The sequence below is a fragment of the Dendrobates tinctorius genome, unplaced genomic scaffold (assembly GCF_039654945.1).
Source record: "Dendrobates tinctorius isolate UK_male_01 unplaced genomic scaffold, ASM3965494v1 ptg000158l, whole genome shotgun sequence".
Lineage (NCBI taxonomy): Eukaryota > Metazoa > Chordata > Amphibia > Anura > Dendrobatidae > Dendrobates > Dendrobates tinctorius.
This window is the reverse complement of record NW_027361825.1, coordinates 21218461-21462827: the sequence shown is the minus strand read 5'-3', so window position 1 is coordinate 21462827 and position 244367 is coordinate 21218461. Positions and strand designations below refer to the sequence as shown.

Here is a 244367-nt window from a genome sequence, read left to right as displayed (position 1 = left end):
CTATTATATGCCCCATACGGGCCTTTTGCTACCGGTCTCAGTACAGACATTTTCTACAGGTATATTTTCACACCGGTCTCAGTACAGACATCTTCCACAGGCAAATTGCTTCAGCAATCCAGCGGGAACCTCTCCTCATTTCCTTATGGAATATATTGTATCTAATTGAATTACCAGCACAGCACACCTTAAGGGTAGCTGGAAGCCTGCTATATGCCTACACCATATTTGGAAGCAGGAACTTACAAAAAATTATTTTGCTCGTGGACGTACGTTTGTTCATACTAAACAGACAGCAGTCGGACTGACGAAGGCCAAGTGTAGGCCGAAACGTCTTTTTGTAGGACTGCACATAAATAAAAACTTCACTTAAAAAGGACAATTCAGTTGAGTGCCAAGTTACTTTATTATTATTCACTTGGGTCTGGGTAACCTACTTGTGCACCTTGTGGTAGTGCCACGCTATACTTGACACAATGCCTGATGAAGAGACCTGAGTAGTCTGGAAAGCTTGCAATGTGTTACCATCTTTTCAGTTAGCCATTAAAAGGTATCAAACACTGAGGAAACTCAATTCCGAATATTTTTCTATCTACTGGCTAACACGGTACAAAGATATACATCTTTCCTGTATCTAATACCAGCAATCATGGATCTGACTTTCTAGCAAAAAGTAGGGTTGTGGGATCACTGCATGCTGAGCGGGATCCCACAACCTTTCACTAATGAAACTCAATTGCAAAAATGAGTTTTAGCCCCAATATTATGCCTTTAAGTAAAACAAAAGGTGTCCCCAAAGGCAGACAATCCAATATTCCAACACTTCTAATGAACTGACCCTGTAATGTGGCCCTTAAGGATAATGTTACTTAATACTACAAAATCCTTCCAATTACTAATGTTATGCTCAATAATCGTACGAGGAAGGCCTGAATCATAACCCTAAGGCTACTCACTGCAACAATGCTTCCCTGGTAGGAGGAGGTGGAAAATCTGATGTACTGACTGTCTTCCACAATGGTGATTGCTTCTATGTGTTTCTATGTCCCAGAATAGCAGTCGGGAATGCACTCTTGCTATCCATAATTTAAGATCAGGCTTGAACGACCCATGATTCAAGGGCCAAAATATGCTCTAATGGGACCACAATCTTATGCTATACAGGACGGAGCATTACTAAGTGACTTGTCCACAGGGCCGGTGTTAAAGGCTGGCAGACCAGGCAGCTGCCTAGGGCTCTCGCTCCCTCAGGATCCCCCAGTCAGTGGCGTGCCGCTAATAGCAGCACATCATGCAGTCACTATGGGGCCCTTGGGTCAGGGAGGCCCGCCTACCACCAGCGCCGACTCCCCCCCCGCCACGGGAGAGAGCGTCAGATGACGCACCTCCCATCATTCCCCTCTGCCTCTGACACTGCGGGTGTGCGATGATGTCACTTCATCGCGCACCCACTGTGCAGCATCTGCACAGGTGACGGTGACCGCCATATTGGCGGAGCCTGTAGCGGCAGCAGGGACTAGGAACAGATGGCTCCAGTGGGGGGTATTCTCACCTCTCCGATTCCCCTTTAGGAGCTGGCGGGGGCGTGTGGACCGAGCCGCCCAGGAGGGGGATGCCGCAGCGGCTCAGCCATCTGAAGGATCCGGGGATGAACATGGAGGTGTACGGGACCGGCGGCAGTGAGGTGTGTCTACTGTCCGTGTGTCGCTGCCCTCGGCCCCCAGCGGCACCGGCCCCCTGTAACACCAGCCCCGTTTCCTCCATGTTCTGCCCTTGCTCCCTGCTCTCCCGTGCCCCATGTCCTTGTAGATCCCCAGGTCATTGTGCTCCTCCGGGCCCCTCTACGTGCCTTGTCCCTCCTCTCCTGGTCCCCCAATTGTCCCCATCCCCCATGCATTCCCTGCCTCTTGTCCCTGTGTGACCCGTCTTCCCTGCTCTCAAGTCTCACCTGCATTCCCTTGTTCCCCCGTCTCTCTTGTCCCCTTACAACCCTTTATCACCATGTGTCCTCCATCTACCCTGTCCTCGTAATCCCTGTGCTCCCGTCTTCCCTGCTTCCAATGCCCCCCCGTCTTCCCCTGTCCCCTTGCAGCCCCGTCTCCCCGTGAGTCCCTATCTACTCTGCCCTCGGAGTCCGCTTGTGTTCTCTTGTGCCTGTCTCCCTTGGCCCCTTGTGTCCCCTTATGCCCTTCTCCCTTTCCTCCTAGTCCCCATGAGTCCCCTTGTGCCTGTCTCCCTTGTGCTTGTGTCCCTTGTCCCTGTGTGTCCCTTTTTGTCAGTCTCCCTTTCCCACTAGTCCCGTGTGTCCCCTTGTGCCCTTCTCCCCTGCCTCCTAGCCCCCGTGTGTCCCCTTGTGCTTGTCTCCCCTAGCCCCCTTGTGTACTTCTCCCCTGCCCCCCCTAGTCAGCGTTTGCCCATGTCTTTCTCACTGCCCCTGTGTGGCCCTCCACGTTACAAGGGTCTCATGTTCGCACCATCTCCGTGCTGCTCTAATGTCACTTTGTTGTTAATTTTTTTTTCTTATAATTTGTTGAGGTTGTCCCACTAAAGGTATTCTTTCGGGAGGTGGACTGTATTATATTCTATGGGGAGATACATTAAATTCTATGGGGAGATGGGCTGTATTATATTCTATGGGGGGCTACATTATATTCTGTGGGGGCTGAATTATATTTATTATATTCTATGGGGGTCATTGCATCATACTCTATGAGGGAGCTACTGTTATGAATGGGTCACAGAGGAGGACAACAAAAAGCCAAGTCCCAGAAAACCAGAGAGGTTGGTAACTATGCAGATTGCAGATCCCTGATCCTATCCACAAAACTAGCAGTAGCAGTGGAACTTTCCTACGATGACCTAGACGCCTCGTCACCGCCGGAGGACTACATAAGCCTAAAGCAAGAAAAGGGGAAAACTAACTGCCCCAGAGCAGACCCCAAAGGAATAGACAGTCCCCACACATGTACTTACGGTGAAACAAGATGAAAACACAAACACAGGCAGGAAAATAGGCTGAGCAAACGATGGGGCCCAAACTAACTATAAAGGATAGGAAAGGAAAGACACTGTCTGCAATCTGCCAAAAACCCTACAAAAATAATGTCCAACACTTCTGATGGCCAATCTAACATGGGACTAAAAAGCAAATTGGCAAATACAGATAAATAAGAGTGGAAATTCAGCACAGCCCCAGCCGGGACTGGCTGAACACACAAAAAACTGAATACACCAACAAAATCAAGTGTGAACATTAGCAAAAACACTTAGCTTTGAGAAGGCTGGAACAGAGCTGAAAACCAAGACCTCAGAAGCAATCACCAGCACTGACTTTGGGCGTCGGCTGTCTTAAATCCAGTCTAAGATTCCTGAGGTCCAATCGTCATCCTCATTATCAGGTGGTATTAAATCAGCCTCACTACCTCCTATTACCACCAGAGGGAGTCTGGAAGGAGAACTCACTTCTGGTGGACCAGAGAATGAGCTCACAACAGTACCCCCCCTTGAGGAGGGGTCACCGAACCCTCATCCATGCCACCAGGCCGATCAGGATGGGCCCGGAGAAAAGCACGAACCAATCTATTGGCATGAATATCAGAGGCAGAAGCCCAAGAATTATCCTCCTGGCCATAACCCTTCCATTTGACCAAATACTGGAGTCTCCGTCTAACCAAACGAGAATCCAATATTTTCTCTACCTCATATTCCATATTGCCTTTAACCGATACAGGGTCAGGAGGTGCTGCCATAGGAACCACTGGCTCAACAAACCTCTTCAACAGTGATTTATGAAATACATTATGGATCTTGAACGTAACTGGAAGAGCCAATCGAAAAGAAACAGGATTAAGAATTTCCAAAATCTTATAAGGTCCAATAAATCTTGGCTTAAATTTTGGAGATGCAACCTTCATAGGAATATTCTTAGACGACAACCTGACCATATCACCCACTTTAAATCGGGGACCAATGGTCCTACGTCGGTTGGAAAATCGCTGGGCCTTTTCCTGAGAGAGTGACAACTTATCCACTACTTGGTCCCATATCTGCTGCATTCTCTCAACCACAGTGTGCTCACCTGGGCAGGACGAAGATTCCACTTGTCCTGAAGAGAATCGAGGATGAAACCCAAAATTACAGAAAAAGGGTGACATCAAAGTGGCAGAATTAGCTCTATTGTTCAGCGTGAATTCGGCCAAGGGCAAAAATGAAACCCAATCATCCTGATCAGCAGATATAAAACATCTTAAATAAGACTCCAAGGTCTGGTTTGTTCTCTCAGTCTGCCCATTAGTCTGGGGATGAAACGTGGCGGAGAAGGATAACTGAATTCCCAGATTGGAACAAAAGGATTTCCAGAATCTGGAAACAAACTGGACTCCTCTGTCCGACACAACGTTCTCAGGAATCCCATGTAACCGAACCACCTGTTGTAAAAACAAGGGCACCAACTCAGCGGAAGATGGCAACTTTGGGAGTGGTACAAGATGGACCATCTTCGAAAATCTATCTCAAATCACCCAGATAACTGTCATTCTCTGAGAAACAGGAAGATCAGAATTAAAATCCATTGAGATATGAGTCCATGGCCTCTTGGGCACCGGCAGGGACATCAGCAACCCACTAGAACGAGAACAGGGTTTAGACCGAGAACAAGTCCCACAGGACTGCACAAAATTCCTGACATCACGAGATAAGGCGGGCCACCAAAAAGACCGACTCACCAAATCTTTGTTACCAAAAATACCTGGATGACCAGCCAATGCGGAGCAATGAACTTCAGACATCACTCTCTTTCTCCACCTGGTCAGGAACATACAATTTTCCCATAGGGCAACGTTCAGGTTTATACTCCTGAAATTCCTCCAGGGTGCGTCTCAAATCGGGCGAAATGGCAGAAAGAACTACCCCCTCACCTAGGATGGTAGTAGGCTCGGTCACATTAAGAGAATCAGCAAAGAAACTCCTAGAAAAAGCGTCTGCCTTAACATTCTTAGTGCCCGGAAGAAAAGAGACCACAAAATTAAAACACGTGAAAAACAAGGCCCATCTAGCCTGTTTGGGATTCAAGCGTTTTGCCGACTCCAGATAAATCAAATTATTGTGATCGGTGAGGACCACAACCTGATGTCTGGCTCCCTCCAACCAATGTCTCCGCTCCTCAAATGCCCACTTCATGGCCAACAATTCCCGATTCCCCACGTCATAGTTGCGTTCAGATGGGGAGAACTTACGAGAAAAGAAGGCACAAGGATTCATCTTAGAAGTCACAGGGTCTCTTTGGGACAAAACAGCTCCTGCACCAATCTCAGAAGCAACTACCTCCACCTGAAATAGAAGTGAGACATCAGGTTGCCGTAAAACTGGAGCTGAAGTAAATCTCCGCTTAAGCTCCTGAAATGCTGAGACAGCCTCAGGAGACCAATTCAGCACATCAGCTCCCTTCTTGGTCAGAGTGCTCCCTTCTTGGTCAGATCAGTCAGTGGTTTGACAATACCAGAAAAATTACCTATAAATTTACGAAAGAAATTAGCAAAACCCAAAAACTTCTGGAGAGCCTTCAAAGAAGTAGGCTGAACCCAATCAAAAATGGCCTGTACCTTGGCCGGGTCCATTTCAATGGTCGATGGAGACAAGATAAATCCCAAAAATGAAATCTTCTGTACACCAAAGAGGCATTTCGATCCCTTAACAAACAGGGAATTCTCCCTCAAAATCCGGAACACAGTCCGGACGTGTTCCACATGAGAATCCCAATCACTAGATAAGATCAAAATATCATCCAGATAGATGATCAAAAACTTATCCACAAAGTCACGGAAAATATCATTCATAAAGGACTGGAAGACAGAAGGGGCATTAGTGAGCCCAAAAGGCATCACCAGGTACTCAAAATGTCCCTCCGGAGTATTAAACGCCGTCTTCCATTCATCCCCGTGCTTGATGCGAATAAGATTATACGCCCCCCTGAGGTCAAGCTTAGTAAACCAGCAGGCACTCTTAACTCTGGAGAATAAATCAGACATCAGAGGTAACGGGTACTGATATTTAACCGTCATCTTGTTAAGGGAACGATAATCAATACACGGTCTTAATGAACCATCTTTCTTGGCCACGAAATAAACCCCAGCACCTAAAGGTGACAAGGATGGTCTAATATGACCCTTCTCCAACGACTCCTTAATATAGGATCGCGTAGCATCATGTTCGGGTACTGATAAGTTGAAAAGCCGACCCTTGGGAAATTTACACCCAGGCATCAACTCAATTGCACAGTCATAACTCCTATGAGGAGGCAAAGACGCAGACTTGCTCTCACTAAATACATCAGAAAAATCGGCTAGATAATCAGGAATATCATGAGACTGAGGAGAGGTGGAGAAAACAGGAGCGTCCCTAAGAACACACTGACAACCCCAACTCACCACAGACCCAGTGTGACGGACTCAGCTCCTGCTGAGCCCATTTTTTGAGTGGACCCTCTGGGTCATGGCACCCACCCACCGAGGGCGAGCTTACCTTGTGAGAATCCACCCCCTATACAGGGAGTGTCAGGGGCAAGACCAAGGGGGTGAGCCACCACGACTGCTGGGACCAGACGGCCGGCTCAGGGGACACTAGACGAGTGTCTGACGACAAGGACGAGCAGGAAGCAAGACGAGACAAGACGTAGGTGCAAGGTAACTTCATTAGGATAACTCAGGATCACATACAGTGTAAACAAGCAAAACGTGCAAGGTGCGCGCGTGGGCACGCCAAGGTCCATAGCATGGTACGTGCCAGGTGGCACGCCTAGGTACGGGTAACGGCACGATGGCATCGGACTCCTGGCAACGATCGACATCATCAAGGCATCAGGCTGCGGACATCAGCTCCGGAAGTCAGGCCGCAGTCATCCAGCTCATGATCTCTGGCAGCGATCGGCAGGTTCCGGGCATCCGGCAGGCAAACCAGGTTTCAGGCAAGGAGGCACGACAGGTATCCAGGCATGGTGCGTGTTACGGAACACGCCGAGGTCCAAGGCAAGGTGCGTGTGTAGGGGACACGCCAGGTTCAAAGCGAGGTGCGTGTGTAGGGGACACGCCAGGGTTCACAGACGAGACAGGGTGCGTGTGTGGAGACACGCCAAGGCACAAGGTACGAGACAGTGCGTGTAGAGACACGCCAAGGCACACGGTACAAGACAGGGTGCGTGTCAAGACACGCCAAGGCACTAGGTCACAAGGCAGAGTCCTGTGCGTGCAGAGAGGCACGCTAGGATCAGGCGAGGCAGAGTCCTGCACGTACAGAGAGGCACGCCAGGGACAGGCGAGGCAGAGTCCTGCGCGTGCAGAGAGGCACGCCAGGGACAGGCGAGGCAGAGTCCTGCGCGTGCAGAGAGGCACGCCAGGGACAGGCGAGGCAGAGTCCTGCGCGTGCAGAGAGGCACGCCAGGGACAGGGTTCAAGGACCAGGTTAGGACCTGTGCGTGCAAGAGGGCACGTCAGGGTACATGGCCAAACCTGCGCGTACTATTATAGAAGCACGGGGAGGTATGCCATGGGCAGGCGAGGGCCTGCGCGTGCTTTAGAGAGCACGCAGAGCACAGTGCGGAAACAGAGTGAAGTGCAAGGGAGCACAGAGGGCACGGCTGGGGCACTGGCTAGCTGATCGGGCTGCGGCACAGACAGACGGGCAAGACTCCAGCGAACCCGGCTGAGGCATGGCAGGCGACACAGCTGTCACTGACCGACGAGCACGGCTGAGGCACAAGCAGGAGGCTAGGAAGGCCAGGCGCATGCAAAGAGCATACGAAGAAACAGAGCAAGGGAAGACAAGACGAGAAACAAGGCAGGGCTTAAGCAGAGTACAGAACCAGGAAGGGAAGCAGATCAGAGCAAGAACAGAGCTAGCAGCGGAGCGTAGGCTGAAGCCCAGAGCCGGGCCAAGGGAGAACCTTGGGACTAGCCTAGAAACGTGCAAGAGAGCATAATAGGAAAGAGTCTAGCAGCGGAGCGTAGGCGAAGCCCAGAGCCGGGCCAAGGGAGAACCTTGGGACTAGACATGGAAAAGAGAGGAGGAAGGGTGCGTGTGCCAGGGAGCACAACAGAGCACCATAGGAGAGAGCGAGGCAGAGCAAGCAAAGACCATAGGGAGGAACAAGGCAGAGCAAGGCAAGGTACGGAACAAGGCATAGCGAAAAGAGGCAAGGCAGAGAAACAGAAGGACTACAAGTCCAAGCAGGACAAAGACGAACATGGCACAACAGACAAACATAAGACAAGGCACGGGACAAGAGATGGAGTACGAGCACGGAGCGTGTGCAGAGATGCACGACAGAGCAGAGTGCAAGGGCACAGAATAGAGGGAGCGCCCCACAGACCAAGCAGCCATGCAGGAACACCACACAATACTCAGGCCCTGAGCAAAGGAAGGGGCGGCCTGATATAAGGCATAGCACCTCCTCTTCCAGGTCAGGACCAGGGGAGCACTTCCGGGTTCAGATCCACAGGATAACAGAGCACAGTCACATGATCAGAGTTCCAGACATGACGAGACGACCGCAGATCCAGTGCTGAAACCTAGACAGGTCACATGATCAGAGTTCCAGACATGACGAGATGATTACCGAACCAGACAGTGCAGGATCTTTAGGAAACGTCACATGATCAGCGTTCCAGACATGACGAGATGATTGCAGAACCAGACAGTGCAGGATCCAGGCAGGGACACATGATCAGGGACTCTAGACAAGACGAGAAGATCACAGAAGGCAGAGCAGAAACGCAGGCATCCTGCAGCTCAGACATGAGGTGTGTGTGCACACTGCTCTAGCGAACATGCAGGACAGCAGACAAGATATGCACATGCACATCGCTCCAGGAGTTCTTGAGACAAAACAGACATGGCAGACATGACAAACATGGCGGACATGACACCCAGATTTCCAATCCAAAACAGGATTATGAGTTTGCAACCAGGGAAAACCTAGAACAATAGTATCATGCAAATTATGCAGCACCAGAAATTTACAATTTTCTTGGTGGTCTGGGGCAACTCGCATTATCACCTGGGTCAAAAACTGAGGTTTATTCTCCACCAAAGGAGTAGCATCAATATTGCTCAAAGGAATAGGCGTCCGCAGAGGCGTCATGGAAAAACCGCAACGTTTAGCAAAGTCCAAATCCATCAGATTCAACGCTGCTCCTGAATCCACAAAAGCCTTAGAGGAAAACGTGGATAAGGAGCAGATCAGAGTAATTGCCAAAAGAAACTTAGATTGTACACCACCCACAGCAAATGTGTGTGCAAAACGTTTCTCTCGTTTAGGGCAGACAGAAATAGTATGAGAGGTGTCTCCACAGAAAAAACACAGCTTATTACGCCTTCTAAACTCCTGACGTTGCGCCCTAGACAAAACCTCATCACACTGCATAGGTTCAGACATTTGTTCAAAAGGTGGCAGCACCTCCCGTGTAGTTTTACGTTCACGCAAACGCTGATCAACTTGAATGGCTAATGAAATAGAATTATCCAGACCAGAGGGAACAGGAAATCCCACCATAACATCTTTTACGGTCTCTGATAAACCCTTCCGAAAGAGAGCTGCCAATGCACTATCATTCCATGTAGTAAGGACCGCCCACTTTCGGAATTTTTGACAGTATAACTCTGCAGAATCCTGACCCTGGTTTAATGCCAACAGGGTTCTCTCAGCTTGATCAACAGCATTAGGTTCATCATACAACAACCCTAAGGCTTGAAAAAATGCATCCACATTAGTCAAAATAGGATTTTCAGGTGTCAGAGAAAAAGCCCAATCCTGGGGATCGCCGCGCAGCAAGGAGATGACAATTTTAACCTGCTGCACAGAGCTCCCCGATGATTTAGGCTTCAACGCAAGAAATAATTTACATTTATTCTTAAAATTCAGAAATTTAGACCGATCCCCAGAAAACACATCAGGAGTAGGAATCTTGGGTTCAGCAGCATGTGACTGAATAAGGTAGGTGGAAATTCCCTGTACTTCAGCAGCAAGTTGCTTCACACGATCAGACAGTTGCTTAATCTCCATTAAGAAAAAAAAAAATCCTCCTACGGCCTCAGAGAAAAAGAGGAAAAAATATACATATAGAAAAAAAAAAAATTCTGACACTTTTTTCCCCTTTTTTTTTTTTTTCTTTCTACAATTCCTTCCTGCTTTTGAGTACCCTAGAATCTGCGGTATGGCTGGTGATTCTGTTATGAACGGGTCACCGAGGAGGAAAAAAACAGCAAGCTAAGTCTCAGAAAACCAGAGAGGTTGGTAACTATGCAGATTGCAGATCCCTGATCTTAACCACACAACTAGCAGCAGTCGTGGAGCGTTCCTACGATGGTCCTAGACGCCTCGTCACAACCGGAGAGCTACATAAGCCTAAAGCAGGAAAAGAGGAAAACTAACTTCCCCAGAGCAGACTCCAAAGGAAAGACAGCCCCCCACATGTATTGACGGTGAAGCAAGATGAAAACACAAACAAAGGCAGGAAAATAGGCTGAGAAAACCATGGGGCCCGACTAACTAGAAAGGACAGGAAAGGAAAGCCACTGTCTGCAATCTGCCAAAAAACCCTACCAAAATAATGTCCAACACGTCTGATAGCAAAATTAACCCTGAAGTCACTAGACTTCTCCCACTATATCAGAACTCTGAAATATTCTGAAACAGAACAAAAAGAGGCCAATCTAATAAGGGACGAAAAGGCAAATTGGCAAATACAGATAAATAGTAGTGGAAGTTCAGCATAGCCCCAGCAGGGGCAAGCTGACCACACAAGAAACTGATTTGACCAACAAGCGCAAGTGTGAACATTAGCAAAAAACAAACTTAACTTGAGAAGACTGGAAGAGAGCTGAAGTCCAAGACCTGAGAAGCAGACTGAATCACCAGCACCAGAATAGGGCGTCGGCTGTCTTATATCCAGTCTGATACTCCAGAGATCCAATCGTTATCCTCCTCATCAGGTGGCAGATCACTACCACTTAAACCAACCTCACTACCTCCTGTCACCACCAGAGGGAGAACGGAAGGAGAACTCTCAACTGGTGGAGCAGAAAATGAGCTCATAACAAGACCCCAAAGGAATAGACAGCCCCCACACATGTATTGATGGTGAAACAAGATGAAAACACAAACACAGGCAGGAAAATAGGCTGAGAAAACGATCGGGCCCAAACTAACTATAAAGGATAGGAAAGGAAAGACTCTGTCTGCAATCTGCCAAAAACCCTACAAAAATAATGTCCAACACTTCTGATAACAAAATTAACCCTGAAGTCACTAGACTTCTCCCACTATATCAGCACTCTGAAATATTCTGAGACAGAGCAAAAAAGAGGCCAATCTAATAAGGGACTAAAAAGCAAATTGGCAAATACAGATAAATAAGAGTGGAAATTCAGCACAGCCCCAGCCGGGACTGGCTGAACACACAAAAAACTGAATAGACCAACAAAATCAAGTGTGAACACTAGCAAAAACACTTAGCTTTGTGAAGGCTGGAACAGAGCTGAAAACCAAGACCTCAGAAGCCAGAAGCAATCACCAGCACTGACTTAGGGCGTCGGCTGTCTTAAATTCAGTCTAAGATTCCTGAGGTCCAATCGTCATCCTCATTATCAGGTGGTATTAAATCAGCCTCACTACCTCCTGTTACCACCAGAGGGAGTCTGGAAGGAGAGCTCACTACTGGTGGACCAGAGAATGAACTCACAACAGGCTACATTGTATTCTATGGGGCTGTATTATATTCGATGGGGGGGGCAGATTATACTGAAGGGTGGCTTTATTATACTCTATGAGGGGGCTACATTATATTCTATGGGAGGCTGCATTATACTATATGAGGAGGGCTACATTGTATTATATGGAGGGGCTACATTATACTGTATAAGAGGGCTGCATTATATTCTGTGGGGGGTTACCATATATTCGATGGAGGGGCTGCATTATATTCTATGGGGGTTACATTATATTGTATGGCGGGGCTCCATTATTCTCTGAGGTGGCTGCATTATACTCTGTGGGGTAGCTGCATTATACTCCGTGGGGTGGCTGCATTATACTATATGTGGACTGCATTATACTGTATCTAGGACTATGGTGAATATATTATACTATTTGAAGAACTATGGGGTGCATTATACTGTGGGAAGTGAATTGTAATACATGGATGACTATGGCGGTGCATTATACTATATGGAGCACTACGAGGAGTGTATTATACTATATGGAGGACTGAGCAGTGTATATTAATATATGGAAGACTATAAGGAGTGTATTATACTATATGGAGTACTAAGCAGTGTATTTTAATATATGGAGGACTATGAGGAGTGTATCTAATATATACTTACCTTGCAATGTCTTCACATCCTGTTCTGCCCAGATGTCTCCGGATCCCAGAATTCCAAGCAGCGGAAGTTCACTGACCGTCATATTGGGACACCCAAGTGATGGGTGTCTCTATATGGAAACTGCTGGTGGTACCAGCCTCTTGCGCGGTACCACCAGCGGAACACCGTCGCACCACACACACACACACTGCATACGCCATACACACCACACACACACAAACACACACGGTATATGCTGTACGCACCACACACACACACACACACACTGTATATGCCGTACGCACCAAACACTCACTCTGTATGGGTGCCACCAGCGGAACACCGTCACGAACATGCCGCCGCCGGGATCAGCCGAATGATTCACTCACTGCTGCCATCTTTGTACAGGAGGAGCACATGCTCAGTTTTAATGTGAGGCGAAGACAGCAGATGGGGGAGAGAGAAAGTGCACAGGGGTGAAAGAGAGAGAGCACAGGGGGGATACAGCTCATATGGGACAGCACATGAAGGAAGACCACAGCACAGGAAGGAGAAAGACAGCAGACAAGGGGGATAGCACATGGGGTAGAGAGACGTCAAAGAAAAGAGCACAGACGGGAGAAGTCAGCACATGGGGAAAGAGAGAGTGAATAGGCGGGTGAGCACATGGGGGGGAGAGATTCTCAACGCTGCAAAGCTTGCCCCCATCGTGACATTACCGCCCTCCCGATGCTATAGCATCGAGCCTCCATCTAGTTATACTAGATGGAGGACTATGGGAAGTGTATAATACTATCAGGAGGACTGTATATTAATATATGGAGGACTATAGGGAGTGTATTATTCTATATGGAGGACTATGGAGAGTGTATTATACTATTTGGAGGACTATGGGGCATGTTATGTTATATGGAGGACTATGGGGTGTGCATTTTACAATATGGAGGATTGTGGTGCATATTATAATATATGGAGGGCTATGGGGTGTATTATGCCAAACAAGCAAAATGCTGCATATTCATCGAGTGATTGGATTGCTTATGCCGGAACAAAAATCATTGTTCTCAGCAGCACATCGCCGGAGTAAACTGTAGCTATGCTGCTGATAACATGATACTGTATGGGGACAGATTGATCTAATAGTGATTGTTTGATTCCCTTCATTCTTTCTAAGCTTGTGTAAAGAGGCCGGGAAACAAGCGAACTACTTCAATATTGGTGATCACACTCGTTTAGCGGCCTGAACACAGCACAAGTAAATGCAACAGCAATGTTTCTGTGTGATGTGCAATATGTTAGCATTTGGGGCCCCATTTTAAACTTTTGCCTAGGGCTCCACTTTGCCAAAAATCAGCCCTGCTTGTCCCATAAGATATAGACCCTATTGATAAGTGATCAGCTCCAAAGTCTCTTCCAAATGGAGTCCTTTATATCAGAGTCCAGACCCACCAGTACGGGGTGTAGTTGTATTGGCAATCGCACCTTGGCTCCAGATCACTTGGTACTTTTTATTTTCTTTTGGCTTCTTGAGAGCAAAGTTAACTAACTTTGTATGTCATGTCCCACGACTTGGGAAATCATTTAATATTTGCATTACTTGTGTTGTATCCTTGTTGCTAGGCAGAAGTTTGCCTTTCCCTGTATTTTGTCCCAACTCTCTCCCTGTAGTCCTGTGATGTATGTTTGTTCCCTCCTTTATTCTCCATTTTGTGATCGTCCCTCCATCTGTATGCATCCTGTTACATTTCCTCTGAAGAATATTCCTTTTTACCTGCTGCTTTCATCATAATACAAGAATTTCAGTTAAAGCATCCCTCTTTTCCTGGAGTCTTCTTACATGAGATCGTGGCTGAGTTAAGCTGTCTGATTAATCGGTATGAACGTGAGTACAGGTCGATACGGAAGGGGCCCAGAAAGAGAGGTCTATCCAGGCACCATACGTTCTACATATCCATGAGTCAGAACAGTAAAAAGGAATAACCTGCCTTCAGAGACAGTAACTCAAGGTCTGTGCTGAATCTCAGTGGAAAAGGACATTTTCCAGATAGACTGTAACCCAGCTCCAGCCAGACCCCAGCGTGCATAGAAGCCACACACTGCAGCTGAACAGAGAGGAATATAACTCCCATCATTACACAGGACCCTGCAGCTGCTCCTGCATTAGATACAAAGTATCAACTCTGTGCAGAGTCTGTGTATTTCCTGTTGCTGAACAGTGAGAAGTATAACCCTCATCATCCACTCTTCCTGCCTGCAATCTAATCATGTCTGAAGCAAGGAATACAATGTCCCTACCAGACTTACAAGCACAGGAAAGAGACCCAGACCCCCATCCACCATCTAGCGAAAGGGGAAAACGTACAGTCAAACCCACATGGAAAGTCATGGAGAATTTAGAGACTGCAAAATGTGAATTATATAGTGATGTGTCTTCAGTATGGAAGAAAGTGCTGAGTCATATAGACACTGCATCAAGGCCTGCTTCTCATGAGTTACCGCCAGAGGGAGTTCTAGAACAATTATGCACAGCATACCAAATGTACATGCAAAAGAGTGACCAATATATTATTCTCCTGAAGAAACTGAATCTCCCAGAGACTTTAAACGAATTGCAAGGTTTCCAGCAGCTTAATTCTGAAAGAGACTGCACTGTACGTGACATTAAAGCCAAGATAGAGGCTAGAATCGCACGGACACCAGATGCATCAACTCGCTCATCCAAATCGTGTAAGCACTCAAAACGTTCATCTAGGTCAAGTTCATCAAAATATTCTACTCTCACTGAGCAGCTTATAAGAGCACGTGCTAAGGCTGAAACTACTAAGGTACAAGCTGCCTTTGCACAAAAGAGAGCAGAAATGGATGCAGCTGCTGCACAAAAGAGAGCAGAAATGGATGCAGCTGCTGCACAAAAGAGAGCAGAAATGGATGCAGCTGCTGCACAAAAGAGAGCAGAGATGGATGCTGAAGCGGCACGCATGGGAGCTCTAGAGAAGGAATGTGAGCATGCAAAAGCCATGGCAGAATTAAAGGTACTCGAGCAGGCTGTCAGTGGGAGTCAAAGAGACAGCGTCAGTTTGTGTGAAATGGAGGCAGAAGACCCTATTGAACGCACAAGAGACTACGTGCTAAGCCAAGATGGCGAACCGCAGATCATCACTAACACTCCTGATGGTGTTGACGCTTCTCCAGAGCACCAGGATGCCGATCCACTTACAGAATCCTGCATTCAAGGTCAGTACAATGCTCCCAAACTTGAACTTCCTTCATATTCCAGTATGCGCCAAAACCCTGCATCTCACCAAACTCCACAGGCTAATACCTACATGCAACCCAATATGCCGGCAGGTCATTATACCCTCGACAACCACACAGTGCCACCTCCGCAGGTAGCAGAAACTATACCCACCAAACCAGTTGCTGGACTAAGTGCATATGCCACTCCATACTTCCCCATGTTTCAAGGCCAAGACGTCTCCACCCCTATGTACAACACCGCTCAGCCTACAATTGTGCATCCTAAGTCAGAAAGAACAGACATGTCTGACTTCGCAAGGTACATGATTCGTCGTGAACTTACTAAAACCGATCTCACAAGGTTCGACGACCAACCTGAAAATTACAGAGGTTGGAAAAGTGCCTTTAGAACCGTAACTAGTGACCTCGGCATCACTGCTGCGGAAGAGCTGGACCTGCTGATCAGATGGTTAGGACCACAATCCACAGAGCGTGTCAAGAGACTCAGGTCTGTACATATCAGTAATCCAACGGCTGGTCTCATGGCTGCATGGGAAAGACTAGAGAGAAACTTTGGCAGTCCAGAAGCCATAGAGGATGCACTGTTCAAGCGACTACAGAGTTTTCCAAAGATATCCAGCAAGGACAGTTCAAAGTTCCTAGAGCTCAGTGACCTGCTGTTAGAGCTCCAGCTGGCCAAGGCAGACACCCACCTACCTGGCCTTAGCTACCTGGACACTGCTCGTGGAGTAAACCCCATTATCTCCAAGCTACCATACAATGTACAAGAGAAGTGGACTGCAATAGGGTCAAAATACAAGAAAGACCATCAAGTGTCATTTCCTCCGTTCTCCTACTTCTGTGAGTTTATAAAAGACATTGCAGAGCGTAAGAACGACCCAAGCTTTTCCTACGGAGAATCCAGTGGCCCAGCTTCACCTAATTCTAAATACGTGAGCACACGCTCGAATGACAGAAACCGCAGGGGTCCAGTGTCAGTGAAGAAGACGGATATTCTTCCCTTACCAACATCAGCTCCAGGCAAGAGCAACAAGGGTGAAAAGATAGAGAACCCAAATCGTGAGTGTCCCATCCACAAGAAGCCACATCCCTTAAAAAAGTGCATCGGCTTCAGGAAGAAACCGCTCCAAGAACGCAAGGAACTTCTAAAGAAGTTCGGGGTATGCTACAGATGTTGTGCTTCTACTCAACACTTTGCTAAAGACTGTAAAACTACAATTAAGTGTATGGAGTGTGACAGTGAGGATCACGTACAAGCACTCCACCCATACCGTCCTGACTCTACACGTACTCCTTCCCCCACCACGAGCCATGACGGGGAGGACGCAGCTCAAACTGCAAGTCATACCACAATATCTTCTTCATGCACAGAAGTCTGCGGAGAAGGTCTCTGGGACAAGTCCTGTGCGAAAATTTGCCTGGTGAACGTATATCCCAACGGTCACCCAGAGAAAGCCGTGAAGGTGTACGTCCTCTTGGATGATCAGAGCAACCGATCACTTGCAAGGTCAGAACTCTTTGATATGTTTAACTTAAAGGGAAATGCTTACCCTTACACCTTAGGTACCTGCAGCGGTGTTACAGAGGTCTCTGGGAGAAGGGCCAGTGGTCTCATAGCGACATCCCTTGACAACACCGTGGAGATAACCTTACCTACACTTGTCGAGTGCAACCAGATTCCATCCAATCGAGAAGAGATCCCAACGCCAGAGGCTGCTCTTCATCACCCACATCTCAAGGGGATAGCAAACAAGATACCAGCCCTCAACAACAGCGCAGATATCCTGATTCTGCTTGGCAGAGACATTCTCCGGCTGCACAAGGTACGTCAGCAAATTAACGGACCACACGACGCACCATTTGCCCAACGCTTTGATCTAGGCTGGGTAATTATAGGCGATGTTTGCATACACAAGATGAAGAGACCTAGTAACATCTCCTCTTACAAAACACACATCTTGCCAAATGGTCGCAGCACTCATTTTCAGCCATGCCCACATCATTACTGGGTGAAAGAGAAAGTGAGCAACACCAAGAGGCAACAGGAATCCTTCAACAACACGAACACGCTCCAGCCCTGGGACGAAAACCTCGGGTCAACAGTGTTCGATTCCACAAGTGAAGACAACGAATTCATAAAGGTTATGAATAAAGAATTTGTTCAAGATGACTCCAACAGTTGGGTAGCTCCTTTACCCTTTCGTTTCCCAAGAGCGAGATTGCCAAACAACCTGCAGCAAGCAACTGCAAGGTTCTCATCCTTAAAACGTACCCTAAAGAGGAAACCAGAGATGGAGAAGCATTTCATTGACTTTATGCAGAACATATTTGACAGAGATCATGCTGAACCTGAGCCACCACTGATGGAAGGAGAAGAATGTTGGTACCTTCCATCCTTTGGTGTCTATCACCCTCACAAGCCTAACTAGATCAGAGTGGTGTTTGACTCCAGTGCTCAGTATGAAGGCCTCTCTCTCAACAACCTGCTATTAACTGGACCCAACCTGAACAACAGCCTCCTTGGACTATTGATCCGCTTCAGACAAGAACCTGTTGCTATAATGGCCGACATTCAGCAGATGTTTCATTGCTTCATCATGAAGGAAGACAGCAGAAACTATCTTAGGTTCCTATGGCACAAAGACAACAATGTCAACAATCAAGTCATAGACTACCGGATGAAGGTCCATGTCTTCGGCAACAGTCCTTCACCTGCTGTGGCGATCTACGGACTGAGACGGACAGCCCAGGAAGGTGAGAGAGAGTACGGATCCGATGCTCGTCAATTCGTAGAGAAGAACTTCTACGTAGACGACGGGCTCAAGTCCTTGCCCACAAGTGAAGAGGCAATTGACCTACTCTCCAGGACACAGGAAATGCTATCCACATCAAACCTCAGACTCCACAAGATCATCTCTAACAGTCAAGAAGTAATGAGCGCGTTTCCATCTGAGGACCATGCCACGAACCTAAAGGACCTCAACCTAGGTTCTGATGTTCCTCCCACACAGCGCAGTCTTGGTCTACTGTGGGATATCAAACAGGACACCTTCACCTTCCAAGTGTCGCCCTGTGACAAACCCTTTACCAAACGAGGAGTCCTATCTGTCATAAACAGCATCTACGATCCTCTCGGGTTTGTAGCATCCATCTCTATTCAAGGCAAGATACTGTTAAGACAGCTCACTGCCGAGAACACTGATTGGGACACCCCGCTTCTGACTCAGAAACAGCAAAGGTGGGAGACATGGAAGAAGTCCTTGAAGTTCTTAGAGCAACTCCAAGTCCCATGTTGTTATTCTCCAATGATTCTTACCCCAGCTACACTTCTTACACAGAAGATTGGAGCTGCTACAGTTCCTCCCGGGAATTTCGATAACAAGGACATTTACAAACGTCAGTGGAAGCAAGTACAACACATAGCCAACGTGTTTTGGCACCGTTGGAAGACCGAATACTTGCACCTGCTTCAAAACCGTCACAAATGGCAGACACCCAGTCCCAATCTCCAAGAAGGAGACCTTGTTCTCTTAAAAGACAAAGAGGCTCATCGTAACGACTGGTCAATGGGTCTTATCACCAAGGTCATGCCCAGCGAGGACGGAAAGACTCGTAAGACAGAAGTTAAGGTGACAAAAGGGGGTTCTACCCAAACCTTCCTCCGTTCGGTCACCGATCTCGTGCTGCTACTGCCAAAGGAGGACGTCACATGAACTGAACATTGCTCCTGGACATTGCTCACGGCGGGGAGCATTCCTCCTCTTTCCCCAGTTTTATTGAACATTGACATTTTCCATTGGATTGAACTTTGAACATTGCCATTGGATTGCTGGGTTGGTGGAAGAGTTTGCATGTTTGCGGCTTCCCCAATCCGAAGATGGGTTTAATAGACTTAGACTTATCTTCCGGTGTGATCTACGGGTCAACAACAACGAGTTGGACTTTAAAAATGTTTGATGTTTATTACTGCATGCATGTTTTTCTTTTCTCTTGTTTTTCAGGTTCGAACGACTTCGAAGAATTAAGGACATCGTGAAATCCAAGGATTTCAGATGGGGAGTGTCATGTCCCACGACTTGGGAAATCATTTAATATTTGCATTACTTGTGTTGTATCCTTGTTGCTAGGCAGAAGTTTGCCTTTCCCTGTATTTTGTCCCAACTCTCTCCCTGTAGTCCTGTGATGTATGTTTGTTCCCTCCCTTATTCTCCATTTTGTGATCGTCCCTCCATCTGTATGCATCCTGTTACATTTCCTCTGAAGAATATTCCTTTTTACCTGCTGCTTTCATCATAATACAAGAATTTCAGTTAAAGCATCCCTCTTTTCCTGGAGTCTTCTTACATGAGATCGTGGCTGAGTTAAGCTGTCTGATTAATCGGTATGAACGTGAGTACAGGTCGATACGGAAGGGGCCCAGAAAGAGAGGTCTATCCAGGCACCATACGTTCTACATATCCATGAGTCAGAATATTGTACATAATATTCATTATAATCTTTCTATCCATTTGCCGTTGCAGAGCAAATGTAAGTTCCTTATCTGATACAAATTGGTAAAAAAGAGCTCCTCTGCTCTCCCTCTGCCTTCTGTCAGTGTTAGAGATAGCAGGGATGTTGCTGAGGTGAACACAGATCTGCACAACATGGAGAGATTTGAGAAAGTCTTTCAGGGAGGACAAAGAAAACAAGGTGTAGATGTAAAGAAGTGTAAATAAGTTGAGGATAGAAGCTGTGCTGATATTTGAACTAATGAAGATAGCAATACACTAGAAACACAAAGACTACACCCAGCCTTTATTACCGGGAGGAACACACAGTGATCACATCCATCCTATATTATTGTGAGAAGCACACATAGATCACTTCCAGCCTATATTGCAGGGAGATGCATACAGAGATCACATTCAGCCTATATTACTGAGAAAAGCACACATGGATTACATTCAGCCTACATTACCGGAAGAAGCACGCATAGATCACATCCAGTCTATGTTACAGGGAGAAGCAAACAGAGATCACATCCAGCCTATATTACTGGGAGGAACACACATAGATCACATCTAGCATATATTACCAGGAAAAGCACACATGGATCACATTCAGCCTATTTTACCAGAAGAAACACACATATATCATGTCCAGCCTATATTACCGGTAGTACTGGGAGAGACAAACAGAACACATCCAGCATATATTACCAGAAGAGACACATACAGATCACATCCAGCCTATGTTACAGGGAGAAGCATACAGAAATCGCATCCAGACTATCACCATGAGAACACACATAGATCACATCCAGCCTATATTATCATGAGAAGCACACATAGATTACATCCAGACTATATTGCTGGGAGAGACACACACAGATCACTTTCAGGCTATATTACTGGGAGAGACACACACAGATCACCACATCCAGCCTACATTACTAGGAAAGACACACACAGATCACATCCAGCCTATATTACTGGGAGAAGCACACATAGATCACATGCAGCCTATATTACCGGGAGAGACACACATAGATCATATCCAGCCTATATTACCGTGAGAGACACAGATCACTTCCATCCTATATTACTGAAAGTGACACACACACACACACAGATCACTTCCAGCCTATATTACCGAGAGAGACACACACAGATTACTTCCAGCCTATATTACCGGGAGAGACACACACAGATCATTTCCAGCCTATATTACCGGGAGAGACACACACAGATCACTTCCATCCTATATTACTGGGAGAGACACACACAGATCATTTCCATCCTATATTACCGGGAGAGACACCGACAGATCACTTCCAGCCTATATTACTAGCAGAGACACACACAGATCACTTCCAGCCTATATTACGGAAGTGACGCACACAGATCACTTCCAGCCTATATTACTGAGAGAGACACACACAGATCACTTCCAGCCTATATTACCGGGAGAGACACACACAGATCACTTCCAGCCTATATTACAGAAGTGACGCACACAGATCACTTCCAGCCTATATTACAGAAGTGACGCACACAGATCACTTCCAGCCTATATTAAAGAGAGAGACACACACAGATCACTTCCAGCCTATATTATCGGGAGAGACACACACAGATCACTTCCAGCCTATATTACCGGGAGAGACACATACAGATCACTTCCATCCTATATTACTGAGAGAGACACACACAGATCACTTCCAGCCTATATTACTGAGAGAGACACACACAGATCATTTTCAGCTTATATTACTGGGAGAGACACACACAGATCACTTCCAGCCTATATTACTAGCAGAGACACTCCCACAAGAGAAAAATCTGAAACTTGGATCAGGATGCAAATTGCATGTTTGAAAATAAACAAAGGAATTAAGTTACAGACTGAAATATATTGCAATCATATGAATTAAAGGTAACCAACATGCATAGAAATATTTTTTTTTCTATATCAAAGGTGTCTCTAGCCTTTAAATAGTGAATAAGCCTAGTAGAGCGGACCCACGTCTTTTACCAGAGCAAAAAGCACTTAGAATGAGGTCCTCTCTCGCTGGAAGACCCGGCCCCTCTCACTATTACTTTGCTTTTGAATAGACACCAGGTAATGCTTCCTTTTCCCTACAGCATTTGTAGGGTAATAATATTAAATGGACAATCCCTAGTGGTTGGATAAAACTATCCCAGTATAAAACTGATTAGGCTGAGTGGACGTCCAGCAATATGTAACTGTGGGTTCTCCAGCAGGTAATGGCCCATCATGGCGGCTCCCACATGCCATTTCTATGTTTCAGGACCCACAATGGAAGGGTTATCCTAACCGATACTACATCTGCAGCCTACCTTATCTACATCCACGGTGTACATCAATGCATTTTATTGTTACCTTTTATTGGACATTTCAGGCTGGGGCGAGGCAGATTGTTGTGTTCTTCAATGGGATCAATGAAAAGAAATCCAGAGAAATCTCTGCCCCTTCCTGACTACATTATCTCACATTATGTCTCAGCTTGTTAGAACATCTGGAAACGTTTACATTCATGGGGATGTGTGATATTAATATTAGCCTCAGACTCCAGTCATTTCCATCAACTACTTTACTTTTTATTTTTTTTATTAAACAAAGTAAAGTTTATTGAGGAGCTATAAAGTGTACCTTCCATTACGAATATAGCAAATTAACAAGTTTTGATGTCCAATAAATACTTAGTACAGGGTGGGCCATGTATATGGATACACCTAAATAAAATGGGAATGGTTGGTGATATGAACTTCCTGTTTGTGGCACATTAGTATATGGGAGGGGGAAAACTTTTCAAGATGGGTGATGACCATGGCGACCATTTTGAAGTCGGCCATTTTCTTTGTTTACAGCCATTAACATGTCATAGAGGTTAACACGTGAGGAGCGGATAGAAATTGTGTTGATGTCTGGTGAACGCAGTACCCGGGTCATTGCAGCAGATTTCAATGCAAGACACCCTACACAAGAAAACTATCACCATTCCCACTTTATTTAGGTGTATCCATATAAATGGCCACCCAAAAAAGTTTGCCTCATCACTGAACATAATGTTCTGTGTAAACTGAGGGTCCTGTTCCAATTTTTGTTTTGCCCATTCTGCACATTCAGCGCGCCGATCTGGGTCACCCTCGATGAGATGCTGCAGCAGCTGGATTTTGCAAGGGTTCCATTTGTAAGTAGCTAATATCCGCCGAAGGGATGTTCGACTGATGCCAGATTCGCGCGCTGAATTTAGTTCTAGTCCTCTCTTTCTTTCTGAAGAGACAATTTGCATATTTCCTAGAGGATCATTGTGTCTTAAAAGTCTCCTCACCTTGGCATGTCAGGCTTGACATGTCATTCTCTGCAAGGAGAAGTACAGTAGGAGTGTGACCTTGCTGTGGTGTTAAGGGAGCGCCATATAAATGTGAGCCTTAACCCCTTACCTACAATTGACGTAATATTCCGTCCATGTGACCATGGACCTAATTACCATGGACGGAATATTACGTCATCGCGATCAGCGGCGCCCACGTGGTGAGCGCCGCTGATCGCGGCCGAGTGTCAGCTAATTATCATAGCTGACACCCGGCACAATGTGTCAGGGGCGGTCACGGACCGCCCCCGACACGTTAACCCCTTGCACACCGCGATCAAAAGCGATCACGGTGTACCGGGGGTTAAAGGGAAGCATCGGCAGGGAGGGGGCTCCCTCCGTGCTTCCCTGAGCCCCCCACGGCAGCGCAATGTGCAGCGCTGCTGCGGGGGGCTCCTTTCCTCCAGGCCCCCGAATCCAAGATGGCGACGGGGGCCTTCGGGGGCCTGAGGAAGCTGGCTTCCTCAGTGCCTGCAAAGCGCAGGCATGAGGAAGCCTTCAGCAGTGCCTGTGTCAGATCGCTGATCTGTCACAGTGATCTGTGATGTGACAGATCAGCGATCTGTCACAGGACAAAAAAAAGTGTTAAAAATAATTTAAAAAAAATCGCTAAATAAATTAGTAAAAAAAAGAAAAAATATTCCCCAATAAATTCATTTTTTCAAAATAAAAAAAACAAAAACAATAAAAGTACACATATTTGGTATCGCCGCGTCCGTAATGACCTGCCCTATAAAACTGTCCCATTAGTTAACCCCTTTAGTGAACCCCTTAAAAAATAAAAATAAAAAACGAAGCAAAAAATAATGATTTATTATCATACCACCGAACAAAAAGTGCAATAACGTGCGATCAAAAAGACGCATATAAATATGCATGGTACCGCTGAAAACGTCATCTTGTCCCGCAAAAAACGAGCCACCATACAGCATCATCCGCAAAAAAATAAAAAAGTTATAGCTCACAGAATAAAGCGATACAAAAATAATTATTTTTTATATAAAATTGTTTTCATTGCAAAAAACCGACAAAACATAAAAAAACGACCTAAATGAGGTATCGCTGTAACCGTACTGACCCGAAGAATAAAAACGCGTTATCAATTTTACCGCACGCGGAACGGTGTAAACGCACCCCCCCAAAAGAAATTCATGAAACGCTGGTTTTTGTTCATTCTGCGCCCCAAAAATCGGAATAAAAAGCGATCAAAAAATGTCACGTGCCCGAAAATGGTACCAATAAAAACGTCAACTCGTCCCGCAAAAAATAAGACCTCACATGACTCGGTGGGTCAAAATACGGAAAAATTATAGCTCACAATATGTGGTGATGGAAAAACTATTTTTACAATAAAAAGCGTCTTTTAGCGTGCGACAGCCGCCAAACATAAAAACCGCCATAAATCGTAAATCAAACCCCCCGTTATCACCCCCTTAGTTAGGGAAAAATAATAAAACTAAAAGAAAATGTATTTATTTCCATTTTCCCGCTAGGGTTAGGGTTAGGGTAGGGCTAGGGTTAGGGCTAGGGTTAGGGCTAGGGTTAGTTAGGGTTAGGGTTAGGGTTAGGGCTAGGGTTAGGGCTAGGGCTCAGATTAGGGTTAGGGGTGTGTTGAGGTTAGGGTTGGAGTTATAATTGGGGGTTTCCACTGTTTGGGCACATCAGGTGCTCTCCAAAGGCAACATGGCGTCTGATCTCAATTCCAGCCAATTCTGCGTTGAAAAAGTCAAATGGTGCTCCTTCCCTTCCAAGCTCTGCCATGTGCCCAAAGAGTGTTTTACCCCCACATGTAGGGTATCAGCCTACTCAGGACAAATTACAAAACAACTTTTGGGGTCCAATTTCTCCTGTTACCCTTAGGAAAATAAAAAATTGGGGGCAAAAATATAATTTTGCGGAAAAAAATGTTTTTTTTTATTTTCACGCCCAGGCGTTATAAACTTCTGTGAAGCACTTGGGGGTTCAAAGTGCTCTCCACACTAGATAAGCTCCGTGGGGGGTCTAGTTTCCAAAATGGGGTCACTTGTGGGGGGTTTCCACTGTTTAGGTACATCAGGGGCTCTCCAAACGCACATGACACCCGCAGACCAATCCATCAAAGTCTGCATTCCAAAACATCACTACTTCCCTTCCGAGCCCCGACGTGTGCCCATACAGTAGTTTTCTCCCACATATGAGGTATCAGCGTACTCAGGACAAATTGGACAACAACTTTTGTGGTCCAATTTCTCCTGTTACCCTTGGGAAAATAAAAAAATGGGGACTAAAAGATCATGTTTGTGGAAAAAATACGATTTTTTTATTTTCACGCCCGGACGTTATAAACTTCAGTGAAGCACTGGGGGGTTCAAAGTGCTCACCACACATCTAGATAAGTTCCTTGGGGGGTCTAGTTTCCAAAATGGTGTCATTTGTGGGGGGTTTCTACTGTTTTGGTACATCAGGGGCTTTCCTAACGCGACATGGTGTCTGATCTCAATTCCAGCCAAAAACGTCAAATGGCGCTGCTTCCCTTCCGAGCTCTGCCATGTGCCCAAATAGTGGTTTACACCCACATGTGGGGTATCAGCGTACTCAGGATAAATTGCACAATATCTTTTAGGGTCCTGTTACTTTTGGAAAAATAAGAATTGAGGGTGAAAAGATCATTTTTGTGGAAAAAATATGATTTTTTAATTGTACTGCTGTACGTTATAAACTTCTGTGAAGCCCTTGGGGGTTCAAAGTTCTTACCACACATCTAGATAAGTTCCTTGGGGGGTCTAGATTCCAAAATGGTGTCATTTGTGGGGGGTTTCCACTGTTTTGGTACATCAGGGGTTTTCCAATCGCGACATGGTGTCCGATCTCAATTCTAGCCAAAAACGTCAAATGGCGCTGCTTCCCTTCCGAGCTCTGCTATGCGCCCAAATAGTCATTTACACCCACATATGGGGTATCAGCGTACTCAGGACAAATTGCACAATAACTTTTAGGGTCCTGTTACCCTTGGAAAAATAAAAATTGGGGGTGAAAAGATCATTTTTGTGGAAAAAATATGATTTTTTAATTGTACCGCTGTACGTTATAAACTTCTGTGAAGCCCTTGTGGGTTCAAAGTTCTCACCACATATCTAGATAAGTTCCTTGGGGGGTCTAGTTTCCAAAATGGGGTCACTTGGGGGGTTTCCACTGTTTAGGTACATCAGGGGCTCTCCAAACGCGACATGGCGTCCGATCTGAATTCCAGCCAATTTTGCATTGAAAAAGTCAAACAGCGCTCCTTCCCTACTGAGGTCTGCCATGCGCCGAAACAGTGGTTCCCCCCCACATATCAGGTATCAGCGTACTCAGGACAAATTGCACAATAACTTTTGCAGTCCAATTTCTCCTGTTACCCTTGGTAAAATAAAGAAAATTGAACCTGAAGTATTTTTTTTGTGAAAAAAAGTTAAATGTTCATTTTTTTTTTAATATTCAAAAAATTCCTGTGACGCACCTAAAGGGTTAATAAACTTCTTGAATGTGGTTTTAAGCACCTTAAGGGGTGCAGTTTTTAGAATGGTGTCACTTTTGGGTATTTTCTATCATATAGACCCCTCAAAGTGGCTTCAAATGTGAAGTGGTCCCTAAAAATAAAATGGTGTTGCAAAAATGAGAAATCGCTGGTCAATTTTTAACCCTTATAACTTCCTAACAAAAAAAAATTTTGGTTCCAAAATTGTGCTGATGTAAAGTAAACATGTGGGAAATGTTATGTATTAAGTTTTTTGTGTGCCGTATCGCTGTGATTTAAGGGCATAAAAATTCAAAGTTGGAAAATTGCGAAATTTTCAAAATTTTCGCCAAATTTCCGTTTTTTTCACAAATAAACGCAAGTTATTTGAATGCAATTTTACCACTACCATGAAGTACAATATGTCACGAGAAAACAATGTCAGAATCACCAGGATCCATGAAAGAGTTCCAGAGTTATGACCTCATAAAGGTACAGTGGTCAGAATTGTAAAAATTGGCCCGGGAGTTAACGTGCAAACCACCCTTGGTAGTGAAGGGGTTAAGTCAATGACAATATTTTTCAGGGACGAAGGGGCATCCATATCGATGGTGGAGCTCAACATTTGAGTTTGATCCCTATTCTTGTCCCAGACACAAATAAAGTCCCCAAACCAGATCACCAACGGAGTGTTATGGCAGCTGTAGCATCAATGCTTTGTGTGCATCCTCAGGAGTATAAGGAGGGGGAATGTATATCCCTAATAGACTAATAGGAGATATAAATATACTGTGCTGTGTATAAATGTGTAGCTGCCTCTTTTACGCTTTCGAGGTCATGTAGTGTGACATTTAGGGCTCATACTCACTTGGGAGAGACTCGCACGATTCTGGTGCGAGTCTCTCACATGAAAACCTGGCACTGCCGCCGGGACTGGGACCAGAGCGTGCAGCTGCATAGAAATACATGTAGCCGCACGCTCCGGTCCGAGTGCCGGCGGCAGTGCCAGGTTTTCATGTGAGAGACTCGCACCAGAATCGTGCGAGTCTCTCCCAAGTGAGTATGAGCCCTGAGGCTATGTGCACACGCTGCACTTTTTGCTGCGGATCCGCTGCGGTTTTGACCGCTGCGGATCTGCAGCAGTTCTGCAGACAGTGTACAGGAGCATGTTATCCTATGTGATTTACATTCTGCTGTGCACATGCTGCAGATGTTTAACTGCGGAAAAGCTGCGGTTTTGAATCCGCAGAAAGAAATGACATGTCACTTCTTTTCTGCGGATTCTCCTGCGGTTTACCATCTCCTCCATTGTAGACATGATAAACCGCAGGAAAAACTGCAGGTCATTTTACCTGTGGTTTTACCTGCGGTTCCGCAGATAAAAGTCTGCAGACCAATCCGCAGCGTATGCACTTAGCCTAAGAGAGCATGTACCAAGGAGAGAATACATGGAATACTTTAGGCTGTGGGCACACGTAGCGTTTTTGAAGCAGAATATTCCTGAGCGGAAACGCACACCCTCTTTCCGGGAAACCGCATGCGTTTTATGAAGCGCTTTTGTAAGCGTTTTTGACGCTTTTGTGAAGCGTTTTTGCATGCGTTTTCCTATGCGTTTTTGCAATACAATTGTATGTATGCGAAAACGCGTGCGTTTCCGCAAAATTAATGAACATGCCGCGTTTTTTTCCGCTTAGCTTTTCCGCAGCAGAAAAAAATGCACCATTAGCACAACATGTGCGGATTCCATTATGTTTCCATGGGATGCTTTTCTTGAGCGCTTCTGCAGCAGAAACGCGCGTCTAAAAGCGCTGCGGAAACGCTTAAAAACGCTACGTGGGCACACAGCCTTTCCGCAGCGCTTTTAGGCTATGGGCCCACGTAGTGATTTAATCCGGACAATGAAAACCGGACTCCTTCCCAGAAATCGCGCGTTTTTTTCCGCGCGATTTCACCACAATTTTACCGCGATTTTCATGTGCGATATTCAAGTACTTTCCAAGCGATTTGATTGACGTCTCGCCCTGCCATCCCGGGCCTCAGTGTTCCCAGCGATGCCTTGCGAGACCTGTGATGACGTAGTCTCGCGTTGCTATAGCGATCTCGCGAGACCACGTCATCACAGGACCTTCCCGCAAGGCATTACTGGGAACGCTGAGGCCGGGAATGCAGCGCGGGACGCCGGAAGGTAAATATACTCCGATTTTTTTATTTTTTATTCTTTTTTTTACAGGGGTATGGTACCCAGGGCCTGGAGGACAGTCTCCTCTCCTCCACACCGTGGGTACCAACCGCACATGAGACGCTTAACTTCCCGCATGGTGGGCATAGCCACATGCGGGAAGTAAGCGATACTCATGCATTCCTATGGGTGCGGAATTGCGGCAATTCTTTGCGATTCCACACAAAAGAATGATCATGCTGCGATTTTTTCCGCGATGCGATTCCGCCGCGGAAAAATCACAGCATTAGCACAGCATGTGCGGAATACCATAGGAATGCATGGGGGGGCGTTCTGTACACGATTTTTAAATGTTTTCGCAGCGTTTTCGCACTGAAAATCGCGGCAAAAACGCTTAAAAATCGCATCGTGGGCACACAGCCTTAGTCAAGCGATTCTGCTGCAGAAACGCTTAAGAAAAGCATCCAATTGATTTTTAATGAAAAAGGCACATGTTGTGCCAATGATGCGTTTTTAACCGCTGCGGAAATGCTTAGCAGAAAAAAACGCAGCATTTCATTAATTTTGCGGAATCGCATGCGATTCCGCATACCATCAATTGTATTTGCAAAAACGCTTAGGAAAACGCATGCAAAAACGCTTGACAAACGCTCACAAAAGCGCATCAAAAAACGCATGCGTTTTCCAGGAGCAGGGTGTGCGATTCTGCTCAGGTTTATTCTACTTTAGAATCGCTACGTGGGCACATAGCCTCAATAAGCTTTTTCTTATATAAATAAAGGAGCACATTCACAGGCTCCCCCTAGTGTCTATTTCTGCACATTGCATGATATGGACTACATTTTTTTGTGCCAAAGCACTGGTAATACATTCCTGCTCACTTCAAGGGTTTTCTGGCTTTATTTAACTAAAGATTAAGCCATGTATGATATACTTAATACTTATCACAGCTGAGAGATTTCTTCTGTTGCATCTATGTCATCTGTGCAAATGGCTGTTCTGATCGTTTTCTGAAACTTACACTTTATGGAGAAAAGTATTGAGATGTCTTAATCACTGAATTCAGGGTATTCATTGGACACCATTTCCCCCAGTGTACAACATCCAGCCCCACTCCAGTGTATAATATCCGGCTTCATTGCACCTTGGTGTATAACATCCGGCACCTCGCAGTAGCTCCCAATGTACAACTTCCTGCCATGGTGGACACAGACAGAAAAGGGCCCCTGTGCAAGAACAATATATGGGTCCCTGGCAGTCTCCATAATGTACAATTTCCATTTCCAGTTTTGGAAGTGGAAAGGCTATGAAAAATGAGGATGATTGACCTCATGGAGATCAACATCCGGCACTGCGGAGACACCATCACGTGTTTCTCAACGCAGTGATTCTAGAGCATTGCCCCCATCCCTTATGGGAAATATGTAAAACATGCAAAAACAGAAGCCGCGGAGACACCATCACATGTTTCTCAACGCAAGCAATGACTAGCCAGGTCTTTCACCGGGAAGGAACAACCACGGGAAGGGCAGTCTCCAATGAAGGAAACCACCTATGCCAAAACATGGTATCCATCCACAGACAGCTGTTTCGGGGTATTTGCCCCTCATCAGTGTGGAGTAGGAAACTGGCTAGTAGGAGCAATGCCTAGTAAAAGACTGTGAAAAATTAGTCTTCCACTAGGCATTGCTCCTACTAGCCAGTTTCCTACTCCACACTGATGAGGGGCAATACCCCGAAACAGCTGTCTGTGGATGGATACCATGTTTTGGCATAGGTGGTTTCCTTCATTGGAGACTGCCCTTCCCGTGGTTGTTCCTTCCCGGCGTAAGACCTGGCTAGTCATTGCTTGCGTTGCGAAACATGTGATGGTGTCTCCGCGGCTTCTGTTTTTGCATGTTTTACATATTTCCCATAAGGGATGGGGGCAATGCTCTAGAATCACTGCGTTGAGAAACACGTGATGGTATCTCCGCAGTGCATGATGTTGATCTCCATGAGGTCAATCATCCTCATTTTTCATAGTCTTCCACTAGGCATTGCTCCTACTAGCCAGTTTCCTACTCCACACTGATGAGGGGCAAATACCCCGAAACAGCTGTCTGTGGATGGATACCATGTTTTGGCATAGGTGGTTTTCTTCATTGGAGACTGCCCTTCCCGTGGTTGTTCCTTCCCGGTGAAAGACCTGGCTAGTCATTGCTTGCGTTGAGAAATATGTGATGGTGTCTCCGCGGCTTCTGTTTTTGCATGTTTTACATATTTCCCATAAGGGATGGGGGCAATGCTCTAGAATCACTGCGTTGAGAAACACGTGATGGTGTCTCCGCAGTGCATGATGTTGATCTCCATGAGGTCAATCATCCTCATTTTTCATAGTCTTCCACTAGGCATTGCTCCTACTAGCCAGTTTCCTACTCCACATTGATGAGGGGCAAATACCCCGAAACAGCTGTCTGTGGATGGATACCATGTTTTGGCATAGGTGGTTTCCTTCATTGGAGACTGCCCTTCCCGTGGTTGTTCCTTCCCGGTGAAAGACCTGGCTAGTCATTGCTTGCGTTGAGAAACATGTGATGGTGTCTCCGCGGCTTCTGTTTTTGCATGTTTTACATATTTCCCATAAGGGATGGGGGCAATGCTCTAGAATCGCTGCGTTGAGAAACACGTGATGGTGTCTCCGCAGTGCATGATGTTGATCTCCATGAGGTCAATCATCCTCATTTTTCATAGTCTTCCACTAGGCATTGCTCCTACTAGCCAGTTTCCTACTCCACACTGATGAGGGGCAAATACCCCGAAACAGCTGTCTGTGGATGGATACCATGTTTTGGCATAGGTGGTTTCCTTCATTGGAGACTGCCCTTCCCGTGGTTGTTCCTTCCCGGTGAAAGACCTGGCTAGTCATTGCTTGCATTGAGAAACATGTGATGGTGTCTCCGCGGCTTCTGTTTTTGCATGTTTGGAAGTGGAAAGGGGCCCACATTATCTCTTGGAACCCTGTGCGGTTGCACAGGTTTCACCAATGTTATGTCCACCCTTGACATCTGGACCCACCCCAGTGCATAATATCAGGCCTCATTGCCCCCTCATATATAACATCCGGCCCCTTTCCCCCCCGTTGTATAACATCCGCCTCCCCTCGGTGTGTAACATCCAGCCCCTCACCCCCATAGTATATAACATCCAGCCCCTTGCCCCCACGGTGTATATAATCCGGTAACTCACCCCCCGAATGTATAATATCTGGCCCGTTAACACCCCCGGTGTATATCCTCCAGCCCCCCACCATACCATCTCCATTTACTAACATATGACAGAACGGCCGGTGGTATAGAGATCACAGATACCAGCAGGGTCCTGTAATAGGTGCCACCAGGGTAACAAGTCCATTCATGATATTTCTTACTCCGAAATCTTCCCCCATCACCTGTGAGTGATATTACTGAGAAGTGGAAGGAACTGCAGCAACTCAGCCACGAAGTGGAGACCCCGTAACATTACAGATTGGGGGGCCAAGTGCTGAAGGTCAGAGGGGACTAAAGTCACTAATGATCTGCAGACCCCATGACTGCAGAGTCCAGACCTCCTCTATTATAACATCAGAACAAATGACCAAGCAGCTGGATGCAGCCTTACATCACCAAGCACAATGCCAAGCGTCGGATGGAGTGGTGTAAAGCTGCCACAGGACACTGGAGGAAACATGTTATCTGAAGTGAACGCAGTTCTCTATCTTTTGTCTGATGGAGGAGTCTGGGTTTGGTGACACCAGGAGAACGTTACCCCTGACTGCATTGTGTCGGCTGTACAGTTTGGTGGAGGGTAATACTAGGGCCTGTTATCAGGGGGCGGCCTAAGCCCTTTCATTCCAGTGAAGGGAAATCTTAAAGGGGTGGTCTGAAACCAAAGGTGAAGGTACTTTAAGAATCCTGCTTCTTCCCCGATTTCGGATCAAGTACACAGAAAGTGAAAGAAAGATTGTACATGCTGGATTTCAACTTTTAAGATGATTTTTGCTGTCAAAAGAAAAGCAGAGGTGTTCAGCCACCGGTTGCAAAACCACAACTCCCAGCATGCCCTGGCAGGCAGGGGACATGCTGGGAGTTGTGATTTTGCAAAACTTGTAGAGCCGCAGGCTGGAGCCCACTGCTTTAGTTACACAATACAGATTTCTAAATGAACATTAGTAATGAAAGCTGCCGGTTCCTCCCGGGAATTCAGTATTGAAACCATGGACTGAACCTCCGTGGATCCTTTTAGCGCGTGAAGCGGTTTTCTTTCTCCGTTTTGGCTCCCACTAATGAGCGCAGTGATTTACTGTTCCTTTTAACCTTCCTCTGTAAACAAATCCGCAGAAGTGTTTACATCATTACCAGCAACATCCATATTGTGCTTCTCCATAAACTCGCGATACTCGTACAAAAATATTTTGTCACTTTGTCTTCTAAAAAAAGACACAATTAAGCCGTGATTTATTGGGAGATTTTTTTTTTTTACAGATTCCATCTTGTGGCAGCTGCAAGATATTGCAGAACGGCGATGAAGATCATTCATGAAATCAGATATGTATGTAAAAGAATAAATAGGGGAATGTGAATGAAATGCCGGTTATGAGGTAGGATTGCTTCCAAAGCCAAGGTCTTCCATCTTCCTAAGGTTGTCCCATAAACAAGATATCACCTCTTCACAGGATGAATGATTGCTGGGGGTCTGATCACTTAGACCACCTGCGTTCACAAGAGAGTGGCTCCAAAGTCCTCCGAGTGGATTGAGCGGTTGTGAGCATGTGCGACCACTCTCATTCACTGTCTACAGGAGTGGTGGTCGCACATGCTCACTACTGCACCAGTCACAATTGGACACTGTGACCCCCTAACTCGTGATTAGTTGGGTCTTAGAAGCCATAAACATTTATCATCTAACCTGTGGACAGGTAATATATATTTTTAATAAGAGGAAGCCCTTTAATTCTCCTTTGGAAGGTGGTCTTCCATACTATGTCAGTGGTGGGATATGGAGGTCAAACTCAGACTTCTGAGGTCTGTCTGATTAATTCATCTAGTTGTTTCGTCTCAGTGTTTCCCATCAGCTGAATACGGCCAGTAGCAGCCACTGTTGAGAAAAAAATAAAAAAATAAAAAATAAAAAAAATAAATATATATATATATATATATATATAAAACATGTGCTCTTGCTTACTAAAGGGGAGATGTACTAGGTTAAATGCATCAAAATTCTGCTACGAAAATCTGAGGTAGATGCCTTGAATCACATTTATTTTAGATTTTTTTTAATTTCCCATTTGAAATGAATCAATATCTGCCAAAATTGCACAAAAATTTCGATGAAAAATATGAGCTCAAAAGAAGCCAACCAATAGGTCATGTAAAGTTACTTAACATTTTGATACATTTTGTGCATCATCAGACTGAATAGTCTAGCTTCTTATGTGTAATTATTAGAAAGGATTAATAAGTCTGCCCCTCTGAGTCAATCATATCTTTCCGATTCTGTTTATACTTCATATATAAATACACAGAGAATCTGCAGCTTCATCCCCCTCCTCCCAGGCTTTTTACTTCCACAGTGTAACAATACATGTAGGTCGCATAGTTACGTCAGCAACGTGGGAAAAATGGGTTAAGGAAGTGTTTATTACACAATTTATTTTTACTATCTCTGTGGATACGAACCTGACGATAGTTTAGAGTCACTTCACCAGAACCAAAGGGGTCAGCAGCCTGGAATTTTTCTGCAGAAATTTAAGAAAATCATAGTTTATTGAACTTCTAGAAATGCATCAGCTATTAGTTACAGATCCAAATGTAGTAATATATGCAGGTGCAGAGACCCCTCCATCACCCTCTGAAGGAGCAGAGCCTTAGGGAAGTGAGGTTGGCTAAAGACGGGCTCATAAAAAGTGTATCTGACCATCTGTAGAGAAACGCAATACTTGGTGGAGCATTAAGCTCTACCTTAGTGGTGGATTCAAGAATAAAAATTGTATCGCTAAAAGGGAATCTGTCAACAGGTTCTTGCTATTTAGTCTTAGAGTAGAATACTGTAGGGGTAAAAACCCTGATTCCAGGGATATGTCACTTTCTTAGCAGTTTGCTGTCATTTCAATACAATCAATGTTTTATCAGCAAGCGGTTATCACTGCAAGACTAGGTGTCATGTGTCAGGCAGTATAACCCCTCCCCCACCACTGATTGGCAGCTTGCTGACAATGTACACAGAAAGCATCCAATCAGGGAATTGGGCGGGGTTACACACAACTCAGCATTCAGAGCACTGCTACATCTACAGCAACAAAAACAGTGATTTTATCAAAACTACACCAAACAGTCCAGTAAGTGATGGATCATTGGTATCCGGTTCTCAGACCTCACATCATGCTTCTCTCAGATTTCATAATAAAAACCTACTGAGAGATTACCCTTAAAGGACTGTTAAAAAAAAGCAAATTATCTCTTATCATTAGGATAGCGGACAACTAGCTGATCGACTGATCGCTGGGGGTACAACCATAAGATCAGGCCTCTGGAAACTTAACAACACGGCCTCATCCTGCATATAGTGGGGGTCGGACCCCCAAATATCAACAAATTTTCCCCTTTCTATTTTTGGGGGGAGGGGGGGATAATTCTTTAACCCGTACACAGAGATAATGTAGTAAAGAAACCGGTACCAAAATACGCCATAAAATTTTGATCGAGAGGTGACAATTTGCAGATGGCGTAAGGTTAAAGCCCCCCGGTTGGGATTTCACATGGGATGGGGGTTAGTGGGTGCAGTATCATGGCTTTGCAATGTAATGTGGTCATTTAAGACAAACTGGGAGCTGAGCCCTGATCTGTACCATGAGCACAATAGTCAGCATTGTTATGATGAATTAACAGTGTTTCAGTAAAATATAACCTGTATGTGCCAAATTCCTTAAACAAGATGTAACAGTTCCTGCGTTTCCATCCTAGGGGATAGAATTTCATTCTCTTCTGTTCTACGGCGGAGATGGCGGCTGAAAAAAAAACAGCAGTAGAACAGCTGCTGCTCACTCGCAACGTGGACATTTACAGCGGAGACACTGCTGAAAACTACAATAAATTCACCAATGAAAGTCACAAAAACTGGAGAAATGGAAATGTATAATGGAATCAGCCCGGCAACGATCCCCAGGGTCGGCTAGGAGAGAAAAGAGAAGACGTCGCAGCGAAGACTACGGTAACAAGGTGAAGAAGGCAAGAGTCTCTACGATGAAAAAATCTGATTAATACAGCTATAGAAGATAGAGGAGAAGAAAAATCTTAATAGTAGGGCTGGATCCAGATGTACGTGCAGTACCAAAAAAAAGGCCGGCCTCCATTCATGCCAAGCGGAGTGCATATTTTTCCAGGCTCCCCCAAGCCTGGTGATTCCATGCCAGGTGCTAATGCAGGTTTTGCAAAATTTTTGAAAGAAATCAAAGCTCTTCAACTAAGCTTTGTAATATATGGTTAATGTGAAGGCTGCCCAGTTTAAGCCCTGACTAGTGATGAGCGAGCGTGCTTGGATAAGGTGTTATCTGAGCATGCTCGGATGCTAACACAGTAGCTTCAGGGTGCTCGAATACTATTTTTTAGCCATGTCCCATGGCTGTTTGACAGCTGTTTTTGGTTGTTCAGACTAGTTCTTGATGTGCCGTCAGTTTTCTGTTATTTGTTTGACAGATGCAATACATGCAGGGATTGTTGTTTGTTAGGCAATCCCCGCATGTGTTGCAGCTGTTGAACAGTCGCGAGACATGCAGCCGCAGGGACTAGAACATAGTATTCGGGCACGCTGAAGATACTCTATTAGCACCCAACAATGCTCAGATAACTCCTTATCCCAGCACATTCGATCAGCACTAGTCCTAACAAGTCGCTTAGGCCCATCTTTTTCACTATTCCGTCAATATTGAAGGGCAAGTCATAATGATTGCTGGGTTTTCTTTAAAATCATATTAGTGGAATTCATGACCATTGACCCATAGTCGTGTCCAGTCTGCAACTCTCTACGGAAACCCTATGACTGTGACTTGACTTGTTCCCGGCTGGTCTCTATATAACCCAACCCAAAGTGATGACATCTCGTCCCATGCGACTGCATCGCCCTCTGGCTGACGATAGGACAGGACATCATCACAGGAGGCCAGGTTATAAAAAGACAGGCATGTGTGCCAGGCAGGGGGAATTTAGTGTTTTATTTAAAACTTTAATTAATTAAACTTTATCCACAAGTAATTTGCAGCAAAATTGGTAATATCTGTAACTTGATGCAAATTTTATCCCCTTTCTGTTGCATTTTAGGGGAGAAATCTGTGCTCTATCTACATAGGAAACATGCTGAAATTTCATCCATTTTGCTGCTACTTGTACTCGGCCGCAATTATAGAGCCGGCTCTGTACGTGCAAGAAAAGCCTGATGTTGGTATGTGCCTCCAAATCATCATTGCACCGATCCCCTCCTCACATATCCTGGATAATGTATGTTGTGATATACTTGCTTTTTAATAGACTAAGCAGGGGTGGGGATATAAGGGCTGAAGTGCTCTCCTCCACAAATCCCTCTGCCGTATTAGAAGACATTTTACATGGCGTTGGGCCCTGTTAAAGGGAAGGTGCCATAAAAAATATATATTTTTCCAGCATTTGAAAAAATGTAAAGAATTAATGTTTACATTTTCTTAAAAAAATATTATCATTTGTTTATAATTTAGTAAAATCTTAAAAATAATTTTAAAAGGTTTGGTATTTCCACTTTTAAACACTAGGGGGAACAGCTACTGAAATTTGACAAAAACCTAGTGTACAACTAGCTCACATTACTGCCCTGCAGTAAATATGGGCTGAGTCTATTGACAGGGGTGTGATGTCACTCTTCTCCTCCCCTTCTGGGTGTTTGCTAAGGGAAAAGAGAGGATGAGATTTAGGAACACAGTGAGCAGCCATTTTGTTGGTGACTGCAAAGTTATACTGACATGTAGACAGTCACCGAGGATGGCAGGCAGCAAGGATTCTGGGAGATATATGGTGGAGGGAGCAGGGTGACAGCAGCACAGAGTATTTCAGGAGAGCAGTGTGCTGGTCTGTGGGAGGGCACCCTGTGCGGTGCGCGGAGCAGCCAGGGATTGTACATAGAGTGCTGTGTTTTATACACATGGATGGACCGTCTGCTTGTCTGCTCCACAGAAATCCAGGAAACATTTCTGCTGATTGCTGGCCTGTTCTGATCCAGACTTTGCATGCAAAGACCCCATTCCCCTCCTCAGATCCTGTCTTCTCCATCCTGTCCTGGCGATGTGTGAAAGCGAGGTGACAGGCGCAGTCCAGGGTGACACTGGGAAGCAGGCTGGAGGAAATGTAGCCGTATAGTAACGATAAAAATGAGACCCCTCTCTTCAGCTACCTCACCAGTCCTCCCCTGACGGCACCTAACTGGAGGGCATGCTGCCCCTCTATTACCCCAGAACCATGTGCAGGTGCTCAGCCAGAACCACCCTAGAATGGGTCCCCTTTCTGCAGATAATACTGCCATAGTGTTCCCACATAATACCGCCATATAGATCACAAATAATACCGTCATATAGTTCTCATATAATACCACCATATAGACCACACAAAATACCGCCCTAGTGTTCTCACATAATACCACCATACAGATCACACGTAATACCATCATATAGTTCTCACATAATACAACCATATAGATCACACATAATACCGCCATAGAGTTCTCACATAATACTGCCATAGTGTTCTCACATAATACCGCCATAGTGTTCTCACATAATACCGCCATATAGATCGCACATAATACCGCCATATTGATCGAACATAATACCGCCATATACATTGGACATAATATCGCCATATAGATCGCACATAATACCGCCATATAGATCACACATAATATCGCCATATAGATCGCACATAATACAGCCATAGTGTTCTCACATAATACCGCCATAGTGTTCTCACATAATGCCGACATATAGATCACACATAACGCCGCCATATAGATCACACATAACGCCGCCATATAGATCACACATAACACCGCCATATAGATCACATATAACACCGCTAAATAGATCACAAATAATACAATCAGTATCACATATGGGAGGAGTAGATACACAGCTCAGCAGACAGTATCACACATGAGAGAATTAGGTACACAACTCAGCAGACAGTATCACACAGGATGGGATTAGATATACGGCTCAGCAGACTGTATCACACAGGATAGGATTAGATACACAGCTCAGCAGACTATCACACAGGATAGGATTAGATACACAGCTCAGCAGACAGTATCACACAGGATGGGATTAGATACACGGCTCAGCAGACTGCATCACACAGGATAGGATTAGATACACAGCTCAGCAGACAGTATCACACAGGATAGGATTAGATACATGGCTCAGCAGACAGTAACATACAGGAGAGGATAAGATACACGGCTCAGCAGTCAGTATTACACAGGATAGGATTAGATACACAGCTCAGCAGAAAGTATCACACAAGATAGGATTAGACACACAGCTCAGCAGTCAGTATCACAGGATGGGATTAGATACACGGCTCAGCACAGTATCACACAGGAGAGGATTAGATACACAGCTCAGCAGTCAGTATCACACAGGATAGGATTAGATACACGGCTCAGCACAGTATCACACAGGATAGGATTAGATACACAGCACAGCAGTCAGTATCACACAGGATAGGATTAGATACACGGCTCAGCACAGTATCACACAGGAGAGGATTAGATACACGGCTCAGTAGTCAGTATCACACATAGGAGGATTAGATACACGGCTCAGCAGACAGTATCATACAGGATGGGACTAGATACATGGCTCAGCACAGTATCACACAGGATGGGATTAGATACACTGCTCGGCACAGTATCACACAGAATAGGATTAGATACACGGCTCAGCAGACTATCAAACAGGATAGGATTAGACACACAGCTCAGCACACAGTATCACACAGGATAGGATTAGATACACAGCTCAGCAGACTGTATCACACAGGAGAGGATTAGACACACACAGCTCAGCAGACAGTATTACACAGGATAGGATTAGATACACAGCTCAGCAGTCAATATCACACATGAGAGGATTAGGTGCACAGCTCAGCAGACAGTATCACACGGGAGAGGATTAGATACACGGCTCAGCAGACAGTATCACATGGGAGAGGATTAGATACACGGCTCAGCAGACAGTATCACACAGGAGAGGATTAGATACACGGCTGAGCAGTCAGTATCACACAGGATAGGATTAGATACACGGCTCAGCAGTCAGTATCACACAGGATAGGATTAGATACACGGCTGAGCAGACAGTATCACACAGAATAGGATTAGATACACGGATCAGCAGTCAGTATCACATGGGAGAGGATTAGATACACGGCTGAGCAGTCAGTATCACACAGGATAGGATTAGGAACACGGCTGAGCAGTCAGTATCACACAGGATAGGATTAGATACACGGCTGAGCAGACAGTATCACACAGAATAGGATTAGATACATGGATCAGCAGTCAGTATCACACGGGAGAGGATTAGATACACGGCTCAGCAGACAGTATCACACAGGATAGGATTAGATACACGGCTCAGCAGACAGTGTCACACAGGAGAGGATTAGATACACGGCTCAGCTGACAGTATCACATAGGATAGGATTAGATACACGGCTCAGCAGACAGTATCACACAGGATAGGATTAGATACACGGCTCAGCAGACAGTGTCACACAGGAGAGGATTAGATACACGGCTCAGCAGACAGTGTCACACAGGAGAGGATTAGATACACGGCTCAGCAGACAGTATCACATAGGATAGGATTAGATACACGGCTCAGCAGACAGTATCACACAGGATAGGATTAGATACACGGCTCAGCAGACAGTGTCACACAGGAGAGGATTAGATACACGGCTCAACAGACAGTATCATACAGGAGAGGATTAGATACACGACTCAGCTGACAGTATCACACGGGATAGGAATAGATACACGGATCAGCAGCTTGCCATCAATAATGGAAATATGAGGATGTAGCTCATACATTACAATGAGAATGAGGAATTGAGAAACAGAATTACACATGAAAGCACGTGGGATACAATAGAAGAGGAACCAAAGATTTCCTCTTAAGTAAAGGCGACATGTCTAAAACTAAAAGCATGAGAACACATTAAAAAATAAAATTAAGCAGAGACCATTCAGATCGTCATTAAGACGTGGCAGATTCATGGCAGAGATTTTTACAAATTATATTTGATTAGTGTAGACATGAACATGTAGAAGAAGGGCCCATATAACACATATAATCCTCCATCTTGGGTCAAAAGACCATTACAATCTATTACAATCGGGTGACACAGCTTAAAGGGTATCTGTCAGCACAGAATGACTGTTCAAACCTAGCACAGGCGCTCGATGCACCCTTTCAATCCACAATTAGTAAGAATGGAGGAGCACCATGAAGCATTACATTTCTATCACAAAGCTTCCAATTTTTAGGATGCATTTACCTGTCAGACTCTGAAGTTTCAGGAGGCAGCAAATATAATCAGGATAACTGAGAAAACCATCTGGATCTCCATATCTTACTTGAGCCAAACGGACCAAAAAATCATCTGCAGGAAGACCTACCAGATAGAAAGATAATGTGCTCATCACTGCATGAAAAGTGCATGTTACAGCGGTATGTAAAAGTTTGGAACGCCTGTACAAAATTACTATTTTTGCGAAGAGTTGAGCAAGTTGAAGATGAAATGAACTCTTAAAGACCTAAAGTTAAAGATGACACATTTCCTTTGCATTTTAAGGAAAAAAAAAAAAAAAAATAATATATATATATATATATATATATATATATATATCTCTTCATCTTTTACATTTTAAAAATGACAAAAGGGAAAAATTGGCATTTGCAAAAGTTTGGGCACCCTGCACGGTTTGTACCTAGTAGCACACCCTTTTGAAAGTATCACACATTGTAAACGTGAGGGCCATTGTAGAACCTCCAGTTGTGCCTTTTTTTTAGGTCATCTATTGTGGACTTTGACTTGTGTTTAGGATCATTATCCATTTGAAGAAGCCATCCTCTGTTCAGCTTCAGCTTTTTACAGATGGCGTTATGGTAGATGTTGTTGAGGTAGATGGTAGATGGTGTTGAATCCTTTCTTCCCTCTACCCATGAAATGTTCGCCATGCCATTGGCTGCAACACAACCCCAAAGCATAATTCCTGAAATGTTGTGCCCTTTTTCTTCACACATACCTTTTGATCGTTGTGGCCAAAGAGTTCTATTCTTGCCTCATCGGTCCATAGGACTTGTTTCCAAAATGCATCAGGCTCGTTTAAATGCTCTTTTGCATACTTCTGACGCAGAATTTTAAGGTGAGAAGACAGGAGAGGTTTTCTTCTGATGACTCTTCCATGAAGGCCATATTTGTGCAGGTGTCTCTGAACAGTAGAACAATGTACCAGAACTCTGTTAAATCTTTCTGAAGATCTTTTACAGTCAAGCGGGGTGGGGGGGGGGGTGAGTATCTGGTTTGCCTCTCTAGCAATCCTATGAGCAGCTCTCACTGAAATTTTGCTTGGTCTTCCTGATCTTATCTTGAGCTCCACTGTTTCTGTTAACTGCCATTTCTTAATTATATTTTGAACCGAGGAAAGGACAACTTTAAAAAGATTTGCTATATTCTTATAGCCTTCTCCTGCTTTTTGGGCCGCCACCATTTTCAGTGTGCTAGGCAGCTGCTTTGAAGAACTCATGACACAAGGCTAGAGGAGGCTGGGATTTTATAAAGCAGGAAAACTTGCATCACTACAGACTTGTGGCTGGTGGAGAACAGATTTGGGCGAGAATGACCAACTATCCCCAAAATAACAAGCTATCCCTATCCATTGGATGATCGCTGGAGGTCCAACCACTGGGACTTCCAGCAATCTTGAGAATGTGGCCCTGTAGCTTCATCTTCAGTGGAGCGGAGGTGAACCTGCATAACCCATAATTCCTTGTCGGTAGGACTACTGGAATAAACCGGGCATTGTACTTTCTCCGGTAGTAACAAAAACAAGATGATTAAACATATAAATAGGTAAAAATGGCCAGTAAAAGGAGGCAATGGCTGTTACCAGCATTCGGTCACACAGTCCAGCCTTTCCTTTTGGCTTATAGTCATCCAAGTGAAAAGGGCTGTGCCAACATGTAATAGCCTAACTTTATTGGCACCAATGCATAGACACCAAGTATCGACCCTTGAAGACATCTTTGTCAAGTTGGACAAAGTGAGATGTACATTGGGTACGGAAAGTATTCAGACCCCTTTAACACCTTACCCCCAAGGGTGGTTTGCACGTTAATGACCGGACCAATTTGTACAATTCTGACCACTGTCCCTTTATGAGATAATAACTCTGGAATGCTTCCATGGATCCCGGTGATTCTGACATTTTTTTCTCGTGACATATTATACTTCATGCTAGTGGTAAAATTTCTTTCATATGACCTGCGTTTATTTGTGAAAAAAAATGGAATTTTGGCAAAAATTTGGAAAATGTCGTAATTTTTCAACTTTGAATTTTCATGCCCTTAAAGGGAATCTGTCACCTACTTTTGGCGGGCTAGTTAAATGAGGTCGGTCCGATCTGATGGGCGGTGTTTCTGATCTTTGCCGCCTCCCCATCCTTGGCCACCGGCCGCAGTTTTTTCATGAATAGGTGTAGGTGTCCGCCATATTTCGTGCGTGCGCTAAGCATTCTTGGCTCGCGCACGCGCAGTATGCTTTGCCCAACTGCGGGCAAAGCTGAAAAGCCTGACTGCGCATGCGCCGGTTAACTAAGCCCCGGAAGTATTTTGCTGTGTTCCGGGGCCTAGTTAACCAGCGCATGCGCAGTCAGGCTTTTCAGCTTTGCCCGCAGTTGGGCAAACCATACTGCGCGTGCGTGAGCCAAGAATGCTTAGAGCACGCGTGAAAAATGGCGGACACCTACACCTATTCATGAAAAAACTGCGGATGGCACCAAGGATGGGAGGGCAGCAAAGATCGGAAACACCGCCCATCGGACCGGCCCGACCTCATTTAAATAGCCCGCCAAAAGTAGGTGACAGATTCCCTTTAAATCTCAGACATATGGCACGCAAAATACTTAATAAATACCATTTCCTACAAGTCTACTTTACATCAGCACAATTTTGTAACAAAAATTTCTTTGTTAGGAAGTTATAAGGGTTTTTTTTAGGGACCACATCACATTTGAAGTCACTTTGAAGGGTCTATATGATAGAAAATTCCCAATAGTGATACCATTCTAAAAACTGCACCCCTAAAGGTGCTCAAAACCACATTCAAGAAGTTTATTAACCCTTCAGGTGCATCACAGGAATTTTTTGAATGTTTTAAAAAAATGAACATTTAACTTATTTTCACAAAAAAATTATTTCAGGTCCAATTTTTTTTTATTTTTCCAAGGTTAACAGGAGAAATTGGACCCCAAAAGTTATTGTGCAATTTGTCCTGAGTACGCCGATACCCCATATGTGGGGGGAACCACTGTTTCAGTGCTTGGCAGCGCATGGAAGGGAAGGAGCGCCATTTGACTTTTTCAACGCAAAATTGGCTGGAATTGAGATCAGACGCCATGTCGCGTTTGGAGAGCCCCTGATGTGCCTAAACAGTGGAAACCCCCCACAAGTGACTCCATTTTGGAAACTAGACCCCCCAATGAACTTATCTAGATGTGTGGTGAGAACTTTGAACCCCCAAGTTCTTCACAGAAGTTTATAACGTAGAGCCATAAAAATAAAAAATATTTTTTTCCACAAAAATATTTTTACCCCCAATTTTTAATTTTCCAAAGGGTAACAGAAGAAATTGGACCCAAGAGTTATTGTGCAATTTGTCCTGAGTAGGCTGATACCCCATGTGTGGAGGTAAACCACTGTTTCGGCGCATTGCAGAGCTCGGAAGGGAAGCAGCGCCATTTGACTTTTTGAATGCAGAATTGGCTGGAATTGAGATCAGACGCCATGCCGCGTTTGGAGAGCACCTGATGCGCCTGAACTGTGGAAACCCCCCCAATTCTAACTCCAACCCTAACCCCAACACACCCCTAACCCTAATCCCATCCCTAACCCTAGCGGGAAAATGGAAATAAATACATTTTTTTAAATTTTATTATTTTTCCCTAACTAAAGGGGTAATAAAGGGAAGTTTGATTTACTATTTATAGCGGGTTTTTATGTTTGGCAGCTGTCACATGCTAAAAGACCCTTTTATTGCAAAAAATAGGTTTTGCAACACCACATTTTGAGAGCTATAATTTTTCCATATTTTGGCCCACAGTCATGTGAGGTCTTGTTGATGTTTTTATTGGTACCATTTTTAGGCACATGTCATTTTTTGATTGCTTTTTATTACGATTTTTGGGACGCAGAATGAACAAAAACCAACATTTCATGAATTTCTTTTTGGGGGGGGGGGGGCGTTTATACAGTTCCGCGTGTGGTAAAATTGATAAAGCAGTTTTATTCTTCGGGTCAGTATGATTACAGCGATACCTCATTTATATCTTTATGTTTTGGAGCTTTTACACAATAAAAACAATTTTACATAAAAAATAATTATTTTTGCATCGCTTTATTCTGTGACCTTTTTTATTTTTCCGCTGATGACGCTGTGTGGCAGCTCGTTTTTTTGCGGAACAAGATGATGTTTTCAGCGGTGCCATGTTTATTTTTATCCGTCTTTTTGATCGCGTGTTATTCTACTTTTTGTTCGGCGGTATGATGTTAAAGCATTGTTTTTTTTAGCCTTTTTTTAAGGGGTTCACTAAAGGGGTTAACTAGTGGGACAGTTTTATAGGGCGGGTCGTTACGGATGTGGCAATACTAAATATGTGTACTTTTATTGTTTTTTTTACATAAAGAAATGTATTTATTGGCAATTTTTTTTCTTTATTTAGGAATTTTTTTAAAATTATTTTTACATATGCTAATTTATTTATTTTTTTTTACTTTTTTACATTGTCCCAGGGTGAAAGATTACTATGCAAAGTCAGATCGCTGATCTGACACTTTGCAGAGCACTGTGTCAGATCAGCGATCTGACAGGCAGGGTAGGAGGCTTCTCAGTGCCTGCTCTCAGCAGGACGGGATAGTACGTCATATGTCAGAAAGGGGTTACATTTTTCACTCTTTGTTTCATTGCAGCCATTTGGTAAATTCAAAAAAGTTCATTTATTTCTCATCAAATCCAGATGTGAAAAACTTGTTGTATCATTCCCAAGAAGACTCATGGCTTTACTAGCTCAAAAGGGTTCTTCTACTCAATACTGAGCAAAGGGTCTGAATACTTATGACCATGTGATATTTCAGTTTTTATTTTTTAATAAATTTTCAAAATTTTCTACATTTGTTTTTTTCTCAGTCAAGATGGGGTGCAGAGTGTACATTAATGAGAAAAAAATGAACTTTTTAGCATTTACCAAAATGGCTACATTGAAACAAAGAGTGAAAAGTGTAAAGGGGTCTGAATACTTTCCGAACCCACTGTATATGTATCAGTGCCAATAAAATTTTGGCGGGCAAGTAAAAAAAAGACAATGAGACAGGAAAGGGCAGAGGTTTAACGCCTGGGGGATTGGAATGGAATATACTTGAATCACATGACCCTTTATTTGGGTCATCAACAGTTTTAATTTTGCAAGTATGTGTGTGATCATGTGAGTGCCCACATCAGCATCTTCCAATGTTGTCTAAGCATTAATCAGCAAGTTCTGTACTTTATGCTGATTTGCAAGATTTATTAAGCTGCCAAGAACATCACTTTTAGGTGTAAAACGCTAAATATCAGAAAGCAAAAGATTTGCCTGGTAGAAAATAACATATTTTCAGATACCTAAAGAACTCTGCATTAACAGATGGAGGTCCTTTTTAAGAGACCCTTTTCTATTAGCCATAGCACAGAAAGAGGCTACAATTCTCATTCCTCACTCTTGTCTGTGCATTATATGGTCAGCCCATTGATTTCAATTGGGAATGCTGTAATTTCCCCTGAGGCGGATCTGGAGGGAAAGATCACTTGCTGCCAGGTTCCTCCATAGGTCAGCACTTATCTTTGGAGGTCCCACAAGCAGTACTTTTAAAGAAGCTTTAGGAACACCTGCACATGTGTTAGGTTCGCTACGTGAAGTGGACCCACAAAGCCTAAGGTCTGGGTGTTCGTGCAGTAGGCAGATGTGGCACTTGGGAAACAGGTAGCAGAGATCCCGGAAGACTGGAAACAGGTAGCAGAGGCACTGGAAGCCACAGGCAGACAAGAGACGTCCTGGAAGCTGCAGGCGGACATGTAGCAGAGATCCTGGAAGTCGCAGGAAGACAGGAGATGTCCTGGAAGTCGCGGTAGACACGTAGGAGAGGTCCTAGAAGACCGGGAACAGGTAGCAGATACTGGAAGCCCAGGCAGACAGGAGACGTCCTGGATGCTGCAGGCAGACATGTAGCAGAGGTTCTGGAAGCAACAGGCGGACAGGAGATGTTATTGAATCTGCAGGCGGACATGTTGCAGAGGTCCTGGAAGCCACAGGCAGAGAGGAGATGTCCTGGAAGCCATGGGAGACACGTAGGAGAGGTCATAGAAGACAGGGAACAGGTAGCAGACAGAACTCCAGAGTAATTAGAAAGTCTGAATACAAAGACACTGATATGTGTCTTGGTAGTTAAGGCCTAGGTAGATGATCACATGGGATCATGGACAGGCAAAGCCTGATATGGAGTACAACAGAGTTCAGTTGACCCAAGCAAGAGGAGCATGGCCTGGATCTGGTACAGGTGTGTAAAAATGTATCATAAATGCATGTTAATCTAGTCTTTGGAGCCAAGTGGGTGTGATCCTCAATTCCTTCTAACTTGCAGCACTGTGTGCTACCGTTTTTATATAGGGAGTGACAATAGCAAACCTCTATAACACTGCTCATTTATTAGCGGTATTACCACAAAAGGCAGTTTCAATATTGTCTTCATTTTGAGGATGAGGGTCCCACATTTCAAATCCCCTCTGTTTGCAAAAGTGGACAGTAGACATCAGCATAACTTTAAAGCTTGTAGGATGCAATGCCAAATCTCCAACAGGGCCACCAACTACCACAACCCTTTAATAGTTTTGGTTTTCTTTTGGGTTCCCTTAGGCTCCACAGCTCAGGTGTGATTGCAGCCCTGCTCCCCATATAGTTAGATCATCAACAGCTGACTCTGATGACTCCATAACGGTGGCCACCTTGCTGGTCAGAAGAACCATATACTGTATTCTTCAGGCAATGAAAAGTTAATGATTTAGGATTTTTTTTTTTCATCTTGGTGGAAATATTTTATAATCGAGTCCATATTTTGCTTGTACGGTTAGTTGTAGCCAGTGACCAGGGATCCCCATCCTGTAATGCGATTTTATTAAAGATTTCAGCTTCAGCAAATATATATTCACTTGGCTGTGGGTTAAATAAGAAATGTCCGATTGCTGCAATCCTTGCATACTGAGCAAGTCTATCTAGGTCATGCTGTTACCTGCTGACTGGAGAGCCGCTACGAGCTGATCACCGGAAACTCTGTCAGTCTTGTCTTTGTGCAAATTAGCAAAGATACACTGCAGAAAAAGCAGATCATTGTTATACCTGTAGATGCCTCCAACAGGCAGACTCTGGTATTGAGCATGTTAAAGCTGCAGGTGATTGACAGATCTCTCCCTATGTGCACAAGAGGGCGGAACCTGCCAATTACCTGCAGTGGCACTGGAAGAGCCGGACAAGTCTCATCTCCGGCTATGGTACCCAAGTGAATCTTCAAAGATATCTTCTCTGAAACACCAGAGCATGGCAAAACAAACCATAGGACCTGATTCATCAAGCAGTTCTTGCAAGTTTTCTGGCGTCAAACTGTTTGAATTGTTTCAAAATGTTTACGCACCTCACAGTTGCCCACAAATTTTGCAACATTTTTTCGCTGTGCAGTGGCAATTCCTGGGTACTGCAGCTCTTCTCCCATTGATAAAAGTTATCAACACATTGAGGTTGCCAGGTCCTGGACCCCCACTGGTCTGATGCTGATAACCTATCCTAAGCATATGTCATTAAGTATCTCAGTCCAGGACAACCCCTTTAATGCCCCAACCATAGCATAGACCATTAATGATCAGTTGAGGTCTTCATCTAGGAACCCGCCTAACCAGGAGAATGAATTGCACCCTAAATTTGTGCGAGTGATGTATCCTCATGCATAGTGCCTCACGCATAAGGGTGTCCGTACCAGGTACTGCAGCTTGTCCCATTCACATGAGACAAGAACCTAGAGAAACTATTTAATATTGATGCATATTGGTGAAGTCACAAGGTATGAGCTAGAATTAATTCCCAACGAAAGTACATAAAAAGTGATGAACGCACCGTTCCAGCTGTGATTTTCTTCCAAAGTATGCAAAACTGCCCCGAGTCCAGGGATCCAGCAGCCGATATCTGTCCATAGTCACATCATCATAATGAACAGAGTGAGAAATGAGATGTTGGAGTGAGATGTGGAAGGGGCCAGCATGGGCTAGCTATATATCCTCTGCCATAGACTAGATGACATTACCAAATATCTAGATCTTTACAAAAAACTGGAAGAGAAGCTCGGCACAACTACAAGGTTAAAAATGGAAATCTGGTGTTCAAAATCCATTAAAACAAGTAGATCCATATGAGGAATGTAAAAACTGACGCGTTTCATTTTTATACTATAATTGAGGGCATTTGTAATGCCGGAAACGCATGATATGGTGTTACACTACTGGTGACGGGAGCAAGAGTGGACCCACTGGACCGTGACGCCGAACCCTCCCTAAGCGAGCGCACCAAGTGGACCGACCTCTATACAGGGACCGTTAGGGAGCAGACTCGGGGAGTTCAAGCGCCACGGCAGCCAGGACCAGGGGTCGGCTCAAGAGGGTGAGCTGAAGATGAGGAGAGGTGGGAGATCCGGTGAGGTGACGGGATAACCAGGGTCCAGAGGTGGAGGGAGTTGAGGACGGAAGGAGGAGGATGGCGGGAACCAGGAGGAGGCAGGGATGGAGGCGAACTGAAAAAGGAAGGAGACACAGAGGGTTAGCAGAGGCACAGGCAGGAGAACCACGGGGCGAGCTGAAAGCAATTGGCTAGCAGCAGCGAGCACGGCCTAGACAAACGAGAGAGTAACTCAATAGTCAGGCGCCTCCACTAAGGGAGGGCGGCCTGAAATACCTGGTGGTAAGCTCTGATTGGTTAGAAGGAGGGTCCGGGTATGGTCACGCTGGCAGGCGGCTATATTGCTGGGGCGCGCGGTATAACCCTCCGGCGCGTGCGCAGAGGTACAGTGCGTGCGGCCAAGGGAAGTGGAGGAGCGCGTCGGAAGCCGGCTGCCGGAAAGCGAGAGGAGCCGGGGCGCGCGTCAAGACAGTGTCAGTGGAGGAACCCGGGCCGGGAACGGAGGCTGTGAGTGCAGCAGCGGGAGCCGTGGAACGGGGAGTGGTGCTGACATATGGATTTCCATTTTTAACCTGATGGTTGTGCCGAGCTTCCAGTTTTTCACATTTGCTGTGCCTCATCGCAGGACTTGTCACCCACAGGCTCACCGTTCCCAGCCCCTCATTCACATGTTAAACGCGGCAAGCTCTCTTCATTCCTTTTTCATTATCTAGATCTTTACTAGACTTTCGGTCATTGCTGTGGTTTCCGGGTGGGGGGGGGGGGGGGCTAGATAAACCCAACGAATGAGCCTTCGTATTAACACATAAGGATACATCCATTGAGGCCATTAGTGATCGGCAGATCTCCAAGGTGAACTTTGGCAAATGGGGAGCTGCAAAGATACAGAAAAACAGTTGATAACGTCGGCGGGCGGGAAGTCGAAAATGCGTCCAATCATCTTATCAACACTGAAAAATTTTGTTTCAAAAATTTAAAGTTCTAAGATGACGATGAGGGTGCTGACACTTGTTGCTATACTTTGTGGACTCCACACACTTTGGGCGGGGTGAAAAATATATTTGGGCTATTCAATATAAACTTGAAATGGATGCTTGCCATGGAAGCAGAGGCATTTCATAGATTTTTTTTGTTGGGAGGCATAAGAGCAGTGTGGACTTCACTGGGTGTGGCTAATGCAGCGCGGGGGTGAATTTTTTGGTGTGCTCCAACGACAAGGTGGGAAGCAGCGATCAGGCACATGCATTGAAGAATGCCATGGCAGTCTACGCAGGTCAGGTTCACGCTGTGCCAAAAAGTTCCCCTGAACCACCCTTCCACACTGCCAGCACCATCTCTTTGGCTGCTACTATCAACAGGTCCTACAGGAACAGTCAGAGATCTAGAAGTGGCTCGTAGGCCATACTTTGCCCAGGCCTGGTGTGGAGGATCGCATTCATATCTATAAGTACCATAGAAACATCCCGACTGATCTATTTGATTGTAGAAATCATATAATGAAGGAGTTAACCCTTAGTTTTGATCAGTTCTGTTGTCGGCAGGAGGCCATCTAAAAGACATGCACCATAGTCATGTTGGTGGGAAAAAGTCATGTTATCCTACTGAACAAAAAGTAGTGGGAGGAGGCTGCTGCTGCAGACAGTTGCCTTACGGCAGTATAGAAGACAGTGAGAAAGAACAGGGGGAAACCGTTTATTTATTGAGTCACAGGGAAGATTTATTTATACATTTTTTTTTACATTAATTGTAATATGAGACAAGATAGAATCACAGAAAAGTTAGAGATTAAGAGCTCTTTTTTTTATATTTTCTGTGTTTAGTGCTCCTTTAATGCAAACACTACCATATTAGTAAGGTCTTAAAAGTGTGATAAGTAAAGGAGCCTAGATGCCTTACATCTGGGTTGTTGGCCAGCAGCGTAGTGTGGGTTGCCCAAATCTCACTCAGTGCCAGATATTGAGGTACAGAAGGGTAGTGCATGTTGCATTCCAACATGCCCCATCTTTGGTGTGTGGCAGTAGCTACTTTTCATTTAATATAAATGTGCACTTAACCCAGATTGGGAAGAAATCGTTATCAGTCAAACGACAGCTATTTAAGGTGCGTAGTCGCTTTAAAGGTCCAAGCCCCACAAGGATAACTGTTTCTTGGTGTAAGACAGTGATTATTGCATGTGTTGGGGTACACTCGCTTGGCAACAGGATTACATTTTCCTCACAAAACAGTCTATCCGGTTTATCCAGACATCATAAACCGCACCGTAGGCCAAGTTGCACATCACAGACCTAACACATAGTCCATAGCACATTATAGTATACGGCTTTACTCACAGTCACTAAATGCACCGGACTTCTCTCCAGTTACCGTGGGCGACCGCACGCCAAACAGTTCATGATATACATCAATCGAACATAATAACCACTGACAGTCTGTTCCAATAGCAGATACTTCTCTGCCGTTATTATAACCCCCTTGCTGCAGTACCTTCCTAGAGCTTCTACTCCACACACTGACTCCTGTCAGTCCTCTCTCCTGGAGAAGCTGTCTTACTGGGATCACCGTCCTTGTGAGCAGGGCACTCCCGACAGTCTAGACCCTCAGAAGGATGGTAGCTCCCTGATGCAGTGCCGTCACGGACTCTGCACATACGGCCTCTCCCTGTGCTCTTCAGGAAGCCCACTCCTTGGACCTTCCAACACAATGGCCTGTCCTGTCTCACAGGACCTTATAGTCTGACCATTCAAGTCCATACACGCTGACCATGTGACCCCACCATGGTCACACTATGTAGCTGTAGCCACCCCCACAAGTGGGCGGTGCTGGTGTGGTTAGTCAGTCCTGCCCAGCTCTCCAACTAACCCTGTAAGCCTCCTTTATAAGTAAACAAACAAAAACAAAGCTTGTAGGACGACAGGTCCCAGAGCAACCTTACTGATCTCCTCTGCGACACATACCGGCCATTCACAATGACTCCGGTCACTGTCTCACTATCACCATTACGCCTCCATGCATATCCTGAGGAGCAGCTACAGCGCCCCCTAGCTGAAACAGGGGTCACTGACTCACAATGGGTTGACCATAGAAATGAATGCAACCATTGGAAATAGTGAAATTCTCAAATACCACCATTTCTGGTTTTCCCATAAAAAGTTGTATGTGGAGTACGAATGTCTTATTTGCCAAAATGCTGCCTCTAAGATCCAGGGAAGAGCACTGCCTAAAAAAACTATCAGATTTTGTTGCAGGTTTCACCTTATGCATTGCAAAAAAATAAAATCAACCCCATGTGTCAATTTCCATCCAGATTTTCTTTTTCCTCATTGGTTGGATTCTCATCCATATTTTTTTACCTAAATATAAACTGACTTCTAGCGCAAGATGGATGACTCAGAGTCACGCTACGTAATACGAGCCCGATGGTGTTTGCTTAAGGATTTCGTAGATGTGGAAAAGGGGATGTTTGTCATGCACAGGAGCGGCATCATAAACATCCACATGTGATGGAGCTTTGGTAATACAGCAACTTCATACCAGAGTGACACTTGTAAATTGTGGGCATATGTGGGAGAGATCGTATGGGACATAGAATTTACTGCTTGGGTGAATAGGCAGAGAGGTCAAGACTGCGTGTGTAATGAAAGAAACGTTAGGGAATGGATTCAGCTCACTGTGTATGCCCATAAAAGAAGGATTTAAAGGGGATGAATAGTTTTGCAACCATTTACTTTTCTGCACAGTTTGCATTTCACTATTCCGCGCTGCGGTCCGGGAATCTGCAGCGCTGACTGCTAGAACTATTCCGTCTCGGGTCTCTTGGCATGTACATTTACTCACCCAACTCCGTCAGTAACCAAGCCAAAAGTTTGTGAAGTTGTACGTTATTGACTCGGCCCTCCTGTAATCAGACAAAGGGGTGGAATTGTAGTTAAAGGAGATGGACATGAATGCTATATTGGGTTAACATTGTGGAGAGCGGTTACAGAGCAGCAGAGAAGATGATAGAGCCTAGATTTACTTGTTCTTGTGCAAAGAGAAAACTCTTAGACCTCTATTCACATTAGCTGCAAGTCAGACAAATTCTGGCAGGACGGGATGACCATCTGATGTGCATTTAGGCCTCTCTACTCTCCCCCAACAAATGATTTTGGAGGAGAGAAGGATCCGTTAAGTGGAATTTTAATGCCCAATCCTTTAGTTTACAGATAAGTAGCTGCCAGAAGAGTCTGGCAATGACTTTTTCTTCTGACCAAAGTTGAAAAAACATGAGCGCTTGCCCGAGACAAATACCCATGTGCATGGAAGGGTCAAAAGAGATTGTCTGCCGAATAAACGCTCAGCCAATAGCTATCTCGTGTTTATGGCCAGCTTTAGGATTGGGTACATGTAGGCCATATGAGATGATAGGCATCTCTTCCTCTATACATACGTGCTCGGCTGAGCGCTTACATGTTCTGTATGTGAATAGGAAAAGAGATACTATGAAGGTGGCTTTTCTCCCTGAGAACAAAAAGATTGGACATGTCAAATCTCAGTATGTCTGATCCTTCTTTACCCAAACATTTACCATTCAAGGAGATACATTACAGACGGGCAATCTGTAAATCAGTAGGTTTGACCTACATTATGGTAATGTGTGTTAGCAAAAATCTATTGAAATAATTCCAATCCAAGAAGTTTTTTTTATGGCATATGGATGTCATAGAGGTGGTAACTTTACTAGGGACCACATCTATTATCAGAAAATAGAGCAGCTAAGAAAGAGATGTTTCCACTTTGGTAGATTTGACATAGCCATGCCCTTCAAATTAATCAACAGGCATGCACTGCAGTTCTTCATTTCTCCTGTAGGGGCCACTGCAGTAAAAATATGTGATTGGATGTGGATTCACCTCCACGATCAGTGGGATTTTCAGCGCAGCTTCTTGTAAAGTTTAGGTACATGCTGCATTATGCTTTATTATTGGTTTTATTGTATTAACAATATGCAGTAAGCCCAAAATCCATATAGTGGTGGCTGACGGGAAGCAGATTTTATTATTAAAAAGGGACGTGTCAAGGACATTTTGGCACCCATATATATAGCAAGTAAATGAAACATTGTTGTTCGCAGATAACAGTGTAATACCATGCCCCATACCTTTTATAAGCCGCATAAAAGTTTCCCCAAGTCTTATGTGAATGAGCACAAGATCATCTGCTGGGCAATCCTCACAATCCCTTTAAGGGTATCCTCTTTATTTACTGTATCTCGATCTATAAAATGTACCTGATTTGCAAACTGTAAAAACCACCTTATACACTGGTCGTCTGTGGGGAATGGAGAAAGTGCCTGAAATGTAGAAACAAGAAATGAACCCCACAACACGTTTACTTTATAAGATGGATATGTTCCAATAATAGTTTATTAACTTGTGTATAAGAGAATCAGACTATGGTGGATCCTGTGCTATCTACTGTATATAGAGGTGTTATCAGTCATTGTATAGGAGGAGGAGGTGAGCTGTGACATCATCTATTGTGGATCCTGTGAAATCTACTGTATATAGAGGTGTTATCAGTCATTGTATAGGAGGAGGAGGTGAGCTGTGACATCATCTATTGTGGATCCTGTGAAATCTACTGTATATAGAGGTGTTATCAGTCATTGTATAGGAGGAGGATTTGAGCTGTGACATCACCTATAGTGAATGTGGGATCCTGTGTTATCTACTGTATATAGAGGAGTTATCAGTCATTGTACAGGAGGAGGAGGTGAGCTGTGACATCACCTATGGAGGATCCGGTGCTATCTACTGTATATAGAGGTGTTATCAGTCATTGTACAGGAGAAGGAGGAAGTGAGCTGTGACATCACATATTGTGAATGGTGGATCCTGTATTGTCTACAGTATATAGAGGTGTTATCAGTCATTGTACAGGAGGAGGAGGTGAGCTGTGACATCACCTATGGTGGATCCTGTGTTATCTACTGTTTATAGAGGTGCTATCAGTCATTGTACAGGAGGAGGAGATCTGTGGCATCACCTATGGTGAGTGGGGGATCTTGTGTTATGTACTGTAAATAGCAGTGTTATCAGACATTATACAGGAGGAGGTGAGCTATGACATCATGTATGGTGAATGGTGGATCCTGTGTTATCTACTGTATATAGCAGTGTAATCAGTCATTGTACAGGAGGAGGAGGTGAGCTGTGACATCACCTATTGTGAATGGTGGATCCTGTGTTATCTACTGTATATAGAGGTGTTATTAGTCATTTACAGGAAGAGGAGGAGATCTGTGACATCATCTATTATTATTATTATTATTTATTATTGTATCTATTGTGAATGTGTGGCGCCCCTGAGGGTTCTCTCGCCACAGAGGTACTGCACCTCCTCCTGACGTGTGGTACCCCACCATTCAGGTAAGGTGGAGACATGTGCTTTTCTGAACGTCTCCTCTATAGCACCTTTAAGTGTGAAGATCTCCTAGTACTAAGTTACACTGGAGTTCCTCCTGTCAGATGTTCCTGTGAACTCTACTTGTACGGCAGACAGCTGTAGCCTGCTTCGGGGACTCCTTGTTACTAAGTCCCGGCTCACTATCAATGTTGCTGTTGTGCCCCCAAGTCTTAGATGGGAGTAGTGCATTTACAGCCCACTACTCCACCGGTGTCTGCTGCAGAACCATTAGTGTCCATACAACCTCGGCGACCGGGCCCCGGCCTTGCGCTTAGAACTTCTAGGCAGGGTTCTTCCTCTAACCCACGTCCTCTGTTCCCTTTTACTCCTACGTTCCGTACTATTCTTTCCTTCTTATGGAAGATCAGGTTTCAGTTCAATGTCTCTCTCCTTCTTTCCTTTCCCGTGCCAGCTGGCTCAGATCACTGAGGCAGCTGCAGCACTCCTTCCTCCATCCCTCTTCCAGGGATCTCCTTTTCTCACTCCTCTCTGAGTGACTCTCCCGACTGTCTACTCAAATTCTAAACCTTCCCCCTCTTTTAGGTATTCTAAACTCCACCCACCTCCCAGCACGTTTAGTGTTCCAAGCAGGTAGCCACCAAAGGTGCTCTGCTACACTCCAAGCAGGGAGCCGCAATGTGGCTTTGCTGAACTACTGTGTTGTGTGGGATGCGAGTGTTGGAGCATGGTCAGTAGTTCCCACCTTACCTGGATGGTGGGGCACCACACCTCAGGAGGAGGTGCAGTACCTCTATGGCAACTGAACCCTCAGGGGCGCCACACTAGCACTGCACCATCCACGTCTCTCCCCTATCTCTTCATCTACACTGCCCTGGGACTACAGCCCTGCCTGTCCCAGAGGATCTGTCTGCAGCGTCGGCTTAACATCTTCATTGCCGAATACCACAGGTGGCGTCACGAAACATCAATATAATAATAAATGCCCTAAGCAACTTCCGGTTGTAACAACTTCCGTCCAGTTGTAACCGGTGACGTCACCGCACACCTCTTTCCATGTTAACCCTCAACACACACACTCCTCTCACCTTTCACCATCTCCACTCACTCTTTCACTCCACATACGACCCTTTCTCTCACTCCGTCTCTCATACTCACGCCGTCATCGCCGCTGATCCACGATCCCCGACATCTTCTTCCGCCGGCGCCATCCTGGAGGCAGACGTCCTCCATGCCGGCGACATGTTCTTGCGGCGACGCCATTTTGGATCGGCGAAATCCCGCGATAGTCAAGATGGCGTCGCCGCAAGAACATGTCGCCGGTGTGGAGGACGTCGGGATCCAAAATGGCGTCAGCGAAATCTCGCGAGATTTCGCCGACGCCATTTTGGATCCCGACGGCATCCACGTCGGCGACATGTTCCTGCGGCGACGCTATTTTGGATCCGCGAAATCCCGCGATACTCAAGATGGCGTCGCCGCAAGAACATGTCGCCGGCAAGGACGACGTCGGGATCCAAAATGGCGTCGGCGAAAACTCGTGAGATTTCGCCGACGCCATTTTGGATCCCGACGTCGTCTACGCCGGCGACATGTTCTTCCGGCGACGCCATCTTGACTATCGCGGGATTTCACGATACTCAAGATGGCGTCGCCGCAAGAACAGGTCGCCGGCGTGGACAACGTCTGGATCCAGGATGGCGCCGGCGGAAGAAGATGTCGGGGATCGTGGAGCAGCGGCGATGACGGCGTGAGTATGAGAAGGGGTCGTATGTGGAGTGAAAGAGTGAGTGGAGATGGTGAAAGGTGAGAGGAGTGTGTGTGTTGAGGGTTAACATGGCAAGAGGTGTGATGCTATCGCATCCTCTCGATGCGATAGCATCGGGCCATAATCTAGTTCATTAATAAACTTTATTCCATCACTCAACATTCCCCTTTTACAATGGACTCCCAGGGCCACAGCTACCGTGACAACTCCCATTGAAATCAACGGGCCCGATACCGAGTACCCCACGGCCCTGGAGGGGAACCCAAATGCAGCATCCTGTGTTATCTACTGTATATAGAGGCTATATCAGTCATTGTACAGGAGGAGGAGGTGAGCTGTGACATCACCAATTGTGAGTGGTGGATCCTGTTTTATCTACAGAATATAGAGGTGTTATCAGTCATTGTACAGGAGGAGGTGGTGAGCTGTGTGTTAGGCGTCAGGTTCCTGCCACTGCACAGCAGGAATCCAGAGCCTTGCACCCAGCGGTCTCCCATTCTTCTTCGGCCACAGTGGAGCCTGCTCAGCAGATTCGTCGGTCCCGGCACTCTGCCCAGGCCAACTCCTTGGGTTTGCTTGCTGCTGCCACCTCTGGCACAGCTATGACAATGCAAGCTGCTCAGCAGCGAGATTCTCCAGGGACTAAGTCCTCATGTCGGGCCACTGAGCATGCCCGTGGAGTGATCTTCCATTGGAGATCGAGGGTCACGTGCTCAGGTCCTTCTCGTGTTCGGATTGGCCCATCCGAGAAGCCAGGAAGGTCCCGGACGCGCGTGGCTATAAAAGGTTCGCATGGCCGCTCGCCCATGCGCTAGGATAGACTGTATTTACAGACTATAAGGTGTGAGAGATGTATGTGTGGCGCCTCTGAGGCTCAGTCGCCATAGAGGTACTGCACCTTCTCCTAAGGTGTGGTACCCCACCATCCAGGTAAGTTGGAGGCTCCTGACCACGCTCCAACACTCGCACCCCACACAATAGAGTAGTTCAGCAAAACCACATTGCGGCTCCTTGCTTAGAGAGAAGCAGAGCACCTTTGGTGGTTCCCTGCTTGGAACACTAAACGTGCTGGGAGGTGGGTGGAGTTGAGAATACATAAAAGAGCGGGAAAGTTGAGGATTACAGGTCAGTCTGAGGGAGGAAGTCACTCAGAAAGGAGTGAGGAAAGGAGATCCCTGTAAGAGGGATGGAGGAAGGAGTGCTGCAGCTGCCTCAGTGATCTGAGCCAGCTGGCACGGGAAAGGAAAGAAGGAGAAAGACATTGAACTGAAGCCTGAGCTTCCATAGGAAAGAAAGACAAGTACGGAACGTAGGAGTGAAAGGGAGCACAGAGGACGTGGGTTAGAGGAAGAACCCTGCCTAGAAGTTCTAAGCGCAAGGCCGGAATTCGGTCACCGAGGTTGTATGGACACTAATGGTTCTGCAGCAGACACCGGTGGAGTAGTGGGCTGTAAATGCACTACTCCCATCTAAGACTTGAAGGCACAACAGCAACACGGATAGAGAGCCGGGACTCAGGAATAGAGAGTCCCCGAAGCAGGCTACAGCTGTCTGCCGTACAAGTAGAGTTCTTGGGAACATCTGTCAAGAGGAACTCCAGTGTAACTCAGTACTAGGAGATCTTCACACTTAAAGGCGCTATAGAGGAGACATTCAGAAAAGGCACATAAGTTGGCGGAGTGTTGGAAGGGAGCATTCCATCTTGCCTGGAGGTTGACTGAGTCCCTGACCCCGAGGACACGGCACAGAAGCGGGTACTACAGACTGTGAGTAAAGCTTTGGAACTACATGCCCTGGTGTCCTCCATTCCTTCCTGCGTCCGTCCGCCTGGCACTGCTACATCCCCTGCGCCAAACACTACACCATCTAAGTGTCTCCACATCTACACTGCCCTGGGACAACAGCCCTGCCTGTGGAGGGCTATAACATCATTGCTGCACCACACCATCTGTCCCGGAGGATCTGTCTGCAGCGTCGGCTTAACACCTCCCTTGCCGAACACCACAGGTGGCGTCACGAACTATTCATCTAACTACATTCCACCATTCACATCTTCCTATTACTTGGGCGCCCAGGGCCACGGTCCGGGTCACCGCTGCTGTGACACATCCCGCCGATACCGGCCCGGTACCGAGTACCCCACAGCCCTGGGAGGGCGACCCATATGCACGTATGAATGTATCTGGTGACTGACTCATTATGAAATCCCTACCCTTGGTACGCATGTGTTGTGCAGCCTAGCCTGCTAGCGCCCAGGCTTAGGTGTAGGTAGCTCAGGGTTTGAGTCAGACATTGGTCCTCACCAGTGATCCAGCATGCCTCAGGGCACGTGCTCCACACTCCACTGCCAGCGTCTTTAGCGGCGCTCGTGGCAGCGACGCCGCGCGCTCAGTGGGCCTAGAGGGACTCTAACCCCGTGTCCTTGGGGTAGCGAGCTCTGTGAGCACAAACGGCTCCGGCGTTTATGTTCAGCGGTAGTGCGGCTCTGTGAAGTAACAGAGTCCGCCCTCGTACACACCGGGTGACGATAACCCGCTTGTGTTTTTATAGTTTCCAGCCATATAGCATCCGCCATTACTGAACAGCAGGTTACCACCCCTGCACAGTGGACCCCGGGCTGCGAACGCACCCTATTACCATCTTTATTATTTGGTGCGTTCCGCCAGCCCTATCACTGTGACATCACCTATGGTGAATGGTTGATCCTGTTTATTTACTGTATATAGAAGTGTTATCAGGCATTATACAGGAAGAGGAGAGCTATGACATCATGCACGGTGAATGGTGGATCCTGTGTTATCTACTGTATATAGCAGTGTTATCAGTCATTGTACAAGAGGCGGAGGTTATCTGTGACATCCCCTATTGTGAATGATGGATCCTGTGTCATCTACTATATATAGAAGAGTTATCTGTCATTGTACAGGAGGAGGAGGTGAGCTGTGATACCACCTATTGTGTATTGTGGATCCTGTGTTATCTACTGTATATAGAGATGTTATCAGTTATTAATATTATACAGGAGAATGTGAACTGTGAAATCACCTATTGTGCTGGATGTGTTGTCTACTGTATATGAAGGGGTTATCAGTCTTTGTACAAGGAAATTATAGAATATTGAATAGAACATTAATCATTTTTAATAGTTTTAAAATAAAAACCCAATTTAAACAATTAGACTGTGTTCACACGTAGCGTTTTTTCGCGCGGATTTGCCAAAAAATCAGCTCAAAAAACGCTTAAAATAAGCTTCCCATTTATTTCTATGCATTTTGCACTTTTTGTGCATATTGCTGCGTTTTTTACGGCGAAAAAAACGCTTTGCGGTAAAAAACGCAGCATGCTCATTAATTTCGCAGATTTTTCCGCATTTCTGGCTAGTTCAATGTGTCTGGAACCGCGCGGAAAAAAATGCATAAAAACCGCGTGTTTTTTGCACAAAAAACGCGCAAAAAAAGTGCGGTTTCTGGGAAGGAATCCGGTTTATATACAGAAATTTTCTGCATACGTGTGCACATAGCCTAAGCACTTTTCTGATTACACATTCCCTTTAAGTAAAGGAATTGGGAAAACTGCATCTCATCATCAGAAAGCTTTTGTGGTTGTGCTCCATGTCTGATGCCACGGAGTTATGATTGTATGACACTTACCGGAATTTCACCACACTTCGCATTCATTTCCAGTGGCCTAAGATTAACAAAAGGACAATTACGATATATTGATTGGAAGTGATAAAGATAACTGCAGCTACACAGCTATAAAGTCCTATGAATCCCGCGGCCTCCATATACAGTATACAGTGGGATTCAGAGTGATTCTTACTGAGAGGCACAACTACCATACATTCAGAACATTTTTGGGGGGACCTTTGAGGGCCCTCAGTAGAACCTTAGTGTTCTTAGAGCCAACTTGACATGTGGTTTATATAAAACAGAAAGAGCCCATAGCAAAACCCAGAATGGGACCATTTTAACACCATGTCATATTCATACACTGGGGACCCCAGGGCTTAGTACTTCTTCACCTCCATCGTTGTGCTCACTCTTCTCATCAACTACAAATATCTAGAGTATGGGTAGACTTGGTGAAAATCGATACTCAGAACGCAGTCCAGCACCAGGTCAGTGATCTCTGAAGACCCCTTCAAAGTTCTTTAGTAAATTCCTCTGGTGGCCAGCCAGCACTGGAGACAGTAGTCCTAAGGAGGGGTAATCCAATCTTGGGGGCTTCCCATTAGTTGGGCACTACTTTTGTACCGTTTCTCCTTTTTTTACCTGCCATTGTTTCCCTTCTCTGTTAGTATTCGGATCAGAAACTCTCCCTCATCAGACTCCTTCTCTAAGGATGGGATGATTATGTAGCGTCCCGGTGGAAGGCTGGAGCAGAGGACAACCTCCCGGTGATTATCACACGGCCCAGCACTAAGAAGAGGCTGAAAGGAGCGGAGGGCATCTTGGAATATATACACATGGGTGTCAGCTCCCTGATTAAATACATAAAAACATAGTTTCTTGTCAAAGGATGAAATAACCATCTGAGATCCTGTGCCCCAATATGGAGCATATGGAATAACATGATCCAACCAGTCGAGATAAAATACTTGGCCCGGAGTGGTCGATACATTGTCAGGACAAAGTAGATGCCGCTTCAGCGGGACCTCACTTTTAATCAAGCAAACCCAGCAATTGCCGAGGGTCCCTTTTTTTCCTAGAGGGTCCCCTTAAAATGGATCCTGAGAATAAGAGTCACAATTCAAGCTCACCCCTTCAAATCAATGGGTCCGTGAAAACAAAGCGGACAGCAAACAGATGACATCCTAGTATCACCAGGGTGCAGTCTGTAGTTTATACTGTTTAAGAATTAAGAGAAGCTTGGACATTTTTTTTGCTGATTATGGCAGTATTATTTTGGCAATACTTGGTTCTGTATGGAAAAATGCAGATAAAAGTGCACGTGTATGCATGTCTTATGCACTAAATTAGGGGCCTCATTAGGCCTTGTCCATACAAAAAAACAAGGATTATTTTTTTTTCCCCAACCTGATATCATTTTAAAATGGGTTGTCCAGGTTTGGGGTTCAAGTCTGTAGTCACTCTATGAGACTGCAGGTTTGTGAATCCTCAAAGCGAGCACAGTGCACTCTGTCAGGATTCTCTGATGCCGGCTGTGAGACCAGGCTTTAATGCAACGATTTGCATACTTCCAGCCACATTCCGACTAGATGTGTCCGGCTTCGCTCAATTCACTTGTATTCAGTGAGGCCACACAAGTCTGGTCAGCACTTGACAGCATGGACGCCACAATTGGCATACTTGCAGTCATTCGTCCGCCCGCTCCCACATATGGCTCTGGACAATCCTGAAAGCATGAAGCGTGTACACTGTGAGGATTCTCAAGTCTGCAGCCAAATAGAGTAACTGCAGACTTGTACCACAAGAAAGGACAACCCCTTTATCATGATTGCGAAAACAGACCACCTGCATTGCAAAAGCAGAAAACGTTTGCAGTCATTGAAATATCTGTACTAGTTGCACTAGGAGGTGCAGAGGTAGCAGTCACAAGTGGGCGCTGGTGCCTGTGAGAGTCTAATCTAAACCCAAGTTTTTTAGTCTACATGTACTGATGGGTGACATGGTCCTGTATATTTTTATTACCTGGAATATATGGCATGCTACACGGATGTGCCCCGTCCTCCGTAACCTCTGATGCTTCTGCATGACGGACACAATAAAGCTGCATAATGTTTGGGGTTCAGAGTTGTCTTCGTCATTATTATTCTCCAAAATGAGTGAAAATTGGGGGTTTAGCCAGTAGCAATCTGTAAAGCAGAGAATTGGGGGTGGGGGTAGAGTTTTTTTTACACCTATACAGCTGGTTTATTGGAGGCAGTGAGTAAAAACAGCTGCTTTCCAGTAGGTAACTAAGGTAAGCATACCGATGCGCATTGCTGTCAAAGAGGTCTAAGCTTTGTGGAAATCAATGGTTGTCCATAGGTTGACCGTAGACTTCATCAACGGGATTGACTCACATACAACTACAATATGTTTTTTTAGCCTACATTTTGGATTTTCATGTAGAATTTGCTTAAAAGAAAAAAAAGTTGACCGATCCAATGACAAGCCAAGAAGAGAAAACTAACCTTCTAATTGCAGGACAATAGAAAGTGGAGTATATTACATGGACCTTTATCTTACCGCTGCTGATCAGACTGCCCCCTGCGGACAGTCCTTTCACCCAGCGTCCTTCATAGGTAATGTATTCCCAAGGTTTAGCTGCTGCACCAATTTTCATAATACTCTGTGGCCCCAGGTGACAAATCTCCAGAAAGTGGAAATTGTTTTGGAAGTCGTCAACTGCCATCCTGCATAAAAAGGAATACAATGCTGAACATGTATAGCGAATGTTCATTTCTCTCTTTTGTCCTTCCCATTTACTGGCCTATTTGTCTGCCGATTATTCCATTTTCTATCTATCGATCATCTAACCCTGATCCTAATCCATATAGAACTCACCACCTTATGGTTATTCAATATACGCAATGACACACGTCTTTTCACCCTTTTTTTTACGTCCTATTATTGGGACCCCGTGATCAGGAGCCTATCACTTATCCTCTAATAGAATTTGTGCAGAATTTTTAGCAAGTCGCTGGACCCAATTTGCGCTTTGTGTGAGTCGCCTAAAATATTACCCATCATTTTGTACATTGCAATAGACTGCTTCAAGCAGAGAAGATTCACATAACCACGAGCACATCAGAGCTGGCTTTGCCATAATGCCTTTCAGCCATTATATCACATAGAACAGCACAGTCAATCAGGAGTGATGATCATAGCATGTATAAAAGCTGAAGCAGAGAATGTAGTGGCCATTTTTGGGTGAATCTGGAAAGTGAAAAGATGTCACAGCTCACAGCTTAGCCATTGAGATAGGGAGAGAAAGTCATAAAGCACTAAATAAGTATTACAGACACTGTGTGACAGCACAGCAGGGAAAAAGATTAGTGTGTGAGGAATCTGTTTACCCACAGCCGTATATGTGACGGTCACTTTGACCGATCACATCTGCTGACTAGCTTCTAAGCTGGCTAGGTCTAGGAGGTTACCGCACTCTCCAACGATCAAGGCCACTTGAAAACAGTGCTTACAAGCTCAATACAAAAAAGCTTGTAAGCACTGAGCATATTCTGCTAGTTAGCAATGGTAGTCGGACTCCAAGGCAACGAGCTTTAAACAAACGAAAAGTGTTAATATCTCAAGAAAGGGTGAAAATTTTAATAAACAGTAAATTGCAAAATGCCTTGTATTTATAAGCTCTATCCGACAATACCCATTTATTAAGATGGTAATATACTTTTTAATCTGGTGGATTTGAGCTGCCCATGTGTTATATGGATGGCCATAAATGGATGATGCAGGTGAAATATAGAGGCAATATTCATTGAAAAAAATCACCTGTTTGTTCGGGGAACTCCGAAACCTAAACCTAAAGGCACCATATTAAAGGGGTTGTCTCTGATGATAGATTTAAGAGCTCATTCACAGTTCTGATTTTTCCATATACGAGAAAAATGGACCAATTATTTTGATCAGCGTTTGAACAGAGTGTGGTCCGAGTGCTATCCGTTTTTCTCGCACGTGGACAAATTAAAAAGCTTCTCCACCTTCTTCATTCTTACAGTGAAAATTCGGACGACATCCGAAAGTGGCTGGCTGTTTTTCACTGACTCATTGATTCGCATTGTCAATTGTGATTCCACGCTTGGATCAAAATCTGAAATGTCTCCGCGATTTTCAGTGGACCTCTCCTTCTGTGAAAAATCACAGACATGTGAATAGCCCCATAGACTAAACCGAAGTTAAAAACATAATGAGCAACTACTACTTAGCTAGGTATATAGCTAACACTATTTAGATCAAGAAAGCAAAAAAGCCATCCCATCGTGACAAGGTGTACCCAATCAGGACGGTCCTATCTCTGGTATTAAACCACTACATTGAGGTCTTCTAACACAAGCTGAGGTTTAATACTAGTGGTAGGACTAGTGGTAGGTCACCTTGTCGATGGTGGGATGGCAGTTACGCTTTTTTGATCAAAATAGTGTTACCTAAGTACCCTATGTTATTAACATGTACTATTACTATTCATTTACTAACTGAAAGGCATTTGCTCCATTTGTTTTTATCTTAGGTTTTGTCTGTTACATGGCCACAGTGTGAATGTACACCTAAACTTTGCACGTATACCAACGTATATTCTGGCACATTTTTTTGGTTTGGCCCCAACTATTACAGGTATAAGTGCTATCCATGAAAATCAAGGACAGCACTTGTACGTAAAAATCGGACATTTGTCTGAGCTCTAACACATACAGTATGTCTCATTAGCGAAAATAATCTTGAAAAGTGCTGGTTCTCCTTGAGAAGATCCATAAGGTGTAAGCAATATTTCTGGAGCATCTTCATGGAAATGACCATTAGATCTTTAAGAAGTGCTTAAAATCTCTCCATAGCATGTAAAGGGTCATATTCACATCTTACACTGTTTTTTCTTTTTGTTTTTCACGGTTACAATTTTTTTTTACCAGAATTCTCCATCCTCTAATATCACGTTTTCTGACTCCTCGGGGTCTTTTACACTCTGCCATTCAGGTCCCCTGAGAAAACAGAAATACATTGTACATGAAGATTTCATCTATCGGTAGCTGACAGCTCATTATCTGAACCAGAAATAAATACTCCTACCCATCTCTCCAAGGCCCCATCCACTCAGTGTGCCCCCAGGGGTTACGGACTCTTAGCAGAGACACGGAGCCATATAATGTCTGAACCTGCGGGAAGAGATAGGTGTCTAAACAGGGTTAAAACTTGCAGAGAGACGATTCCAGAATGGCAGAGTAGTCATATCAGCGCCAAACAATGTGCACCAGACAGGCAAACCATCACTCACTATAATAAAGCTGCAAGGCAAAAAGCAGAAATAGTATTTCTAGCATGGACCGGGCAATACAGCAAATTATGACTCAGACGTTGTCATCCATTGTTCCCGAGAGCTGATGAGGTTCACACATTTGTTGTATTTGCTTCTAATTGTTTTGTTCCATTCAATTCATCAAATTGCCTATAATTAGCAGAACTAGGAGTGATGATCCGTCACTGATGATCTAATAGGTAGTCACACACAGGGAGGAACGTGGCCGGATCGTTTCTGGAAACGCTGAGCCGATAACTACTGAAAAGAAAGCCACTTGCTTAGGGGCGATATCGGCTCATCGCCGGGTGGGGATAACATGTGGTTGTCAACAGGTGGTTGTCACTCGCTGAAAAACTTCTTTCTCCTACCCAGCTGGTTAATCGGGAAAAGGCCTATTGTTTAAAGGGGTCACCTCAACTTATTAAATGGCTAAAACTTGCAAATTGCTTGTAAAAACGAGCAACTTTGCATTTTATCTCTTCTTAGAAATCCTCAGATTCTCAAGAACGGAGAAATATTTAAGTCTATAGTCTACTGATGATTGCGTCAGTTACCGGCCTCCTCTGCAGTCTATTGATGGTGTACGGTTTCTTAGATGAGGGCTTGCAAGGTGCTCTTCTGAAGCTGGCTGGATAGCTTGATCCAGCCAGCTTCACTACTCTTGCACTCCTACCTTTGGCAGAGCGAACTGTCAATCTTCAGGAGCGCACCGTTCTTCAGCAAGCAGGAAGTCGTGAGGCAGAGGAGCGTTGCGCTCCTGAAGATAGAAAATTAGACAACCCCTTTTCACTCAACTTTTTATTATAAAACATTTCAAAAAAATATTTTGGGGAAATTTATTTTTAATTTTAAATTTGAATATTAAATTTGAAAATCTTGCAGTTTTCGCTTGGGTCTCAGAGCCTTGTGATAGGCTGACACTTCCTCTTCTGTAGAGATCACATAATTGTGGCCTCATTATTGTCATAGAAAAGTTTATGGTCAATTCACACTACATCAGAGCTATGTATCAAATAATTTTCCCACATATACCTTTGCCATATACCTCTCCATTGCCGTACAGTCTAATTGGCACTGTTAAAAAAGTTAGCCACTATTAAGGAACTGATGGCCCATCAATATCAGACACTTAGCACCCTAGATGATCAGCTATAAGCGACTCCGCCAGCATCCGAATGTAATCAGTATATGGAGCTGGAATATTACAGTGCCACACACCATGTAGTGGCCATTCTTAGGTACTGCAGCTCGGCTCCTATTCACTTCGGGCAAAGTCTATACACCATGCTATGTCCAATATGACTCTCCCATACACTTACTTCTTTTGTCCCGGTCACTGAGTACATGTGGTAGCTGAGAATCCCCATCAGATTCGATGTTTCAATCTCTCCCTACAAGACAAAAAGGAAAACTATATTATAAAGAAATTTGTAAGGAGCACACAAATTCAGAAGAATTTTTAAGTTTTTATTACACTTTGTTAGGAGCAAGGCCTGACAGAGCAGGGCATGGCACAGGGATTTACACTGGATTTCCCCAGTATCTTTCGATAGTGAGTGAAGTCCAATAAAGGCTTGCACATAGGGTGTGCACCCTGTGTGGTTTTATGGGGGTCTTTCACCTTTTACTACTACCAATGGGCGTTGTTAATTTGGGCAATGGTTGGGCATTATTATTTGGGAGCTATTTGACTATTAGTTGGATACTATAGGGTACATTGTAAATGGAGGTGTCAATATCAAGTCCTGTACAGGTCATGAACCACACTTGGGGATAGGTGATAATCAGTGGAGGTTCAAACACTGGGACCCCAAGGATCCCAATAAAGGGGCTATGAATTGTCCTGTTTGACTTGAGTAGTCACCATTGCTCCATTCATTCTCTATGGAACTGATGGAGAAAACCAACTTGGCTATGTCCAGCAGTCTCATAGAGAAACAATGGAGAGGTGGAGCACAAGCACAGCCTTCAGGGAATTTCAGAGCCACATTCTTTGGATTTGTTGGGTCTCACTGCTGAGACCTCCACCAGTTCTCAGAAAGGGCTCCAATGATTTGTCATGGAACTACCCTGTGGATAGGTGATGACTTTCCAGATTGGGAATAACCCTTGAAGCACAGCCCAGTGCAACTGTTGCTGCTTTCCTACAAGACAAGTGGATTTTTTTTTCAGGTGCTGTATGTCTAGAAAGAATGAAGGAAACTCTCACCTGAGTGTTCCCACAGCAGATAAGAGCTCCTCTCTGAAGCATATTATGGAGGTGACTCCATAAGTCTGAAGTTGGCCCACTGGTATCACAGCTTTGTACCACACCACCGGTCATGTCTTCCAGTGCTTCTCCTGCAAATCCCATCTGGAGAGTGGAGTAGCCTCCTTTCAGTCTGTAACAAGAACCATTAAGGGACGATCTCAAACCATTGTAAACTCATTGTCTACCACTGGTTTCATGTGACACTCACTTTGCATAGGCTTTCTCTAGAAGTGAGCTCCAGAACTCATCCTTGTCCTTAGAGTGTACAAAAAGTAAATCGTATTGAGTTTTCCCATTATTCTGGACAGGGACCGTAGGCAGAAGGTCATCGACCACAATCTCTACCCAACGTCCATACTGCCAAAACTATAAAAGAGATATGATAAGTATTACATAGCTGTTTCAATTGGTGTCCAGTGATTTGGTATGAATGGCATTTACCTGGAATCTAAATTTGCCATTGTAGCCATCCCCAAAATCTTGATCAATGGGGACCACTTGTTCCAGCAGCTGAGGGTACAGAGAAAGACAAGCCACAGCCGAGAGGAACCAACAGTTACCTGTAAAATGGAGATGTCCCTGAGGAGCCCGTTTCACAAGCTCCCTTTCCCAGCCAAGTCAATTCAGTTTGGCATTCAGGCTATCAAGAGTGAATTGCACGTATATATTGGGCACAGTAAGACAATTCAGGGCTGTTAATCTACCAGTGTTTTCCTACCAGAACTATGGTCGTTCTTTTAACCGGTTCAGTGCTTCTAGAAGACAATGGCACTAAGAGTGGTTACTGTGCAGTATGGATGGAAAACCAAAGTCAACATCTTCGAACAATCTGAATGTGTCACGGGGGCTAAGTTCAACTAAGGCTGAAAGACCCGGGGCCCCTGTGGTGTCCCTTTACTAGGGGAAACCCTGTCTGACCCTCAACCCAGGGTTTTTGCTGAAGGTGCAAATGCCTGAGCCTCCGACCTTTCCTTATCTCCTGCTCAGCCCTGCACTTAACCCTCCACCCTCCACCCAGTGAGAAGTCACCACCAAAGCTCCCACACAAATAATGACAGACAGGGAGAACTTAAACTGCACTGCGCCGCACACACACAGGAATAAACAGTAATGTGAACAGGGCACAACTAGACACAAATATGGGAAGGAGAAAGGATAACGACGGATCATACGACACCAGATATGAATCTCTCTCTCTTGAACACCTCCACTCCAGACCGGAACCACTTGGTATGAAACACAAGCTATAATCGGCGACGCCCATAGGCCAGCATGACTATTTAAAGACCGTGGGCGTGACTAACCATCCAACCTGGTCTCCAGCAGGATTAACCCCCGAGAGCCTGAAGATCAGGCCGGCGCCACTGAGGCTATAGTGGCTGGAGGTGGAACTACCTCTGCCTGCCGGATGCTGTGGTGTGAACAGCGTCCGACATGACAGTACCCCGTCTTCTACGAGGGACCCCAGGGCCCTCAAGACTCATAGGACCCGGCTTGTCCGGATGACGACGGTGAAAAGAACTGACCAGCCGATCCGCATGTATGTCTGAGGCTGGAACCCAAGACCTCTCCTCTGGACCATACCCCCGCCAGTGCACCAAATACTGAAGAGTACGGCGTACTACTCGAGAGTCCACTACCTTGGCGACCTCGAACTCTAACTCGCCATCCACCATGACTGGAGGTGGCATCGGCGTTGTGTCCACAGAGCCTACCACCTTTTTCAATAAAGCCCTGTGAAACACGTTGTGTATCTTGTACACTGCGGGAAGTTCCAACCGATAAGCCACTGGGTTAATGATGGCAGAAATCCTAAAAGGCCCAATAAACCTTGGACCCAGTTTTAAAGAAGGGATTTTGAGTTTTATGTTCTTCGTAGCTAACCACACCCATTCACCCACACACAGGTCCGGACCTGGCATGCGTCTACTGTCAGCCACCCGTTTGTACCTGGCACTCATGCTCAACAAACGCTGTTTCACCCGCCTCCAGACTGATGACAATTGGGCTCCTAGCTGATCCTCCTCCGGGACACCCCCGGAGTCACCCTGACGTAAGGTACAAAACTGAGGATGTTGACCGTACACACAAAAGAATGGAGACTCTCCTGATGACTCTTGGCGGTGATTATTTAATGCGAATTCGGCCAGAGGAAGGAAAGTAGACCACTCCTCCTGGTTGTCGGACACAAAGCATCGTAAATACTGTTCAAGATTTTGGTTCATGCGCTCAGTTTGTCCATTAGACTGTGGATGAAACGCCGATGAATGTGACAACTTGATCCCCAACCTTGAGCAAAAAGCTTTCCAAAACCTCGCCACAAATTGCGTACCCCTATCAGATACTATGTCAGACGGTATTCCGTGGAGTCTGACCACCTCCTTCACAAATACCTGAGCCAACGTCTTAGCATTGGGCAAAGAGGACAACGCCACAAAATGCGCCATCTTTGAAAAACGGTCAACCACCACCAGGATGACCGTGTTCCCTGCCGAGGCTGGCAAGTCAGTGATAAAATCCATGGAGATTTCTGTCCATGGCCTATTGGGTACCCCCAGAGGCTGTAGCGTGCCAGCAGGACGGGTTCGGGGTGACTTAGCCCTAGCGCACGTGATGCAAGCTGCCACGTACGAGACCACGTCCTGCCGGATTTTGGGCCACCAGAAACGACGCGATACCAGCTCTAAGGTGCCCTTCACCCCTGGGTGACCAGCCAGTACCGAATCGTGGTGTTCCTTCAACACCTTAGGCCGAAGATGCAGGGGTACAAATGATTTGTTGGCGGGAAGTCCTGGTGGTACCTCCTCTTGGGCCTCGGCAATCTCCGCCTCTACCTCAGTCGTGAGAGCCGAGACCACTACCCCTTTCTGGAGGATGGGTACCGGCTCTTCCCGAGGTTCTCCCCCCGGAAAACACCTAGACAAAGCATCCGCCTTGGTGTTTTTAGCCCCGGGACGGTACGTCACAAGAAAATTGAAACGAGTAAAAAACAATGCCCAGCGAGCCTGCCTAGGAGACAGACGCTTGGCCGACTCCAGGTAGAGCAGATTCTTATGGTCGGTGATAACTGTGACCTGGTGAGCCGCCCCCTCCAAGAAGTGTCGCCATTCCTCAAAAGCCAGTTTGATGGCCAACAACTCCCTGTTGCCGATATCATAATTCCGTTCGGCCGGCGACAACTTCTTGGAGAAGTAGGCGCATGGATGCATCTCGCTCAAGGACGAGCCTTGAGACAGTACTGCCCCCACTCCCACCTCCGACGCATCAACCTCTACCACAAAAGGTTTAGACACGTCTGGTTGCACCAGAATGGGGGCTGAAGCAAAACTATTCTTCAGACGCTCAAATGCACGTATAGCCACCTCAGGCCAGTTCGCCAGATCGGCACCCTTTTTTGTCATGTCCGTGAGCGGTTTGGCGACAGTCGAAAAGTGTTTTATAAATTTCCTATAATAATTCGCAAACCCCAGGAACCGCTGGAGTGCTTTCAGACTCTCCGGCCTCTCCCATTGCAACACCGCTTGCACCTTAGCGGTGTCCATTTTAAAACCAGCTGCAGACACAATATATCCCAAAAAGGGCAACTCCTGGACAAAAAATAAACATTTTTCCAGCTTAGCATAGAGCTGGTTCTCCCGGAGCAACTGTAACACCTGCCTAACATGCTGCAAATGAGTGTCCCGATCGCTAGAATAAATGAGGATATCATCCAGGTATACAATCACAAATCTCCCCAGGACATGAGCAAAGACATCATTAATAAAATGTTGGAAAACGGCAGGCGCGGTGGTCAACCCAAACGGCATAACCAGACTCTCAAAATGACCCTCAGGAGTGTTAAACGCCGTCTTCCACTCATCCCCCTGACGGACCCTTATGAGGTTATACGCCCCCCTGAGGTCCAGCTTGGAAAACCATTTTGCCCCCGCTACCTGGTTGAACAAATCCGGGATCAACGGCATTGGGTAGGGATCACGGATAGTAATCTGGTTTAACTCTCGGAAATCCAGACACGGGCGTAACCCCCCATCTTTCTTCTTAATGAAGAAAAACCCCGCGGCTACAGGCGAGGACGAAGGCCGGATGTGACCTTTGCTCAGACTCTCCGCGATGTAGTCTTTCAGATCTTGTCTCTCAGGACCAGAAATATTAAACATCCTGGCCTTAGGTAATTTGGCCCCGGGTTTTAGCCTAATAGCACAGTCATAGGCTCTATGTGGAGGCAGTTCTGAGCAACCCTTCTCAGAGAAAACATCCGCGAAATCCTGCAAAGCCTCCGGCAGGCTGGGCGTCACGGCGGACACACATGTGGCCAAGCAATTGTCTTGGCAGAAACCACTCCATTGTACTATGTCCTGAGTTTTCCAATCAATTACCGGGTTGTGCCTGGACAGCCATGGAAAACCCAGGACCATTTGAGCTGGGAGATTACGGAGGACCCTACATGTAACCGACTCAGAATGTAGGACCCCAATGTGGAGTTTCACCTCTGCCACAAACTCAGTAATCTCCCCTTGAGGGAGGGGAACAGCATTAATGGTCACCACCTGTATGGGGTGAGGAAGTTTTTCAATCTTAAACCCGGCGGTGTGTGCAAACTCCTCATCTATGAGATTGGTGGCGGAACCGCTATCCACAAACACTGATATAGGTAGCTCTCTGCCGGCGACAATAACCTTGGCAGGGAGCATACATTGAGATACCATCATGGAGGATATGCATACGCTCAGTTGGGTCTCCTCCATACCCTCTGAGCTTAACAGTTTTCCGCCGGTGTGACCCTCTTAGGTAGTACCGGGCAAACGTTAACATAATGACCACCTTTACCACAGTAGAAACATGCTCCGGACTTCCGGACTCCCGGAGCGCGAGGCCGAACCTGTGCCACGCCAGCAATCTGCATAGGTTCAGGGGACTCATCTACTTCAACCACACCTGCACCTCTGTTTTCCCCCAGAGGTAGCGTCTCCTGTGCCCCCTGACGAAAACGGCGATCAATACGTATCACCAAACTCATGGCAGACTCCAATGATGCCGGAGTCTCATACATCAGGAGGGCTTGTTTCACCCTCCCTGATACCCCATGAATAAACTGGCTCCGCAGTGCTGGGTCATTCCACTGTGTGTCTACAGCCCAGCGGCGAAATTCCGAACAATAGTCTTCTGCCAAGCGCTCCCCCTGGCGGAGGGCGCGGATTTTAGATTCCGCTAGAGCCAGTCGGTCAGGGTCATCGTAAATGAGCCCGAGGGCAGAAAAAACATTATCGACCGAATGAAATGTAGCAGAGTCAGGTGGTAAGGAAAATGCCCATGCTTGGGGGTCACCACTCAGTAATGACAACACCAGCCCTACTCGCTGGGCCTCATTACCTGAGGATATTGGCCGCATGCGGAAGTATAATTTGCAGGCCTCCCGAAATACGACAAATTTGCTGCGATCGCCTGAAAATCGTTCTGGCAGCGGAAACTTCGGCTCTGCACCGATACCTGCAGATGCCGTTTGCACCTTTGCTACTACCAGGCCATGCTGCTGAACTGCCCCATTCAACTCGGAGACCTGTATGGACAGCGCCGCCAACTGGCGGGTTATGGAATCTAATGGATCCATGGACTCCTGAAAAATGTGGGCCGATTATAATGTCACGGGGGCTAAGTTCAACTAAGGCTGAAAGACCCGGGGCCCCTGTGGTGTCCCTTTACTAGGGGAAACCCTGTCTGACCCTCAACCCAGGGTTTTTGCTGAAGGTGCAAATGCCTGAGCCTCCGACCTTTCCTTATCTCCTGCTCAGCCCTGCACTTAACCCTCCACCCTCCACCCAGTGAGAAGTCACCACCAAAGCTCCCACACAAATAATGACAGACAGGGAGAACTTAAACTGCACTGCGCCGCACACACACAGGAATAAACAGTAATGTGAACAGGGCACAACTAGACACAAATATGGGAAGGAGAAAGGATAACGACGGATCATACGACACCAGATATGAATCTCTCTCTCTTGAACACCTCCACTCCAGACCGGAACCACTTGGTATGAAACACAAGCTATAATCGGCGACGCCCATAGGCCAGCATGACTATTTAAAGACCGTGGGCGTGACTAACCATCCAACCTGGTCTCCAGCAGGATTAACCCCCGAGAGCCTGAAGATCAGGCCGGCGCCACTGAGGCTATAGTGGCTGGAGGTGGAACTACCTCTGCCTGCCGGATGCTGTGGTGTGAACAGCGTCCGACATGACAGAATGTGGGCACAAGAAAAGTAGGAATGCCCGCTATACCAAACATCATTGAGGAAATGGGTAAAAAAGTCTCCAAAGCATATACCATAGGTTAGAAAGGTCAGACTTTATCATCAGACTACAAGAGAATGTTCTGATGAGTCCAGGATCTGACAAAAAATGGTTCAATCAAACGTAACGACATTTGGAGTTGACTTTGGAGGCAAAGTCTTACCACTAGAGTCTATTTTTTGGAGGCTGTATTGAGCACCAGCACTAGCTCCACAGCACATGGTCAATATCTTTAATTTCCTTTTTACTTCTTTGCACACTCCACTCCACAATATGTGGAAAGTAGTCAGGTATGAATTGAGTAATCTCAATCTAAGGAGGAAAAATCATGGGTTAGGTCTTTCATGTCAAAATAAGCCAGTATTACAGTCTACCCGAGGATCCTGAAATATCCATTGGCATGAATCTTGAGACAGGCCTGGTACATACTTACTCAGGTTACCCTGGCACACATCCATCCTTGTAGCTCCATCTACGATAAAGCGGGGACAGTCACATATTTCCTGCAAGGAGAAGACAGAGTGAAGTGGTGAGATTGTTTTTAATAAAATTAGGACAAGGACATATCTGGGGAGGGTGTCTACCCAAAGTGCTAGGAGCCAGGAGGGTGTCTACCCAAAGTTCTGGGAGTCAGGACCCAAGTGCTGGAAGCAAGGAGGGTATCTACCCAAAGTGCTAGGAGCCAGGAGGTGTGCCGACCAGTCACTTTGCCTTTGCGTGGGGTTTTTAATTTCAGGGATGAGGCAGAAATCTGAACCTTAATTCCAGGCGATTAAAGGTCTATTGCTTTGGTTTACGGTAAGTGTAAATAATTACCTTAGGTCTCTTCCACTTGATTCTCTCATTCTGTAGCGCCTTATCTTGAGGGAAGGTGATGTCCTCAAAGAGAGGTGAGGAGGAGGAGGAGGAGGCTGGTGCTTGAGAAACCAAATTATCATCTAGTGAGACTGTAGGTTTCAGCCGCTTGGCTGGAGGTTCCATGTCCTGCCATGACCAACATTAGTGAATGTAATCTTCTAAGTTCCGGTACTTACCTCTTTTAACAAGAAAACTGTCACTTGCCATAAATTTGTCATTTTCTTATCTGGTGTAAATGCTGCTGATCTCCTGAATCCATCTATGTTTTTCTTTTGTTCCTGCCTCTCTCAGTACCTGAAATATGACCTCCTCTTACCTGTGTGTAACTATAGTCTTTTTTAGCCAATCTCAAGAAGATTCCCACTGAGAATAGTTGTGAACCACGCCCACTTGGATAAAAAGACTAGATTTATACAGGGAAGAAAGAGCCATATCTCAGGAACAGAGAGGAGCAGAAACAAAAGAAAAACATCATTAGATTCAGGAGAACAGGGGCATTTACATCAGGTAAAAAATATACATACACTGTATGGCAAATTTTTGGACATTTATTTTTTTTGCTTATTTTTTGACCACCTTCAGTATTTGGTCAGTATTTTACATAAGTCAAAACCAGGAGTGGAACAATCAGAGGAAAAGTACAATAGAAACACGTCACCACTTCTGCATTTTTCACCCACTCTTGCTTTTAGCTGACTGACACATACTGATGTAAGACACAGACCAAATACTGATAGTGTGAACGGCGCTTACTCTCATGACTGGAAGCTGTCAACAAGCTGGTTTTGACTGATCTCATGCCTCTTTTTAGAATTTGAAGTGTATGTTGTGAAAGGGCTGTGGTTTTGATAACCCCTTAATACCCCTTTATTTTTCCAAACATGAGTTCGTGATACAAGTATGGCTGGGTTCACACGTCCATGGTATACAGTATGTGCTCGGCTCGCAATAACCAACGCTACCGCGGACAGGTCGTCAATGCCAGATCGGCGGGGGTGTGACACCATATACTCCCACTGGTCAGCTTTTCCTAGTGTCAGCCAGATGTGATCAATTGTAGAGCTATGCAGCGCAGCTACGCTGACTATATAGTGGCCACTGCCAGGTACTGCACATTCGCACCTATTCAGACGAATACTGCTACGGCCACTATACCGTTGATAGTGCTGCGCTGTATCGGTCTGTAACTAAGCACATCCAGCCACCACCGGTACTGGCGGAGTGCTGGACGTTGTGCCCCCACTGATCCAGTACTGATGACCTATGCTAAAAATAGATAATTAATATTAAAGTGATGAACAACCCTTTTAAGAACTGTCAGCTGCAGCTATCCTGCTTGTTGACAGTTTCCAATTAGCAACAGATTTAAACAAACTTTATTTTACAGCTTAACTTAAAAGGGGTACTCCAATTGTAACCGCTAAGGCTAGTTTCACACTTGCTTTTTTTTGCAGCGCGTTTTTCCCGCAAAAAAACGCATTGAAAAAACGCATACATAAGCATACAACTGCTGCGTTTTTTTCAAGCATTTTTATGAGCATGCATGAAAAAAACGCAGCGTTTTTATGCGTTTGTATGCGTTTTTAGTGCGTTTTTACCGCGTTTGCGTTTTTTTCCAACATTTTTAGGTGGCCCCTCACACTCCCCATCATGACTTTACTAACCCTAACCCTGACCCTAACCCTAACCCTGACCCTAACCCTTAACCAAATCATACTTAACCCTAACCCAAACCCTAAACCCTAACTAACCCTAACCCTAACCCTGACCCTAACCCTAACCCTAACCCTGACCCTAACCCTAACCCTAACCCTGACCCTAACCCTAACCCTGACCCTAACCCTTAACAAAACCATACTTAACCCTAACCCTGACCCTAACCCTGACCCTAACCCTTAACCAAACCATACTTAACCCTAATCCTGACCCTAACCCTAACCCTGACCCTAACCCTTAACAAAACCATACTTAACCCTAATCCTGACCCTAACCCTGACCCTAACCCTTAACCAAACCATACTTAACCCTAACCCTGACCCAAACCCCAACCCTAACCCTGACACTGACCATAACCCTAACCCTAAACCCCCTTAACTAACCCTAACTCTAACCCAAACCCCTAAATTCCATGGTTAAAAAAAAAAAACGCATATGCAAAAAAACGCATACATGAGCATGCCAGTGCGCACATATGCGCATCCATAGGCTATAATGGCCATTTTTAGCGCAAAACGTGCGCATATGTGCGCATGCGCTTTTTTGCAGGGCCAAAAAATGCAACATGCTGCGTCTGGAAAATACCAACGCACACCCCAAAAAAACGCAGCGCATGAAAATCGCATACATGCGCTTACCAGCGCGCAGGTATGCGCACCCATGTTAAATATAGGGGAAAAAACGCATGCGCAGGTATGCGTTTTTTTCCAGCGCTAAAAAACGCAAATGTGAAACCAGCCTAAGTCTTATTTCTTGTCTAACTGATTTTGCTTGCGGTCATTGAATGAAAAGCTTCTTGTTTAATTCCAGAAGATGAAATCTGTCCTGATCATATGATGATTACGCAGATGCATGACAATTAAGCCAGAGTCAGACGGTCGTATACATCGGACATAGATCGGAACGCAATGGTCGGACTGGCTGGCGGCTCTGCCGACCCAAATGTCAGCTTCATTTATTTCTATGCAGCTGTCACGCTCGAGTCAGGAGAGCCGCCGGACAGTCCGAGTATTGCGTTCCGATCTACATCCGATATATACTGACCTCTGACTCTTCCCTTAGGGCACATCTGGCGTTTACTATGCCTTTGAGACATAACAATACTGGGAGGATGCCAACCACAGAAGTAAAGACTACCCTGGTATGGCTGCCATGGAGGAATACACCGGATGTCAACCACCATGTGTGCCAAATAGATGACTATGATATTCACGGGGTGTGCAGAAAGCAATCTGGTCAGGTGTAATGCAAAACACATCACCCTTTTTTTTGCCATCTGTGGTGGAGTTTTTGCCTTCACAAATATTTAAAGTGCAATTCCCCTTTAAGAAAAGAAAAACAAACAAACCAGGATTTGAATGATTTCTTTGCAATCAATGAGCATGCAGGGTTATAGAAGTGATTGCTTCTTTTCCTCCACGCACATGCGAACCTGATACGTGAACGTTGCACAATTATGACTCTTGTCCGTGCAGTCTCCGGTTACACCGCAAGCAGCGGAGGAGCCAGGGAATGAATCACAGGCATTGCACCTAACATGATCTCTATGAAGTGCACCCAAACTTCAGCAGTCTCTTCTACCTGTAGATGTCACTTTACCTGCGGAGGTCACAGGGCAGGAACCCAAGACATTCCAGGACCGTCCTGTACTGAGACATTCACATACTGTCGCTATACAGGGAAGTGACTGAGAACTTGGAGAACCAGTATCCTGCAAAGCCTCTTGGGAAAACCTCCAAAATTACTCAGCGCCTCTTGCTGCTGCCTGCGGAGCTACCAGGCCCTGCCTGCCCTGATGTGTCTGATCCTAATTGCTATATTGTTTCTTTGTGTGTTACATGACGCAGATTATCTGCTAATGAGTTATACAAAACGATCTATGATTGGCGGCCACGATACTGCTCATGAGCCATTACTTTTTTACGTTTTGCCAATATGGCCGTATGAGGGCTGTTTTTTGCAGGACGAGTTGTACTTTTGAATGACACCACTGATTTTACCATATAGTGTACTGGAAAACGGGAACTAAATTCAAAAAATTTGAATTTTTTTGCAAAAAAAAAGTGTAAAACCACAATTTGCTTTATACTTTTTTATTTACCATATTTCCTATACGGTAAAACTGACTGAGCAGTATAATTCCCCAGGTCAGTATGAGTACGCAGATACCAAACATGTACAGTTTTTATTTTTAATTGAAGTGGTGAAATAAAATTCGGAAATTTATAAGAAAAAAATATTTTTGCTTTTGTCGCCAATTTCCGAGACCCATAACAGTTATGGGGCTGGGTGATCGTTTTTTTTGTGCCCTGAACTGACATTTTTACTGATACCATTTTGGCACAGAAAGGATGTTTTGATCTCCTCTTATCGTATTTTATTGCAATGTTGCAGCAGGCAAAAATAAAACGTAATTCTGGCATTTTGACTTTTTTTCATTACACCATTTACAGATCGGATTAATTTATTTCACACTTTAATGGATCGGACTTTTACGAACGCAACGATACCAAATAGGTGTCTTTTTATTGTTTTATTTTGAATGTGGCAAAAGGGGGATAATTTAAATGTTTTGTGAGGGGGGTTCATATCTTTTAAAACTTTTTTTCACTTTTTGCTGGATTTAATAGAATGGAAGTTGCGATAAACCGATCGTTTTTAATATACATAGCAGTGTATAATCACAATCTCCTATGATTGCTGGCCACAAGCCGACTTTCCCAAGAGGACCATAATGACAGGCACAGGGGTCTTCAGCAGACCCTTAGCTGCCATGACAAATCACCAGCTCCCTGCAACGCTCGCCCCTGATGGCACGGTTGAAATGCAGCACGTTAACAGCCGCAGGCAGAGCTCCACTCCACCCGTGGCTGTTAGAGGCACATGATAACTGATTAAATCAGCTGTTATGTGTGAGGAAAGATGTGTGCTCAATGTTTGTCTGCATCAAAGTCAGGAAGCCGACATATGACTTAAGTTTACATCACATGTCATGAAGGAGTTAACAAGGGCCAGTAACCAAGTAAAAAATGGCCCTCATTTGCTCATATTTTATTCCCACTGATCGCCTCAACATTCCTTTTTTGTCAATGCTTCATACGGTTCAAGAAATATGGGCTGTAAAAGAGGGATAAGTGCTACTGCAGAGGGGAATATTGAGATCTATACCTGCAGCAAAAGGAGAAGCACCAATGCAGAGGGGAACAAGAAATATGGGCTGTAAAAGAGGGATAAGTGCTACTGCAGAGGGGAATATTGAGATCTATACCTGCAGCAAAAGGAGAAGCACCAATGCAGAGGGGAACATTGAGGACTATGCCTGTGGGAAAAGGAGAAGCACCAATGCAGAGGGCATTGAGGACTATGCCTGTGGGAAAAGGAGAAGCACCAATGCACAGGGGAGCATTGTGGACTATGCCTGCAGAAGAGGGAGAAACACTAATGCAGGGGGGAACATTGAGGACTATGCCTGCAGAAGAGGGAGAAACACCAATGCAGAGGGGAACATTGAGGTCTATGCCTGCAGAAGAAGGAGAAGCACCTATGCAGATGGGAACATTGAGGAGTCGGAATATGCTTGCAGAAGAGAGAGAAGTGCTACTGCAGAGGGGAACATTGAGGACTATGCCTGCAAAGGGAGAAGTGCTGCTGCAGAGGGGAACGTTGATGTCTATGCCTGCGGCAAAAGGAGAAGCACCAATGCAGAGGGGAACATTGAGGACTATGCCTGTGGGAAAAGGAGAAGCACCAATGCAGAGGGCATTGAGGACTATGCCTGTGGGAAAAGGAGAAGCACCAATGCACAGGGGAGCATTGTGGACTATGCCTGCAGAAGAGGGAGAAACACTAATGCAGGGGGGAACATTGAGGACTATGCCTGCAGAAGAGGGAGAAACACCAATGCAGAGGGGAACATTGAGGTCTATGCCTGCAGAAGAAGGAGAAGCACCTATGCAGATGGGAACATTGAGGAGTCGGAATATGCTTGCAGAAGAGAGAGAAGTGCTACTGCAGAGGGGAACATTGAGGACTATGCCTGCAAAGGGAGAAGTGCTGCTGCAGAGGGGAACGTTGATGTCTATGCCTGCGGCAAAAGGAGAAGCACCAATGCAGAGGGGAACTTTGAGGCCTATGAAGGCAGGAAAAGGAGCAGCATCTAGGCAGAGGGGGACATTGAGGTCTATGCCTTCAGAAGAGGGAGAACTGAAGTGCTACTGCAGAGGGCAATATTGAGGCCTACACTTGCAGAGGGAGAAGTGCTGCTGCAGTGGGGAATATTGATGTCTATGCCAGTGGCAAATGGCGAAGCACTAATGCAGAGGGAAATATTGAGGCCTATGCCTACGGGAAAAGAAGCACCACTTCAGAGCGGTGCAATGAGGCCTGTGCCTGAGGAAGAGGGAGAAGTGCTACTGCAGAGGGGAACATTGAGGTCTATGCCTGCGGGAAAAGGAGAAGCACCAATTTAGAGGGGAACAATGAGGTCTATGGTTGTAACATAGGATGCATGCACCGACAAAGTGTAGTAAGGCTGCAACTTTGAGTTGCCCAAAAATTTTGAAACGTTTCAAAGTATTTTACGATGGAAATGCTTCGATATTTTCAGTTGCCATCTGTGGAGCCATTCCACCCACTTGAGCCACATGATCATGTAAAGCAGAGCCCTAACAAATCGTCCGTATCACAACTGTAGCTGTCACCCTGAAAATTATAGTTCCTTTGTCCAGGAAATGGACATTGCCACAGCGTCCTCAGCTGACTTGCAGAATAAAAACATAAAACAGTGCAAGACAACATATATAATGGACAACATCTATACAGCCCCACGGTAAAGTCCTTAAGCTGTAAATGGAGGATATACAACCCTGACAGAGCAGTATATAACAGCACTATATAACAGCAAAATCCCAGCAGCAAATGTTCAAGATTTTTGTAACACTACATGAATCTGACAAAGTCCTGGGAGAGAAATTCTGTGAAGTCATGAATGAACCATAATTGTATAAATGTATATATAACCTGCTCTGGGGAGGTGACATGGCCAGCAGGGGGCACTGCGGGATAAGATGGTGAGTGACAATTGATGAGCGTAAGTTCTTCGATTCCAGTTTATATATTTTCTACTCCCCATCTCACCTACATTGCTGTTTATTTTACTCAAATACAGAACATTTTTATTTTTTAAGCTTTTCCTCCTCTTCCTCAGGAGCTATAACTTTTTTTCCATCCAAGTGAGGTGATTGCAATGCCATTTTGACTGAGACCCATACTTTTTTTATTTTCCTGTTTTTATAGATCTGTGTGAGGGTTTGATTTTTTTTGCATTTCAAGATCAAGTTACTGGTATCCTTTTGGGATACATATGATTTTTGTTGTAGTCGTGTTGCAAGGCAGGTGACCCTGTAAATAAGTCAGAGGACACAGTGGAGTGCAGTCTTCACACTTTTACAAACAGTTCTTCCAGTTACAACCCCCAGCCGGGGTGCTGGGTCCTCCGGGTCGGTGGTCCAGCCAGCTCTAAGGTAGTTTGCGATACACCATGTCAGAACCGCCTTCGGATGTTCCTTTCCTGGCCGTCTCACCACGTTGGCTCCCACCTCTCCTGCCCTGCGCCTTCACACACAGTGTCTGAAGCCAGCAGCCCTGAATCCTGTCGGCGACGTGCTCTAGGTCCCCTTGATCCTATCCGGCTGCCTTTTCAGCAAATGTGTATGGATGTGGCTGCAGCACATGCAGATACTGCAACCTCCGGTTAGCTAGCTAAGTCCTTAGTTTCTCCACTAGTCTGGGGCCAGTCCCCTACTGCAACCTGGTCCCTCCAGCCGGCTATGGTCGGTGTGATACGGGCCCCACGGGTGGATTCCTCACTACCCATGCTCCTAGGCCCCCTTCTTCCTCTCTTCCACTGAAGCTTATCTTTCTGTTTCTTCTGTCTTTCCTTTCGCTCTTTCTACTGTCTTCTGGTCTAGGGACGAGCTCTTCACTGTTCAAGGCCCCAGCTCCAACTCCCTCACTGCTCTCATTGTCACTTACTTCAGCTCTCCCCCTGCTGCTTTCTCCACCCACACCCTCTGCCTAGTCCCTCCCTGGCCTGGAGAGGTCTGGTGTTGGATGCAAGTGTCTTGGTTCTGGGTAGTGCACCTTCCTTACCTAAGAGCGGTGTACCACACCTCTGGCTGAGGTGCAGTACCTCTGTGGCCACTGAACCCTCAGGGGTGCCACACATGCACACATCTGACATGAAGCTGGGGCTGTACACCAAGAGTTAGTGCGCATGCCCAGGGAGCTGATGGGCAGTGCGCACGCGAGGGATTTACCACGTGGTTGTCGTGATGTCTCAGCAATCAGTCACAATCTTGTGGGTGTGCATCATTTCAAAAGCACACTGACTGATCCGTGACTGAAAAGATAACGGCACCACTCATATGACTGAAAGAAAAGGTGAGAGAATCATCTAACGATATACTCATAAAATGTTTTTTTAAGCCTAATACTTGGAACCTTTCTTTGACAAAAACATGTCAGTGATGCACATTGCTTCACTATCAACACACTGGGGCCAGTTTAACAGCTAAAAACAAGGTGACAGGATTCCTTAATGAGCTTCACTAGGAGCAATATTTATGTGCAGGCATATAAAGAGTAGTGTGCAAAGTTAGGGCACTGGCTTATCATGAAATAAAAGTTGCCACGGTGTACACTACAGTATGTGCCCCTGTTTCTTATCTTTCATAATTTGGAGGTGTTCCTACAGCTACATCCCTCTCTAGGGAATGTGTATGCAATCATAAGGTAATGATACAAATTCTGTATTGTCCCAGGGTTTATTAAAGGGACTCTCTCACCAGGTTTTTGCCATTTAATCTGAGAGCAGCATAATGAGGAGAGAGAGACCCTGATACCAGTGATGTGTCACTTACTTTGCTGATTACTGTACAGGGTGGGCCATTTATTTGGATACACCCAAATAAAATGGGAATGGTTTGTGATATCAACTTCCTGTTTGTGGCACCTTAGTATATGGGAGGGGGAAAACTTTTCAAGATGGGTGGTGACCATGGCGGCCATTTTGAAGTCGGCCATTTTGGATCCAACTTTATTTATTTCAATGGGAAGCGGGTCATGTGACACATGAAACTTATTGAGAATTTCACAAGAAAAACAATGGTGTGCTTGCTTTTATTGTATCTTTATTCTTTCATGAGTTATTTACAAGTTTCTCTTTGCTTACAGCCATTGACATGTCGCAGAGGTTAACACGTGAGGAGCTGATAGAAATTGTGTTGATGTCTGGTGAACGCAGTACCCGGGTCATTGCAGCAGATTTCAATGCAAGACACCCTACGCAAGTAAACGGTCATCATTCCCATTTTATTTAGGTGTATCCATATAAATGGCCACCCAAAAAAGTTTGCCTCATCACTGAACATAATGTCCTGTGTAAACTAAGGGTCCTGTTCCAATTTTTGTTTTGCCCATTCTGCAAATTCAGCGCGCCAATCTGGGTCACCAACCATTCTCATTTTATTTAGGTGTATCCATATAAATGGCCCACCCTGTAGTTTTAATAAAATCACTATTATATCAACAGGAGATTGTTTACTAGTCCTCTAGTGATACTGACATGTAGTCGTCCATATTCATGAGCTCTGTATTACCCCACCACGGACTGGCTGCTTTCTACCTATGTACAGTGTATATAGAAATTGGCCAATCAGTGGTGTGGGCGGAGTTTTACAGAGGTCAGCTTTCAGAGCACTGCTAGATCTGCAGCAGATAAAACTGTGATTTTATCAAACCTGCAACTATGATTGCTATCATGGGAATCAGGGTTTCTTCCTTTACATCATGGTGGGGCAGTAAAAATCTGGTGACAAATTCATTTTAAAACTGTACATCTACTGCCATAGGTTCATAACACTATGCCCTCCCTCATCGTACACACGTCCCTTGTGTTATCTGCTATGAGATATAACAATATGGGACTCAAGGCTGAAGGTGTTGACAAGTTTTCTGCACAATACAATCCGAGAGATTAGAAATATCGACTCGCAGAGTAATATTGTGCAACTGGGTCAATAAACATGGATTTAATATAATGGAAGGTGACTGAAACATTTACAACCAGTTATGATTGTGCTTCCTTGTCTGGACCTGTGTAGGCGCTGTCTTCATGCTGAAATGTAGCTGGACCTGGTGAATAAAGGATCTTTAATTTTTCACTGCTTTGGATTTGCTGCTTCCCTTTTTGTATTTTTATGCTTTTGATGGGAAACTTTGCCAGTTTCTTTGGAGGAGTTTTGCGCCCTTTTAGGCACAACAATTGGTTGCCTATTGGAATTCCTGCCAGTGCTGTTCACATACAATTGTGAAAGCCAAGGCAATCGCTAGCATTCAACAAACCCGGGCAAGAGCAAAAGGCCAACAGCACCCGGTGGTCCCACTGTGCATCTGCTGTACATGTGGGAAGTATATAACAAGGTAAGGGTGTGACTTTGGATGCCCATCACCCCACACATTACAAAATTATGGGATGCTAATGGTATCATCATGGCAGACCTGCGCGTGGTGGGTTACACAAGGTGCCCAAATTTGCCATGTCTATAGTCTTACGGGCTTCATAGGAGATTGTTCATACGGTGGTTTTTTGGTCACTCATCTCACAAAAAATTTAATAAAAGCAGATCAGAAAGTCTTGTGGACCCCAAAATGGTAGCGATAAAAGCTATAGCTCGTAGAGTAAAAAACAAGACTAGATAAAACTTTAACGGTGTAAACAGGTTTGATGCAACCGCGCAGACAAAGTGGAGACAGTGATAATCAACCAATGCTATTTATTTGACTAACACAGAAGGAAAATCTATTAGTATATACATTATATGCATACAAGTGAGCACAATATAATTCTGAGGTCAATATGTGGCGGCTCCAGGAGTATGGTCGCCACAGTGGCATTACCTTCCTCCTAGGGAGTGTGATGTCATGCTTGGAAGCAATGAAGGGTCTCTCTGTCAGTTAATCACAACACACAACACAGTTCCCATTCCAGGCCAGCAGAGGGAGCTCTGAACCAAAATTGGAGGAAGAGCTACTCTCTGGGGGCCGGGAAGGGGAAATTAGGAGTTCATGTGAGGAGGGAAATGTGTGTGGACGTGGAGGAGAGGAGCTGGAAGATTGAGCAGAGTTGAGTGCTCACTTCTAGCTATAGCGCATGATCTGGAGCCCGGTCTCCAAGGTTGTATGGATACTGATGTTCCTGCAGCAGAAACCGGCGGAATAGGAAGCTGTAAATGCTCTGTTCCCATATAAGACTCGGAGGCACAACAGCAACGGGTGAGCCAGAAGAAGAAGAAGGCTACAGCTGTCTGCCATACGAGGGAGTTCTAAATGAGAACAAGCAAGTGGAACTTCAGTGTAATACAGTACTGCAAGTACCTAAGATAAGCGCTAGCAAGGAGACTACACAACCCATCTGATAGAGAGATTCCTAAGAAGCTTCTGTGGCGCCCCCAGGAATATAGTCGCCACAGTGGCTTTGCCTTTCTCCAGGGGAGGGTAATGCCAGGCTTGGAGGCAATGATGGGTCTCTCTCGCAGTCAATCCATACATGCAACACAGTTCCACTCCAGGCCAGCAGAGGGAACTCTGAACCAGGATTAAGGGGAGGGGAGCCCTCTGAGGGCCAAGAGGAAGGAGTGGTCAGTTAGTCTGCGGAGGGTGAAGTGTGCAGACGGGTAGAAAGAAGCTGGAGGTTGAGCTAGGAAGGAGAGCTCCCTCAGCTTGAGAGCGCACGAACTGGAGCCTGGTCTCCACGGCTGTACGGGTACTAAAGGTCCTACAGCAGATACCAGAGGAGCAGGAGGCTGTAAATGCCCTACTCCCATCTAAGACTTGAGGCACATCAGCAGTTTGGATAGAGAGCCAGGACTAGAGAAAGGAGTCTCCGAGAGAGGCTACAGCTGTCTGTTGTGCAAGTGAGGTTCTTGGGAACATCTGACAGGAGGAACTTCAGAGTAACTAAGTACTGGAGTGCTTCACACCACAAAGCGCTAGGAAGGAGACGGCACAGCCCGTCTATGAGAGAGAATCCCTGAGTTGCTTCCAGGCTAGCCTGCTCCAATACCATCTGTAATCAGGATCCTGGACTGCAGTTATCAAGTAAAGGTACCGAAATTGCACCCCGCTGTGTCTTGTCTGCTTCCTACCCTTACGGCACTGCTACATCACCGTGCCAACCACCGCTACACTGCCCTGGGACATTAGCCCTGCCTGTCGAGGGCTATACCATCACTGCTGCACCACACCATCTGTCCCAGCGGAGCTTTCTGCAGCGTCGGCTTAACATCTCCCTTGCCGAACACCACAGGTGGCATCACGAACTATTCCATTCCATTAACTACATCCCCCATTACTTGGGTGCCCAGGGCCATGGACCGGGTCACTGCTGCTGTGACACATCCCACTGAGTACCCCACAGCCCTGGGAGGGCGACCCAACTTGGCGTCACGAACAGGATTACAGAGCGCTGTATCCCCGGGTCCTGTGTGCCATAGACTGTGTTTGTGAAAAAGACTGTGTGAAAGAAGCGCGCGCGGGAAGAAGGGGCAGGCCTTCGTGGGCGGAGCCTACCGCAGAGCGCGAAGAAAGGAAGTGCCGCGAGGGAAGAGAGGATTGCGCGCGAGAGGAGGAGGAGCTGAGGCCTACAACCCAGAGTGCTGGGCCTGTGAAGCGGCCGCCGGTGAGCTCACACAACCCCCGGCCCTGGCTAACCTTAACTAGGGGGGAGAGGATGTCCGTGCCGAACGGCGATGCAGCGGCAGGTGCTGTTACCAATCCCGCGGTGCCGCCAGGAGGAGCGCCCGCCGCAGCGGTCCCCATAATGCTGCTGTCTATGCCCTACATACCGGGAGCGGCCTGGCTACCGCAGTACTGGGGTGAGTCACATACCCTGAGTGAATTTAAAGAGAGACTGTGCAGTTTGTTTAAAGTATACCCTCTGTCTGAGAGCCAGAAAGTGAATATCCTGATTGGACAGCAGACGGGTGCAGCACAGAGAGAGGTGAAAGCCTGGCAGGACAGAGACTGTTGCAAAGATCCTGGTCAAGCTGAAGCGCACCTTCGACACCCGCACTGCAGCTGAGATCAAGATGAGGTTCTTTGGCTGTAAACAGAAAGCGCAGGACAGTATCAGGGATTATGCTCTCAACCTGCAGGAGGCGATGCGAGCAGTCAAGCAAGTTGATCCTGACAGTGTAAAGGAAGAAGATAAACTGTTAAAGGAGCAGTTCATTGAAGAACTCCTATCTAGTACCCACAGAGGACAGTTGCGTATTATAACCCTGCAAAACCCTGATCTGAACTTTGCTGATTTTAAGGACAGGGCTATTCGGGTACTGCAGGAGGCCACTGACAGCCGTCCAGCGCCCCCTAGGCGCCCAGCGATCACCTACCATCAGGAAGCAACATCTTTCCCTTCCATCTCTGTGGAGGCCGATGCACAGACTCTGGATAAGGATCCAAGTGAGGAGCTGCGTTTTCAAGTCCAGGAGCTGAACAAAGGGATGGCTGCACTTACCAAAACCGTGCAGTCCCTACAAGTGTCCTCCAAAGAAAAGATCCAGCTTGCTTCCAGTCCAGAGGATGTCCCGTGGCTCCAGAGGAGGAGAACCCCGCCACTTCGAGGAAGGAACAACGATCGCTATGACCAGGACAGACGTCCCATCTGTCGTCGCTGCTACAAGGCAGGTCATCTTGCCAGGTACTGTCCTTTAAACGAGCAACCCCTGGGGCAAAGGGCCAACCCCCAGGAGTAGGATCCCCAGGCCCAAAGAACTGGAGAGCCAAGTATGTGGGAGGGAGACCAATCCTTCCTGTGGTGATTGACGGCATCCCCATGAACGCTTTGCTGGACACTGGCTCCCAGGTGACCACTATGCCGTACATTCTGTACAAGAGATATTGGGCTGATTCAGAGCTTACCCGTGGTCCCACTGATGAACTGACAGTAGTTGCTAGTAATGGTCAGTCTTTACCGCAGATAGGATGCAAAGAAATTACTGTTAAAGTGGGACGGGTAGAGCTAAAGTCTCAAGGTTTAATAGTTGTTGATATTGATCAACGTGAATGTAATCCCATGATGACTCTTGGTACAAATGTAATTGAAAACTGTCTGTCTGAGGTTATTGTCTTGTTGCAACAGGTGGCTGAGACTGCTGGTTCCGGAGAACGAGTCCTGCAGAAGGAGATCCGAGCCCTGATGCAAAGGCAACAGGTAGAACTCTCTGGCGGAGAGATTGGCAGCATCAGAGTGAGTGATGCTTTTCCCATTGCAATACCCCCCAGATGTGAAATGTTGGTTTGGTGTCGGGCAGCTATAGGTCTTAGAGGGAGGGATTACCAGGCGTTGGTAGAACCCGTATACTCCGAGAGCAGGCCCACTGTTCTGACAGCCAGAGGGGTGGTTGATGTACGAAAGGGGAGAGTACCTGTACGCCTTTTAAATTGTGGGGAAGAGGAAGCCACAATACCTCGGTACGCCACAGTTGCTAAGCTACTCACTGTTAATAACAACTCTTTGCAGGCAGCAGAGCCCTTGGTCTCATCTGATCAGGTGGGAGGACAATGGCTCTGTGAAGTAGCCAGATGAGTGGTGTCAGCAACTGCAGGTGGGGACTGACTCTACACCTTCATACCAGAAAAATGGGATTTACAGAGTGACACAAGAGTATGAGCGGATATTCAGCAAACACCCACTAGATTTTGAGCAGGCAAAGGGGGTTCAACATCATATCCCCACGGGAGACCATCCACCCATAAAGGAGAGGTACAGACCTATACCCCCAACACAATACCAGTGTGCTAAGAGTATGTTGAGGGAGATGAAGGAGGCAGGGGTCATCAGAGACAGTTGTAGCCCCTGGGCAGCTCCAATAGTGTTTGTAAAGAAAAAGGATGGTACCATGAGAATGTGTGTTGATTACAGGAAAATTAACAGCATTAGACATAAAGATGCCTACCCATTACCTAGAATTGAGGAATCATTGGCTGCACTTAAAATTGCTAATTACTTTTCCACCTTAGATCTCACCAGTGGGTATTGGCAGGTTCCCGTGGCAGAGGGAGACAAGAAGAAAACCGCATTTACCACTCCATTGGGTCTCTGTGAGTTCAATTATCTGCCATTTGTGCTCTGCACTGCTCCAGGAACATTTCAACGGCTGATGGAGTGCTGCCTGGGACATATGAACTTTGAGACGGTCCTGTTGTACCTGGATGATGTCATTGTTTTCTCCCAAACCTATGAAGATCATCTGGAGCACCTGGCTGAAGTGTTTGAAGCTTTGTCCAATTTTGGCCTGAAGGTTAAACCCTCCAAGTGTCACCTCCTGAAGCCCAAAGTGCAGTACCTCGGTCATGTGGTCAGTGCAGAAGGTGTGGCACCAGTTCCTGACAAGGTCACAGTCATCCGGGACTGGCCGAAGCCCAGCAACCTTCATGAAGTACGCCAATTCCTTGGACTGGTAGGCTACTACCGAAGATTCATCAAGGGCTTTACTGAAATAGCCACCCCTATGCAAAACCTTCTGGTGGGGCAGTCCAAGAAGACCAAGCAGAAAAATTCCACCTTTGAATGGACTGAAGAGTTGGAAAGGTCCTTCACCAGATTGAAGATGGCTCTCGCAGGAGACGAAGTTCTGGCCTATCCAGATTATGACAAACCCTTTGTGCTGTACACAGATGCCAGCAACGTGGGACTAGGAGCAGTACTGTCGCAGGTACTGAATGGAAAAGAAAGAGTGATCTCCTACGCCAGCAGGAAGCTGCGCCCCACTGAAAGGAACCCTGATAATTACAGTTCTTTCAAGCTGGAGTTCCTTGCCATAGTCTGGGCTGTCACCGAAAGGTTCAAACATTACCTAGCCTCCGCCAAGTTCACTATCTTCACGGACAACAACCCATTGACACATTTGGATACTGCAAAACTAGGTGCACTGGAACAGCGAAGGATGGCTCGGCTATCGAACTATGAGTTTACCATCAAGTACCGGGCAGGGCACAAGAATGCCAATGCTGATGCGCTGTCCAGAATGCCTAACCTACTAGATGCCGGAGAAGACCCTGAGGCTCTTGAAGAGATAGAGTTACCTCCCTTCCACCGGCCACTTGCGGCCCAGCGTGCTCAAGGAGTGAGAAACAGACGGTCTGGCTTGAAGGAGGTCACCCTGAATCCATTGCCCCATCATGATTGGGCAGAAACGCAAGATAGTGACCCTGCAGTCCGCCTGGTGAAGGAGATGCTGACACGAGCTGACTCACGTCAAGAGTCGGATGCTCCTGAAGAAACTCAGCAGCTGTGGAAGGAGAGAGGCCGGCTGTTCATTTATGAAGGGAAGCTGTGTCGGAGGAGTATCAATGCCCGCACTCATGAGCTGGTTCTTCTGTAGACCACATGGGTATCCTGAAAGAATGCTGACAGATCAAGGTCCAGCTTGCGAGGCAGACATGTTCCAAGAATTCTGTAACCTGTATGGTTGTAAGAAGATCCGGACGACACCATATCACCCACAGACCAATGGCATGTGCGAGAAGATGAACCAGGTGGTGATAGACCTCCTGAAGACTTTGCCCTTGGAAGAGAGGAATCTGTGGCCAGAGAAGTTGCCCGACCTAGTAGATCTTTACAACTATATTCCAGTGAACTCCACCAACTGTACCCCAGCCTACTTAATGAGAGCAAGACCTGGTAAGCTGCCTATTGACTTGGACATGGGAGTCCTGACCCCAGAAGTGACGTCACCAGATGCTGACTGGGACACAGAGAGGCAGCAACAGTACCGGAGGGTTCAAGAATGTGTGGAGAAGAGTCTGGCCCAGGCAAGGCAGAAGCAGGAGAAGCTTTACAATCAAAATGCACCTGCCGCTCCTTTGTTGCCTAGAGAACAGGTCTTGAAAAGAAAGAGAAGATTGCACAAATTGGATGATCAGTGGGAAGCTGAACTTTATACCAACCTCGAACTTTGATAATACGAAGGTATGCCTTGTGAGTAAAGATGGAGGAGAGACCTCAGCAGCGGTATCGAGAGATCACTTGAAGTTGTGTCCTGACCAGTTGAAGGAAAGGAATGAAGAAGCAGATAACATCCAACCCATGGTAGAAGAAGAGAAGGTCAGCACAGTGCTTGGAGAATTCCCTGCGAATTGGACTAGAGTGAACGATGCTATAGTGGTGCCAGTGTTGCTGTTTCCCCAATTGGTAGCACAGGAAGATGTGACTCAAGAAAATCAGGAAAATCAGGTAGCAGATGCCATACCAGCAGTGGAGCCAGAGAACACTCGCCCTGCCAGTGGTGAACCTGTTGTGCCCCTGGTGAGTCTAAGAGTCGGTAGGAGAATGCTACCCAGTTTGCCCACACTAGAGTTACGCAGGTCTATCCGCACCACACAAGGTATACCACCCCTTAGATATCGCATATAGCAAAATAAATGTAAATGTTGAAATTGTAAGTGTAAATATGTAACTGTTTTTCAAGTTTTGTGCCTACAGGTAACCTGTAAGAGTTTCCTTTGGAGTTTTCTTGTTTTGTTTTATGGACACTGAACCACAGGACTTGTGTGTGGTCAAAAACTTTTACCATTTGCCCAGGAATGGACCATGGACATTGATGCTGGACTTATCATCATAGGACCATTTCTGAGCTCTTGGTTTTTGCACATTTTTCCCTTTTTCAAATCTTGTACAAATTATTATTGCTCAGTTGTTTATATGTTATTCATGTTTTCTTTTGTTCAGCCCAGGAGTGCTGACTTGCACTAGGGGGGAATGTGGCGCCCCCAGGAGTATGGTCACCACAGTGGCTTTGCCTTCCTCCAGGGGAGGGTAATGCCAGGCTTGGAGGCAATGATGGGTCTCTCTCGCAGTCAATCCATACATGCAACACAGTTCCACTCCAGGCCAGCAGAGGGAACTCTGAACCAGGATTAAGGGGAGGGAAGCTGTTGTGAGTTCATTTTCCCCTTCACCGTTGATGTCTGATGAACTCCCTCTACTGGTGAAGAGAGGTAGTGAAATTGATTGGGTTGGGAAGAACCTGTCATCTAAACAGGTGGAGCCTGATTGGACACCCGGAATCACTGAGTGGATATAAGGCAGCCGACGCCCTACAGGGGTGCTGGTGATCCTTTCTGCTCTGAGCTCTTGCTGATACAGGCTGAGCTCCATTTTTGTCTCTGGTCAAGTTGATCTTTTGCTCAGTCTTCAGAATATACCTGAGTGCTGATATAGTGTTTTTGAAGTCTAGTGACTTCAGGGCCTTTTTTCTATCAGACGTGTTGGACATTATTTTGACAGTATTTTTGCGGATTGCAGCCAGCATCTTTTCTGTCCTTTCCTATTTAGTTAGTTGGGCCCCATCGTTTGCTTTGTCTTTCTGTCTGTGTTTGTGTTTTCATCTGCTTTTCACCGACAATACATGTTGGGGGCTGTCTATTGCTTTGGGGTCTGCTCTGGGGCAGTTTAGATTTCCCCTTTCTTTCTTTAGGCTTATTTAGTTCTCCGGCTGTGAACGAGGGGTCTAGGGCACAGTAGGAACCCCCCACGGCTACTGTTAGTTGTGTGAATAGGATCAGGGGTCTGCAATCCGATAGCTACCAACCTCCCCGGTTTTCTGGACTTAGCTTGTATTTTCGTTTTTTCCTCCTTCGGTGACTCATTCATAACAGAATCACCAGCCATACCGCAGATTCTAGGGTACTCAATAGCAGGAGAGAATTGTAAAAAGAAAAAAAAAAAAAGAGTGTCAGATTTTTTTTTTTTTGCTTTTGGGTATATTTTTTCCTCTATGTCTTTGAGGCCGTAGGGGGAATTTTTTTCTTCTCAATGGAGATGAAGCAATTGTCTGATCGTGTGGAGCAGCTCGCTGCTGAAGTGCGGGGAATTTCCGCCTATCTTGCTCATTCACATGTTGCTGAACCAAAGATCCCTACTCCTGAAGTGTTTTTTGGGGATCGGTCTAAATTTTTGAACTTTAAGAATAATTGTAAATTATTTTTTGCCTTGAAGCCTAATTCATCAGGGAGCTCCGCGCAGCAGGTTAAAATTGTCATCTCTTTGCTGCGCGGCGATCCTCAGGATTGGGCGTTTTCTTTGAAACCTGATTATCCTATTCTAGCTAATGTGAACGCATTTTTTCAAGCCTTAGGGCTGTTGTATGATGAACCTAATGCTATTGATGAGGCTGAAAAGGCCCTGTTGGCTTTGAGCAAGGATCAGGATTCTGCAGAGTTGTACTGTCAAAAATTCCGAAAGTGGGCGGTCCTTACTACTTGGAATGATGGTGCCTTGGCAGCTCTCTTTCGGAAGGGTTTGTCAGAAACCGTAAAAGATACTATGGTGTGATTTCCTGTTCCCTCTGGTCTTGACGATTTTATGTCTATGTCATTAGCCATTCAGGTTGATCGGCGTTTGCACGAACGCAAAACTGCACGAGAGGTGTTGCCACCTGTTGAACAAATGTCTGAACCTATGCAATGTGATAGAGTTTTGTCTAGGGCGCAACGTCAGGAGTTCAGAAGGCGTAATAAGCTGTGTTTTTTCTGTGGAGATGCCTCGCATATTATTTCTGTCTGCCCTAAATGAGAGAAAGGTTTTGCACACACATTTGCTGTGGGCGGTGTTCAACCTAAGTTTCCTCTGGCAATTACTCTGATCTGCTCCCTGTCCACATTTTCCGCTAAGGCTTTTGTGGATTCGGGAGCAGCTCTGAACCTGTTGGACTTGGATTTTGCTAAACGTTGTGGATTTCCTATGACACCTCTGCGGATGCCTATCCCTTTGAGGGGTATTGATGCTACTCCTTTGGCGAAGAATAAACCTCAGTTTTGGACCCAGGTGGTAATGCGGGTCGCCCCAGATCATCAAGAAAATTGCAGATTCTTGGTGTTGCATAATCTGCATGATACCATTGTTCTGGGGTTTCCCTGGTTACAAATCCATAATCCAGTTTTGGATTGGAAATCTGTGTCTGTGGTGAGTTGGGGTTGTCGGTGTGCCCATAGTGACGCTCCTGTTTTCTCCACCTCTCCCCAGTCGCATGATGTTCCTGACTATTTGGCTGATTTTTATGATGTATTTAGTGAGAAAGAGTCTGCCTCTTTGCCTCCTCATAGGAGTTATGACTGTGCAATTGAGCTGAGCCCTGGGTGTAAATTTCCCAAGGGTTGACTTTTAAATTTATCTGTACCCGAGCACGAGGCTATGCGATCCTATATTAAGGAGTCGTTGGAGAAGGGTCATATTAGACCATCCTCTTCACCCTTAGGTGCTGGGGGTTTTTTCGTGGCCAAGAAGGATGGTTCATTAAGGCCTTGTATTGACTATCGTTCCCTCAGCGAAATTACTGTTAAATATCAGTATCCGTTACCCCTGATTTCTGATCTATTCTCTAGAGTTAAAGGTGCTTGCTGGTTTACCAAGCTTGACCTCGGGGGGGCGTATAATCTTATTCGCATTAAGCATGGGGATGAATGGAAGATGGTGTTTAATGCTCCAGAGGGACATTTTGAGTACCTGGTGATGCCTTTTGGGCTCACTAATGCCCCTTCTGTCTTCCAGTGCTTCATGAATGATATTTTCCGAGACTTTGTGGATAAATTTTTGATCATCTATCTGGATGATATTTTGATCTTTTCCTAGGATTGGGACTCTCATGTGGAACATGTTCGGACTGTGTTCCGGATTTTGAGGGAGAATTCCCTGTATGTCAAGGGATTGAAATGCCTTTTTGGGGTACAGAGGATTTCATTTTTGGGATTTATTTTGTCTCCGTCAACTATTGAAATGGACCCGGCCAAGGTACAGGCCATTTATGTTTGGGTTCAGCCCACTTCTTTGAAGGCTCTCCAGAAGTTTTTGGGTTTTGCTAATTTTTATCGTAAATTTATAGCTAATTTTTCTGGTATTGCCAAACCATTGACTGATTTGACTAAGAAGGGTGCTGATGTGCTGAATTGGTCTCCGGAGGCTGTTTCTTCCTTTCAGGAGCTGAAGCGAAGGTTCACTTCTGCTCCGGTTTTGCGGCAACCTGATGCCTCACTCCCGTTTCAGGTAGAGGTGGACGCTTCTGAGATTGGTGCAGGAGCTGTTTTGTCCCAAAAAGATCCGGTAACATCTAAGATGAATCCCTGTGCTTTCTTTTCCCGAAAGTTCTCGCCATCTGAACGTAACTATGATGTGGGGAATCGGGAACTGTTAGCCATGAAATGGGCATTTGAGGAGTGGAGACATTGGTTGGAGGGAGCTAAACATCAAGTCGTGGTCCTTACTGACCACAAGAATTTGATTTACCTGGAGTCGGCCAAACGCTTGAATCCTAGACAGGCTAGGTGGGCCTTGTTTTTCACACGTTTTGATTTTGTGGTCTCTTTTCTTCCGGGCACTAAGAATGTCAAGGCAGACGCCCTCTCTAGGAGTTTCTTTGCTGATTCTCCTGTTGTGACCAAGCCTGCTACCATCTTAGGTGAGGGGGTAGTTCTTTCTGCCATCTCGCCCGATTTGAAATGTGCTCTGGAAGAGTTTCAGGAGGACAAACCAGAGCGTTGTCCCATTGGAAAATTGTATGTTCCTAACCAGTGGAGGAAGAGAGTGATGTCTGAAGTTTATTGCTCTGCATTGGCTGGTCATCCAGGTATTTTTGGTACTAGAGATTTGGTGAGTCGGTCTTTTTGGTGGCCCGCCTTGTCTCGTGATGTCAGGAGTTTTGTGCAGTCCTGTAGGACTTGCTCCCGGTCTAAACCTTGTTTTCGCTCTAGTGGGTTGCTGATGCCTTTGCCGGTGCCCAGGAGGCCATGGACCCATATTTCAATGGATTTTATCTCTGATATGCCTGTCTCTCAGAGAATGACTGTTATTGGGGTGATTTGTGATAGATTCTCTAAGATGGTCCATCTTGTACCACTCCCTAAGTTGCCATCTTCCTCAGAGTTGGTGCCCTTGTTTTTGCAACAGGTGGTTCGCTTGCACGGGATTCCTGAGAACATTGTATCTGACAGAGGTGTTCAGTTTATTTCTAGATTTTGGAGGACTTTCTGTTCCAAGCTGGGAATTCAGTTGTCCTTCTCCTCTGCATTTCACCCTCAGACCAATGGGCAGACGGAGAGAACAAACCAGACTTTGGAGTCGTATTTGAGATGTTTTATTTCTGCTGATCAGGATGATTGGGTTTCATTTTTGCCCTTGGCCGAATTTGCTTTAAATAATAGAGCTAGTTCTGCCACTTTGATGTCACCTTTTTTTTTGTAACTTTGGGTTTCATCCTCGATTCTCTTAAGGGCAGGTGGAGTCTTGGGTGGAGTCTTCTGCCTGCCCAGGTGTTGACACTGTGGTGGAGAGAATGCACCAGATCTGGGACCAAGTGGTGGATAGGTTGTCTCTCTCCCAGGAAAAGGCCCAGCGGTTTTCCAACCGTCATAGGACCATTGGTCCCCAGTTTAAGGTGGGTGATATGGTTTGTTTGTCATCAAAGAATATCTCTATGAAGGTGGCTTCTCCAAAGTTTAAACCTAGATTTATTGGACCTTACAAGATTTTGGAGATTCTTAATCCTGTCTCTTTTCGATTGGCTCTTCCTGTTACATTTAAGATCCATAACGTGTTTCATAAGTCTCTGTTAAAGAGGTTTGTTGAGCCAGTAGTTCCTGTGGTGGCACCTCCTGACCCTGTATTGGTGGAAGGTAATGTGGAATATGAGGTTGAGAAGATACTGGATTCTCGCCTGGCTAGACGGAGACTCCAGTATTTGGTTAAATGGAAGGGTTATGGCCAGGAGGATAATTCTTGGGTCCCTGCATCCGATATTCATGCCGAAAGATTGGTTCGTGCTTTTCATCGGGCCCATCCTGATCGTCCTGGTGGCGTGGATGAGGGTTCGGTGACCCCTCCTCAAGGGGGAGGTACTGTTGTGAGTTCATTTTCCCCTTCACCGTTGATGTCTGATGAACTCCCTCTGCTGGTGAAGAGAGATAGTGAAATTGATTGGGTTGGGAAGAACCTGTCATCTGAACAGGTGGAGCCTGATTGGACACCCGGAATCACTGAGTGGATATAAGGCAGCCGACGCCCTACAGGGGTGCTGGTGATCCTTTTTGCTCTGAGCTCTTGCAAACCAGTTTAGTACCTGTCTTCTGAAAGCTAAGTATTTGCTCTCTTATTTTTCCATGAGATATTGTCTGTTTACTTAGTGTTTGTGTTCTGCCTGCCCTTGTTGGTACAGGCTGAGCTCCATTTTTGTCTCTGGTCAAGTTGATCTTTTGCTCAGTCTTCAGAATATACCTGAGTGCTGATATAGTGTTTTTGAAGTCTAGTGACTTCAGGGCCTTTTTTCTATCAGACGTGTTGGACATTATTTTGGCAGTATTTTTGCGGATTGCAGCCAGCATCTTTTCTGTCCTTTCCTATTTAGCTAGTTGGGCCCCATCGTTTGCTCAACCTGTCTTTCTGTCTGTGTTTGTGTTTTCATCTGCTTTTCACCGACAATACATGTTGGGGGCTGTCTATTGCTTTGGGGTCTGCTCTGGGGCAGTTTCGATTTCCTCTTTCTTTCTTTAGGCTTATTTAGTTCTCCGGCTGTGAACGAGGGGTCTAGGGCACCGTAGGAACCCCCCACGGCTACTGTTAATTGTGTGAATAGGATCAGGGGTCTGCAATCCGATAGCTACCAACCTCTCCGTTTTTCTGGACTTAGCTTGTATTTTTGTTTTTTCCTCCTTCGGTGACTCATTCATAACAGGGAGCCCTCTGTGGGCCAAGAGGAAGGAGTGGTCAGTTAGTCTGCGGAGGGTGAAGTGTGCAGACGGGTAGAAAGAAGCTGGAGGTTGAGCTAGGAAGGAGAGCTCCCTCAGCTTGAGAGCGCAAGAACTGGAGCCTGGTCTCCACGGGTCCTACAGCAGATACCAGAGGAGCAGGAGGCTGTAAATGCCCTACTCCCATCTAAGACTTGAGGCACAACAGCAGTTTGGATAGAGAGTCAGGAATAGAGAAAGGAGTCCCCTAGAGAGGCTGCAGCTGTCTGCCGTGCAAGTGAGGTTCTTGGGAACATCTGACAGGAGGAACTTCAGAGTAACTAAGTACTGGAGTGCTTCACACCACAAAGCGCTAGGAAGGAGACGGCACAGCCCGTCTGTGAGAGAGAATCCCTGAGTTGCTTCCAGGCTAGCCTGCTCCAATACCATCTGTAATCAGGACTCTGGACTGCAGTTATCAAGTAAAGGTACCGAAATTGCACCCCGCTGTGTCTTGTCTGCTTCCTACCCTTACGGCACTGCTACATCACCGTGCCAACCACCGCTACACTGCCCTGGGACATTAGCCCTGCCTGTGGAGGGCTATACCATCACTGCTGCACCACACCATCTGTTCCAGCGGAGCTTTCTGCAGCGTCGGCTTAACATCTCCCTTGCTGAACACCACAGGTGGCGTCATGAACTATTCCATTCCATTAACTACATCCCCCATTACTTGGGCGCCCAGGGCCACGGACCGGGTCACTGCTGCTGTGACACATCCCACTGACACCGGCCCAGTACCGGGTACCCCACAGCCCTGGGAGGGCGACCCACTTCCAGGCCGGCCAGCCTCTGTTCCATCTGTAATCTTGAATTCTGGACTGCATTTACCAAGCAAAGTAAAGGTAAAGGAAACTGCACCCTATTGTGTCCTTGCCTTCTTCCTGCAAACTCTCCAGCACTGCTACCTCTCTGTGCCAGACACTACACCCTCTTCCTCAACACCTATCCTCTTCATCTACTCTGCCCTGGGACTGCAGCCCTGCCTGAGTGAGTGGAACAGGCTGCCACGAGAGGTGGTGAGTTCTCCTTCAATGGAAGTCTTCAAGCAGAGGCTGGACAGACATCTGTCTGGGATGATTTAGCGAATCCTGCTTTGAGCAGGGGGTTGGACCAGATGGCCCAGGAGGTCCCTTCCAACTCTACGATTCTATGATTAATATCATTGCTGCACCACACCATCTGTCCCAGAGGATCTGTTTGCAGCGTCGGCTTAACCCCTTTATTGCCGAGCACCACAGGCTGGTGTCACGTATCATCCACTCATAAACTTTAACCAGCCACGCTTTAACCCCTTTTTACATGGACGCCCAGGGCCACGGACCCGGTCACCACAACTGTGACACTTCCCTCTGAGATACCGGCCTGGTACACCACTGCCCTGGCGGGCGATCCATTTTGGAGTCACGAACAGGATTTACGGAGCTCGGTGTCCCCGGGTCCTGTGTGCCAGAGACTGTGTTGTGTGCCATAGACTATTTGTGCAGTTGCCGACATTACCCCGCCGTTTGGCGTGCGCGGGAAGCAACAGGGGCGGGCCATCGTGTAGGCAGAGCCAACCGAAGAGCGCGAAAAAGAGAAGTGCTGCGCGGGAGGAGACCAGCGCGCAGGAAGTGAGAAGCAGAGGCCTGCAACCCCGGCGTCACCCCGATCATCCAGCCTGCAGAGTGGCAACCGGTAAGCCAGCGCAACCCAGGGCCTGGCCAACGTTAACTGGGGGGAGAGGAGGATGTTTGAGGCAAGAACAGATGCAGCGGTGGACGCCACCGCACCCCCACAGCGCGGCAAGATGCAGGGGCCAGCGCAGCTGTGGCTCCAATGGCACCGCAGAATCCAGCAGCCAGCGCTGCCTCCAGAGCACCGCAAGAATCAGCGCCCACCGCAGCAGTTCCCATAATGCCGCTGTCCATGCCCTATATACCGGGAGCGGCCTGGCTACCGCAGTATTCAGGGGAGTCACATACCCTGAGTGAATTTAAAGAGAGACTATGCAGTCTGTTTGAGGTGTATCCTCTGTCTGAAAGCCAGAAAGTGAACATCCTTATTGGGTAGCTAACTGGTGCAGCACAGAGGGAAGTAAAAGCCTGGCAGGACACTGATAAAGAGACTATTAAAAAAATCCTGGCTAAGCTAAGAAGCACCTTTGACACTCGCACTGCAGCTGAAATAAAAATGAGATTCTTTGGGTGTAAGCAGAGAGCGCAGGACAGTATACAGGACTATGCTCTTAACCTACAGGAGACGCTGCGAGCCATAAAGCAGATTGACCCAGACAGTGTGAAAGATGGAGACAGACTGCTAAATGAGCAATTTATTGAGGGACTCCTATCCAGTACCCACAGAGCACAATTGCGCATCATAGCCCTACTGTCACGGTCACATGTGTCTGGACGCAGCGAGTACCGCAAGGCGAACCCATGACACACGTTACCCTGGATACACCGTCTCCAGTAGGGCGAATTTAAATAATAAAACGTGCAGCTGGATACACCGCCTCCAACTGGCGAATTTAGGTATTACACGTATTTATACAATAGTCTGGAAACCCCGCCTCCAGTAAGGTGAATTTAAATAATAAAGGGGAAACCTGGGTAACAATAACAATGGTGAGCCTTGCGATAGGGAATAGGGACGTGGAGACCTCCTGCACTCCCCTGAGCCAGAGTCCCCGCACTCCTAACGGCGCACAGGAACCTTAAAACCCTGACTCGCCCTGACCCTAAACCCTCACTAGGGAATTGGTCGGTGTGGAAACTAATCCCACCACTGCACTAAACACACACAAAGGAAAATGACAATACAGGGGGAACACCAATTAGCTTTGCTCTGCTGCGTACGCTCCTAGCAACAGAGCCCACCACCTGCGTGCATCTTCTCCTCCACCCGGATCCATCACCATAACCGGATCCATCACCATAGTGCAGCCTTGGAGCAAAGTCCACCACCAGTTGCAGCTGCCCAGTAAACAGAGTCCCAAAGATGAGTCCAGCTTCTGCCAAAAAGTCCAGCATGCTTGAGTCCAGTTTTCAGCAACCAAGTCCAGCATGCTGAGTGCAACTCTCACCATCGTCGCCACTCCACCAAGCCATGCAAGCACCTCCTGCTGACACCATAAACTGCGACTCCACCACGCCATGCCAGCCCTCCATTCAGACTCCATAGCTGACTCAACCCCTCTGGCTGGGCTGCCCAGGACTCTCATTCAGCTCCTTCTTTCACCCAGGCTTCCTTGAGACTGACTAACTCACAATATCACCAACAGTGAACAAACACACCTGAACTCTTTTATAGAGCCTCACACCTGATTTGTAATTAAGTGCACATTAAACCAAAGAAACTAAAGTGCACTACCGCTCACCACCACCGGGGCAACTTAGAATGAATGACACCACGTGTAATAATTCTAATGGCCACAGGGGGCAATCAACCCACTTTGGCACCAAGCCAAAGGAAAAAAAGCTCACTTTGTCCATTTACCTGTCAGATCCACCTTGGATCATGACACCTACAAAACCCTGACCTAGACTTTGCAGACTTCAAAGACAGGGCTATTCAGGTGCTGCATGAACCAAATGTCAGCCGTCCAGCGCCCCCTAGGCGCCCAGCGATCACATACCACCAAGAAGCAGCATTTTTCCCTCCCAGCCCTGTGGAGGCTGAAGCACAGACTCTGGATAATGATCCATCTACAGAACTGCGCCTTAAGGTCCAAGAGCTGACCAAAAATATGGCTGCACTTGCCAAAACTGTGCAGTCCCTGCAGGTGTCATCAAAGGAGAAAATCCAGCTGGCCTCCAGTCCAGAGGATGTCCCGTGGCTACGGAAGAAGAGGATCCAGCCACGCCGAGGGAGAGACAACGATCGCTATGACCAAAACGGACGTCCCATCTGTCGTCACTGCCACAATGCAGGCCACATTGCAAGGTTCTGTTATTTAAGCGAGGAACCCCCTGGGGCAGAGGGCCAACCCCCAGGAGTAGGACCACAATTTTGTGGTCCAAAGAACTGGCGAGCTAAGTATGTTGGAGGGTGACCGGTCCTCCCAGTGGTGATTGACGGCATCCCCATGAACGCTTTGCTGGACACTGGCTCTCAGGTGACAACTATGCCATATATCCTTTACAAGCTGTATTGGGCTGACTCTGAACTTACCCGTGGCCCAAGTGATGAACTCACAGTAGTTGCCAGCAATGGTCAGTCTTTACTGCAAGTAGGATGTAAAGAGATTTCCATTAAAGTGGGACGAGTAGAGTTAAAATCTCAAGGTCTGATAGTTGTAGACATTGATCGACGAGAATGTAACCCAATGATGACCTTAGGTACTAATGTGATTGAAAGTTGTCTTGCCGAAGTTATTGTTTTGTTGCCACAGGTAGCCGAGACTGCTGGTTCCAGTGAACAACGAGTCCTGCAGAAGGAGATCAAGGCCCTGATGCAAAGACAGCAGGTAGAACTGAGTGGCGGAGAAATTGGCAGCATCAGCGTGAGTGATTCTTTCCCCATTGCGATACCCCCCAGATGTGAAATGTTAATTTGGTGTCGGGCAGCCATAGGCCTCAGAGGAAAAGATTACCAAGCCTTGGTAGAGCCAGTGTACTCTGATAGCAGGCCCACTGTCCTGACAGCCAGAGGGGTAGTCGATGTCCGCAAAGGGAGAGTACCTGTACGCCTCTTGAATTGTGGGGAAGAGGAGGCCACAGTACCTCGGTATGCCACAGTTGCTAAGCTGCTTACTGTCAGTAACAATGCAATACGGGCAGCAGAGCCCTTGGTCTCATCCAACCAGGTGGAGGACAATAGCTCTGTAAAGCAGCTGGAGGAGTGTTGTCAGCAGCTGCAGGTGGGAACTGACTCCACCCCTTCATACCAAAAGAATGGGGTTTACCGAGTGACTCAGGAGTATGAGCGGGTATTCAGTAAACACCCTCTAGACTTTGGGAAGGCAAAAGGGGTTCAACACCATATCCCCACTGGAGATCATCCACCCATTAAAGAAAGGTACCGGCCTATACCCCCAACACAATATCAATGTGCCAAAAGTATGTTGTAGGAAATGAAGGAGGCTGGGGTGATCAGAGACAGTTGTAGCCCCTGGGCAGCTCCAATAGTCTTTGTGAAAAAGAAAGATGGTACCATGAGAATGTGTGTTGATTACAGAAAAATTAACAGCATTACACATAAGGATGCCTACCCATTACCCAGAATTGAGGAGTCACTAGCCGCACTTAAAACTGCTAACTATTTTTCCACCTTAGATCTCACTAGTGGGTATTGGCAGGTTTACGTGGCAGAGGCAGACAAGGAGAAAACAGCGTTTACTACACCAATGGGTCTCTGCGAGTTCAACTACATGCCGTTCGGGCTCTGCACCGCCCCAGGGACATTTCAACGGCTAATGGAGTGCTGTCTTGGACACAAGAACTTCGAGACAGTTCTGTTATACCTTGATGATGTCATTGTTTTCTCCAAGACTTATGAAGACCATATGAAGCACCTGACTGAGGTGTTTGAAGCCTTGTCCAACTTTGGCCTGAAAGTGAAGCCATCCAAATGCCACCTCCTGAAGCCCAAGGTACAGTACCTCGGTCAGGTAGTGAGTGCAGAAGGTGTGGCACCGGATCCTGACAAAGTCACCGTCATCCGGGACTGGCAGAAGCCCAGCAACCTCCAGAGGTACGTCAATTCCTCGGGTTGGAAGGCTACTACCGAAGGTTCATCAAAGGCTTCACTGAGATAGCCACACCTATGCAAAATCTTCTGGTGGGCCAGCCCAAGAAAGCCAAGAAGAGTACTACATTTGAATGGAATTTGGAACTGGAGAGGTCCTTCACTCGACTAAAAATGGCTCTCACAGGAGATGAAGTTCTGGCCTACCCAGATTATGACCAACCATTTGTTCTGTATACTGATGCCTGCAACGTGGGACTGGGAGCAGTACTGTCACAGATACAGAATGGCAAAGAAAGAGTAATCTCCTACGCCAGCAGGAAGCTTCATCCAACTGAAAGGTACCCTGACAACTACAGTTCCTTCAAGCTGGAGTTCCTCGCCATAGTCTGGACTGTGACTGAACGATTCAAGCATTACCTAGCTTCAGCCAATTTTACTATCTTCATGGACAACAACCTGTTGACTCACTTGGAAACTGCCAAACTAGGTGCACTGGAGCAGCAATGGATGGCCCGGCTGTCTAACTACGAATTCACTATCAAGTACCGAGCAGGGCACAAGAATGCCAATGCTGATGCGCTGTCCAGAATGCCTAATCTGCCAGATGCAGGAGAAGACCCTGAGGTACTCGAAGAAATAGAGTTACCTGCCTTCCACCGGCCAATTGCCACCCAACATGCCCAAGGAGTGAGAAACAGACGGTCAATCGTGAAAGAGGCCACCCTAAATCCATTGCCTTATCATGACTGGGCAGAAACCCAGGATAGCGACCCCGCAGTCCGCCTGGTAAAGGAGCTACTGTCACAAGCTGACTCACGCCCAGATCCAGATGCTCCTGAAGAAACCCAGCAGTTGTGGAAGGAAAGAGGCCGGCTGTTCATCTATGAAGGAAATCTGTGTCGGAGGAGTATCAATGCCCGCACTCATGAGCTGGTCTGGCAGGTGGTAGTCCCAAAGAGGGAGGCATCAATGGTCTTGGAAGCATACCACAATGGAGCTGGACACTTTGGATGTAAGAAGTTGGAGGCCTTGCTCCGGGAGAGATTCTAATGGGCTGGTATGAGGAAGGCCATTGAAAATTGGTGCCGGGAGTGTGGACAATGTAACCTGCGCAGGAAGGACTGTAACAGCCAGCGAGCTCCTTTGCAGCCAATAATAACCAAACAACCACTTGAGTTGGTCGCCCTGGACCATGTGAAGCTGGTCCCAAGCCGTTCAGGCTACATTTATGCTCTTACCATCGTTGACCACTACTCGAGATTCCTGGTAGTCGTGCCTGTCAAGGATCAAACAGCCAGGACAGCAGCCAGAGCATTCCAACAGCACTTTTGTCGACCACACGGATATCACGAGCGAGTGCTTACAGATCAAGGTCCAGCCTTTGAGGCAGAAGTGTTCCAGGAATTCTGTAACTTGTATGGTTGCAAGAAGATCAGGACAACACCGTACCATCCACAGACCAATGGCATGTGTGAAAAGATGAATCAAGTGGTGATCGATCTACTGAAGACCTTGCCTTTGGAAGAGAGGAATCTGTGGCCAGAGAAGCTGGCAGATCTGGTCGACCTCTACAATCACATTCCTGTGAATTCCACCAACTGCACTCCAGCCTACCTAATGAGAGCGAGGCCTGGCAAGCTGCCTATTGATTTGGATATGGGAGTCCTTACCCCTGAGGTGACATCACCAGATGCTGACTGGGACACAGAGCGTCAGCAGCAATACCGAAGAGCACAAGAGTGTGTAGAAAAGAGTCTAGCTCAGGCGACACAAAAGCAGAAGAACTACAATCAACATGCACCTGCAGTTCCCTTGTCACCAGGAGAACAAGTCCTAAAAAGGAAAAGGAGGATGCATAAATTGGATGACCAATGTGAAGCTGAACCCTACACCGTCCTACCATCAAACTTTGACAACACCAATGTGTGCCTTATCAGTAAGGATGGAGGAGAAACCTGATCAGCAGTATCGAGGGATCATCTGAAACTGTGCCCTGACCAACTAAAAGACAGAATGGAAGAGCATAACAACCTTCAGCCCATAGAGGAAGAAGAAGAAAAGGTCAGCACTGTACTCGGAGAATTCCCTGCAAATTGGACTAGAGCGAATCAAGCCATAGTGGTGCCAGTTTTGACCTTTCCCCAACTGGTAGTGCAAGAAGTGACTCAAGATAACCCTGAAAACCAGCAAGTACAAGCAGCGGATGCTACACCAGCAGTGGAGCAAGAGAATTCTCACCCTGCCAGTGGTGAATCTGTCATGCCCACAGTGAGTAGAAGTGGTCCTAGGAAATCTAGTATTCCTGTGCTACGCAGAACCACCAGTAGTGTAGCCAGTACAACACACACTACACCAGTAGTTAACACAAGGCATCCAGTAAGGTCCCCAACAACACCAGTGCTACATAGGTCTGTCCGTAGTACCCAGGGTATACCACCCCTAAGGTTTCATATATAAATAACTAATGTAAATGTTAAAATGTAAATATGCAACCTTTTCAAGCTTATGTGCCTACAGAGACTCTGTAAGAACCTTTTGGAAATATCAGTTTGTTTTTGATGGACAACTGGGCCATAGGACTATGTGTGGCCAAAACTATCTTGTATATAGTTACCAATTTGCTCAGGAATTGGACCATGGACATTGACGCATGGACTAATCGTCACAGGGACTATTTTTGAGCTTTGGTTTTTGTAATTTTTCATTTTTGAAATCTTGTTACAGTTACAATTTGTTAATATGTTTTGCATGTTTTCTTCAGTCCGGGTGTACTGAATTGCACTAGGGGGGAATGTGGCGCCCCCAGGAGTATGGTCGCCACAGTGGCATTACCTTCCTCCTAGGGAGTGTGATGTCATGCTTGGAAGCAATGAAGGGTCTCTCTGTCAGTTAATCACAACACACCACAGTTCTCATTCCAGGCCTGCAGAGGGAGCTCTGAACCAAAATTGGGGGAAGAGCTACTCTCTGGGGGCCGGGAAGGGGAAATTAGGAGTTCATGTGAGGAGGTAAACGTGTGTGGACGTGGAGGAGAGGAGCTGGAAGATTGAGCAGAGTTGAGTGCTCACTTCTAGCTATAGCGCATGATCTGGAGCTCCAGGTTGTATGGATACTGATGTTCCTGCAGCAGAAACCGGAGGAATAGGAAGCTGTAAATGCTCTGTTCCCATATAAGACTCGGAGGCACAACAGCAACTGGTGAGCCAGAAGAAGAAGAAGGCTACAGCTGTCTGCCATACGAGGGAGTTCTAAATGAGAACAAGCAAGTGGAACTTCAGTGTAATACAGTACTGCAAGTACCTAAGTTAAGCGCTAGCAAGGAGACTACACAACCCATCTGATAGAGAGATTCCTTAGTTGCTTCCAGGCTGGCCAGCCTCTGTTCCATCTGTAATCTGGAATTCTGGACTGCATTTACCAAGCAAAGTAAAGGTAAAGGAAACTGCACCCTATTGTGTCCTTGCCTTCTTCCTGCAAACTCTCCAGCACTGCTACATCTCTGTGCCAGACACTACACCCTCTTCCCCAACACCTATCCTCTTCATCTACTCTGCCCTGGGACTGCAGACCTGCCTGTGGAGGGCTATAACATCATTGCTGCACCACACAATCTGTCCCAGAGGATCTGTTTGCAGCGTCGGCTTAACCCCTTTATTGCCGAGCACCACAGGTGGCGTCACGTATCATCCACTCATAAACTTTAACCAGCCACGCTTTAACCCCTTTTTACATGGACGCCCATGGCCACGGACCGGGTCACCGCTACACTGACACTTCCCTCTGAGATACCGGCCCAGTACTGAGTACCCCACTGCCCTGGCGGGCGATCCAAATACAGCATGTAATGATGCTATCAAAAGTACAGATCTATGCAGCATTCTATTATATACACCGTTCCTATTATTTAGCAGTTAAACAAAGGTTAAAGGGAATCTGTCACACATTTTTAGTGATATCATGTAAAGATATCATTCAATTGTGTGTCACATAAGGATTCTATTAGGACTTTTGATTCCCTCTGAGCCCGCACCTTTCATGCATAAATACCATTTTTATCTCAGTTGAGATGTATGTAAATCGTCATGGTCCGGTCCGATGGGTGGGGCTTATTCGCCTTCTCCCCCTCCCTGTCTTGCTCTACGCATTTCTTCGTTCTTCTTCCTGCGTTCACGTATTTTTTACGCGCTTGTGCATTGTAAAGGCCTCCGGCGCTTGCGCATTGTAAAGGCCTCTGGCACTTGCGCAGTATATGGGTCGCCCTCCCAGGGCCGTGGAGTACTCGGTACCGGGCCGGTATCGGCGAGACATGTCACAGCAGCGGTGACACAGACCGTGGCCCTGGGCGCCCAAGTAATAGGAAGCTGTTGAATGGTGGAATGTAGTTAGATGAATAGTTCGTGACGCCACCTGTGGTGTTCGGCAAGGGAGGTGTTAAGCCGACGCTGCAGACAGATTCTCCGGGACAGATGGTGTGGTGCAGCAATGATGTTATAGCCCTCCACAGGCAGGGCTGTAGTCCCAGGGCAGTGTAGATGTGGAGACACTTAGATGGTGTAGTGTTTGGCGCAGGGAATGTAGCAGTACCAGGCGGACGGACGCTGGAAGGAATGGAGGACACCAGGGCATGTAGTTCCAAAGCTTTACTCACAGTCTGTAGTGCCCGCTTCTGTGCCGTGTCCTCCGGGTCAGGGACTCAGTCAACCTCCAGGCAAGATGGGATGCTCCCTTCCACGCTCCGCCAACTTATGTGCCTTTTCTGAACGTATCCTCTATAGCGCCCTTAAGTGTGAAGATCTCCTAGTACTGAGTTACACTGGAGTTCCTCCTGACAGATGTTCCCAAGAACTCTACTTGCACGGCAGACAGCTGTAGCCTGCTTCGGGGACTCTCTACTCCTGAGTCCTGGCTCTCTATCCGTATTGCTGTTGTGCCCTCAAGTCTTAGATGGGAGTAGTGCATTTACAGCCCACTACTCCACCGGTGTCTGCTGCAGAACCATTAGTGTCCATACAACCTCGGGGACCGGGCCCCGGCCTTGCGCTTAGAACTTCTAGGCAGGGTTCTTCCTCTAACCCACGTCCTCTGTGTTCCCTTTCACTCCTTCATTCCGTACTTGTCTTTCTCTCCTATGGAAGCTCATGCTTCAGTTCAATGTCTTTCTCCTTCTTTCCTTTCCTGTGCCAGCTGGCTCAGATCACTGAGGCAGCTGCAGCACTCCTTCCTCCATCCCTCTTCCAGGGATCCCCACTCCTCCCCGAGTGGCTTGCTCTCTCCTACTGACTGACCTACGGACTGACCTGTAATCCTAAACCATCCCGCTCTTTTATGTGTTCTCAACTCCACCCACCTCCCAGCACGTTTAGTGTTCCAAGCAGAGAACCACCAAAGGTGCTCTGCTTCTCTCTCTAAGCAAGGAGCCGCAATGTGGTTTTGCTGAACTACTCTGTTGTGTGGGGTGCGAGTGTTGGAGCATGGTCAGGAGTCCCCAACTTACCTGGATGGTGGGGCACCACACCTTTGGAGAAGGTGCAGTACCTCTGTGGCGACTTTGCCTCAGGGGCGCCACATATACTTTGCCCAACTGTGGGCAATGCATATAATCGGTACTACCATTTTAATTGCCAAGATAACTCCTCTTGCCTATTAATAATGTCTAATGCTAACCAGATAGTGTCATACAGTGTCCAGATAAATAGTGCCACTATCGATGAAAGTGATACAACAACTGTTTGAATAGGAAATCAATTTTTTCACAAATAATAGAAATAGTAACAATATATAAGCTGTCATATGGTGCCCAGATACAGCTGTGCTTATTTTTTTCCATAAAAAAAACCTTTGATGCCAGACAGCAAAGATGAAGTTGGTATTATGGATGCCCATGTCTTATGGTATCAATTCCTAAACTAGAGACTTTACCCTACAGCAGTGGCATCACTTGAAGCTTGTGGGCCCCAATGTAAAATCAACATTGGGGTCACGAACTAAAAGAGGCCTTTAATAGTATGGATCTAATCATATGGGAATCTTTGAGACACTCTAGGCTCCAGGGTCTTGGTGCAAATGCTATCCCCTGCACCCACTGTCCTGCCCTAGCAGATTCAGTGATTACTACCTCTAAATAATTACACTACATGGCATTAGCTGAATGCACTAGTATCAGGGATTTTGTTCACCTACCACAAACTCTAGATTTAAAGATAGCAACTGGAGTTATCTATCTTTCCTTGTCCAGTAAATACTGGTTCTTCCACATTTTATTGAGGATTTCTCAGACAAACATTTTTTTCCAAAAGTAATGCCCCACAAGGTCCTGTCCTATCAGAGAATTGCTTTATGGCAATTTCCTCACTATAACATAACTATTACTATTGCTTTACTAGCCTGCAGAAAAGTGTAGGATATCATACAGTCTCTTCTGCCGAGGGTTTTGAACTTCCAGGGTGAATCTAACATTTCCCACTTTTTGGAACCATGGGGTCCTATTGTCATTCAGTGCTTAAAAGGGTAGAAATTGTGACACTGAGAAACTTCTCATAGCCAAGCTGTGAGACGGGATAGTTAAAGAGTCTGGGATCAGAAGCCAGGAGGGTACATCATAAATAGAAGGAAGAGGCAAAGACGTAGTCAGGTAAGGTTCTGAGGTCAGAGTACCAGGAGGATAGTGGATCAGTGCAGAAGGGGTTAAACAGACAGAACGAGGTCCAAGGTCAGGCAACGAAAGATCTACAAACAGAACACAGGGCACAGAGAGACAAACCACACCGTAGCTGAATGTACGTCTGGCAGAGGTCTGGGAGTAGTAGCCCAGTTAAGTAGCCTGGCAATCACATGGGACAATGAACACCTGGAAACATCCTCCCTGTCTCACTGACAGCTCAGCAGGCCCTTCACCAGACTGGACAACTGAACTGTCAATGAAAGTACTGACAGCTTCAGCACGCCCCTGTACCAGATTGGAACTGCATACCAGACTCACTGAAGGGTGGAACCGTAACAGCAATTAAGTAAAGAAAAAATGAAAGAGGATGCCGAGCATGTGTTCTGCTTACAATGTTTTTGTCTATTGGAGTTCTGGAAAAGACACAACTTGTCAGATATTGGCGCCATAATTTTACTGGTGCCCATACACATTAAATGTATGTCACTTGAAGCAGAACTTGAGGACGATCTAATATGTATTCCAGTGGCAGACGTTTGGGAAAAAAACGATTGTGCATATTGTATTTCTTCTCATGGGATATAAGATGCCCTTATAGTTTCTGACAGGGACTTACTCTGTCTATTCAAAACACATGCATTCTTGGCCAAACTGAGCATACATGTGTAATAAGCGGATCTAATAGAAATAACTTTAACCCCAATGAGCATTTGGCTAACACTTATTGATGGTTCATAGACAGTTTGAAGGGGTTGTCAGGAACTAAACAATTTATGATTCCCAAGATCAGCTGTTTTCTGCTCCGATGCTTGCAGGCTATGAGCAATGTACAGGGTGGGACACAGTAGCCCCGTATGTTGATTTGTGACCTCTGCGGCTTACTGTACCTTATCTCCTCTTACCTCATCTCATTATTTTAAAACAATAGGCAAATGCTGTCTTGTGGTTATTTTTCAATCTATAACTTCTGAATACTAGGTGGACCGCCGCCTCGCCTGCCCTTTTGTCATATATTTGCTTTTGATTACAGCATACATTACAGCCTTTTGTGTGCATATTCTCATTTGGTTTCAGTCACCAAACACACCAACTATAGTTCGTGGCCATAGTCATTGCGGGAACAAAGTTGGAGAAGGGGTCGTCTGCTTTAGAAAATGTGAAAAAGTAATTGTGGGGGTCATCTATCAGGATCTCTTTCAATTAGTCATATCAGAATATCATCGAAAAGTTAATTTATTTCAGTTCTTCAATACAAAAAGTGAAACTCCTATATTATATATTTTTGATTATATTCTAATCTAGTGAGAAGCACTTGTATGTAATACTTTCTTTGTCCTGTGGTGGCACTGCAGGAAAATCGAATACTAATCAAAAATTACATCTGATCGCTGAAGATCCTAGCAGTTGGAAACTCTGAAATCACTTATCATCAGAAGATCTTAAATACAGGATTAATCAGGAGATTGGAAGCATTGAATAAAAGCAGACACCCATTTATTTCACTCATTGATGTTACAGTAGGGAAGCCCTTACTATAACTTGTTAGCTGTACTGATGGGATTGATCTACAGGTCTCAATACCAACTACAGCCTGTACAACTGCAATACGTCCGTGCATACCTCTCCACACAATAAGTATTAGCTCAGGGTGTTTTCATGAAACGGGACACATGGCCTCATGCTAACGTCATCCTAATGCATCAGATAGATCAAAACCTCTAGAAGCCAATTCTCATGACCCAAGATAGTATCATTAGACTTCATCTTTATGAATCTGTTTTAAGTAGAAGTTGCAGTGGGGAAAATAAGTATTTGATACACTGACAATTTTGCAAGTTTTCCCACATACAAAGAATGGAGAGGGCTGTAATTATTATCAAAGGTACACTTCACCTGTGAGAGACAGAATCTTAAAAAAAAAATCCAGAAAATCATATTGTATGATTTTTACATAACATTACAGAGGTCAGATGTTTCCTGTAGTTCTTGACCAAGTTTGTGTTAGGAGTCAGATTTCTGCCTCTCCTATGTTGAAATCTAGACCCTTACATTCTGCAGTCTCCTGCGCTTCAGCTGCTGCAGAGGAGATTGCAGAGGAGAGTGCCTTGCGGCAACTCTCTCCAGAGGCTAAGTCCTTTGTTCCCTTAACTGAGCATGCTCATGGGACGAACTCCCACGAGTTCGGGGGTCAGGTGCTCAGGTCCTGTGTCAAATCCTATTGGCTCCTCTTGGAGCCTTGGAGATTTCCGGAAGGTCCCGTTTGGTATAAAAAGTGCACATGGCTGTTCCGCCATGCGCTAGTATACTTCATACTTGCTGCTGTATATTTGATGATGGATGCTTGGACTGGTGAATGACTTATTAAGAAACCCCTTCCCTCTGATAATACGTTTGTGTGAGTGATTGGTTCCTGCCAGTAGTAGCCCCAGCGCCAGCGCGCCTAGCTCCATCTTGCTCAGCAGCCTAGCGTCTGCATTGCGACAGTGTTATTGCAGCGCTTTACCTGCGGCTCAGTTCTTGCCGCGCTGCAGTTGCAGCTTATCTCGGCGTCCGCTGTTGCGTCTCCACGCACCTTATTTAATGGTAGGTCTAGACGGAGTAGTCCTGTTGTTTAAGGCTACTCCTGTGACCCTGAATACCGTGTCTGCATCGCTGAGGCTCTGTGACCCTGAACAGACTCAGCGTTTTGTGCATGCTTTTTGCCTGCAGCTCTGTGAGTGTAACAGAGCTTGCTTCAGTGCACATTGGGTGCAGTTAAACCCTGTGCACATTACCGCCATAGTGCTCTGCATCTACTAGCTGCAGTTTTTCCATCCTCCGCACGGAGGACCCGGAGCGGCGAAGGCACTTTATTTATATTTTTTATTTAGTGCCTTCTGCCACTCCTAACAGTTTGCACACACTGCAGCAGGGATTTTGGCCCATTCCTCCATACAAATCTTCTTCAGATCTTTCAAGTTTCGGGGCTGTCACTGTGCAACATTGAGTTTCAGCTCCCTCCAATTATTTTCTATTGAATTCAGGTCTGGAGTCTGGCTAGGCCACTCCAGGACCTTGAAATGCTTCTTATGGAGCCACTCCTTAGTTGCCCTGGCTGTGTGTTTCGAGTCATTTTCATGCTGGAAGATCCAGTCACGAACCATCTTCAATGTTCTTACTGAAGAGAGGAGATTGTTGGCCAAAATCTCGCGATACATGAGCCCATCCATCCATCCTTCAATATGCTGCAGTCATCCATTCCGCTTTGCAGAAACGCGCCCCCAAGGTATGATGTTTCCCCCACCGTGCTTCATGATTGAGATGGTATTGTTGGTGTTGTAGTTATCCTTCTTCTTCCTCCAAACACTGTGAGTGGAGTTGATACCAAAAAGTTCTATTTGGTGTCCTCTGAGTACATGACCTTCTCCCATGCCTCCTCTTGATTATCCAGATGGTCAATGGCAAACTTTAAACAGGCCTGGACATGTACTGACGTGAGCATGAGTACTTTGTTGCATGCCCTGTAAGATTGTAATCCATGACAGCGTAGTATGTTACTAGTGGTAATGTTTGAGACTGTGGTCCTAGCTCTCTTCAGCTCATTGACCAGGTCCTCCTGTGTAGTTCTGGGCTGATTCCTGACCTCTCTCAGAATCATCCTTACCCCACGAGGCGAGATCTTGCATGAAGCCCCAGATTGCGGAAAATTGACAGTCATTTTGTGTTTCTTCCATTTTCTAATAATTGTGCTAACAGTTGTTGCCTTCTCATCACTCTGCTTGACTATTGTCCTGTAGCCCATCCCAGCCTTGTGCAGGTCTACTATTTTGTCAGGTGTCCTTAGACTGCTCTTTGGTCTTGGCCATGGTGGAGAGGATGGAGTGTGATTGAGTGTGTGGACAGGTGTCTTTTATACAGATAACAAGCTAAAACAGGTGCAATTAATACAGGTAATGGGTGCAGAGTAGGAGGGCTTCTTAAACAAAAACTAACAGATCTGTGAGAGCCAGAAATCTTGCTGGTTGGTAGGTGATCAAATACTTATTTCATGCAATAAAATGCAATTTAATTATTTAAAAATCATACAATGTGATTTTCTGATTTTTTTTATTTTTTTATTTTTAGATGCTGTCTTGCAGTTGAAATGTACCTACGATAAAAATTACAGACCTCTCCATTCTTTGTAGGGGGGAAAACTTGCAACTTATTTTCCCCACTGTATGTAGGGAATACTATGGAGTTGACCCAACATACTACTTACTCTGTGTATGACATAAGGCTTCCAAGAGAATTGGCTTTCCACAGCTGATGGTTTAGTAGTATGGATTTCCTAACAAGGATACCATTATCTATAGGCAGAAGACACAAATGTACAATATGGTCATAAGTAGGACCCTGAATACAAAACAATCACATTTTCATGCCTGCTATTGAAGCGATGGCCGGGGGACCACCACAATGCAGGGAGACTACAGTACACAAGATGAGGTGCAAGCAACAAAGGGTTAATTTATTTACAGGCAAGGAATGCAGTGTTAGGAAAGTGTAAACAGGGGTATGCAATGACATAAAACAATTTACAAAAGGGATATTCTCTAGCTGGGCCATACAAATGGCACGGAGCACCAACTATTACAGTTCAGTGTATTTTGCAAAAGGCAAAACAATACAATAAAGTACAGTATGCTGCTACTCTAAATATAATCTATCTGGCCGCTGCTACTCCAGCCGCACGGCTACCGTGCTCTGTCTATTGCAGCCAATCCTAAGCCCTAAACATGTGCGCACACGGGGTTAACACTCACAGTAGTTGGTATTTCAGTCCTTTCCCAGGGGCCCCTGAAGCTTTGCAAGAAGGTGCGCACTTCTTCCTGGAAGCTCTGTTTTCCTTGTGTGCAAGTTCAATGTGTGATGTCACGGGTGACTGTATACTCCGCCTCCAGCAGGGTGAATTTCTATGACACCCGTGACCATGGATACACCGCCTCCAGCAGGGTGAATTTAAACAATGAAACATGCAGCTGGATACACCGCCTCCAGCAGGCGAATTTCAATAGTTACACGTGTATCTGGATACACCGCCTCCAGCAGGGCGAATTTACAGAGATAAGGGAAACACCAGGGAAACCGATACAATGGAGGGTCCTGCAATAGGGAACGGGACGTGGAGACCTCCTGCACTCCCCTGAGTCAGTGTCTCTACACTCCTGACGGTCCCTAGGCAGGTTCCGCACCTAGCGACGAGCAGGATACCTAAAAACCCTAGCTCGTCCTGCACCTATCCCTTTCTAATGAATTGGACGGTGCAGAAACTAATCCCACCACTGCACTAAAACACACATAAGGAAAGTTACAAACAGGGAAAAACCACTTAGCTTTGCTCTGTTGCTATTGCTCCCAGCAACAGAGTCCAGCACCTGAATGCAGCTTTCCTCCTGAATAGCTGCTACTTCACCAAAGCTTTGTCAGAGCTGCAAGGAACTCCTCACTGTCAAGGAACTTCTACACCAGGACTCTGACTGAGCTGCAAGGAACTCTTCTCTAGCTCCTTCCTCCATCAAGGATGGTTGGAAATGACCAATATCACCAACAGTGAGTGAGACCACCTGACTCTCCTTTATAGGCAAGAGCCTATAAAGGAGTGATTCCCGTGTAATAATACTAGCCACCACCGGGGTTAAAACTAGAACTAAAGACACCACTGTGTAATGACCTTCATGGCCACCGGGGGCAAAACTAACTTTAAGCAAACAGCTTAAAGGAAAAAAAAGTTACATGTGCTTTTATCTGTCACAATCCAGCATGGATCGTGACACAATGATGCTCCAGGAACGATGGATTCCTCCTCTGGATCCCTTTCTTGTCCTTTCTTCGTGGCTACTCACGTCAAGACAGGAAAGCCACCTTTTAATCCCCAGAATAGTTTACAAAGTCACAGTCGCAGACTAAATGTTCTTTTCCTCACAGCTCACGCAGGAACGCCTGCTTCCTGCAGAAATCTCGGGTCTCCCCTACACACAGAAAAGCAGCCCCTCCCCTGTGTAGTCTGGCAGATGAAACCAAAAAGCCTTTACAGCAGGGAAGCGCAGAATGTCCCACTGATTTAACCAAGGGGGTGCTGTCTCTTAAAGGGGCAGCTTGTCTCTACTGTCCATAGCACTGCCACCCCCTTACATGCCTCCCTACTTAAAGATGGTCATCCTCGACCATCACAGCATCAAGGTTGCAGTGGAATAGAGACACTTGCAATGCAGAACAGCACCTATAGGGGAGAAAATACAAGCGGAGAAAGAAGACTATTCTATGTATCGGGCTGGTGAAACCCCTACAGTAGACCTCTGGGATCTCCGGATGTCTTGACTATCCTCCAGAGGAATACTTGCTGCAGGAGTTGTAGTAGGCTCTTGTCTGGACTCTTCATAACGTGGCAGCAGTGGTACCTCCAGAAGATTACCATCTCTGTTCGGCTGAGGGACCCCCACGGTGTCAGGACCAATCCACCATTCATCATTGATTTCACCAGCAGGCAAGACAGGTTCAGGAGATGGAGCATCACCCTCAAGCGGCACTGGTACAGGACGGGCCTCGGACCGGCATGGCCGTAGCATATTCCTGTGGAGCACTCTAGGGGCGGACGCCCCATTCTCAACCTACACCTTGTAGACCGGACCGTCAGCATACACTCGCACGATGACTTTGTAAGGCTGTACTTCCCATCTCTCGCTTAGTTTACCCTTGGGGCGTTTCTCTCTGACTAATACTCGGTCCGGAGCGGTATCTCTTGAATTGGTTTACGACCCGTATGTTCTTTCTCCTGTAGCTGCTGACCCACTAACCGCCGTATTGTTTGCAGTCGTTTCCGATGTTCTTGCACCTATGAAGTGACTTTTCACTCCATCAGCTCCTCTGGCTGTTCCAACTTCAATTCAATGATCTCTCGTCCTGCTCTCCCAAACAGCAGCAGATAGGGGGTGTAACCCGTAGTGGAATGGACCCGATTGTTGTAGGTCCAGACCAACTCTGGCAGGAAATCTGGCCAGCATGCCTTCTTGTCCTCTTACAACGTCCTCAGCATTTGAAGTAAGGTCCGGTTGAAGCGTTCACATGCTCCGTTGCCTTGAGGATGGTAAGGGGTGGTCCAGGACCGCTTGATGCCATACAAACGGTACAGTTCTTCCATCACCTTGCCAACATGCACCTTGGTCAGAGTGGATGCGCTTTGGGCACCCATACACTCGGATGAAGTCTTGACAGATGGCCCGTGCCGCCGACTCGGCAGTCTGATCTATAGTCGGGGTGACTACCGCGAACTTGGAGAAATGGTCGGTCATCACCAAACAGTACTGTGGCCCCCGGGCTGAGTGTCCCACAAGGAGATAGTCGATCATCAGGACTTCTAGCGATTCCTTAGTATATATGGTCTGGATGGTTTCCCTTTGTTCAGTACTCTTAATGAGGTCGCATACCCGACATTGCCGGCAAACCTCTTCTACCACGGACTCCAACCATGGGCAGTACACGTGCCGCTGTAACCACTGGTAGGTCTTTGTGGACCCGAAGTGGGCTCCGAATTCGTGGACATCTTTAGCCATTTCCTGGGCCATTCCTCCTGGGATGACCACTTGTCACTTTACTTCAGTATCTTTCGGCTGTTGCCTCTTGCGATATAGCACCGATTCTCGCACCTCCAGCCTATCCCACTGGTGTAAGACACTCTTCATCTCAGCATCCAAACTATCTCTCTCTTGTTTGCCTGGCTTCTGCGCTACCCAGCATTTCATCTGTCTCAGCCCTCCATCTTCATCTTGAACATTTCCCCACTCTTCATTGGTTCTCCCCAGAGATTGGGGTAGTGCGCAGGCCTCCCTACTCGACTGGACCGCAACCACTGGGGTCTTGAACTTACGGATGTCTGGGGTTTCTTCCTCTTTGAGTTGTTCTTCGAGATCCCCCACTGGAGTTTACACCGTTACTCGTGACAGGCCATCAGCATTCGTATTTTCAGTAGCAGAGCGATAACGGATGGTAAAGTCAAACTTGGCCAGGCGAGCCACCCACTGTTGTTCTAAGGCCCCCAATTTAGCATTCTCAAGGTGGGCCAGGGGATTATTGTCTGTTCGAACTTGAATCTTGGTCCCTGCCAGGAAACCTGCAAACTTCTCTGTCATGGCCCACACGAGGGCCAAGAGCTCTAACCGGAAAGAGGTGTAATATGAGGGTTTCTTTCACTGTCTCGCAGGGACCTACTGGCATACCCAATGACTCTCTCATGTCCATCATGTATTTGGCAAAGTACTGCACTGAGTCCATGAAGGCTACCTTCTGTGTACAACAGGAACGGTTGATCGAAATCTGCGTAGGCCAAAATCAGGGCTGAAGTAAGAGCATTCTTTATAGCCTGGAAGGCCTTATCTTGCCTCTGGTCACAGGGGATGCATTGGGTCTTCGGCACTCCGGCTGTCCCCCTCAGCAGTTCATTCAGAGGACCTGCCACCTTTGCTAAATCTTTGACAAACCGTCGATATTACCCAGCGAGTCCAAGGAAGACCTGAAGTTCACGCATGGTTCGAGGAACTGGCTACTTCTGGATAGCAACCAGTTTTCTGGTGTAGGCAGAACTCCGTCTTGTGACAATATGTGGCCTAGGTACTCGATCTCTCTCTTGAAGAGGAGGCACTTCTTTGGCTTCACCTTCAGGTTATGAGCCCGCAGTCTTCCGAGTACCTGTCCAAGCCATTCAAGATGGTCTTCGAACAAGGCAGAGAACACAATGATGTCATCCAGGTAGATCAGGGTAGTCTCAAAGTTTAATTCTCCCAAACACTTTTCCATCAGCCGTTGAAACGTGCCCGGGGCATTGGAAAGCCTGAAGGGCATCCAGTTAAACTTGAACAATCCCATAGGGAGGATGAAGGCAGTTTTTTCCTTGTCTTTCTTGGCCACGGCCACTTGCCAGTATCCGCTTGCTAGGTCCAAGGTGGAGAAGTACTTGGCTTTCCCCAATGCTGTCAAGGATTCCTCGATGCGGGGTAACGGATATGAGTCTCGCACAGAGATGGCATTGAGTTTCCTGTAATCTACACAGAACCGGATGGTCCCATCCTTTTTGACGAGCACCACCGGTGCCGCCAAAGGGCTCTGACTACTCCTGCACTACTCCTGAATCCAGCATCTGCCTCAGTAATGTCTTCACCTCTTGGTACATCTTGGGTGGGATTTGCCGCTATCGTTCTCGAATTGGGTGAGCGTCCCCGGTCGGTATCTCGTGTGTGATCACTGCGGTACAGCCAAAATCTTTGGCGTGACGGGCGAATGCGGTCTGATTTTCCCACAGCATAGCTTCTATTGCCCGCACATGCTCAGAGCCAAGAGTCTTCACATCCACTTCCATCTGGTCAAGGATGATTCGCCCATTCCACTCCGGGGATGGCTTCTCTTCAGGCCCCACAGCGACTGCCAGGGTCCACCCCGCCCCTTCGATCGGCAATAAAGACATCTCTTTCTGACTCACCACTTTGCCCTTGTGTAGGTACACCCGGGCCAGATCTGTCCCCCGTGTCAAGGTGACTTCCCCGGGGCCCACGTTCAAAGCTCTTCTGGGGACGTGTCCTCGCTGGACCACAGCTATCGTACGAGCTATCATGACTTTTTGGTCCGCTCCGCCGCCTACCACAGGCTGAACTATCACCTCCAGCCCGTCAAGGTTGCGATGAGTCCCCCACTGGAAGGTGTAATATACTTTCTCGCTCAGGAGGCAGGATTACAGACTCCTTCCCAGGGGCCCTGATGACCCCTACCGTCTGATAAGACGGCACACTCTTCTGCATCCCACAGACGCGGATCAATTGCTGAAGGGCTTCTTGAGTAGGCTTGTGTGTGGCAGCCTTCTTATAATAACTGGGTCCCCGTTTGGTGAACATTATCTGATCGAGTTCTCGTAGGATATTCATTCCAAGTACTACAGGCACATCTTCTTTGATGGGCTCAGGGACTAGCAGGATCCCTTTCTTTCCTACTTCTTGCCCACAGATTCGAATATTCATCCACACAATCCCTGTGACCGGGATGGGCTGTTGATTGGCAGCAAATGCTGTTTGATATATGATTCTGGCATTGTTGTCACTTGTGAATCGGTATCTATCAAGCAATCCACTGGAACGCCCTCAAATTCAGCACTCAGGATGGAACTCCCAGCAATCAAATGTTCATTATGATAAGGAGCGGCCTCTCTTCTTGCTTCCCTCACAGAGTGCCGCGTTACTGTGGGGGTTGGTAGTTTAACGGCGGCTGTTGCTGGCTTTGAGCATAATTCCGGCAGTCCCTGGCAAGGTGCCCTTGTACTCCACATTCCCAGCATTGGATGCTTCCTCTTCTCCGAGGGGCACCCCGAGCCTGTCTTCGTGCCTCTGATGCATGGTGGGGGGAGCTTGCACCCACTGACCCCTTAAAGGTCGGGCTGAAGGATGGTTATATGAGTGCGTTGAGTCAGACTGTTGTTCTCCCATTCTTTGCTCCATCAGGGTTAATTTATCTTGCATACTGACAAGAGACCGCTGCAAGTCGTGCACTACCTGGACCAGCGCCTCCTGATGATTCTGGGTCTCTTCTTGGGACACCCTGGACACGCATCACACCAGACGCGTAACTGTCTTCCTTGCTTCGGGCCACTGCTTCTGCCAGGATTTGACAGAATGAAAGAGCCGGATCTGCACGGACCCGTTCTGACAGTGCTCTCCTCAAGGATGTGCTATGCAGTCCCAGAATGAATTGATCTCGGAGTGTCCGGTCTTTTGAGCCCATGCCACCGAGCCCATCTGTCTCTTTCCTCTGCACTTCTGTCAACACTTCTTGCAGTGCTGTCGCATACTGAGAGATCCCTTCTTCTTCCTGCTGCAATCTAGAGAAAAATTTGACGCGAAGCTGTCCCACGCTAGCAGTCTCGCCGTAGATCTCTTCCAGGAATTTCATTAACTCATTCAGGGTACTACGGGCGAATTCAGACTGTAGACAGATGTTTTTATGGGCCTCTCCCTCCAAGGTAGTCAAAGCAATGTCCACTTCAAGGTCTGTGCTGATGTTATAAATCTTCAGGGTGCTTTGCAGCTGGGACACCCAATCACACAGGGGCATATTATTGCCGTCAAATTTTGGAAGCACACTAAATATGGTGCCCATAGGGAGTGTCCTTGCAGGGGTTCCACCAATGCCCACAGCATCCCCACTAACACTAGCATTCTCGCCGTTGCTGCCTGCATCTTGGTGACAGTAACCCTGCTTGCAGCGCCACTTGAAGAGATGACCGGGGGACTACCACAATGCAGGGAGACTATGGTACACAAGATGAGATGCAAGCAACAAAGGGTTAATTTATTTACAGGCAAGGAATGCAGTGTTTGGAAAGTGTAAACAGGGGTATGCAATGACATAAAACAATTTACAAAAGTGATATTCTCTAGCTGGGCCGCACAAATGGCACGGAGCACAAACTACTACAGTTCAGTGTATTTTGCAAAAGACAAAACAATACAATAAAGTACAGTATGCTGCTACTCTAACTATAATCTATCTGGCCGCTACTACTCCAGCCGCACGGCTACTGTGCTCTGTTTATTGGAGCCTATCCTAAGCCCTAAACATGTGCGCACACGGGGTTAACACTCACAGTAGTTGGTATCTCAGTCCATTCCCGGGGGCCCCTGAAGCTTTGCAAGAAGGTGCGCACTTCTTCCTGGAAGCTCTGTTTCCCGTGTGTGCAAGTTCAATGATGCTCCTAGGAACGATGGATTCCTCCTCTGGATCCCTTTCTTGTCCTTTCTTCTTGGCTACTCACGGCAAGACAGGAAAGCCACCTTTTAATCCCCAGAATAGTTTACAAAGTCACAGTCGCAGACTAAACGATCTTTTCCTCACAGCTCACGCAGGCACACCTCCTTCCTGCAGAAATCTCGGGTCTCTCCTACCACAGAAAAGCAGCCCCTCCCCTCTGTACTCTGGAAGATGAAACCAAACAGCCTTTACAGCAGGGAAGCGCAGAATGTCCCACTGATCTAACCAAAGGGGGTGCTGTCTCTTAAAGGGGCAGCTTGTCTCTACTGTCCATAGCACTGCCACCCTCTTACACTATAGCACGAGACAAATCTAAGATCGATGAGTTTTGTACAAGTTGAACCAAAAAGTGCAGAATGTGGTGGGCCTCCAAGATATTGATCTTTAAGAATCTGTATGAGGGTAGAGAGGATCACTGTTGGATTTGCTGACAGCAGAACCATCATAGGTAGTTTTTCTGCCATCGGTAGGAACACTTTAAGCTGTAGCATTCATCTTCTAGAGTCTATTCTGCCAACGTCAAAATCATGTCTGAAGTTTGCGCAGATATTCACAGGTCCTATATCACTAACATGCTTGCATGCATCTGAGAGGAAGTGAAGATCTTTGAAGACCATCACACTTGATCTATTGACCTTTTGTTCAAAACCAAAGATGTCCCCAGTCCTGCCCAGCTGTCTATTGGGTATCTAAGGTTAATTGGGAATGTTGGAATCCAACATGGTCGATTCTAATATACTCAAAATTTGGAGAGTCAGGAAGCCTTGGACCATATTAGATAGTTGACCAATTACTTTTAAGTCAGCAGGTTCTAAGCAACTTATAAGTAGGGCTAGTTCAGCCATGAAGTGGATCTTAAAAGAGAAATTTAAATAGAAAACTTTTTTGATCTGTCCAAAGATTTGATTAAAAACTGCAAAGAAATGCAAAAGTGTACTCTGAGAGACTGGTTTATCTACTGCTGGCATTTAAAGTGTTTGACAGAGGGACTCCCTCTGTCAATTTATCCTCCCACTGTGATATAACTGCAGGGTGCCAAAGGGTTTTCATGCAAGCCAGGGGAATAACAATGGCTGCATGATCTATATTCAATATGTGCCTATTAGGCCATTCCAGAGGCCATTGCCTAAAAGGTTGCCTGTCAGTGTAAAGGGGCCTTTACACATAAAGCGTCACCGATTTTGTGACACAGCAGCGATATTGCTAGCGATATCGCTATGTATGATACCTCCGACCGGCTCCCCCGCTGTCTGTCGCTGATCGCGCGAGATCGGGCAGTTCCATTTCTCGTCGGGCGCTTCCTGCTGGGGCTTCCTGCTGGCGCCGATGAGCGACACGTGGACGCGGGAGGGAGGACGTCAGGATCGCCGCGTCTGAAAGGTAAGTAACGACCGCTGCTGCGTCGCTACATCGCTGTGAGATCTGCCTGTGTGGCAGCTCACTAGCGACCATTTAGCGATGCACCTGCGATCCTGACCGGGTCGTATCGTTGTCGGGATCGCTGGTGCATCGCTAAATGTAAAGGGGCTTTAACACTGACAGCCTATGTTACTTTGGAATAGAAAATACTGCAAAGCATTATACAAGCGATTGCTGGTTTAATCTCTTTTTTATTCCAACTTATTTGATTTTTTTTTAAATGATTCACCATTAAAAAATAGAAGGTTTGGTACTGGCACAATTATCACAGCCCATAGACCAAATATAAATTATCAATTAAACTTTTTTTTCTCCACCAACAAAAAATATATAAAAATTTGTCAAAAATTATATGAACATTAACAAGTAGTCTTCTGGAACCTCTCTGTCGTGGTAAACTCATGACAATAGATAAATTGTGGTAACAGGTGGGCTACACATAATCAATAAATTAAATTATGTTAGTGGATATTTTTTGCCTGATATACAGTACAGACCAAAAGTTTGGACACACCTTCTCATTCAAAGAGTTTTCTTTATTTTCATGACTATGAAAATTGTAGATTCACTCTGAAGGCATCAAAACTATGAATTAACACATGTGGAATTATATGTGAAATAACTGAAAATATGTCTTATATTCTAGGTTCTTCAAAGTAGCCACCTTTTGCTTTGATTACTGCTTTGCACACTCTTGGCATTCTCTTCATGAGCTTCAAGAGGTAGTCACCGGAAATGGTTTTCACTTCACAGGTGTGCCCTGTCATGTTTAATAAGTGGGATTTCTTGCCTTATAAATGGGGTTGGGAACATCAGTTGTGTTATGCAGAAGTCTGGTGGATACATAGCTGATAGTCCTACTGAAAAGACTGTTAGAATTTGTATTATGGCAAGAAAAAAGCAGTGAAGTAAAGAAAAAAGAGTGGCCATAATTACTTTAAGAAATGAAGGTCAGTCATTCCGAAAAATTGGGAAAACTTCGAAAGTGTCCCCAAGTGCAGTGGCAAAAACCATCAAGCGCTACAAAGAAACGGGCTCACATGAGGACCGCCCCAAGAAAGGAAGACCAAGAGTCACCTCTGCTGCGGAGGATAAGTTCATCCGAGTCACCAGCCTCAGAAATCGCAAGTTAACAGCGGCTCAGATTAGAGACAATGCCACACTGTTAGGGACGGCGGAACGCACTAAATATTAAATAATAGAAAGTGCGTTCGCCGCCCGGGGTCCACCGTACAGTAGGTGTTAAAACCGCTGCTAGACAATGGCAGACACGCTATATGGCGGTATAGAACACGTGGGTTATAACGTCACCCGATGTGCGCTGGGCGTACTCTGTTGATTCACAGAGTCGCTTAAGGCATGAACATAAATGCCGAGCCTGTTGACCTCACAGGACTCAGCGGAGTGCACGCACGGTATGTGGTCACAGGACTAAACCCAAGACTCAGGGTGATGTCCGTCTAGACCTACCGTGCATGCGGCGTTGCTACTGCGGACGCCAACTAGTGCTGCTACAGCAGCGCGGCGACTGACCCAGCCGCAATGCGACAGTGCCCAAGAGGGGTGCACTGTCGGACACTAGCACTGTGGAGGAGGATGTGCCGTGTGGCCAATAACTTGCCACTGACTGGCGCTCACTCTATATCTAGATCCCTAAACGCACTCGTAATATCAGAGGCAGGGGAATCTTAATCAGTCATTTGCAGTCCATACATCCATCACCATCCACACAGTAGCAATTAGAGTGTATACTAGCGCATGGTCGAGCGGCCATGCAGGCCTTTTATAGCCGTGCGCTTCCGGGACCTTCCAGATCTCTTAGATGGACCAATCAGATCAGGAGAAGGACCTGAGCATGTGACTCCCGATCTCCAATGGGGAATCGTCTCGTGAGCATGCCCAGTAGCACGACGAGAGAACTTAGCCTCTGGAGTGGCTTGCTGCAGGACAGCCTGCGCTGCTATTGCTGACCCAGAGGTGGCAGCAACAACCAGTCCTCCAGAGCTGGTCTGAGCAGAGCGTCTGGGACGCTGAGATTGCTGTGCAGGCTCCTGAGCGGTCGGTGGAGAATGGGAGAACGCTGGATGCAAGGCTCTGGATTCCCGCTGTGCAGCTGCAGGAACCCAACGCCTAACATTACCCCCCTCCTAGGGCCCCCTCCCCTCTGAGCCTCAGTACGCTCAAATGCCATGATCAGGAGAGGGGTGTGAATGTTCTCCACTGGCTCCCAGGTATGGGCCTAAGGACCATGACCCTTCCAGTCCACCAAATAAAATTTTTTACCACAATCCTGCGTCCCACAATGGCGTTGACCTCAAACTCATCCGAGGACAGGTCTGATGTCCCGGCAGATGACTCGGAAAACCGAGCCATGTGAACAGGCTTGAGAAGGGAAACGTGGAAGACGTCAGAGATAGCCAAGTGTGGTGGAATAGCCAGACGGTAGACCACTGAGCTGATGCGCTCGAGAACTTTGAAGGGACCAATGTATCGCGGAGCAAACTTGGAGGACTCGGCCCGCAGCTTGATATTTCGGGCAGAGAGCCACACCAAGTCGCAAGGGGCAAAAGTTGGAGCGGGACGCCGATGTGTGTCGGCTGACACTCTCATTCTCTCTTTAGAGGCTCGAATAGCATCCTGGGTGCGATCCCAAATGTCGCGAGCCTCCACTGCCCAGTCTGCCACCCTGGAATCAGTGGAAGACACTGGCATCGGGACAGGGACGCGCGGATGCTGGCCGCAATTAAGAAGGAGCGGCGTCTGACCAGTGGAATCAGCCACTGCATTATTCAGGGCAAATTCAGCCCACGGTAGTAAGGATGCCCAGTCATCCTGCCTGGCAGAGACAAAATGTCGCAGTACGTGACCAGAGTTTGATTGGCTCTCTCAACCAACCCGTTCGTCTCGGGATGATAGGCGGAGGACAAGTTTAGCTCGATACTGAGTAGACTGCAGAGCTCCCTCCAAAACCGAGATGCAAATTGGGGACCTTGGTCACGGACTATTTTGTCTGGCATACCGTTCAAACGAAAAACATGCCTTATGAACAGTGCGGCGAGACCGCGAGCGGAAGGCAGCCGCGCGAGTGGCACCAGATGCACCATTTTAGAACAATGATCAGTAACCACCCAGATGACCGTGCTGCCACCGGACTTGGGCAGGCCGACCACAAAGTCCATGCCGACCATCTCCCAGGGTCTGTCTGCCACCGGCAAGGGGTACAGTAACCCAGCTGGCCTCTACCTAGAGGACCTGTTCCGAGCACAAGAGACGCATGCTTGAATGTACTCTTTTGTGTCCCGAGCCATGTGCGGACACCAATAAGACCTTGCCAGGAGTTGTGTGGTCTGCTTAATGCCAATGTGACCACCCACCCTGGATGTTTGTGCCCACTTGAGGACCTCTGGCCGCAGACGAGGAGGGACAAAGGTCTTGCCCGGCGGAACTGCCTCAAGAGCGACCGGAGCCACGGTCCTCAGGCTCTCCGTGGGGATGATTAGCCAAGGCTCAGCCTCCTCTTCCTCCGCTGAGACCACCGAGTGAGAGAGAGCATCCGCATGGACGTTCTTCTCTCCAGACAGATAGTGCAAGGTGAATCGGAAGCAGGAGAAGAAGAGCGAACACCAAGCTTGACGAGAGTTCAAGCGCTGGGCCGTTTGCAAATAGACCAGGTTTTTATGGTCAGTGTACACCTGGAAGGGAAACCAGGCTCCCTCCAGGAGATGTCTCCACTCAGAAAAGGCCAGTTTCATGGCCAGCAACTCCCTGTCCCCGATGGAGTAATTCCTCTCTGCCGATGAGAAGGTCTTTGAGAAAAAGAAGCAGGGATGCTTCCGACCTTGAGCATCCTTCTGGAAAAGGACTGCTCCTGCACCGATGGATGATGCATCCACCTCTAGGATAAAGGGTTTATCCACATCGGGACGGTGGAGGATAGGAGCACTGGCAAAATGGGACTTCAGGGAAGAAAAGGCCGTGGAGACCTGCTCTGACCAAACCTTAGGATTGGCTCATTTCTTGGTGAGAGCGACCAAAGGAACTTCCAGTGTGGAGAAATGGGGAATGAACTGACGATAATAATTAACGAACCCCAAAAAGCGCTGCACCACTTTCAAAGAATGGTGCTCCTGTCAGTCCATTACTGCTTGCAATTTGGCAGGATCCATAGCCAACCCCTGGGCCAAGATGATGTAGCCCAGGAACGGCAAGGACTCCTGCTCAAACTGGCATTTCTCCAGCTTGGTGAAGAGAGAATTCGCCCGCAACGCAAACGGTCGAAGACCTTGCTTACGTCTCTCCGGTGAGAGGTCAAATCTGGAGAAAAGATGAGAATGTCATCCAGATATACCACCACCGAGGTGGAAAGCATATCACGAAAGACATCATTTACGAAGTCCTGGAAGACAGCAGGCGCATTACAGAGGCCGAAGGGCATGACCAAATACTCGTAGCGGCCATCCCTGGTATTAAAGTCTGTCTTCCACTCAGGGCTGCCACTAGGAATTTCGGGGCCCCATACTGGCAAAATTTTCTGGGCCCCCTTGAGACTCCGCCCAGGCTCCACCCAGCCCCGCCTCCATCCCTCAAACTGTCCACAGTCCCACCGCTTTCTCTTGGAAAAACTCCACTTCTCACCTATCACACATTAACAGTTCCTATCACCAGATCACACATATAGCCGGCAGCTTTTGCTTTGGACAAAAGTTTTTTTTAAAGCCGCCACCATAACAGGGTAGACTGTTATGAGCTCATTTTCCGCTCCTCCAGTTGAGAGTTCTCCTTCCGTTCTCCCTCTGGTGGTGACAGAAGGTAGTGAGGTTGGTTTAAGTGGTAGTGATCTGCCACCTGATGAGAAGGATAACGATTGGATCTCTGGAGTATCAGACTGGATATAAGACAGTCGACGCCCTATCCTGGTGCTGGTGATTCAATCTGCTTCTCAGGTCTTGGACTTCAGCTCTCTTCCAGTCTTCTCAAGTTAAGTTTGTTTTTTGCTAATGTTCACACTTGCGCTTGTTGGTCAATTCAGTTTCTTGTGTGGTCAGCTTGCCCCTGCTGGGGCTATGCTGACCTTCCACTCCTATTTATCTGTATTTGCCAATTTGCCTTTTGTCCCTTATTAGATTGGCCTCTTTTTGCTCTGTTTCAGAATATTTCAGAGTTCTGATATAGTGGGAGAAGTCTAGTGACTTCAGGGTTAATTTTGCTATCAGACGTGTTGGACATTATTTTGGTAGGGTTTTTTGGCAGATTGCAGACAGTGGCTTTCCTTTCCTGTCCTTTCTAGTTAGTCGGGCCCCATCGTTTGCTCAGCCTATTTTCCTGCCTTTGTTTGTGTTTTCATCTTGCTTCACCGTCAATACATGTGGGGGGCTGTCTTTCCTTTGGGGTCTGCTCTGGGGCAGTTAGTTTTCCTCTTTTCCTGCTTTAGGCTTATGTAGCTCTCTGGTTGTGACGAGGCGTCTAGGACCATCGTAGGAACGCTCCACGACTGCTGCTAGTTGTGTGGTTAAGATCAGGGATCTGCAATCTGCATAGTTACCAACCTCTCTGGTTTTCTGAGACTTAGCTTGTTGTTTTTTTCCTCCTCGGTGACCCGTTCATAACAGAATCACCAGCCATACCGCAGATTCTAGGGTACTCAAAAGCAGGAAGGAATTGTAGAAAGAAAAAAAAAGGGGGAAAAAAGTGTCAGAATTTTTTTTTTTTTTATATGTATATTTTTTCCTCTTTTTCTCTGAGGCCGTAGGAGGATTTTTTTTTTTTTCTAATGGAGATCAAGCAATTGTCTGATCGTGTGGAGCAACTTGCTGCTGAAGTGCAGGGAATTTCCACCTACCTCATTCAGTCACATGCTGCTGAACCTAAGATTCCTACTCCTGATGTGTTTTCTGGGGATCGGTCTAAATTTCTGAATTTTGGGAATAATTGTAAATTATTTCTTGCCTTGAAGCCTAATTCATCAGGAAGCTCTGTGCAGCAAGTTAAAATTGTCATCTCCTTGCTGCGCGGCGATCCCCAGGATTGGGCTTTTTCTCTGACACCTGAAAATCATATTTTGACTAATATAGATGCATTTTTTCAAGCCTTGGGGTTGTTGTATGATGAACCTAATGCTGTTGATCAAGCTGAGAGAACCCTGTTGGCATTAGACCAGGGTCAGGATCCTGCAGAGTTGTACTGTCAAAAATTCCAAAAGTGGGCGGTCCTTACTACATGGAATGATAGTGCATTTGTGGCTCTCTTTCGGAAAGATTTGTCAGAGACCGTAAAAGATGTTATGGTGGGATTTCCTGTTCCTTCTGGTCTGGATGGCTCTATGTCATTAGCCATTCAAGCTGATCGGCGTTTACGTGAATGTAAAACTACGCGGGAGGCGCTGCCACCTCTTGAACAAATGTCTGAACCTATGCAATGTGATGGGGTTTTGTCTAGGGTGCAATGTCGGGAGTTTAGAAGGCGTAATAAGCTGTTTTTTTTCTGTGGAGACGCCTCTCATACTATTTCTTTCTGCCCTAAACGAGAGAAACGTTTTGCACACACATTTGCTGTGGGCAGTATACAACCTAAATTCCTTTTGGCAATTATTCTGATCTGCTCCTTGTCCACATTTTCCACTGAAACTTTTGTGGAATCAGGAGCAGCTCTGAATCTGATGGATTTGGACTTTGCTAAACATTGTGGTTTGTTCATGATGCCTCTGCAGACGCCTATTCCTTTGAGGGGTATTGATGCCACTCCTTTGGCGGAGAGTAAACCTCAGTTTTGGACCCAGGTGATTATGCGAGTTGCCCCAGACCACCAAGAAAATTGTAAATTTTTGGTGCTGCATAATTTGCATGATACTATTGTTCTGGGGTTCCCCTGGTTGCAAACTCATAACCCAGTTTTGGATTGGAAATCTGTGTCTGTGGTGAGTTGGGGTTGTCAGTGTGTTCTTAGGGACGCTTCTGTTTTCTCCACCTCTCCTCAGTCTCATGATATTCCTGATTATCTGGCTGATTTCTCTCATGTATTTAGTGAGAGTAAGGCCTGTTTCACACTTCAGTTTTTTTCCATCAGTCAAGATCCGCCGTTTTCCTAAAAAAACAGATCCACCATTTTGTTTGGCGAATCCGTTTTTTTTCCCCATTGACTTGCATTACTGGCGGATCTTGACGGATGGCCATCCGTTGGATCCGTTTTTTTGCGGATCCGCCAATTTTTTTGCGTCCGCCGACATGCCCGGACGGAGCTTGTAACGTTTTTTTGGCTGAAGGATCCGCATTTCTGTACTGCGCATGCCCGGAGGAATGATCTCAGCCGGAAATTTAACCCTTTCTGGCGGATAGTAAAAATTCTCTCTCTCTCTCGTCCCCGGACTGCGGTTCCTTTAAAATTCTTCAGCCAACGGATCTGTCAAAGAACCGGTCCGCTGCCATCCATTCACTTCAGTTAACAGCGGATCCGCTTTCCGCCATTTTGGCGGATTTTAACTGACAACAAAAAACTGGAGTGTGAAACAGGCCTAAGTCTGCGTCTTTGCCTCCTCATAGGAGTTATGACTGTGCAATTGAGTTGATGCCTGGGTGTAAATTTCCCAAGGGTCGGCTTTTTAACTTATCTGTACCCGAACATGATGCTATGCGATCCTATATTAAGGAGTCGTTGGAGAAGGGTCATATTAGACCATGCTCGTCACCTTTAGGCGCTGGGTTTTTTTTTGTGGCCAAGAAAGATGGTTCATTAAGACCGTGTATTGATTATCGTTCCCTTAACAAGATGACGGTTAAATATCAGTACCCGTTACCTCTGATGTCTGATTTATTCTCCAGAGTTAAGAGTGCCTGCTGGTTTACTAAGCTTGACCTCAGGGGGGCGTATAATCTTATTCGCATCAAGCACGGGGATGAATGGAAGATGGCGTTTAATACTCCGGAGGGACATTTTGAGTACCTGGTGATGCCTTTTGGGCTCTCTAATGCCCCTTCTGTCTTCCAGTCCTTTATGAATGATATTTTCCGAGACTTTGTGGATAAGTTTTTGATCATCTATCTTGATAATATTTTGATCTTTTCTAGTGATTGGGATTCCCATGTGGAACATGTCCGGCCTGTGTTCCGGATTTTGAGGGAGAATTCCCTGTTTGTTAAGGGATCGAAGTGCCTCTTTGGTGTACAGAGGATTTCATTTTTGGGATTTATCTTGTCTCCATCGACTATTGAAATGGACCCGGCCAAGGTACAGGCCATTTATGATTGGGTTCAGCCTACGTCTTTGAAGGCTCTCCAGAAGTTTTTGGGTTTTTCTAATTTCTATCGTAAATTTATAGGTAATTTTTCTAGTATTGTCAAACCACTGACTGATCTGACCAAGAAGGGAGCTGATGTGCTGAATTGGTCTCCTGAGGCTGTCTCAGCATTTCAGGAGCTTAAGCGGAGATTTACTTCAGCTCCAGTTTTACAGCAACCTGATGTCTCACTTCCATTTAAAGTGGAGGTAGACGCTTCTGAGATTGGTGCAGGAGCTGTTTTGTCTCAAAAAGACCCTGTGACTTCTGAGATGAATCCCTGTGCCTTCTTTTCTCGAAAGTTTTCCCCATCTGAACGCAACTATGATGTGGGGAATCGGGAATTGTTGGCCATGAAATGGACATTTGAGGAGTGGAGACATTGGTTGGAGGGAGCTAGACATCAATTTGTGGTCCTCACCGATCACAAGAATCTGATTTATCTGGAGTCGGCCAAACGCTTGAATCCTAGACAGGCTAGATGGGCCTTGCTTTTCACGCGTTTTAACTTTGTGGTCTCTTTTCTTCCGGGCACTAAGAATGTTAAGGCAGACTCCCTTTCTAGGAGTTTCTTTGCTGATTCTCTTAATGTGACCGAGCCTACTACCATCCTAGGTGAGGGGGTAGTTCTTTCTGCCATTTCGCCCAATTTGAGACGCGCCCTGGAGGAATTTCAGGAGGATAAACCTGAGCCTTGCCCTATGGGAAGATTGTATGTTCCTGACCAGTAGAGAAAGAGAGTGATGTCTGAAGTCCATTGCTCCGCATTGGCTGGTCATCTGGGTATTTTTGGTACCAGAGATTTGGTGAGTCGGTCGTTTTGGTGGCCTGCCTTATCTCGTGAAATCAGGAATTTTGTACAGTCCTGTGGGACTTGTTCTCGGTCTAAACCCTGTTCTCATTCTAGTGGGTTGCTGATGCCCCTGCCGGTGGCCAAGAGGCCATGGACCCATATCTCAATGGATTTTATTTCTGATCTTCCTGTCTCTCAGAGAATGACTGTTATCTGGGTGATTTGTGATAGATTTTCGAAGATGGTCCATCTTGTACCACTCCCAAAGTTGCCATCTTCCGCTGAGTTGGTACCCTTGTTTTTGCAGCAGGTGGTTCGGTTGCACGGGATTCCTGAGAACATTGTGTCCGATAGAGGGGTCCAGTTTGTTTCCAGATTCTGGAAAGCCTTTTGTTCCAATCTGGGAATTCAGTTATCCTTCTCCTCCGCGTTTCATCCCCAGACCAATGGGCAGACTGAGAGAACAAACCAGACCCTGGAGTCTTATTTAAGATGTTTTATATCTGCTGATCAAGATGATTGGGTCTCATTTTTGCCCTTGGCCGAATTTGCTTTGAACAATAGAGCTAGTTCTGCCACTTTGATGTCAACCTTTTTCTGTAATTTTGGGTTTCATCATCGATTCTCTTCAGGGCAAGTGGAATCTTCATCTTGCCCAGGTTTGGACACTGTGGTTGTGAGAATGCAGCAGATATGGGACCAAGTGGTGGATAAGTTGTCACTCTCTCAGGAAAAGGCCCAGCGTTTTTCCAACCGGCATATGACCATTGGTCCCCGGTTTAAAGTAGGTGATATGGTTTGGTTGTCATCTAAGAATATTCCTATGAAGGTTGCCTCTCCAAAATTTAAGCCCAGATTTATTGGACCTTATAAGATTTTGGAGATTCTTAATCCTGTTTCTTTTCGATTGGCTCTTCCAGTTACGTTCAAAATCCATAACGTATTTCACAAGTCACTATTGAAGAGGTTTGTTGAGCCAGTAGTTCCTGTGGCGGCACCTCCTGACCCTATATTGGCTAAAGGCAATGTGGAATATGAGGTAGAGAAAATATTGGATTCTCGTCTGGTTAGACGGAGACTCCAGTATTTGGTCAAATGGAAGGGTTATGGCCAGGAGGATAATTCTTGGGTCTCTGCCTTTGATATTCATGCCAATAAATTGGTTTGTGCTTTTCACCGGGCCCATCCTGATCGGCCTGGTGGCATGGATGAGGGTTCGGTGACCCCTCCTCAAGGGGGGTACTGTTATGAGCTCATTTTCTGCTCCTCCAGTTGAGAGTTCTCCTTCCGTTCTCCCTCTGATGGTGACAGGAGGTAGTGAGGTTGGTTTAAGTGGTAGTGATCTGCCACCTGATGAGAAGGATAACGATTGGATCTCTGGAGTATCAGACTGGATATAAGACAGCCGACGCCCTATCCTGCTGCTGGTGATTCAGTCTGCTTCTCAGGTCTTGGACTTCAGCTCTCTTCCAGTCTTCTTAAGTTAAGTTTGTTTTTTTTGCTAATGTTCACACTTGCGCTTCTTGGTCAATTCAGTTTCTTGTGTGGTCAGCTTGCCCCTGCTGGGGCTATGCTGAACTTCCACTCCTATTTATCTGTATTTGCCAATTTGCCTTTTTGTCCCTTATTAGATTGGCCTCTTTTTGCTCTGTTTCAGAATATTTCAGAGTGCTGATATAGTGGGAGAAGTCTAGTGACTTCAGGGTTAATTTTGCTATCAGACGTGTTGGACGTTATTTTTGGTAGGGTTTTTTTGGCAGATTGCAGACAGTGGCTTTCCTTTCCTGTCCTTTCTAGTTAGACGGGCCCCATCGTTTGCTCAGCCTATTTTCCTGCCTGTGTATGTGTTTTCATCTTGCTTCACCAACAATACATGTGTGGGGGCTGTCTTTTCCTTTGGGGTCTGCTCTGGGGCAGTTAGTTTTCCCTTTTCTTGCTTTAGGTTTATGTAGTCCTCCGGCGGTGACGAGGCGTCTAGGAACAGCGTAGGAACGCTCCACTGCTACTGTTAGTTGTGTGGTTAAGATCAGGGATCTGCAATCTGCATAGTGACCAACCTCTCTGGTTTTCTGGGACTTAGCTTTTTGTTGTTCCTCCTCGGTGACCCATTCATAACAGTAGACACTTTTGGCCGGGCTCTACTCTACTGTAACCTATTAAATATTTGTTAAAATATGTTTAGGTATATTTTTATTTATTTTTCAATTTTTAAAGTGACCAATAATATCACATACAAGGAACAAATACCGCTACACCATGTCCAGACCACATATTACCACCACATAGTGACCTATAATACCACATACAAGGAACAAATTCTGCCACACCAGGACCAGACCACATATTACTACCATAGTGACCAAATAATATCACATACAAGGGACAAATACCACCGCACCATGCGCAGACCACATATTACCACCACATGGTGACTGAATACTACTGTACAATACTGATCATTAATAAAAAAACATAATACTATCACCATAAGTGGCATTATACACAGGAGATCTGTATTTTGTATGCAGTGTCTGTGTACAGGTAATATAGTCATCAATGACATTATACACAGGAGCTCTGTATATAATGTATAGGTAACACAGTGATCACTGGTGACATTATACACAGGACCTCTGTATATAGTGTTACAATGTATAGTGTCAGTGTACAGGTAATACACTAACTCACCAGTGATGTCTCTCGGTGAAGTCCTTCATCCTTGCTTTTCATTCATTCAGCACAGATCACCATCACGTCTTCCAGCCAGGGCTCGTCTCTGCAGGAAATAACACAGTTATCTAGAGCTCCGCTTGCAGAATACATTACTTATTTTTTCCCAACTTCTGCATTACACCACATGAAGAAAAAAAAGGCGACATAGTGTTGCTCTGCACAGTAACAGGACCGTCCCCCCATTTAAAACAGTATCCTCAAAAAAATTAAATACATCACTGCAGTAATAATATCCCTTAATTAGCCCCTATGGTAATAATATCCCCCATCCTGACCCCCATGTGTTTCATTCCTGTCTTCAGCCATATGTTCTCCCATCCCATCCTAATGAGTATACATTCTTCCCCATATGATCTCCATCATATCCATCCTGCCACATGATCCTGTGCGATCTGTCTCCAACCTTGCCCCATCTGTCTCCAATCATGCCCCGTATCTCCATTCTACCCAGTGTCTCCAATCATGCTCCGTGCCCCCAACGTCCAGCATTCTGCCCCCAGCATCCAGCATTCTGCCCCCAGTGTCCAGCATTCTGTCCCCAGCGTCCAGCATTCTGCCCCATGTCCAGCATTCTGCCCCATGTCCAGAATTCTGCCCCAGGTTCCAGCATTCTGCCCCAGTCTCCAGCATTCTGCCCCAGTCTCCAGCATTCTGCCCCATGTCCAGCATTCTGCCCCAGTCTCCAGCATTCTGCCCCCATGTCCAGCATTCTGCCCCATGTCCAGCATTCTGCCCCAGTCTCCAGTATTTTGCCCCATGTCCAGAATTCTGCCCCACGTCTGGCATTCTGCCCCAGTCTCCAGCATTCTGCCCCAGTCTCCAGCATTCTGCCCCAGTCTCCAGCATTCTGCCCCATGTCCAGCATTCTGCCCCAGTCCAGCATTCTGCCCCATGTCCAGCATTCTGCCCCAGTCCAGCCTTCTGCCCCATGTCCAGCATTCTGCCCCAGTCCAGCATTCTGCCCCATGTCCAGCACTCTGCCCCATGTCCAGCATTCTGCCCCAGTCCAGCATTCTGCCCCATGTCCAGCATTCTGCCCCAGTCCAGCATTCTGCCCCATGTCCAGCATTCTGCCCCAGTCCAGCATTCTACCCCTGTCCAGCATTCTGCCCCATGTCCAGCATTCTGCCCCAGTCCAGCATTCTGCCCCATGTCCAGCATTCTGCCCCAGTCCAGCATTCTGCCCCATGTCAAGCATTCTGCCCCAGTCCTGCATTCTGCCCTATGTCCAGCATTCTGCCCCATGTCCAGCATTCTGCCCCAGTCCAGCATTCTGCCCTATGTCCAGCATTCTGCCCCAGTCCAGCATTCTGCCCCATGTCCAGCATTCTGCCCCAGTCCAGCATTCTGCCCCTTGTCCAGCATTCTGCCCCAGTCCAGCATTCTACCCCATGTCCAGCAGTCTGCCCCTTGTCCAGCATTCTGCCCCAGTCCAGCATTCTGCCCCAGTCCAGCATTCTGCTCCATGTCCAGCATTCCGCCCCGGGCCCCCCGGATCGCCGCTGTCAAAAGAAAAGCAAAAAAACAAGTTCTCCTTACCTGGCCGTGCTCCATCGGCGGGCGAGGCTCCGTCTCTCTAAGCTGCTGAAGCGCGCTCTAGCCAGCAACTGACAGTGACATCAGGCGCTGGCGATGTGTGCGCTGCAGCTAACGTCAGCTGCCAGCCTCCGATTGGCTGGCGGCTGTTAACTATTGACGTGCGGGCCAGCGGGCCCGCATGTCAATAGCATTTAGCTGCCACCCGCAGCGCCTCGCTAAGGGCCCAGTTTACCTGCCGGTAGGGGCCCGGTGAGCAGAGGAGACTGGGCCCGATGCGGGCCCCCTCTGCCCACCGGGCCCCATACGCCAGTCAGGGCAGTGATGCCCTGATGGCGGCCCTGCTTCCACTCGTCTCCTTCGCGTATGTGGATCAAGTTGTAGGCCCCCCGTAGATCCAATTTCGTAAAGATCCGGGCCCCTCGCAACCTGTCAAACAGCTCAGAGATCAAAGGAAGAGGGAATTTGTTTTTTACAGTAATGGCGTTGAAACCTCTGTAGTCAATGCAGGGGCGCAACTCTCCACTCTTCTTCTTCACAAAGAAGATTCCTGCACCAGCCGGCGACACCGATTTTCTGATAAAACCTCTTGTCAGGTTCTCCCGGATATATTGTGACATAGCCTCCGTCTCGTGGAGAGATAGAGGATACACGCGGCCTCTAGGAGGCTCCGCGCCTGGCAATAGGTCTGTCGGGCAATCGTATGGACGGTGCGGCGGAAGCGTTTCCGCAGACTTTTTGGAGAAAACGTCCGCATACAGCCGGTAGTGTGTAGGAAGCGTGGAAAGGTCCGCGGGCACTTCTGTGGGGCTACTTGGACACTGCCTCTCATGCACCTCCCCTCACAGTCCTTGCTCCAAACCAGTATATTCCCCGAAGACCAATCAATATGAGAGGAATAGTAACGGAGCCAGGGAACTCCAAGAAGCACCTGGTCGATGCCATCTGGCAAAATGAACAGGGACAAGGTCTTGTGGTGAGATGGTGAGATAGAGAGACCAAAAGGTGCCATCTGGTGGGTGACCTGAGATGGTAAAGGCACTCCATTAATCACCCTGATAGTCATGGGATGGGGCAGTAGTACCAGCGGTGATAGCGTGCTTTTGGGCAAAGGATGAAGACATGAAATTTCCTTCTGCCCTGGAGTCCCACCGTGACCTCTACCTCCCAGATGGAAGCACCGCTATCTAACGTCCCTCGGAATACCCGTTTGGGAGAAAAGGGCTTCATATCAGATAGGCCCCCCTCCTATGACCAACGGGTGTAATCGTTTTTTCGACCGCTGTGGACACGTGTTAGCCGAGTGACCGAACTGCCGGCACTGATAACAGCATGCGGATCTTCGCACCGGACGCGGCTTAAAGCCGGTGTGAGACACCTCCGTGGGTTCAAGAGGTACAGAGAAGGCAGGAGCCAACCTAATCCTCTGTCTGGATTGAGCTCGCTCCAACCCGCGCTTAATATAACGGAGATCAATGCGGGTGGAGATAGTAATCAACTCCTTCAGAGTTACGGGAACCTCCCTGGTAGCTAGAGCATCTTTGACATGCTCCGCCAAACCCCTCCAGAACACAGGGACGAGTGCCTTATCAGGCCACTCCAACTCGGAAGCCAGTGTCCGAAAACGAACGGCGTAGTGGCTGACCGAGAGGGAGCCCTGTGTTAAAGCTAATAGCTGGAGAGAGGTGTCGTGAGTGACCCGTGGTCCCAAAAAAACCTGTTTTAGAAAGGTGAGCAACTGAGCAGCGTTCAGAACCACGGGGTCACCACGCTCCTACAGCGGCGTGGCCCATTCTAACTCCATACCCGACAAGAGGGAGACGATAAACCTCACCTTAGCCCGCTCTGTAGGGACTCGCCAGTAACTCAAGCTGGATAGAGTACTGGCTCACGAAACCCCTGAAGGCGGCGCTGTCGCCAGAAAATTTATCGGGCAAAGGGAGGCGGGACATTGTCGGCACTGGCGTGGGTGTGGGCACATGTGAGACAGCCTCTGCGACTGCCTGTGCAGCGGCCACTGTAGCATTCGCAGCTGAGGTGGAGCTCTCGATAGCCGCCAACCTGCTCTCCAGCTGCCGAATGTACTGCCGTAGCTGCTGCAGGTCCACATTACTAGCTAGACCCTAGCGCTAGTATAATGTTAGGGACGGCGGAACGCGCTAAATATTAAATAATAGAAAGTGCGTTCGCCGCCCGGGGTCCACCGTGCAGTAGGTGTTAAAACCGCTGATAGGCAATGGCAGACGCGCTATATGGCGGTATAGCACACGCGGGTTATAAGGTCACCCGATGTGTGCTGGGCGTACTCTGTTGATTCACAGAGTCGCTTAAGGCATGAACATAAATGCAGAGCCTGTTGACCTCACAGGACTCAGCGGAGTGCACGCACGGTATGTGGTCACAGGACTACACCCAAGACTCAGGGCAATGTCCGTCTAGACCTACTGTGCGTGCGGCGTCGCTACCGCGGACGCCAACTAGTGCTGCTACAGACCCAGCCGCAATGTGACAGTGCCCAAGAGGGGTGCACTGTCGGACGCTAGCACTGTGGAGGATGTGCCGTGTGGCCGATAACTTGCCACTGACTGGCGCTGACTCTATAACTAGATCCCTAAATGCACTTGTAATATCAGAGGGAGGGGAATCTTAATCAGTCATTTGCAGTCCATACATCCATCACCATCCACACAGTAGCAATTAGAGTCTATACTAGCGCATGGCCGAGCGGCCATGCGGGCCTTTTATAGCCGTGCGCTTCCGGGACCTTCCAGATCTCTGAGATGGACCAATCAGATCAGTAGAAGGACCTCAGCACGTGACTCCCGATCTCCAATGGGGAATCGTTTCGTGAGCATGCCCAGTAGCGCGACGAGAGAACCTCTGAAGTGGCTTGCTGCAGGACAGCCTGCGCTGCTATTGCTGACCCAGAGGTGGCAGCAACAACCAGTCTTACAGAGCTGGTCTGAGCAGAGCGTCTGGGATGCCGAGATTGCTGTGCAGGCTGCTGGATGCAAGGCTCTGCATTCCTGTGGGAGACTGCTGGATGCAAGGCTCTAGATTCCCGCTGTGCTGCTGCAGGAACCCGACGCCTAACACACACAGAGATCTAGCAGCAGACACATCTCTACAACAGCTGTTAAGAGGAGACTTTGTGCAGCAGGCCTTCATGGTAAAATAGCTGCTAGGAAACCTCTGCTAAGGACAGGCAACAAGCAGAAGAGACTTGTTTGGGCTAAAGAACACAAGGAATGGACATTAGACCAGTGGAAATCTGTGCTTTGGTCTGATGAGTCCAAATTTGAGATCTTTGGTTCCAACCACTGTGTCTTTGTGCGACGCAGAAAAGGTGAACGGATGGACTCTACATGCCTGGTTCCCACCATGAAGCATGGAGGAGGAGGTGTGGGGGTGCTTTGCTTGTGACACTGTTGGGGATTTATTCAAAATTGAAGGCATACTGAACCAGCATGGCTACCACAGCATCTTGCAGCGGCATGCTATTCCATCCGGTTTGCGTTTAGTTGGACCATCATTTATTTTCAACAGGACAATGACCCCAAACACACCTCCAGGCTGTGTAAGGGCTATTTGACCAAGAAGGAGAGTAATGGGGTGCTACGCCAGATGACCTGGCCTCCACAGTCACCAGACCTGAACCCAGTCAAGATGGTTTGGGGTGAGCTGGACCACAGAGTGAAGCCAAAGGACCAACAAGTGCTAAGCATCTATGGAAACTCCTTCAAGACTGTTGAAAGACCATTTCCGGTAACTACCTCTTGAAGCTCATCAAGAGTGTGCAAAGCAGTAATCAAAGCAAAAGGTGACTACTTTGAAGAACCTAGAATATAAGACATATTTTCAGGTGTTTCACACTTTTTTGTTAATTCTAAAATTCCACATGTGTTAATTCATAGTTTTGATGCCTTCAGAGTGAATCTACAATTTTCATAGTCATGAAAATAAAGAAAACTCTTTGAATGAGGTGTGTCCAAACTTTTGGTCTGTACTGTACCTATGTAGTTTGTAATTTATAAGTGACATATTTTACCAGCAGTGGCCTCTTCACCAAAGCCACCATACAAAAGCCAGGTTACAGATGCTCGTTGGGACTTTTGGAGAAATGTCCTCTGGTCTGTTAGAACAAAAATGGAACTGCTCAGCCATAATGACCATCATTATGTATGGAAGAAAAAGGGGAAAGCTTGCAAGCTAAAGAACACAATCCCAACTGTGAAGCATGGGGTGCGTTGGTAGCATCTTGTTGAGGTTGGTACTTTTCTTCCAGAGGGACTGGTGCACATCACAATTCATTGAATAAGGACAACTATGTGGAGATACTGAAGCAACATCTCAAGATGTTAAACCTGCTGTGTTAATTTATCTCCCAAAAGGACAATGACCTCAAGATTACTTCCAAAGTGTGGTTAAAATGGCTTAGGGGCAACAAAGTGAAGGTCATGGAGTGGTCAAAAAAAATCCTCATCTCAATCCCATAGAAAATTTATGAGCAGAATTGAAATGGTAAGGAGGCCTACAAACCTGATTAAGAAGGATATCTGAGTAAAGGAGTCGAGAGACCAGATCTGAGTAAATGACCTGCGAGACCAGATCCATGTAAAGAAGTTGAGAGAACGGATCCGAGTAAAGACCCGAGAGAGACCAGAGCCGAGAGACCTGAGCCTAGTGAGCAGAACCAGGACTGAGAGACGACTAGGCCACAGTGGAGGGACATTCGTGTGAGCCGTCGCTTCCAGTGTAGACGTTGCTACAAGGTCCCTACCTTGGAACACGGGCTTGTTTCAGGAAACGAAGGCTGCTAGTGTGACTAGTGTGCTGAGTAACACATAAATCTGGAACTTGCGACCTAGCGGGTAGCATCATCGACTCCCGTTAGGGTCTGTGTGGTGTTTTGTGTTGCCTAGAGACATCGGTGACGGGCCCAGTAGTGACAGTGAAGCCATTGAAGATGTGGTATTAGGACTAAGACACCGCTGACGATAACAGTTACTTAATGGTCGTAATAGAACAATAGTGTGTACAAAATATTGTGACAATATTCTGTCCATCTGAATTATTGTATTTTTCCTGTAACATAACTTGTTTTATTTTAACCATTTGATCTATTCCCTTTTAATTGAGTTAATTGAATAAATAGTTGTTGATTTTAGTACCACCGTCTCCTCGTTGCCTGCTTTGTTGCCTTCGCGCAGGGCCGCTGTAAGGTTCAGCCAGGACTGTAGTCGTAGCCGAGGCTCCGGGGCTCTGTTGTCCTGGCCTCCCCTCACAGAAAATTCGCATGCATTTATCAGCATACCTGTGTCTCCTGGTCCAGTTCCTTCTGGGTCCTCCCTATGCAGTGGGAGACCGTTCCTGGGTAATTCCCGATTAACTGAGACACAGTCTTTCACAACTTTAACAAGAACATCTTAACTTGTCTTGTTACACAGCACTTCCAAAGTTTCCACAGCATTAACAACAGGTTTTACATCGCAAGGTTCCTTCACATTCCCTGCGCTTTTTTCACGGCTACTCAGTGTGGACCCCGGTCAGACCGTCCCTGACGGTTTCTCAACATTCTCTCTATACAGCTCCACTACGGATATGCATCCCTCGGTCTGTTTCACCCCAGAAAAAAGATCATTAATACCTGCAGTCAGTAGCTTCTGAGAGAGCGACCTGTTACAATGTTCTGTCCACTGTGCTGGCCCCGCTTTGTCACTGTCTGCACTCACTGTTTCCGTGGGTTCCCTTGGCTGTTCCGTCCCGATCCTAAAACCCAAGTAATGAGTTGACACATCTTAGTACTATTTCTGGCCCCCAGCTGCGCTGGCCCGCTGTTGTATGGTGCTGTGCTGTGGTGAGCTGGGCTTCACTCTTAAACGTTTCGTGGTTGCTGCAGCGTTCTGGAACTATAGCCCATATGGACCCTTTGAGTGCCTTTGGCCCTTTGACTCAAGCTAGCACTGTACACTACCTTACTATGCAGCAGCCCCACCTACACTTAACTATGTGTTTACTATGAACCGTGTACACTGGAATGCCCCCCATCTAGTGGCCAAACCCGTGAGCAACGCTTACCCTATTCTTATAAAATGCAAAACAGTACACATTTGACAGTAATGGTAATACACCATATGATGTAGCAGTACCAATTGAATAGATAGCGGTAATACACTATAAGTGTAGCAGTACCAGAATATAATAATATATATGCATTAATATATGGTAAAAGAACAACAACATTTCTCTATCCCCTTACATTGCCATCAGGGCATAACTGTCCTGACTGGCGTATGGGGCCCAGTGAGCAGAGGGGGCCAGCATCGGGCCCTGTCTCTTCTAGTCATCGTGCCCCAGCGGCAGGCTTCTGCCGCTGCAATAGCTAAAAGCCGTTAGCTAGTTGGAGGCTGGCAGCTGACGTCAGCGCGCACGTTGCCGGTATGACATCATTGTCATTCACCGGCGAGTACGTGCTTGAAATGCCTGGGGTGGAACGTTGGTGCTGGAGCACGGCCAGGTAAGGAGAAAGTGTTTTTGTAAATTTTTATTGAAAGAAGAGACAAGCCAGGGGCAGAATGGAGACATGGGGGCAAGATGGAGACACCGGGGAAGGATGGGGACACGGGGGGCAGAATGGAGACACAGGGGGCAGAATAGAGACACGGGGCAGGATGGAAACACAGGGGGCAGGATTAAAAAACAGGGGGGCAGGATGGAGACAGATGGTGCAGGAATATGGGTCAGGAAGGAGACAGATGGGGCAGGATGGAGATACATGGTGCAGGATCATGGAGCAGGATGGAGACACATGGTGCAGTATCATGGGGCAGGATTTACACGATGGAGACAGATGAGGCAGGATCATGGGGCAGATGGAGCAGGATCATGCAACAGATGGGGCAGGATCATGGGACAGATGGGGCAGGATCAAGGGACAGATGGGGCAGGATTGAACATCACATGGGGCAGAATGGATACTCATGAGGGCAGGATGAGAGAACATATGGCAGGAATGAGACACATCGGGGTCAGGATGGGGGATATTATTATCATAGGGGCTAATTAAGGGAAATTATTACTGCAGTGATGTAATTATTTAATTTTTTGAGGATACTGTTTTAATTGGAGGGGGCAGTCCTGTTACTGTGCAGAGCAACACTATGTTGCCTTTTTTCTTCATTTGGTGTAGCATAGAAGTAATGTGATCTGCAAGCAGTGCTCTAGATAACTGTGTTATTTCCTGCAGAGACGAACCCTGGCTGGAAGAAGTGATGACAGTCTATGCTGGATGAAGATGAAAAGTGAAGATGAAGGACTTCACCTAGAGACATCACTGGTGAGTTAGTGTGTTACCTCTACACTGACACAATACACTGTATACTATATACAGAGGTCCCGTGTACAAGGTCACTGATGATCACTGTATTATCTGTACACTGACACTATATACAGTGGTCCTGTGTACAATGTCACCAGTGATTACTGTATTACCTTTACACTGACACTATATACAGAGCTCCTGTGTATAATATCATTGATCACTGTATAACCTATACACTGATACTGTTTACAGAGCTCCTGTGTATAATGTCACCCGTAATCACTGTATTACTTGTACACTATACACTATATACAGAGCTCCTCTGTATAATGTCACCAGTAATCACTGTATTACCTGTACCAGGACACTGCATACTAAGTACAGATCTGTGTATAATGGCACTTATGGTGATATTAGTATTGTGCTTTTTTAGTATTCAGTCACTATGTGGTGGTAATATGTTGTCCGGCCATGGTGTGGCGGGATTTGTTCCTTGTATTTTCTGCTATTTGGTCACTATGTGGTGGTAATTTGTGATCTGGTCATGGTGTGGTGGTATTTGTCCCTTTTATTTGATATTATTTGGTCACTATGTGGTGGTAATATGTGGTCTGGTCATGGTGTGGTGGTATTTGTTCCTTGTATGTGGTATTATTGGTCACCATGTGTTGGTAATATGTGATTTGGTCATGGTACGATGGTATTTGTCCCTTGTATGTGATAATATTGGTCTTTTTAAACATTTAAAAATAAATAAAAATATACCTAAATTGTATTGCATATTTTAACAAATCTTTAATAGGTTAGAGTAGAGTAGGGCCCGGCCAAAAGAGTCTACCTTGTTGTGGTGGCATATTAAAACAAATCTTTTGGCCAAAACAAAAGCTACTGGCTATATGTGTGATCTGGTGATGGCAGCTCTTAACCCCTTCCCGACCTTTGATGCCATGTAGGTGTCATGAAAGTTGGTGCCAATCCGCCTATGACGCCTATGTGGGGTCATGATTTGATCGCATTCCTGTGGGTCAGGTGTTGCGAACACTTTTGACCTGGCTTCTGAGTTGGGGCTCCCTCTGGTGGTTGCTGCGGGTAATGGAGCTGGTCTAGCTGACACAAGTCAATCACCTGAACAAGATGATTGTTGGAGGTCAGGTGTTACAGACTGGGGAGATTTAAGTGAACAACCTTCCCTCAACTATTGCCGGTGATTTGGTTTGCTTCCTGAGCATATTTTGAAGTCTGCTTATCTCCTGCTCTGTCCTGCATCTTTCAGATAAGTTATTTGTCTTCTTGAATCTTTTTTTGCATTGGATCCATTTTTGCTTGTCTCTGATTGTTGCTTAGCTGGTGTAGTTCAGCCTGGTTCCCTGCTGGGACCTGTGCTGGACCCTGTTCCATATGCCACAGCATATGTTAGTCTTTTTAGTAACCAGTTCACAGCAGAGTTCTGATATAGTGGGGGAGAGGTCATATGGCCTCAGTATTTTTGTATATCAAACGTCGTGGATTTTTCTTAGGGTTTTTTGCGTGATTGCAGACAGTATCCTTTCCTGTCCTGTTCTATCTAGACAGTTTGGGCCCCATCATTTGCTTACACTATTCTCTGCCTGTGTTTTGTGTTTCATCTTGTCTCACCGGCAATATATGTTCGGGGCTATCTATTCCTTTGGGGTTCTACTCCGGGGCAGTTTAGCTTTCCCATTTCTCTCTTTAGGCTTAGTTAATTATGTGGCTGTGCCGAGGCGTCTAGGGCATCGTAGGTACAGTACGTCCCACGGCTAATTCTAGTTGTGTTGTCAGTTTAGGGGTCTTCAATCCGCTAAGCTACCAAACTCTCTGGTTATCTGGTTGCCTTGTTTATTCCCCTGTTATCCTCCTCGGTTACATAACACAGGTCAACGAAAAAAAATTTTTTTTCTGGTGTCCAAAATATTTTAATGAATTTGGGGTATTTTTGGGGTGCTGATTCTGAATATGTCATCAGTTTTGCCAGATTGGCTCAAGTTTTTGAGATTTTTGGTATCTTATTTATAGCACTTGTTGGTAAATGCGACGCATCATCTCATTAATTTCTTTGGATTAGTACTTGAACTGAGCAGTTCTCAATATAGTTTTGTGTTAATTAGTGTTCTAAAAGTTTGTTCATAGCTTGATTTTTGCACTAACTTTATGTTGTTGTCTGTTTTCCAGTGAAAAGCATGAACTCATCATGAAGAAGTTGTCTTAACGATCCAGACTCATTCTGTTACATTTGTGGTGAATATACACTGCCAAAACATAGAAGAAACATAACAGACTTCGTAAAAAAAGTGTATTTTGCCTATTTTGGGGTTATGCTTGGGGACCAAGACAAGTTTTGGGCACCACACATAGTGTGCAAAGCATGTATCGAATTATTACGAAAATGGAGCAAAGGACAAAGAAAAAGCTTCAAATTTGGTGTTCCAATGGTGTGGAGAGAGCCAAAAAATCATCATGATGACTGTTATTTCTGTGCAGTGCAAGTGCAAGGATTCAATAAGCATAAGAAACGAAAATGGGAGTAACATGGAATCTGCAAGAAGGCCTGTCCCTCATTGTGAAGATGTGCCTGTACCTGTGTTTACCATAAATAACAGTCATCATGATGATTTTTTGGCTCTCTCCACACCATTGGAACACCAAATTTGAAGCTTTTTCTTTGTCCTTTGCTCCATTTTCGTAATAATTCGATACATGCTTTGCACACTATGTGTGGTGCCCAAAACTTGTCTTGGTCCCCAAGCATAACCCCAAAATAGGCAAAATACACTTTTTTTACGAAGTCTGTTATGTTTCTTCTATGTTTTGGCAGTGTGTATTCACCACAAATGTAACAGAATGAGTCTGGATCGTTAAGACAACTTCTTCTTGATGAGTTCATGCTTTTCACTGGAAAACAGACAACAACATAAAGTTAGTGCAAAAATCAAGCTATGAACAAACTTTTAGAACACTAATTAACACAAAACTATATTGAGAACTGCTCAGTTCAAGTACTAATCCAAAGAAATTAATGAGATGATGCGTCGCATTTACCAACAAGTGCTATAAATAAGATACCAAAAATCTCAAAAACTTGAGCCAATCTGGCAAAACTGATGACATATTCAGAATCAGCACCCCAAAAATACCCTAAATTCGATGAAATATCTTTGGCACCAAAAATGCTGTTGACCAGTGTAATCAAAACAGTCGGGTGACCGGGGTTACTGAAAGTTCACCCGACCCGCAGGTACAGAAGGCTTTGTACTTCACCCTATGGGGGGTGGCTTAGCCCCCCCATGGCTACGATCGCACTGATTGGCTGTTAAAAGTGAAACAGCCAATCAGAGCGATTGTAATATTTCACCAATGAAATTTGATGAAATATTACTATCCAGCCATGGCTGATGCTGTAATAACATCGACCATGGTTGGAGACCTTGATCTGACCCCCACCAACTGATGGGGGCAATCAGCCCCCGCCACTGACTGACGGCGGCGATCTGCTGCCGCCGTCAGTATTTGCTCCCCCTCCCCTGCCCTCAGCTTCACCTGCCTTCCAATCCCCCCCTCAGCCCCCTGGAACCTCCTATGTCCCTGTGTCCCTCCCGGATTTCTTCATGGGCTCCATCTTCCAAAATGGCAGGCGCATGCGCAGTGCGCCCGCCGAATCTGCTGGCCGCAGATTCATTCATTCACTGCAGGTACATTTTTATCACTGTGATAAACTCTATCACAGTGATCAAAATAAAAAAAAAGTAAATAAACCCCCCGTTTATCACCCCCATAGGTAGAGACAAATAATAAAATAAATAAAATATTTTTATTTTTCCATTAGGGTTAGGGTTAAGGTTAGAATTAGGGTTAGGGTTAGAATTAGGGTTAGGGTTAGAATTAGGGTTAGGGTTGGATTTATGGTTAGGGTTGGAATTAGGGTTTGGGTTGGAATTAGGGTTAGCGTTGGAATTAGGGTTAAGATTAGGGTTGGGTAGGGATTAGGGTTAGGCTTGTGGCTAGGGTTAGAGTTGGGATTAGGGTTAGGGGTGTGTTGGGGTTAGGATTGAGTTAGAATTTAGGGGTTTCCACTATTTAGGCACATCAGGGCATCTCCAAACGTGACAAATGCGCCACCATTGATTCCAGCCTATTTTGCGTTCAAAAAGTCAAACAGTGCTCCCTCCATTCCGAGCCCTGATGTGTGTCCAAACAGTGGTTTACCCCAACATATGGGGTATCAGCGTACTCAGGAAAAATTGCACAACAACTTTGGGGGTCTAATTTCTTCTGTTACCCTTGGGAAAATAAAAAATTGAAGACTTAAAAAAATCATTTTTGCGGAAAAAAAATTATTTTTTATTTTCATGGCTCTGCGTTATAATCTTCTGTGAAGCACTTGGGGGTTCAGAGTGCTCACCACAAATCTAGTTAAGTTTCTTGGGGGGGTCTAGTTTCCAAAATGGGGTCACTTGTGGGGGAAATCCAATGTTTAGGTACACAGGGAGTCTCCATATGCGACATGGTGTCCGCTAATGATTGGAGCTAATTTTCCATTCAAAAAGTCAAATGGCGCTCCTTCCCTTCTGATGAGCCCTGCCGTACGCACAAACAGTGGTTCACCCCTACATATGGGATACCAGCGTACTCAGGACAAACTGGACAACAACTTTTGGGGTCCTTTTTCTCCTGTTACCCTTGTGAAAATAAAAAATTGTGGGCTAAAAAAATAATTTTTGAGGAAAAAAAATATTTTTTTATTTTCACGGCTCTGCGTTATAAACTCCTGTGAAGCACTTGGGGGTTCAAAGTGCTCACCACACATCTAGATAAGTTCCTTGGGGGGTCTAGTTTCCAAAATGGTGTCACTTGTGGGAGGTTTCTACTGTTTACGCACATCAGGGGCTCTGCAAACGTAACATGACTCCCACAGACTATTCCATCAAGTCGGCATTTCAAAACATCACTACTTTCCTTACGAGCCCTGACGTGTGCCCAAACAGTGGTTCCCCCAACATATGGTGTACCAGCGTACTCAGGACAAACTGGACAACAACTTTTGGGGTCCAGTTTCTCCTGTTACCCTTGTGAAAATAAAAAATTGCGGGCTAAAAAATAATTTTTTGAGGAAAAAAATTACTTTTTATTTTCACGACTCTGCGTTATAAACTTCTGTGAAGCACTTGGGAGTTCAAAGTGCTCACCACACATCTAGATAAGTTCCTTGGGGGGCATAGTTTCTAAAATGGGGTCACTTGTGGTGGAGCTCCAATGTTTAGGCACGCAGGGGCATTCCATACGCGACATGGTGTCCGCTAACTATTGGAGCTAATTTTCCATTCAAAAAGTCAAATGGCGCTCCTTCCCTTCCGAGCCCTGCCGTGCGCCCAAACAGTGGTTTATGACTACATATGAGGTATTGGTGTACTCAGGAGAAATTGCCCAACAAATTTTAGGATCCATTTTATCCTGTTGCCCATGTGAAAATGAAAAAATTGAGGCTAAAAGAAAATTCTTGTGAAAAAACTACTTTTTCAATTTTACGGATCAATTTGTGAAGCACCTGGGGGTTGAAAGTGCTCATTATGCATCTAAAAAAGTTCCTTAGGGGGTCTAGTTTCCAAAATGGGGTAATTTGTGGGGGAGCTCCAAAGTTTAGGCACACAGGGGCTCTCCAAAACACAACATGGTGTCCGCTAATGATTGGAGCTAATTTTCCATTGAAAAAGGCAAATGGCGCTCCTTCCCTTCTGAGTCCTGCCGTGCGCCCAAACAGTGGTTCCCCCCACATAGGGGTTTCAACGTACTCAGGACAAATTGGACAACATTGGGAAAATAAAAAAATTGTTGCTAAAAGATCATTTTTGTGACTAAAAAGTTAAATGTTCATTTTTTCCTTCCATGTTGCTTCTGCTGCTGTGAAACACCTGAAGGGTTAATAAACTTCTTGAATAAGGCTTTGATCATCTCGAGGGGTGCAGTTTTGAGAATAGTGTCACTTTTGGGTATTTTCAGCCATATAGACCCCTCAAACTGACTTAAAATGTGAGGTGGTCCCTAAAAGAATGGTTTTGTAAATTTTGTTGTAAAAATGAGAAATTGCTGGTCAAATTTTAACCCTTATAACCTCCTAACAAAAAAAAAATTTGTTTCCAAAAACTGTGCTGATGTAAGGTAGACATGTGGGAAATGTTATTTAGTAACTATTTTGTGTCACATAACTCTCTGGTTTAACAGAATAAAAATTCAAAATTTGAAAATTGTAAAATGTTCAAAATTTTCGCCAAATTTCTGATTTTTTCACAAATAAACGCAAAAATTATTGACCTAATTTTACCACTAACATGAAGCCCAATATGTCACGAAAATACAATCTCAGAATCGCTAGGATCCGTTGAAGCATTCCTGAGTTATTACCTCATAAAGGGGCACTGGTCAGAATTGCAAAAAATGGCCAGGTCATTAAGGTCAAAATAGGCTGGGTCATGAAGGGGTTAATGTCTGATTGGTGAGGATGTGGTGCAGATGTGGAGTTTTTCTATGAGTGGGCGGTGGGACCGTGGAAGATTCGAGGGGTAGAGGCGCCGCTGGGGTGGAGTCTGGGCGGAGTCTCAAGGGGACCCCGAAAATTTTGCCACTATGAGGCCCCGAAATTACTAGTGGCAGCCGTGCAGTCGCATACCTGTTAATACATTACATATAAAACACATGCATTTTGATTTAACTTTGCATTTAATATTAAAAATGGTTCTTCACAGTAACAACTTTTCTTTGCTTTGGGTCAGTTTTTATGTAAAGTGTCTTTATCGATTCTATGTACATAAAAAATATACTGTACATATATAAAAATATATATATATATATGATCCATACCGTAGGTGACTACTCAGTTGCTGATACTGTGGCTCAGTCATTGCAGTTGTTCCTCATCAGGAGGAGTGTCATATGCCATGTCCCTGGTGACTGTGAACTAATCAATATTTATGGCATTCAGCTGATAGATGCCCGTCCCAAACCTCACGTATACTAGTCATCACTACCCTTAGTCACCGCCATTGGTGAACCCATCCTACTGGAGCAGGAAGAATGCAGCAGAGAGGTCAAAGGTGACTGGAGCAGACTGGTGTTACCTGGGCGAGCTGGTTTACACTGTGGGGACTGACAGCAGGTGCGGTGATCATGCCTTCCCTGAACTCCAGGAAGAGGATTGGAGTATGTCTGAATGAGAACAAGAAGAGAAAACTCAATTTTCACATCTTTGAGGATCTATGCAGGTCAGTCCGATTTTATGGATATTACACATCCTATTTGTACAGGTGTGCTACTGGGATCATAGACTATGTGCAACCTATGTAGTGATCTGATACAGTCTTCTACCTCTGCACTATAGTACAGCATGCTTTCCATTATGTGGGGGCATATAGCACATGTTGCACCTTGGATTAGTGGATTACACAGGTAGGTGTGTTTTTCTGATATGTGAAATATCGTATGTTGAAGCAGAAATAATCTTGCCAGGTCACTTATTGAGCAGTGGGTTTACCTGCAGTCCCATGTAAAATGAAATGAGCAGAGTCGAAAGGCAAACATATGATATGCCTATATATCTGTATAAGCTACTGCGCCACCATTGCATTATTATTCCATGTGACAATTGGCATATGCATTATATCATATGGATTGGCTGTATGCTAAAGTTTTGGGACTTTGTAAGCTGAAATAGAAAACTAATTTTCTGATAGTTCCATCAAGAAAGAATTTTGGTTTAATAGAGAAGAATTTTTAGAGATTCAGAACACCAACTTTTTTACCAAAGTAGAGAACAGGTCTTGGAGGACCCGGCATGTCCATGCCGTACAATGACAGATCATTCAATTCAAAAGCATCTGTGTAATTCTTAGTTTCCTCAACGCTGTCTCCCTGTGATCAATCTATGGTTGGGGGATTCTTCTAACGAAGTGAAATATTTAAATATGACCCCTATAAATATAAAACAAATCATATCTTAATAGATATTTCTTCATAGTAGCACATAAAATGAATATACCGTATAAGAGTAGGAGACATTTCAGGTGAAGAAGGTCCATTACAAGGTAGCTTATGAGCAGCTGCCTTACGTGAGGCTTAAGACCTTGATCTCTTGAAGAAGATCCATTATAAAATCTCTTGAGGATCAGACTATGTAAGATAATAATGAAGTGTTCATTATAAGGCCATTTTCACACTTTCGACATTCGTGGTACTAGTATGGACTTCAATATCCAGATCAGCCACATTTCGTGGTCCATACTGTGATCTTGAATGTTCGTCCTGTGAAACAGATGTCCTAAATGCTTAAAATATATAGGTAACCAAACTAATTTTCATTTTTCTCATACAAAAGAAAAGAAGAGTGAGGTCTGAGATTATGTAGGACTGTTTTCTTGTATAGGACAAAGCATCATATGACAACAATTAGTACACAGCATTGCTGTGTAAAATAATATTATAATATTAGCATGCATACCCATTTTCTGCCCGTGTTAAGAGCTATATCACCCACCACCAATTTAAACGTTGCCAATACCAAAAGCTATATTCCACACTATGATCTTAACTAATGCCAAGTCTTATATTTCCCACCATCATCTTAACCCATGACAATGTCAAGTGCTATATTTTCCACCATCAATGCCAAAAATTATATCTCCAACCGTCACTTTAACGGTTAAGGGGAATAAAATGGGGGATAACATTTTTGGCATTGGTAGGTTGATAGTGGAAAATATAGTACTTGACATCGACATTGGTTAAGGCTTAACTAATGCCAATGCCAAGTGCTATATTTCCAACCACCATCTTAAATAATGCCAAGTGCTTTATTTCACACCATTGCCTTAATCAATGCCAAGTGCTATAATTCACAAAATAAACTTAACCAATGCTAAATATTATATACCCACCATCACCTTAACCAAATCCAAGAGCTATATCACCCACCATCATCTTAACCAAATCCAAGAGCTATATCACCCACCATCACCTTAACCAAATCCAAGAGCTATGTCACCCACCATCACCTTAACCAAAGTCAAGAGTTATATCGCCCACCATCACCTTAACCAAATTCAAGAGCTTATCGCCCACCATCACCTTAACGGTCTTAACCAAATTCAAGAGCTAAATTGCCCACCATCACTTTAACCAAATACAAGAGCTATATCGCCCACCATCTCTTTAACCAAATCCAAGAGCTATATCATCCACCATCACCTTAACCTAATTCAAGAGCTATATCGCCCACCATCACCTTAACCAAATCCAAGAGCTATATCACCCACCATCACCTTAACCAAATTCAACAGCTATATCGCCCACCATCACCTTAACCAAATTCAAGAGCTATATTGCCCACCATCACCTTAACCAAATTCAAGAGCTATATCGCGCACCATTACCTTAAACACCACTAGTGCAAAGTGCAATTTTACCCACTATCACCTTAACTAACTTGTGGAAGGGGGCCAATAAAAATTAATGGGAATTCCCGATATTGAATAAGTAGAATTAAACAGAACAGGAACATGTAGTGTTAAAAATTTGCATTAGGTATTAAAAATTGTTCATGAGCTCTTCTCTCAAGGACTATGACGTATAACGAAGCCATGTCTGTTGACAATGGGAACATCTGTATGGGCTTCCTCTATGGAGAGGATATTGACATCGATTTCTATGCCCATAATTGTCCTTGTAGCCACCTATATATATGGGATCCAGGAAGATAAATATTGGTTCCACCTTTGTCATGATAACTGATCTCCAAGTCTACATTTTGCCTTGTGGTATCAACGGTTTGATGTGAGCGCTATTAGAAAACTTGCATCTCGGTGGCTTTCAGCTCCTGCTTGACATCACTCTCATGTGTTAGTTAGATGGTGGCCATATGTGCAGACCATTGCTAATAGCAAAACTCTCTGTCGAATTGACAAAAACATCATGTGGGCCACCATCTTTGCTTGTTTTGGTCTCGTATGTATCTGACATTCTCATACATTACTATATCTATTTACCCATAACTTCATTGTTCTGTTTAGTTGTTATTTGTGTTCTGTGAATGTCATTTTGACACTTAACCCATGTCTTGTTTTATGTCTGTATCCTAGGAATCAAGGATACGACGTGACAGAGGTAAGAATTTTAAGAATTTTGGCTTTTTATTACATGATTGCCTGAGATGCGTGGTTGATTGTGAAGTCCACAAGCTTCTTAGGGGGTACTTATTCTTAACGTCCATTTAGACAGGCCTATAATGAGGAATGAGCATATAGCTGACATTCCTCAAATAAAAGGTGAGACTAATAAACAGCTCGTACTTATTTAATATTGGTGATAGCTTAAAATGGGGTAGATTTATCTAAAAACCAGTTTTGTTGCCCATAGCAACCAATCACAGTGCAGCTTTCATTTTACCAAAGCTGTTTAAAAAATAAAAGCTGGGCTCTGATTGGTTGCTAAGGGCAACAAATGGAGTTTTGATAAAGGGTTTATGTATAGATTTATGACTGGTGTGAATAGAGTGGTATCGCCCATTTATGTATGACACCAGTAGCACACATGTGTGATCACTGCTCCATTACCTTTGATTAGTCTATGCGCATGCGTGACCACAGTTCCAAAAATAACTGTTCCCAAAGAACCGTGAATTGGTGATGCTCTGAGATGACTTTGTTTCTTCTGGTACTTGATACCTGAAGTAAGTGGATGGTACGCTCTACCAGTTATACATTTATCCCTTATTCACATGTTGTGCTTGTGATAATCCTGTTAGCCAAATTATTACTCTGTAGAACGTTATCTTATTTTTCCATATTGTGTCTTCTTCAGGTTGACCTCACCAAATGTCTCCATAGCCAAGGGCCATTTGACCTCATTATCCACAAGTTGTCAGACCTCTTAGTAGAAGCGGGTCAGGACCTGGCGTCCCATCACCTTGTTCAGAGGCTTCAGGTAATCACATAAAATTGGAGAATGAGTTAATAGTCTACAAACAATAAAGGAACTAAAAATACAACTAAATGTCATGCTGGGCTACGCGGTATCCGTAAAGAGTGTATAAATATATGAATTGTACACTCGTCAGTACAATGGCACACAAGTTTCCTCTTTGTATAGATATTCATTAGCGAGTTGTAAATTACCTGTCAAATGAGCAAATATTGAATTTATGGATACTAATGTCACGTACTCACGTAGATGGCAGCGTATTGTTCAGTAGCCTAGTCAAGTATAGTAGCATCTATTATTGGGCGCTAAAGTATGACTTTATATACGGTTGCAATTAAAATGATTCAATCCCTATTGTAAATTAGAATGATAAGCAAAATGTACACTCTTTCTGCAATAAATCAATGAAACAAGAGCAATAAAAAGTCTCAATAAAAATAATATAACAAGTGGTTTCTCCAAATTCAGCATAAGATGCCACTTTAACAGACTACTTCAGTCACAGAATTATTCAAACCTTCCTGAGAAGCGTCTTTCGTACTTAAAAGAGCCAATCTGGCTGTTGTGACCTGCTGCAAATGGGATGGATAACCAGACACCAGCTTCTAGCAGCGTTCCTGTTGAATCTTAGCCTGTTCTTCGTGGTCAATGGCCTCCAGGTCACTAATATTCTTCAGTTGTCAAGAGAGTGGTCCAAAAAGTTACGAGAAGATCATTGCACAAAAGGAAAGAAAGGATACAAAGCATTGAATCTTACTAGAGCAATAACATGAAGCAGAGTACACAAGTTCAAAGTTACAGGAACACTGGCTACACTATCTTGACATGGCAGAAAGAGGAAGTTGTCACCGGTTCTCACCAGATTCCTGAGAAGGCAGGTGGACACAAGTAACTGCAAAATAACCTATGGCAAGATTTGGCGATAGCAGAGGTTTCAGTTTGCATAGTGAGGTGCATACTAAATTCTAAAGGTCTCCATGCCCAAACTCCAAGAAATATACCTGTAATGACCCAAAAGCACATGAAAAGTCAGCTCCAGTAAGCTCAAGACCATTAAAAAAGCCACAGAAATTTGGGGATTAGAGTGGTGAAACCAAACTGGAACTTTTTGGGGCTATGGATCAGCAGTATGTCTGGAGATAGAAAAACATCCTTCCTACACTGAAGCTTGATGGATTCTCTGTGATGCCTACAGTGATGCATGGTGGTTGCTTGGTGATGCCTACAGTGAAGCATTGCAGTGGATCAGTGATGTCTACAGTGAAACATTTGCATTTTCACTACAGTGAGGCATGGCTGGGGCTCAGTTATATCTATGGATCTATGGTGAAACATAACTGTGAATTGGTGATGCTCTGAGATGGCTTTGTTTCTTCTGGTACTTGATACCTGAAGTGAGTGGATTGCAAGATGAGTGCAAATATCATGAAATTCTAGAAGAAAATGTCATGTCTTTAGTGAGATCGAAGACCATCCAAAAGGACATTGACCCCCAACAAACCTTAAAGTCCACCAAGGCTTGTTTGCAGAAGAAATCCTTGAAGATTCAGAAGTGGCCATCACAGTCATCTGACTTGAACCCAGGCTCGGACTGGCCACCAGGAGAAAAGTAGAATCCTCTGGGGGGCCCCCATGCAAAGATGAGCTCTCTACTCCACCTACCTGAGAAGTATTTAGCACAATACATTTGTTTCACTATGTTTAGACAAGGGTATCTTCTCCATACTCATTTATCAAACTACTTAGTCTATTGTTATATAGAAATATAGGTAATTTTGTGAATGAGGGTAATGTGATACTTGCATGCAGCTAAATGGTGTGCCACTGGACTCAATGCTTCTGGTGGGCCCTTGACACCCTAGTCCGACACTGCTTGAACCCCATAGAAATCTTTGAAGGGAAAGCTCGGGAACACTGCCAGCTGGTGTATGGGTTTGCATCATGTTTCAGCAGGTTATAATAGCCAATTGGACGCTACTAAATTCTAAGGATGCTTGTCATGAAGGGGTGAATAATTCTGAGACTGCAGTAGCCAATACAAATGGTATTTTGTGCTGAATTTGGAGAAATCATTTGTTTTTATAGTTGCGTTAAGCTACTTACATTGTTCTTGTTTGCTTCGTTTATTGCAAACAGTAAAAAGCTTGTGCATTTTACTAATATATTGAATTTTCAATAGGCCAGAAATTTTTGAATGCAGCATTGGTATAGTAGAATATATTATAGGGTGGTTATGTATTGTAGTAGCACTTATTATAGGGTGGTGGTAATATGCTATATATTGTAGTGTAGAAACATGTATTGCAGTACAAAGTGTTGTAGAACATATTATATGATGGTAAAGTAGTAATATATGTAGCATTTGTTTTGCTATTTCATAGGTCTATCTGGAAACTCATCCCTTTACCATCCTTCTGGACCCCCTACCAGCTCTGCATACACTTCTTGACCGATTCCAGTCGTATCACCTTCTACGAAGCCTGGAGACCCAAAGGCAAGGTCAGAGCCATGGTTACAGAAGGCTGTGATACCAGATATCACAGTCAGGGCATGATAGCATCCTTTTAGACCCACACTATAGGGGTCATGGTATGTTTTAAATTAGTTGCTCCTCCATTTTATGGAAGTAAATTATGCAGAAGAGATTTAAAGGACATTTTTAGATCCTAGGTCACTTGTTTGGTCATGTGATAACCATGACTCTTCTCAATATAGATAGCTGGTCTCCTGGTCATGTGATAACCATGCCTCTTGCCAATACAGTTAGTTAGTTGGTTTCCTGTCCATTCTTGGATTCCAAATTAATTTTTTCGTAATAGACTAATAGGTGTTTTTTCTGATTATCTTCTACTTTGTGTATGTCTTATTTTAGAATATTTTAGCTATTTTAGAATTAAATAGCTTAATCCAGCAATATTTTAGGACAGTAGAAAACAGCTTTTATGGTAAAAGTGGGCACGGTTACTCCAAGAATACGGGTAAAAAGTCCCATATGTGAACAGAGCAGTAGACAGTAAAAGGAGCAGTGGCCAAACATGCTCTGTATCGCTCCATTCAAACAGGGGTCTTTGGGAACCCCATTCTGGTAATTAGTGGGGTTCCAGTGTGCAGTCCCCCAGTGATCATACATTGATTCCCTTTAATTTGGACCTTTTCTTAAGCCCGTTGATAAAGTCACATCAGTATTGTGAGGAGCCGGTATCTCGTTTATATAATCCAGTTGGTGTACCAGGGCAGAAATGCAAATATGGGTGATGTAATTTGTATTAATGATGTTCCTGTTTTCTGTAGGGATCAGTGCCGTGTTCTCCCCTCCGTGTGTGGAGCTGATGTTCAAACGCAATGATATGGTGGCTTTGGTTAGAGAACATCTCACTTTCCCTATCAGTAAGAATACCAATAATTTAATAAACCCGGGGTTGTTTTTTACATATAGAGGGGTTTTGCGCTAGGACATAGATAATTGTGTGTGTATGTAGTAAAAAGCATGGAGTACATACTAAAGGCCCTCAACCCTTTCATCACATACTCAAGTAGCTCAAACATTTCAACTCTCAAGCCATTTTGGTGATGAACCACATTGACTATTAAAAGTAAAATAATTCTCAGTCAGCCGTTGGGTTTTTATCCTAATACCAAAGTTTAAAAATACCATGACATTCCTGCTGCCCATAGTCTATGATATGTAGAAAGCCAAATGCTTTTAAGCCACTGGTGGGGAAGAGGGCCGTAGATGAGGCCAAAGTATCTGATGGCAATGGAAATGTTTGGATATTTAGGTTCCACCCCAGATTGTGACCTAAAATGCCTCCAAAATTGCCCCAAAATAAGTGTGAGAGTATTACCAAATTTGCCAGGATTTTAACCGAATAGTCAGGACAGTGCCACCAAATTCGGGACTGTTAGCAACTATGAAACACGGACATGCCTATTGGCAATTTAAGTCTGTAATGCTGGGATCACATCACGTTTTAGCCACATGTGAGTGGCTCCATCAGCAGTCCAGAAAAATGGTACAAACTGGAGAAACGGGAGCCATTCAGAACACAAAGTGACTCCGTCTACTTCAAAGAAAGTCAATGGCTCTGTTGGCAGATACAACTGAATTCTGTTTTTCAGGGTTCAGATAAAAGCCCCGACGGAGCCACTGGTGTGTGGCTAAAACACGATGGCTACTCGTGTGGCCTAATCCTCCTCTGACCCCATGACATAAGCAATGACTGAGAAAATTACCTCTACATGACCTGTACGTTACCCAATTCTTCAGACGCATAATGTGACACTTCCGGGCCCCAAAGGAAAATTTATAGCAAGGCCCCTATCTATCATGTGCCATGTGGTGGAGGCACCTAGAAATGAGATGTGACTGATACCTTCGCATCCCCTATAGTGGCACATCCTGTAGGATAACTCCGCCGCAAAAAGTTTTAAAAAAAAGTATGGTACAAACTAGACAGGGAAGCGTTAACCACACACCTATCAAGGGCAGGTCACATCAGATAATAAAACAAAACTCCCTTGTGACGGAGGTGACATCTCCTGCCAACCCCAGGTACCTCTGCCTACCCATCTGTCCATGGACGGTTCCAGGATCTGATTAGGACTGTTGGGTGGTATTTACCTGTGAGCATAGGGTGGTGGCCGCCCCCTCCCTGGTTTAATGGCTCATTATCTCTAGTACAGTGTGGAAATCGAGTGTAGATTTGTGTCATTCAGACTGAGGGTGCAAAGTTCTTCAGGTGTGTCCTTGTGTCCAGGGTGAGGTCTGAGCACTCTCCTGCTGGCGTCACCCATCCGTGTACTGCACCGTGCTATTATTGTTCTTAGCTTTTCTACCTCTGCACTTAGTTTATCTTGGTATATGTTTTTTTTTTTTTCATGTATGCACTGTTATAAATATTTGTATACAGACTCCCTGGAGACATGTATCTGCACATCACGTGTCAAACAAATCCTGATAGCAACATAACACAGTCATCACAATTCAGGGTCATTATATCCTCAGACTTCATATCAATGATTTCTGGAAACAGCACATCATTAATTATACATTCATTAATACCTTTAATGCCAAATTCAGACGCCTGTTTTTTGGTTGTTTTTTTTTTCAAATCAGACTGGTTAACATAAGGATTTAATTTTTTTCCATATTTGGTCAGTGTTTCCTTTTACACATTCAGTAAAAACAGACATTTCTGTTTTAAAAAAAAGTTTCCAAACTTCTATTTGTGTGCTGTTTTTTTTTTTGCTGTTTTTTGTTTTCTTTCTTTTTACAGACCCGCTAATGTTAATGGGCAGGTTTGCTCAAAAGAATAATAATAATAATAATAATTTTTATTTATATAGCGCCAACATATTCCGCAGCACTTTACAATTAAGCGGGGACATGTACAGACAATAAATTCAATACAAGTTAAGACAATTCAAACAGTGACATTAGGAGTGAGGTCCCTGCTCGCAAGCTTACAATCTACAAGGAAATGGGGGGACACAGTAGGTGAAAAATGCTTGTTAATTCAGGTCTGGCAATTATAATAGGGATTTTCATATAAAGCTGCATGATCCGGTCATCAGCCCGTGTGTTTAAGTGCAATAGACAAGTATCAAGTGCAGTTATCATGTGCATGAAGGGTGTGGAGACAGATGAATAGTAGGGTGCAGATTCAGAATAATATTTGGAAGGAGGGAACATGGCAAAGTTAGCTTGCTGGGTAGTTGATGTGGTAGGCTTGTTTGAAGAGATGGGTTTTCAAAGCGCGCTTGAATAGGTCAGGGCTAGGTATCAGTCTGATCGCCTGGGGAAGTGCATTCCAGAGAGCTGGAGCAGCACGAGAGAAGTCTTGGAGGCGGAGGTGCGAGGTTCGGATTACGGGGGATGTTAGTCTTAGGTCATTTGTAGAACGGAGGGCACGTGTAGGGCGATAGACAGAGATGAGAGAGGAGATATAAGGCGGTGCAGAACAGTGGAGAGCTTTGTGGGTGAGAGAGATGAGTTTATACTGGACCCTGTAGCGAATAGGTAGCCAGTGTAATGACTGGCACAAGATGGAGACATCGGTGAAGCGGCTGGACAGAAATATGACCCTGGCTGCCGCATTCAAGATGGATTGGAGAGGAGAAAGTTTGGTAAGAGGGAGACCGATCAGAAGAGAGTTGCAGTAGTCCAGGCGAGAATGAATAAGAGCGACAGTAAGAGTCTTAGCAGTTTCAAAGGTGAGAAAAGGTCGGATTCTGGAGATGTTTTTAAGATGCAGGTGACAAGAGCGACTGAGTGATCGGATGTACGGAGTAAAGGAAAGTTCAGTGTCGAATATGACCCCAAGACAGCGGGCATGCTGCTTGGGAGTTATGGTTGAACCCTCCAGGGTTATTTCGATGTTAGGTAGAGTGAGGTTAGTAGAGGGGAGAAACACAAGAAGTTCAGTTTTAGAGAGATTTAGTTTCAGATAGAGGGAGGACATGATGCTAGAGACAGCAGACAGACAATCCTTGGTATTTTGAATTAGGGTAGGGGTGATGTCAGGGGAAGAAGTGTATAATTGGGTGTCATCAGCATAGAGATGATACTGGAACCCAAATCTGCTGATTGTTTGTCCAATAGGGGCAGTGTATAAAGAGAAGAGGAGGGGGCCTAGGACTGAGCCCTGCGGGACCCCGATAGTAAGGGGACGAGAAGAGATTAAGAGGAGCCGGAAAAAGATACAGTGAAGGAGCGGTCAGAGAGGTAGGAGGAGAACCAGGAGAGGGCCGTGTCCTTGAGGCCTATAGAGCGGAGCATAGTGAGGAGGAGCTGGTGATCCACAGTGTCAAATGCGGCAGAGAGATCCAGGAGAATCAGCAGGGAGCAATGACCTTTCGATTTAGCTGTTATTAAATCATTAGAGACTTTAGTGAGGGCAGTTTCAGTAGAGTGTAAAGAGCGGAAACCAGATTGTAAGGGGTCGAGAAGAGAGTTATCCGAGAGATAGCGGATTAGACGGGAGTGGACCAGGCGTTCCAGGAGTTTAGAGATGAAGGGAAGGTTAGAGACAGGTCTGTAGTTAGCAGTGCAGTTCTGGTCCAGGGATGGCTTTTTAAGTAAAGGGGTTATGATGGCATGTTTAAATGAGGAGGGAAATATACCTGAAGAAAGAGAGAGGTTAAATATTTTAGTCAGGTGAGTGGTGACCACTGGTGAGAGAGACTGCAGGAGCTGTGAAGGAATAGGGTCACTGTTGCAGGTTGTAGGCCGAGCAGAAGCGAGGAGCTTGGAAACTTCTTCTTCTGAAACAGGCTCAAAGATGTCTAGTGAGCTTGAGGTGCGGCAGGGAAGGGGATCCAGGCACTGAGGAGATAGGGCTGAGATATCCTGATGGATGTGGTTGATTTTTTCTAGGAAATAAGTGGCCAGATCCTCACCGCTGAGGTTGGTGATGGGGGCCTGTACTTTAGGTTTCAGGAGGGAGTTTAAGGTTTCAAAAAGTCGTCTTGGGTTGTTGGATAGTGAGGTGATGAGGGTGGTGAAGTAGGATTGTTTGGCCAGATGAAGGGCAGAGTTATAGGTTTTGAGCATGAACTTATAGTGGATGAAGTCTTCTGCTAAGAGAGATTTTCTCCACTGCTGCTCTGCACACCTCGAGCAGCGCTGAAGAAAGCGTGTTTGCGTTGTGTGCCAGGGCTGCCGTTGTCTGTGTCGGGTCTTTCTGCGTATAGAAGGTGCTGCTTCATCTAGGGCATTCTTCAGTGTATTATTGAAGTGTGACAATGCTATGTCTGGACAGGAGAGGGTGGAGATGGGGGCTAAAGATGTGTGGAGATTGTCCCTAAGCTGTTGGGTATTAATGGTACGTGTATTCCGATAAGTGTGGTAAGTGGGGGTGTTCCGGGTGAGGAGATAATTCTTGACAGAGAAGGAAAGAAGGTTGTGGTCCGAGAGCGGGAGGGGTGAATTAGTAAAGTCGTGCAGCGAGCCGGGACGGGAGAAAACCAGGTCCAGAGTATTCCCGTCCTCATGTGTAGGAGAATTAGTAAACTGTGAGAGGCCGAATGAAGAAGTTAGAGAAAGATGAGAGGCAGACTGGGAGAGCGGATCATTGATGGGGATGTTAAAGTCTCCCATGATGAGGGTGGGGATGTCACAGGATAGAAAGTGAGTAAGCCAGGTGGTGAAGTGGTCTAGAAACTGGCGGGAGGAGCCTGGAGGGCGATAAACGACCGCCACTCGTAAGGAGAAGGGCTTAAAGAGTCTGACGGCGTGGACTTCAAAGGAAGGAAATGTAAGTGAGGGAACCAGGGGGATGACCTGGAAAGCACATTGTGATGAAAGGAGCAAACCAACACCTCCACCCTGTCTGTTCTCAGGTCTGGGGGTATGTGAAAATTTTAGCCCACCAAACGAGAGAGCGGCAGCAGCGGTGGTGTCTGAATGCTGGATCCAGGTTTCTGTAATAGCCAGAAGGTTAAGGGAATTAGAGAGAAAAAGATCGTGAATGTAAGTCAGTTTGTTACACACAGACCGTGCATTCCAGAGAGCACATTGGAAAGTGAGAGGAGAAGGCATGCACTGAATGTTAATAAGATTAGCAGGGTTTCTATATGCAGATGGAGGAGAGTAACGTATGCTGGTGGAGGGAGGCCCAGGGTTGGGGGAGATGTCACCTGCAACTATTAAAAGGAGAAAAAACAGAAAAAGCAGGTGGTGGGATGATTTGTATGAACGTTTTGAGTGCTGCATGGTGGTTTTGGATGGTTTGGTGTGGGTAAGAAATGTCAATAGAGCCTCAGAGTTATACATGGGAGAGGGGAAAAGGGAGGGGTGGATATGCAGAGAGTGCACAGAATGTGTAAAAGGGCAGGCGAGTTGTTAGAAAGCAGAGGTGAAGACAAAAAAGCAGCAGTTTGATATGATCAATGCATATGTAGTACGACTGACCAAGAAGCATGCGTGCATGAAAAACTTATGCACCTTACCTGTCTCCTGCCCTGTCCAACTGCATTGTCTAACTGCAAAACACTTGATCCCGTTGCACTTAATATCTGTTGCACGCGTGAGCCCGCACGCGTGCTATCCCAACCAGAGCTTTCTCCATTTTTTTTTTTTTAATAACAGTCAGTTCACCCAAAAAATAATTCAAATGCACATGCCCATCTTATATATAATGGTGGATGTGGGATGGGTGGTGCCTGCGCACTGTGGCGCCAGAGTCAGCACATGCACATGCCGCACTGCGGCTCCATTCTATTGAAGACACTGTGTATGGTGATGTGTGCACTGCTATGTGGACGTTGTAGTACAATTCTTCAACAAAATGGCGCCGGAGTCAACACACATATTGCGATATCCGGTGCCATTTTTTGAAGATACTGCGTTTGTGAATTCGCATACAAAGTGTGGGGATGTAGGGGCATTGTACCATATGGGGAAGTTTTACTGAATGGTGGGGAATGTGTGGTCATCATACTGTGTGTGGGGTGCTGTGGGGTCATCATGCTGATTTTCTAAACTGGACTTCTCCTTTCATGTGGAGAATTGGGATTTGCATATGGGGAACATTACAATTTATCACCATACAATAATAAAGACCTAATGTTCTTTCTCCCGCAGTTTGCAAAACCCGGGTGGCCCACGGACCACGTTCCCACGAGGTCTGCTTTGTGTATTTGTTACTTTATATTTTATCGCTGACTGGTTTTGTATGATACCATTCATTTTACCATATAATGCACCAAGAAAAGCGGAAAAAAATTTCTACGTTTGGTGAAATGGTGAAAAAAATGGAATTCTGCCATTATTTTAGGTTTCAGTTTTAAGTCTTTCATTGATTAATAAAATTGACCTTGATACATGATTCTTCAGGTATGATTGCAATGAGACCAAACTTGTATAGGTTTTATTTTTTTTACTATGTTAATGATTTTTTTTTCAGATGATAAAATTAAATGAAATGAAAATTCAGAAATTTGTAAAAAAAAAATTATTTGGATTTTTTTAATTTATTTTACACACTGTGTCCAAAATAAGATCTTAAAAGACCACTATGGGGGCATTTTAGTATATGAATACTTTTTTTATTTCTAATTTCCCCTGTGACTGAAGGTTAGCCCTAGTTACAAGCAAATTTCAACCTCCTGGCTACATAGCAGAGCTTTCCTAGGACTCAGAAACTTCTGCTCCCTCCCTACACCCAGTGACCACATGTTCACTGGGTCCAGAGGAGGAAGCACAGTAAGTGCTACTGCTTTCTAATCTGCATTCACTGGCATTTAATACAATATTCTGATAGGGTAGTTGATATTGAGTTCTGTAAAGCAGAAAACCCCTATTTAAAGTTTAACCATAAAACAGTACCACAAACGTCCACAGGTTATATGTAGTACTGCAGCTTTTCATGTGGAATGTTTACAAATGTGTTAGCATTTAACCCCTGCTTTCCTGTATTGCAGATGTCCTTGATATTCAATGAAAAGGGCCTAAAGGATGTGACGCCCCCTTGTCTTCTCCAAAGCTTCATTAATCACAGTGCCACACTTTATAAGATATTTGTTGTGGGTTCACAGCACTTTATCGTCAAGAGGCCATCCATACGTGATTTTCCCATAGGAGAGGCAGGTCGGTATCCTATGATATCCATGTGTATGATCTGTCGTTTTTGGGCATGGCATACAGCAACCATTTCCGAGTATTTTACTTATGACTAACTTTTACACTTCCGGTAATTGCACAATTAATTACTGTTTTTTTTTTATCTACTTGTTAGTATTTTAAAATGTACATACGTTAAAGAAATGTAAGGGTTACTCAATCTATGAAAAATCAATAATAGGTAACCCTGCCTACAATATTCTGCACATTTTTTTTTTACCTACAGACCAATCAACAATCTACTTTAACAGCCATCAGGTCTCCAAAGCAGAGTCCTGTTCACACCTGTCTCAAGTGAGTCTACGGGGGTTCACTTACTTTTTTATTTACATGTTACTTATAATGTGTTTGACCATTTAGTAGCCCTGTAGATTTTTTCGATATATTCAGGATCTGATGATATAACCATGCACACAGTAGTATGAAAGAAATGTGCAGCTATGAGCTCGTGCCACACCACTAGTTTTGTATAGTAAAGGGTATGTAGGATATGATTATGCTTGTACTCTGTAGTCTGAAAGCACTCAAATAGGTGACATGTATGTGAGGAGCTACAGGATATATCTCTATGTACCTCCATGTGTCTTTCATATTGCAATTTTACAAAGTCCATGTAAAGGAACCCCCTTTAGAGCTCCAAATGGATTTACAAAAGATGTCCCATATCCAAGAGGTAGGTCATAAATTTATGATCAGACTGCTATGACCCCGACTAATCACAAGAATGGCAGTCCCAAAGTTATCTGTGTGAATGAAGCAGTAGTGAGCATAAGCGACCCCTGTCTACAGGAGGGGTGGTTGCACATGCTCACTGCTTCTCCATTTACACATTGAATGTTCTCCGAATTGTTGGTATGGGGTCTCAGTAGCCGGACTCTCAGTATATATACATTTATCATCTTTCCTATGGAAGGGTAATAAATGTTTTTAAACATCTCCTTTAATGAACTTATGAATGTAGCTCTCCATGTCCTCAGCTGCATATTTTTAGTAGTCACAGACAAATATTTTACTCAAAGTGTATGTAGTGACATGTTTGGCAATATTTTGGCTAGAATGTTCCTAATGGTCTTCTTTTGTGGTTCCAGACACCCCTATATGCAGATGTCCTTCCTCCATCAGAGGATTCTGTCAGACAGGTGGTTCATGGTCTTCAGGAAGCTCTGGGGATGTCTCTCTTTGGGGTGGATTTAATCGTGGACACACAGAGTGGTCGTTGTGCCGTCATTGACGTCAATGCTTTCCCAGGTTAGTTATTCTTGCCCTCCATCTATAAGTGACATTTTTACTCTCTCTCTCTCTGTATGTATATATATATATATATATATATATATATATATATATATACAGCTCTGGCAAAAATTAAGAGAGCACTGCACAGTTTTATAAAAATCAGCTTCTCTACCTGTCTGACAGCCATTCCGTTCCAGTGTCAGTTGAATGTCAACCAGAGTACACCTCATTCTACTTAATGTGCTTCTGATTAGGTGATCACCTGAACCAAATCTTATTTAACGAAGGAAGGTATAAAAATCCCTGCTGTGGTGTTCACAATCCTCTTGCAATAGGACAAGCTGGATGGCCAAACAAGTGCTAGTAATATCCCAAATTAATAGGACTGAAAAAATAACTTTTAACCATGCCAAAGGAGTTGAAAAGAAAAGTCTTGAGTGAGGAAAAGAAGTGCTCAATTCTGCCTATACTAGCAGAGGGATACAGTGAGCGTCATGTTACCTCCATCCTCAAAATTTCTAAGACGGCAGTCCATTACAACAAGGTCAAGCAGCAGACATTGGGGACAACAAAGCTACAGACCGGCAGAGGGCGAAAACGACTCTCCACTGACTGGGATGACCATCATCTTTCTCGAATGTCACTCACCAACTGCAGGATGACATCAAGTGACCTACAAAAGGAATGGCAAATTGGCAAATGGCAGCTGGGGTGAAGTGCACAGCAAGAACAGTTCGTAACAGGCTCCTAGAGGCAGGGCTCTAGTCACGTAAAGGTAGAAAAAAGCCTTTCATCAATGAGAAGCAAAGGAGAGCCAGGCTGATGTTTGCCAAAGACCATAAGGATTGGACCATAGAGGACGGGAGTAAGGCAATCTTCTCTGATGAGTCTAATTTTCAGCTTTGCCCAACACCTGGTCATCTAATGGTTAGACGGAGACCTGGAGAGGCGTACAAGCCACAGTGTCTTGCACCCACTATGAAATTTGGTGGAGAATCGGTGATGATCTGGGGATACTTCAGCAAAGCTGGAATTGGGCAGGTTAATCTTTGCGAAGGAAGTATGAATCATGCTGCATACAAGGTTATCTTGGAAAAACAGTTGATTACTCCCTGTTCAGGCAATGTTCCCCAACTCTGAGAACTGTTTTTTCCAGCAGCACAATGCACCATGCCACACAGCTAGGTCAATCAATGTGTGGATGAAGGACCATCATATCAAATCCCTGTCATGGGCAGCCCAATCTCCAGACCTGAACCCCATTGAAAACCTCTGGAATGTAATCAAGAGGAAGCTGGATAATCACAAGCCATCAAATAAAGAAGAACTGCTTACATTTTTGTACCAGGAGTTGCATAAGGTCACCCAAAAGCAGTGTGAAAGACTGGTGGAAAGCATGCCAAGGTGCATGAAAGCTCTGATTAATAATCTTGGTTATTCCGCAAAATATTGATTTCTGAACTCGTCCTGACTTAAAACATTAGTATTGTTGTTTCTAAATGATTATGAACTTGTTTTCTTAGCATTATTTGAGATCTGCAAGCACTGCATTTTTTTTGTTATTTTGACAATTTCTCATTTTCTGAAAATAAATACAAAATTTAGTGCTTGGAAATTTGAAGACATGTTGTCAGTAGCTTATAGAATAAAAGAGCAATTTACATTTTACTCAAAAATATACCTATAAAGAGAAAAAAGAAAAATCATACAAACTGGAAATTTTGCACTTGTCTCTTAATCTTTGCCAGAGCTGTATATATATATATATATATATATATATATATATATACAGTGGGGAAAAAAAGTATTTAGTCAGTCAGCAATAGTGCAAGTTCCACCACTTAAAAAGATGAGAGGCGTCTGTAATTTACATCATAGGTAGACCTCAACTATGGGAGACAAACTGAGAAAAAAAAATCCAGAAAATCACATTGTCTGTTTTTTTTTCATTTTATTTGCATATTATGGTGGAAAATAAGTATTTGGTCAGAAACAAGCAATCAAGATTTCTGGCTCTCACAGACCTGTAACTTCTTCTTTAAGAGTCTCCTCTTTCCTCCACTCATTACCTGTAGTAATGGCACCTGTTTAAACTTGTTATCAGTATAAAAAGACACCTGTGCACACCCTCAAACAGTCTGACTCCAAACTCCACTATGGTGAAGACCAAAGAGCTGTCAAAGGACACCAGAAACAAAATTGTAGCCCTGCACCAGGCTGGGAAGACTGAATCTGCAATAGCCAACCAGCTTGGAGTGAAGAAATCAACTGTGGGAGCAATAATTAGAAAATGGAAGACATACAAGACCACTGATAATCTCCCTCGATCTGGTGCTCCACGCAAAATCCCACCCCGTGGGGTCAGAATGATCACAAGAACGGTGAGCAAAAATCCCAGAACCACGCGGGGGGACCTAGTGAATGAACTGCAGAGAGCTGGGACCAATGTAACAAGGCCTACCATAAGTAACACACTACGCCACCATGGACTCAGATCCTGCAGTGCCAGACGCGTCCCACTGCTTAAGCCTGTACATGTCCGGGCCCGTCTGAAGTTTGCTAGAGAGCATTTGGATGATCCAGAGGAGTTTTGGGAGAATGTCCTATGGTCTGATGAAACCAAACTGGAACTGTTTGGTAGAAACACAACTTGTCGTGTTTGGAGGAAAAAGAATACTGAGTTGCATCCATCAAACACCATACCTACTGTAAAGCATGGTGGTGGAAACATCATGCTTTGGGGCTGTTTCTCTGCAAAGGGGCCAGGACGACTGATCCGGGTACATGAAAGAATGAATGGGGCCATGTATCGTGAGATTTTGAGTGCAAACCTCCTTCCATCAGCAAGGGCATTGAAGATGAAACGTGGCTGGGTCTTTCAACATGACAATGATCCAAAGCACACCGCCAGGGCAACGAAGGAGTGGCTTCGTAAGAAGCATTTCAAGGTCCTGGAGTGGCCTAGCCAGTCTCCAGATCTCAACCCTATAGAAAACCTTTGGAGGGAGTTGAAAGTCCGTGTTGCCAAGCGAAAAGCCAAAAACATCACTGCTCTAGAGGAGATCTGCATGGAGGAATGTGCCAACATACCAACAACAGTGTGTGGCAACCTTGTGAAGACTTACAGAAAACGTTTGACCTCTGTCATTGCCAACAAAGGATATATCACAAAGTATTGAGATGAAATTTTGTTTCTGACCAAATACTTATTTTCCACCATAATATGCAAATAAAATGAAAAAAAAACAGACAATGTGATTTTCTGGATTTTTTTTTCTCAGTTTGTCTCCCATAGTTGAGGTCTACCTATGATGTAAATTACAGACGCCTCTCATCTTTTTAAGTGGTGGAACTTGCACTATTGCTGACTGACTAAATACTTTTTTTCCCCACTGTATATATATATATACACACACATATATATATATATATATATATATATATATATATGTAAAGTAATTTCCATCTATCTGAGGATTTTAATTCCATAAATCCCTTCTCTTTCAGGCTATGAAGGCGTTCCTGAATTTTTCCCAGCTTTACTTTCACATGTAGACAAAATCCTCAAAGTCAATGAAGAATCTCCATCAACTTTGGAAGGTTCCTCTGATATGCCACCATGTGAAGATCGGAAGATGGACCTTAGATCTCTCACAGAGCATTGTAAAAGACAAGTCAATAACACATCTTACTTTACGATGCGTACACCAGCCGTCCCGGCTGATTGGTGACGAAGGAGAAAACCGGAACAATGGACCTTACCTTGTAATAAATTAAACCTTGACATGGACAACCTTTCGTTATTACCATGGAATTACCGCTACTGGAGCCACTGAGAAGACAACCAGAGAACTACAGACCTTTAGTAATGAAGACTACCACCAATAAGCAATGTTTACGTAGGCTTAGACCCTAAATTTGTCATTTTTAATTCGGTTCTCACAGCAGAACATGAAAATTACCATTGGACAGACACTAAAAAGACTGTGATCAAAAGAAGACATAGTCTTGTAGAAATCTCCCGTACTGACCAGGATCTTCTGCTTCTGTATGCCCCTAACTTTGCTTCTGTAGAGCTGATTGTAATTTAATTAATGAACAAAACATTTCAAAAACAACAATGTAAGATAGAGAAGATGAAGAAGAACATTAATATTATTGACAATCATAGAACTGGGTAATTCCAATCCCTCCCTCTTTTTTTTTCTTTTTGAGGTACTTGTGGACATACAGTATGTATGATCTTGGTGACTCCGAAGCCAGGATCTGTTCTGAGAGTACTTTCAGGCCAAAATTTACTTTATAAAACAGCCATGAAAACACAGGCCCAAGCCAACTGTGGGAGAATTGTGTATATACAGGGTACAAGAACACGTGCAAAGCGTTGGCAAATTATAGCCTGGAAGACAGAAGTTTGAGGCCTATTCTTCTTCTTCTTAGCCCCGGTGAAGTTCCTGCAGTCGTTCTGCTGCCTTTCTTAGCTCTTCCTCCACCTGTTGGAGGTCCCTTTCCTTAAATACACACACAAAATATAAATGAACAGCATTAGTTAGATTTTACATGTTTAAAAAAAAAACTTTTTACAATATTTTTACATCTATCAGGCTTTATTCACATTTGAACCTCGAATTCAGATCTGGCAAAAAAAAAAATGCCTGACAGAATCATGGCAACCTCATCCAAGTGGGTCCCTACCCAAACATACTACTTAGCACATGGCCACAACGATAAAGCTTAACCCCAATTGCCCACTCGACCGACAGTTATTCAACCAATGCTCGGGTCAGCTGGGAGGAAAAAGGTATAAAACACTACCAGACAGCTCTGGTTGCGGCTTATCTCCCCTGAGAACTAAAGAATCAAGCAGTCATATTTAATATGCCCAATCCTTCTTTTACCCTGACATCATGTACTCTAATATGTATTGGCACCTGCACGCTCCTAATCTGTAGCTGACTGTAGAGCTTAGAATTCATAGGGCAAAGTGTCTGTGATAAGTGGTTTTATTGGTGGCAGTGTTCTTATTACTTTAAAATTACTAAAGTCCATCCGTCATAAACAGGATGATAGCAACTTAGCAAGCACACACAAATATACCAGCAATGATATTAGTTTTATCATTGCCATGTAATAAACCTAAACTTACAAGGAGTACAGATCCTCTAGAGCAGCGGTGTCCAACTCATTTTCACCAAGGGCCACATCCACGTTATGGTTGCCTTCAAAGTTCCAGTTGTAATTGTAAGGGCTCATGCAATGCACAGACTGGCCAGCTCTATGAGAGCTGTCTCTGGGTAGTGGGGCTAAGAGAGCTGTCTCTGGGTAGTGGGGCTAAGAGTGCTGTCCCTGGGTAGTGGGGCTAAGAGAGCTGTCTCTGGGTAGTGGGGCTAAGAGTGCTGTCCCTGGGTAGTGGGGCTAAGAGAGCTGTTCCTGGGTAGTGGGGCTAAGAGAGCTGTCCCTGGGTAGTGGGGCTAAGAGATCTGTCTCTGAGTAGTGGGGCTAAGAGAGCAGTCCCTGGGTAGTGGGGCTAAGAGAGCTGTTCCTGGGTAGTAGGGATAAGAGAGCTGTCCCTGGGTAGTAAGGCTAAGGCTAGTTTCACATTAGCGTTTTTTTGCGCAGCGCATCGGGCGCATAAAAAACGCAAAGAAAAACGCAAAACAAACGCGCGTTTTTTTAACGTCATGCGCACGCTGATGTGTAAAAAAAACGCAGCGTTGTTTGCGTTTTACATGCGTTTTTGCATGCGTTTGCGTTTTTTATGCGCATGCGTTTTTAAGTGTGACGTTTTTTCCATTGTCTAGAGAACATTCTAGACTTGTTTAACTCAAAAACGCATGCGCAAAAAAACGCAAGCGTGCGCAAGACCATGCGCACGCATGCGTTCCCATAGGCTCCAATGTGGTGTTTTTGCGCATTCCGTGCGCAAGCGTGCGCATGCGTTTTTTTGACGAGACAGGGCGGAACCAAAAATGCAACATGTTGCGTCTGGCGCGCCTGGCGCAAAAGACAAAAAAACGCATGCGCACGAAAACGCAAGTATGCGCAAGACCATGCGCACGTCATGTTAAGTATAGGTGCGCAGTGCGCATGCGCACGGGTGCGCACGATGCGCTGCGCACAAAAGCGCTAATGTGAAACCAGCCTAAGAGCGCTGTTCCTGGGTAGTAGGGATAAGAGAGCTGTCCCTGGATAGTAGGGATAAGAGAACTGTCCCTGGGTAGTGGGGCTAAGAGATCTGTCTCTGTGTAGTGGGGCTAAGAGAGCAGTCCCTAGGTAGTGGGGCTAAGAGAGCTGTCCCTGGGTAGTGGAGCTAAGAGCGCTGTCCCTGAGTAGTAGGGCTAAGAAAGCTGTCTCTGGGTAGTAGGGATAAGAGAGCTGTCCCTGGATAGTAGGGATAAGAGAACTGTTCCTGGGTAGTAGGGATAAGAGAACTGTCCCTGGGTAGTAGAGATATAAGAGAGCTGAACCTAGAGCTATGAGAGCTGTCCTGGGTAGTATGGCTGAGAGAGCTGTCCCTGGGTAGTGGGGCTGAAGGTACTGTCACACTTAGCGATGTACCAGCGATCCCGACCAGCGATATGACGCGGTCAGGATCGCTGGTGCATCGCTAAGTGGTCGCTAGTGAGCTGCCACACAGGCAGATCTCACCAACGACATCGCTGGGGAAGGGGTCGCTACTTACCTGTCACACTAGGTGATCCTGCGTCCTCCCGCCCGGCTCCACGCTCGTCGCTCGTCTCTCCACAGGAAGCTGACGACGAGAAACAGTCCAGGACGTTCTCGCGCGATCAGCGATTACCAGCGGGGGAGCGGGTCGTAGGTAAGTATCAGACATAGCGATATCGCTAGCAATATCGCTATAACGTCACAAGTTATAGCGATATTGCTAGCGATATCGCTTAGTGTGACAGTACCTTAAGAGAGCTGTCCCTGAGTAGTAGAGCTAAGAGGGCTGTCACTAGGTAGTAGGGATAAGAGCACTGTCCCTGGATAGTAGGGTTAAGAGAGCTATCCCTGTGTAGTGAGGCTAAGAGCTGTCCCTCAGTACTAGGGCTAAGAAAGCTGTCCCTGAGTAGTGGGGACAAGAGAGCTGTCCCTGAGTACCATAGCTATAAGAGAGCTGTCCCTGCATAGTAGGGCTAAGAGACCTGTCCTTTGGTAGTAGGGCTAAGAGAGCTGTCCCTGGGTGGTAGGGCTAACTGAGTTGTTCCAGACTTCAAGCCAAGATGGACTGGTCCCTATGCTAAGTACTGGCTGCATCTGCTCTGACTCAAAGATAGATCCACACAAAAGTGCAGGATGGCTGCTATCACTGCGTTCACCGTTTTTGCTGGCTGACTGCTATCACTACGATCACCGTTTGTGCTGGCTGACTGTTTTCAAATCGTTCACCGTTTGTGCTGGCTGACTGCTATCACCGTGTTCTCTGTTTGTGCTGGCTGACTGCTATCACCGTGTTCACTGTTTGTGCTGGCTGACTGCTATCACTGCGTTTACTGTTTGTGCTGGCTGACTGCTATCACTACGTTTACTGTTTGCGCTGGCAACATGTTCAACCTTTGTGCTGGCTGACTGCTATCACTACGATCACTGTTTGTGCTGGCTGACTGTTTTAAAAGCGTTCACCGTTTGTGCTGGCTGACTGCTATCACCGTGTTCACTGTTTGTGCTGGCTGACTGCTATCACTATGTTTACTGTTTGTGCTGGCTGACTGCTATCACTACGTTTACTGTTTGTGCTGGCTGACTGCTATCACTAACTTTACTGTTTGTGCTGGCTGACTGCTATCACTGCATTCACCGTTTGTTCAGGATGACTACTAACACTGCGGACACCCTTTGTGTTGGCTGACTGCTATCACCGCGATCACCGTTTGTGCTGGCTTACTGCGATCACTGTTTGTGCTTGCTGACTGCTATCACTGCGTTCACTGTTTGTGCTGGCTGACTGCTATCACTGCGTTCACTGTTTGTGCTGGCTGACTGCTATCACTATGTTTACTGTTTGTGCTGGCTGACTGCTATCACTACGTTTACTGTTTGTGCTGGCTGACTGCTATCACTACCTTTACTGTTTGTGCTGGCTGACTGCTATCACTGCATTCACCGTTTGTTCAGGATGACTACTATCACTCGGACACCCTTTGTGTTGGCTGACTGCTATCACCGCGATCACCGTTTGTGCTGGCTTACTGCGATCACTGTTTGTGCTTGCTGACTGCTATCACTGCGTTCACTGTTTGTGCTGGCTGACTGCTATCACTGCGTTCACTGTTTGTGCTGGCTGACTGCTATCACTGCGTTCACTGTTTGTGCTGGCTGACTGCTATCACTATGTTTACTGTTTGTGCTGGCTGACTGCTATCACTACGTTTACTGTTTGTGCTGGCTGACTGCTATCACTACCTTTACTGTTTGTGCTGGCTGACTGCTATCACTGCATTTACCGTTTGTTCAGGATGACTACTATCACTGCGGACACCCTTTGTGTTGGCTGACTGCTATCACCGCGATCATCGTTTGTGCTGGCTTACTGCGATCACTGTTTGTGCTTGCTGACTGCTATCACTGCGTTCACTGTTTGTGCTGGCTGATTGCTATCACTGCGTTCACTGTTTGTGCTGGCTGACTGCTATCACTGCGTTTATCGTTTCTGCTGGCTGACTGCTATCACTACATTTACTGTTTGTGCTGGCTGACTGCTATCACTACGTTTACTGTTTGTGCTGGCTGACTACTATCACTGCATTCACCGTTTGTTCAGGATAACTACTATCACTGCGGACACCCTTTGTGTTGGCTGACTGCTATCACCGCGATCACTGTTTGTGTTGGCTTACTGCGATCACTGTTTGTGCTGGCTTACTGCGATCACTGTTTGTGCTGGCTGGCTGACTATCACTGCGTTTACCGTTTCTGCTGGCTGACAGCTATCACTGCGTTTACCGTTTCTGCTGGCTGACTGCTATCACTACGTTTACTGTTTGTGCTGGCTGACTGCTATCACTGCATTTACCGTTTGTGCTGGCTGACTGCTATAACTACGTTTACTGTTTGTGCTGGCAACGTGTTCAACCTGTGTGCTGGCTGACTGCTATCACTACGATCACTGTTTGTGCTGGCTGACTGCTATCACTGCGTTTATCGTTTCTGCTGGCTGACTGCTATCACTACGTTTACTGTTTGTGCTGGCTGACTGCTATCACTACGTTTACTGTTTGTGCTGCTGACTACTATCACTGCATTCACCGTTTGTTCAGGATGACTACTATCACTGCGGACACCCTTTGTGTTGGCTGACTGCTATCACCGCGATCACTGTTTGTGTTGGCTTACTGCGATCACTGTTTGTGCTGGCTTACTGCGATCACTGTTTGTGCTGGCTGACTGCTATCACCGTGTTCACCGTTTGTGCTGGCTGACTGCTATCACTGCGTTTACCGTTTGTGCTGGCTGACTGCTATCACTACGATCACTGTTTGTGCTGGCTGACTGTTTTCAAAGCGTTCACCGTTTGTGCTGGCTGACTGCTATCACCGTGTTCACTGTTTCTGCTGGCTGACTGCTATCACTGCGTTTACTGTTTGTGCTGGATGACTACTATCACTGCAGTCACCGTTTGTTCAGGATGACTACTATCACTGCGGACACCCTTTGTGTTGGCTGACTGCTATCACCGCGATCACCATTTGTGCTGGCTTGCGATCACTGTTTGTGCTGGCTTACTGTGATCACTGTTTGTGCTGGCTTACTGCGATCACTGTTTGTGCTGGCTGACTGCTATCACCGTGTTCACCGTTTGTGCTGGCTGACTGCTATCACTGCATTTACCGTTTGTGCTGGCTGACTGCTATAACTATGTTTACTGTTTGTGCTGGCAACATGTTCAACCTTTGTGCTGGCTGACTGCTATCACTATGATCACTGTTTGTGCTGGCTGACTGTTTTCAAAGCGTTCACCGTTTGTGCTGGTTGACTGCTATCACCGTGTTCACTGTTTGTGCTGGCTGGCTGACTATCACTGCGTTTACCGTTTCTGCTGGCTGACTGCTATCACTACGTTTACTGTTTGTGCTGGCTGACTGCTATCACTGCATTTACCGTTTGTGCTGGCTGACTGCTATAACTACGTTTACTGTTTGTGCTGGCAACATGTTCAACCTGTGTGCTGGCTGACTGCTATCACTACGATCACTGTTTGTGCTGGCTGACTGCTATCACTGCGTTTATCGTTTCTGCTGGCTGACTGCTATCACTACATTTACTGTTTGTGCTGGCTGACTGCTATCACTACGTTTACTGTTTGTGCTGGCTGACTACTATCACTGCATTCACCGTTTGTTCAGGATGACTACTATCACTGCGGACACCCTTTGTGTTGGCTGACTGCTATCACCGCGATCACTGTTTGTGTTGGCTTACTGCGATCACTGTTTGTGCTGGCTTACTGCGATCACTGTTTGTGCTGGCTGACTGCTATCACCGTGTTCACCGTTTGTGCTGGCTGACTGCTATCACTGCGTTTATTGTTTGTGCTGGCTGACTGCTATCACTACGATCACTGTTTGTGCTGGCTGACTGTTTTCAAAGCGTTCACCGTTTGTGCTGGCTGACTGCTATCACCGTGTTCACTGTTTCTGCTGGCTGACTGCTATCACTGCGTTTACTGTTTGTGCTGGATGACTACTATCACTGCAGTCACCGTTTGTTCAGGATGACTACTATCACTGCGGACACCCTTTGTGTTGGCTGACTGCTATCACCGCGATCACCGTTTGTGCTGGCTTGCGATCACTGTTTGTGCTGGCGTACTGCGATCACTGTTTGTGCTGGCTTACTGCGATCACTGTTTGTGCTGGCTGACTGCTATCACCGTGTTCACCGTTTGTGCTGGCTGACTGCTATCACTGCATTTACCGTTTGTGCTGGCTGACTGCTATCACTGCGTTTACTGTTTGTGCTGGCTGACTGCTATCACTGCAGTCACCGTTTGTTCAGGATGACTACTATCACTGCGGACACCCTTTGTGTTGGCTGAATGCTATCACCGCGATCACCGTTTGCACTGGCTTATTGCGATCACTGTTTGTGCTGGCTGACTGCTTTCACTGCATTCACCGTTTGTGCTAGCTGACTGCTGCTACTATGATCACCGTTTGCGCTGGCTGACTGCTATCACTGCATGTATTGATCAGTCACAAAGATGGCCCCCGCTTGTTGTGCTGGCACCGCCCCCTCTTTTTATCGCTCGTTGCATCATGTGAAATTCCAAGATCTCATCAGCCCCCTGTGCCAGTGACCCCGCTGTACTAAGCATTGGCTGGGTCAACGTAAAAGGCAGCCAGTACTTAGTAGATGTGGGCATAGCCAGCACAGGGCATGGCTACATCTTAGACTTTGAGCCACGGTGCAGACTTCAACACTGCTTCGACCGGCTCTCCGGGGGAAAGTAGAAAGCCCATCCTTCTGTGTCCTGACCTCGCGAGCCACAGAGAATGACATGGCGGGTCGGGTTCAGCCCGCTGTCTTTGAGTTTGATACCTCTGCTCAAGAGAGTAGTATCAGAGGTGTCCTTTATAATTAGTCCGTATCAAAGAATTATCTACTCTTTCAGATTATAAATGTGAAAAAAACACAAACACACTATAAATTACACAGTAATCCATTCCCCATGTTAATCACCATTATACGACAGTGTAAGTGTCACCCATCGTGTCTAGGGTTACCCGAATTTTTAACTAAAAAAAAAAAAAACAGGTTAAGTTTTTATTTGTATTATTTTGTTTGGGATGGAGATTTATGAAACTTTGCAAATCACTTTATTAGGGGATTTGTATTCATTCCTTTAACAAAATGGCATCTACTTTGCTTACCCTCCCTGCTTTTCTGCAGTCTATTTTCCTGCCTTCAGCTTCATTGATATCAGAAAGTACTCATGTTCCTACAGGAGTGAAGACGAATCCCAAATAAAGTGATTTGCAAATTTACATAACTTTCCATGCTGGATTAAATTCTTAAAAAATAACAATAAAAAAAAGTTTGTGCTGTTCCAACATGTTGGAGCAAAGTTACTGATCATTTGTAGCTAAACCAGACGGCTTTGGGGGCCTCCCAAATATTCCTAAGACAGATGATTTTGGGGGAAAGAAGGATCGGACATGTTGACTTTTAATGCTTGATCCTTTTGTTCTTAAGGGAGATAAGCTGCCACAAAAGGAGTTTGGAAGGGAAGGCCCCGTCTCACATAGCGAGATCGTTAGCGAGATCGCTGAAACGTCACAGATTTTGTGACGCAACAGCGGCCTCGCCAGCGATCTCGCTACATGTGACACATAGCGGCGACCGGCCCCCCGCTGCGATATCGCTGATCGTGCTCGAATGTTCTGGGCCAATTTTTGATTGCTGGTGTCCCGCTGGCCAGCATGCATTTTTGTGTTTGACGCCGACGAGCGACCTCGTTGGCGACGCAGAACTCAGGGACGCAGGCGGGAGTCGTCTGAATAGCTGCTGTGTGACAAGGTCCCAACGACCGCCGAGGTTGTTATACGGATCGCCGTATCGTTGCTGCATCGCTGAGTAGATCTGCCTGTTTGACAGCTTACTAGCGACCATTTAGCGATGCACCAGTGATCCTTACAGGTCGTATCGCTGTCTGGATCACTGGTGCGTCGCGTAGTGTAACGAGACCCTTACTCCCCTTTCACTATTGAAAATACAATGAGCTGAGCTTATAGGCATCCTTGGAATGAGTCAAACAATAACTTTCTGGAATTCAGGTACTTCTCCTCTGATCTAAGCTCTTGACTTTAGGGTTGCGCAACCATATTTGCAAGGAACACATTCACAGTTGCCGAATATTATTGTCTCTGGCTATCTGCCATCTTGTCCTCTGCAAACTCTCACTGCCACTGATCCCACACTAGATTTTTAGTCCTGACACTGCTGAAATACCCAGAACTGGGCGGTCTTGCAAAGCAGAAGAGACAGATCAGAATATCAATTAACAATTACGTTACTTCACTGCACTCATGATGAAAAATATAAGTACTCGCCATTGGACAATACAATCTTTTCTACTTACACTAACCTGCTAGTGTAAATGCCAATTGCTTATGGGACAGTGGTGTATTGGGATAGTGGCAACCATAAACATTGGACAATACAACCTACTGATGTCATCATGAGTTGAATGTCCTCCTCTTCTTACCTTAGCCCTGTGTTCTTCACGTTCTTCCATCTCCTCCAACTCCCTCTCCTCTTCTTCTTCTCTGTGGTCATGGATTCCATTGTAATGATGCCTCGCTCTATCCATCTCCTCTTCCCCTTGGTCATAATAGGACCTCTCCCTTTCCATTTCACCTTCTTCTGGGTGGTGGATATGCCTTTTGTCTTCCCCATGGTAGCCATGCATATGGGTCTTGGCGTTGAAGTATTTCAAGCCTCGGTTTTCAGACTCAAACTGGGCTGTTTCTTCCTCACTTGGGTCTTCTGCCACTCTTTTTCTTTCTTCCCATCCTTCATGGTTCCTGTGGTACCACCCATCTTTGTTCCCATGGTAGCCCCTCTCATGCTCGTGTTCCTCTGAGTTTTCTTCATCACTCTCATCACTAAAGTGTTTTTTATCTTTTCTGGTGGCCATGTTACTCCTGACTTCTTTTCCATCTTTTTTCATCATATCTCCACTTCTCTTACTTTGGGCGTTCCTTTTTTCCTCTTCTTCCAGCAGCTCGTTAACCTTCTCCTCAGCGGAAATGCCACCATGTTCCCCATGTTCCTTCTCCTTCACCTGCACCTTCTCTATTTTCTCAAACTCTTTGGATTCCTCATTTGAAGATCCCCTTTTTGACTCCTCAGCTTTTTTGGATGGAGGAACTGAAGGCTCGTTGGCTCTCTTTTTAAGTTCTTCTTCTTCCATACTGTCTCTTTCTGCATGGAGATGTGACTTTTCTATGGGCACAATTAACGCAAGAAAAGTTTAGTGTCGCAAAACTCACGTGGAAAAATCTTGACTAATGTCAAGAAATAGTGATATCCATACTGACATACCCAACTATGTGCCAAGGATGGTGGGAGGCAGAACTTTGAAGACTAAGTGGATTATACATGGAAAGAAAACCAATGATGTGTATACACATGGACCATATATGATGCCTGTTGTTCTACACTTAAAGCAGGAAGCCTCAATGGTGGGGAACAAAAAGGTTTCCTTTAACCCTAGATCATTTGGTCGAGAAGAGTCAAGAAGCGGAAGTGTTGACATAGTAAATAGGAAGGAGATGATAAATGGGAGGGAAATAATGATAAATGGGTTAAGAATTAATTCGGACAAGAAACAAAACGCAAGGTAACAGTCAATAGCACTGAAGTAACAGGAGAAATGGTGACGTCATCATTGATCGGGTCATAGGATATGTGCAAAAATATAGTTGATCTCAGGGGCGGACACAGACAGAAGAAGACCACTGTGCAAAAATATTACAAGGGTCCTTTGCAGTCTAATAATGTGTCTGTGAAAGAAGCTACTTACCGCTTTGGAGATGAAAGTTGGCCCCCTTACATCTTGGGCCTCAGTGTTATGTCCACCCCTGGTTGATCTGATAATGTCACCACATGGCTGTAGACTGCCCAGCCAGAATGCTAGAGGTTACCCCGCTTGGCCAAGGTGCAATAATGTACCCCAAAAGTCTGGGAGAAGACAATCCAATAGTATTTCTAGCTAGCTACCCAAACCTACCGATTTCATTGGAAATGGCGGTCTTCCTGATGTCTAAGGGTGGAAAGTGGATCGGTCACGTTGAATTTTACTTCCCGATCCTTTCATTTCCTCAATTTTGCCGCACCCAATATTGCTTTATTATCTGTCAAACTATTGGCATTTAAAAACCAAACCACCAATAATAATTTGTTTACCCATAGCCATATATGTTGAGGTCACTTCGACATTACTATTACTGTCTATGCGTTAAAGAGCTTTAAAGGGGTTGGATGCAGTCCTAGGAGACCTCAGAGTGTTACACATTCATGGCAATTGGAGGCTTTGATTTTGTCAGCTAGAATTTTTTGGCCAAAATGAATTTCAGAAAATTCGCTCATCTCTTCTTCTCCCTTCTCCTCCTTATGTCTTTTAAGGGTCGGGGAAATAATTTTATGGGCAACTTGGGGTGGAAAAAACTAATTTTTGTTGGGGTTTACTTTGCTGGCATAAATTTATGTCCATATTGTGGGGGTTACCAATGCCTGATCCAGATGACATTATCAGAACCCAGTTGGCCATAGACCAATCATCAGAAAAAGTTTGCTGTGATGAACGTAATCCTTTTTTTTCCAAGGTATGGGAAGAAGTGTTACATAGGTTTGGAGAATCAAGTGTTTAAGGTCAAAATGAAAAGGGCGGTGTCCAGGCTGGGAAACAAGAAGAATAAGGCAAGGTAAACACGATAAGGTGCGATGTAGATAAGGAGCAGTTACAGGGATGGACCAGACTCATAAAACAGAGCACAGTTCAGACACAGTTCACCATACAGTCTGGTGTGGGCGCTATAAAGCGTAGTAGAGTGAAATAACTCACATCACAGGCCACAGGAAAAATAAACATTCCAAAGTGCAGTGGACAAAGAACAGAGTTTCGAATGAATGAGAAGCAAACATGAGCTCCCTATAAATAATGGCAGCAATTAAAGGGGTCAATTTTCAGTTGTTAGAAGGATCCCTTTAAGTAGATAACAAAGTCTCCCCCAGCTTTGGCTTTTGTGAAAACAGCTAATTGTAAGTTTTTAATTTCCCTGCAGTGCCTCCAGTGGACAAATGAAACTTTACACAGTGTCTATTCAAGTCTATGGGTGTCCTTTGTAATGGCAGACAGGACGGGTCCTCCAAAGGGAGAGACACTGGTTGTAACAATTCTGGTCATGAGATGAGGATCAAACCCAACACTATTAACTCAGAATTATCTAACAAATTATATCAAATTGGATTATTTTTTTACCCCATGCAACCCCTTTTAGGTCGGCCGTCTGCTGCTGCACTCTACAATAAATGTCATTTCAAAGGGATATTCACCTTTGTGGACATATATTTATTGGTGCTTAAATGCAAGTACTTGGGGGTAAAATAGTTTTTGCCGTTGAGTTTCAGGAATAATGCTGCACTCTTTCCCTCTAAAGCTACTGATTTGCTGGCTGCAGGATGAGCTAACTGGGAATCCATCAGTGAGCTCATTCTGATGGTCTGATGAGAGAGTTTGTAGCGCTTTTACCTTTATTTTAATGAGCTCCTCTAAACTGATTTATGACCACAGATCACATGATTTTGAATGGTATGGTATACAAAAAGCCAACAGCCATATCTAACTTTGATGTGGACTGTGGTCATAAAATATGCTGAAAGGAACTCAAAGAAAGACAAATAAAAAAGTTAAAAACTCTCCCATAAGATCATACTAATGAGCTCACTGATGGATTCTCAGTTAACTCACTCTCCAGCCAGCAATAAACAATGTTACATAAAGCCTTGTATTTAATGAAACCCAATTGAAAAAATGTTTTTTAGCTTCAAGTGCACACATTTAAGTAAAAAAAATAAAAATAACATTCTCCCGAAAGGTGGACAACCCTAATACAATACACTAAGCCATAAAATAGCCTCTATATGGATAACAGAAAAATGCCTTGAATTTAATGGCTATCAATAACCGAAGCAGCAACACTCAATACTGCAAAAAGGCTACACCGAAAAGGAAATTGCCTGTGGTGGTGCTGCCGTCTCATCAGCCATACTTGACTTAGTTTTCCTGACCCACCAATATGTAAAATTTAAAAGGAATCTGTCAGCAACGAGTTTTTATATGTAATCTGAGAGCAGAATGATGTGGGGCCAGAGGGTTTGATTCCAGCGATGTGTCAGTTGCTGGACTGCTTGGTGCAGTTTTGTTAAAATTCCAGTTTTCTCTGTTGTAAATGTATCAGTGGATAGAATGTTGAGAAGGTGTAACTCCGCCCACACTCATGATTGGTAGCTTCCTGTGTACACTGTTGGCTAGCTGCCAATCAGTGGTGGGGGCGGGATTACACAGATTAGACTGACTGCTGTGCATGTGAAACCTAGTCTTGCAGTGATAATAATAAAACACTGATTGTATTGACACTGCAACACACATCCAAATAAGTGACACATCCCTGGAATCAGGCCCACTTGCTCTATATTATGCTGCTCTCAGATTTAACAGCAAAAACCCACTGACAAATTCCCTTTAAGATCTAAACCTGGTATAAATTCCTACTTTCTAGAATGATGTGTGACCCGCCGACATTTTACTAATTTTCAGAAGAATTTTCTACCATCAGTTTTTCCATAGTTTCTCTGCCCCTTTTTGCTATATTATTAGTTACCTCGCTGAGTCAGATCCTCCAGTTCTCTGAGCAAATGTTGGTGCCGCAACATGGCGATCAGACGCTCATCTGCAAAAGCCCAAACATCCTTACTTTAACAGAAGGTCCATAAACCCCCCACATTCACAGTACATTCTCTGTAAGTGCTTTCTTTAGAATAATAGGATAATTCCCTAAAGGAACAGTTTACCCCAAAAATATCATACATTTCTGGAAATATCAGGGGTGCACCTATCGTACCCAGCTCTGGTTTCTGAGAAAGACCAAAGGCTCCAATACAAGCTACCTAGGTATGATTGTTAGAAATGGCCAATGGTAGGTGGGAGTCATGCAGATCTCTGGGAAGTTTACAATAGAAGAACATTACTAAGAGAGTCTGAGGGCAAGCAGGACAGAATAAGGAAACAAGGAACAAAAGTTTGAGGTAAATGGAGTGAATGTTGGAGACTAGGGATAATAATACATGGCTCCCAACCTTCTTTGAGCAATCGGATGCAGCCGCTGCTAACCCGTTCTGGTCCAGATGAAGTCAACGACTCTGCCAGGACCTCCATGATACATCTAGTGACCTGGAGGAACAAAAAGGTATAATTAATCCAGAGAAGTAATCTGGGGCTTATTTATCGACTCTAGTTCCATACTGAGCTCCATGAAGTGTAATTATTTGTTCAACATATTTTTCGTTGGACAGGTTGGTATCTTAAAGGGACCTTTTACTGGATTTTGTCATTTAAAACTGAGCACTTCCTCCAATTGACACTGTTCTCCCGATTCCGGAACATTTTTTCTTTTTCTTCTGTACCCTTCCTTTCCAAAGTTATGCCCCCTGTAAGAATGGTGCAAATTTTCTCCTTCAACTAACTGGGCGTGTACAACAGAACTTCTCTGTGGGCGAGGCCGGGTTTTGATTGGCCAGTGTCAGAGAAGAAAAAGCCAACGACCACATAGAAATCTTTTCGTACACTCCCAGTTTGCTAAAGGGAAAATTTGCACCATTTCTACTGGGGGGCATAACTTTGGAATGGAGGGTCACAGAAGAAAAAGAAAAACTGTTCCAGAATCAGAGGACCAGCAACAATCGGATAAGACTCTCAGTTTAAATATAAAAAAAACAGTAAAAAATTCCTCTGATTGGCTTTAAAAAATTAACCTATGAAGAGCAATTGTAGTTTTCCTTCATCCCTTACCTCTACAGGGGTTGACAATGAGCACAATGAAAAGCTCCTCTCAATATAAAATCTATTTTTTGACAGAATAACATTAACAACACAGTATGAAATGACATTAAAATGTCTGGTCTATAGAGGGGGCTCTGATAATAGTCGGGGTCCATAATAATGGACTACCTCTATAATGCCAAAATGCTCCAATGTAGCACGTATGGAAACATCCCAACCTCCTCATGGAGATGTGGGGTGAATCTGGATAGTGAGATGACGTCACAATTCACAGCTTAGTCATAGAGCTAGGGAGAAAAGTCCATAAAACATTGAAGAAACAGTTCAGATAGTATGTCACGGCAGATTTGCTGCCACTTTTGTTTACAGCTAATCCCTATCCAAGTGAATCAGTCAAAACTGCAATACCAGGCAAAACCTACGCACAAGAGTGGAGCTGTTTCTAGGGAACAAAGGTGTCCATGGACAACTCCTTTTTGCAGCTATGTAGTAGCGTAAGTGTAACCACTATACCATAGAAATCCAATTCTAATCTACTGGAGCCACAGTCTCCGCTCAGTTAACAAGCTCCCGTCCAGGCAGCACTTCTGTCACTATGTCATGTACTACCACCGATGGCTGTCTGCAGGAGGATTTAGTTACTAATTAAGCAGCTGTAAAACTTGTCGCTTCGACGCCGGGAGTTCAGCTTGTCGATAATATTGAACAGCGGCCTTTTGTTTGATTTCAATGAGCTCGTCGGCTTTATTTTGATTGTGACAATCCCCTTCTGTAACATGATAAATGAGAGCGGCTCAGAGCAAAACAAACAGCAGAACGGCAGAGATAAAGTATTCTGGATCCTAATAGTCATTAAAAAGGTGATTTATTCTCAAAACAGCGCCACATCCATCTGCAGGTTGCATCTGGTATTGCAGGTCAGCCAAGCTAAATAATGAATATTATAAATGGAAAGAAGGACAGGGTCAGTAGAGAAGGAGACTGCATTGACTTTTGTAAGTCCCCCATCCTGAAATTGACTCTAGTAATGCACAAGCCCCATATTTATTAGTGATGGACAAATCGATTTGATGTGAATTACATTTTTAGAAATTCGAATAATTTGAGATTCGGTTAGCATGCAATGCCAAAAATGGCGGACAACAAAGCTCACATGAACTCGAGACTTTATCATAAGATTTTGCAGATATCACATCACATGGTAAGGCACAGACAATCAGGACAAACTATGGTAGCCTGTATAAAAGGCAAGGCAGGGAAGCCACTGTAGGGTGAATCTGGATAGTGAGAGGACGTCACACTTCACAGCTTAGTCATAGAAGGAATGAGAGAAAGCCATAAAACACTGAATAAACTGTACAGATGTGTAACAGCTCATCAAGGAAGAAGATAAGTGTCCGAGGAACAGACTGTTTGTTACCACCAGTTATTGTCCATTTACCCATACACATATACTGTATGTTTTGTTCACTTTGACGTCACTAAGGCTGTGCTTGCATTTAAGAGCTTGGAAGGAGATGGATACAGTTCTAGGAGTCCTCAGAGTGTTACATACAGTACATCTTTTTGATCAATTGGGGGTACTTGTAAATCAATTTGCCATAAGTTGAAATTTTTGGAAAAATTTGCATATGTTGGCAAAATCTAATATATAAAGCTCAAAGTGTGTATGTATGTATGTGTGTGTGTGTGTGTGAGTGTGTATGTCCGGGATAGGCATTCGCACCGTCGCAGCTACAGCCACAAAATTTGGCACAGTCACACGTCTGGACCCCGAGAGCGTCCTAGGCTATGTTGTGAGGTGAAATTTTAACCCTGCGCATTCCAATTCACCAAACAATTTTGCCCCTATCTACATACTGGGGAAAAAGTGTGTGCGCATCAAGCCCCGCCCCTCATTATGATGTCATAATGCCCCTATCTACATAATGGGGAAACAGTGTGTGCGTATCAAGCCCCGCCCCTCATTATGATGTCACAATGGTTACCATGGCGACGCTGATGTCATCAAGCCCCGCCGCTCATTATGATGTCATAATGGTTGACTATGGGATGGAGGATTGTGTGATGGGTATATGGGCACTGGACTGTGGGATGGAGGATATGTATGACAGGTATATGGGCACGGGCCTATGGGATGGTGGATATGTATGACGGGTATATGGGCACGGGACTATGGGATGGAGGATATGTATGATAGGTATATGGGCCTGGGACTATGAGATGAAGTATGTGTGATGGGTATATGGGCACTCGACTATAGGATGGTGGATATGTATGATGGGTATATTGGCACGGGACTATGGGATGGCGGATATGTATGATGGGTATATGGGCACGGGACTATGGGATGGAGGATATGTATGATGGGTATATGGGCATGGGACTATGAGATGAAGGATGTGTGATGGGTATATGGGCACTCGACTATGGGATGGAGGATATGTATGATGGGTATATGGGCATGGGACTATGAGATGAAGGATGTGTGATGGGTATATGGGCACTCGACTATGGGATGGAGGATAGGTATGTTGGGTATATGGGCACGGGACTATGGGATGGAGGATAATTATAATTTGTTATAACTATCCACAGTTAGTTACTATGCCCGGGCAGCGCCGGGCTCTTCAGCTAGTATAACAATAAAAATGGATACCAAATGGAGACATTAGTTTCCGTTTTGTATCCGGTGCTTCTATTTTTGTTCTGTTTTGAACAGATTCATGTTTTCTAGAGGGATCTATGATCATCTCTAGTATTCTGGGCATGTGCAGAACTGTTACTCCAGCTCTAGTCCCTGCCCAGTGCCAAGTTCTCCTGCTTGACTGACAGCTCCTTAGCCTGACGTCACACAGAACAGAAGATGTCAGTCAAGCAGGAGCAGGCGGCGCTGGGCGGGGAATAGAGCTGGAGTAACAGAGACTTCAGGCACGTGTCTCCCTGCAGCATAAGTATCACTGCAGCATAAGTATCGTGAAGATGCAGTTATTACAACGGCTGAGAATTAACATCCACCTCCTCTCCTCTCTTCACACAGGTACAATCCCTGCTTGCTGTCATCAAGTGCAATATTTCCTTTAATGGTACAATCTCTGCTCCTACTAGAATCCCTGCTTGCTGTCATCAAGTGCAACATTTCCTTTAATGGTACAATCTCTGCTCCTGCTACAATCCCTGCTTGCTGTCATCTAGTGCAACATTTCCTTTAATGGTATATAACAGTGCCTACTGAATGTTTGCTAAATTCATTTGTTGCATTGAAGTCAATACTTACTGCTGTATAGCCATGTTGGGGCCAGTAGAGATGTTATCAGGTGCAAGGTGTTAGGGTAACGTTACACCTAGCGACTCACCAGCGATCCCGACCAGCGATATGACGCGGTCAGGATCGCTGGTACATCGCTAAGTGGTCGCTAGAGAGCTGCCACACAGGCAGATCTCACTAGCGACATCGCTGGGGACGGGGGTCGCTGCTTACCTGTCAGACGCGGCGATCCTGCGTCCTCCCGCCCGGCTCCACGCGTCGCTCGTCGTCACAGCAGGAAGCGCCGCAGGAAGTGACCGACGAGAAATGATCCAGGAGCTTCTCGCGCGATCAGCGATAACCAGCGGGGGAGCCGGTCGGAGGTAAGTATCACATGCAGCGATATCGCTAGCAATATCGCTGCAACGTCACAAAATCGGTGACTTTACAGCGATATTGCTAGCGATATCGCAGTGTGTAACGGGGGCTTTACTAGCATATGGATGTAGCCAGGCCCTGTGCCTTTGATTGTCTAACCTCCCCTGGTGTGCTAGGCAATTGGTAATTTATCTCAAATCAGTTCCCACAATCCCTCTCAGCTGATTCTCTACTCAGTCCTATATATTTAGATGCCTCCTAAGGGGGCACAAGTGCGGGTCAGGCACGTGTCTCCCTGCAGCATAAGTATCACTGCAGCAAAAGTATCGTGAAGATGCAGTTATTACAATGGCAGTTAGTCATGGCAAGAGTCAGGACCCCACACTATACACCTGTCTCTTTTGGGTATGTCTGCTGAGTAAGCACTTCTTATTACTTGTATCTAGCTTTTCTATTCACCCTCCTACTCCTTCACCATGTTTACATATGCCCTCACTGTGTTTGCTCCTTTAATCCTCACTCTCCTTCACTATCCCCAAACCCCAGCACCCTCTAACCAAATAACCACCTCCAATTCCCTCCTTCCTCCCCACCTGACCTCCTCTGCTGAACTGCTCCTCAACCTCAAATCTGTCCTAATGAAACCTAAAACAAGCTGCCCACACTCCTTCTCCCATCTGCGCTCCCTTTCTCTGCTTCTCCTCACTGCTGGCGACATATCTCCTAATCCTGGACCCCCACAGCTCATAACCCCCATGACTACCCCTTGCTACTGCTCCCTATTAATAAAAACTACTGCAATCTTTCCAACTTAAAACCCGTGCCATTGACACTCAACCCCCTACTCCATCTCTCTGGAGCACTTTGAAATGCCTGCTCCATCTGCAATAAGCTCCATGCCTGCTCCATCTGCAATAAGCTCCACCTCTCTCTCTCTCGTAATCTTGCCTTTCTCTGCCTCACAGAAACCTGGCTGACACCCTCTGACACCGCCTCCCCTGCTGCGCTGTGCTACGGCGGCCTCCACTTCATCCACACTCCTCGCCCTGGCAACAGACACGGTAGAGGAGTGGGTCATCTCCTTTCTTCCAACTGCACCTTTAACTCAATCCCACCTCTTCCCTCCCTAATCCTCCCCTCTTTTGAAGTCCACTCTGTCCGCATCTAGTCTCCCTCCAACCTCCAAGTGGCCGTCATATACCGACCTCCAGGCCCGACCACTGCCTTCAGTGACCAATTCTCTTCCTGGCTTCTTCACTTTCTTTCAACTGACATCCCCACTATCATCATGGGTGACTTCAACATCCCCACTGATACCCTTCAGTCAGCAGCCTCCAAACTCCTGTCCCTTACTTCATCCTTTGGACTTACTCAGTGGTCCTCCTCAGCCACCCACACAGATGGACACACACTAGACCTGGTCTTCATCCGTCTCTGCTCCCTATCTAACTTCACAACCTCCCCTCTCCCTCTATCTGACCACCATCTACTCACTTTCTCATCCCTGTCCTCCTCTCCTGGCACCCATGTCCAGCAACATGCACACCCCCGCAGAAACCTTGCACACCTAGACACCCACGCGCTCTCTGACTCTATTCTACCACTGGCATCCATATCCTCACTCCAAGGCACAGACAGTGCCACTGCTTTCTACAATGCCACTCTCGCATCAGCTATTGACTTGGTCTCCCCTCTCGTTCATGGCAGAATGCGATGTACCAACAGACAACCCAGGCACAGTAACACCACTAAAAAGCTCCGGCAAGTGTCCAGGGCTGCAGAGCGGCGTTGGAAGAAAACAATTTCGCAAGATGACTTCACTGCATTCAAACAGGCAACACTCGCTTTCAAATCTGCCCTCACCTCTGCTAAACAGGCCTACTTCACAACCCTCGCATCTTCCCTATCCTACAATCCCAAACAGTTATTCAAAACTTTCAACTCCCTCCTCCGCCCACCACTGCCCCCTCCAACCTCCCTCATCTCTGCTGAGGACTTTGCCACACACTTCAAAAATAAGATCGACCAAACAAGGCAAGTCTTCATTGTTCAACCACCACAACCCCTTTGTATACCAGACCAATGCCCAAACCCCATAACCTCCCTCTCCAACATCACTGAAGGGGAGCTTAATCGCCTCTTCTTCAAATCGCACCTCACAACCTGTGCACTTGATCCCATCCCATCCCACCTCCTCCCCAACCTCACCACCACACTTATCCCATCCCAAACCCACATCTTCAACCTATTGCTAACGTCCAGTACCTTCCCTTCTGCTTTTAAACATGCCACAATCACACCTATCCTTAAAAAGCCAACCCTTGACCCAACCGCTATGTCCAGCTATCGCCCAATATCACTGCTCCCATTCGCTTCCAAACTCCTGGAGCTGCACGTCCACGCTGAACTTTCCTCTCATCTAACTTACTCTTTGACAATCTACAATCTGGTTTCCGCCCCCATCACTCCACTGAGACAGCCCTGACCAAAATTACTAATGACCTACTTACAGCCAAAGCAAACGGACAATACTCTATACTCCTGCGTCTAGACCTGTCCTCTGCATTCAACACAGTTGACCACTGCCTCCTACTACAGATCCTCTCCTCCTTTGGCATCAAAGACCTCGCCCTATCCTGGATCTCCTCATACCTTTCAAACTGCACATTCAGCGTCTCCCACTCCCACACTACCTCCTCATCCCACCCTCTCTCTTTTGGAGTCCCCCAAGGCTCTGTTCTAGGACCCCTACTCTTCTCAATTTACACCCTTGGCCTGGGTCAACTCATAAAGTCCCATGGATTCCAGTACCACCTTTATGCTGATGACACTCAGATCTACCTCTCTGGCCCAGACGTCACCTCTCTGCTGCCCAGAATCCCGGAGTGTCTATCAGCCATATCATCCTTCTTCTCCTCTCGCTTCCCCCAGTACCAGAAGTCCGCTGCCTTTGAGTAACCCGTGACTCTACCCTGTACTTCAAACTGCACATCCAAGCCTTTTCTACCTCCTGACTCCTCCTGCTCAAAAATATTTCCAGAATCCGTCCTTTCCTCAACCCTCAATCTACTAAAATGCTTGTGCACGCCCTCATCATCTCCCGCCTCGACTACTGCAATATACTTTTCTGTGGTCTCCCTGCTAACACCCTCGCACATCTCCAGTCCATCCTTAACTCTGCTGCCTGACTAATTCATCTCTCTCCTCGCTACTCCTCCGCTTCTCCCCTTTGCAAATCTCTTCACTGGCTTCCACTCCCTCAGCGTATCCAGTTCAAATTACTAATACTGACCTACAAGGCCATCTATAACCTGTCTCCTCCATATGTCTCTGAACTAATCTCCCTATACCTTCCCTCACGTAATCTCCGGTCATCCCAAGACCTCCTTCTCTCCTCCACACTTTTTCGTTCCTCACCCAACCGCCTCCAAGACTTCTCCCGAATAGCTCCCATCCTCTGGAATTCTTTGCCCCATCATTTCCGACTATCAACCACATTCGGATCCTTCAGACGGAACCTGAAAACCCACCTCTTCAAGAACACCTACAGCCTGCAATGACCCCGCTGCCTCCTCACCACTACCGGAGATATCACCTCAACCAACACCGGAACTGCTGCAACCCCCCAACCTACTGTCTCCTTCCCCACCATCCTGTAGCATGTAAGCCCGAAAGGGCAAGGTCCTCTCTCCCCTCTATATCAGTCTGTGATTGTTAGATTGTTTACTGTAAGTGATATCTGTAATTTGTATGTAACCCCTTAAGTACAGCACCATGGAATCAATGGTGCTATATAAATAAATAAATAAATAATAATAATCTACCATAGCACTTCAGCCTCATTAACATATCAGTTCAAACACTCATTTCTCAGTAATGAAGGAATGGACTGTCGATGTAAAGGTATTGCTGGACGTGTCTTTGAAAGAGCGACATGTACATATAAATAGTTTTAGGGGTGATGAAATCCTGCTGTCAGATTCCCTTTATTGTAAAAAAAATGGAAGCCTCTGTTCAGTTGCCTGTTTTTGTGGATGGAAAAAAGAGTTTTGCAGACTATGGGCTTTTTTGTCCATCCAAAAAACAAATATCAGATGGAATGGATGCAAAATGATGACATTTTAGGAAAATGAAATCCATTTAATAGACGAGGTCCAGTATGGGAACTCTTTATTTCTGTTTTTATGCTCCTCAAAAAGATCATAAAAATGGAAATACTGACCTGTGAACACAGACTTATAGAGCAGTAAGAGCTGAGAAGACTGCTATATATTTTTTGTATATAAGATGAAGTATAACTGGTAATACAATCACTTAAATCCATGATCTTTCTATGCTCAAGTGTCCAGTGGGCGGTCTTATTTAGTGATTGAGACCTCCCACTGGACTCCTGAGTTTATAAAGATCATAGATTTAAGTGAATTTATTTCAAGTTATAATGAATCTTTTCCTACAAACCTATATCTCAATCAGCTCAGCTCCTCCTGCTCTACAACATGCTGCCCACAAATTAGATGTCATGTTTAACATGAGAGGTATGATATATTACAGTCATGGCCAAAAGTTTAGAGAATGACACAAATATTAATTTTTACAAAGTCTACTGCTTCATTTTTTCTAATGGCAATTTGCATATACTCCAGAATGTTAGAAAGAGTGATCAGCTTAACAGCAATTACTTGCAAAGTCAATATTTGCCTAGAAAATTAACTTTATCCCCCAAAACACATTTCAACATCATTGCAGCCCTGCCTTAAAAGGACCAGCTAACATCGTTTCAGTGATTGCTCCATTAACACAGGTGTGGGTGTTGATGAGGACAGGGCTGGAGATCAATCTGTCATGATTAAGTAAGAATGACACCACTGGACACTTTAAAAGGAGGCTGGTGCTTGGCATCATTGTTTCTCTTCTGTTAACCATGGTTATCTCTAAAGAAACACGTGCAGTCATCATTGCACTGCACAAAAATGGCCTAACAGGGAAGAGTATCGCAGATAGAAAGATTGCACCTCAGTCAACAATCTATCGCATCATCAAGAACTTCAAGGAGAGAGGTTCCCTTGTTGCCAAAAAGGCTCCAGGGCGCCCAAGAAAGACCAGCAAGCGCCAGGACCGTCTCTTAAAAGTGTTTCAGCTGCGGATCGGGCTACCAGCAGTGCAGAGCTTGCTCAGGAATGGCAGCAGGCAGGTGTGAGTGCATCTGCACGCACTGTGAGGCGGAGACTCTTGGAGCAAGGCCTGGTCTCAAGGAGGGCAGCAAAGAAGCCACTTCTCTCCAGAAAAAACATCATGGACAGACTGATATTCTGCAAGAGGTACAGGGAGTGGACTGCTGAGGACTGGGTAAAGTCATTTTCTCTCATGAATCCCCTTTTCGATTGTTTGGGACATCTGGAAAACGGCTTATTCGGAGAAGACCAGGTGAGCGCTACCACCAGTCTTGTCTCATGCCAACTGTCAAGCATCCTGAAACCATTCATGTGTGGGGTGGCTTCTCAGCCAAGGGAATGGGCTCTCTCTCAGTCTTGCCTAAAAACACAGCCATGAATAAAGAATGGTACCAGAATGTCCTCCAAGAGCAACTTCTCCCAACCGTCCAAGAGCAGTTTGGCGATCAGCAATGCCTTTTTCAACATGATGGAGCACCTTGCCATAAAGCAAAGGTGATAACTAAATGGCTCAGGGAACAAAACATAGAGATTTTGGGACCATGGCCTGGAAACTCCCCAGATCTTAATCCCATTGAGAACTTGTGGTCAATCATCAAGAGACGGGTGGACAAACAAAAACCTTCAAATTCAGACAAAATAAAAGCATTGATTTTGCAAGAATGGACTGCTATCAGTCAGGATTTGATCCAGAAGTTGATTGAGAGCATGCCAGGGAGAATTGCTGAGGTCCTGAAGAAGAAGGGTCAACACTGCAAATATTGACTTGCTGCATTAACTCATTCTAACTGTCAATATAACCTTTTGTTACTCATAATATGATTCCAATTATATTTCTGTATGTGATAAAAACATCTGACAAACACACATAAAAACCAGAGGGCAGCAGATCATGTGAAAATATAATATTTGTGTCATTCTCAAAACTTTTGGCCATGACTGTACATGTAAAGTATTGTGAGAGATGATGTTCATATTTTACACATATCTATATATATAAAATTGAATGTATGTGTGTGTGTATCATCAACCAATCACGAAGCATCTTTCATTTCACCAGAGCTGTTTAAAAGAAGCTGAGCTGTGATTGGTTGCTATGAGCAACAATTTTGCCACTCCAGACAACACCTCAGCAGACACTGACATGGTGGGAGAAATCTAACATCCCCGGGAATATAAGCTCCCAGCCATTGTCTGCCCCCCAGAAAGGAGCAGAGAGCACATGACAGAAATCAATCCCCCCCTCCCGTGCCCATATCCCCATCACACATCCTCCATCCCATAGGCACGTCTTCCCTCTTAAAGGGATCTCCGGTATGGAAGTTAGGGCAAATCCCTCAGCGCTCTGATTCTGACCCCAGGCTTCTATTAAAGAGATCATTAGTATGGAAGTCAGGGCAAATCCATCCAGCGCTCTGGTTCTGACCCCAGTCCTCTCTTAAAGGGATCCCCGGTATGGAAGTTAGGACCGTTCCACTCAGCTCTGTGGTTTAAAGGGATCATTGGTATGGAAGTTAGGGCAATTCCACTAACCACTCTGGTTCTGACCCCAGGCCCCTCTTAAAGGGATCCCCGGTACGGAAGTCAGGGCAAATCCACTCTGCGCTTTGATACTGACCCCAGGCCTCTTTTAAAGGGATCTCGGGTATGGAAGATAGGGCAAATCCCTCAGTGCTCTGATTCTGACCCCAGGCTTCTATTAAAGGGATCTCCGGTATGGAAGTTAGGGCAATTCCACTCAGCGTTCTGGTTCTGTCCCCAGGCTCTCTTAACGGGATCCCCGACATGGAAGTCAGGGCAATTGCCTTCAAATCCTCTGGTACTGACCCCAGGCTCTCTTAAAGGGATCATTGGTATGGAAGTTAGAGCAATTCCACTCAGTGCTATGAGTCTGACCCCAGGCCCCTCTTAAAGGGATCCCCGGTATGGAAATAAGGGCAAACCCACTCTGCGCTTTGGTACTGACCCCAGGCTTCTCTTAAAGGGATCTCCGGTATGGAAGTTAGAGTAAATCCCTCAGCGCTCTGATTCTCACTCAGCGCTATGGTTCTGACGCCAGGCTTCTCTTAAAGGGATCCCCGGTATTGAAGTTAGGACCATTCCGCAGAGCGCTCTGATTCTGACCCCAGGCTAACGGGATGATGTGGGATATTTGGTGAAGTAGTCCGGTGGCTCTGGCTGACGGGATGATGTGGGATATAAGGGGGAGTAGTCCGGTGGCTTTGGCTCACGGGATGATGTGGGATATTAGGGTAGTAGTCCGGTGGCTCTGGCTGACGGGATGATGTGGGATATTAGGGGGAGTAGTCCGGTGGTTTTGGCTGATGGGATGATGTGGGATATTAGTGGTAGTAGTTCGGTGGCTGTGACGGGATGATGTGGGATATTAGAGGTAGTAGTCCGGTAGCTCTGGCTGACGGGACGATGTGGGATATTCCCGGTAGTAGTCCGGTGGCTCTGGCTGATGGGATGATGTGGGATATTAGGGGTAGTAGTCCGGTGGCTGTGAAGGGATGATGTGGGATATTAGTGGTAGTAGTCCGGTGGCTCTGGCTGACGGGATGATGTGGGATATTCCGGGTAGTAGTCCAGTGGCTCTGGTTGACGGGATGATGAGGGATATTATAGTGAATGTGGCTATGCGGAGTGGGCAGGGCTATACACTCAGCTTTATAAATATAGATATAATCATTATAATTTGTTATAACTAACCGTAGTTGGTTACTATGCCCGAGCAACGCCGGGCTCTTCAGCTAGCAATAAATAAATAAGTCATGTGTTACCAAATTATGCATATACAGTTGTGGCCAAAAGTATTGACACCCCTGCAATTCTGTCAGATAATACTCAGTTTCTTCCTGAAAATGATTGCAAACACAAATTCTTTGGTATTATTATCTTCGTTTAATTTGTCTTAAATGAAAAAACACAAAAAGAATTGTCCTAAAGCCAAATTGGATATAAGTCCACACCAAACATAAAAAAGAGGGTGGACAAAAGTATTGGCACTGTTCGAAAAATCATGTGATGCTTCTCTAATTTGTGTAATTAACAGCACCTGTAACTTACCTGTGGCACCTAACAGGTGTTGGCAATAACTAAATCACACTTGCAGCCAGTTGACATGGAATAAAGTTGACTCAACCTCTGTTCTGTGTCCTTGTGTGTACCACATTGAGCATGGAGAAAAGAAAGAAGACCAAAGAACTGTCTGAGGACTTGAGAAACCAAATTGTGAGGAAGCATGAGCAATCTCAAGGCTACAAGTCCATCTCCAAAGACCAGAATGTTCCTGTGTCTACCGTGCGCAGTGTCATCAAGAAGTTTAAAGCCCATGGCACTGTGGCTAACCTCCCTAGATGTGGACGGAAAAGAAAAATTCACAAGAGATTTCAACGCAAGATCGTGCGGATATTGGATAAAGAACCTCGACTAACATCCAAACAAGTTCAAGCTGCCCTGCAGTCCGAGGGTACAACAGTGTCAACCCGTACTATCCGTGGGCGTCTGAATGAAAAGGGACTGTATGGTAGGAGACCCAGGAAGACCCCACTTCTTACCCCGAGTCATAAAAAAGCCAGGCTGGAGTTTGCCAAAACTTACCTGAAAAAGCCTAAAACGTTTTGGAAGAATGTTCTCTGGTCAGATGAGACAAAAGTAGAGCTTTTTGGGCAAAGGCATCAACATAGAGTTTATAGGAGAAAAAAAGAGGCATTCAAAGAAAAGAACACGGTCCCTACAATCAAACATGGCGGAGGTTCCCTGATGTTTTGGGGTTGCTTTGCTGCCTCTGGTAATGGACTGCTTGACCGTGTGCATGACATTATGAAGTCTGAAGACTACCAACAAATTTTGCAGCATAATGTGAGCCCAGTGTGAGAAAGCTGGGTCTCCCTCAGAGGTCATGGGTCTTCCAGCAGGACAATGACCCAAAACACACTTCAAAAAGCACTAGAAAATGGTTTGAGAGAAAGCACTGGAAACTTCTAAGGTGGCCAGCAATGAGTCCAGACCTGAATCCCATAGAACACCTGTGGAGAGATCTAAAAATGGCAGTTTGGAGAAGGCACCCATCTAATATCAGGGACCTGGAGCAGTTTGCCAAAGAAGAATGGTCTAAAATTCCAGCAGAGCATTGTAAGAAACTCATTGATGGTTACCGGAAGCGGTTGGTCACAGTATTTTGGCTAAAGGTTGTGCAACCAAGTATTAGGCTGAGGGTGCCAATACTTTTGTCTGGCCCATTTTTGGAGTTTTGTGTGAAATGATCAATGTTTTGCTTTTTGCTTCATTCTCTTTTGTGTTTTTTCATTTAAGACTAATTAAATGAAGAATGCCAAAGAATTTGTGTTTGCAATCATTTTCAGGAAGAAACTGAGTATTATCTGACAGAATTGCAGGGGTGTCAATACTTTTGGCCACAACTGTAGATGTGTACCCATAACGCTCACCTTTTCTTCTTCTTCGGACAGCTGGCTGGACAGGGGCATGGTGGAAACTAAAGAATGAAACGAAAAGATTAACTCTTCAATATCAATGACACTTCTGGGGCTTATACAACGCTCTATGATAATGATCAATCTGGAGATCAAAATCAAGGAGAAGAACCGTGACCACATCATCCAGAATTTTTCAGAAATTACCAGATTAGACCAAGACCCAACTCATAAGAAAGCACAGGAGACTTAAAGGGGATCAATCACGTACCAAAATATGCAGTTTTTTATATGGTGTAAACGTCGCTGTCTCCTGAATCTGGCGCTGTTTTTCTTTTCTTCCTGCGCCTTTCCGTTCCTGAGATATGGCCTACTCTTTCCTGCATATCAATCCAGTCCTTTAATCCAACTGGGTGTGATCCTCAGAAAAGAGCTGAGCACCACGCCCACTTGGAAAACAAAACTAGATTTATACACAAGGAATAAGAGGCCATATCTCAGGAACGGAGAGGCGCAGGAAGAAAAGAAAAACATCGCCGGATTCAGGAGAACAGCTGCATTTACACCAGGTTAAAAAAAGACATTTATGGTGAGTGACGGATCAGGAACCAGAAGGATGGAGGCAAACATAGAGAATAAGAACGTGGCATGGTCACCAGGAGTCAATATGAACTTGTGGGCACCATAATTAATGTGCTTGATGTAACGCTCCGCAGACCCTTTATGTACAGCAATATATTATATTAATTACGTCATTTCACCTTATATAGGATTTTATGGAAATAACCTAATTACCGGGAAGCCAGCAATAACCCCAGGGATGATAATACCGTTATCTGGAATAGATCATGTATAATTGATGACTTACAACCAAATCTATGAATAGGAAACCTATCCTCGAAGGAGAACACTAATTCGCAGATCACATATTTGGAATTTAAATGGATTTTTTAGCATAATGCATTAATAACTTATTACAATACGGGATCTGATACCAGTCTGGTCATGTATTACTGCAGATCCAGGTCTCACCTTGGAGGGGTCTTCCCAACGACAGAGGACATTACACTTGGCAGACTGCAGCTCTTACCTTGCAAGCAGACAGCTGCAAGCAGTAAACACTTGACAGGTCCCATCATGGACGCGCTGATGCTGATGATGGTGGGATTCCCTCAGCCCAGGCTTATGATGAGGCAGACACAGGAAGGATGCGGAGAGCCTGAGCTTCGGGCTGGACCACAGTTTGCACAGTGTGTCTGTAGCTGCAGAATATATAGCTGGCAGAGTGCAGGGCGAATGTCGTCACATTGACACCCCCTCCATCTGCCTGCTCTGTACCTGTGGCTCCTCTTACACCCCCTCCCAAGCAGGTGGCTCCATCCATCATAATTTAGCCATCGCTTTATATAATCTTTCTTCTTGATTGTATATGCCTTCACCTTTACACTTGTGACTGCAGGTTCATACATAGTATGGCAGGTAACGTGAATTATGGCATGGTATACGGAAAAAAAACGCCATAAAAATCAGGGTCAAACACTGACGACAAAGGATTCTGCCCTTGTGCGGGACATGTCCGGGCCGCCTCTGTAACAACCCTACTGACATACACATTACACCACCATGCACACATACACAATATGCATACATCATACACATACATCACATGCAATATGCATACAATATACACACATACACAATATAGATACATTACACAACACACACCATATACAATATGTATACATTACAAACATACACCATATATAATATGTATACATCATTATACATACATACACCATATACAATATGTATATATTACACACATATACAATATGTATACATTACACACATATACAATATTACATACATATACAATACTGTATGTAAACATTACACACATATACAATATTTATATATTACAGACATATACAATATGTATACATTACACACATCTACTACATAATCGTCTAAATCTGTCTGTCTGTAATGGAAATCCCACGTTGCTGATTGGTCGTGCCCGGCCGGCTGCGACCAATCAGCGACAGGCACAGTCCGGCCGCGAATTGGCGAGGCATTCGAACAGCGCACGCCACCACTACTATTGGGAGATCTGCGGCGCTAGCCGCTGATCTCCCGACGGTTGCCACGGGTCTTCTCCTGCCGCACGGAGGTCAGCGGCGACGCAGCCAGGAGATGACCGGCGCAGCGCAACGCTCAATGTACGGATGATACCCAGGGTCCGGAGGAGAGGAGACTGTCCTCCAGGCCCTGGGTACCATAAACCTGTAAAAAATAGAATTAAAATAAAAAATAGTGATATACTCACCTCCTGACTCTTTCCCGCCTCTCACCACGCGCCCGGCATCTTCCGGTCCCAGTAATGCTTTGCGCGAAAGACCGCTGATGACGTCACGCTCTCGCGAGAGTGACGTCATCTCTGGTCCTTCGCGCTAAGTATTACTGATGCCGGGAACGTGGAGAGGAGATCGGGGGCCTTCGGAAGGTGAGAATAACCTTTTTTTAATTTTTTTTTTATTGTTTTTTACATTCTATCTTTTACTATTGATGCTGCATAGGCAGCATCAATAGTAAAAAGTAGATCACAATTGTCAAACATTATGCTTGACAAGTGTGACCAACCTGTCAATCACATTCCAAGCGATGCTTCAAATCGCTTGGAATGCGCTGGAATTCCCGTGAAAATCGCGTGAAAAACGCATCTTTTCCACGGGAAAAATGCATTCGAATTCGCATTCGTTTTTCCCGCGGTGAGAGTTGCGGAAATGCTGCGGAAATTTCCGCATTTCTGCAACGTGGGTACTTAGCCTCAGTGTGACACGCAGCAGCGACCAGGTCCCCGCTGTGAGATCGCCGATCGTGGTGGATCATCCTGGACCATCTTTTGAAAGTCAGTCTCCCGCTGGCCATATTCTAGAATATCCGATGCGTTAGAATCGGGCCACAATCTAGTATACAATATGTATACATTACACACATATACAATATGTATACATTACACACATATACAATTTATATCCAGCTTACTGACAAGTGTGTCCACCGGTAGTGCAGGGATGTGACGCTTGTTCATACCTACTATCACTAGAACTGTTTTATATAGTGACTATAAAGGATATGACATCATGGAGCGATCATTTCGTTATTGAATAATAGCGCGGCCTGCGCTTCTACGGGTCTAAGTCTGATTGTTGTCCCCACATACTCCACCCGCCGCTATATTTTATCCTCTGTTAATAAAGGATTGCGTCAGAAACGGTGAGTGCTGCCTTTCTCTTCTCTTATCTCTTGGGCAACAATTTATTATCATTCTTTGATTATGATCACTGACCCAGTTATGAATCCACCTAACCGTAGCCTTGTCAATCCCATACTTGGTCATTTTTTCAATAAGAATAGTATGAAACACTTTATCAAATGTTTTGTTGAAGTCGAGATATACTATATCTACCGCATTTCCCTGATCCACTCAGTCAGTGATTCCATCATAGAAGGAAATTAGTCGGGCATGACTTGTTTGCTACAAACCCATGCTGGCTCTGGTTAATTACTGTATTCTAATCCAAGTACTTACATACATGCTGTTTAATAATTCGTTCAAATATCTTTCCTGGTATATAGAACACCCCAATGTGCTAGATGTAAAACATCTCTGGCTTAAATGTTTCATATGATGTGGACATGCTCCGCTTTAGAAACTTTCTGGAGGGATGTAATAGCGATTATTAATAGAACATACTCAGGCGATACAGATCCCTCACCGTTAGTATGTATACTGGGATATATAGAAGATCTGAGCACTGACGAACATGGCAAAATAGCAGTGGCCCACGTTATATATGGCCCAACATTGGTTATTACAGCAGGCGCCAATAGTAACAGAATTTGTAAATACATTTAATTGGCTATTAAATCTGGAACAAATTATATATTTAAAAAGGAAGGCCATCTCCAAATTTGAAAAAATATGGGCTCCATGAATTGATGACTACGGCCTGGCATACAGAGAACTGCAAAGATTTCGATTAGGTCTGTTTTCAATTTAAAGACAGGATAGATGCTATATTCCACATTGGGCAGCTTTAGTCACATATACTTGTATAACTGTTCCAAACCAAGATCTAGATTCCCCATTAATATTGTTATGATAGTGGTTATTCATATTGCAAGACTTCTAATCTGCTATGGACAGAAGTGGGAAATATTTATCTCGGGATGTTGTGTTTAAAAGGGTGACATGTTGTTGGGGGGGGATAGAAGAGGGACGAGGTCCTTTTCATGGTTGAGTTGCTGTTTTTTACTGTTGTTTTACGAAAACAAATTTTAATAAAAAAAGTATTTGATTAAAAAAAAAAATCTTTCCTGGTAAGAAGTAAGGCTATGTACACTGGTATGCAGAAAATTTCTGCATAAAAACAGGACTCCTTTCCAGAAAACGCGCGTTTTTTTTCTGCGCGTTTTTTGCGCAAAAAACATGCGTTTTTTTTCCACGCGTGCCCAGACACATAGAAAATAGCAAGAAATGCGGAATTTTTCACGAAAATAATGAGCATGCTGCGTTTTTTACCGCAAAGCGTTTTTTTCGTGGAAAAAAGCGCATCAATATGCACAAAAAGTGCAAAATGCATTAAAATGAATGGGAAGCTTTTTTAAGCGGATTTTTTGGTAAATCCGCAAAAAAAAAAACGCAACGTGTGAACACCGCCTAAGGCTCACTGGCCTGTAATTTCCTGGCTCTGTCCTCTTCCCCTTTATGAAGATAGTGACAACATTTACCCTTCTCTAATCTTCTGGGACTTCTCCTTTCAGATGACCGTCCTGTGTAATTGCAACCACGAGACCCAATCTCCTACAGATTAAGTAACTGATGTTGTGATCTAAGTTTGGTCTTGCGGCTGTCATATGGGGTATTAAAGGAAATGTGTCATCAGAATATGGCCTATTGTTCAGATCAGATTTTAATGTTAAACTTATTTTTCATAAACATTATTTATTTTCCCTATATTTAAAAAATAAACACAAATATTACAATTCTCACACTTGGTCTAACATTAGGCTCATACTTCCAGCTCTTTTGACCAGTCATATGGACATACAGTTGTGGCCAAAAGTATTGACACCCCTGCAATTCTGTCAGATAATACTGTTTCTTCCTGAAAATGATTGCAAACACAAATTCTTTGCTATTATTATCTTCAGTTAATTTGTCTTAAATGAAAAAACACAAAAAGAATTGTCCTAAAGCCAAATTGGATATAATTCCACACCAAACATAAAAAAGAGGATGGACAAAAGTATTGGCACTGTTCGAAAAATCATGTGATGCTTCTCTAATTTGTGTAATTAACAGCACCTGTAACTTACCTGTGGCACCTAACAGGTGATGGCAATAACTAAATCACACTTGCAGCCAGTTGACATGGATTAAAGTTGACTCAACCTCTGTCCTGTGTCCTTGTGTGTACCACATTGAGCATGGAGAAAAGAAAGAAGACCAAAGAACTGTCTGAGGACTTGAGAAACCAAATTGTGAGGAAGCATGAGTAATCTCAAGGCTACAAGTCCATCTCCAAAGACCTGAATGCTACTGTGTCTACCGTGCGCAGTGTCATCAAGAAGTTTAAAGCCCATGGCACTGTGGCTAACCTCCCTAGATGTGGACGGAAAAGAAAAATTGACAAGAGATTTCAACGCAAGATTCTGCGGATGTTGGATAAAGAACCTCGACTAACATCCAAACAAGTTCAAGCTGCCCTGCAGTCCGAGGGTACAGCAGTGTCAACCCGTACTATCCGTCGGCGTCTGAATGAAAAGGGACTGTATGGTAGGAGACCCAGGAAGGCCCCACTTCTTACCCCGAGACATAAAAAAGCCCGGCTGGAGTTTGCTAAAACTTACCTGAAAAAGCCTAAAACGTTTTGGAAGAATGTTCTCTGGTCAGATGAGACAAAAGTAGAGCTTTTTGGGCAAAGGCATCAACATAGAGTTTACAGGAGAAAAAAAGAGGCAAAGAAAAGAACACGGTCCCTACAGTCAAACATGGCGGAGGTTCCCTGATGTTTTGGGGTTGCTTTGGTGCCTCTGGCACTGGACTGCTTGACCGTGTGCATGGCATTATGAAGTCTGAAGACTACCAACAAATTTTGCAGCATAACGTAGGGCCCAGTGTGAGAAAGCTGGGTCTCCCTCAGAGGTCATGGGTCTTCCAGCAGGACGACCCAAAACACACTTCAAAAAGCACTAGAAAATGGTTTGAGAGAAAGCACTGGAGACTTCTAAGGTGGCCAGCAATGAGTCCAGACCTGAATCCCATAGAACACCTGTGGAGAGATCTAAAAATGGCAGTTTGGAGAAGGCACCCTTCAAATATCAGGGACCTGGAGCAGTTTGCCAAAGAAGAATGGTCTAAAATTCCAGCAGAGCATTGTAAGAAACTCATTGATGGTTACCGGAAACAGTTATTCGCAGTTATTTTGGCTAAAGGTTGTGCAATGAAGTATTAGACTGAGGGTGCCAATACTTTTGTCTGGCCCATTTTTGGAGTTTTGTGTGAAATGATCAATGTTTTGCTTCATTCTCTTTTGTGTTTTTTTCATTTAAGACAAATTAAATGACGATAATAATACCAAAGAATTTGTGTTTGCAATCATTTTCAGGAAGAAACGGAGTATTATCTGACAGAATTACAGGGGTGTCAATACTTTTGGCCACAACTGTAGGTAGCAACAGACTGACTCTGACTTAGTGATTTTTACAGATTTTTTTTCTGCACATGCTGATGGTCATTCTTAAGTGAGTGGCAGTAGGTGAGCTGTGACATCACCTATTATGATTTGTAGATCCTGTGTTATCTACTGTATGTAGAGATGTTATCCGGCATTGTACAGGACGAAGGAGGTGAGCTCTAACATCCCCTATTGTACATGGTGGGGTCTATGATATCTACAATATATAGAGGTTTTATCAGTAATTATACAGGAGGGGAGGAGGTGAGCTGTGACATCACCTGTTTTATATGGTGGACCCTGTGTTATCTGCTGTATATAGAGGTGTTATTAGTCATTGTATAGGAGGGGGAGGTAAGCTGTGACATCACCTGTTGTACATGGTGGAGTTTACAATATCTACAATATAGAGGTGTTATTGGTCATTGTACAGGAGGGGGAGGAAGTAAGCTATGACATCACCTGTTGTATATGGTGGATCCTGTGTTATGTGCTGTGTATAGAGGAGTTATCAGTCATTGTACAAGAGGGTGAGGAAGTGATCTGTGACATCACCTATTGTACATGGTGGATCCTATGATATCTACAATATATAAAGGTGATATCAGTCATTGTATGGGAGGGGGAGGAGGTGAGCTGTGATATCACCCATTGTGAATTGTGTAATCCTGTCTTTGGTGATCAGAACAGATCAGGAAGTATGAGTCTTGTCTTAAGCTCAGTGAACAGTGAGAAAATTGCAAGATTTCTGAATCTTCCATTGCGTGTAAATGTGATGTGATCAGATCTTATCCACAATGCATCTTATGTTACACTGTGGATTTTCTGCATTTCTACCCCATGTGGATGCACAGTAAAGGGATAGGTTACGTGAGACCGTATTCACATTTTACACCGCGCCGATGTACTGTGGAGCACGCCAAGGGAATAATACAGAGAGAATTAATATCTGGTGTCGGTGGCAGACCTGCCGTTATTGTATAAATAGTCGCTGTTCCATCCGCCTCTTCCTATTGTTCCCGGCAGATCCCCGGCAGGTGTCCTCCTCTCCATTGTCTTCGCCTTTGTGTGTAGACTGCTCGCTGCAGGGGCTCCTGCCTGCCACCTGGACGGGGATGGAAACAAGCCTGGAGCCACCACAATCCCCGACCACATTAGTGTGTTGTCTCACTGCATAATGTGACTATTGAGTCAGAAAGCAGAAAAACCTATTACTAAAGAACAAACCTGCAGGACTTCCCGCAAAATGTCAGTCGTGCTTTGTTTGACAGCCGGAGCGTTAAGTCATGGCTGCCGGCAGCTTATTGTCCCTGACATGATCATTCAATCCGGCAAGGAACACAGCTTACTGCTGCCAGAGTCAGGGTACTGGGCAAGAATGTTCCCCAATATCGACATTTGGAGACTCCTTTCACCAGACCCATTCACTTGCACCGTTCAGCAATCATTGGCTGAGCAACCTGTGCTGCAGCCAAAATCACCGGTTCGCCCCAGCTTTAATAGGTTCTCCAATGTGTGCTTCAGGGTCCGTTCAAACTACATTTGGCAGCACATTCAATGAGATTCAGAAACAATCCAATATCTATATTAAGTCATTTTGAACTTGGGGATGAAAGATGCCCTCTTTAACTCTTGTTTTTCAAGGATTTAGAAGGAAGTAAAGAAAGTCAGCAAGACGCAGCAAGGCTCTGAGCAAAAGAAAAAAGTCTACATAGTTTTGATTCCTTTTAATATGGGTGCCTAGGTCTTTGCAGAGCAGGCAGTCTCATCGCATTGCCCCAATCTAGGGACAGTCTGTAATAGATTAGTGACAGAACTTGTATCCCCTCAACCTGAATAGTTTCAGTGTATTTTAGGTGATGCAGCATCATCCTTCTTGTAATCAGCTTGTAAGCTTCTTGTAATAAGAGCGTGGGCTCTTCTGGCTCCTGCTTGTGACAGAAAAAGGAGATTGACATTTCAGGGTGGACTACGCTGCTGCATGAAAGAAGCAGCTCCAGAGTGGAATAGCAATTTCGTAGTTTGTATTTTTACATGTTTTGTGCTCGCACCAAGATCTTTTTCAAAAACAAACAACATAAGTGCTATGTAGTTCTGTTACCACGGCTGGTCAGGTGAGGAAACTCTCCAGGAGTGGGCCCTCTGGATCGTGGCACCGAGGGGCCCAGGGCAAGCTGCCAGGTGGAGCCGACCCCTATACAGGGATCGTTAGGAGCAGGCCCAGGTACCACGATAGTTGGTACCAAGAGGGGTGGCTCAGAACGTACAGGAGTAGGAGCACGAGACTGTAGAAGGTAGGACCAGAGTAGGATTGCAGGGCCGGACAAGGGATAGTAGGACGAAGTGGGATCACTGGAGCCAGGACCGGAGTAGGACTGCGGGACTGGAGCATAGACAGCAGGACAGAGCAGGATCACTGGAGCCAGGACCGGAGTAGGACTGCAGGACTGGAGCATAGACAGCTGGACGGAGCAGGAACATGGGAAGCAGGACTGGAGCATAGATAGCAGGACCCACGGAATACAGGACTGCTGCAGGAACCACGGAAGACAGGACTACGGGACTGCAGAGAGTACACGAGGAAGCAGGGCCCAGTGTGCTAGCAAACACGACGATCAGGCGCCTCCCTCAAAGGAGGACGGCCTGATATACCCCTGCCTGGTCTGCCATTGATGCCGTCGGCTGCGGACCTGTCAGAAGGGGCTGCCACAGCTGCCGAACGGCGGGGGGCTGCGGCGCGGGAGCGGAGGCTGGGTGAGTATACAGCGGCAGCATGACAAGTTTGTTTTTGAAAAATAGCTCGGTGTGATCACGAAATGCATAAAAATAAAAAATACAAAATTGCTATTCCACTCTGGAATGGCTTCCTTCATACAGCAGCGCTGTCTACTCTGAAACGTCAATCTCCTTTTTCTGTTAATCAATATGCAAAAGAGAATTATCCTTTGTTTGGCAACAGGAATGCAGTAGCTGGAATATTCATGGGTAATTATTGGTGTTGTGACAATCACAACCCTTTCAGGTGAACAACTCCATAAGTCCCTTCTTATCTGTACCTTTCAATATCACCCTATGTGCGTCCCCCTTTTTTTCCTCTCCTACTTGTGTGCTCTTCTGGCTCCTGCTTGTGATAAGCTTCTCGTGTGCTCTAGTTTTATGCTGGCAGGAGATTCTGGTCACAGCACTCATCTTTCATCTCCAAGTCCAAAACTGAAGTCTACAATTCCCCTCACACCATCACAACCTACAACTGCCAGGGCATGATGGAAGTTGTACTTTTTAGACAGTTGGAGAGCCACAAATTGAGGAACAATGGCTTACAGCATTCACAGGACTGGTGGTCTGACTGAAGATTGCATGACACAGCTCCCCATAACAAATGCCAGGGTGAGGAGGGCAATGGTGGCTGCAAGTGAGAGGGGATACAGTGGATCACACAGCTTGAAAATTACTGGTGACTTATTATATGAGAAAAGTGATGGAGTGACCCTTTAATGTGCACAAACATTTTTGACATGTAGAGACTATTCAAAAGTTTTGAATGAATCCAAGTGGAGAGACCCCACATGAAGGATCATTCTCACTCAGGACCACAGATTCTCACTACTACTGCCCCCCCATTTTAGTGATAGTGGTCGGAATCTGGGTGCTGGGAACCCCCCTATCTAAAAGCTTGTGAAATTTCTCCAGTCATAACCGACCACGACGACCTCTCTTGGATCAATAAACTTAGACGGCTATAAAACCATAATCCTCATCAGCAGTTGTGTACACAATGATCATTGCCCCTTAAAGACACAGGAATTATTGTCTTTGCTCCTGTGTTCTTTTACATTCCTTCTTCCAAGGACCAAAACGTTTTTTCCTTTTACTATTCCATTGCCTTATCCTTATGAGGGCTTGATTTTTGCGAGATAAATTGTAGTTTTGAGCGACGCTCATTTTACCGCATAACGTATTGAAAAACAGAAGAAAAATCCAAGTGTAGTAGAATTGGGGGGAAACACCATACAACACAATCCCACCATTGCTTTTTTTTGTGGGGGTGATTTGTTTTAAATGGCGTTCGTTGTGTGATAAATATCCTGAAAACATGAGGCTCCAGACCGGAGTCATTACAGCGATAACTAAGATAAAAAAAAAAAAAAAAATTGGTATTAAATAAAAAAAACATTTAACAGTAAATATAATTTTTATATTTAAGTTTTTTATTTTTACTAGAAATTTCATATTTTTTTCTAAACCTTTTTTCCCTCTTTTACTTTTCAGTTTCTCTTATGGGACTTGAACCTGTGATTGTTTGATTTCTTACACCATATACTGTAATATCGCAGCGTTCCAGTATATAGTGACATCGCCGTTCCCTTATGGAGCTCGGTGTGTGACTGGATGTTGAAAGGGGACTAACATGGCGGCTACTTGAGCATTCAGCGGTCACAGCGGGGGAGGCAGATGCTGCTCAAGACAGAAGCACATTAAAATTGTAGCGCCAAAGATGCAGAATGGACTGTACCCCACCTTTATTAAAGGTAATATCCACATTCGGGTCCTGATTCATTTCATATTAGTGAAGATCCGATTTTCTGACTTGATAAATAATAAAATCCTGCATAGACGAAGCCACCACTAGGGGGAGCTAACTGCTACAGCAAGTGCTGAATGCAATGGGAGCTACATAAACTTGTATGTAAGGGGCTCCCACTGGTGGCAGCTTCAGATCACTGCTATGTACCAGGAGCAGGAGCCTTAGACATTAATGTAATAAGGGAAAGTTTTCATCTCATTCTCTGCCCCAGTCACATCTTGTTTGGCTTCTTTCTCTGGTTCGGTCCTATATATTTCTGTGGAGTGTACGATGGTTTGTCTATGACGTCAGCACCCATGAACGGCTGGAGGACCTCAGGGATATGCACCCGACCATCCTAAAGAAAAAGGACAGCAGGGTATAAGGGCTACAGCATGGACGCTTGTACTACTATACACCATGGACATGCTTAAGATGAGGGTCATACCACTGCACGACCAGCGGTGGCAGACCCCAACTGATCGGATACTGATGACCTAGTCTAAGGATTGGTTATTAGAGTCTGAGTGCTAGATGATCCCTTAAAGAAGAGATGTCAGCTGTACGTCTGGGACCATCATTAGTCAGACTTATAGCAAAAGGTACAGTCCAGGATTAGAAGAACAAAACAGCGTCACACCTGTCCGCAGGATTCGTCTGGTATTACAGCTTAGTCCCATTAACACAGAACAAAGCTGCAAAATCAGCCGCAATCCAGTAGGAGGCAGCCATGTTTTCTTATAAAGTACAAAGCCTTTAGAGAGTGGGATCAGTCATAGAAACCCTCCAAGACTCACCTGTAACTGGTTAGATTCCAGAATGGCAATGATGAGCCGGGGGACCGCGCACGCTGTGCCGTTAATCTGCAATTATAGGATACAGACTCAGTACAGGTCCGCAGACGATACAGTGCTGGAGCTGGGGTGCCGGACTATCGGACTGGGCATTACAACTAGCAGAAAAGATGATATTTGAAATCTTAATTAAAATCCTGGCTAAATTTGGGCAGAATACGGTTATCTCCAGCCCTATAGAGATTGCTGCCAGGCAAACACCATCCCACCAATTAGCTGTTAGTGGACGGGTGTATAAAGAAGCAGAACATTGCGGCTCCTTACACCGTGTAGTGGCCATTACAGGTACTGCAGCTCATTCACTTTAAAGGGAATCTGTCACCCCATTTTTCGATTATCAGCTGCCGGCACCGCCATCAGGGGAATATCTACAGCATTCTGTAATGCTGTAGATAAGCCCCCGATGTAACCTGAAAGAGAAGAAAAAATGAGTTAGATTATACTCACCCAGGGGTGGTCCAGGTCCGGTTTTGGTCGACTGGGTGTAGCGGTCCGGTCTGGCGCCTCCCATCTTCTAACGGTAACGTCCTCTTCTTTGATTCCCGTCGTAGCTCCTGCGCAGGCACACTCTGCTCTGCCCTGTTGAGGGCAGAGCAGAGTACTGCAGTGCGCAGGCGCTGGACCTCTCTGACCTTACCCGGCGCCTGTGCACTGCAGTACTTTACTCTGCCTTCAACAGGGCAGAGCAGAGTGTTCCTGCACAGCAGATACGACGGGAAGCAAAGAAGAGGACATCACCTTTAGATGATGGGAGGCGCCGGACTGCGACATCCATCGGACCAAGATCGGACGGCCCCCCCGTAAAGGATAAGAATGCTGCAGATAAGCCCCTGATGGCGGTGCCGGCAGCTCATAGTCCAAAAATGGGGAGATAGATTCCCTTTAATAGAAGCCGAGCTGCAGTACCTGAGAATGGCCACTACAGTGTGTGGCGCTGTGTTGTTCTGAATCCACTCCGTGTACATCTATGATCTTCTGACAGCTGATCACTGGGGGGCCCGGACCACCAATAGATAATGATTATCAATATATGAGATAAGTGACAAATGCATTTTGCGCACAGCACTGATGTCCGATTCTGGGCAATGACATGTCCCTGGGTGGGGTGCAGTAATCTCACCGTGTGAGCGTGCCGCAGCTCTCCATCAGGTCTCCGGTACATGATGTTCAGCCTCCGGCTCTGGAAATCGGTGCAGTTTGATGCACTGGAAATCTTGGGGAACGGGAATAATAATATGAGCACTATATGGAGGTAAACGTGTATAAGGAATGACCCCTCGTAGTGCCCTCTGCTGACAGCTCTGGTACTACATAGAGAGGAGCTGCTCTGGCTGCAGAACGAGTAATTAACATGGAGTACGCACCTCTCCGTACTTCCCTCGCCCTGGCATCCAGGCCTCTATGTCACATTTCCGGTAAGCGGGGAGCCCAAGTTCCTCACTTGGCATTTCCAAAACACTAGAAACATCACAAGGAAAATGTTATACCCAGATACAGTCACGTGTACGAACAGTATGGGACAGACTGGTGACGGATGCAGCCCTTTTTGCCCACATGGTTCCCCCTTCCATCACAGGCTCCATAGGGAGTTTCATTACTTACGGCTGCAGGAATAGTGCAGCGTGCAGAAATTCGGATCCACTGGATAAACCAGCATCTTCCCGAGATTCCCAGGGTCCACGAGGATCTATGCTTTTACTCACTGAAAGTGTAACCCCAGATCGGAGAAAATCTCTTTCTGCAGGTCCAGAAACTCCTCCAGTAACTCCTGACTCTCGTTACCAGTCTCATCAGCGGTGACCCCAAACATCTCCACCTGCAAAAGACGCCAATATGGTGACCACCTCTCCGGAGAAAAGGATTGTGCCCCGAGACACCCCGAGGAAAGACAGCGACCTTGGTGAAATGGTGAACTCGGTAGAGACCCCACGTTTCCCGGCCGGTGTCGGTCTCTGCTCGGTAACATGTGCTGCAGCAAACAATCCTGCCGATGAAAAACAGAAAAATATAGAGAGGAGGCTGAAAGCGGGCGCGGATTACCATATGGTCGGGGTTTTATATACTAAAAGAATTATCCGGTGCTGCCTACTTCTGCATCGGGAGGTGAGGGGTGCTAGTGCATCGGCACATACCTGCCGGGTTTCACTCACAACTAGCAGATAGCGGTCCTTATATGCTGCAACCAGAGGACAAGACTCAGCGATTATGCACGCGTCCTGGCAGGTATGTGCAGAACCACCATCACCAGCACTGCTCACCTCCTGATGCAGCACCGGAGAACCCTCAAGCTCCTTCTTCTAGATACCAGAAAGTAAAAACTCACCGAATGGGCAGATCTGACAATTCTACTGCATGATCCATAAAATAACCTGAGAATACAAGAAAGCGACCAGGAATGAAACGTGAGCAAAATGGACTCATCCCCAACCTACTAGCGAATCCCAGACGCACTGGTCATTCTGTAAAATGAGGCCCGGACATGTAATTACCTGCGATTCCAACCTCCGAGGTCCCTGCCAAATGCAGGTCGGGGTGGGCAGATGGATCCAAGCTGTAGACCTGCGAGCTGTGGGCGGTCGGCTGCATGCCGCAACCCTCCTGGGACATGGGGGGAGTGTATAGGTCAGGCAGGGGGCACACACAAGCAACAAAAGGCTATTAAGGCAGAATAACGGAGAGTTGTGGGCTCCACTCAGCTAATCCACGGGCTCAATATCCATGAGCAGGATAAAGCAGACTACTGGTCACAGGAGCAAGAATTGTCATTAATGAGGGGCAGATTATCAGACTTTTCTGGGTAAACAACCTCTCCATGGGCAGCATGGTGGCTCAGTGGTTAGCGCTGCAGCCTGGGTTCGAATCCCACCAATGACAACATCTGCAAGGAGTTTGTATGTTCTCCCCGTGTTTGCGTGGGTTTCCTCCCACATTCCAAAGACATACTGATAGGGAATTTAGATTGTGATCCCCATCGGGGACAGTGATGATAACGTGTGCAAACTATAAAGCGCTGCGGAATATGTTAGCGCTATATAAAAATAAAGAGTATGTTTATGGTTCCGGACATTCTTAACCTGCACCCCTCCCCCCGAACATCCATTTAAGAAAGGAAGCAAAATGGATATGAAGAAGACTCACAAATACGGCTCCTTTCAGCATGTCTGGGACAGAGAGAGGAATAAATCCCTGCAACAGAGAGAAAAAAGGAGAAAATAATAAGCACGGACCCTCATCAGTCCTGAGAATAATGGAGGGGCTGCAGCACTGATGCATTACTGGGGATGGGACAGCGTTCTGTTCCCTATACAGTCAATGACTTTAAAGGGGTTGTCCGGTGATAAGAAGCCATCGTGTACACACAGCACAGGTAGTAACTTGTTGATGAGAGGGGATTTGTCTGCTGGGGCCCGCACGGATCAGCTGTGCACAAGTACAACCTCTGCTCCATCCATTCCTTGGGGCTGCCAAGTGCTGTCCTCCATAGAGAACGAATGGTGCAGCAGTCGACATGTGTACTGGGGATAATTTCCTGTGATGCTGATCGCATGCAGGGTCCAGTTGTCAGACCCCACCGATCAGTAAGTTTGGATGACCGTGGTAAACTGCTCTGGGGTTGGAGGGTCTCCCTTTTGGGTAACAGATCTCCATTCCTCGTCTTCTGCAATGAATCCAGTCTAGATAATCCTGTACAGAGAAGGGGGCTGGCTGAGCGATTGAGAACAGCGGTCAGCAAGCCCCTTATTGCTCCGGTCACAAGTGATGATGGTGAGCTCGTCCGTTTACCTTCTTTACGAGTTTGGTGATAGTGAAGTTCACCAGCGCGTGCTGCAACATGGAGCCGGACCCCCGCAGGTAGTAACAGCGGTTCCCAGAGATGTGTGAGAGACGCCTGAAGGAACAGGACAGAATCCACGTCAGATGCGCCACCACCATATGTGCCCCCTAGAGAGATACGCCACCACCACACGTGCCCCCTAAAGAGATACGCCACCACCACACGTGCCCCCCCAGACTGATGCGTCACCACCCCACGTGTCCCTCGGAGAGCTGGCTCTATACATCTACTCGGTACAATGTGTCCCTTACATGACAAAGCTTTACCTGGAGGGCGCAGGGATAATTATCTGTAATGGTCCCGGCCATGGGCTCCGCAGCAGCTAATAAAGCCGCCATCAGGTGCTGACATGTGCACGATACTGTCACATTACGCAGACAGGAGCGCAGGCTGGAAACTGCCTCCGGCCAAAGCCCGTTATGTGATAATACCCAACAATAAAGAAGTCTGCCGTCAGAACACAAAAGCAGAGAAGGGGCAGGACGACCGCTGGGACGGGATACCTCTGTCTGATGATGTCCAGATCCTCCCCAATTTCCAGGTGACCTCGAACTTTAAAATCAAACTCTGGAAGCAAAAAAAACAATAAAATTAAGATATAGTCTCCTCCGGACCCTGAAGAGCTGCCTGTACCGGAGCGAACATCTGCAGGGCCGGTGATCATGAGACCACCATCATGGCAGCAGTGGATGTGGGGTCCAGAGCGACACCATGGGGCATTGGCACAAAATCCCACCAACTTCTGTAAGACGTAAATATGGTGGGATATTTTACTGCACTTTAGTCCTTTAGTTCAGGCCCCCGGGGATAGTCTCTATGATCCTTAATATGGTGGGAATAATATGTCTGCACCAGGGTGCGGTATTATAGTATACAGAGCAAGGTTTTGAACAAACAATCCCAGGTTCACATAAATGAAAGTGAAAAACTAATAAAAGGTTTTTACAGCTACATAAAAAATAAAACATATTTGGAATTGCCACATGTGTAAAATACTATAGTATGAGAATATTACAATGAATTATTCCAAACAGAAAACACTGCAGAGAAAAAAGAAAGAAAAGCAAAAGTTAGAGCTGATGGAATAGAGGGAGGAAAAAAATGGAAGCACAAAAGTAAATAAAAAAAATGATCACCCATTCCGGAAGGGTTTAACCAGCGCCACCACCTGTTATAGACCTGGCACATGGATGTTTCAGTCTTGATTAGCCTAATATACTGAGCTCCCCCTGGTGGCGACAACAGGTAAACGCATGCAGAGTTTTGCTGCCTTCAGAGCTGAACTCTGACATGGCAGCATTATCGAAAAAATAAAACTGTCTGCTGCACAACGTGCCATGGGTCGTGTCTGGTATATCTGCAATATATACCACGTATGGGCAGATGTTTAACCACTCCTTGACTATGGGACTGTTCACACACCGCATCCCCATCCTTACCGGCCTTCTGTCCAACAACCTCCAGCAGCCGCGCGTTGCTTTCAGACCCAACAGGCTGTAGAAAGAATGAGACGACGTGAGCTGCAAATTATTACCCTGCATGCAGAAGAACTCTGTGGCAGAGGCCCCCACAAGCTGCAGACACAGCGCCCCTCTTGTGCATGGCTCTGCCGGGTACTGCAGCTCAGTTTAATTCACATGAAAACCACAGCACCAGATACTTACACCATGGACACTGGCGCTGTTACAGCCTGTCTGTTCTTTTTCTTTACCACCCTCACCTTCCCAGGGTTTTTTGTTTGCTACTCACTGTACCCGGATGGGTCCGATTAGGCAACTTAAGGGCCCGAACGTAGAATGACTCTTCCAGATCGTTCTCCTGCCGGTAGAGAGCGGACAGCTGTTGTCGGATCTCCTTCCCTCTGTTTCTGATTGTCAGATACCTGGGGATCTAAATCACAAATGTAATTATAGTGATGAGGAACCACAAGTCTCAGCAGGTCTTATATGTAATTCCTTATGCTTGCCACAAACTCCTATCAGTGTCCCCAGTGATCAGTCGTTTTCCTCTCCACCCCCCCCCCATATAAGATCACACTCGTGTCTGGCTGTCAGGCTACCGGCTGCAGCAGCTCTTCCCCACCGCTGCGTCTGCTATAGACCAGACGCTAAACTCCGCCTCCCCTATTAGGCCTCGCCCCTTCAGGAAAATGAAGATCCTTACCGATGGCAGATCCTGACGATCGTGTGTCAGCTGAGGGGAAAAGAGGGAGAATTAGGGAATCCAGAAATCATGATGTTTATAGCAGAATGACAAACCTATTGACGACACATGCCCACTCTCTATATTACTAAACAAACTCCTCTGCAAAAGAAATCCAGTCACTTTATACCCATACAATGAGCTCCCTCCAGTGGTGGCTGTATAAATCCATATACAGCGAGCTCCCCCTAGTGACGGCTGTATAAACCTGTATGTAGTGAGCTCCGATGGTGGTGGCTGTATAAAGCTCTAGACAATGAGCTCTCCCTAGTGGTGGCTGTATAAATCTGTATGTAGTGAGCTCCTTAAAAAATGTAAGATTAAAAGTTAAGTTTTAATACAAATATTTCTATACCAATTTGCTATATACATGTAGTGAGCTCCCCCTAGTGGTGGCTGTACGTAGTCAGAATTCCAACTGAATGGTACTGTGAAGGGAAGCAGAGGATTGGAGCTCTGACCCCCCACAAATCACGTGTGACCTCATTATATAAGACTAATCGATACACGCTCTATACGACTCAATGACATCTGGTGACCCCAACACTCACCGTCATTTCCTTGACCTCATTGGCCACTTGGGATTTCTCCTCCTCCAGGCTGTGAATGTCTCGTCTTAACGTCTGCAGCTCTTCCCAGATCTCCACCTGCGAGGACAGCGAGAGCGGGGGACGTCACTGACCGTCCCCAGCACGTCTCACAGATATGCACAGGGTCGGCCGGACACGTACAATGGCCAGGAGCGCCACCAAGGGGCTATTCATTTCTATAGGGCAGACAAGTCTTAGGACTTCCGCCTCCCTTTGTTTCCTTATTGTCACCATTTCAAAATCAAAGCTTTGATTTTTTAAAAAATAAAAATGCAAAATCGGAGAGTTGGTATCAGGAATCGGTGTGTCCGGGAAAGGCCGATCCGTCCCAATAGAAAAGTATATAACCCGAAAGGGAAATCAAAACCGAAGAATCGCAGCGGCTCTCCATAATAAAGCGATCAAAAGGGCACCGATAGAAATGTCGGCTCGCCACGCAAACAACGAACCCTCTGCGCAGAAAAAAAATTATATATAAAAAAAATGGCCCAGAAATTAGTCTTTTAATCAAATAAAAAAAATAAAAAACACATTGGTGGAATTGCAAATTATTTTTTTTCCACCAATTTGCCGCAATTGTATTTTCTTATACTAAACAGTAAACTAAATGACGTCATTCAAAACTACAAAAAAAAAAAGTTTTGACCCTTAGGCTACCTTCACACATCAGGTTTTTGCCGTCAGGCAGGATCCGGCTATTTTTTAGAAAAACCGGATCCGGTGTAAATTTTGGAGAACTGAAGAAACGGATCCATTTTTCTGCCGGATCCATCTAGCAGGTTATATCTGTTTCCTGGGGGCTGGCCAATTGGATCTGAGCATGCGCAGACTTAAATAACGTATCCGGTGGCCAGATCCGTCTTTTTCCAGATCCGGCGCCCATAGACTTTCATTGTGGCAAAAAGCCGGAAGCGTCGGATCCGGCGCTGTCCGGTTTTACACCGCAGACAAAAAACGTTACTAGAGACGTTTTTTCCAGATGCCGGAATCAAAATTTTTGCTGGATCTGGCAAAAACAGGAAGAAACGGAAGGCCATGCGGCGTAATCCGGCGCTAATACAATTCAATGAGAGAAAAACTGATCTGGGGCCTGATTTCGCCGGATCCGGTTTTTCTTAAAATAGCTGGATCCTGCCTGACGGCAAAAAACTGGTGTGTGAAACAGGGCTTCGGAGTCGGAGCTCATTTTGGTGGAGTCGGTATAAAATGGTCCGACTCCTAAAATATATAATAAATTGGGTACAGTAGTTCAATGCAGAATGTGCTGAATATTTTTTCATAGGAATTTGGGAAAGTTATGAAATGTCCTGTTCTATTCCTGATCTAAGGCTACATTCACACACAGCGTTTTTCCTGCGTTTTTTGAGGATACGTTTTTCAGCTGCAAAAGCCGATCAGCTTTTTAAAAAATTGCATCACCTGAAAGGTTTTTGAGCTCATAGTTTTCAATAGCAAAAGCAGATTAGAAATCTGCTCTATCCATTAAGGGTGGTTTCACATTAGCGCTTTTTAAGCGCACGCACGGCCGGGGGTAGCTCCGCCCCCGAGCCGGCTCTCTGCCCGGCGTGCCCGCCCCTTGCTTGTAGCGCCGCCTCCTAGCGCACAGCGGCCCCTGCGATCGGCGCACCCTATCTTTAGCATAGGGTGCGCAGATCGTGCGCAGGCCGTGCGCTAGTTGCGCTTTGACCTGCGCTGCGCACTTTTGACGGTGCGCCGTGCGCGCCAAAATCCGAAAAGTTTGATTTTGGCGCGCACGGCGCACCGTCAAAAGTGCGCAGCGCAGGTCAAAGCGCAACTAGCGCACGGCCTGCGCACGATCTGCGCACCCTATGCTAAAGATAGGGTGCGCCGATCGCAGGGGCCGCTGTGCGCTAGGAGGCGGCGCTACAAGCAAGGGGCGGGCACGCCGGGCAGAGAGCCGGCTCGGGGGCGGAGCTACCCCCGGCCGTACGTTCGCTTAAAAAGCGCTAATGTGAAACCAGCCTTATCCATATCTGTCTATCCATATCTTATCTGTACCAAAAAGAATGAAAGCCGGGTAGCACACAGACTAACACACCTTATTTTTTTTAGCACCAGTCAGGGACACCTCATAGCTGTCCAAAAGGACGCCCAGGACAGGCATTGCTCGTCTTCAGTAACACATCAACATCAATTGATAGTTGGAATAAATAGACTGCATTCACCACATCTAAAGGTGCAGGCTTTATTTTCAAGTGTAGGGGTGTGCAGTATAAGGTTCTGCAGCAGCTGAGGTGTGCAGTATGAGATTCTGCGGAACAGTATGAGGTTCTGCCCCCCCCCCCCCGAGTTTTGATCCTGGCTAAAACCATTTCTTATAGATATGGCGAACCCTCAGGTAACCCTAAATGAAGGTCAATGGACACAGTTGGCTGAATTGAAGGAGTTGCTTAATCACCCATTTACCGTGACTAAAAAATGAGGATTTAACTCCTGGCATTTTCATGAGGGAGTGGAAGAGCTTGCTATTTTGCGGTTTAATCGCAAATGGCATTTCTGCTTCAATGAAACGGAGAGAGACACAGCTATTGGAAAATAAATTTTTTCTGGCAGCTGTTTATGTGGACCCAAGTCATCGTATACTGCTTGATGATCAACAGCTTACTAAAGGAAAAGAAGCTCTGACTGCGGTAGCAGTTAGGAAGAGTTGCCTACAGGAGGACTGCCAGGCGCAAGAGGACTTGGGTCCTGACAGTGCTAATGCTGCCATATCTTCATCCTCATCAGATGAGGAGTTTGACTTTGACAAGTATTTGGATGTTATGGAGCAGGCAAAGCATTGCCGCAAGGAAAAAGATTTCACTCCGTCTCCTATAGCAAGCAGATTGACCATATTTCAGCAAAATGTTTCACTTGCTCTCAAAGAAAAAGAAAAATTCAACCGTTCATCAAAACTGACTGTGCATGAGGCAATTCCTTTATACCCGGAAATTGTTAGAGATGTTGCCCATGTGGTTACAGCTTTTCCTCCAACCCAAGTTAGTGTAGAGAGGTTGTTCTCTAGCCTTAAAATTATTAGGTCAGATTTGAGGCCATCTATTAAGGAAGATCTGATGGAGGCAATTCTATTTCTTAGAACAAATTCATAGACTGCACAAATGTTAGTTATTTATGCTTTTGTTGAAAACTGTTTTTTGCCACTTACATAGTTTATTACATAGTGTTATATATATATATATATATATACACACACACACATACACAATATATATATATACACACTATATATATATGTAATTGATATTACATAGTGTATTACATATTTACAATTTATTACAGTTTTTTGTGTTCTAAAGTTGTATTCCAATAAATATATATTATGTTCTATCTAAATATCTTGATTATTGTATCATAAAAATGATTAAATGTCTGGTGTCCACATTGTACTACAATAAATTTTTCACTTAAATATAAGCAGTATGCAGTATGTCGGAGTCGGTGGAAGGGAAATTGAGGAGTCAGAGTCGCAGGTTTGGCTTACCGACTCCACAGCCCTGGTGTGAAAGTAGCCTAAGAATAAAAGACAAGAAAAAAGAATTGTCCCGGCAGGAAGGGGTTAACTACATAAACAACAGCGGCCCCTCCTGGTCACATTGCGGTACTACAGTGACATTTTCCACCAATAGCAGAGCTGAGCGCCCTCTGGTGTCCGGGTCAGGCAGTTCTCTCACCAGCGCCCGCAGTTCCCCCTCCGGGGGTCTCCCCGGTCTCCTCTCCGACAGTTCACGCTCCGCAGCATCTATGTCCCGGCTCAGGGCGTCCATATCCAGCTGAGGGCGGCTGCAGTAACCTTCCCGCACATAGTCGTACAGCCGGCTGGGAGGTACCGACTCTCCGGTGCTCAGAGCCCGCACCCCTGAAAGTCCCCGGCATATAGAACGGACACATAACCTGAGCAGCATGCGGGTCGCCATGTTTCAGTGTGTCGGAAATTGAGCCATCCAATCAGGAGGTAGTATGAAGTGACACTGACCAATCAGGAGACCGGAGGCGATTCAGTTCCCAGAGACGAACGAATCAAACGGACTTGGTTCCTGTAGACATAATAAATGACCAATCAGTAACTCCGGTTATTGGAATAAACCAATGATAACGTATCTGGCACTGTGATTGTCCAATCAGACATTAGGGCGGGGTTACAGTGGCATCTCCACTTCAGTGTGTGACCCGGAAGTGACTGCACATGCTGCTGTAGTGTCCGCCTCTGCAGTCTGTCGAGTTCTCAAGGTGAGTGGTGCCCAGGCAGGTTGTGCTGGGACTTGTGGTTCTACTAGACAGCAAAAGTCCCACTCACAAAGCAAAAAAACACTGGGCGCGGTCACTTTGATTAACCCCTTCATGACCAGACCATTTATTTTGTGGTTTGTTTTCTTCCTCCCCTCCTTCCAGGAGCTGTAACTTTTTTTTCCCCCTCAGCCGTTGTGGGTCTTTCTGTGCAGGACGAGGTGCAGTTTTCATTAATTATGCCAAATAATAGAACAACTGGGAGAGAAATGGAGTAAAGTGAAATCAGCACGTCACACAGAGCATTAGCATTAGCATCATTCTGACACGTTGCGGGGGGCATACTGACGAGAGGGGCGTTCAGCCCCACATCATGGAGATTTGGGTCTTTTCCATGTCAATTAGTTTACCAACTTATGTGGGAAAAATCCAACTCTGCCACAGTGATGGGGGTTTATGGCGTTCATTGTATGGGAAACTGAAGTTTGTAAATTAAAGAAGTGTCAGCAAAGTGAAATTGTAAAAAAATAAAACTGTGATAAAAGTATGAAAAGTCAACAGAAAATAAAACAGCTAAAAATTAGGGAAAAAAATGTAAAAAATAGAAATAGTACAATTAGGAAAAAAATATGTTTAAAAATAGTAAACTTACGAAGGTGAAAAAGTTAAAAAAATACAGTAAAAAAAAAAGTTGTGTTTCTGTAATTCTAGACCCTTCCTTTCTGCATCCTTCTGTATTATGCACATCGATCTGACATTGACATTGTTTTGGGACATGTGTGATGTTTTCATCACTTTTTATTGCATTTTTTGGGGGGGGAAGTTTAGCTACTGGAAACGTCAATTCTAGAGTTTAGGGCTTTTTTTGTTTAAATGTTTTTATTTGGATAAATTGGACTTTTCAGACTTTTTTCACTTGTCTTTTTTAAATGTCTTTTTATTTTGTGGTTTTCTTAGAGGACTTGATCCTGCGCTCGTTTGTTTCTTCTACACTTTTCAACTTTGAAATTGCAACACCGAGATGGAAAAGTGATGGAATTCTGGAAATCGCAGGATGGAGACGTTACTGATCTGCAAATGGTGAAAAAAATGGAAACAACATTTTGAAAACCTGCTGCTGTATTCACTATGGAGTATGAGGCCACGTGCAGAAATCCCGGCACTTACAGCCTCGGCTGCGATCACTGAAGTTATTAATGGTCGTCGGATTTTTTCACCAATTGCAGATCAGTAACGAGTCTCCATCCTGTGACTTCTGTAATTCTATTACTTTTCTTCCTTCTTGGTGTTGCAATTTCATTGTTGATGAATGTATATAATTCTGTATATTGGAAAAATGACTAATCTACTATGAAGCCCAGTCACAGGAGTACCAAAATGGCAGTAAAGAGGGTCTTCAGCAGATTCACAGCTACCATTGGCCCCCTTGATCTTGGGGACATCGGAATGATTGTCATAGGGCAATGTTAAGGAAAGGAAAAAAATCACCTATTAGAATCAGAATCCCTCCATACTTTTGCTGGTGTAACTGCTGGATTCCTGGCTTGTCTTTCCAGCAGGGGGCATCGGGTGACTGCTGCAGCCAGTCACTGGCCAGTGATTGGATGCAGCTGTTACCTGAGGCCAACTGCTAGAAGACGAAGCAGGGGACAGCAGCAGTACAGAGGCTCAACATTTTGTTAGTAGTGGTCCAATAACTACTTTAGCAGTCAGTAGGGTAAGGGAAATGAACGGCTCCGAGACAGGAGATGATGATCGGTCACCTGGCTGCTGCAGAACAGGATGCCATCACTTCTGGTACCGGCAGCGGCACTGTGCAGGAGGAATAATCCCACTATTATATTGTAGAGGTGTTACAGATTTTGTAGTGTGCTGTGGTCCGCCTGTTCACGTGGTGTGATTATTTGCACTGACTGAGTTTCTCTTTTGCAGGTGATGTCTCTCTGACCGAACATGTCTCTTGCAGGAATTCGGAGCCTCGTCTCCTTACCTTGGAGATGGGGTAGGTTGATTTTTCCGTGCCTGGTCTTGCTCAGTTTAGGTTCTGTCCTAGAAAGTAAATAGCCAAAACTATCAGCTTCTTGTCGGCCATATTGACAGATTTCTCTGTCGCCCATAGGAACTCCAGGTATCGGCACTAGATTCTGTCACTTGTCCTTTCTGTCCAGTGCACCATACAGTGTAATTGACAGGGATCAGATAAAACAACAGGATGTCGGGAAGTGTATTCCAAAGAGGTTATCAGTGAGGAGGCAGTAGCTTGCTTCTCTTCTTGAGCGGCAGTATAACTCCAGTCAAAAGACTTGACTGCCTTCAGAAAGCCAAGCAGAGTCTACAGATGTAGGAATCGGGTGGACAGATCAGTCAGACCTCTGCCGATCAGTCACTGGTAGCAGATCCTGGCCACAGTGGGTGAATTGTAGTCTAAGTGAATCTCCTGTGTGTTGTTTTTTTTTTTTTTTTAAATTCAGGTTCTTCACTTTTCCGTACCGCCGTCCCTTCTTTGGTGGACTCCCGTAGCATGGCCACTTTGAATCAGATGCACAGAGCCGGCCGGCCCAAGAAACCTCCTCCCAAACTGGGTCCTTTGGGTGGAAATCCGCAGCTTAAGGGCGTTGTTTTGAAGACTATGATCCGCAAACCTAAAAAACCCAACTCTGCCAACCGCAAGTGCGCCCGCGTTCGGCTCAGCAACGGCAAGGAGGTGATATGCTTTATACCAGGAGAGGGACATAATCTGCAGGAACATAACATCGTCCTAGTGGAGGGCGGCCGCACACAGGATCTCCCGGGGGTCAAGTTGAAAATAGTTAGAGGAAAATATGACTGTGCTCATGTGAAGAAGTAATGGTGGCTGCCACTGATATTATCATGGCTCCTTTGCGTCCTGATCAGCAAACTGTACACTGGGGGCTGGTCATAGCCACACGAGGCAAGCGTTACTGGTCTATCTTGAAGGGGAATGCAAGACTTGAGGGGTTTGAGGAAAGTACCTGATTTATATTTGTGTCTGATTCAGCATGTAAAATAAATTTTGTATATGGGAAACCAAAATGTATCATCCTATATGTATAATGCCTGCAGGGAGCACCTCCTAGTGGTGACTGCATGGGGTCTCCTGCCTGTGGATTCACATTTATCCCCATGCAGTGGATTTGGTGCTGTGCACCAAGTAAAATGACGCTCTGTCAAGAAATTTGAGCATCTCATTTTACACGCCAGAGCTGCGCTCACTGTTCTGCTGGTGACGTGCCCATGTACTTACAGTGGATAGAAAGTCTACACCCCCCTAAAAAATGCCAGGTTTTTGTAATGTAAAACAATTCTACCAAGAACAATCATGTTAGAACACTTCCCACCTTTAAGGTCCCCCATATTCAGTGCAAATTCATTGAGAAACAAGCAAAACTTTTTGGAAGGAAAAAAAATAAAAAGGACTAAAATAATGTGGTTGCCTAAATCTGCATACCCCTTAGTTTAATACTTTGTGGAAGTACAACAGCATTCAGAATTTTATCAGCACGGCACATCTAGAATTGTCAATCTTTGCCCATTCTTCTGTGCAATAGCTCCACCTCTGTCTCATATTGTGCTGGCATCTCCTGTGTACATTGCCCTCTTCAGGTCATCCATAAATTGGATTCAAGTTTGGGACATTCCAAACCTTACATCTTCTGTTTAAGCCATTTGTTGTTTTTTTTTTTTTTTTTTGGAGGTCGCAGGCGTGCTGAAAGGTTCGTCTTCAGCTTTTTAGCGTAGGCCTGAAGGTTTTGTTGCAAGATTGACTGATATTTTGAACTATCCCCTTCACCTTAACTAAAGCTACAAAAGAACAGCCCCAAAGCTTAACCCTTCCTCCACCATTCTTCACTGTGGTTATGGTTTTATTTTGGTGTTCCGTAGTGTTGACTTTGTACCTTTTTGGAATTATGGCCAAAATGTGCACCCTTGCTTTCATCAGACATAACACATTTTCCCACAGGCTTTTGGCAGATTTGAGGAACGTTTCAGCAAAACATAGCTGGTTAAGAAATTTTTCTTTGTAATAAAAGGCTTTTGTTTTGCCACCCCACAGGACAAAAAGAATTCAGGAGATTGTCACATACATGACACAACTAACACTCGCCAGAAATTCCTGCAGCCCCATTAATGTTGCTGTCGGCCTCTTGGCAGCTTCCTTAACCAATTTTTTTTTTTTCTTCACCAATATTTGAGGGACATCCAGTTCTAGGTAATGTCAGTTTTGCCAAATTTTAGCCACTTTTTGATGACGCCTTCAGTGTCTATGGTAGATTGACTGTCTCGGAAATGGTCTTGTACCCTTCTGACAGCTTTCAGCAATGCGATCCCTTTGCTGTGTTAGCTGTTTATGGACTATGAGATGGAGGCCCAGTGCTATCGCATCAGGAGGGCAGTAATGTCATGATGGGGACAGGCTTTGCAGCGTTGAGAATCTCCCCCTGCCATATGCTCACCCACCTATCCACTCTCTCCATGTGCTGACTTCTCCCATCTGTGCTCTCTTCTTTGACCTGTCTACCCCATGTGCTATCTCCCTTGTCTGCTGTCTCACCCCTGTGTCTGACCATATACAGAACATACCACAGCTCCTGAGCAGGGGAGGAAGCAAAACACAATACTGACATTACAGTAGGAGATCAGAGGATACATTTTGTGAGGTAAAATATTGTTTAAAAACAGTCAGTGAAATATTTTACCTCACAAAATGAATCCTCTGTGATCCCCTGCTGTAATGTCAGTATTGTCTTTTGCTTCCTCCCCTGCCCAGGAGATGTGGTATGCTCCGTACATGGTCAGACACAGACAGTTTTTAAAATGAACTTTCCTTCGTATGAAAACCCTTTTACTGTGACCAGCTTCCTCTGCCTGCAGACATATCGCGCATCTGCAGCCGGGACCAGCCGAATAATTCACTGCACCTGTGCAGGGCAATGGTGTTCCTGCTGGTGGTACAGCGCAAGAGGGTGACCATAACCCACTGGTGGTACCACGCAATAGGTTGGTACCAGCAGCAGTTTCCATATTGAGACACCCATCACTTGGGTGTCCCAATATGGCGGTCGGTAAACTTCCTTCGCTTGGAATTCTGGGATACGGTGACATCTGGACAGAACAGGATGTGAAGACATTACAAGGCAATTATATAAATAGATGGCTGTCACTGTAAAATGCAACCAAGAAAATGTCTGGAAATCTTAACTAGAACAACAAAACTTTATATGGAGTTAATCAGAATTACTGTGAATAATGGCACCTGCGTACTGATTGCTATGTAACATGTAAATGTGATTAGCCAGTTCAGAACACAACTACATCCCCAATTGTAAGAGGGTGTTCACACTTATGCAATAACATTTTTCCCATCAAAACAAGTTGTTTTTCAATGATAATGTACAGATTATGGGTGGTATTAAAGTTGAACAAAATTCAGTTTGGTAAGGTTTTTTTTTTTTTTTTTTAAACATGACAAACCTGGCACTTTAACAGTTGTGTAGATTTTAACATGACTGTATATTATATACTCCAGAGCTGCACTTACTATTTGGCTGGTGGAGTCACAGTATACATACATTACTGATCCTGAGTTACATCCTGTATTATATTCCAGAGCTGCACTCACTATTCTGCTAGTGCAGTCACAGTGTACATACAGTTGTGCTCAGTTACTTTTTTAGACCAAGCAGAGGGGAAAAAAAATTATGGAATCACCCTCTAACTTTTCTTTCCCAAAACTAACACCTGCATCAAATTATATCTGCATCTAAAAAGGAGTGATCAAACCTTGGAGAGCTGTTGTACCAAGTGGACTGACATGAATCATGGCTCCAACACAAGAGATGTCAGTTGAAACAAAGGAGAGGATTATCAAACTCTTAAAAGAGGGTAAATCACGCAATGTTGCAAAAGATGTTGGTTGTTCACATTCAGCTGTGTCTAAAATCTAGACCAAATACAAACATGGGAAGGTTGTTAAAGGCAAACATACTGGTAGACCAAGGAAGACATCAAAGCGTCAAAACCGGAAACTTAAAGCAATATGTCTCCAAAACAGGAAATGCACAGCAAAACAATTGAGGAACGAATGGGAGGAAACTGGAGTCAACGTCTGTGACCGAACTGAAAGAAACCGCCTAAAGGAAATGGGATTTACATATAGAAAAGCTAAACAAAAGCCATCATTAACACCTAAACAGAGAAAAGGTAACAATGGGCTAAGGAAAAGCAATCGTGGACTGTGGATGACTGGATGAAAGCCATATTCAGTGATGAATTGCAAATCTGCTTTGGGCAAGGTGATGATGCTGGAACTTTTGTTTGGTGCCGTTCCAATGAGATTTATAAAGATGACTGCCTGAAGAGAACATGCAAATTTCCACAGTCATTGATGATATGGGTCTGCATGTCAGGTAAAGGCACTGTGGAGATGGCTGTCATTGCATCTTCACTAAATGCACAAGTTTGTGTTGATATTTTGGACACTTATCCCATCAATTGAAAGGATGTTTGGGGATGATGAAATCTTTTTTCCAAGATGATAATGCACCCTGCCATAGAGCAAAAACTGTGCAAACATTCTTTGAAAAAAGACACAAGGCCAATGTCATGGCCTGCAAATAGTCTGGATCTCAATCCAATTGAAAATCTTTGGTGGAAGTTGAAGAAAATGGTCCATGACAAGGCTCCAACCTGCAAAGCTGATCTGGCAACAGCAATCTGAGAACATTGGAGCCAGATTGATGAAGATTACTGTTTGACACTCATTAAGTCCATGCCTCAGAGACTGCAAGCTGTTATAAAAGCCAGAGGTGGTGCAACAAAATACTAGTGGTGTTTGTTTGTTTTTCATTATTCCATAATTTTTTCCCACAGAATTGAGTGACTCCATAATTTTTCCCCTCTGTGTGGTCTAAAAAAGTAACACTTACTACCACATTTTTTGTTCTTGATTTAGTGTTTCTTAAAGCCAGAAAGTTGCCACTTGAAATGACTTTAGTTTTGTGCCATGTCTGTGATCTGCTTTTTTTTCTACAAAATTAAACAACTGAATGAACATTCTCCAAGGCTGGTGATTCCATAATTTTTGCCACGGGTTGTACATACCCCGGCAGAATTTTTGCTTTCTTGGTGTTTTTGTCCCAGAGAATATGAATAACGCCAAAACTTTTTCTCCACTCATGGTTAGTGGTTGGGTGAAGCCATTTATTGTCAAACTACTGTGTTTTGTCTTGTTAAATCATAATGATAACCCAAAACATCCAAATGACCCTGATCAAAAGTTCATATAACATGGTGACTTTGGCCTGATAACATGCACAGAAGTTACAAGGAATACCGTAGGAGAGAAAAGCACGAATAGGGTCTTAGCCGATGGATAAAGAAGAGTGTACAATCAGATTGCACTCACCTGATGTATCTTTACGTCAGCACATAGAAACTCAGTTGACAGCTGCTGCAGCTCCACTGGTCAAACCGGTGACCAAGTAATAGTATTAAAACTGGAAAATTTTGTTGATGACACCAACGCTGCTGTACAAATTCCAGTCCACACAATGTAAGGATAAAGATAATGGTTCATTCACTCAACACATTTCAAAGCCAATAGGACTTCTTCAGTAGATGCTATAGATGACCTATAGCAGTGATTTTCAACCTTTTTTGAGCCGCGGCACACTTTTTATACGTAAAAAATCCCGGGGCACACCACCAACCAAAATGTACTCCAGCCTCATGGCCATAGTATTTCTCATTGTACCCCTTTATATTGCAGTATATGAGCCATATAATTATCCCTTTCTTTTAGTAATATGCCCCATCATTATCCCCTTCTTTTAGTAATATGCCCCATCATTATCCCCTTCTTTTAGTAATATGCCCCATCATAATCCCCTTCATGTAGAAATTGCCCATTCCACTACCTCCATCATTTCCTTCTCCCCACCACCCCATTATTGCCCTTTCGACAACCCCATCATTGCCCTCTCCCCACCACCGCCTTCTTATCACCCCCATCACCGCCTTCTCCATTGCCCTCTCCCCATCACCGCCTTCTCCATGACTCCCATCATTGCTTCTCATCACATCCATCAACTCACCTACACACGCACACAAACACACACCTCTCACCTAGACACCTAGACACACACACACCCCTCACCTCTCCTCACCGGCAGCTTCATCTCACTGGCACAGCAGCCGCGGGGCTGAATGATGATGTCATCCAGCCGCGCCGCTGACTGGTGTCAGGGAGGAAGCGACACAGGAACACGGGACTGCTGCCTCTCCGACCCGCCGCCCTGCTTGCCTCCACATGGCTAATTTGCATCGCATGTAAATTAGCCATGCGGACACGCGGCACACCCGACCATGTGTCGCGGCACACTAGTGTGCCGCGGAACACTGGTTGAAAACCACTGACCTATAGCTACTCCTGAAGGAGTCCTTTTGACCTTTAAACATGTTCATTGAATAAACCATCTTTATCCTTAAATTGTGTGGACCAGAATTTGTACAGCAGCGCCGGTGTCATCCACATTTTTTCCCAGTTTTAATACATGCACAGGAGTTGACACAAATGGGTTTGAATGTCTACTAAAGGTAACATCCTCACCTGTGACCTGTTTGCTTGTAATCAGTGTGTGTGCATAAAAGCTGAGTGAGTTTCTGGGATCCAGACAGACTCTTGGCATCTTTCATCCAGCCACTGACGTTTTTGGATTGTGAGTCATGGGGAAAGCAAAAGAATTGTCAATGGATCGATGGGAAAAGTTAGAAGAACTGTATAAAACAGGAAAGGGATACAAAAAGATATCCAAGGAATTGATGATGCCAGTCAGCAACATTCAAACAGTGATTAATAAATGGAAAATTGGGGGCTCTGTAAAAACAAAACTAAGGTCAGGTAGACCAGCAAAAAAAATTTGTCCAAAACTGCCAGGAAAATTGTTTGGCATGCCAAGAAAAACCCACAAACATCATCAGCTGAAATATCAGACTCTCTGAAAACTAGCAGTGTTGCTGTTTCAAGATGCACAATAAGGAGGCACTTTAAGAAAGATGGGCTGCATAGTAGTCGCCAGAAGGCGGCCATTACTGTTCAAACGCCACAAAGTATCTCGCCTACAATACATAAAACAGCACAGACGAGCATCAAAACTTCTGGAACAAGGTCATTTGGAGTGAGGAGACCAAAATTGAACTTTTTGGCCACAACCATAAATGTTACATTTGGTGAGAGGTCAACAAGGCCTATGATGAAAGGAACACCATTCCTACTGTAAAGCACCGAGGCGGATCGCTGATTTTTTGTAGATGTGTGAGCTACAAAGGCACAGGAAGCTTGGTCAAAGTTGAAGGAAAGAATAATGCAGCACGTTATCAGCAATTACTGGAGACAAATTTGCAATCATCAGCTCGGAAGTTGCGCATGGGACATACTTGGATGGTCCAAAATGACAACAATCCAAAACTCAAGGCCAAGTCGACCTATCATTGGCTACAGCAGAACAAAGTGAAGGTTCTGGAGTGGCCATCTCAGTTTCCTGACCTCAATATCATTGAGCCACTCTGGGGAGATCTCAAGCGTGCAGTTCATGCTAGACAGCCCAGGTATTTACAGGAACTGGAGGGTTTTTTTTGCCAAGAAGAGTGGGCAGCTTTACCACCAGAAAAAAAGAACTCATCCACAACTACCACAAAAGACTTCAAGCTGTCATTTATGTTAGAGGGGGCAATACACGGTATTAAAAAATGGGGTGTGAACATTTTATCAGGGTCAATTGGATGCTTTAAAAAGAGAAAACAGTAGTTTTACAATAAATGGCTTCACTCAACCACTAACCATGAGTGGAGAAAACGATTTGGTGTTATTCATATTCTCTGGGAAAAAAAACAAGCAAAAATTCTGCCGGGGTATGTAAACTTTTGAGCACAACTGTTCATTACTTATCCTGTACTGATCCTGAGTTACAACCTGTATTATACTCCAGAGCAGCATTCACAGTCCTGCTGGTTGTGGTCACTCTGTACAGTAATATTTCAGAGCTTGTAGACAGTTTTGGGACCTCGTAGACTTGAGCTTTGGGCTTTCTAAGTAAAATTTGCTTTATTTAAAACGTTTTGTACAGAAATGTAAAATTATCTAATTTAAAAACAGCCTTAGTATCTGTACACATACAGTATATATGTAATTGTGTAAAATATTGGCAGGGTTATAAAAACAGACATCATCCGGCTCCAGATGACCCTTCGGGGCTCATGTACAGGGCTCGAGGCTGTGACACCTCACAGTGACGGATGAGTTTGTGATCCGAGCTCCGTACCATCCATTCCAGGATTTAGTGTCTTTACCTTTGTGACAAAACTTCACGTATCGGACACCGGGACCATACTTGCGGAATTCATAGGAAACCTGAAGAGAAAGTATCACAAGTGACCGGATATTAGTAAACATACAAGTAATGAAGTCGCCCATAGAGAATGACCCAGCATTGAGGTCTACAGAGAAGGGGGCTGGCTGACGAACTCAGAATAGCTAATCCAGTCGTCCCCTTCTCTTTGTCCATTATCAGTGATGGGGGTCTGGCTTAGTGATTCCAATGGGTAGTCACTATATATCAGACCTGGGCAAAGAGACAGCCATGGGGCTGGAAATCAGAGGTCCAAGGGCTGCACGATGTCTGCCCGGCCGCTTGCTGTTTCCATGAAAGCCGTGGCTCTGCTGAATACTTTGGTGTAGGAGGGGCCTCCGGCCACTTCCTCCACCAATCAGCATGTGAAACAGCTGACGCGATGAAATGACGTCATTTAGTCATCAGCTGTTTTCACCGGAGAGTCCGCGCACCGGAGGCAGGGAGAGAAGCAGAGCGCCGGGGAACGAGACGAGGCGAGTATGTTTTTTTTTTTCCCCTTATGTGTATAGGCTATTTGGGTGGGCATGGGGAGGCTGTGTGTGGCCGACATGGCGCTGCGCACGTGACGGGGATATATGTAGGGAGGCCGTGTGGGGCTCATGCAGTATATGTAGGGAGGCCGTGTGGGGCTCATGCAGTATATGTAGGGAGGCCGTGTGGGGCTCATGCAGTATATGTAGGGAGGCCGTGTGGGGCTCATGCAGTATATGTAGGGAGGCCGTGTGGGGCTCATGCAGTATATGTAGGGAGGCCGTGTGGGGCTCATGCAGTATATGTAGGGAGGCCGTGTGGGGCTCATGCAGTATATGTAGGGAGGCCGTGTGGGGCTCATGCAGTATATGTAGGGAGGCCGTGTGGGGCTCATGCAGTATATGTAGGGAGGCCGTGTGGGGCTCATGCAGTATATGTAGGGAGGCCGTGTGGGGCTCATGCAGTATATGTAGGGAGGCCGTGTGGGGCTCATGCAGTATATGTAGGGAGGCCGTGTGGGGCTCATGCAGTATATGTAGGGAGGCCGTGTGGGGCTCATGCAGTATATGTAGGGAGGCCGTGTGGGGCTCATGCAGTATATGTAGGGAGGCCGTGTGGGGCTCATGCAGTATATGTAGGGAGGCCGTGTGGGGCTCATGCAGTATATGTAGGGAGGCCGTGTGGGGCTGATGCAGTATATGTAGGGAGGCCGTGTGGGGCTCATGCAGTGTATGTAGGGAGGCCGTGTGGGGCTCATGCAGTGTATGTAGGGAGGCCGTGTGGGGCCCATCCAGTGTATAGGGAGGCCGTGTGGGGCACATGCAGTATATGTAGGGAGGCCGTGTGGGGCTCATGCAGTATATGTAGGGAGGCCGTGTGGGGCTCATGCAGTATATGTAGGGAGGCCGTGTGGGGCTCATGCAGTATATGTAGGGAGGCCGTGTGGGGCTCATGCAGTATATGTAGGGAGGCCGTGTGGGGCCCATCCAGTGTATAGGGAGGCCGTGTGGGGCTCATGCAGTATATGTAGGGAGGCCGTGTGGGGCTCATGCAGTATATGTAGGGAGGCCGTGTGGGGCTCATGCAGTATATGTAGGGAGGCCGTGTGGGGCTCATGCAGTATATGTAGGGAGGCCGTGTGGGGCTCATGCAGTATATGTAGGGAGGCCGTGTGGGGCTCATGCAGTATATGTAGGGAGGCCGTGTGGGGCTCATGCAGTATATGTAGGGAGGCCGTGTGGGGCTCATGCAGTATATGTAGGGAGGCCGTGTGGGGCTCATGCAGTATATGTAGGGAGGCTGTGTGGGGCTCATGCAGTATATAGGAAGGCTGTGTGGGGCTCATGCCGCATATAAGGGGTTGTTAGGGGGCTCTTACGATATATAGGGGGATGTCAGCATAATTAATTCTGCTTAATATACAATTATGATACAATATTAATAAAATTGTCAACAATATAATAATTATAACATCGATATTAATATTGAGCAGAATTCATTGTGGCTTATTGGTTCTGCCCTCCACAACAGTCACGGTCTTTCATGTGGCCCCTCAGGAAAATTAATTGCCCACCCCTGCTATTTATGATCTGACTATATCCCACCTGGCGATAGCGTGTGTCGTTCCACTGGGGGATGGGTTCGGGGGCCATAGAAAACTCCTTTAGTATAGTTTGCTTATTTGCCGCCAAGAGTTGCACTTTTATTTTGTAGACACATCCACAATTATGTCGTCCGGCGTACCTGCAGGAAAGGATCTGGGCGTCAGCAGTCGTGTTTTCTAGGGTGGATTTACACTTAGACACATTTCAGTGTATATATATTAGGGATCTAAAGTGTCAGAACCTAGCCGCGGATAAAAGATTTACTTCGTTATTTCCCCCATCACTGTGGCGATACCAAACTTGTAAAGTTTATTTTTTCTTTCAATAAAAAAAAAAAAAAGTGGTATAAAGAATATATATATTTAAGTATATTATAAATAAACTACAAATAAAATATAAAGTTACATATAAATTATAAATTAAACCAAATATAAAAATTACATTAAAACATTTTTTACTTTTTTGGAGGGATTAGTTTTCAATTCTGGCGTTTGGATTTTTTTTTACATTTTTTTACATTTTTAATGATTCGCCTTGGAGGATTTGAACCTGCGATCTGTAGGATTGAAGTGTATTGGTAAAATAATCCACAGGTCACCATTCCTAGGAGTTCTAACATGCCAGAACTAGAGGGCTTCATCAGGCCCGCCGGTGACAATCCATCAGCATCCCACGATCTTGTTGTGCAGGGGGCTGATGGCTGTCAAAATTGAAGATTCTGGCGATGAAACTTTTTTTTTTTTTTTTTTTAAGTTCTGCTGTCATGCAAGAGAGCATCATTTAAGAGGTGAAACGTCTGCAGTCGGAGCCGGCTGCCATCACATCAGATACACTTTGGTGCCAGCTGTACAACATGGCTGCCAGCTGCGCTATATGGAGTGGGCTAAGCTCCAGTGCCCGGTCCATGTGAGTAATGCATAAACCTTGAGAACACGTACGGAGGATGCCGTCAAGTAGTTAATAACTTCTTAAGACTTTGTGTAAAGTGAATATAATGACCCACCAGTCAGATATGCAGATGCTGGGCTGGTGCACGTCCAGTAAATGCTCAGATAGGCCTTCCTGTAACAGGTCTATAATCTGAAACTTCTTGCACCACCTGTAGAGAGAGATAAATGGTTAACGTGCACTATGACGCTCCGACTACTGCAAATAAACCGAGACTGTCTACTTATATGATCTTTTCACAAGGGGCCGGTACAAAACTATGGGGGAAAAATGCACTTTTTGCCTAATGCTGCAAACAATATGGAGGCCATCTGCTGCCGATGATTTAATGGCTGGCATAAACAGAGGCCTGTGATTGGGATCAGGCATCTTTATGAAGTCTTGATTCTACGGTCCTTTAGTTAGAGAACTGACAGAAGGCAGACTGGATTACTCACATGAACGAGGTGACAAAGCAGATTTGTTGTTCCGCACCTTCTAAAACCGAAAGGTTGGTCTCCACCCCCCATCCAAGTGCTCCATGTATAATGTTCCAGTGAGACAATATTTCTGGCAGGAAATGGAAAATCAGATTTATAAAAAAGAGGTGGTCTAGGGGTTGGAGAAGGAGCATGCGCAAACCAGTGCATGCGCACTGCAACTTAAACGCCAACCAACCCCTAAACTGATGCCGTGATGTTTTCTACTAGCCATGAGGAGGGTTTCAATAGTTTCCATTATTTGGGTGACTGTTTTTGGCATCACACAATCTCTAGGGATTTTTACACGGAGCGATCGTTCCAAATCGTGTCAAGTGTGAACAAGCCCATCAATCAATCCACAATATATTTAAATTTTGCCAATCGTTGGCAGCTCATTCTGTTAAATAATAAAGTAAAATAAAATTATGACTTTTGGAAGATGACAATGGGAAAGGGTCAATACAGTTCGATACAAGGAGATGGCCAAGTCTTACAGCCTCACCTGCGCCAAAGGGATTTCGCAGCAGGTTCCTTGAAAACGGACTCATTACGTAAACTTTCGGCCAGGCAAAGGAACGACACTTTTCAGCCATAAGGAGAATCTCTTTTTTATGTTCTCGCTCACATTTTATCCTCCACACGGAGGGCGAGTCCACAAGATGTTTCCAGCGCCGGCTCACGAGTCTACAGCGGAGGACCAGGTCCTGCGCTGGTACGAAGCTGAGGATCAAGAGAAGGATCTCCTCCGGGAAAGGCTCTAGGTCCATGAAAAATTCCACACGTTGTGGCGGAGGTGTCGGCAAGTAAGGTACCAGAAGCCAAGTTGGCGGTAGTGCTGGGAAGAAGCCATGCCTCATTGGAAAGTGAGCGTAGCCTACAAGACAGAGGAAATATTACATAAATCAGCTGCATAAAAGCTACCATGATATTTGGGAGTTACATGTCACACTGCTCAGAGTTGGGTCTCTGCCAAACCCAAAGTTGATCTTGTAGAGACCTTAGCCCCAGTGATCACATGGCGGGCGCTACATGGGCTGTCCGCAGTTCCCGGGTGGGTGATAGAACCTTGTTCAGACCTACACTGGACTTATCAGGCTTTTATCTCAGGACTGTGACCTGGACTGGCAAAGATGTCGGTGGTGGTAAAGATGAGAAGTGCAGGACTGAAACCGATGAACAGTTCCATAGATGAAAAGGAGGAGGAGAAACCTACCTTCCTTCCCCCCAATTGTAGAGTCCCATCGGAAAACATCATTCCCCACCTTTCAGCCCCCTTCAGTATGCAGTCCCTTATAAATAAAATCAAAATACAGTCCTATGTAAACATCCATCCTTTCCCTTCACACCATTCCAACATACAGTCCCCATCAATCCTATCCCTTCACACCCTTCCAAAAACAGTCCTATCCCTTACATCCCTCCAACATACAGTCCCATTTAAACAACATCACTTCCCAACTTTAAACCCCCGGCAATATACAATTGCAGGTTACAAAAAAAAAAAAAAAAAAAAAAAAAAGAGAAACCTCCTTTCATGACCTCACCCTCCTGCAGTACATCACTCCTTTCAGCCCCTCTATTTACAGCCTAATCCTGCAGTGCATACCACCTCTTAGCTTCTCCATATACCATGCTGCAGTCCCATCCTACAGTATATTCTTCTCTACCTCCATTATTTACAGCACAATCCTGCTGTACATAAATTCTGTCATGTGTATACAGCCCTCCTCTCCGTTCCATTCTGTAGTGTATAAGTACTGTCAGACCTTCTATAAACAGCTCTGTCCTGAAGTATTTCACTGCATTCGGCCACTATACACATTCCCATCCTGCAGTGTGTCACATTTAATTCCCTCTATATACATCCTGCAGTATATCACTCATTTAATCTCCTCTATATACATCATGCAGTATACTACTACTCTATATACAGCCCCATCTGACAGTACATCACTAATTTAATCCCCTCTATATACATTCTAAAGTATACTCATCTGTATATAATCACTCTATACACAGTGATATCCTGCAATACATCACTCATTTAATCCCCTCTATACACATCCTGTGATATATTACTCCTCATTTATACACAGTCACTCTATACACAGACCCATCTGGCAGTACATCACTCATTTATCGCCTCTGTATAAATTCCCTGTTATATTACTCATCTATATACAGTCCCTGTATGCACAGCCCCATCTGGCAGTACATCACTGATTCAATCCTGTCTATATACATCTAGCAGTATATTACTCCTCATCTATATACAGTCCCTCTATGCACAGCCCCATCCGGCAGTACATCAGTCTTCTCATCTATATATTCGTTTTTATAGCACCATTGATTGCATGGTGAAGTAGATGAGAAGGGGAACATACAATGACAAATAGAAATTATAATTAAACTAATAATGACAGACAAGTACAAAGGGAAGAGGACCCTACCCATTATTCTACAGCATAATGGGAAAGGAGACAGTAGGTTTGAGGGTCTCTGTCACTCTGGTGTTGGTGAGGCAGCAGCATGGTCATTGAAGGTTGTAGACTATTCTGAAGAGATGGGTTTTCAAATTCCGCTTGAAAGCTTCGAGTATAGAAGATAATCTGAGGTGTTGGGGCCCAGAATGCCAGAGGATGGGGGATACTCTGAAGTAGTCTTGCAGGCAACTGGATCAGGAACGTATGAGTGTGGAGGAGAGAAGGACGTCTTTGGAGGAAAGGAGAGTACATGGTGGGAGATTAGTTCAGAGATGTACAGGGGAGACAGATGGATGGCTTTGTAGGTCAGTGTTTGTAGCTTGAAGTGGAAATGTTGGGGAATTGGGAGCCAATGAAGGGATTTGCAGAGGTGATAAGAGGAAGGATAGCAAGGACAGAGGTGTATTAGTCGGGCAACAGAGTTAAAGGGAATCTGTCTCCCCTTTTTTGAGATATCATATAATGATATCATTCAATTGTGTGTCACATAAGGATTCTCTTAGTACTTTTGCTCCCCCCTGACCCCGCACCTTTCATGCATAAATACCTTGTTTATATCGGTTCAGATGTATGTAAACTGCCGCTGTCCGGTCCGCTGGGCGGGGCTTATTCAACTGCTCCCCCCTCCCTGTCTTGCTCTACACAAGAAGAAATGCGTAGAGCAAGACAGGGAGGGGGGTAGCAGTTGAATAAGCCCCGCCCAGCGGACCGGACAGCGACAGTTTACATACATCTGAACCGATATAAACAAGGTATTTATGCATGAAAGGTGCGGGGTCAGGGGAAACAAAGGTACTAAGAGAATCCTTATGTGACACACAATTGAATGATATCAATATATGATATCTCAAAAAAGGGGTGACAGATTCCCTTTAAGGACAGACTGAAGAGGGGTGAGTGTGTTAGCAGGAAGGCCATAGAGTTGGATATTGCAGTAGTCGAATTCTGGAAATGTCGACAGGTGGCGGCAAGGGATTGGATGTATGGTTTGAAGGACAGGTCAGAGTCAAGAGTTACTCCGAGGCAGCTGATTTCCAGTACAGGGGAAAGCATGGTGTCATTTATTGTGATTGACAGATCAGGTAGGGAAGATGCGCGAGATGGAGGAAAGATGATTAGCTCAGTTTTGTCTTTGTTGAGCTTTAGGAAGCGAGAGGAGCAGTACTCTGGGATTCTGGACAGCAGATAGGTAGATCTGAGTGTCATCAGCATATAGATGGCACTTGAAGTCATGGAACTTCATGAGTTGTCCCAGGCCAAAGATGTAGATGGAGAAGAGTAGGGGTCCAAAGACAGAGCCTTGAGGAACTCAGATAGAGAGAAGAGTAGGATGAAGAAATGTGTGGTTGGAGAGGTATGAGGAGATCCAGAAGAGGGCAAGGTCTGCAATACCGATGGAAGAAAGGATCTGTAGTATGAGTCAGTTTCAGTGGACTGGTGGGGCAGAAGCCAGATTGAAGGTTTTCAAAGAGTAGGTTAGATAAGAGGTGGAAGTAAAGTATGGTGTGAATGTGCTTTTTAAGGAGATTTGTAGCGAACAGGATAAGTGATACGGGTCAATAGTTGGATGTAGAGGTCGGGTCGAGGGTTGTCTTCTTCAGCAATGGTGTAATTGTGGCATGTTTAAAAGCAGAATGGAAGGTACCAGAAGGTAGTGATAAGTTGAAGAGATGGGTTAGGGCTGGGATAAGCGTGGTGATGAGATTGGGGAGGAGGTGGGATGGGGTCAAGTGCACAGGTGGTGAGGTGTGATTTGGAGAGGAGATGAGTAAGATCTCCTTCAGTGATGGTGGGGGAAGGCAATGGTCTTTTATGCATAGTGCTTGGGGTGGTTGAGTAGTAAAGACTTGCCTGATTTGGTTAATCTTGTTGAAGTGTACAGCAATGTTTTCGTCAGAGATGAGTGGGTTGCAGGGGGCAGTGGTAGGATTTGAAAGTGGTGAATAACTACTTGGGGTTGTGGGATAAGGAGGATACAAGGGTTGTCAAGTAAGCCTGTTTAGCAGAGGATAGGGCTGACTTGAATGTGAAAGTTGCTTGTTTGAATGTGGTGAATTCTACCTGTGACAGTTTTCTTCCAGTGCTGCTCTGCAAGCCTGGACACCTGCTTTTTAGTGAGGTTGGTGTGCCCGGGATGTCTGATTGTTCACACTCCGCCGTGGACAAGAAGGGCGAGGAGTCAATAGCAGATGTGAGTGTAGCATTGTAGAAAACAGCGGCACCGCCTACGTCGTGGAGAGAGGATATCGAGGGTAGCGCAGAGTTGGAGAGTGTGAGTGTCGCATCTAGCAGAACAGTCGTGGCCAAAAGTTCTCATTTTGACAAATTTTGGTTTTCAAACAGTTTGCTGCTTCAGTTTTATAGCGGCAATTGGCATTAACTCTAGATAGTTATGAAGAGTAATCAGATGAATTGCAAAAAAATTGAAAAGTAATCCTTGATCACAAAATGCTGATACCAGTTTTGGTGTAGACCATTAAATGTATGACCGTTTTCCCACAGACTTTGCAGGACGAGGAATCTCCTCCGTAGCCTGAAGGATTCCCCACCTTTGAGCTCCCTCTAACAAAACTGGAGCGCCTTTTAAATGGAGTCTGTCAGCATTTGTGACCAAATTTCGTGACACTATGATAGCCTACTGGTCATGGTTTATTCTTCACTTTTCTACAGCAATTTGCCTTTTTTTGGTTGTACTGTTTGTGCTTTAGTGTATGTGTTTTGCACCATTTTTTAAGTTGCTTTTTGGCAACTTAAAGTGCTGACTTTTTTTTTTTTTTACAATTTGAGAAAGCGCAGCATTTTTTTTGCTGTGTCTTTTCTGAAATGTTTTAGTTTTGCAAAAATATTGGAAAATCACACACTCACAAATATTTGGCATATGCTAATAGACTGGGGGGAGGTTAAGCTTCCAGCGCACCAATGTATAAGATAAATAAAGGTTTATAAAAATACCGGTATAACAGTTTCTTAATTTAAGATATCCCTTATTTAAAAAGTCTCGTTAAAAACTGCAGCTCTTCTCCCCCAACCCCAGTCTTGCAGGTGCTGCATGGAGCCTAATAGATTGGCAATGTTGGGAGGAGTCAATAATCTGCAGTTTTGGGTCAGATATAAAATATTCCACTTTCTCTAATAATCAAAACATTATTAATTTAAGAAGTCAACTGAAAAGCAGGAGGAGGCTGCCTTTTGGTGATGCCATTCTAGTCTCCACCTCACCAGTACACCAGCACCACGGCATCCTGAACCGAGGTCCATAGAAGAATGGCGGTTCTCCCCCTCGATGTGACATCTTCCCTCACAGCCCTCTGCTAGGAGTGAGGCCTGAGAATCTGGGTAGGGATCAAGCTTCCTGTAATTAGTGATCGCAGCTGCAAAATCTAGGTAGATTGATTCAAACCAGTGCAGAGGACTAGGACTAAGGGTATGTGCACACTTTGCGGTTTCCGCAGCGTTTTTGGCTCTGCAGAAACGCAGCAGATTCTGCTGCGTTGTACAGTACCTTTATTTCCTATGGAAATAAAAAAAAGCTGTGCACATGCTGCGTTTTTTTCCGCGCGGTTTTGCTGCGGTTTTCAAAACGCAGCATGTCAATTGTTTGGTGCAGAAACGCTGCAGTTTTACACCTCATCCATTATGAGGTGAAAACCGCAGGGCAAAACCGCAGATAAACCGCAGATAAACCGCAGCACTTTGTCCTGCGGATTTCCTGCGGTTTTCTCTACAAAATCCGCAGAGACAAAAAACTAGGGTATGTGCACACGCTGCGGATTTGGCCGCGTGGATTTTGTAAA

General features: G+C 45.5%; 6 protein-coding genes across 9 annotated transcripts; 2 read left to right on the top strand and 4 right to left on the bottom strand.

Moving 5' to 3' along the window:
• Positions 1-33613: 33613 nt before the first annotated feature.
• On the bottom strand, positions 33614-137805 carry CAPN12 (calpain 12). 3 transcript variants are annotated; one of them, XM_073549057.1, is made up of 21 exons: positions 137611-137805; positions 76711-76878; positions 76328-76397; positions 70044-70162; positions 69811-69968; positions 69561-69732; positions 68671-68742; positions 67123-67208; positions 66963-67034; positions 64573-64739; positions 64033-64196; positions 62653-62861; positions 62029-62065; positions 55475-55537; positions 54043-54103; positions 51024-51082; positions 49654-49722; positions 48779-48857; positions 41739-41855; positions 34839-34897; positions 33614-34257 (listed from the first exon to the last, which is right to left on the bottom strand). In XM_073549057.1, exons 1-21 carry the CDS (start codon positions 137650-137652, stop codon positions 34231-34233), a joined length of 2070 nt encoding a protein of 689 aa, XP_073405158.1. In that variant the 5' UTR covers positions 137653-137805; the 3' UTR covers positions 33614-34230. The 3 variants fall into 3 exon arrangements, with proteins under 3 accessions (XP_073405158.1, XP_073405157.1, XP_073405156.1); XM_073549056.1 differs by lacking the exons at positions 33614-34257; positions 34839-34897; positions 137611-137805 and adding exons at positions 34907-36166; positions 116877-116964; positions 117421-117493; XM_073549055.1 differs by lacking the exons at positions 33614-34257; positions 34839-34897; positions 137611-137805 and adding exons at positions 34907-36166; positions 80068-80226.
• Positions 137806-153554: 15749 nt separating this feature from the next.
• On the top strand, positions 153555-173533 carry LOC141051925 (inositol-tetrakisphosphate 1-kinase-like). Its single transcript, XM_073549058.1, has 10 exons — positions 153555-153783; positions 156652-156676; positions 157373-157495; positions 159874-159991; positions 160784-160879; positions 167076-167116; positions 167915-168080; positions 168340-168407; positions 169202-169361; positions 172854-173533. Exons 1-10 carry the CDS (start codon positions 153689-153691, stop codon positions 173075-173077), a joined length of 1116 nt encoding a protein of 371 aa, XP_073405159.1. The 5' UTR covers positions 153555-153688; the 3' UTR covers positions 173078-173533.
• Positions 173241-202445, bottom strand: CCER2 (coiled-coil glutamate rich protein 2). The gene is made up of 6 exons (XM_073549059.1): positions 202234-202445; positions 201159-201205; positions 187209-187302; positions 186734-186802; positions 182554-183293; positions 173241-173857 (listed from the first exon to the last, which is right to left on the bottom strand). The coding sequence occupies exons 1-6, from the start codon at positions 202280-202282 to the stop codon at positions 173783-173785; spliced, it is 1074 nt and encodes a 357-aa protein (XP_073405160.1). The 5' UTR covers positions 202283-202445; the 3' UTR covers positions 173241-173782.
• A 9628-nt stretch (positions 202446-212073) lies between these two features.
• SARS2 (seryl-tRNA synthetase 2, mitochondrial) lies at positions 212074-223977 on the bottom strand. Of its 2 annotated transcripts, none has more exons than XM_073549053.1 (16): positions 223624-223974; positions 219893-219988; positions 219303-219332; positions 218889-219029; positions 218579-218633; positions 217643-217706; positions 217088-217193; positions 216443-216490; positions 215794-215902; positions 215628-215673; positions 215201-215288; positions 215008-215120; positions 214669-214762; positions 214425-214517; positions 213248-213313; positions 212074-212808 (listed from the first exon to the last, which is right to left on the bottom strand). In XM_073549053.1, the coding sequence occupies exons 1-16, from the start codon at positions 223864-223866 to the stop codon at positions 212683-212685; spliced, it is 1518 nt and encodes a 505-aa protein (XP_073405154.1). In that variant the 5' UTR covers positions 223867-223974; the 3' UTR covers positions 212074-212682. The 2 variants fall into 2 exon arrangements, 1 of the variants encoding a protein (XP_073405154.1); XR_012220713.1 differs by having other exon boundaries at positions 212736-212808; positions 214425-214546; positions 223624-223977.
• A 52-nt stretch (positions 223978-224029) lies between these two features.
• MRPS12 (mitochondrial ribosomal protein S12) lies at positions 224030-227230 on the top strand. The gene is made up of 3 exons (XM_073549054.1): positions 224030-224179; positions 226109-226178; positions 226648-227230. Exons 2-3 carry the CDS (start codon positions 226130-226132, stop codon positions 227022-227024), a joined length of 426 nt encoding a protein of 141 aa, XP_073405155.1. The 5' UTR covers positions 224030-224179; positions 226109-226129; the 3' UTR covers positions 227025-227230.
• A 7043-nt stretch (positions 227231-234273) lies between these two features.
• On the bottom strand, positions 234274-243947 carry LOC141051920 (F-box only protein 17-like). The gene is made up of 6 exons (XM_073549052.1): positions 243793-243947; positions 238593-238964; positions 238067-238178; positions 237685-237780; positions 236682-236820; positions 234274-234605 (listed from the first exon to the last, which is right to left on the bottom strand). The coding sequence occupies exons 1-6, from the start codon at positions 243863-243865 to the stop codon at positions 234450-234452; spliced, it is 948 nt and encodes a 315-aa protein (XP_073405153.1). The 5' UTR covers positions 243866-243947; the 3' UTR covers positions 234274-234449.
• Positions 243948-244367: the final 420 nt, after the last annotated feature.

What these genes read in the sequence shown, in the direction of transcription:
- CAPN12 (XM_073549056.1), bottom strand. Translation starts at nt 76,875, where the DNA reads ATGGAACCTCCAGCCAAGCGGCTGAAACCTACAGTCTCACTAGATGAT. An exon ending in TCTGCTGTGGGAACACTCAG is followed by an intron (nt 68,743 to 69,560) that starts GTGAGAGTTTCC and finishes TTTGTCTTGTAG; the next exon opens with GGAGAGATTGAAACATCGAA. An exon ending in TTAGAGGATGGAGAATTCTG is followed by an intron (nt 64,740 to 66,962) that starts GTAAAAAAAAAT and finishes CTTTTTATGCAG; the next exon opens with GATGGCAGTTGACGACTTCC.
- LOC141051925 (XM_073549058.1), top strand. Translation starts at nt 153,689, where the DNA reads ATGCCTTCCCTGAACTCCAGGAAGAGGATTGGAGTATGTCTGAATGAG. An exon ending in CCTGGAGACCCAAAGGCAAG is followed by an intron (nt 159,992 to 160,783) that starts GTCAGAGCCATG and finishes TGTTTTCTGTAG; the next exon opens with GGATCAGTGCCGTGTTCTCC. An exon ending in ACGGACCACGTTCCCACGAG is followed by an intron (nt 167,117 to 167,914) that starts GTCTGCTTTGTG and finishes CCTGTATTGCAG; the next exon opens with ATGTCCTTGATATTCAATGA.
- CCER2 (XM_073549059.1), bottom strand. Translation starts at nt 202,282, where the DNA reads ATGATGGGACCTGTCAAGTGTTTACTGCTTGCAGCTGTCTGCTTGCAA. An exon ending in TGTCCGAAGAAGAAGAAAAG is followed by an intron (nt 187,303 to 201,158) that starts GTGAGCGTTATG and finishes TTGTTCCTCCAG; the next exon opens with GTCACTAGATGTATCATGGA. An exon ending in GGAGGATCTGACTCAGCGAG is followed by an intron (nt 183,294 to 186,733) that starts GTAACTAATAAT and finishes TTGTGCCCATAG; the next exon opens with AAAAGTCACATCTCCATGCA.
- SARS2 (XM_073549053.1), bottom strand. Translation starts at nt 223,866, where the DNA reads ATGGCGACCCGCATGCTGCTCAGGTTATGTGTCCGTTCTATATGCCGG. An exon ending in AGGGGGAACTGCGGGCGCTG is followed by an intron (nt 219,989 to 223,623) that starts GTGAGAGAACTG and finishes CTGTCCTCGCAG; the next exon opens with GTGGAGATCTGGGAAGAGCT. An exon ending in GGTTGTTGGACAGAAGGCCG is followed by an intron (nt 217,707 to 218,578) that starts GTAAGGATGGGG and finishes TTTTGCTTCCAG; the next exon opens with AGTTTGATTTTAAAGTTCGA.
- MRPS12 (XM_073549054.1), top strand. Translation starts at nt 226,130, where the DNA reads ATGTCTCTTGCAGGAATTCGGAGCCTCGTCTCCTTACCTTGGAGATGG. An exon ending in CTCCTTACCTTGGAGATGGG is followed by an intron (nt 226,179 to 226,647) that starts GTAGGTTGATTT and finishes TTTTAAATTCAG; the next exon opens with GTTCTTCACTTTTCCGTACC.
- LOC141051920 (XM_073549052.1), bottom strand. Translation starts at nt 243,865, where the DNA reads ATGTCACATCGAGGGGGAGAACCGCCATTCTTCTATGGACCTCGGTTC. An exon ending in GCGAAATCCCTTTGGCGCAG is followed by an intron (nt 238,179 to 238,592) that starts GTGAGGCTGTAA and finishes ATTTCCTGCCAG; the next exon opens with AAATATTGTCTCACTGGAAC. An exon ending in TGCTTTGTCACCTCGTTCAT is followed by an intron (nt 237,781 to 238,066) that starts GTGAGTAATCCA and finishes CTCTCTCTACAG; the next exon opens with GTGGTGCAAGAAGTTTCAGA.